At 36.4% G+C, this 248,343-nt stretch overlaps 1 protein-coding gene across 1 annotated transcript; it reads right to left on the reverse strand.

Annotated features, from left to right (window-relative positions):
* Positions 1–44,476: 44,476 nt before the first annotated feature.
* Positions 44,477–194,967, reverse strand: LOC140157036 (rho guanine nucleotide exchange factor 10-like protein). Its single transcript, XM_072180099.1, has 27 exons — positions 194,917–194,967; positions 163,034–163,567; positions 125,471–126,134; positions 101,466–101,579; positions 100,546–100,832; positions 95,839–95,976; positions 92,415–92,429; positions 88,184–88,289; positions 82,620–82,795; positions 73,713–73,892; positions 69,020–69,136; positions 68,087–68,179; positions 66,574–66,744; positions 65,875–65,928; positions 59,394–59,485; positions 58,307–58,467; positions 57,585–57,691; positions 56,788–56,924; positions 55,074–55,165; positions 53,968–54,092; positions 52,954–53,258; positions 51,796–51,947; positions 50,859–51,001; positions 49,091–49,129; positions 47,398–47,572; positions 45,760–46,032; positions 44,477–44,968 (listed from the first exon to the last, which is right to left on the reverse strand). The coding sequence occupies exons 2-27, from the start codon at positions 163,100–163,102 to the stop codon at positions 44,547–44,549; spliced, it is 4,407 nt and encodes a 1,468-aa protein (XP_072036200.1). The 5' UTR covers positions 163,103–163,567; positions 194,917–194,967; the 3' UTR covers positions 44,477–44,546.
* Between the last annotated feature and the right edge of the window lie 53,376 nt (positions 194,968–248,343).

Consider the following 248,343-nt stretch of genomic DNA (forward strand, 5'->3'; position numbering starts at 1 on the left):
TTGCTCAGTTGAATTGATACAACATATGATTGTTTTAGTTATCCAAAAGCCGCTGAAGTTTATGCATATTCGCCATGAAATTATATTTACGAAATGTTGTATGGCTCAATTTGCTTGACCTTTGACCTTAGGTCAAGGCTTTGAGATCATGGGTTTGTACCAGAATGATAATAGGGAAGAGAGATGTCAAAACAATAAGCGATACGAAATTTTGTTTTTTCACAATTATTTCCTTTTTATTTGCATAACGTTGTAGTTATGCATTAGGAAGGTGCAACAAAAGGATAAAAAGAATATATAACACGGTGGATATAATTACGGTCTGAGAAAAGGTCGAGGCAACGGTTTATAACTATTGAACAATTTGCTTGATTTTGTGATGTGATATCGAAACAAATGTTTCATGTCAAAGGTCATCTAGTCAACCATTGATGACCTTTGACATATGACTTGTGATCCTGTTTATTGCATAGTATTCAAAGTCAAGTCAATATCTCTACCTAATGTACTGTAACAAAAACACTAAATAGTGTTTCTAGAAGATACATGTAGTGTTACCAGATGTTAATGGTGAAGCACATTTTGAATTGGACCGTCAAATTACATTTTAATCTTAATCTATATATTGTAAATTGTAAATGTGTCATTTTTTTAAACGCAGCTGCTTGCTAGCTCTGTACATTATAAAATCAATCTGTATATCTGTACAGTTGTAATTTAGAGATTTTTTTTTTCTCATGTAAAAACACATTTTTTTTCTGTAGAAAGAAAAGATTGTATTGAATGCAGCAAAACTTAACTTGCAGATGAAAAGTAAGATAAAGATATAAAAGAAATTGCTAGGTTGAAATGAATTAAGTGCAAGTTTCAATGCTACATGTTTAATGTTTAGCATTTTAAGGATTTACAAAATTGGAAAGTGAAGATGGTAAAATGTGACAAGATTACATGACCCCAAAATGAGCTGGAAATAGATTTATTTGTATTAATGGTCTGATATGCATCAATATTTATGAAATTCATGAATTTATATCCCGGAACAGAGAGAAATATGACTTGAAGATTGGTGAGAGTCACATTTTTGGGTGATGGTGAAAGATAAGGATATAATTAAAACCATATTTTGGGCAGTGGTTCCTCACATGGAATATATATATATACTTGGAATCCCAAAGTACCATGAGTCCAAAATGTCTCAATCCCAGTTACACATTACAGTAGCTTCCATTCAACACTTGTAGCTTAAATGTTGACCTTTGATTGTGGAGTATGAGTTTTAATACCCAGAACATTAAAAGGTCATTCAATGAATGTACAAGTGTATTGGGAGAGTAGAACTCGGTCCTGATAGATGAGCATGTTTTAGGTCATACTGAGGTCATCTTTCCATGATTTATACAGAATGATGTTGATGCCAAATATACACCCGGCATTCTTCCCATTCAACACTCGTAGCTTAAATGTTGACCTTTGATTGTGGAGTATGAGTTTTAATACCCAGAACATTAAAAGGTCATTCAATGAATGTACAAGTGTATTGGGAGAATAGAACTCGGTCCTGATAGATGAGCATGTTTTAGGTCATACTGAGGTCATCTTTCCATGATTTATGCAGAATAATGCCGATGCCAAATATACACCCGGCATTCTTCCCAAGAGACTAAGCAAATAAACGCAAGGAGGTTTTGTTGAATCCCCTTGTCACAAAGTTCTGAAGTTCAAGGCTTTTCTGCACTTCCTCATCAGATTCAGAGAAGTTCCTCTCACGAACTCCAAAAGTCAAAACTGATAACATTACAAAATTTTTGTGACAAATATTATTGATTTTGGTGTGATATTTATGAAGCAAACCGCTAATTTGAGGTTTTCGTAATGATTAAGTCCTCAGAAAATTTGACATATAAACTGGCACCAGTGGGAAAACAAAATGTGGTTCAAGCTGGCGACGAAAGAATATCACATTAGCTGATTCAGGAGTAAAATTATGCGGTAGATAGTTTTGTCGTAAATAAAGCCAACTAGTTATCAGGTGTGGAGAAAGTCTGGTGTGTGTGTTGTCATCTGACGCTGAGTCGTACTTCCTAAGCTCATTACGAGAGCTTCGTTTCTCCAGTTACTTTTTAAGGATGTTTTTAATCATTTTCAGTCAGTTTGAATTTGGATCAACCCCATGACATGACATGTTAATTGTTGGAAACTTCCCCCCTCTCTCTGGAAAGGTTGACATTTCTAGAGTTTTTAGTATTACATCATCGGGGATATGTGAAGAAGGAGTTTGGTTGGATATTGATGCATGTAATTTGACATTTTCACAAATTAATGGTCTATTTCTTTGCCTATGATGCATTTTAAGAATGGGACAAGTTGTTTTCTGAATTCGGTAAAAGTGGAGATTTTTGCTGTCCATTGATTTTCTGTCGGGCAAAATTAAAAAGTGTGTAAATATGTGAAGAAAATTAACAGAGTGAAAACCTAGCTAAAATCTTGGAAATATTGCAGCACAAAAATTATAATGGTGCAAAAACGACCACTTTTACCGTTAGCAAATTTGGTGTAAAATGCGAACTTTGAACAAGGTAGTTGAAACTGCACTTATATTTAATCTCTAGATTTAAATCAAGGAAAATGAACAAAAATGCTAAATGTGTCCAAACATTCAGCATTTGCAAATTGTCTTTTATCTGTTTCAACTTTTAATTTTACTCAATTCTTTATTTACACGTCTTTGTCCTAGCGTCATCATAGTCATACAGCTAGAACTGTGTAAAAACTACTTGTAACAAAATTCTGCATAAATCTAATTTTCTTTTTTGTAAGATTTCAACAAATTTAGTACGAAGTCAGTATTACATTTATAAATCATGCCATTTTAATTACCGTATAAAATACTAGTTGAAATTAAGGATCCTTGTGCACAAGGGAGCTTTTTATAGTTACATGGTGCGTTAATACTATTATGGAATAGCTGCCTGTTGATTCATTGTAAGAAATCATTAACATTGAGAAAAAATGTTTATAGATTATGTGGTGTTAACATCTAGATTATTGTATAAAGATTTTTAATGAATAATAATTATTCATTTTCTGTGGCATTACTTTGATATTGTGTTCAAAAACAAGGCTGATTTAAGTGATTTCATGGGCATATGGTTTGGATACAAAAAGGCAGTAAGTGCGTTGTCATTATCATGCACTTGCAGCCTTTTTGCAGTCAACCAACGATTAATTTAAACATGCGAAAATGTTCTTGGCATCGGGCGAATGTTATAATGCTGTACATACAGACCATACACAAGGTGCCAGAGTTAGTTCATAAATGGTCACTATCAAAATATTCTCTATGTATGTAAATGTTTCAAGTGTGTGTCGCAGTAACGGTGGTCGTTTATGGAAAACAAATCAGATATTGTGTATTCTTGGGTTGAAAAATTGACGCTCGGTCGACAAATTTTTTGCAAGTAAATTTTTAGATGGGTCAAGTTTTGAGTTAATCAATGTGCATTGTTAAAATACGCAACATCAGTAGGCTAAAAAATCTTAAAACAGAAAAAAATTGATTTACAGTGTTTATGATGTCACTAGTAATAGTGCAGAGTGGTAGCGCATTTGGTATAGGGCAGAGATCCTCGGAGTTTGTTATTAATGTATTAATATGAAGTGATGATTTCAGCAGAGATAAAGGAACAAATTTTTGACAAGTTTTCATAGTCGGTATAAATTAATGGGACAAATCAAAACATTGTTCAAATTGTTACAAAATTCAAGGGGGGGTGAAAGCAAGATATTGTTTGTGATAAACAAATTGTGTTTTCATTTTTCATGAAAATATTTTTTGGGGGGGAAAAGTGACACACAAATTTATAGCAGTTGTATACCGATTTCATCTTTGGCATCTTTCATTGGTATTCCCAGTATCTCCGCCCTATGCAAATAAAACCAACATAATGAAATCTAGAAATTCGGGTATTAAAAAAAAGTGAAAATTCTGAAATAAATGTGTAGACACAAATGTAATATAATAACAAATTATGATTTAAATAACCAATGCAATGTGGAAATACCCCTTGTTTTTTTGTTTGTTTTTTGTCTATGTCATAATGGCGGAAATTTCCATTTCCAATACAAAAGTCAAGAATTAGGTTTTGTAGCTCAAAAGCTTATGTACTCCAATTATGATGTCACCTGTGTCGTGTGGAGATATTTTTTAACACCACCTTTCAACGCTCGTAGCTTAATTTTACCAAAAAGATAAATTAATGTAAATTAGAATTGCGAAAAGCAAACAAATTGTAGAATATACACATCGTGGGTATTGTTATTGATGTTATATAGGTGGGCGCACATTTTTTTTTCTTGAAATTTTGGTAGAAGTGGTTTACAAAAATACACTCTTTTCTTTGTCAAATGTACGGAAAAAAACAGATATATATGGACGAATCCTAGCGTTATAAGTCACAAAATTGTCATAGATGTTATACATTTTTTGTAAGTGTTGAACTCGATGGAGGCGATAAAATTATATTTACGGTGCCGATGCCTCCATTTGAGTGTTTCTAGAGTTTTATTTTTCTATACTATTACGATTGCTCATGATGATGATGTTGCAAAACAAAATGGTGTTTTTAAATGTGGTACAAAAATGTGCACCATGGCCTGCCTGCTTTGCTAAGTATATAATAAGCAAAATTCATCTTGTGTATTTTAATATAGAGATGATTATGATGGATTTTGCTTACTATACACGATAATTTAATAAATAATAATAGAAGTGAATGGTTGAATATAATTATTGTATAGGGATACGGAATGATACCATCATTTTATTTGAAGGTGGACATGTGGCGTATTCTTGTAAAAAAAGAATTGTGGTACTATTTAAAGGTGGTGTATTGTCACCAATTGTGGCGCTTCCTGCGGCGTGTTTACATGGGGCTGCTGAGCTAAAACGTGCGAAGCTAAAGATTTAAGAGTGTTTCATGAGCATGTAGAAGCAATGTGTGAGCTGCACGTGGGCAGATTCTTTGAAAAAGACTTCACACAAGTTCCTGTCCATGTGCTAAGCTTAAAAGCATCGAGATTACGAAACTAACGATTTGTACGATTTGACAGACTTTTGCTGCTGTTGTATGTACACTGTTGTTCAATTGTACTGTTGAATATTATAATAGCTGAATGTCACTTGCGACTTTTGGTCGATTGTGTATATTGACACATGCTAATTGGCTGTTGCACTTGAAATACATCCCCAATGGAAGATGTGGCCTTAAATATTCCACACAGGGAGTGTGAATTATAAATAGGGTTACCTGAATGGATGACTCTTATTTAAAATATACACTCACTGTGTGGAAGATTAAGGTCATGTCTTCCATAGGGGTGTGAGGATTTCAACTGGGATAGCCCAATGCACTCTACAAGCTGCTGGTACAACTTTTTGTGAGGTTTCATCGTAAAAAACAGGATATTGGCATTTTGTGATGCTTTAAAAAAAATAGCACATTCATGTGTGCTGTTAATGTGATGAGCTTTGGGCTATTCCAGTTAAAATCCATGCACCCCCTATGAACACACAACATTAATCTCCCATACAGAAGGTGTAGATTTCAAATGGGAATCACCTATTCAGGTAACCCCAATTGAAATTCGCACTCCCTGTGTGGTCGTGTCTTCCATAGGGGTGTAAAGATTTTAACTGGATTAGCCCATTCGGAAGTGAAATGCTCCAAGAGCGGAATAGGTTTTGCTCGAAAGCCTAAGGGTGATGGGATGATCGGTTATACTTGCGTTCGTCAATGAATGCAACTTTGGTTGTAAATTTGCACCATATTCAGTAAACTAAAATGTTGCAAAAATCAGTGATGTCACACTGATAAGTTTTAGTTTTGTTAAATATATAAATAAATATATATATATGTGTACAATATTTCTGAAAAGAAAAAAAAGTAAATATGCACACATTGAACCCCAAACGTATCCCATCACCCTTGTAAACAAAATGGCTGTTACTGAGCATGCTCAGTTTGGAGTTTCCAAGATGGCGGATGCTTAAAAGTAAAACCACGATCGAGACCAAGAAGATGCATCTTGTGTATCAAAATAAGATGGTTGTTGACAATTAATCGTATGCATATTTTGGTTTGTCAGTATAATACGAAAACCAATGTTTTGTAGATAAGTGTCCTAGCTGCAATGGCGCCCTAATTCAATATCTCGTGTAATTACAAAGACATCACGTAACTGCGCGAGAAACGATGGCGCCTCTTTTTTTCTGCTTAATCTGCGTATTTCCAGAATGTCATCATTGTCAATGGGCAAAGTTCACCTTGATTCTCATATTGAATATGTGGAAAATGAACTTTGCCGTCATCATTGTGCATGTTGAAGTTTAATGTGAAAATCACATAGACGTGTCGCAAGCAAGTGATGGATACGAGATGTTTAACATCTTTGCCATTTTGGCGATAGAACAATACGGAGATATGCAAAGCATATGATATCAAAGAAGTTTGTTGTCTGTATAATTATTTTATTTGAAACAGAAAACTAACAATATATAAATACAGTTACACTGGGGTGGCACTATCCATAGCATCAAATTCTTATTGTTACTAAGAATCTATTTTGTGCAGTTTTTCATTCATTAGGCTATATGCATACTATTTTATAATCGCTTGGCTATGCTATCGGTATCTGCAATTCCAGATATAACAAGTTTACATAGTAGTGGAATTCTAGATAGATGATTAAATAGCACAGCGGACTGCTACATGTCGTGCAGTGAGTAACCATAAAATCATAAATATGATTGGTTCCGAAATTCAATCCCTGTTTTCATGCTCCGACGAGTAATCGGCCATCATTCCAGGGTCAGAGTTCATCACTGAAGTCTGCCCAAGTGCACTTTTTAGAGTAATGTAATTATGTGATGAACTGTGACCGTGAGAATGACAAAATATGACCGATGAAAGTTATGTGTTTTAATCACTACAGACTACCTCGATCGCATTCCCAAAGTTGCACAGGTTATTCATCCACAATTAAAAATTTTACTAAGTGTATGTCGGATAAATAACTCGCATTCTTGAGAATAAGTATCTTGAAGTTGGTTTGGTAGTTACTATATTAGTAATGTAGGTTTGTAATATAGTTGCAACACTTGAGTATTATACCGTTTGCAAAGTAGGCAAAATCACGCTGTTGAACTGAAATTTCAAACTTATTTTACAACAGAAAAATTGTATATTGTCCATAGTTCTTATTGTTTGCATATAATTATATTATGAAAAGAAAAAAAGAGTAATTAATTGTTAATTAATTAATTAAGAGTATGCACACGCTCACAAAATTAATGTATGCATTATTATTGTTATTATTCCTCCATTCTATTAAGCTATCTCCAGGGCTATTGTATAGGAGTTATATTGGCCCGTTACTATGGAATTTTCTATTATACATATACGTATGTTACATTTAATAAACAAGCATGGCGAAACCAAGATGCTACCTCAGGGAACAAAGTATGACTCATGTCTCTTTCATTTTGTCTTAATCCATATGATTGGTTGATTACATGATATAATCATCTGATTGACCAATCAAAATAGAGCTATTATTAGATTTGTTAGCATGAGGCTAAATCCATACACCCCTAAGACATGACCTTATTCCCCCAGGCAGGGAGTGCGAATTTCAAATGGGACTACCTGAATGAGTGACTCTATTTGAAATCTATACCCCCTGTGTGGGATATTAAGGTTGTGTCCTCTATAGGCCAATCCAATGTTAACCTTAAAGGCGGGTAACCTGATTGACAGCCTCATCCCCCACTTTACCCCCATCAAAATGCAGATTTTGGTATCGGGTGAAAGTTCATATTTTTCTCATGAACATATTGAAATTAGGCGTTCCAAATCAGTATATTTCTGAAAAAATCATAAAAAAGTGTTTTGATGATATCTTCAGAAATACACTTATTTAGAACTCCAAATTTCAATATGTTAATGAGAAGAATAGGATCTTTCATTTGATACCAGTTTATTACAGAATCATGATGGTTATCATTAATAACAAGAAATGTCTTTAAAAAAGATGGCGCAGTGATTGAAGAAAAAAATGTTGGATTTCACATTCACTGGGAGGACATCAGGCTTAAAAATGAGCTATTAGAAAAATACACCAGTATCACGCTGTATACATTACAGTAATTAGTCCCATTTACAAGGAACATTTACTTGTTCTTTTTGCCTGAAAGAATTCAATTTTCCAAATATATCGGGTCACCTTCCTTTAATCCCCTTCAGTCCTTCTCACCATGTTCATCTCTGATTGGCTTATACATAATAATAATAGTGCTCTCTGTAACCAACCAAAATAGTTCTTAGAGTCAGAGACCGATAATTCGGCTGGTACATTTCATCTTGCCAATTTCATCAGTCAGTATTATAGACTATTAAAAATTCCTGACTTGCCCATGGGTGCCGCCATTAGACCTGTAAGAAGACCACCAAAAAAGATTATTCTTAAAATTTTGACCCTATTTATTTGATTGTAAAGAACAAAAAACGTTCAAAATTAAGTATTCACATCACTGTTACCCCAATTTGAATAAGTAAAGAATGACAACCTTGTATGACACAATGCCCAACAATGTGGACACGAAGTAAGGAAAACAGGGCTGTCAACTTTTTGGAATTGCTTGGCGTGAGACAGAGGCGTACCGGGATTTGCCGACTTCAATGTTCATTTTGACCCATGATTATTTCAGCCACGGCGCTCGAAAATGTGAAAAGCGGGGGGTAGCAACAACAATTTTTTCATGGCGATGCATGAGATTTTACTCAATTTTCAGCTTTTTGCGTGAGATTTACTTTCAGGCGTGATATTATACTACCTTGGCGTGAGACCGTGAGAAAGTGACCCAATGCGTGAGACTCACGGCCAATGCGTGAGAGTTGACAGCCCTGGGAAAATTGTGTCCCAGTTTTGAACATGATTTGGTTCTCGGACCCAGTCTGAGCAGCCACCATTTTGGGTGTATCCTTGGTATAGGCAGGACACTTCACACCCCTTCAATTTCACAACCGTGCACTTTCTCCCCCTTTTTATTTAAGGAATACTTAAGCACTAAGCAGCTTATGATGAAGCGGTATTTGCTAGTTGCAAAGGAGTGACAAAGTTAATATTCTATTTTCATAAGACATATATTTGACAATGCGGCATATGCCCCCGCAAAATTTCCCAAAGATGAAAAGTAGAAAAAGGGAAGGAGTAACTAAAGAAAAAATAAATAAAAACTGCCGTCCATGTATTGCACCATTCAGTGTCAATTTGATTTAAAGTAAATAACTTCACCAGTTGGTAGGTCTGCCGATTGCAACAAAAACTGTACGAGATAACCCCTCACCCCTGGTTATCTTTTGTTGAAAAAACCAACAGCAACCAAAGGAACAACAAAACATCTACAGTAAACATCCTTTTGAAATCCTCAAACTTGATATACAACTCGGAATATAAACTTGTTTACTATGTTTCTATTTATATCCACGAAATTGCAGCAAACATCCTGAAAAAGTATAATAAACACTGTTTTTTTTTCGCACAGCTTGGTTGTTTTCCTGGCTCGCTCTGTCACTGACACTCGACTCCACCATCATATCTATCTAAACGGTTCCAAAAAAGTAAGCCCCCCCCCCTAAGACATTTTAGTATAATCCAAAAATGGCTTGATCAATTCTCTTGTTTTAAAGTTTGAAACATAGACTGATTAGTTATGCATCAAGTGAGCGGGTTTTTGTTGCTACTTCATGTACTTTGTATCATCTTAATTGTAAAATGCAGCCATTATATGAAATTTTCGGCCAAAAAAACGTTGCATTTTTCTACATAGGCTTTTTATGCTTCAATTTGTGTTTGACAATTTTTTCCCTTTAAATGAGTAATTTAATCGCAAGTGCAATTTTTTGGCCGAAAATAAATGGCTGTATTTCTCAGTGAAGATGGTAAAAGATGACAACAAAACCACGTTCACTTGATGCATAACTAATCAGCCTATGTTCCAAACTTTAAAACAGGCGAATTCATCAAACCGTTTTTGGATTACTAGTAGATCAAAAATTCTTTTTTTTTTTAACCGTTTATACCCAATCCTGCGTGAAGATCTAACAAGATAAGAATGTGATGGTGGGGGTTAAGTTGATTTGCTAAATCAACCTCCAAAAGACTTTTAACTTCCCCCGAAAAACAACTCCCCTATCCCCCAGTGTAAAATTGACACAGTAAAAATCTAAACAAATAAAAATTATCCCCAAAAGTATGGAGTCTGCCATTGAAAAGAGTCTGCCCAGACATAGGGGCCTACTATGTGGTGGGGTAGCTAGGAGTTTGGTGTGAGTTGGCAAAGCCAAATTTTCGTCCTCATTTAGGTTTTCGTCCCCATTTTAGGGGGCAAAGCCAGATTTTCGTCCCCATTTGTCAAATTTTTGGTAATTTTAAGGACTTTTGTCCTTTGCCGTCCCCACTTTGTCCCTGAATCCCCCGCCCCCTTGGCTACGCCACTGCTGCTTGAAGCAGGGCTGACAATAACTTGTCAATAAGCTGTAAAAGATCTGATCAGAGTCTGGATCTGATGCTGATGCAACGTACGCCACCTTTCGTTTTATAAGAGACAGGAATGACTCCTTTTGTTATTTTGAATCACCACGTAATTTTACCATATCAAAAACGGACCGTAAAGGAGGTAGCAACAGGCAGGCAGCGATTTTACACCTAATTTGGGCTACCTTTGACGGTTTATGCCTCATTGAATCTCTGTAGTGAATGCAATTGGGTGGTTTTTTCATAGGTTTTCAACGTTTCTAGCCACTAGCAACACTGAAGTCGCATCACGAAAGCCAGCGGACACCGTCTGGGCCTCACACAATCCGATGTTCACACAACTTGCACGAGCAAGGTTTCAGAATACGGGTTACGCGCGGTATTATAGGCCTACGGTATAGACCTTTTTCCCTCTATCCCACAATGCACTATTCCAGGGGGGTATGACGTAGTTCATCAACCTCATAGATCGTGTGCATCCGATGGTCTTTGCCATACCTTTGCAATTATTTTGTCTTAATATGGGCATACTGATTCCATATATGCGGATTATCGTAAAGGCCATCGATGTTACTAATTATGCAATTATTGAATACACGAATGATGCAGTTACGGAGCGACGCAGAACATCTGTGTAAGAGATTGTGTTTACATTTTATTTTCATCTCCGAAAAAAAAAGTGAAACGGACGCCGACAAAATATCACGGCGTGTCCCGTCATTAGTTTATCACCATTAGGTCTATAAATGTATACAAAGTTAGGTTTCAATAGCAGGAAACTTTTTTTGGTGAGGTCACCATGTCCATAAGGCATAACCACAGAGGAGTAAGATAAGACAGAGCGCGTACCACCAGTCAAAGTCTCCGCCTCATCCGATAATGAGGGCCGATTGTTCCATGAAATGCGACAGGCGAGACTGCTAGGCAATTACCGCGTATTTTCACGGTCTGTCGCGTAATCGCTAAAGCACGCAACGCTCTATCGCGTATACGCGAAGGCACGCAGCGCTGGCGTGATTGTTAGACACGGCATGATCGAACAATCGGCCCTCATGAATATGCGAGAACTGGTAGCATACAATACACGGGGACTTTGACTGATGGTACGCGGTCTGTTTCTCTTTCGTCCATGGGCATAACAATCCCAGACATGTCTATGATATATATTTTTTTTATTAACATTCACCAAACAAACTGGTATAGTTAATATTTACAAATACAAATATTTACAATTGAAATTGCAATATTAAAGTTACAAGTACAAATATTTACAATTATAGAAGAAATATAAATTAGTCTTAATAATAATAGACAATATTAATAGTGGCGCTCAAGTCCATGTTACATTGAGCCTATAGAATGAAAATATGACAGGGGTCGCTGCTCTAAGCCCAAATGGGAACTTTGTTATTATCTATAAGTCCATGTTCGTTCGTGAATCAAAAGCTGATTTGACGAATTTGGTTATTAGAGTAATACTGTCAAAATCACTTGCACTCATTATAAGTTTGAAAATGTCAGTGTCTACCATACCATCTATATCATACATTTCATGTATTGTAGATAATAAATCTTGGCGAGGGTTGGTATAGAAAGGACATATCATTACAAAATGAAATTCATCCTCCACCTTATTTAAATTACAAAGTGTACAAATTCTATTCTCTGGATTAATTTTTGGAGAAGTGACGCCCCTTTTCGATCATGAGATTATGTGCGCTTATTCTTAATTTACAGAATGCAGCCCTGGAAGATCTTTTAGCGATAATAACATAATTTTCTGTACTGAAAGAATTTTTGAATGTACAATATGTTCTGAGTTTAGGACTAAAATTATTAATATGATTAACCCAAAGATTGTTATAGACGATTTGAAGTTTAGATACAATAATTTCATTAAAATTGGAAGCGGTGATCGTATTTGGTTTATCCCAAATGTCAATCCTATTGATAAGGCTAAATATATTTTTATACCTGTCGACCATGTGAAATTATTAGTACACACTAACTTTCTGTTATCTACAAGTGCTTGAATTACAAGAGAATCATTACCATTCATACATTTTTCGTTTAGCTTCCACCAGTATTTTACAGATAAAGAAAGCATAGTTGTGAGCAGTGGAAAACTACCTAATTCGCCTCTTACTGCATTGTTAGTGGATTTTTATGAACTCCGAGTATAATTTTGCAAACCTTAATGTGAATAGATTCACTTGGAAGTTTATCACATGTTGTAAGAAAGTTTGAGTCGTTCAGTTTGTTTAACAAATATGGTGCCCAAACCTCACATCCATAGCTAAGGATTGGTTGGATGAGGGTCTGAAATAATTTCATGCTACATTTGTAGGAGTCACTTATAAAATTATCCTAATTTTATAATATGCTTTCATTGCTTTGTCTTTAAGTCTAATCATTGCTTTTGTAAATGAACCAGATGGTACAAAATGATACCCAAATAGCAATATTCATTAGTTATGTTGATGTTACAATTACCATAATTAAATTTACAACCTTTCAAAACATGACCACCTTTATTGAATATCATGACATTTGATTTGTCAATGTTAACTAACAGTTTCCACTTTCTGCAATAATTGTGCAATTTATCAAGGGCATGTTGAAGGCCATTTGCACTTTCAGATAAAATGATTAGATCATCAGCATACATGAGACAACTGAGAGGTGAGTTGTTAAGACTCACTGGAGCGAAATTAGCATCAAAAATTTTTGGAAGATCGCTAAGAAAAATATTGAAGAAAATTGGGCTAAGGACACAGCCTTGTTTCACGCCGACTGTGGTGTTAAACGCATCAGTAAGTTTGTTGTCACATTTTACAGCGAAAGAAACAGATGTATACATGTTCTTAATTATTTGAAAAAGTTGCCGCCAATACCCGTTTGGCTTAATTTATATAAAAGAGCATTTCGCCAGATGGTATCAAAGGCGGCAGAAAATCAATAAAACATACATATAAATAAGATTTACTAGCACGATGAATATATTTATTAATAAGTGTTTTGAGAACTAAAATGTGGTCACTGGTTCGAGAGCCCTTTCTAAAACCAATTTGATTATGTGGAATTATAGTTTCCTTATCACAAAAGACATTTAAACGGTTATATAACACTAAACAAAATAATTTACATAAATTACTCGATACAGCGATTCCTCTGTAATTTTTTGGCTGATTTTTGTCGCCTTTTTGGTGAAGTACTGTTACTGTGCTAAGTCTCCAGGAAGAGGGAAAAATTCCCTGCCTAAAAATTGAATTAAAAAGACAGGTTAAAGATGGTGCAAGAACTGATATACCCTCTTTTAACATTTCGTTATAAATACCGTCAACTCCAACTGCCTTTCCTTTTTTTAGAGTTGAGATTGCTTCTTTGACTTCGTTGATGGTAATAATAGCATTAATGTTATTTACATCATTAGTAATAATAGAATCAATATTATTTACATCATTTTCATTAAAATTTGACACAAAATTATTTATATAATCTTCAAATAGTGTATCATTATGAGAAACATTTCTATTCATGAGAGTCAGAAAGTGTTCCCACCACTGTTTAGGTGTGATAGGATTCTGGAATGAAGACTTTTTGGTAGTGCATAAACCTTCATAAACTTTCCAAAATCCCTGCGGATCATTGGTTTCTAATTTGTCAAGCGTCCGAAAAATGTTATCTCTAAAAAGCGTCTTTTTTAGAGTTCAAAAGTTTCTTATATTGTTTACATAATTTACGGTAATCATGCACTAAAAAAAGATTATGTGGCTGACGTTTAATAGAGCGAGATATCGATTTGATTTTACGATACATAGATTTACAATCTTGATAATACCACTTATTTTTGGAACGTTTTTTGCGGGTAGTAGGCCTACTCTTCTTCTTTAAACCCGCTTTAGTTCCGACACACTCAAGTAAATCATAAAAATCATCAATACAATTCTCAACTGAGTTTTCCGTCCCGTTTTCCGTGTTGGATGATTGTTCCAAATAAAAACGGTCAATTTTTGACTTTATATCAGGCTGTTTCAAAGCCCAGCGCCATTGTTTACCTGATGTAATAGACCAGATAAAGTGATCAGGGGGATCATTAAGTATGCAAGTGTCATCATTAGCAAAAATGGTTTTATACTCGCACCAGCCTGTTTTTAAGGTGCATGAGATCATGCAATGGATGGAATAAGGAATCAGTTCATGGACTTTGAAATATTCAATATCGTTGAAAAGATCAGTATGGCATAACAAGTAATCAATTAAGCTAGGGTTACCCCAGTGATTATAACATGTATAGTTGCCACATAAATCTCCGAGTTTACGACCATTTACAATTCGGAGACCACTACCTTTACACATGTCTAAAAAGAAGTTTACCATGTGTGTCGATCATTTGGTATCCAAATTTCTTCTACAGATAGGTGTATCGATCGTATAATCGGAATGAACGTTTAAATATTTACAAGTATCATTTTCTACAAAATCAGGTTCAACACTAGTTCTAGCGTTAAAGTCACCCATTAGAACGCAATTGCCATGTTTAGAAAAATTAGTGATGTCTTTTTCAATTAATGTGAAAATGTCATCACTACGTAAATATAACTTGAACCCGTAGGACTAATGTAGATGTTGCAAATATAAATATCATTTTGAATACCAAAAATTTCTTACATAATTTAAACCACATAAACTCTGAATGAGAAGGTTTGAGGAATTTAATTCCTTTAACTAAACTGAGACGGACACCGACAGCAAGGCCCCCAAAAGCATGAGGGCTTTTTTTAATGAACGAGGCCTATGATTTTGTTCGATGTGATATCCATCAAGATCAATTATGTCAGAAATCTCGCAGTGTGTCTCAGTTAAGCAAAAAATATCTAAACTTTCAAGTAATCTTCGAACTGGATTGAAACCTAACTTAGATGTGCGAACATTAGCGATCCTTGAAAAAAGACCGTCGATGTTCCATGCACCTATTTTGAGCGACGATCTAGAAAATAGAGACATGATGAAATCTTAATTTTAAATTACCCTTGTATCTGTGTTTTACTCCAATATCTTGAGTGGAGGTTTAATACCTTTTGTATCTTACACCTTAGGTTGCTTGAGAACATTTTGTACCTTCATTTGAAAGGTGATATCCATCAGTACCAAATAAGTGACGATGAGGGATACCATTTCTGGAGAAGTTACCGTGGTCACAGAATGTAGTATTATCGTTCCCAGTTGAATTAATGAGACCCTTCAGGATCGCGTTAACTATCTCGGTGGCGGTGTTTAATTCTTGGTTGTCAGTTCTTGATATTCCAAGTGATGTGATGAATTTAGTCTGCGGGTATTTTGAACTGTAATGATCTACTACAGAATGAAGGTACTGGGCGCACTCATTTGGACTTGGTGCATATTTTATGTCATTTGTTATCTCATGAATAACTATGCAATCGGGTGCAAATGACAGATGTTCAAGTTGATCGGCTGCTTCAACAATTGTGTAGGCCTTGAGCAATATCACCTGTGCGTCTGGAACCAACCGATTGGCTTCCACTGGTGCGAGGTGGGAGTTGCCGATTACTACCACTGTTGGTTTAGTAGAGGCCGGGTGATCATGTCTACGATGAAATGATCTCGTGCTGTTAGCACTGTTTGCTCCGGGAACTGTGTGATTGACATTTGATCGTCGCGGACGCGGAAGATTTGATTGTCGCGAGCGCGGAAGATATGATTGTCGCGGATGCGGGAGATTTTGGTTGATTTTACTAGTGGCATGCTGTTTCGCCGATGAACCGCGTGTCTTATCTATCTTCATTGATGACGTTGGTGTAGAAGCACTCGTGGTCTTTGGTCTACTAGTATCTTGCTGCTTCGGATGCGACAAATCCAGTTGTCTTGGTGTTCTCATCACTGATGTTCTTGGTCTTGGTGTGGTTGATGAGGGGTTGCCACCGCTACAGACAACTGAGGCATAGCTTGGAGCTTCTTTGGTTATCGGCTCAGTTGATGTCATTGTATGTACAGACGTAGAAGACTGTGATGAGTTGATGATGCCTTGCCGTCCGACTGGGACAGTCGGACGGCAAGGCATATGATAACGGCATATGACGGCATGTGATAACATATGATAACAATGTAGACTGCATATGACGGCATATGATAACAATGTAGACTGCAATATGACGGCATATGATAACAATGTAGACTGCTGCCCTCAGTCGTCAACCGTCTGGATTGACGACTGCACCGGTGTTCATTTCCGCCACCAGCGGCAGCGAGGTTACGCGCAAGAGCTTGACAACGGCCGTTTAACCGCGAACTTTGAAACTGCGATCGAGCAAAATTTTGCCCTGTATCGGCTCATTAAAAGGTACATATTTCAAATGTGCGGCATCAAGAAATAAAAAAAATAACATGTAATACATTGATAAGGGTTCATTTTATCAGGCAATTGTGTTTTTTTAATTAAAATAAGAATAATGAGGTGAAATAATTGTCTGTTTAATTTTGCACCAATTTACGTGATTTTTACCTTAAAACACAATTTTTTAAAGTACTTTTTGAAAATTTTCGAGATTTTCAGTGTTGAAGTGAAATATTGCAGTTTGATATTCACAGATGTCCTTTTCTAAAACCACAAACCTGATGTTGTTACTAGGTGTTTCCTTTTTGTTATACATTTTCTAAAAACGCCCTTTTTTGTTTTTGAACTTTACGCTGCTTTTCGGCCCGACGTATAGACCTTTTTCTGATGACGTCACCTAATCGATATTGGGGTCTGAGATGTAAACAAACAACACGTGCGTTTCTCACGTGTCCACGGTGTAAAAACACCAAATACTGCGTATTTTCTCATCTGTTTTGTCATATTTCACTTTAGCTTCCATAAAATAATTGTTTAAACGGACTCTGTATACTAGTTACCATTGTTCCAGTTTGTTTTGATGCCATAAAATACAAAAGATACGGAAAAACCGCGATGCTATTTAAAATTCAATCTTTGTTTTGTTTCACAATTTTGTTTACTTTTTACACCGTGGCGAACTAAACGCGTACTGCGAGCTGGCAATTCCGCGCAGGACGCCTATTGTGGCGCAAAGTTGATCGCGCGCGCCGGCGCGGTATTTGCGTTTGGGTGCTGATGACTCGAATGCTGGACCCCAATATCGATTGATTGGTGACGTCTGAGAAAAAGGTCTATATGCGCTATGCGTGCGGGCCTAGCCCAAGTCAATGCGAAGTATCCTTTTTTTGTTGAAAACGCATAGGTTTTATTTTTGTTGTTTTAATTCGTTCTGAATTTATTGTTTGTTGGATATGATAGTAAAATTAATACCAACATAGCCTACTTTTGAATAACATTTGATATTGACGAAATGTTCAACGATTGACCCATTTACATTCCAATCTTCACATAAAATGAGACCATAACCGAAAATGCGATCGTCATTTCAGCATGTAGGCCGGCATCCATTCAAATTGTACTAAGATGCCCTCTACACAGTTGATCCATTATTTATTTGATTTCCCAACTAATTTACACTAACACTAACTAAAATCTCATTTTAAATTCGTCGAACTTGTCGACATACCTGTTAAAAAGATCTGCAACGGCCAAATAATGGTGCGTGCATGCATATGGTTTTATAATAGGCTTATGAATTTATAGGCCTAGGCCTAATAAGCCGTATAAATAATTGATATACCGTGATTATTAATCAAAAATGTTACATTATAAAATGCACAAAATATAACATACACACCTTTGACAAAATAACCTACGTTATTTTCAACTCAGGTGATTGCATATAGGCTATATCAGCTACAAACAAAAAACTTTACAAACTTGCAACATAGGCCTACTAGGCCCTAAACACGAGGCGCGGCGCGGGGGCTCCGGGGCCGGTTGATTTTACAACTAAAACATTTAATCTCGGCCCTGCAACTAGCTATGAAAGTCAAAATTTACCCGCGTATTTCAGCTTATTTCAACTAAGATAATCATCAGGAGTTTATGCCCTCATTCACAAAAAAAAACGACTTCCGAGTCCATTGCTCAAAATATAATATTAATATCATAAGATTTCGTTTTCATTGAAATGGGCGTCATTTAACCCCTTAGGCCTATTTTCAAACTTTTCCGAATCAAAGGAGGAACGGGCTCCCCCAGAATGAGAAATACTTTACTTTTTAGGCCCTTATTTAAAATTTGTTTTTGAACGCCAAAATGTTAGGCCTTGTTTATTCTATGATATAATATGTATACGCCTAATCTTCGGTCTTATTATTTCCAAAAGTTGACCAAACTACAAAGCTGGGCAAACCCTTATTTTCAAATTTTTTCGAATCCGAGGAGCTTGGGAAAATACTTTAATTTAGGCCCTAGCTTACAAGAAAAGAAACACGTTCAGGTCTTTAAGCTTTGTTGTATGTATAATAGACTTGATTTTTTTTATTATGCACCTGGGAGCTGGAGGCGGACGGCCCCCCCCTTCCCCCATCCTGAACTTAAAGCCCTAAAATTGGTCAAAAAAGGTCCAAATTTTGGGGAAAAAAGCCCCAGAAAGGTCCAAATTTGAAAAAATGTCCACTTTTTCAAAACCGCCCCCCCCCCCCACCAAAAAAAAAATCCTGGTTACGGACCTGACCCCTTTTAACTTCCTGATTGGATGATACTTAGACCCACATGCATGCATATCCTTTAAAAACCATCAAAATTAACCTTTGTTTTAAGTAAACGTGTAAAGTAGGCGTAGGCCCTACTTCTATGCAATCATAGAATCACGAAATATTCATACATGTTTTAACAACATGAACATGCAAAGCATTTACTTTATTTTTTTTTTAAATACGATTAAAACGTTTTCGAATTTCAAATGTAGGCCTATGCCTACTCCTATTCGACCAATAGGCCTATCTCAAAGTCAAAAATGTCTCTGATCGACCATAGGCCTATAATTATAAACTGGATGTCAAAATGTCGATTTTCGGGTTTGGGTAGGCCTGCAAATAGCGAATGCTTTTGATGCAAGACATTTCAAACAGGAAATTTAATCTAAAACGCACATTCGTGCATGCTAGAGTTGCCATTTCCTTCTAGCTAGCTAGCCCTATACAAACAAAAACTTTGGCCCCATGTCGAGAGAAAACACTAATAATGTACTTACACTGTAACAAATAAACCTGGGGTTCTTCCTTCACTCCCTAAACAACACGTTCACCCCTCCAATAAAGTCCATCCTCACTGAGATTTGACCTCTTTGTATAGGCCTGTAAGTCTTGATCCGTAGGCCTGATCCGTTATTTAATATTTCGACCCTCCAAATTTCAACCTTTCAGTCCTAAACAAATTTGGCCTAAGTTCACACTGCCGTAAAGGTTGGGCAACAGTCCTTTTCACAGTGTTGACTTATAATTTCATGAGAAAGAAAAAGCAAATGGGAAAATTAAAAGCATGTAGGCCTATAGGCCTAGGCCTAGGTGTTTTAAATTTTCCAATTGAATATTTAGTCGAAAAAAAATTGATTTTTCAATGTTGTGCCGACCGATAATAGGTTATTCACTAAAAAGAAATCGCATTCCAACCAATGTGTGCTATTTGGGAGTTATAGGCCTATACATTTTTGAATTATTTATGAATAATTAGTCTTTAAACCCCGGCCCCCAACTCAACACAAAAAGTTGACAACCATGAGAGTTACCAAATCTTTCAAAGGCCCACTTGACTTTGCAATGATTTTTCATCAAATTACCCCCTTTTTCATGCAAAATCGAGGACAAAATTTGGCCAAAAACAACCCCTTTTTCAATGACCAGAATTTCAAACACTCCTATTCAATTATTAGAATTTCAAACACCCCTTATCAATGACACTAAAAAAATTGACATAAAATTTCTGGATTTTCTCAAGTACCCCTTTTATCCAAATTTCGCAGACAGTGCAAATTAAATGCCCCTATTTTGCTGATTTCACTATCAAATTTCACGGACAGTGCAAATTAAATACCCCTTATTTTGCCAATTTCGTGGTCCTTGCTACTGGTAAATAAATGACCCCTTTTCCGCACAATTTGGTAACTCTCACGGTTGTCACCTTTTGTGTTGAGTTGGGGGGGCCGGGCTTTAAACATGTTAAAGGAGACTGGAAGATGAAATTAAGATTGCATGCAGGAATGCGGAAGTAAAAAAAAAACATGAAAAAGAAATATGAACTAAAGCCATATTAAAATCAGGCATGACAATATTCAAATTTAAACCTGAATTTAGGAGGGGTTTTTGTCCCGTTTTTCCGCATTTAATTTCAGCCAGTTTTTCGCCTAATTTCCCGCGATCAAACATTTCAGGCTTTTTCATGGATTATCATTCTCCGATGCCTGTAAAATATCACAAATACAGGAGAAAAAAGAAATATGAAAATAAATCATACAAGACTGGCTGGATTTGTATAGCATCATATTAAGTAAAAGCAAGGTGCATTAACATAACATAAAGTAAAATAAAGGTGCAATGCAGTGAAAGCTGGGAAAATGATAAAAAAAGAACAGAAGAGAAAGTAGGCCTAATTAATAATATAGGCTATGCTGAGGAAGAAAACAACTGTAGGCATAGGCCTTAAATGATCTTTTAATATTAATGTACTCTTTTGGAGTTTTAAACTTTCTTCATCTTTATTATAATACCAGAACCCGGGACAAGAACAACTCCATGAAGTATTGTTGAACTTATGCATAAAGTCTAATAAGAAATACATGTTATTTACATCTAGGCTATGCCTACAAAGTGTTTTTATCGTGACCTTATAATTATGCCCGGTAATTATGACTCAATATTAATTAATTTTCCTTAATGTGGATGTTTTTAAACATTTTGCACTTGTTTGATAGTAAAAAATAATTAAAAATACAAATTTAGGCTAATATTAAAATAAAATAACGACAAATCAAACAATTACAATAATAACAAAAACGGCAAAACAATGTGATGCATGTGACACAAAAGAATCTTTAATTTACTTGGATTCCTGTGCTGTAGGCCTATCCCCGGCGGGCCACTCTAAGCGCCTTCGTGCAAAAAAAACCCGTTTTTATTGATGTTCAAAAGTATGTTGGTGTTAATTTATTATCACATTAGACAAACAATAAATTCAGAACATATTAAAGCTGTTTACTCTAATAACAAAAAAATAAAACCTAGGCCTATGCGTTTTCCATTAAAAAAAAAAAAAAAGTATAGGCCTACTTCGCATTGACTTGTGCTAGGCTCGCGCGTATCGGGCTGAAAAGCAGCGCAAAGTTTAAAAACAAAAAAAGGGTGTTTTTAGAAAATGTATAACAAAAAGGAAACACCTAGTAACAACATCAGGTTTGTGGTTTTAGAAAAGGACATCTGTGAATATCAAACTGCAATATTTCACTTCAACGCAGAAAATCTCAAAATTTATCAAAAAGTACTTTAAAACATTGTGTTTTCAGAGTAATATCACGAAAATTGGGGCAAAATCAACCAAGCAAATATGTCTTAATTAATTTTAAATTACTTTAAATTTCTCGATTATCTGCTAAAATAATTGCTTATCAGTTATATTATGCTATTTTTAATGTTCTGATGCCCGTCAATTTTGAGATAGAGCATTTTTAGTAAACCGGTACAGCCTAAAATTGTGCTCAAACGCGGTTTGCGTTTTGCGGCAACACGACCGCTGTGCAGCGTTTTCGCGTAACCTGTCTGCCGCCCTCAAACAGCGGTGGACTGAGAAAACTACGTGGAAAAAAAGTGACGGATTTTGCAACAGGATTCCTGTGGCATAGAGCATGCGCAGTTGTGTCCAAATTGACCTTTTGACCGAGTTTGTTGTTTTAGAAGTTCAGAGCGCGATCTTGTCACAGCGGCGCGGTACAGCGACGCATTACACGGGCGCCGCTAGTCAGTCGCGCTACGGCGCACAACCAAAGTCGCATTGAATAGTTTTCAGAAGTCCGTCATGATATTGGCTTAGAGAATAAACGATAGGAATTTTTATTTTGCCTATCCTCTACCGTGTGATAGACGACAGGCAGGTCCAATATTTTGAGTAGTGGATGCCGGCGCAGCCGGTATCCACTACGATAAAAATATTGGACCTGCCTGTCGTCTATCATAGGTAGAGGATAGGCAAAATAAAAATTCCTATCGTTTATTCTCATTCTTAGTCAGTTAAATATTATTTTAATAACTGTAAACAATTTTTAAAGCAAAAACTAAGCCCCACCGTCATAAAAACTCCCTCATTATAAAATGAACGAAACTTGTTTACAACTTCACGTATTCTGATGCGCGTACTGCTAGCGCGTTCGCGTATTCCGCACTAGTCTACGCATCCAGCGCGATACATACGCGCACCTCTACACGTGTGTTACGCATTATCAAGACGCACGATGACGTGGGGTCATCTACGGCCTGATAGACGGCACCCGAAATCATGCGATTGTCCAATCAGAAATGTGTCTACGAACTAGACCACTCCCACTGACTAAGAATGTAAGATAATCAGTCGTCACTACGAAGCATACACAGTACATGCGAAGTGTAGACGGCTGATTGGAATTAGTCTAATAACAATGTTGTTTTTGCCCCGAAAGGTATTAGTGATCACGGCGCCATTATCGTGATTATCGGGGATTCCTTTTTGTGATGAAGGCACCAGCCGAAATGTCCGTATTCAGAATGTAATGAACATAACTCTGTACTCCCCGGGGAGATGATGTAGTTGCGACACTCATACCCCCTGGAATAGTGCATGATGGGAAAGAGGGAAAAAGGTCTATTGCCATGGGACAATGGAGGTGGGGTGAAATTCGCATCTCCACGTATTTTCTCCTATATCAAAAATGGACCATACAAGAGGTAGCAACAGGCCGATCGTGTTTTTCCACCCAATTTGGGCTTTTATTATGGGTCTCCGATAACCCAATGGCTGAGGAAACAATCGCGCGGCTTGTAACAAATTTTCGTTAGCCACGCATTTTGGTTGGCAACACTAGCCGAGCAATAAAAACGGCAGCAGGCACCGTCTGAACCAACTCGGCACTGGATTATGACTCGTCGGGTGCAGGGTGTGGGGTGTTCAGTTTAACCTTCATGAAGGGGAACCTGGGCTTCCTCAGGTCACCAAGTGTAAGTGTGTCAGTGTGTGTGGAGGGCCCGCGCTGAGGCGCTGACCCGATTTGTACTCTCTAGGCCTATTGTACACTGAGTGGAAAGAGTGGAAAAAAGAGTGAAAGAGTGAAATTGAAGACAACCTCTTTTTGAGTGGAAAATTTTCACCCTAAAAGGCTCGAAACAGTAGTCTGTATACTCTCAAAAGAGTGAACATTGCCTAAAGAAATTGTACTTTCTTTCGTTTTAGAGTGTTTTCCACTCAAAAAGGGGTTGTTGTGCAATTCCTTGAAATCATGGAAATTCACTCTTTTACATTAGTAGAGAGTAGTACCCTTCATGTATTATGTTCAATGGGGTTCCTTGAACAAAGGAGGGGGTTCCAAAACGGAAGTGACTCAGAGATCATCCACATTCCTTGGAGACTTTTCGAGATATGCGAATTTTTTAGACAACAATTTGATTTCAATTTCTTTTATCTTGCAATCATTACCGGGCCCTCATTGTTTTTTATAAAATGAATCTCGCGGCTTCTGGGAGCCTTTATTTCAAGTTCTTTGCCGGTGGGGTTTCTGTACTGACCGGAGTCCATTTTGTATCTCCCTATAATTGTTCTGAAGCTGGAAATCTGTTTTCGCTCTCCTTTTCGCACATCAACAATAAAAATAAGATACATTTTCTAGGGGCGGAGTCTTTCGGAAACTGACAAGTTTTTAACTTTTTGAAGGCACGAGCATGGCTCTCATCTTTCGTTTCAGGATCTCATTTTCATGATTTACCAATAATATTTTCAATTGTATTTCATGAACCCGCACGAAAATTTGACATTTGGGCCTGCCCCTCCTTGCAGCTAGCTACAACTGATTTTTGTTTTTTTGTTTTTTTAGTTTTTTTGTGCCTTTAAAAAAAGATAAGTATTAGAGCCCCCTCCCATGACAAAAACAAAACCCCATCTACGCATCTGAAAGAAAACTAGTATAGCCACCCCTCCAGTGTAGCCTATCCCGGACCTTGGTTGCAGGCCTACAACCGTACCCAGGCCTACAAGGGCCAGGTGAGCTCAGGTGGGTGAATAGGCCGCTAGGCAGCGGGTCGGATTGCAACCGCCGACACCCTTCATGTTACTAGGCATCAGATATTTTAAACGTTGTCAAAATGATCAGTATTATTTTTATAGTCACCGAAATCCCATTATTTGGAGGTAGAATACCCAATTGTGGAACTACAAACTGCCCCCCCCCATTTCACCCCACCCCCGTTGTTCTAAAGGGAAAAAGTATGCTTGCTCGTGCAAATTTGTGTGAACATCGGATTGTGTGAGGCCCAGACGGTGTCCGCTGGCTTTTGTGATGCGACTTCAGTGTTGCTAGTGGCCAGAAACGTTGAAAACCTATGAAAAAACCATCCAATTGCGTTCACTACAGATAAGTTCAATGAGGCATAAATCGTCAAGAGTAGCCCAAATTAGGTGTAAAATCGCTGCCTGCCTGTTGCTACCTCCTTTACGGTCCATTTTTGATATGGTGAATTTACGTGGGGATGCAATATAACCAAAGGAGTCATTCCTGTCTCTAATAAAACGAATGGTGGCGTTCGTCGCATCAGCATCAAACGGTTTTCCACCTTTTAGCTACATATTTTCAACCCTGCTTTTTATCCGTTTTATGGGCAAACTCTTTTTAGACAGAGCTGACAGACTCCAAGCTTTGTTTCACTGGTCATCTGATCACTTGATATGTGGGATGGGTGGGGGCCGGTGGCGGGGGCACTCAACTTCGAAAGTGACGGGGATGTGCGGACAGCAGTTAACCGCCTAGACACCGAAAAGGGTGACTCTTTCAGTGAAAAGGCCCAAAAGTTCTTTCCGGGGGAAAATCTTACCAAAAAAGGGGGCCATTCAGTGAAACTGGGAAAATTTTGGGTCAAAATATAAAGTTGATACAAAATTTTAAAAAATTTGAAGAAAAAACGGGGTCATTCATTGAGAGATTATCAGAAATATCCCCAAAATGTTTGAACAAAATGGCCGCGGGGTCTTTTGGTGACAGAAAAACAGAAAGGAGGGTCAATGGGTGAGACCGTGAGAGGGAGTTTAGTAAAACAAAAAAGGTGGGCACTGGGTGAGAGGGAGTTGAAAAATGGGGTCAATGTGGCCACACATCCCTGTCACCCATCCCCCGGGTGGAGAGGGGTAAGTATATTGGCTGACAGAGTCAGAGCGAGCTTTAACTTTCAGCTGTGGGTAGCTGTGGGTTGCCAAAAACTATAATAGTGTTTATCACACTCAAGACCTACTATGACTTGCTTCCATTTCGCATTTCATGGATACGAAACGGGAAGTGCTACTCTGTGACCCCAGAATAACATGAAAGAGAAAAATTTCGAAACGTGTGGCACTGGTATACCACAAAATACTGCCCAAAGCCCAATGGTTCAGCTGTGGTGGGGTAACCGCTCTAGTTTAATGTTAAAATGTGTTCCGGCCAAATAGCCGCAATTTTTGTGCGGCCTGCATGCATGATTATGGCAATGCTCTGGCAACTAATAAGTGTTTATATATGGAGAGAATCAGCTAGAATCCACAATAGAGAGCTTGCGAAATGGCGTTACTTTAACTTTAACTTTAACGTCTAGAGGATTATAGAGGATTATGTATTCAAAACCAAGGTCCATTTCGCAAGCTCTCTATTATCACTGGGGAAACTCCCCCCAATCCCCACACACATTAGCATGATTAGCGCCAATCCGGCTTGAAATGGGGGGGGGGGGGGCAATCGGCCTGAATTGTCAAAAAGTGGCTGGAAAGAACAAAATGGGTCGTTTTGCCGAAAGGTGGGGTGGGGGGGGCGCACATGCCCACATACACTAGCTTACACTTCCCCAAACCACCCCTGCTGTCTCCTCCACCACTCCCCTCAGTCTAGTTGGGTCACTGCAGGGTCCACCAATTCTGCGATACAGGCTATATCAAAATGATTGTATTCAATTCTGATGTTTATTGAAGAGCATGCCTCTTCCAAATGCAACATTGGATACTCATGAAATGTCCAGAATGTATAGAGGTTATCCACTTTGCTCATGCGTGACTTTTAACAATACGCTGATTCCCGTAGTATTCCTCATTCAAACCAATTCAATGCACGACCTCGGAGTTACCTGCATGACTTTTGCGGGCTATTTTGAAACAGTCATGGTTGCACATGCAGGTACTTCTTTTGAAAGTCCTAAACAAGGTATAATAGCAGTCGCTGATAGGATATGCACCTTATAGAACACGGATAACCTCTCATAGTTTATGACTTCTTATTCAATTCATCTACACATTATGTGGATCTTATGTTGTATTTTGATATGTCAGACTCATCCATTATCAATGAAAAATGAAGAGTACCAATCATTTTGATACAGCTTGTATTATCATTGTCCAAAAATTAAACTTATTGATGGACTTAGGAAAGTTTGCCTGCCAAAACAAACCATTTTTTTTTTTTTTTTATCATATCTCATATTTGTATTAAATTGATAATATCAGGTCGTTGTCTGCTCTTTTATTTGTTTGCTACAATATCATTTAAAATTTCATGATAATCACATGTCAATCGTATGATGTTTAAATGACACTGATAATTATTGAAATTAGGCTAGATGTTTGTTTGTTTGTTTGTAAATGGTTGTTTGTTTACTATACTAAGTGACCATTCTCTGTCAAATGTGTAAAACCAGGCTTTGCAATCTACATTATATCTTAATTGATGAAAGTATTAAACTAGAGTGGTTACCGCACCATAGCTGAACCATGTGGCTTTGGCACAATATTGTGGTATACCAATGTCACCCGAGGGTCACACCTTCTTGGCATTTCGAGATAGAGGCCCAAAATAGGAATATTTAGCAGAGTCTTATGACGAGTAGCACCCCTGGTGGGGAAATTATTTTTGTTATATTCTGTACTTTTTAATCTTTTTCATGACCCCACTGGGGGGGGGGGGTATCTTCTTGACATTTCAAGATATGAAAAGGACCCACAATATGAATATTGACCCAGGTCTAACGAAGAGTATCACCCCCGGTAGAACTGTTACTTATATTGTATTCGTTACTTTTTCTCTTTCATTTGACACCACTCGGGTGTCATATCTTCTTGAGATTTCGAGGACCCAAAATAGGAATATCGACCTGGGTCTTATGAAGAGTGTCACTCCCGGTGGGGAAAATAATTTTAATACATTCCTTGCTTCTTTCTCTTTCATTTGATACCACTCGGGGATCATACCTTCTTGGCAATATAAATATTGACCCAGGTCTTATAAGGAGCGTGACCCCCGGTGGGGAAATTATTTTTATTATATTCTTTATTTTGTTCTCTTTCATTTGACACCACTCGGGGGGGGTACATACCTTCTTGGCATTTTTGAGATATGAAAATGACCCATATGAATATTGACCCAGGGCTTATTATGAGTGCCACCCCCGGGTGGAAAAAATATTTTTTATTATATTCTTTACTTCTTTCTCTTTCATTTGACACACTTGGGGCTCATACCTCCGTGGCATTTAAAGATATGCCCATTTTAGACCAAAAGGTTGGCTAGTAACCTAGCAACATACACTAAAGTATTATAGGCTGATACCATTTCATGGTTCAGCAAAAAAGAAATGAAAATTGTGTATAAATTGCCTAAAAGTGAACGATAAGTCGTATTGTTAGTGGGTATTTATGACATGAAAACTTTGGCAAAAAACAAACAAAAACAGCTGAGCAGTATTGACAAATTTGAAGCAAGACAAGTTCTGAAAAGAGCAGTTAAAAAAGTTGTTCCTTTTCAACTTAAGATTCAGTGGCTCTGAAAAGAGCTGTTGTAGCTGGTGCCCTTCCCTACTGACGATTTGGTGAATCTGAGGCAGACTGCACCTTGTCACTAAAAGGTTGGTGGCTCTGAAAAGAGTAATTTATAAAGTTTGTTTGGATTATAATTGGTGGAAAAAAATTCTTAAGCTTTTTAGGATATATGGTTACACTTTCTAATCAAATTTTTAAAAAATGCTCATAATACAAATGCCATTCTCTGGTTTATGGCTTTGTTTAAAAAATGTGACACTTTTAACACTAAGACTGATATGAAATTTTTTAAATCTTTCACATCTTTTCCACAATGTGACCTCTGACAAAATTAAAATTGATCATAAAAATAGAACTGTTTATCTCACTGTCTGAAACAAAAATCAGACAAATTCAACATGCATTAATTCCAGACATGTGACCTGAAAATACTGAGCTGATCAGTAATTTACTTGAGAAAAGACAATGTGTCATACTAAAAGATAACTGTTTACATCACTGTCCAAAAAAATCAGACAATTTCAACATCTGTCTGATTATTGAAGTTCAAAATACCAAAATCTGACTCATAATCCCGGGGTACTCAAGTTTGGTTTTGGTAGGGACGTGCCGCTGAGATTTTGGAAGTGGACACATAAATATACCAATTTTTCAAGAAATTTGGACCCATTGATATACCAAAAGTCAACATTTTCGGCCGAATTTAACCAAAATTGTCTTGGTTTTTACAATTTTTCCCAAAATTTTGGGAAAATTTTGAAAATTTAGGCTAGATTAAGGAAAAATTGGACTGTTTTCCGAAAAAATTGAGAAAATTTTGAAAAAAGGACCCATTCATATACCAAAATACTGAAAATAGGCTTTGAAAAAGGGGTCATTGATATACCAGAAGGCCGAAAATGCTACCCATGTTTGCGGCACGTCTCCGTATGGTCATTTGTACTGAGTACCCCCCCCCCGGGCTCATAATTCATTAATTTGTCTGATGAAAGACAAATGTGTCACACTTATTACAGATTAAAATTGTTTATCTCACTGTCCACAAAGTCAGACAAATTAATGTGCCTGCCGTCCCATGTGAGTTGCCACACCTGATCAGATTACACTTTACCTGTCTGTGTGGAAATAACATGTGTCTCATAAAAACAGAATTATCTATTTGCCCCACTGACATAAAATCAGACGTTTTTTCCGAATTCCCATCACACAGATACAAACTTTGTACTTGTATGTGATTCTCTGACCAGCCCTAATGGTTACACATGTGGCTAGCTGAAATTGCTGGATAGAAAATTGTGCTCATTGCTGTATTATGTATAGATCTGATTTGATTTAGTTCCTGCGAGTTCCATCTAAGAGACCGTTCACAAACACTTGTTAGGGTGCCTGATGCAAAAGAATGTCATCACAAAAATCCCCCCCCCTTACCTCAAAAATTTCAGGGCCCCCCCTTTTTGATATAAAAATTATGGGTCAACCCATAGAAACGCATATAAACTCAATTTTCCCAGGAAAATTTGTGGTCATTTTTCCAGGCCCCCCCCTTAGGAAGGTCAAAAAATTCAGGGCCCCCTGTTTGCATCAGGCCCCCTAACAAGTGTTTGTGAACAGTCCCTTATCTCACTGTCCAAAAAGTGTGCCTACCTCCCATGTGAGTTGCTACACCTGATCAGCATCATAGACCATGTCAGCATACACTTTACCTGTCTGTGTGAAAATAACATGTGTCTCATTAAAAAATAGAATTATCGATTTGTCCGACATAAAATCAGAGGATTTTGACATGACGTCTGGCACGTAACCCTGATACAATCTTCTGTACATGTGATCCTCTGACCAGCCCTTATGGTTAATGTGGCTGCGGTGATTGCTGGCTAGAAAATTGTGCTAATTTCTGTACAATGTTTAATATTGTGCGTGTTCATCTACCGTAAAACCCAGTCTACAAGCATATATAGTGTTTTTTATGAAAGCTAAATTAATTCGAACTAAGCGTAAATATACCAATACAATAGATTGCTCTTAAAATAATACTTGTTTGTATATGCTTGGATCCGTAATTTATTTGCTCAAACTCCATAATGGCACCTGGATTAATGTAGTTTTCATAAGAAGCACTCTATATGCTTGTAGACGGGGTTTTACGGTATATTCCAAAACTTGTCTATGTTGGGGTGTACATGTCATTTGTGTAGCATTATGGCATAAATGCAGACCTGGAACTGTTTGTGAAAAAAGAGGAAATTGCTTTAAAAAAGAGGAAAATAGCGCAAAATCATGCTAAAAAAGCTCAAATTGGGCTGAAAATAACAAATAATGGGTAAATTTCAGGAATAAAAAAAGTGGAAATCAGCGAAAAGGCAGAAAAGTTTCAGGTCTGTAAGTGGCTTGTGCTCCAGGCCAAATAGGGCTTAAGTTAGGCATTTAGGGTTAGTATTAGGGTTAGGGATAAGGTTAGGGTTAAGGTTAGTGTTATAGGGATACAGTAAGGTACAAGTATTAGGATTAGGGTTCCGATTAGGTTTTGGGTTAGGGTTATATTTAGGGTTAGGATTCCGGCTTTTAGGTTACAGGTTAGAGTTAGAGCATAGTTTAAGATTAGGATTTATAACTAAGTTACTGAGTTTTCGGACCAATGACACTTCGGACTATCAACCTGTAACCAGCCAAAACACATTAAAATTTCAAACATGTAATAAACAAACAATGAAACTCCCCCAAATATCAAATCATTTGAAAACAAACAAAGCCAACAACTAAACCATGCTTCTCAGTACCTGTACCAGTGGCGTAGCCAGAATTTTGGTACAGGGCGAGTCCAAAAAAAGTGCAATAGAGAAAAGAATCCATTTTTATTTAAGAACCGAATTGAACCTTATAGGTTTTAAAACATTTTATAAATGATATATCCATTGGTGACCTTGTGTGAAAAAAATCAAGGTATTAGCATTTACCGTTTTGTTTTTATGACACATTTCATAGCGATACCCAATTGTAATGTTTGTCCAAGCATGCAAGAGACATCTAAAATTTGAATGTCAGCCCACTCTGTGTAAGGTAGATTTGGAAAAGGACTCATAAAAATTGAACGGTAGTTGTGATTCACTTCATTTTTTCACACAAGGTGACTATTGAGTGTGGCATTTATAGAAACTTTCAATAATGGGAAAGTTCAACGTCACGTGGTATTTACAAAAATATTCATTCTTTGTTCTATTGCACTTTTTTTTTGATTAGCCCTGTATGAGTCAAATTTTTGTCCCCATTTAGGGGGCAAAGCTAGATTTTCTTTGTCAATTTTTTTGTCCGATTTTTGGTCATTTTAAGGACACTTTGCTCTTTACTGTCCCCATTTTATCCCTGAAAATTTTCAGCGGGGGGGCATTCTGCCCTTGCCTCACATAACTGAGCCAGACCAACAATCAGGTGTTTCAAGCTCAGTACAAACAGCTATATGGTAATGTGCTGCTGAAATGGGTCTCAATTTCGATCATCTGGTATAAGATGGCTCCCTTTTCAAGTTTTACCTGAAACGCCCCTCAAATTAGCGCAATTGGCAGCCCTTCATTTGGCTGCTCTATTGGGCCGAGTCCTGAAATTGGACGATTTCATGAAACTTAAGGCCAAATTCCTATATAACAAATAAAAATGTCAAAAAATTGTCAAATCTATGTAAATTTGGGTCAAACATGTGGGCCTCAGGTATAGAAAATTTGTCTAGCCTCTCAAGAGAAGAGTCCCTACATGTATGCCCCTCTGTCTCCATGTGTAATGGGTGCGTATATTTATATGTTTTGTCTATGTCTGCAAGTATGTCTGTCTGTGTAAATGACTAGACACTGTGTGCCCCAAAATGAAATATTTGCTTATTTTGAAATTCAGACAGTAAACATCTATTTGAATCAAGTTGACATGCAAATTCAAAACCACCAGTCTACCAAGGCAGTCACACATTAGCCGTAGTCTGTGGCCCTCGTGGACTTGGCGAGTGCAAAGCTTGAGCACAACGCAAACTCTCTGGATAGTATACTAAAGCATCAGGGCCCAAAAGTAGTGCCATTACACTTTTGAAGCAAGTGACCCCACCCAAAAGACTGGATGAATATTTGGTACATATACAACATGAACAAATTGATAATTTACGGATTATTTACTCCCTTACATACACATTTCTGACCTCAAGTTCTAGTTTAAATAAAGTTTAAAAGTTCATTTCTTGATGAATGTCTGTGCACGTGTGATCTTCCACAACAAATCACAGGCGTTGCCATTGATGCCACTTTACCACCACGATGGGCTCCTTTTTTGCTATGCTTAGGACTTTTTTGCCCCTTCAAAAGCAAAATGGCTTGATCTTTATCATCATCAAACAATGATCCAGTAAAATTGACGAGAAAGTTTATTCCACACCACATGGCTAGATGCTTTACCCTTCTCTGATCAACGACTATTTACTTCTTCACCCCCTCATAATTAAATATACTAAGTTGGACAATTTGTATTTGAAAATCAGTCTCAAGTATCGTGATGCCTGTAGTTATACAACTGGACCTTAACCGTGTGTCAACAAATACAAAGTCTGGTGTTATTTTCCCAGTCAGTTTTAAATTTAGATGCTTATCTGAATCGCTAGGACAGTGACCCTTTAAATATTGTAATTTAGCAGAAGATTTCCGAAACAGAACATTTAATTAGCCAAAGGTAAAAAACAAAAGAAAAAAAAAAGGTTTTTTAGAATGTTTACCAAACTCTGAGCCAAAATCCCAAAAATGTGATTAAGCACTGTATAAAAAGAGAAGTTATTACAATTAAATGATTGACACCCACAAGCTTGACAAGTTATGTTGGATTCCTTTTTTATTTATCACAACAAATAAATTATATCACATATACATACTGTGTATTTGGTTTGTTACATTTCATGATAAAAATATAGAATGGTGGGGTGGGGTACTATTCCAAGTACGTCGTTTCCATACACAAATGTCCATAACCTTATTTAACTCTTCTAGAACTCCATAAAGTTTACCATTCCAAAGGTCTGCTATTTCACAAAATTCACAGCCTTTGCTATATAAGTAGCAGGCGCTTTGGAATAGTGGACCTCAAGGAAAGCAGATCAGCTTCTTTGTTTGCTAAATAGTAAGAGCACTTGTCTAGAAACCTAGGGGTCCTGGGTTCAAATCCTGAAAGAGATTCGAGTGTCCTTAAGACTTGTGTTGGTGTTGGGTTTCCATACTTGTACAAGGTATTCTAAAAGTAAAGCTTTTGAAGGTAATTGGGGGGTCACACTTTCCAGGTCCACCCCACAGTGCCCATTAAAGGCATATTCAGTGATCCCAGCAAAGGTGTAAAAACTTAAATTTTTTATAAATTGCCTAGAAGGATAAGTTATTAAAATTGTTGTTGGATACTTTGCTATGAAAGATTTGGCAAAAAAAGTTGAAGCCCTGTGTAAATACATGTAGCTAATTTAGAAATTATAGAAATGACAGATTCATGTAAAATGTCTCATTTTGTCTTTAATATGTGACTTTCAGCTTAACCATCAGCAGGCTATGTTAGTACATCTATGACATTAATAAAGGTGCCAAAATTTTAATTTTAAATGATTTTTACGATCCTCGGGATGAGCAAATCACTGAATAGGCCTTTGGTTCTTTCTGTAACCCATTGGGCCATATTCCTTTGGTACAAGCATGGGCACCATAAAAAGATTAGACTACTACTGTAACAGAGCTCTTTGACTACGTGGTATTCCCGATACCAAATACCAGGTGACAGCAAGTCAGGTGACTTCCCAAACTATTGAAGACAAAAAGCATCGGAAATTATGTGCTCATGTGTCTTTTACATAATCAGAGATAAATATTAGACTACCCAACTGTGGTCTGACCTATCTGTTGATATTGGAGTTCATAAACTCCCCTATATAAAATAGAGTATAGGGAAAACAAGCCCTATCTAATCTATGGGACTGTTATGTCAATATAGTAATGTATGCGGAAGTACTGTTGGCTCTTATATCTCATTCTACTTCCCCCTCTGAAATTTGCCCATGGATGATGACATACCTATTAGTTCGATACGGTTTGATTACTTTGGCCATATTTATTATAAGTTTTGTTTCTGACTGAACTTGTTGGAAAATTACAAGCACTCTATTTGTTATTCAAATGTTTTGTTAACTTGATGGCAAAGAATAAACGCATTGCTTTATTAGCATGCCAAGTCAATTGCACACAGTTTTCCAACATAAAAATATTAAGGAATGAAAGATTTACAATGAAATTATTATTCATTTAAGCCATGCCATCACCATTTTGCAAGAGGTGAGATTATATTATTGTGATTTATTTTCATTGAAAAACTAATGCCATATGTGACCCCTCGTCACAACTGAGCCCTGAAGTCGCCAATCATCATTTTTGAGATATTCAACCAAAATATTCTGCTTGAAATTAGCTTTAAAATGATGTATATCATGTCTATAGTACTTGACATTTAAGTAGTGAAAAATCAATAAAACAGTCAATAAATCCTTTGTTTCCTATTGTTTATTGTTAAGTTCGATGGAGCATATCTCAATAGTGGAACTGGCGACATCCGGGCTCAGTTGTGCCGAGGGGTCACATATTCAATCAGTACCAACTTATCCATGCTGAAACCTCCCCACAAATGTAATGGTATATCCCTTTTGGGGACTGATAACATGATATAAATGGATAATATAATCTATTCGCTTGATATGTCTGCATGTTCCATTTGAGGCAGAGGGATGTAACTCAATGTCTTCGAGCTGATACCTGGACATCCCTCTCAATCTAATGGGACTGGCCGGCATATCAGATAAATGAATAACTAAAAACTTTCAGCTTTATCATGAATAACTCTCAATTCTGGCTCTCAATATCTAAAACACTTGCTGCAAAGAACAACTGAGCAATGAATGAATCCATAAACATATACACAGTTACACACTTCCATCTTCTGTTTGTTCAAATTCAACAATATCAAATGCTTTTTACTTTACAGACTATCCTTATCATCATCATCATATACAACCATCAAAACATATACAATATTTGACCAAAAAATCAGCAAAATATATATTTATAAGTATTTACATAAATGGTGTAACCATGGTAACATAATTATATAGCACCTGCCCTACAAGCCTATTGGGTTCAAAGTTGAACTGGATTGACCTTTATGACCCTTATGGTTGACCTGTGTGTACATCCCTTCTACATCTAACAATGAGCATGCATACCGTAAAAACTCTATAGTTAGCATATGTGCTTACTATCGAGTGCTTTTAAAACTTGCAAACATGAAGAGCCGCATCCACAAAAGTGTAAAGGGTTTTGGGCAAATCATCAATACACATATTTATATACAAACAAGTAAACTTGCAAATTTGTGTCTCAACCCCATTAGCTTAGTTGGCAAAGCACCTAAATTTGGCACAATTTCATGGTTTCAAAATTGCTCGATAGTAAGCACATATGCTAACTATCAAGTTTTACACATAATTGCATACATTGGTTCGCCTCAAGTTCGGTAGTGATGTAGGTGTGTATTTCTCCCAGTACAGTATCGAATTGTAAAGTAAATCCGCAGAGCATACATGCACATGTACACGTCACTACCAAACTTGAGGCGAACCAAAGAATAGATAGGTCCTCAGAATCAATATGAGTGGGATTGGAAGTTTTATTGCGAATCCAGCTAATTGTTCAACGACCAGCCTCTCATTACTATTTATTGGTCTTCGAAATTGTTTTTTGTTTTTTTAGTTTGTTTTCTTTAAGGAAGTAGAGCATTTGGAAGATGATGTACACTTCCAGTTTAATTTTTAGGACCACAACAATAATCGTTTCAGAAGCGATACAAAGGGTTACAATGAATGATGCAAAAGCATAAGTTGACCTCCACATTGACCCCCGACAAATAATAATAATAATGCACTGACCAAGCCTGCACTGGTCAACCTTCAACTCTCTATCACAAATTCATGACTGATTTGGAACATATGAAAAGTTCTGATGCAAAATGAGATATATACCATTACTGCATCCTGTTAATTTTATCTTTATTGTTATACTGATTTATAAAATAACAGTATCCGTAACTTTATTGTAACTGATAGTGCTATTTTATATTTTAGTGCACATGTTTTCTTTGAATTGATATGAACCTTTATTATATAACTCATATAAAGATTTTCGTTATTCGATTGGCGAATTACTATATACTACTTTTGCTATGTTAAGCGCTAGCTGCAAAAAGACTATTGCACTCTGCGCGAGTGCAATAGTAAATTTTCCATTGACACGCTCAGCTACGATGGCAACTCTGACAAACCCGAAAGTATAAAGCTTACGGTGACCACCCGACTCGCCAATCATAGTCCATGCTGTGGGTGCTGCTTCTAAAATAAATATAGCTTGGCTAATTTAAATCATTGTTTTCCGAATGATTTATAAAATCAATTATATTTGAGTTAAATAAAACAAATATTGAACGTTTTTATTCCTTCTGTGTAAAGAATGTCTTCATTCGGGGAATGGAACAGTCCATATCTCCCCTCATGAAAATATTCTTACCATTGAACTCATGAACATTCAATATCTTATATAATATTTATTTATAACATTCAGCCGAAGCCAGGCTAATCCCAATAGTGCTCAGAGGCAACTAAATTTAAGGGACGCCAATTGAAATTGACCTTGATTAGTACCCTTCCAATTTAGTGATTACAAAATGAATACAAAAAATACACAGGGCAGCCAAAAAAAGCACACAAGGCAGCCACAAAAAATCCACAAAGCAGCCTTTGGAAATATCACATTTTGCATCAATTCTTCATATCATTCAGTACATACCTATGCTGCATAAATTATATCAAATACCCCTTCTCCAAAAATAAAAGTACTGCATTTTTTACATTCATCTAAACATAGATAAATAACTGTAGAATTTGGTTTGGTATATCTCTTAAATATGTACTGCTTACATCGATAACATAAGTACAATAATGGCAACAATAATATAATTTACAATTATATAAATCAATATGCACAAACAATAATTAATATCAATAATAATAATACTGGATTATGAGTACATAATATTTTGACCTTTTTCTCTCATTCATTTGGCACAGTTCACATTAACTAAACATGATGAATGCATTTGATAAGGAACTTTGCATTCTATAATCAAATTTATTTAACTAATTTTAATCATATTATATTTAAATACTTTTTTATGATAATTAATAAAGCACAGTCCAACTGGGTTATTCTATTTAAAATCCACACTACCCCTGTGGAAGATTTAGCTAAAGTCTTCCACAGACGGAGTATGAGTTTCGAAAAGAATAGACATTTGGGTAACTTCCGTTTAAAATACTCCAATTGTGGAAGATATAAGTACAGTCATAATACAGGGGAGTATGGGTTTCAAAATGATTAACCCTGACCAATTACAATTGAAAAACATACTCCCTCTGTGTAAGATATTTTAAAAATCCTCCACAGGGGGAGTGTGGATTTCAACTGGAATAGCCCATGACGCATACCCAGGATTTTGCATTGGCCAAGATTGGTTTGTTTTTATGTACCAATGTCTCTTTCTATCATACGCTTGTGATGTGATAAATTGTATCACACATAACAATTAACACTTGCATAATATTATCGTTTTTCAATTAAATGAAAAACAAAAGCACTATGCAATAGTTCAGGGTACGATAGAAAGAGCCATTGGTACCTATCGGTGCACTGATAGCGCTACAGGACCAAATTAGATGTGGTGTCTTATTAGACTACTATATATCATATTTGCCACTTTCGTGCATGGCTTATTATATTATTAACCCTAACACCAGTAAAAACCACAAAATACCACAATGAAAAATTCTGATCATGCATGCATCCCAGGGTCTGCGATGACGCAATCACCCTAAGTGTGATATGCTCACGGAATTGCTGGCCGGGCAGCAATAACCCGTCCAGCTACCGGTCCGCGATCGTTCGCTTGGCATGCGGGGGGTCATAGGTTCGAATCCCGGGGGTGCCAAGTCAAAAATTCTTGTTCTTCTTGAAAAATTTGGATCTTCTCTGACTTCCGATACCAAAAAGCATGGGTCAGTGTTAGGGTTAATAGCACATGTTGAAATGTCAAAATTCAATTCATGTAGCACAAATCACTTACTGTGCCTAAAGTATCAAAAATCTGCAATCAGATGAAAGAGCCTTCAGGTACTAAAGTTAATTTTTTTATTACTTCCAAGGTCTGTGCTCTGCACCGAGCGTACACGAGCGCAAACACAGAAGTAATAAACATTCATGCTGATTGGCTGATTAACAGTCTTGACAACAAGACAGTTGATGCATTGTTCGTCGGCGCGTAAAAGTGGTGGAGACCTCGCCACTTCTTAGCGATCGCCGATCACCAGCGCGTAACTGGACCACAGAAGTAATGAAAAATTAACTTTAAACAGTACAGAATGCTGTACATGTAGGCTGTAAAAATATGCTTTCTTTAAAACCTGGACAATGTTGGTTGGACTATACTATGAATTACGATGTCTGGTTGCCAACAAGCTTTCATACATGTGATTATACAAGAAACAAAACTTTTGAAACTGCGAATTAATTTTAACAAATTACAAGAAAGCAAATCACCAAGATATAAGTAGCTTGACAGGTCTCCTAGATAGATTATAAGAGGAGAATTCGAATTTGCACCCACAACCTCTTTCTTGTAGGGGCATCAGGAAAACTCCTCCAGAAACTGATCAATGAGCTGGAATTGGTTGACGAGATGATAACACAGCTCAGGTAACTCCTTTGATAAGTGTCCGTATATTAGTGTCAGAAGCGGACCAACCAGGTGGGAGTGGGACTTCCCATGGCTCAAAATTGACAAAAGTTGTTATGTTTATTGTACCGCTTCCTTTGGCCCAGTTTTTAGGCCAAGATTGTCCCAATTTTAGCATTTCTTGGAATAGTGTATGAAGTGGTATGTAGCAAGCTAAAAAAGGACAGCACATACCCAATTTTAAACAGCCATAAAGTCACAACACCTGCTGGTAGGAGTGTGCATGCGACCTTGGCTTGTTAAAACAGGAAGTGCAAGGTCAAGGCAAAGATAGTTACATATTATATTTGAATATTTCTTCATCAGCTTATCATTAGGAGACAACAGGCAGCTGTCAGTGCCTCACACCTGGTGATTTGTCTTGTGTTAATGACCACAATGGCCTCATCCCAATGGCATAGTTCAATAACCTCAATTAAACAATCATAGTGCAAAATTTAACCTCAAGTTACAGAGTATGAGTTTTAGTAACCAAATTTTAAAAGGTCATTCAATGAATGTACAAATGTATTGGGGTTAAAGAACTGTGCCCCTGATAGATGAGCATGTTGTGGATCCTAGTGTACGGTGCATAACTTGATAAACTATCTTAATACCATCAATTTGTTCAATAGTTACTGTTTTTTCTGAAGTACAAAATAAATTTAGGGAACAAACCAAAATATCGATGAAGTCCCAGGAGTGAAATTTGTTGCATTAGGGTGGGAGATAGAGAATTGAAAATATTGATTATGTTTCTTATATTCTTTACATAACTTTAGTATTAATATTAGCAGCCTTATAATGAAATTAGTTATGTTTATAGAACTTCATCGATATTATGGATTGTCCCCTTACAAGTATGTGTGTGTGGTTCATTCTCATGTGAGCAGGGCTCAAACTAAGCAGGAGCCCAGGGCCTTTTTAATCCTGCTGACCCTGAAAATGCAAATTGTTCTGGGTTATTATGCTATTGCAGTCACTTTTAGAAAATAATATTTAAGTACTTGCTCTTTTAGTTTTAGCCCTCAGTTCTCTGTTTTGTGGCAAAAATTATTATTATTATCAGCTAGCCAACTCATCATGGAAGTAGCCTGGGTAATGACCGGGGGGGTTTGGTTTTGGTAGGGGTGTGCCGCTGAGAATTTGAAAGTGGACCGATAACTATAGCAATTTTTCAAGAAATTTGGACCCATTGATATACCAAAAGACAAAATTTTCGGCCAAATTTAACCAAAATTGTCTTAGTATATACAAATTTTCCCAAATATTTTGGCTAGATTGAGGCAAAATTGGGCTAGAAAAAGGGGTCATTGATATACCAAAAGGCTGAGAATGCTACCCATATTTGCGTCACGTCCCCGTATGGTCATTTGCACTGAGTACCCCCCTGGGGTAATGACCTGCTGTGCAGTGCACATGATCAGTAGCAGCTAATTAATTATAAATGACGACAGAATGACAGAATTCTGTTGTCAAACTGCTTTTCTTTAAACTAGAATTCAGGCCTCATAGATGGCAACATACCGTAAAACCTTGTCTACAAGCATATATATGCCTCTAAACGGGTTTTTTTAATGCAAGAGACGAGAGGCAGAAACTCTCCACAAAAACATTATTTGGAGTTTGAACAACTATATTACTGATATAGGCGACTGTACAAACACGTATTATTGTAAGACCAATCTATTGTAATGTGTTTGTGGAGGGTATTTGCCTTTCGTCTCTTTCGTCAAAAAATACCTCGTTTAGAGGCATATATACTTGTAGACGGAATTCTACGGTAGATGATTATGTGGAAACGACTTGCTGTAGTATGAGGCCTCAAACCATTTTCTTCATAAAACAAGTAGCTCTGAGTAGCTCCTGGTTCACAAAGCTCATATTTTGAGCCCTGCTCATGAAAATGTACAAAACACTCGGATGTGAAAAAGATTTGTAAAAGATCATGAATTTAAATTGAATACTAAACTGTCACTGAAAAGAACAAGACAGAAAGCAGAGAAAAATTATCTATAGATATTAACAGTACAACAAAAAGTACAATAGTCAAAGGGAGCAACTTACCCGCAGCTCAACAAAAAATATTCCAAATGCTCAGTTATCTGATTGTCTTTCTCTTCCTTAACTACATCTAGAAATACTCTTAAACTTACTCTGTAAAACTGTATTTCTATGCTATGCTAAAATTATCTAAAAAGAATATATTGGCTTCTTTGCACTTTTTGAAACTTGATAAAACAAGTGAGGGAAATGTCAACAATATTGTTTTTTTCTGAATAAACTATACAAATAATGGCAGTAATTAAGGTACAAAATTCAGCGTTCACCATGCCAATTTAGCAATTTATCTTAAGGGATCTAAAATGAGCGTTTATTGCGTTTCGACAGTATTTTTTGTGGGACATGAGAGCACCTCAGACCTATCGAATTGCATTCTGAATACGAAGCATGTCTTTTTGAAATCAAATAATTTTCATTTTTTGAAAATCACAATATAATACAAATTTTATGACAAATTATAAAAGTTTGATATTTTTCAAATTTTTGATATATAACAGTCCTCGAAGTAAATTATATAAATATAATGATATATTCTTAAAGTGTATGTAGCAGGGAGGAAAAGCCGACGGTCAATTGAAAATTTTGACCTTTCATATTGAAGATATAGATTTTTTTCCCAAAAAGACCTAATTTTTTTTGGTGTTTTGGGGAAAAAAATCCATATCTTCAATACGAAAGGTCAAAATTTTCAATTGATCGTCGGCATTTCATCCCACCTACATACACGTTAAGTATAAATCATCAGATTTATAAAGTTTACTTGAGTACTGTTAAATATCAAAAATATCAATTTTTAATGATTTGCCATAAAATGTGTATTAAATTTCGAATTTCAAAAAACCAAAATTCTTTGATATCAGAATGACATTCTTCGTATTCAGAATGCAATTCGATATGTCTGATGTGCTCTAATGTCCCAAAATAAATACTGTCCAAACGTTCATACCCCAGCCCTTAAAAACAAGTAAGAAAACTAAATGTTCAGAATATTTGCAGTAAAGTGGTTTAATCTCAATGGTTCAAATGGATATTGGACTATTCCATTTAAAATCCACACTACCCCTGTGAAAGATTTAGCTAACGTCTGCCACAGAGGGAGTATCAATTTTGAATAGAATATGCTATACAATTGGGTAACTTCCATTTGAAATACTCACTCCAGTTGTGGAATATATAGGTAAACCATAATATAATGGGTTTCAAAATTATTAACTCTGACCAATTAATTTTGAAAAACATACTCCCCCTGTGGAAGATATTTCCAATATCTTCCATAGGGGTAGTTTGGATTTCAACAGGAATAGCCCATTCGTTCAGATTTTAGTGGTAATTAAGAAACTGTTAATCATGTTTTTGTCAATACGAGCTATTCTTGCAATAAACAATGTGATTGTAAACATCATGTTCTGCCAGAAATTTGCCCCAAAAGGCTAGAATTGTTTTCTTCCAAGGTGTTGCCAGGGAAACTTGTACCTCACTTGACTTACATGATGAAGAGATAAATGTGGTTGAGCACATTGCTCTGTGGTAAATGGTTATAGTCCATTCAGTATAAGCTGGAACATGGCCTACACCGAAACACAATGGATCTTACACAAATGGGGTCATGTTGCCAACTAATGTAGAACATACTTTAGTTGTTAGAGATCATTTAGAGGAAGATGGAACATGACATTGGACAGGGTGTATGAGAGAACCAAGGTAAATGGATGGGAGCATGTACTAACTTCTACTGAACAGACTATAGTTAGCTACACCAGTGTATTTCCTTGCACCGAATGACCCAATCTTACCATCCAGAATGCAAAGTTCATCATTTGCTTTTACAGTAACATCAAAACTTTGTCACAGATAACAGTACTATTACAAAAAACCTCCAATTACGATGAGATGTACTTTGAACTCGTTAATTTTTACGAACTACTTAAAAAATAATTTAAAAATCCTCCACGGTACAACATTACGAGTCACTTGCTTTTTTTATACAAACATTTCTCGAAATCACAAAATTTATACAGTCCATTTTGAGTGGTTGATTTGAGGTGGTATTGCTTAAAATTTCAATAGTGACCGTGAAGATTCTTAATATTGCATCGCTATGAAAACACATTCATTATACAAATCGTATAATATACCTATATTACATTTCAGAACTTGAAAACACTATATAAACACAAAATACTAGTACTATATAACAGTTGGGATTTCCTAGACACTTGTACTGCTCTTTCAAAAAACTAGGAGAGCTTTAAAAGGCTCACCTGGAGTACTTCAACAAAGCATATAAATAGCTCTCCTGCATGCTCCACCAGAGCAGAGGGATTTTTGTCCTAACTCCTATAAATAATTATGTCACCAAGACTAATAGGAGATTAAATATCATAATCCATGCATGACACAAGTAAGAATTCTCTCGGTCGGCATATGATGTCACTCGCTTCGTCGCATCGGCTGTGTTTGGTTGTTTCATATCACACCCTCTGACATTAAGGGAATGCTTACTGTTCGCTCAATGGTACACATGTACATGATACACATACCTTGTTTCACCTCAAGTTCGGTAGTGATAAAGGTGCAAATTTTGCTGGTTGCAGTATTGAATTGTGTGCACCAACCTACTCCTGCAGCTTGTATACACATGCGTACCAGAACGGTTTGTTGACACACTTGCGGCCTATAGCAATATTGGATGTCCCCTAACCACAATCCTTGTAAAAAAGGTTGGCACACTTTGCATGTCTTTTGGTATATCTCTGCTCCAGCTCCCCCAATTCAATGTTGTACCAAGCAATGTTGTCAACAGGTCCGTGAGATCCTCCAACATTGAAAGATGGGGAGTGGGGAAGGGTGAGATACAATTGCAAATGTTCCACTCGCTTCTCCAATTTTGATACGGCATGCATTTCAATTAATTAGTACAAGTATGCCAACTACTTTTTTTCCAGGATTGCAGTACATACCTAGTAAAATTATTCAATTCTTTTAAAACTAAATTAAAAAATAAACTTCTGTCACAAGGTCTGCACCTAAGAAACTGTCAGTTTTAATGTGTGAATCACATTGATACCTGCCATATAAGAAGCTGTGCATCTTTTGACCTTTGACCTCCATCTTCCTGCATTAGATACCCATGCCCCTGACCTCCACATAACACAAGAGTCGTCGTACTTGTAATGTTCGCAGACACTTGCTCTTTTGGCGTGGCTGCTGCATAATGTCCAATCGACTCGACAAGCGGACTCTCCTCAAAGTTACTAATCGCACCGCTGTCGGTGCTTGGCGCCGGCTGCATGGTGGCGGTGTTCGTCGTATGCTGTTCTTCTTCAGGGACATCCTCCGGGAAGGTGAGGCTGAAGTAGTCCGTCATTGGCGACATGGCGTTGGTGACCAGGTTTGCCGTGTGGCTGGCTTTGTCTTTGGAAGGTGTTCTGGCTTCACTGCCGCTAGCGGGTGTCTTTGGTGATGGTGATGTGGGTGCTGCAGACAAAAGGGACGAAACAATAATATTTAGTAGGTAGAACTTGTAAATGTTGTATCATTTTTCTGGAGCAAAAAAGGTTGTAACTGGTATACTTAACGGCAGTCAACAATTAGTTCCGACCTGAAATGCGGATTGGCACACATAGTATAGAGCAATGGGCTATTCCATTTAAAATCCACACTACCCCTGTGGAAGATTTAGCTAAAGTCTTCCAAAGAGGGAGTATGAGTTTCAAATAGAATAGAGTTGGGTCACTTCCATTTGAAATACTCCCTCTGTGGAAGATATTTCCAACAACTTCCACAGGGGTAGTGTGGATTTCAAATGGAATAACCCAATCAACTTCTTAGCAACTAAAAAAAAATCAGAGATGGTAGAAAAGAGGTTGAAAACTCCTCATGTGAAATTACCTTTTGACAAGCTGACAATTTCAAGTTTTATAATAACATAGTAGCATCCCATCCTTTTTTCCCAGCAGTGCTATAACAGCACACTTCCCACTTATAAGAGCATTTTGTTGTATGCTACTAGTTCGTAAGAATATTCACGGCTGGCGCTGCTCATACTCTTACTACTACTAGTAAAAAAAGTGCCAATTTAGTTCAATATCAAAGCTTGTACACTTTAGTAAATCCTTGCTTGCATATCTTCCTATTTAGTTAACTGCTTAAACAAGGCAGGAAATGAAACACAATTTTGACATGGGGGGTGGAGTGGCCTGACTTTCAAGAAATAGTGTCACTTAGTTCCCCGTCTCAATTACCCATCATGCATTTGGCAAACTTACGACTTTTCGCATCCTCCTTGGAAGAAAATGATATCCTGTCGTCCTGCCGACTAATCTCCATCGCATGCAAAAACTTGACAGCCTCCTTGTGTGTATGATAAGACACCATGGCAGGCCCGTTGACCAGTGGAACGCCCTCTAGCCTCGGCAGTGGGTAGTTGACAAGTACGCCAACGTTGGTGCCCACCCAGAGGGATCCTCGGCAGGCCAGGAGGGAGGTGACATGGACTGGCTGGTTGAGGATGGAATGTGCTTGAGTTTTGTCATGTACACCTAAAGCAAGAAAAATGAGAAAAGAAGATGGTAAAGTTGGTTGAACGTGCTGCAGATCAGTTGCAGACCTACTTGGCTGATCACGATCTCTATACTAGAGCACAGTCTGCATACCTTCCCCACCACAGCACCGAATCCGCCACTCTTTGTGTCATGAATGACATTTTCTAATAATGCGCTATATTAAGTGTCTGTTTATTATTACTATCATTAAAGGAGAAGAGGTGTCAAGATGAGGGAGGAAACTAATTTATGTGTTTTGATTTCAAAGGCCTGGTGATTCCAAGATAAGATTCAGGGCAGGTTTTTGTGAAATGGGCCTCAAATGAAACATACACAATATAGTGCGAGAGGTTGCGAGTTCGAACCCTGGTGGTGCCTAGTATGCTCTCGTGGAAAAATTGAGTTAGCTTGAAATTCCCTTGGACAAGGAACTCACTGCTAATTTGTCTCGTTGTAACCTGTACGGAACTCGGGGAGCTGATCCTGGTTGCGATGGTTATTTGTGGAATGTCTAGAGTGTGCGCTCTTGAAGCAGCAAAGTCCCTGAATTGTTGTTTAATGGTTTATGGAATGATGTGGGGCCGTAGTGGTCAGCGACAACCTGTAAAGTGTGCTGCACAGTGACATCGCCCCGATATCTTCATAGTAGAAATCGCCATGGTAGGTTGAATCCACAGCCACCCATGACCATTTTATTCGGACCTTATGAGATGCATATTATTAGCGAAGTGACCTGACTAAGGCTACCACAATAGGCGGGTAATTGATTTCTCGCTCTGTGAGCAAGCTTGTATACGACATTGCGGTCAATGGTTATACTCTCTCCACTTGAGTGCGTGCGCTATAGCCTGCTGCGGCGCTGTAGTCCATACCATGATACAGGACCAACGCAATATAAAATTGAGAGTTTTGGTCAAATTTTGAGTTCAAAGCGCACAGCCATTTTTCAAAGCACGCTAACGACTATAATATCTGTTCAACACGTATTTTCAAGTGTATGAGACCACATCTGGTTTCTTGAGAAAAATTCATTTACGGGAGATATTCATCATTTTCTAACTCAGTATCCGAAGATTTTCGTCTGATATCAAAATCGTGCATAGCAATTCACGTGTATCGATCCCGTGTATTCATTTTAATGTCACTGCTGCACCAAATAATTATTAGCCAGGCGATGTCAGTGTGTGCTGAGGCTTGTGGATCAACGTCTAGGCGTTGTGCCTGTACGTAGCGCACTATAAATCACTGCGCTTTTTTAATATTTTTTTTTAGTGCTAATGTAGAATAGTCTGACAGTTAGTTTTATCCATCATCAAATTTCAAAATCAGACGCACAGACAGACAGAAAGACACACAACTCACCTGATACCATTCTGCCTATAGGACTCGCCACATTGATATCTTGTAGTACTTGTAATGTCTCTGTATGGAATAGCCTAATGATGTCCAAGGTATGGAAGGACACCCATACTCCAACACCGGCTACCACCATGTGCTGAACACTCTGGTTTGAGTCCCTGTCTACTTCAAAATTATTCTGGCAACAAAAAGAAGTTGAATCATACATATTGGTGAGAACTATCCAAACATATGTTTAAGTCCAAATTTTGTCTAGATAGTATACAAATATTTAATGTTTATTAGTACAATGGTAAGAATATTTTCATGGGGTGAAATATGGACTGCTCCATTCAACAAGGCTTTTGAATGGAACAGTTCATATTTCACTGAATGAAAATATTCTTTCTATTGAACGAATAAAAACATTCAATATCTGTCTTATATAACTCATATAAAATTCTTCCACTTAATTTTATAATCATCAGGAAAACAAAATAAATTACAAAAATATTACAAACTGTATTTATTTTAGAAGCGACACCCCACACCTATAATTGGCGAGTCCAGGTGGTCACCGTTCGCGATATACATCCGTGTCTGTCAGTGTTGCCATGGTAGCTGCCCGCCAGTGCAATGGAAAATGAACTATTGCACTGGCGCGGAGTGCAATAGTGTTTTCAATATATAGCAAAAATATTCAATAATAATTGACCAATCAAATGATAAGAATCTTTGTATGAGTTATATAAACTGTAATACATCCCAGTACAGCAAGAAGAAGACAAAAAGCTAGAAGAAAAAAACCCACCAAAACCCTGCTACACACAATTAGGAAATAACAAGATTTTTGCACTACAGATAGTGGAAGTAGATGTTACAAGAATAAATCTGGTACATACATAAATGAAGTTACAAAGCAGATTTTAGAATGTGAGAACTCATATTTTGATAGCCTCAAGTGAACCATTTGTAATGCTATGGAAAATCATGTCACATTGGCCTGAAAATCACACAATAATTGGCATAAAAAGCATGAGCATTTAGCAGGCATTTTGAGCATGGGAGCACTTATTAGTGTGAAGCGTCATTAGCCTGAAAATAAAAGGGTTGAAGTTAGGGTTTAGGTCATTTTAGGGTAAGGATTAGGCTTAGGGTTAATGCTAGGATTGGGCTTATGATTAGGGTTTGGGATTAGAGTTCGGGATAGGTTAGGGTTTAGGGTCAGGGTTAGGGCATAGGTTAGGTTAGGGTTAGGATTATTGGTTTTTCGGACTAATGACTTTTCGGACTAACAAGCCAAGCTGTAACCATTCAGGAAAAAATCACAAAGAAATGCCCTTTAAAATCAATTTTCTAGGTGAATGGTAAAACAATCATTGGCATACACAATACACCCTGACCCCCCTCCAGAAACAACTTGCACACATGAGTTCATTAAGAAAGAAGCTACAATAACAGGAATATACAATAAGATGCTAACTAATACAGGTACTGGGATCCACAACATGCTCATCTATCAGGGCACATTTCTTTAACCCTAATACATTTGTACATTCATTGAATGACCTTTGGAAATTTGGGTACATAAACTCATACTCTGCAACTTGAGGTCAAATTTATCACTATGATTGTTTTATTGAGGTTATTGAACTATGCCATTGGGATGAGGCCGTTGTGGTCCATAGTGAGGACAGGTCAATTAATGAAATGTTACCTTTGGTTGCACTGCTGCATTTTCCTCATTTTCTTCACCCTTTTATAAAATAATAAAAAATGAAATAATAAAATGGACTGTTACCATGGAAATGTAATAACTGTTTATTTTGATGTAATTTGCATTAGCAATGAGGCACCATGATAGCTTGTTAAGGACTTAAAGCCATAATGTATGATTTTGGTCATTTTTGATATTCTTTGCCAAAAATAAATGAAATAATATTTGTAACAACTGTCAGGAAAGTTTTCTGGTCATTTTAAGATGCACTAATGAGGTAAAATGTAAGAAAATTTTATTTTTCCCTTCCCTTCTTTTTTGGTTTTGGTGGGGCGGTCTTAGAGGTGCCTGGCACCTGTTCGCTCCAGCCATTCACTGGACTTTTAAAACAAATGTTCCTTTCATAATATTGTGTAATTTTGATGTAACTTATGTGCAATATTATATATTTCTTGTAATTCTGTGCCAGTGATAAAGTGTAATAAATAAATAAATAAATAAAACCTGCTAATAATTTCTGCCATTTGACATGGCGCTCTATTGGGGATTAATGTCGTAATTATAATATTAATTTTAAACTTGCTCTGTTATCCTAAAAACACACCAAATTTGGCTGATTGCAATTCTCGCTATTACGCAATAAGAGCGCCGCCAGCGGTTTGCGATGTAATCGTGATGTATCATGGGAAAAGGTCGACATCAAGTCCGCATAATCTGAATATTACCATGCTATTACATAGGAACACGTGACAATATTTTTTAGTTTGTCAAAATAAAGGTGTTACACGCGAATCGATACTCAATAATACTTAATAATGTGATTTGAAATGTGCACAATTAATTTTTTCTCTATCGATTTGCGTGTAATACCGTTATATTGACAAACTAAAAAATATTGTCACGTGTTCCTATGTAGTAGCATGTTAATATTTGTATTGTGCGGACTTGGATGTCGACCTTTTCCCATGATACATCACGATTTTCCCATGATACATCACGATTACATCGCAAACCGCTGGCGGCGCCCTTATTGCGAATAGCGAGAATTAGGTGCAAGTTGGAAGATGTGTAAATACTACAAATATGCAAAAAAAGATTAGGTTTGAAAAAAAATTAACCAATTTTTATTTAAATGATCATACTTTATGGCTTTAAAATCAGCTATGATAAAGCTGCATTTTCTGACACAACTCAATTAAAAATACTATAGCAACATAAAATAGTACTTTGCTGACCAAAGCAGCTCATGAGATATTGCAAAACTAATTGCGTAACTAAAAGCTCAAAACATCATGAGATTTTGCAGAACTCAGTAATTGCATAACTAAAAGCTTAAAACACTCAATTTATGATTTGTGAAGCTCTTCAAGATGTAGGCCTACTGCGAGTAGAAGGGAATTGCATTCAGAGCTCGATAAATTACTTGGTCACTTCTGCTGAATTACATAAACAAGACCATGAAGATGGTGATTTCTTAATTAAAAATGGTACGATTTGGTGTCATCCTCTCATAAATATGTACGAGGTGTAATAAAACAAATACTACATGATATTTTCAGGGAAATATGGTCACTATTTTTACCTCCTTACTGACTACAGGCCTACCACACGAAGGGTTCAGGTTGGCAAGCCTGTAGCCAGTACCTCTGGAAAAATAGTTTCCCCTATTTCCCAACAAACCATGTAGTATTTGTATACTACCACATGGTCTGTGATACTGGCAACAAACACCAAGTAGACTGACAGACAAACTGACAAACACACATACCTCCATGAATTCACTGTCCATGTCTACCACATAGATAAAATTGCCACTACCACACCACATGTTCTGTGCTACTGGCAGCAGGCAGTTGATAGAGACAGGACTAAGGGCTGATATCCTGGGCTCCTTCACTTTCCATTCGCCATCTGTGAAGAGAAGAACATTACAAAGATTTAGGTGATGCGGTTAAATGATGTAATAAAGCCAAAAACCTCTAGAATGTTTCTATACCATATTTCACCCAGATGTGGCAGTGATGTCAGTTCGCATTCATTGGGCGTTTGTTCCAAGTGCTAGCAAACACACACACACACGTTTACAGATGTCACATAGATGTGTGCTCAAGACAGCTGCCTTGACGCGTTGACGTCAATACCACACCAGGATAGAAAATTGTATAGGTTCTTTGGCCTCACAGCAGAAATTGTGGGAGATGCTAGTAAACAACAAAATAGAAGTAAACAAGGTGTTTGTTTTTCCAATACCAACAGCTTGAATATTTAAATGAAATATCCCACCAAGAACCCAATTGCCTATCCAACTACACATATGTTTTACTTTACAAATGCATTGCATCCTTATTGCTCATGCATCACATACCCAATTTAGTAATTACACTTATACATGTAGGGGCTGTTTCAAAGACTTATGATCATTTTAAGATTTAAAAGAGGATTATGTCTGGTAAATCGATTGTAAGATAGCTTGTAAGTATTTGTGAAATGGGCCCTAGGGTCCATTTCACTAAACTTTATGAAGCTTTGTAAGTGTCAAAATTTTTTGTAACTTTTCACTAAACTTACTTACGAATGGTACCCTTCAGAAGTACTAGGGATTTACCACAGGGACCCTTCATAAGTTACGTCTAGTATTGTTACGAAGGGTTAAACGTTTAGTGAAATGGACCCTGTGTTCTGCATCATATATCGTAAATTCTTACCTAACGTTCTGCTGTATATAAGTAGTGATCCATCACTCTGTCCAATAAACATTCTATTGTTGAGGTATTTCATTGCAGTAACAGGCTTAGACACCTTGAAGGAAGCCACACTCTGGCTTTTGTCTATTTGGCTGGCTTGGTAAACGTGGATCCTGACATGAAATTACACAAATTGAGGCAATTAGTAAGTTTTTAGCAGTTTCATCATTAGACAAGTAGCAGCTCTGACTTCTTCAGGACAAAAATGTAGGTCGCCCTTGTCTACTGATGTCTCTTGTCAACAGAGAACAAGCAGATCTTGTCTATCTGCTAATATGAAAATGTTGGTGGCCCTAAAAAGAGCTGTTCTCTTAAGCATTGAGGCATTAGACATTAATGAAAACCCCTTTGTAAGTTATATTGTACTACGCCAAACCTTCAAAGGCCTCTTAATACTTTACAAATTATAGCTGTCCTCTGTGGCCCAAATCACTCCTTGAACAATTCAACAACATATCAGAGACTGCTAGCTAAGAAGGCCATGCACACCATATACTACAACCAGCATCAGATATCCCATAGGTTTTCTTGAAGACAGTAGTGCCTTAGCCAAGAAGTTCAACATATTTACATTTGGAGTTGGATGTCTCTGGCAACAAGTCTCCAATTCATAAATTTTTCCATGGCATACCTAAGTTATCATGCAGTGAATAATAGGATGAAATTGGGTGGGCATTACAGGGTATCAGCCCTATTTCCAGAGCCTGACGAACAGGTGAATACAGGTTTCTACCGGACACCGACACAAGTCTAGGAGAATTTAAGCTATAGCCGATCTCATCTCAAGTTAAGAGTAATACCATGTTGTTCGTAGTGGCAGATTAAGTCAGTCGCCAGCGTACAGACAAATTGTGTGTATACGCCCTGTGGGATTAGGTTAGCATGTGTGATTTGAATATGCCACTACAAAATAAAACATGGCGTTACTCTCAACTTGAGAGAGACTGACTCTAGCTACATTTTTTTTGAGAGCAGACTAGTAACATTACGGGCATTTGAACTCCTAAAATCACGCAACAGAGTCTAGCGCATTATGGATTGCGATAAGTTGGCTTCACTTGACATTTGTCTTCTCTAATGAGTTGCTATACAAGGGCAACTCTCATATACTTTACTTACGTGCCACAGTCCAGAGCTATCCAAACACTCCTCTTATAAAACACAAATTCACTTCGTTTTGTGCTGTGCAAAGCAACATCCCTTAGCGGCCTACTGAACCCAGGTACACATTCCATGCATACAATGTTATGGCTGGCCAATTCAAATGTCTCTTTCACGACAGCCGAGGGCTGGAAGCCGACCACGCTCACTTGCGCTTTTCTGCCGTCCGAGCTACACACCCATATTGAGTTCTTGGCTGCTTCGTTTTCTAATTTCCGGGACCGTGAGATGGTTTCCAGTGGACAGAGTACTGCACATTGCACCTGAGGGAACACAAATGGATGGAAATGGATGAAAAATATGTTTGTTGAAAGCAGATTCATAATGCATTTTCCTACAAACTGTATTTAACCCCCCTGAGCACTACCTGCCCCCTGAGCTACTAACATTGTCTCTGATTGGTCAATTACATGATATCTTCATTTTTATCACCAATCAGAATGGAGCTTTGCAATTTTGCATGGAGAAATTATTATAACAATGTTGCTGATTGGGCCAATTGATAATGAAAACTTCTTTTTGGCCAATCGGCAGGTAGTTCTCATGGGGTTAAACCAATATAATACTAACATGTTTTAGGCTTCCAATTTTCTCAAAATTTTGAAATGGGAAAATTTTCAAACACAAAACACTTTATCATCTATCCAAATATGACAAATGTAGGCACTTAAAAAAGTTGTCAGGTTGGTTCAGAAGAGCTTAACAATTAAAGAAAAACAGGATTTATCATTATCAAACAAACATGTTTCTCAAATCTTATTTACTTTAAATTACATATAGAGTCACTGTATGATCACACTCCAAGTGGTTTTTGGCTATCGGAAAGGAAAGAAGAAACAAAAAAGGAGAGAATGAACAAAGAAGTTGCTTGGTATACTCCTGAGTTTAGAAATGTTTTTTTCTAATTTCTAACAGTTTGGATTTGCCCTTAGACTTGTACAACAAATACATTACAAGCATAACTTTACTTACCTTGAGGGGATTTTTAGTATTGAATACAGGTAATGACTTCATGAGGAGAGGCACACCAAAGTTCATCTCTGCATGGACTGAGTCACTCTCTTCTGGGGCGTACCACCCGGGGTCATTGTGTGGTTCTAAATATGAGAACACATTTGGAAAGATAATAAACAATGTATTTTAACATGTTGGTTTACAACTAGAAACAAGTTAGTAGCGTCTTGATTCACCTGGTGCCTTCATCGGAGAAAAGGCATTACAGAGAATGTAGAAAAATGGCGGTACTTTTACAAGGCAAAAATAAACTTTCCTAGGCAGTGGTGTGTCCAGGGTTGGGCGGGGCTTTGGGTGCTGAAGCCCCCGCACTTTGTTAAAAATCATGTAAAATCAGCCATTTTTTGGTGATTTTAGCAATTAAGCCCCCCCGCATAACTCTGAAAGCCCCTCTGATCCCCCCCACAGGAAAAGATCCTGGACACGCCAGTGCTAGGCGTTGCTTATATGGTGCCTTCAGGAAAGAAAGTTGCATATAATAAGACAGTTTTGTGATGGTTTTTATGTAAAAGGTGTAAAATAAACCATAAAGTAATGAAAACAAAAACAATGCTCTACGGGCCCAACCTACCCAGATTTTAAGACATACAGGAAAATATTTTTCCTGTACAAATGAACGCCGACCCAAACTTTTAAATTTTAGGAAGTTTTTTTTGTATTTCAAAATATTTACAGACTTACAGACTGATTTTTAAGGGCATTTTCCAAAAAATAAAAAAGGGGGAGGAAAGCCTAACAGGAAAGCCTAACAGACAAACCCTACTTGAAAGGTCTGTCTCCAGTAGAACAGGTTTTTTGTTGCCTAAGGCTCGCTGTTTTACCGCTGCATTCATAAATTTCAATCATCACAACAAATCAATTCTGAGTATGATTAACTGATGACGTCAGAGGCAAATTAGTCTTTCAAATTTAGTCTCAGAGTATAACAATATTAAGACAAATAAAATACACAGAGCAGCTTTTTGGATTTATTACATTTTTGCATCTCAATTCTTCATTATAATTATTACAAGAATTGATCACTGTATAGATAAGTTTGTGTTGTAAATGAAGGAATATCTTACCAAGACCCAGCTTTGCAGTTTCTAAGGCATTGATCCAGTCTAGTTTTATCTTTGGACTCACTGCATCGAAGACTAACGTCACTCTCTCTTCTCTGTTGGGTGAAAAAAAAGCAAAAAAGACAATAAGATAATGAAATGATGAAGAACATGGCATTGTGGTGGTTAAAATGTAATACAATCTTTAATTTTTTTTATAACTTTTCACACCAGATAACAATGGGTCTATTCCAGTTGAAATCCATACATCCCCTGTGGAAGACATGACCCTATTCTCCCACACAGGGGGTGTTAGATGTCAAATGGAGTCACTCATTCAGGTAACCCCATTTGAAATCCACACTCCCTGTGTGGACGATGAAGTTTGTGTCTAATATAGGGGGTGTATGGATTTCAACTGGAATAGCACAATACAATGTGGACACTGCAGCAAGGTGCTCATAGGTACTACCATGGAAGTAATACACATGGAAGCTGGTCAAATACTACATCAAAGTGAGTATCATACTTGCCGCGATACTGAACAAAAGCAGTACAGTTGGAAGTGGAACAATTGAGTCAACGCATGGTCAACGTGTACCATGTCTAAAATCAAAGTTCCGCTTAAAAATCAATAGCAGTACCAGGTGGTGTACTAAGTCCTGATAATGGGCTGTGTTATATTACGCAGTGCATGACTAGTTTTATGAACACAAACAGATTTTATAAAATCCCTACGTAATGGTCAGAATGCTATCAGTTTAATTTATACAATTTTATTAAAAGTATGTAATTATGTGAAAACCTACCGATTAAATGTATATATATGCTAGACTTTCAGATAGCAGTTTTAAAACAGAAAATGAAATGAAATACAATTTATTTTACATAAAATGTAAAGATAATACCAGACTCTGGAACATTCTGGTCAACAGCAATTTCGGGCAGCCCGGGCACACAAATAGATGCGGGATTCATTTTATAATGTAAAGCATGTGCCAAGTCATATATCAATTATTACCGCTAATTAGCGGTTTAGAGCGTAAATGCATGATTTCCAATATTTTGAAGTTTAAGAAAATCTGTAAGTATAGGGTAGAAATCGATATTTTGATTGGATTTCTGTAATTATGGATTACAAATCTAACATCCCTGTCACTTTTTCCGAATAAAAACAACATACTTGAAACATAATCAAGAAAAACACGATTTTTGCTCAAAATAATAGACCTGTAAATAAACGAACTGGCAATAAAGGCGGCAAGTCTGATCCACATCAAAGACACGCAGACTACATTGTTATCACAATAGCTTGATACGTACCCTCTATAGAATGTTACGTAAATAATTCAATAGGTGTTGGATCGACCAGCTTCCATGTCTCTTACTTCCATGGTACTACTGACCAAATTATCACTGTCTCTAAAAACTATTTTGATTGGTTGCAAAGAGGGTTATATCATATGTTAAGCCAATCAGAGAAATGGTAAGAATAGTCAGTAGGGCTGAAGAAGATTACGCTTGAAATTGCAATGAGATCTAAAAGCTCTATTTTGATTGGTTACTCAATGATTATATCACATAATTATCCAATCAGGGATTCTGTAAGAAAGGCATTAGTGTCCATCAAAGCTCTATTTTAATTGGTTACTCAGATGATTATATCACATAATTAACCAATCAGGAGCTCGTAAGACAATAGTGTCCATGGGGTTAATAAATAAACCTTTGCACTCACAATTCTACTGAAGGCAGAGACAGTTGAATTTTGCTGAAATCTGCATGCTTAATCTCCCGTCCTTTCCTCTGTATATGATTGTGTACGAGATCCATCCAGTCCTCAATATCGTCTCTCGTCAGAGCACTATACTGATTCTGAAAAGGCAAGACGAAAATACATGAATATCACTATAAATTGTGATGACACTCTTGTGAGTTACCAGTCTCCATGGACTTAAGAGATGCAGACGAACTCCAAACAGCATCACCCAGCATCACCTGATAACGAGGGCCGATCGTTCCATGAAGTGCGACTGACGTAACTGCTATGCACATACCGTGTATTTTTGACGGTCTTCTACATAAACGCGAAGGCACACATCGCAGGCAGACATGCAGGATCGAACGATCGGTCCTCATAAATATGCGAGAATTTACAGCATACGATGCACAGGTACTTTTGACTGTTGGAAAATAGTCTGTATTAGTCTATGCTTGTCTCCCCAATGCATTGTTTAAAAGTCAGTAATAAAAGATGTATATTTGCATTGTTTTCATGTACATAACAGGGAGTGTGCATTTTAAATGGGGTTACCATGTATAAGTCAAACAAATTTTAGGGGTCACCAACCCAGAACACATGTGCCAAAGGTGGCATGTAGCAACCTTTCTATTGGCATGCAGGCTGTCTTTAAGGGGAAAAGCCAACAAAATCTGACAAAAATAAATCAGCAAAATAATCAAAAAAGAATTGCACTGAAAAGATCACAGTATACCTCAATAAAACACCATAAAATAAAATAGAATAATACAAACCTTGAGTGTTGAATACAATGCACCTATTTGTCTAATGACAGCCAAGTCTTGTAATAAGTTGTTCCTCTCCTGGTATAACTTCCTTGCTGAACCACCGTATTGATAATCTGTCAAAATAATAAGAGGAATATTACCGTTGCTTAATGATTGCATGCTGGCCATAAAAAGTCCAAGCTTTGAGATATTTTGTCAAAAAATTAGGGGCTATCTCAAGAACCATTGAACCAATACTGGGCTTGTTTGTAATCATTTGAATGCATTTTTCATGTTGATTTGAAATATGGTCATGAAAATGTACAATTCTAACATGTCTGAATTTTTGAAAGAAAACTGGAACTTCTTGTTTGCAGTTGACATCCATGTGGAGATGGTTAAAATGCCAGGGTGAAGCATAGTATAATTGAAGACTGAATTATAAAGACTAGTTTGCATCTGACATCAGAGCAAAGGTGTGACGTGATTGGTTGTCGACCTGCGCAGCATGGCATTTTTGGTGTGGTTCACAGTACGTCAAACTAGTCTTTTTAATTCGGTCTTCAATTAAAGGCCCTCTCACTTCTTACAAATAAATGTGTATCTATATATGATAGCTGATCTATTATGATCTGAAAAAGTTGTTAGTGACCACCGCCTGATCTTGACCATGTGTATTGCCTAGTATGTTGAAATTCAATTTCAGGTCATTCTTATTTAGTCATCATACCACAACATCAGTCCGTTACCTTGTTCCTCTATGGGTTGAGCTGTGATGGTTAACCTCCCAGGCTCTTCTTTGACATCCACCTCTCCACCCTCCACTGATGATTCTACCACCTCCACCTGGGATAATGGAACACTCCATTTATGCTTGTACTTTGGTATATCCATACCTTGTAATGAAGACCTGAATGGAAGAAACCATTTCACAAAAAAAGGTGTAATTTGCAGAAAATTTCTGTTTGTAACAAGTTTGTTAATAATAAAGCATAACAGAAATAGAAACGTGAAGCAAATATTGTAAGATGTGAACAAATAATCACTAACTGTGGATGTCACATACCACATCAACTAACTTTAATAGTCAATTGACATGTTTCAAGTAATATTCTTTTAAAACTGACCCATAATGAACAGGATCCATTTCAGCTTCTAATAACTGTAAGCCACAATATGTCACATTAAGATGTGTAAGGGTTCACCCATAAACTTTCAATTTTTTAAATCTCATTATTTTCCCAAGATTTCTGATTGTCCTAATCACAAAATTCCAGAATTACAGATAGACCATGCAAACTCCAAATCAGCGTCCAACCATCTCTCTTTTTCTTTTACAATAAATGGTTGTTTTGTCTTTTTTTAACCTAAAGTTTGGATATTGCATGTTGTTGTACTGTACATATTAAACAGTTTTAACTTTTACAATGCTCTCTTTAAAAAAAAAAAAAAATTGCTTGATTTTTCTATTTGGGTGGGGACCATGAATTCCATGACCTTACCATGGGCTTACCATTACATGACCTTACCATGGTCTTTATCAATTTTCAAAAATTAATTGCTTGATTTTTCTATTTGGGTGGGGACCTTATATATAAATGTACATCACACAATGACACCTTGGAATACAGAGAAGCAGATATCTACAATATATTACAAAATTGATAATGAATATTGACATTTTTCTTCTTTGATAAAGTGGCGAATTTATTTCTATGATTTCTAATCTACTCTGGCACATGTTGGGAATTTTAAAATGTAGTTCATATTCCAATATCATATTTCTGGAATTGGAGCAGATTGTGTCACACACAAAAGTTCTTACAGTTTACTTACTTGGCTACGACAGTTGAACAGACCAGTAGATCATTCAACATAAATAATCTTCTTTCTTTGCATTTGATCTCTTGGCCGTGTACATCATACACCTGCAGAAACACATGCATTAAAGATAATTAGTTGTTGTTGCTTATTGAAATGTAATATGTAATCATGGCACATTTTTATTTATGATAGACAGTGAAAATATTCATTGACCACCCACAAGTTGAGCCCAGAACCTTTGGTTTGCTAGTCTAATGCTCTACAATAAAGAAAGGTGATTTGATGAATGTACACACTGCTTGCAAGTAATGCCATGGGGGGCAACCTGGAAATCCGAAATACTCCGGACCGATTTGGACCAAAAGCGTATCAGATTGAAATTTTGGGAGAGGTCGGGCTGGTATTATTCGCGGAATGCCAGGATCGGGGTGGAAAAAATCTTGCCCTGCAGGGCATTACTTGCAAGTCATCATAAACCTCACAGGGGAATTGCAATAATGACAAAATGTGCTAATAGATGTGAAAATGATCCTATGGCTATAGTCTACTTTTTTACCAAGATGGTGCTGAAAATGATTCTATGACAATATGTGCTATTCCAGTTGAAATCAATACACACGCAGGTATAAGACATGCCATTAATCTTCCGCACAGGGAATGTGAATTAGATGTGGGGTTAGTTACCTAAAGGGGCGACTTCAATTGAAATTGTGGTGTGATCGATTAAGGTCATGTCTACCACAGAGGTATATGGATTTCAACTGGATTAGCTCAATGATGCTGGTGACAGTCTTAATGTTATTGCTCCAAAAATCTTTCGAGGTGTATGTCACTAACAGAATTCTCAGGGCCGTAGTTATGTTTACCTTATATATCTCTATTTCAATTTGGGCATATATTTGTAATTTGGCCATCACATTTGTGATTGCCGCCTCACATTTTTCAACCTTGCTACAGCCCTAAGAATTCTGTACTACACTAGACAAGGCAATAACTAAGCTACAAAACAATTGAAACTATTACTATACTAAATACTAAGGTGTAGATATTATTGTTGGGGACATTCTACGTATTATATGTGACACCCAAATCTCTATCATGGAGTACACATGCTTTATTCTGCCACCACCATTTTGCACTTCAGAGGGATATTGTTAACAATCATTTGGCTCCTTTTCAAACACCCTCCACAAGGCAAATTTCTGTGAGCATTTGGCCAAAATATATGAGAAATGCAAGTATCAGAATTATTTTTTTAATGAAATTCAATATACTTTGATAAACTTGTGATTTTACAGCAGGTGGTCCATCAAAATGGGCTATTCCAGTCAAAACCCATACACCCCCTATGGAAGACATGACCTTAATCTCCCATACATGGTGGTGTAGATTTTAAATACAGTCACCCATTCAGGTAACCCCATTTGAAATTCACACTCCCTCTGTGGGAGATTAAGGTTAAGTCTTCCATAGGGGGTGTATGGATTCCAACAGGAATAGCATCTATCACAGTGTGCTCATCCATTTCCCCTTATGATTTGATGAGAATATCTGTCAAATTTATATCACCAACATCAAAATGAAATGGAGTCTGACCACTATCTCATCAAAAATATCATGAGAATTTAACCATGAAAAACAATTTTCATATTTTTATCCATTTCTCACAATTTTTTACCATTTGTTTCATAGAAAATGTGCCTAGTGCTAAACACTACACTAACAGCATGCATCAAGCGATTCCATCATCCTATTCAATAATACTTACTTCATCCTTTTTATAGAAGCACGGCAGAGGGCAGCAAATAAACAGCAGCAAATTGAAGCAAAAGAAATGAGATGGGTTAATGAAATTGATCTTGTTGATTACATTTCAAAGGAAAAATAAAACCCCATGAGAACTACCTGCCGATTGGCCAATACAGTTTTCATTATCAATTGGACCAATCAGCAACATTATTAGAATAATTTCAACACACACAAAAATTGGGGTGAATTATTTGCAAAGCTCCATTCTGATTGGTGATGAAAGTGATGATATCATGTAATTGACCAATCAGAGGCAATGTTAGATTGGCAGGTATTGCTCAGGGGGTTAACAGAGAACATTTTGTCGTCTGCATCACACACTGTCATATCTCTAAGGCTGCCTTATGTGATTTTTATTATCATTGTTATAATATTGTTATTCTATAGTTTAGAATGCGCCATTCTTTTATGAACGGATAATGAGTTTGTAATATTGTGATAATAACCTCAAAATTAATGTAATAAAGTTAATTTTAAAGTGTATCTCATCACAATTTGATGACAAACATAAAAAACAAAATCACACAAGGCAGCCTTTTGAGATATGACAGTATGTGATGCTAAATATAACAAGTCTCCAGTAGTTAAGTTTCAAGCGGCACTCATGTTGGACAAATCCACCTGTCTTCAACTTGAGGGGTTTATTTATTATACTTTTGATCAAAGCTGAAAGATTCGGAAAAAAAAAATTACATTTATTTCAATCCTGCGAGATGATGCTACAGATGTCCGAAATGTCAGCAAAACTTTAGATTAGAACTAAGGCATGATCTGGTCCACTCAGACAAAAGTTAGGGCTTACAAAACTTAGACTTGGGTATGAGTACACAGCAAAAATAACAAAAAACATTTAAGTTTAGAGAAGGGTGTTAAGGGAATTGTTAAGTTGCTTTTCTTACACACTCACATTGTCTACAAAAAGTGCATAATTTTGCAACCAATTGACCTGGCCAATTGACCTACAGACAAGAAAGAGGTGGGGGAGGAAGGGGAGGTACTTCTTTTTTTTTTGTTAGAGGTGTGCCATGCTGAGTTTTAAAACAAATGTATCTTTAACAGAACTGACTGGGAGCAAATATGGGGTTTTAAAAACAGTTTGAAGCTAACAAGTATGAGTCTTAAAAACTGATCACCAGCTAATAGGGATCTTATGAACTAATTTGGGAGGAACAAAAGTTTAAAAAAATATTTGAAACAGTGAACTGATTGGTAAAAATATAATGGATGATTAGACAACTAGAAAATGAGCGTAAAGTGGTATTTTGAAGAACTAAAATGGCATGCAAAATAGATACTTTGGAGCAGGATATTATTTTTATTTTTACTACGTTTTATTGTATGCACTCTGTGGCAATCCTTAAATCCTTATTGGGTTAAATTGACCTACAGACAAGAAAGAGGTGGGGGAGGAAGGGAGGTACTTCTTTTTTTTTGTTAGAGGTGTGCCATGCTGAGTTTTAAAACAAATGTATCTTTAACAGAACTGACTGGGAGCAAATATGGGGTTTTAAAAACAGTTTGAAGCTAACAAGTATGAGTCTTAAAAACTGATCACCAGCTAATAGGGATCTTATGAACTAATTTGGGAGGAACAAAAGTTTAAAAAAAAATATTTGAAACAGTGAACTGATTGGTAAAAATATAATGGATGATTAGACAACTAGAAAATGAGCGTAAAGTGGTATTTTGAAGAACTAAAATGGCATGCAAAATAGATACTTTGGAGCAGGATATTATTTTTATTTTTACTACGTTTTATTGTATGCACTCTGTGGCAATCCTTAAATCCTTATTGGGTTAAATGGTTCAGATCATGTTGCATAAATATGATGTAAATAGCCCTTTTTATTTTTCTCATTTCAACTCACAGATCATGTGATAACAAGTAATTAGTGGGTTTTTAGCGGGTTTGCCGTCGGACAAGTTTAGAACTGTCAAGCTTTACGTCAGGAGTAGCTCTGACATCTTCAGGTCAAAGTACCTAAGAATGAGACATGCAGGCCGCCCCTTGCCTACTGATGGCTCTGAAAAGAGCTGTTCACTGAAGACTGCCCCTTGTCAACAGAGAACAAGGAGATTTCGCCTATCTGCTAAATTTGAACGTTTGATGGCTCTGATAACAAGTAGTTGAATTAATGAAAGTATTTCTGGTAAGCGACTGAATGTTGTTAGTCATCCAGTAGTGTTTTAATTCAAATTGCTATACACCAATCCGAGAAGCGTTTACTGTATTTGGCCCTCTATTGACGGCAACACAGATGTACCAGAGCGGGAGATTTAATTCGTAATTCAATACTCATGATTGTGTATTGAATATCACTGTTGTGTACAATGCCCGGGTACAATTCTGTATAGCACACAATAAATAATGGATGGAACCCCCGACCTCGGGACACCACAGTTTTACACCGGGGACACCGCAGTAATGGCGAAGTCGGATAGGTGTATAAGTTAGGAAAATAAAGATGTATCGTACAGAATGAGGTATCAAAATTAGTATGATTTATTTCCAAAACTCTATCTCTTGGTCAGTTTTGTAGCCATTAATACCCAGCATATATGCTCCATTTTTCACATCCAAACTTTTTGTGTGCCTTCTGAAACTTTACTACAACATCAATTAGTAAACATGTGTTAAAAACAAACAAAAAAGGCCAAAGGGGTTGTTATTCATTCACTCAGGGTTAGATTGTCAAGTTAAACATCTCCTCTTACCTTTAATATCATAGCCTGATATAGGGTAGGCAATAATGATTGAAATCACCAAAAATGAACGAACGAATCAGTCAACATATATCTTGAGCAGTTTCATTTGTGCCTATTGCTACTATGTCCTGTGTCACTTCAGTAAATACAGAGTATCTACAAGTAAATACCATAAACGTTCGCCTAATGGCGCTATGGGCTCCCTAGACATAATTGGAATTTTAGACATAAACTAAAAGTGCCCTCCCATAAATATCCCACCAGCAAATAAGGGCACATACCCTTAATTCTTGTTAGGATTTTTTGTGGAGGGAGCTCTCTATTTGTACATGAAATTTACTCCAAGGCAAAGGTGCCCAGGTGCGCCATTAGACGAACGTTTACGGTACTATAATAGCAGATGCCATGTTTTTACTTTCTAGGTTTGACCCCCAATCATTAGGGTTAGGTCAAGGTTAAGTTTAGGGTAAAGTTATTTGTTAGGGTTACGTCCTAGTTACGTTAAGGAGTAGGCCTAGAGGATTAAAAAGTGGTTGAGATTAGGTTAAGGGTATCTGTAAGGGTTAGGTTCAAGGGTTGGGCTATGGAACACAGTCGGAATTAATTGTTCAGATTCAGGTTAGGTTTAGAGGTAGAGGGATATATTTAGGATTTAGGCCTAAAGAATTGAAAAAGGGTGCGATTAAGGTATGAGTATCTGGAGGTTGAAGGCTATCAGGACAAAATGACATGTGGGTGAAATGACTGCAGGACAATGTAGTAATAGACATTGATAAATTTGCAAAATGTGTCTGGTATGAATGCAGTTACACATAATAATGTTGGCAATGTTTGGTATGTGAATGAAAACAAAATGGTTGCTGGTAAATAGCTCTACAAAAATTAGATTTATTACTCTACAACCCACCCTATTATGTTCAAAAATAATGAAAATGAAACAAAAATTGAATGTTTTGCAATACACTATGTGAAATTTTAATTTCACACAGTGTATTGCAAAACAATACACTGTGTGATGTTTCAATCAGAGGCAAAGTTTTTAATGAAGGCAAAAGCCCACTTTCTTACCAAAAGGGTATGACACAAACTGATCCACTCAAGGCAAAGGAAGCAATTTTGAAAATGAACAAGAAGGTGCATAGCCAGGGGAGCAGCTACTCCCCTTCTTTTTTTTTTTTTAAAGCCAAAAGGTCCAATTGCAGAAAAGCTTGGATCTGCAGCATACTTGGTTGCAGCTTTTATAATGCTAAAATTCATATACATTTTATTGGGTGTTTTTTTTGCTCCTACACATAAGTTTTACAACTCTCATGCCTTTGGCCACAGTGGATCAAATTATGTCACAAATGTAACCATATTACTATTTTCATGATGTATTATTCCATGTTAATTGAACAGTTTGTGAAAAACCAGTAACTTCTATCTATATATACCTTTGTATAAGTTTTCCCAATCTATAAATACACCAAATACCCCTTATTCCCATATCATAAATGTCAAAAGCATGGCATGAATCTTCCTTTAAAAAAACTGATGGAAAAATGTCTAAAATAGACAAGGTATTACTGCATTCAACTAGATCTATCCATTCATATGGCTACAGCAAAAAGTAATTTTTATGACCAGAGTCTGATCTCATGATATAGATAATTGCCATATAGGATTGCCATGCATGGGGACTACAGATTTTTGATCAGTAGTCAGTAGGTACCCTATTTACCCTCCATAAGCAACGAGGCAAATAAGCAAATAACCATTGCACATTGTGATAAGGTTTTTAGGCTAAATGACCCAGGTCCTTGAACCTACAACATCACCATAACCAGGAGGTAACAGGGACGTCCTCAGTTCAAAACCAAGCCATCAAAAATGGATTTCCCCCCTAAACCATTTGGTAAGGGAATATATCAAAGTTAAATGCAGTGTATTACACTTGTCTGCCATATATGATAATATGGACTATATCAAGTCTGCTTACCGTTTGCAGCATGTCGTCCTGTCTTACAACCCAGCGTATTCTGTCGTTAGGCAGCTGAAAGATAATCAATGAATATGGGTTTTAGTTTCAAACGTTACATATAAATTACACCTCACATAAACAACATAAAACTTAAACTCCAGTTCACTTTGACTTGACTTGCAAAAAACTTATATAGCGCATAAAACATAATAGATATTGATATTTCATCCTATGAGTGGCTCCAAGGAAAATTATTGTACCATCCACAAACTCAAAATTGCTGTTGACAAATGCTAAAAATGAATCATTTTTAAATGACACCAAGTTTGTTTTTGCACCACAGATACTTTTGAAGATATGATACAATTCATAAAGGAATATATAAATACTAGTGGCAATGCAGTTCTCCGAAAAAGAAGTAAAGAATTCCTCTTAAATTCAGGGGAAATGACCCCCTTATAGAACCCACACCACTCCTCATGTGTTTCAGCTTTATTTGACTCAATACCTGAGTGCAAACCCCTCTATAGATCATGCTCCCTGCCACAATTACTTTTTTATGGTTTGGCAAGTTATATGGGTATCAACATCTAAACACACACAAAATAACATTTATGGTGTTCAACTTTTAGAGGAGTTCTTGTCAAAATTAGGCCTGCTGCCGACATGGTTCAGGTTTTGTGGGAATGGGTCATCCCTAGAGGCCAAACTTATTACCTTGTGTGATAGTTTAACATTGAGGTTCTTGATGAGTTGTTTCACAGCATGTTTCTGCTCCGTCTGTTTCTTCCTGTCATTCAAAACCCCAGCCAGTGTTTCTAGTTTTGTGAGTGCTAACTGTAGAGGCATTCTGTCAGCATGACCTGAAGGTGTCCGCTTCAGGAGGTCCTGCAAAAGTATTTGAAAAGTCAGATTAAATGATATTGGTGAACATTAATATCACATACAGTGTAACTGTAAAATACACATATTCATGTGTGTGCATGAAAGAAGGGAGTCTATGAAGCAAGAAATATATACATTCTTATATAATCAGCTTATTCTTTGTTAATTAGAGTTAATTAGTCTGTTTGTTTTCCACACAGGAAGTTCTCCTTTTTGATTCATTGACACTTCCTGTCAATCATTTTGACATCCTCATCTTGACACATTGTGTAAATCACATTGACATGTCCTATTGACAGTTCCCCTTGTGAATATAAGGCGCATCATCTTGCTTATTTAGTTGCTCTGAAGATGGTACTCGCTAGAGTTCCGAAAGCTCAGCCCTATGAAAAGGACTTCTCTAGGGAAAGATTAAATCTTACTCAATACTCTTTGTTGTTTTATTTTATGATGCCACTTTTCATGCCATTATATTTAGAGAAATAAAGACCACAATTCAAACAGACTTGCTCACTTGTTGTCTGCACTCATGGACCTTTACACTCTTAATTGTACTACCGGTCCTCCATCTACTCTCTGCCCAGTAGGGTTTATGAATACTGTAGTATATAAAGGAAAACCCTACAGGGTACTAACATCAAAGATTCTCATATTGCAACCCTTATATTGGAAGTCCTGCAAGTCCTACTTAGCTTCATTAAGTGTAACATTAAAAAGTTTGATTGAGATTACTCCAGTACCAGCTGTAAACTCTGGTATACCTCAGGTAATCTTGAGGACCGGGGTTCAATTGATTTTTCACTCTCTCTATTTATTATATGTCAGTTTGCTCAAGCATCAAAAAGTCATTCAAATTATAATTTCTTGGGCTTGCATCATTTATTTCTTATCCTTGCATATATTATATCACCTGTAAGGATTAAGCATATGCCTCAATTCTTCATTGTTAAAAAAGTTTCTTAAAATAGTTGAAAAGGAATTGCTTACATAATACATCTGTGAAATTAACATTGTCTAAAAACCTAAGCAAGCTTCAATGGGGTATTCCAGTTGAAATCCACACTACCCCTGTGGAAGATTTTGGAAATATGTTCTACAGGGAGAGTATGTTTTTCAAATGTAATTGGTCAGAGTTAATCATTTTGAAACCCATACTCCCCCTGTATTATGGCTTTAATATCTTCCACAAGTCAACTGGAGTGAGTATTTCAAATGGAAGTTACCCAATTGTCTATTCTATTCAAAATTGATACTCCCTCTGTGGCATAGTTTAGCTAAATCTTCCATAGGGGCAGTGTGGATTTTAAACGGAATAGCCCAATGATGCATTCAGCATCCTCCTCACCTGTAGTAAACATATGAATTGTGGAAACCTTTGTATTGGTTTCACCATAAGACCATACAGGCTTAATCTATCACTGCTAGACATCTGACGACTCTGTGGAACAAGATGGCACACAAAGACAATGGTTAGCAATCCCTAATCAATGCTCATTGTTGCAACTTGTGAGCTATATCAGGGTTAAAATTTGGGCCTTGCCTGTTGGAAATTGAGAATTGTAATAACACATTAGGTAGTTTATAAGGAGTTAGTCTAATTGTACATTACAGCCTTGTTATATAATTGAAGACCGAATTGAATTAAAAAGACAAGTTTGCGTCTGATGTCTGAAGGCATGAGGTGATTGGTTGCTGACCTGCGCAGTACAGCATTTTTGGTCTGGTTGCCAGGATGTCGTACGCAAACTGGTCTTTTTTATTTCGGTCTTCAATTACATGAAAGTTTTACCTGAAGGCATTCATAAGTGGGCATTCATAAGTGGGCATTACCACCAATGCTCCTGATTGAGTAACAATCAAAATAGGGCTTTTTAGAACAATTTTATGCTGAATCCCATTTAACCTTATTGACTATTCTGATTGGCTTAATACATGATATAACCCCCTCCTTTAACCAATCAAAATAGTCCTTAGAGACCAATTATTTGGTCAGTAGTGTCCATGGGATTAAACAAAAACCTATATGATCATACACTTGTCAAAAACAGTAACAAAAGCAGACAAGTTGAAATAATAGTGGGTAAGTTTGCAAATTATAGCAATCCATCTAGCCAAAGCCAATAGGCAAGCTGATATATAAAAAAAAAGATAAGTCTTGGCAATCTTGCAGCACATTACTCCACAAGGCTCAAGAGCTTCATTCAGTCCAAGCTAAGCTCATCTAATTATGATGCTTAGAGTGTGTTACCTGCGATAACTAATAAGCCCCTTGTCTCACCTCTATAAATTCCCTGAATGCTGGTTTCTGAGCGGCAGCTTTCTTGGCAGTCTCCATGGCATTGGTGAAATTATTCACGTATGCGCTGTACATCTCCAAAACCATGGCCTTTGAGAACTGAAAAGGAAAGAGAGAAGATATAGAAAAGTTCATGTTATGTGTGAAATAGTAAATGGCTCCCACATGCTGATTTCAGACGGCAGCTTTAACACTGTTATGTATGTACACTCAAGGTCAAATAGCTGCCACATAGTATACCAATAGATCTTGATTCCAGGGAACAAATATATATCAATATATAAAGACATGATTTCAAAAGATGATTCAATAGAACTGTTGAAGTACTTGTAGCCTTCCGTCAAGTGGTGGCTACGGTGGCTTCACCACTCACTCACAAACATAACTAAACCAACAAAAACAGAAAAGGTCACTGAAGGTACTGGGTATTATCATCATATATGCATAGACTAATTGGAAAACTTTGGCAACGTTTTTTCCCGTCGCAGAACATAAAAGAACCGGATGCAGCACACCTTTGGGAGTGAATGGGAGCTTAGCTGTGAGTTATTGACGTCAAACGTCTGGAAGGCAATTTGTGTTGTGTGTGGGAGGCCGAAATTCTGTTAATAGTAATACACAGTAGGGATATTGTTGCTGTATTTAATTCTCGGACACGACATGCACAAAGAGTGCATCTACAAGCATGCCACACGCGCATATGACGTTGTTAACTATGCACAAAATGACAAAAAATTATCACACTATGCAATGTTGTTACTAGGCAGCCTCAGGTGGTCCAATAAAAAGGTTGACAAAGTTTAAATTGTCGTGTTAATTGCACTCCTTTGCAACAATGTGTATAATGTAAATTACTGATTTCCACTTTCAGAAAACATACTTTCTCAATCAGAATTTTTCCAACGCTTCGCGTGCATTTGTACCATAAACTTCTATTGTAGCCAAAAGGTGCTGGATTCACTATACTTGAAGACAATATTTCCAACCCCGTCCCCCAATGTCAAAAAGAAATCTGCGCCACTGTTCCGGGACACATTCCAAGCAGATCCCAAGATTCCTTAGAGTGTTGATGTGCTTACAAACTCAAACAGCATGAACCCTCACCTCTCATTTATTATGTTTTCCCCAGCTTGCCCCCCAAATAAAATTGTCTAGTTACGCCACTGTTCCTCAATTCCAAAGGCAAAATGTTTAGATTTTTCACAATGTCCTCCAAATAACTGATGTGCAGTTATTAACCTCCAATGAGTTACTCCATTTGAAATTTATACATCCCCTATGGAAGACATAACCTTAATCTTCCACACAGGGGTATAGATTTTTAAATGCAGTCCCCATAATGGGCAGGTAACCCCCATTTGAAATTCCCTCTGTGGGAAAATAAAGTCATGTCTTAGGGGTGTGTGGATTTCATCTGGAATAGCCCAATGCTGGTGCTGCCATTACTTCTTGAAGCTTCACATCTTCTCCAGATAAATGTCTTGGTAGATGACCTCACCACATAGCTTCACATATCCACATCTGCCTACGCCAGTATTAAAAGCTTGTATTGCTAAATTATCCGAAACTGTCTATAATTTAACCAATTTAATAAATAGATTCAAATGTGTTCAAGTAAAATACTTGCCTAATGCATATAATCCAGAGAAAGACACAAAATTGAAAAAACAGACTTCAGGTCTGAAATTTGATACTTAAATCACCGCTGCTACATTTAAACTATGTGGGTGGAAGTACTTAGTGGTAAATGCTAATATCCGTGGAGTGGCTGCAATCCTACTTCATGCCACTCTGCCAGCTTGCAAAACTTTATTTTGTCATATGATGTTAACATTTTTGAGAACTGACATTCTTTTTCCAGAAATCTACCAAAATATTGAGGTAAAAGAATGTATCTTCTATCTACATCACTATCAATTTGACTGCTCAGTGAAAGGAGAGAGTAAGTGCAATAGCTGCCATGTGTAGCTGACATGTGTACATGAGTACGGTATACTGTGTATAAATTGCCAAATGTTCACAGGGCAGCTATTGCACTTACCAACTTCTGGCACTGAGCAGTTGAATTTACTTCATTTTGCCATGGTTGAGTGTAACTTTTTTATTTGAATCACATGGAAAAAGGGTCATAACATACAAAGACAATGCTGTCTTTTGCCAATGGGTTAAAGGCCTATTCTATGATTTGGTCATTTATAATATCATAAAAAATAAAAAAATCTGTTTTTTTGCACCTTTGGTAGTAGCATAGATGTGCTACCATTACCTACATGTATTTTAATGAGGCTTCAACTTTGTCAAATGTACCTTTGCCTGTGCAGGATGAATTAAACAAAATTTCCTGAAATCAGGATATTTCCTGTAAACTAGCATCTCTGGAACTAGTAAGTGATATAATCGGATCATTCTTTTGCAAGTATAAATAACCGAAATACCAGGTAAATTCACCTGCAATAATGCTCATTTTCGCATCCTCTTCAGAAAAGTATAACGAAACGATGCATAATCTGCAAATCATACCCCGATCCCATTTGTTACATTATGCCCACAATACACACTTCCTGTAACATTGTAGGATGTGTCTAATGCTACTATGATGCTATCTGATACAGGGATTCAACATCAGAGCGGAACTAATCATAGCTTTAAGCTACTGGGATCCTCCACGAATCACGTCATGCAATAAATGCCGGATAATGTTGCATGATGATCTAGTTATCCGCCTCAATGGAGGTGTTCTACTAGAGACACTATGGACCACAATGGCCTCATCCCAAATGGCATAGTTCAATTACCTCAATTAAACACTCATAGTGCAAAATTTGACCTCAACTTGCAGAAGGTCATTCAATGGATGTACAAATGTATTGGGGTTAAAGAACTGTGCCCTGATAGATGAACATATTGTGGATCCTAGTGAGACACATAATGGAACAGTGGTTCTTAGGGTCAGGTTTGCGGCAGACAGGTTAATCATTACTGGAGGCTATGTACTAGATACTTCCAATATCATGTCATACAATTAATGTTGGATATGTTACACCGTGATCTACAATTATGGTGAAAACGTCTTTGCACACTGACTTCAAAGACAAAAAACTGCCACCTCTCTTAGAAATACCAATGTTTTCAGCATTTTTCTAATTGTAATAGCGTAAAACCATCTTAAAAAAATTACCGTACATTATCAGAAAAACCAAACCCTTTCCTTGAAAAACAATGCATCTTTCAATCCTTACACATATCATTTGCTCAATCACTAAAAACACCACATTTGACTTAGTTTCATTGGTCACGCACATGTATGTTACAGTTTTTGAGTACCTCCCCAGGCAACTGAGTTAATCATTTCTTGAAGCTCCCAAATCACGTCACACGATTAATGTCGGATAATGTTACACATTGATCTACTTATTTGCATCAGTGGAAGCATCCTACAACAGAAATGTAAAGACTGTGGTTTGTTCCACCTGAGCAGTCGCGTTAATCACTTGGCTATTCCATTTAAATTCCACACTGCCCCTGTGTAAGATTTTGGAAATATCTTCCACAGGGGGAGTATGTTTTTCAAATGTAATTGGTTAAAGTTAATCACTTTGAAACCCATACTCCCCCTGCATTATGGCTTTACCTATATCTTCCACAACTGGAGTGAGTTTTTCAAATTAAAGTTACCCAATTGTCTCTTCTATTCATACATACTCCCTCTGTGGAAGACCTTTGCTAAACCTTCCACAGGGGTAGTGTGGATTTTAACTGGAATAGCCCATCGCTTGACGTTAGATGATACCTGCTATTCTCACATCACACAATTAGTATCAGATAATGTTGCATGTTGATCTAGTTTCTGGCTCCATCATTTACACTACAAAACGCGTCCTCATAAAGTCATGTACTAGTCTATATAACTTGATCATCAAAACGCCTAGATTTATCATATAATGCCTAGATTAAGAGATGTGGAGATGTGGGTGAAAGAAGTGTCCAATTTCATCCTTGTTTAATAAATAAATAGTGTGGGTTTTGTTTTGCAACATCATTAATCACCATATCTAGGAACAAATTTTATGGAATTTTCAGTAAGCGTAAAATTACAAAATATGATAAGTAATGAACCAGTTTTGCTTGTTCCCATTAAATGATTCCTGAACATCGTACATCTCATCAAGTTATCCATTTTTCAAATTCTTTAAATCTTTTCACACTTTCAGTCTAAACAAGACATAAAGTGCCAACCTGAACTAGATCAAAATGCAACATTATCTGATACTAATTTGTGATGACTTTGGGGCATACGTACCGGACTGGACTGGACAGGACAACCAGACCAGACAACCAGAGAGTGGTATTCCTCAATGCTACAGAGACAGACTGACAGGAACAGAGAGTAATACTCACTGATGGTACAATGACATCCCCAGGGACTGCCAGGTCTTCCAATGTCTCCAATCTGCTAGAGACACACTGACAGACAGACAGACAGACAGAGACATACTTACTACAAAGACATCTGCTACCCAGAGGACAGTCAGACAGCTAGAGACTACAAAACTTACTGATGAACAAAGACACCCCATGGACCACATAGTCTTCCCATGTCTTAACTCCAGAAAACAAGCAGACAGACAGACACCGACACCCAGTCAGACAGACAGACAGAGACAGTAATACTTACTGATGCAACAAAGACATCCCCAAGGACCTCTGAGTCTTCCCACGTCTTCACCCTGCTGGCCAGAGCAATCTGGAACATGAGATGACATTGGTATATGCCTCGCACACGGTAGAAGATTAGTTTGACTTTCTCTCGCTCTAGAAGAGGAGGGTCGCTCTCCAGTAGAGGTTTCTCATAGGCCTGTCATAAAAGAAATAAATAGTATGTTTTATTACACCTTATAAATATTCATGATCTAATCGAGCCACTTCATTGGCCAATTCCTATTGGCTATTTTCCTCCTTATGAAAGTAGCTCGGGTTAATTCCCTACAACCTCACCCCCAGAGTCACAGTGAGGTTTAATAAAACAAATACTACATGGTTTATATTGGGGTAATTGGGCACACTATTTTCCCTAGGTACTGGCTACGGGCCTACCACCCCTCACCCTTCGGGTTCGGAGTGATAGGCAGTGGCGTAGCCAGTGGGGGGGCAGGGGCCGGTGCCCCCTGCTCGTCATGGCCGTCCGGTTCATGTAAGGCCGTTGGTAGACAGACGGCGTTGGTGAAAAAAATTGGGTTAACAATAGGTTATTTTTTACCCAGGGTGACAGAAAAAAAGGGGAGAATTGTAAAAAATGATGAACAATTTTGAATAAAATTGAATTTTACACAAAAATTTTGTGTTTTTTATGATGGTACCGCCTATAATCCTTTTATTTTTTGCTCCTCACTTTTTCAAACCATGCAAAAAAAATTGGGTCAACAAATCACAACTTCCGTCGGCAAAAAATATTTCCGTCGGTACATTTACAAGTTGTGCCCCCTCGGTTCCAAAATCCTGGCTACGCCACTGGTGATAGGCCTGTAGCCAGAGACCTCAAAATAAAAGTGTGCCATATTTCCCCTCTAACCATCTAGTATTTGTATGATATTTATAGAATATTCATCACCTTTAGACATTTTGTAAAGGCAGTATTTAATATGCTGCAGCATGTGTCACATTCTGATATAGATAGATATTATGTATGCAAGGTACATGAACAAAATGTGACACACAATATTGAAGAAAAAAAGAGCAAAACGTGCCCAGGGACTATTATGTGCATTTTGAAAATGAAAGTGTCAGTGCAATATTTTAGTTCGATAGATGTGTGTGTTAATTTACTATGGAATTCAAGAAAAATCCATGCCATGTATGTTTAAGAACTTAAGAAAACTACAACCTTTATGTCGAGCATATCTAGGAGATAACCTTTAAAAAACTTCGGCCAGGCACAAGTGACCTGGTGAAGGGGGTCGCCGTAGATAGCTGTCGCCGTAGATAGCTGTCGCCGTAGATGGCTGGTGGGGTATTTTTACAGGACAGGCAAGTGTAGCCAAGTTCTTTTATTCATGGATCATCTGCCCCCATTGCCAGATGAACCACAGGGAGATCAGAGATTTTTTTGGGAGTCTTGCTGGGAATTGAACCCGGGACCTCTCGTACCAAAGGCAAAGACCTTAACCAGTGTGCCACACTGCTCCCTGTTAAGAGACTATACAGGAGAGCCTCAACAGGTAAAATTTTAATTCCACATAAAACAACAAAAAAAGTAGTAAACAATATTATTGTATTAAGCTTATATATCCTGATCACGGTTGGGCCATTATAATTGAAATCTGCCAACACCCCTGTGGAAGATTTAAGAAACATCTTCCCCAAAGGGAGTATTTTTTCAATTGGAACTGGCTAGGGTTAATCATTTTGATACCCATACTCCCCCTGCATATAGCTTTACCATATATCATCCACAACAGGAGGGAGTATAGCAAATGGAAGTAGTTACCCAATTGCCTATTCTATTTGAAACCCATACTCCTTCTGTGAAAGACTTAAACTAAATCTTCCACAGTGGGAATGTGGATTTGAAATGGACTATCCCATTACAGCATCAAACAAACCTCTCATGTGATAATCAACATCAATTTCTCCTGGCATTTAAACATTAAAGCCTATTTTATCATCTGATCAACATCAATCCCTAAAGCTCATCAGGGAAAGAGAGATAAAATCACGGATTTCGCTTCCGCAACATTTTTTCGTCCTCTTTGCAACTCATTACACGCCCACCGGCATATTCTGTCAACTCACTGTGTATGTTCCATTATGTATTCTGAATGTCTTGGCATTAAATGTGTGTTACGTGTGATTCTCTTCGAACCAATACAAAACAGCTCACTTTGTTTTTGATGTGATGAATGTTATGGATTATGCATCTTCTTTTTTTTCTCCATTTTTCAAAATGACACAGATTATGTGATATATCCTGGCCACAAAAACTGAACGCACTTAGCTAATGATGTTAGTAAGTTGAAGGCTTTATTTTAAAGGTGAGTGGTCTGATTGATGATAAGTCATCATCTATGAAGTTGGTTATTCCTTCATGTAATTTTACACAGAATTAGGGTTAGGGTTAGGGTTAGTTTAGGGTTAGGATTAGGGTTAGGATTAGGGTTATGATTAGGATTAGACTTAAGGTTAGGATTAGGGTTAGAGTTAGGATTAGCTTACACAAAATAATTACATGAAGGATCGACCATGAAGTTTGCCAAAACATTCTTATTCCAAGTTTAAATACTCCAGCGATTTTCTATCAGAAGCAAAAAAATATGTATCACAACAAGCTCTTGGCGTAGTACACCACCCTACTGAAACTTTTTTTGCTAAAAACATGTCCAAACAAACATCAATTTAAACAATTTATGGCATAAAATCAGCTACTTCCAAAACTCATTTTATTTCATGCCCTCAAACCATCAATTTCAATTATGTTGTTCACATCACACACATTTTTCCTTACATCAAAAATCTATTACCAAAGGGATATTCAAGTTAAAATCCATACACCCCCTGGCAGACATACACCGGGGGTGTAACCTACAGAGAAATCATGCAGGGTTGCCATTAAATTTCACCTTAAATCGCAGGTCAAATAGTCGAAAAGTAACCAAATTTTCTCATAACCCTTAATTTCTGTGGGACAGGAAACTATCAGAAGTCGTGACGGCCAATGTTGAAAAGTCACTAAATTTTTGTCTTGACAATTGAATACCTGAGTGGAAGAAAGGCCCAACTCCAATTTTTTACAAAAATGAATTAGACCCAACATTTTATTGCCAGCAGACTGATCTTCCTTATGTGTGAAAGTTGAGAAATCCACTCTCTAAATAGTCTTTCACGTACACTCAATCATGGTTTTCATGGAAGAAAGGCCCAACTCCATGGAGTTGGGTCCTTCTTCCACAAATATAGGGTTAAAGAGGAATTTTGTTCATCCATGAAATCTGCTTTTCACTACAATAAATTTTTTGCCAACATATTATTGAGTTCTACTTGTACAATTAATGGTGATTACGTAATTTCTGTTGCTATTTTTAACACAGAACTGGCACTTGCAGTATCTTAGTGGAAGAAGGGCCCAACTCCAACTCGTATTAAGACCTGTACCGCTGCCATAGAAACATCAAATATAATTTCGAATGTATGTACTACTATTGTATTTTCATGTATTAAAGGTCCCCTGAAAACGTTCTGTCTATAAAACTTTTCCAAATATTTCCAAATATTAAGTTTTTTCTTAATATCTCAAAAACAGTTTTGATGGAGTTGGGCCCTTCTTCCACTCAGGTATTCAATTGGTTTCTATGGGACAGGAAATCGTTAAGAGCCACAAGAAAAATTTTCAAAAGTCGTCCAATTAGGCTACCAAATCGTGGGTTTGGCAACACTCAACCAACCTACAGGGTTCTCTGCAGAATAGATGTAGGACATAAAATTATGCTACAGGCCAATTGTGTTCTATGTAAAATGTCAAGCAGTCATGCAAATGATCCACTTGTCTCGCAAAAATCAATTTTATTTTGTCTTTATTCAATATTCCTGCTCATTTTGGAGACTACAAGATTCTAGAAAATGTCATGGAGACCTTCAGTTCGAGAGATGTGATAATTTGAAGACTTTAACACAAACAAATACAAAGATTTTGAAACATTTCTTTTGAGGTTATCTCAAAATCAATTTGGTGATTACAAAATTATATAAGCAGTTTGTATGTGTAGCAGTTTGTACTCATTTGAGGTCATTTTGCAAGTCAATGTCAAATATGGTCATGAAATTTGAAATTTTTTTATTTTTAATTAATTTAGATTTTTTGTTGATACTTTGCATCTGACTGCATTGACTTGATCACTACATTTTACAATTATCCTTCCCCGAATTTGCAGACTATACGTCGTTAGGCAGGAAAAACCTCATGTGTCTTTGGCCCCTGAACATGTTTATAGCAAAACTTCCTATGTAACCTGTTGGCAGTTTTGCTTTAAACATGTTCAGAGGCTAAAGACACATGGGAGGTTTTTCCTGCCCAACTACGAAAGAAGAACCACTGCCCCAATACTATATTTGTTTATACCCTATCTATATATAAATATCAAATATGGACATGAATATACAAAATCCTGGTAATTTTAAAGGCAACAATTAATTTTTTTTTTTTCATAAAAAATTCTGCGACCTGTTGACTGCTCATGTCATATGCAAATGTAGTCTGCAATGGGTTAAAGCGCCAACAAGCACACAATAAGGAAATGTACCAAAATATATTTTGTGATTCCCCAAATTTGCAGACTATATCCAAGAAGAACCACTACCCAATTTCTTTATACTCTAGATCCATCTATGGTCAAATATCAAATATGGTCACGAATATGCAAAATCCTGACAATTTTAAAGAAAAATTTAAAAATTTTTTTGTATTTTTTATGAAATTTTTTGGACCTGTTGACTGCTCGCATCATCTGCTAATGTTGTCTGCAATGGGTTAATGCCCCAAGCACATGATAAGGAAATGTACCAAAATATATTTGGTGACTCACACAGAAAAATGTGCTTGGAGCTAGTATTTTGATGCGATGTTCATGTCGGAATGTGACGTCGCATTTCCCAGGCGACATTGCCCCGCTTTCTTCACATCACATTTTTTTTATCTCTTATCACTCCGTACTGTTAGATGAAATTCACCCTATTCAATGTGTCGTATGAGCAAGCATGTTCTCGCTTATGTAAGTAATTCTGATGTTGTAGTAAATTGAAATTATCAGCCAGAGCTGAACAATCTCTCAAATACTTTGTGGCAAATGTTTGTATGCCTGGAGCTGAACAAATACTTGAAACGTTGTTGAAACTAATATCGCTGAAATATTATTCATTTTAACCATTTGATTCCACCTACACATATACCGCAGATATTTTCTTTTTTCATAGTTACTATTAATTTTGTCTAGTGCTTTTGTCCTGTACAGAGGAGTTGAAAGTGAGATGCGTACTCCAGCCTGCAAACACATGCATAAAAACCTTTACCTTTAGCTGTATATAGACATACTTATTTATTTCAATGTTACTGCTTAGGCAGGAGAAGGGTACCCATATACATATAGGAATGCTAAATCTTTTAAAGGGCTCCCAGTGAACAAACCAAGATGGATTGTGAAAGCCAGGGGTAATTGTCCTACTCTTTTCGAAACTGACTGCGGGATACATATACAGGTATGGCTCTCTGTACATGGGAGTGACAGTGCTGTTAGAATGAGGTATTCCAGTTAACATCCATTATGATACACCCCCTATGGAAGACATGACCTTAATCTCCCACACAAGGAGTGTAGATTTGAACTCCCTCATTCAAGTAACCCCATTTGAAATTCATTCTCCCTGTGTGGAAGATTAAGGCCATGTCTTATATAGGGGTGTATGGATTTCAACTGGAATAGCCCAATGAGGTGAGATTAAGAAAGAGTGAGAAGGAGAAAGAGGAGACAGATCGAGAGAAAAGAGTGAGTAAAGATGTAGTTAAGAGAAGAATGTGCGAAGATGTGATGAACAAGACAGGTGAAAGATGTGAGGAGCACAGACAGACACACAGACAGCACAGACAGAGGAGCAATGGACAGAAAGGAAAGAAAACAAACACCAGAATGCACCAACACTAAAAGTAGATGAAAAAGAGGCACAAATATAGAAAGTATAGCCGGGAATGATACAAACACACAATCACTAAAGCACACCTCATGGCTATATATCTTACAAAGCACTTAAATGTATCACATGCCCACTACAGGACATACAGAGTGCATTCAGATCGGCTCATGAGTCTATCCGACACCCAATTTCCTCACAATTTTTTCACATCCCAAAGCCCACCTCTTTCCCATACTTTTGCCTGCATGCTGACAATATCAATTGTTGTTGTATATAAATGCTACATGTATGCAGCGAATTGATGCTTTATCACTAGGATCCACAACATGCTCATCTATCAAGGCACAGTTCTTTAACCCAATACATTTGCACATTCATTGAATGACCGTTGAAAATTTGGGTACAAAAACTCATACTCTGCAACTTGAGGTCAAATTTTGCACTATGATTATTTAATTGAGGTTATTGAACTATGCCATTTGGATGAGGCCATTGTGGTCCATGCTATATTATCCTGCCCTGATGTAGACGTGTAACCATACACAAGTACGTGTTTGTCCCGCAAGGTGTGAATGAGTGCGTCTGTGTTGTAACTGACACCTTGTCTTTATGCGTAGTCATCATGCGATGTTTCACATTGTGCTCAATATGATGAGGTAACTGAGCATAAGGTTATACGGTATAAATGCTGCTTTAATTTAGAGTATAGTATTTTGTTTTTGCTGTTAATAATATATTGGGTTTTATTTTGCCTCAGTAACATATAGATGTATATGGGGTGTGTCCATACGCGTAGATCCCGGGGGATGGGGGGATAAATCCCCCCAATATTTTGCCAGGGGGTAATGCCTGTTTGTGGGTTTCTGAACCAAACTAACCTCATATTTGGCCTTTTTTTTGGTGCAATTTTTGCATGCTTCGTCTTTTTTCCTCTTCCTCTTTTGCACCATATTTAATCAGTTTAGCTTCACTATGGCAAAAATCAGCAAAAAAAATGTCCTCGGTTTGGCGATTAAAAAGCAACACACACCGTCTGCATTTGCATAGCAAACACATGGGAGTGGGGTGGGGTGGAGTGTGTAGGTGCATGTTATGAGTGTATCCATGCATATAGGGGTGCGTGGGTGTTTGCCAGCAAACAAGGACACACACTCACACTTCACATTTAAACCGTGGAGCGCTTTGCAATGGGGGACTGTCCTTGGTTCAAGGTCTGCAAACGACCGCAAGTGCATATCTATGTCCTCTATTGTACATGAGATATAACGTCCCCAGTTGCAAAGTAAAATTTCATACACACAAAAATACAGTGGCAGAAAACGTGCTCGGTATGTTGATTGAGTACGGATTCAGTCTACCATGTTTGCATAGTGTGCATATGCTCATTTTCATGCTTACTTTGATTTGCAAATCAAACATTTTTTGCAGACAGATTTTCACAGAGACTGATCTTCCCTCACATGCAATATACTTGAATTACAACTCAGACAGAGCTTAACCCTAAAGAGAACTGGGAATGCTGCAAACACAATGCAGCATCATATCCACTGTCTTTCTTCAAACACTTTCTTCATACGCCCAAATATTGAGTTTTTCTCCTGGTAGGACACCACAGCATTCCCCTAGTCACCTCAACCCACTTTATATAGTTCAATTCAATACACTTTGTGAGCACACATATTAACAAGGGAAATTTCGTCTCTATTTTCGAGAACGCTTGCGCTCGAAATATGGCAGCAATATCCGCACATTGGATTTGCACCTGTCGTGAGGTAGTCTGAACAATTGAGGAAAAAAGACAACACAATCTAGGCTAGCATTTCCTGAATGATGACTGTTATTTATAAATGACATATGATGAACCATATGGTAAAACCATGGTGTGCTTAAGATGCAATTCAATATAGGCGCTTCTTATGAACTGTGTTATACCAATTTATAGTAGATAATTTCTGTAGGGAATATGGGTATTGGAGTGCAGAAGTTGGAGGAACCATAATTTGCGTAATTGTCAATGGATGTTTGTTCATTAACTTGGAAGTACAGCTGCTTAAAATTAATGATTGAACTGTTTTTGACCTACTTTAAAAAACTATAAAATGAAATGGTAACATTTTTCTTCCATTTACAGAATGCTTTGAAAGGACAAAGTACAAATCACATTAAAAAGAGGAAGTGCATATGGCAGCTTGCCTGTTTATGTGTGGGGTGTGCATGCAGCTGTGTGTGATTGTGTCTCGGAAGTGTAGCATCATGCACGGGGGCATGTGCCCCCAATCGATCTGGAAATTTAGAAAATCCCATAGGAAAATTGCTGAAAAACGGCATGTGTCCCCTCCAATCTAACCCGGTGCCCCCAATCATGGTCGGTGCCCCCTATATGAAGACCCATGAAATATGCCACTGTTGTGTCTTCCTGTATGCAGGGGGGGGGGGTGTGTTTGTGTGCATTATGTGAACTAATTATGGATAATTTCTTGATCAAATTTCTTGGGCCAAATTTCATAATAAATCAGATATTCCACTTAGTATTGTCAAAATTTCCTGACAAACTTGGACAAATCCTGAAAATACAATTTTCCCTATTCTTTTGCACAGAAAAGGTAGAGCAAAAATGTCCTGAAAAGGGTTTTTTTTTTCTAAAATTTAATGAAATCAGGAAATTTTCTGAAAAGTGACATTTCTGATAAATGGTCAAATTGGACTGAAAAACAATTTGTTCTTCTTAGAAGAAAAATTACCAATTCTGGCAAGTGACATGCCTTGAAACAATTGCATGCCTCTACTTTGGCAGGAACACTGATTACCATATTTTGTAAAAGTTTTTTTTCTTAATTACTCCACATAAAGCGAGTACTCATTAACAACCCCAACAAACCACACTATTCTACACAAGACAATTATGTACCTGAACCAGTCTCTGCAGCGACACCATGTAGGACTTCTCACTATCGATAATAGCCTGTACTACATGCCTTCTGGCTATCTGCTCAGCAGTCAGTGTGCCAGGCGGAGGTGGTAGAGTTGGTGGTGGATGCTTTTGATGGCTAAACTTGACATCGATGAAGTGTAGGTCATCTTTTTCTGGAATGAAAATGAGAGGAAAATTTGAACAATTTATCAAACTTTGTTTTAAAAGTACATCACATTTTAACATCATTTACTTTTCTTAAAATTAATAGAACTAAATGGGAAAATTCATGTATATAGGTGATACAACCAACACAAAGAGTGTGGTCAGTATATTTCTATTCACTGTAGAAGTAGTGATGTAACATAGCAATGGGTTTTCACTATTTTTGAATGTATTGCCCCAACTATAAGCAGGATGCACTCATGCACTCATCACCTGTGTATGTCTGCAATCATAGATTGAAGACCGCTCTTTACAATACCGCTCTTTACAAAGACACTAATCTTACAGGTGCAAGTGATCAGCAAAATGTGAACATTCAATAGATCCAGGTTCAGGTCTTTATCCCTGTTCTTTGAAAATCTATGTTCAATGCAGTAGAACAGCATAACATCTAGTGCAGGGCAATACATTCAAAGATAGTGTAAAACCTATTTCTATGGTAATTAATCCTGTTACATTACTAATTCTAAGCCGAATTGAGACCCAAATTGTAGAATAACGTATTTGACCTAATTAGTGCCCTTCCCAAATTAGCCCTCCTTGCGACCTTTTCAGTGCACTTTTAGCATCAAACGGTGAATTACAGACTAGTCAAATCACAGCAAAATTATCATGACATTGATAATGGCAATAGCTGCGACATCTGTTCAATAGACATTAATTATTTTTATTTTCCTGAATTACAACATTGTTCTGCATGATAAATGTCTAAATTTAATTTTCAAAATGTGGTAATTACTACGCACTCCTTCAAATGACGTCCTTTAAGCTCAAAAGCCCTAATTCTGTTGAATACATAAACCATAATATTGTTGGGAAAGTACTCCAGTCCCCACTTTTCCCATATCAATTTGAATAAGCCAGGAAAATGTATCTCGCAGCTAGTTTAGAAAAAGAGAAAGGTCTTAACCGATGACTGTTCCCAACCCATCCCGGTGCTTCAATGGAGGCTTTCTTGGGTTATCCAGGGTTGTCAAACCCGAGCAAATCCAATCAAATAAAAGAAAATCACCCAATTTCAGTCTATCTTTTATATATATAATATAAAATTAGCCTATTGTCAAGACTTCATTTTGGGATTAGACAGCTTCAGTCCATAAGCTGTATATTCGCTGTCGTAGTGTACGTTAGTAGCCATTGGTTACTGCTCCAAGCCTGGGCTCATACACCTGTTCCGAATTTTGATATGCCATATGCTTTGTGTTGTGATCATTTCGATCAGTGGTTCGTAACAAAGAAAGCGTGAGCCAGTTGACCTAGCAACGGTCATATTCTAATGTGCACTACTACGACAGCGAATAATCCCTGTCTTGACACTAGTACGCATACATGATAATAATACCCAAATTTTTCCCCTTATCTTAAGTGCATATATAACAATAATACCTGGTAAAACACATTCACATTATATGTGACAAGTCTTTGACCTCTGTTCACAATATATACCTAAGTATAACTTTTAGAGGAAAAAGAACAATAACAGGCCATCAATCACTCCCAGGAAGTGCTTTTCAATTTGAAATGTAAAATATAAACATGATAATTATTGAAAGAAATACCAGGTGTTTTGTTGTAACGTGGTAGCAATTTACACAAATGTATTAAACATGAATCACAAGTTTAACAAACAAATAATTTTGCTCATTATTAGAACCATGTTAGAGCGCCACCACACAGAGAAAGGTGGTACCACTTAATATAATGGCTCCATTAGGTTCTATAGTAATACTGTGAGGAAAATCAATTTACAGCAACCCAAATTGACATTCAATGGGCCCACTTGAGTGTCCAATTTTAGGCCCCCCCACTAAATGTCCCTATGTTGAACGCATAGTAGAAAGTTTGATATTGGTAATTTGGATATATTCATTAATGATATTATTTAAGAGAATTAGCGAATGGGAAAGGTTGTTTGATTGCATTTTTGGTTCATGTGAACTCTGTTTTAGCTCTCTGAACAGTTTTGGTGACGCTGATGTACTGGAGTGCTGAGTAGGAGGACGTTGAAGTTTCATGTGGCAAATAACATGAAAATAAACTTATTATTTCTCCATTTTGATTTGAAATATTAAGTCAACTTATATTCATGGAGTTTCTTTGATTATTCAAGAGCAGAATGATACCATGATTGTGAAAATGGGTGCAGCAGTTTTTCTGAAATCATTTCATTTCGAAAGTCTTATCGACACCATGATGAACCAGTTTTGCATAGCAAAGTATGATTGTGTACAGTAAATAGTTTTAAGCGTACTTCATTATCATGATTATCAAGCTACATGCTTGCAGAAAGCAAAACTATGACAAATACAAGTTAGTTGTACTTTTGTTTTCTGTATATAACTGATTTTAGCACGAAATAAGCGTAAAAAGTTAGTGTCAAACATTGTCAGAGGTAGGTGTTGACTAAATGCTGTGTTTAATTGTGTTGATTGATTTATGGATTGACTTGTGTAGCATGTACATATGTACCAGAGAAGATAACAAAGAGGAGGTTGATCCAGCTATCCTCAAACAAAATATGTGTGAGACGGCTCATTCAAAGTAAATGATGATCACCCTATTTAGCCGCTTATACAATAGAATACCACAATGGGGTTTGAACCTGGGATGGGTGTGATACACAAGTTGCAGCTAACTGATTTTAGGGATAGGTCAGTGCGTGCTTGTCGTCATGCCATGCATACCATGCATGCAGACCCTGTCATCTAGTCAGATTTCAGATAAAATATGACTGAAGTTCCATGGCAAATTATAATTTTTGCTGCTAGTTGCCACTTTCAGCCTCTATTATTTATGATAGAGAATGTTTTCAATTATCAGAATATCTTTACTAGGTTTGCAGGAAATGACAGGAACATACATTAAAAAAATAAAATGGAAATAATCAACAATCATCACCTCTGTAAAAAATCCTAAAATGTCTTCTTTAGAAATTTATATATTTACAAAAAAGGGCGGATTTGGTGGGATATTTTACAACACTCGATTTCTTTCTTGTATTATCCACATGTGGTATCCCATCCAAGCAGCAGGTCCTTAACACACGCGTTTCATAATTTTGAACAAATTCTCTATAGAAACATTGGAAATAGGCCTATTTCCAATTCTGAAATGAAAATCGGTCAACCATGGGCGATCACACACATAACATCATAGGATATTTCAGGTGGATGTCTAACTACTTGAGAATAAAGGACTATGAATAGATGCGACAGGATTACCTCCCGGATTACCTACGGGATTATCTCAAGTATATAATTCCGTTATCTTCTCTGCATATCCATGCACAACACACACAGTGGTCATGTATTGATTAGTTGCTTCAATGCTCATGTAACAATTTTGAGGTCAATGTTTATTCACAGACACGTTGCTGCTTTATACATGTAGTACTAGTAGGCCATGACCCTACATGAATTTTATGAGACATTTCTAATTAGGCCTACTTTAAATTTTATATTTTAAAACTAGTTATTGATTTATTTGCATTGAACTACCCACAACTTGCTTGCATTATTATTCTTTTTTTCTTGTTCTTGTTCTTGTTCTTGTTCTTGTTCTTGTTGTTCTTGTTCTTGTTCTTGTTCTTGTTCTTGTTCTTGTTCTTGTTCTTGTTCTTGTTCTTGTTCTTGTTCTTATTCTTATTCTTATTCTTATTGCATTATGAATTATTATCACATGTAAAATTTATTGATTGACTGTATTGGCTGTAGACAAGTTTTTTAAAATTGATTTAACACAATGTGTTACACAGAGAAGGCGTAAAAAGTGATACATTGTAAATATTCTGTATTTTTGTGTTTAAATATATATATAATACATGTATATTTTTTTAAAGATTAGTAATAATAAACAATGTTTTTGTTGGTGCTTTGAGTAAAAATGCCATTGTTTCTTTTGTCTTTCATTTTGTGTCAGATGAAACATCATAGGCCTTGTTTTTACCCATATAATTATTTGACATAAGCTGTGATAAATGCAGAAATTAAAAATGTAGAAAATGCTTTCTTACTCATGAGATTTTCATTATTCATATATTTATTTTAATCAAAATAAAAATAATATGAGAAAGTGCAAAGAAAGGAAATAACTGAGGGTAGCAAAACTATCATGCAGCAATAGAGGCCTTGCATGTGACGTATCATCCCGTAAATATGGCGGACTACTCAAATGCATTCAACAAAAGCATGATTGCAATCTACCGTGACAGTTCGTCTCGCTCATATAACCCCCTGCACTACGATCGAATAGGTTGATGACAACATTTGATTGAATGGACTGCACTCCGCCATAACTACGGTGAAGGACACCAGTTCAAATCCTTTGTTTGGAGCCAATCGATAAAAGAATGCAGGGCCTCTATATAGGTCTGTGAAAAGTTAATAAAGCAATATTATGGACATCTTGTGTGTTTGCTAGTGTAAAAATCAATATTGATCTTTCCACATTCTATTGTTATCAAGTTCAGTGTACCGGATAAATTATTGATCACAAAAAGTTTTTATTGACAACATAGTAAGCATGACTTCAGAACTGGCAACTTAGCAACAAGTTGTTTCACAGTCAAGTGAGCATTATGCAAATGTGGCTTCCTAGTCTTCAATGTAGGTGTCAATCATATGTGTGTAGTGAGGCGTGGGTGAAGATAGGCCAAATAAAATGAACACTCCTAAAACTTGTGGAATGCGCTGTTTTTTCAATACCCCAGCTGCATCTATCTCTTTATACTACTAAGCTAATGCATCATGTAGTATGTTAACCTATACGCATTGATTGCATTTTTTATAGTTTGACTGAAATGTGCACTTTTGCAAATTTTATATTATTCACATTATTTTGTTAATGTAAATTCAAATAATTTTAAGCTAGTGAGGATCTGATTCATGCAGGGTTTGGAAGTGGATGTATTCAATGCCCGGTTCATTTCCAAGGAAAATGAGCTAAATTTCCCACAAAAATTGTGACATTTCTCAAAAATTCTACCATAATAAAGCAACATTTCTTTCTAAATGCAATTTTTTTAATTTTTTAGAGGAGCTTCCTGGATTAGAATATTCCAGTCCATACACCCCTATGGAAGACATGACCTTAATCTCACACACAGGGAGTAAGAATTTCAAATGGGGCTACCTGAATGGGTGACTCCATTTGAAGTCTTCAAGGGGGGCAAGGCAAATTTCCAGGGGGCAAACTTTGACAAAGATGGGCTAAAAATGACAAAAAAGCCTCCCACTGGGGGGGGCAAGGAGCCCCACGGGAGCAAGACTTCCCACATGGGGGAACCTGCCCCCTTGAGCCCCCCCTGGCAATGCCACTGCCAGTGACCTCTTACTTACCCTCATCAGCTTCTTCCTGTTCGGACTCTTTCGCATCCGGCATTGTCCTCCACCCAAATAAGGACCGAACTTTGTCCATACCTCGACTCTTGCCAAAGCCTTTGACCTGCAGTGACCAATGCAATACATAAGTGTTATAAATCAAATTTACAGGTTGTCGTCAAAACTAAAAAATACAAAACTTTTAGTCATATTGACACCTTTCATGTAAAACTTTTACTTTTTCCAACATCTCCGAGTAGTTTTATATCGCTGCTGGGCAGGAAAAACCTGTGTGCTTTTTTAGCCCCTGAACATGTTGAAAACCAAACTGCCAACAGGTTACATGAGTTTTTGCTTTAAGGTAGGAAACTCGGTTCCCACACGTCGGCAAGGAAAAAATTATAAAAAATATTCCGCCTCCTTGTGTACACCTCTTGATTTTTATGAGTAAACTACACACCCCAATGCTTGAAACCACAAAATATTTGAGTTGCTAATTTGCATTAATTAATGAATATCAATTAATTAGTTCAACCTTAATTTTACGACTAATAATTATTGCTAGCAAAAACTTGAACTCTGATTCCAACTTTTACTATCGGAAAAATTGTAAATAAATATTATCTAAAATCTCTCGCCAGCTTTTTCGCCTAAGTCCATTAATTACGTAATAGCATGTGTTTCTAGTCTGTGAAAATATTGATGTCGTTAAAAATTTATTTCTGCTTAAAGAAGCTGAAAAGTAACAAAAGCTGGCGAGAGAATTTAGGTAATTTTGTTGTGTTTAAAAAAAAATTTAAAAAAAATGTCTACATTAAGTCAATTTTTGTGACAATAATTCTGAAAATCCCTATTTTAGGCATTTTTACAGAAAACACTTTTGAGTGTGTAAGTGTCCAAATATTACGTAGCAGATGGCAAATTTCATTCATAAAGAAAGATCTATTTACAACAATCAATCTTTGCTACTTCAAAAGTCTCTGACCAAACACTAATACTTTCACTGGGTGGGAAAACACTATTTAGATAAATCCTTCAAAAGGTAAACAAAACTTTTTTCCACTAAACAGGGAGTCTTGTTGTCGTAATTTTGCTGGCTGCCGTGGTCTTTTTTTGCTTGCTCATGAGGTGTGTTAACAGTGTTATCGCAATTGGAAAAAAAAATTTTAGGCGATGCCCGGCGCTGCATGGGCTCCTTTGGTTGTAGTTTGTACAGTGTTTAATGGAACAGGTCCATGGCGAAATCATGAAATTTACCCGACACGTAAAACCCAATAATAATGGTTCAGTTTCAGAAACATGCATATCTACACTTTATTTATGACTTTGAGGTATTGGATATTTACCAAATTGACTGGTAAGTTAATTGTGCACGAAAACTAGTGAAAACCTGGGAGCCAAAATAGCTCCGTATAAGCGATGTACGTGTGTGTATGAGTGTAGCGAATGCTCGCAGCTGAATTCGGTTGCAAATTCAAGAGCCCGGGAGCCGCTGCACGCAGTGTGTTGAATTTTGTCGCTCGCTAAATGTTATAAAGCACTGAGAATTTCATATATTCTTACTGTACAACTCATAGCATTCTAAAATTTCCCAGAAAAATCAGACAAAATGTTCAATGAAACAATGCTACATAATGTTATTATTTTATTCATACATGCATGATACTATTGTGATTTGTGCAATATCAATGAGACGGCTAAGTTAGTGAAAATTGACATTTCGTTTTTTTTTTTTTCTGAACGATTTAAATGATGCCCCGATCTGTAATTTGGGGAAGATATTTATTACAGGATAGGGTACAATTAAGGAAATTTTGAGGGGATTCGGTGCATGACACGATAGCCGACGATCCGATCTTAAACATATGGATTTCTTGTGTTCATATAAGCATCAAGTTACTCTGCAAGGCTGAATGCACAAAATTTGTGTAGTGAGAGATAGGCCGTAATGAGCAATTTTTTCTTCCAACGATCAGCGCTGGAGTTATAAGTAACATATTCAGCTTACAGAAACAGCTTTAGAAAGCTTAGATTTTGCTTTAAATTATCATATATAAATCATATTTTTATTAAATAAATTAAAACCGTAAAATGAGTGATGAACAAAGTATAACAGAGCAGGATGATGACATTTCACACTGCTATTTTGAGAATTTTCATCTAAATTTGCACTACGTAGTTTACCAAGCATCATAACTTCGCAACCACACAAGCTACGAAAATTACAGAAAGTCCACTGATAACCTTGTCTTGTGCTGAACAATTCTATATTAAATTTGTGTTGATTGGCTAAAATTTACTACCGTATTTTCCAACTTCCAATCAGCACCTCTGTTTCATTTTCACCCAGATATTGAGTTGCCGACTTCCAAAAATTTCCATTGAACTGTACACAAAGTAGCTCCAATTTCAGAGACTTCCGGTGCAGTTTAAGCGCTTGTTTTATTGAGATATTTTACCTCTAATGATAAATAAAATACATAATCATAGACAACAGGTATTCAGAAAAATATTCTGTAATTTTCTTGGCAATAGCTCACATAAAACATAAGGAAATAATGGAATTTAAAACTTTTCGGCAGTTTTTCATCTGCACAAAATGTGTGTGCATGCATGGTAGGGAAGGACAATAGAAATTACACTAACATATAAGTACTTGTGCAAACAAGATAAAAATCAATAGCTGCATAAGACTGTTAGGTTCTATTTAACTGTCTGTGTTAGGTGGACAATAATGGCTCAAGAAATTCATATGCATGTTCAAGGGCCAATGACACAGGAGGTTTTTCCTGCCCAACGACAAAATATTCATACATCAGACAGGAGAAACACAGCATATGAATAATAATGATTCAAAAAGCACATAGGCAGTAATCCAGTCAGATATATACATGCTATTCCAGCTGAAATCTGTACACCCCTATGGAAGACATGACCTCAATCTTCCACACAGGGGATGTAGACTTCAAATGGGGGTACCTGAATGGGGACTTAATTTGAAATCTACACCATCTGTGTGGGAGATTAAGATCATGTCTTCCATAGGGGGTGTATGAATTTCAACTGGCATAGCCCAATTTGATGTTGTGACGATACTTGCCATGTTTTGACAACAAACTCTTCGTTTGCTTCCCAAAACATAAGCATACATGTGTGAACTGACAGTTACAGTTTTGAAGATCTTATGTCATAGACATACATTATGACAACATACTTCCATGAATGTTAATTTAACTTACTTTAAAGAGAACATTCGAAAACATATGGAGGAATATGTGTGTAGTGGCAATGTTGATGATGATATTGTCAAGATTTATGTCACATAGTTTACACTTTTTCATACGTCACACAGATTATAGTTTCAGTTTCACTAAACATCAAGAACTTACTGGTTAAAACAAGTGGTTTAATTAATGAACATAATCATTAACTTTTATATATCAATATCAAACTGATTACAGTGTTATTTATCAAACGCCTATATTTAGAAAATCATTCCACCAGGATATTTTCTTCTTTCATGTTCCAATTCATGTTCTATTTTATTTAATTTTTAAAAAAATTTAATTTATTTAACTAACACATTGGTCAAATTATCAAAGATGTATATCAAAATACCAAAAAATGTACATTGATACTATAATCAGAGTCAGAGTTAAAGATACTATTTTGCGTTTCGCGGTCAACTCCCCACAGCCTGTGATTGGTAGTAGCATGTAAAAAAAGGCTAATTCATCTGGTGCCTTATTGGTGAAAAGAATTACAGAAAATAGCTAACGATGTTGGTACTTTTACAAAGGCCACTTTTCTAGGTATTGTTGACATGGTGCTTCAGGAAAGAAAGTTTCCTATTACCGGTATCAAGACCTAAATTTTGAGATAATTTGTATGTTTCAAAGTGCAAAATTAACAACAGGGCATGCTGTGTTATCGCTGCGTTCAGAAATTTCAAGAGGTTGACAGGTGACGTCATAGGTGAACTAGTATCTTTATCTCAGGCTCCCGATTTTAGTACTGCTTTAACACACTATAATCTGTCTAGTCTGAAGTTGGTAGTAACACCATGTTGGATTTGGCTGTGGCAGATTCGAATTGCGTGGGTGCTAACTTAATCTTGTGGGGTGTATACACACACACAGTCGTAGCGCGATTTGTCCATACGCTGGAGACGCAACTGCATAAACGCACTTATTCGAAACTTGAGACGAGACAGACTATAACATTCATACACAGGTCAAAGGTCACTTACCCATTCTCGATATGACTGCCGTGAGGTAACATGGAGCAAAGCAAGCAGAAAGCATCATGGGAAAAAAGCAGATGATATGAAAAAAATGTGAATATAATGTCTCCAGCAAAAATATTTACACATTTAATGACTGTACAGTGTACATGGCTAATAAAGCTTGACAAAAATTATTTCTTCTTTGAATTCATAGTTTATTTTTTAATGATCTGGTTATTTTCAAACTTATAAGCCCTATTCCTTAATTTCCACTGATCAAGAATAGCTACTAGGTGCACAACTTCTGATAATATTGTAAATGGTCTGCACATACAGACATGCCATCATAGTGTATTCACAATACTAAATCATATTCATTCAAAATTATAATTGTATACATAACATAATCCAAAACATGGGCACCATGTTTGTTTTTGAAAGTATGCCTGTGATATTAGAAGAGAAAGTTTGCTGCATCTTTAATTGGCAGAAGTTAAAACTATTCCCTTTTTTTGTTATTGTTGTTTTATTGTTATACTCAATAGATTTCCATATCAACAAAAAATTCAAGAAAACTGATTGATGTTCAACAGGCAACAATAGAATTAATACTAGAACAACATTTTAAGAAAATATATTTCTTAGTAAAATTTTCTGAAAAGTAAGGTTAGTACAGTTTTTAAACATTTAAGTTGCAATCATATACTTTTCATATTTAGTACTTTAAAATTGCATGCAACATGCTAAAAGAATTTTAATCAAAATTGTTATATATGTCGTCGTCTGCATCACATACTGTCATATCTCAAAAGGCTGCCTTGCGTGATTTTGTTATTGTTGATGTATTTCACATTGTTATTGTATATCTAAGCATGCTTCTTTCTTTTGTTAATTGACATGAGATTGTAATTTAGTGGTAATACCTTGAAATTAATATATAAAGTTAATTTCAGTGTATCTCATCACAATAAGATGACACTTATAAAAAAAGATCACACAAGGCAGCCTTTTGAGATACAACAGTATGTGATGCAGATGATGACGTTAACTTTGATACAAAATATGCTGATAAAAGAAGAGAACTGAAATGTTGATTTAAGTTAACCACAATGCCATTATGTTTGCATGCAAGAGAAAAATTTATAATTGATTTAAAGCCATAATGTACAATTTCCGTCAAAAATTATAAAAAAAATTAACCAATTACGTATTATAAAGATCATACATTATGGCTTTAAAATGAGTTTAAATGACAGAGAATTTTCACTTCTCTTCACACAACATGAATGATATTATAAGACATGGATTGATTATCTATTGTTTAACCCATGGGAGGCTGACCTACATACACAGCTGCATCCCTAATTATGTTTAAAGAGCACAGACTGTCCAGTTCTGGAACTTTTGTTTGGATGGTCCAGTTCTGGAACTTTTGTTTGGATGGTCCAGTTCTGGAACTTTTGTTTGGATGGTCCAGTTCTGGAACTTTTGTTTGGATGGTCCAGTTCTGGAACTTTTGTTTGGATGGATCAGTTCTGGAACTTTTGTTTGGATGGTCCAGTTCTGGAACTTTTGTTTGGATGGTCCAGTTCTGGAACTTTTGTTTGGATGGTCCAGTTCTGGAACTTTTGCTTGGATGGTCCAGTTCAGGAACTTTTGTTTGGATGGTACAGTTCTGGAACTTTTGCTTGGATGGTCCAGTTCAGGAACTTTTGTTTGGATGGATCAGTTCTGGAACTTTTGTTTGGATGGTCCAGTTCTGGAACTTTTGTTTGGATGGATCAGTTCTGAAACTTTTGTTTGGATGGTCCAGTTCTGGAACTTTTGTTTGGATGGTCCAGTTCTGGAACTTTTGTTTGGATGGTCCAGTTCTGGAACTTTTGTTTGGATTGTCCAGTTCTGAAACTTGTTTGGATGGTCCAGTTCTGAAACTTTTGTTTAGACGATGGTCCAGTTTTGGAACTTTTGTTTGGTTGGTCCAGGTCAGGAACTTTTGTTTGGATGGTCCCATCCTGGAACTTTTGTTTGAATGGTCCAGTTCTGGAACTTTTGCTTGGATGGTCCAGTTCAGGAACTTTTGTTTGGATGGATCAGTTTTGTAACTTTTGTTTGGATTGTCCAGTTCTGGAACTTGTTTGGATGGACCAGGTCAGGAATTTTTGTTTGGATGGTCCAGTTCAGGAACTTTTGTTTGGATGGATCAGTTCTGGAACTTTTGTTTGGATTGTCCAGTTCTGGAACTTGTTTGGATGGTCCAGGTCAGGAATTTTTGTTTGGATGGTCCAGTTCAGGAACTTTTGTTTGGATGGATCAGTTCTGGAACTTTTGTTTGGATTGTCCAGTTCTGGAACTTGTTTGGATGGTCCAGTTCTGAAACTTGTTTGGATTGTCCAGTTCTGGAACTTTTGGTTGGATGGTCCAGTTCTTTTGTAACAGGTCTGGTTAAGCTGGGTTGAGATGCATATTATATAAAATCTTGACCAAAAAATTGTCAGTGGGGCAAAAAAGGTTTTATCAATCAGGCTGGATTAGGTCAGGGAAGAAAAGATCAGGGATCCTGCTCCAAGGTCTCTAGTTACAGAGAATACACTATTTAAGATGTCATATCCCCTCTATTTATTTAATTACATCTTGGAACCTTTTTTTTAAAATGACACAATGGTAATGAATTTCATGAACTGTGTCAGGCATAATGAGAGAAAATGTAGTGATTTGCAAGGTATAGATAGTATTGTGAAATGCTTGATTTTTCGTTCAATAAAATTGTACAAAATAACAAAATTAGTTCAAAAAGTTAATCAATACAAAATCAGTTTATCTATTTTGCTAAGAATCAACTTCTCACATTGAAATTCAAACAACAACATGGTGTTAGGAACAAATTTGGTTATGTTGTATTAGGTTCATCTGGATTGCCAATTAAAATTGTTTGATTGGAATTCATAAAATCAGATATATTTTTGGTGACATAGATGTACCTTGTTACAGTTTCATGCTGATATGCAGCACTTGGTCAGACTGGCAACCATGTTTCTTCTACTTTCAAAACGTTGCTACAACTGGCATTTAACAGTCTGATAAAGTGATGTGTATAATATTTTTCACCCTGATGCGGTATCTTTAAGCATTTGCATCCGTATGCCAGCGCTTTGAGGGTCTGCTAGCTACTAACTACTAAAATGGTTTAGCAGCATGAAACTGTAACAAGGTATGCTACCCAAAAAAAGATTGATAGTATGAATTCCAATCAAATAAATTTGGTTACGTTTAATTGGCTATTATTCATTATCTCCGTAAGACTAACAGTTAATGAACAATGTTAAAAATATCATGTCTATGATAAAAGAGCAAACATAATTTGAAATATGACTGAAGATGCACAAGCAATTGTTTATTTTGCAAGTTTAAGCCAAGCCGAAGGCAACTGGAACATTAAAAAATACATTACATCAAAGGATTTTGTTGTCACCGCTCTTGTTCGAACCACTGGCTCAGGTGGTGATGGAGCAGCATGTGGACTATGACCCAATTCGAAGGCAGATTGGGTACGTCGCTTTCGTACAGTAGATCTTCGTTTGATTGATGACTAAAAACAAAATCAGTTCATAATTGAATTTCTATAGCTTTTGTTTTTCTTAATGTAAGTGGTAACAAATTCATTTCCTGAAAATCCAACTTTTTTTACATTCCCATAATTTTTTTCTTTCATGGCCCCATTTCCAGAATTCCGGAAATTTCCGGAAAATAGACTCCTATCACTGCAATACATACTCTTTTTTACTTTATGGCTGATACTTGATATTTCTGAAGTGGGCTGTGATGAGGTAAATATACGGTAGGGTATGATTATGCCATTGGAAGCACCATGTAAGAAGATGGCTTATCATATTTTGCATGGTTTTACCTACCTCCCACCTAGTTAAAGCAAAATAATTCATAGGTTTCAGATTCTAAAACAATATCAAAAGAATAGAATAGTGTTGAGATGCTGTCATTTTAAACAGAGTACTAACAGTGTAACCCTTTTTCGGACACCCAGTGTATAAAAAAAAAAGCAAGGCATAGGATTGCCATCAGTCTACAGATGCATATAAAACACTAGTTAATCATACAATGGGAGGAAAGCTAAAGGACTGAATGGCAAGTAGGGAGGAGGATAAGATTTAGGGTGGAGAAACATAAGAGTTATATTTAAGAAATGTTTACTTCCAAAATTACTTGAACAATCACCACATATTCTACAAGTAGTTTCACTTGGGTTTACTTCTAAAAAAAACCAAAGATCAGTCTTTGGTGAACAAGTCAAATATGGTCAACTAAAAGCTAATCTAAAAGTCATTGCTTATAGTACTATAGTAGAGATACCTACAATCAAGTGCAAATTTCCCTGGGACACTTGTTCATATTTCGCGCCCTCTGTTCAATAAAACCGGTCATATGAAGTTCACCATGTGATATTTGATTTGTATAGTTTCCAACCTATTTGAATCCCCTCCTCCCCACCAACCAATGTTGGAGCAAAAATATAGGCCATTTAAAAATGAGGCGTTTGGTATACAACATTGAATAAGGTGGGGAGGGTCATTGAACTATGAAAGTGTCCCAGCAAATTTGCACTTGATTGTATAAAAAAAACAAAAAAATAATCTATTAATATCAATAAAATCGTCATAACTCTCGAACGCGTTGCTCGATTTTCATAATTTTTTCAGTGATGTCAAGATAATTTCATTATGCATTACATGATTAGCCAATTTTTCAAAAATTTATTAAAATAAACATTTTTTTGAATATCTAACCCTGCAATGCATGCATTTTTCAAGGATTATTTGACACATTGATTGCTTATATTAGAGTGGACATATAAATTCTCCTTTGGTAGAATTTACAAACCTAATAAAAGCAAACCAAATAAGAAATTAAGAAAATATAGAAATAAATAGAACAGAATCATGATGTTTGTCTCATCATTGATCTTTCAAACTCATTACCCTATTTCAAATGCTATTATCGGAATGCACGTTAAACTCTTTAATATAGGCCTTCAACTACCAATCACAGACACGCCAATTCAACGTAACAAAAACAAAAAAAAAGTGTATATACAATTATATACAATTACACATTTTAAATGTGCTTATTATTGGTATTCAAAAATAAAATAAAGATAAAGAGCAGGATTTAAAAGTAAACATATCGGCGACAATGATCTTCGAACCGTAGCCCTCATGATCAGAAGGCAGTAAGCAAACCACTACACTATGTTTGAGCTGTTGTTATTCATGCTAATTTATTTATAACAAGGATAACAAGAATTAATGACTTAATAACGGTCTACCAGAATAATATAACTTAAAAAGTAATATATATTTATTTAACATTATGGTAGACCGTGCTCATTTGGCTTAAATGGAGGAATAATTACCAATAAACATATCAAAGTTAGTAAGGTATGTATAATGTGACCGTGTATATTCAAAATATACGTTAGATAAATGCTGAATATGACCAAAACATGAGTTTTAATGAATGATTTCATTGGATCGAAGCTCGATAACACAATACAGTAGCATTGCAATGATACGATTAAATACGCTGAAATCGAGTGCAATTGTCAGCAGTCTCCCGGTGGCATATAGTTACTGGCTTTGCTTCTCGCCCCCGAGATCTCGAGTTCGAATCCATGTAATGCTATTTTTCTTTCTTTTTTCTTTCTTTTCTTTCTTTCTTTCTTTCTTTCTTTCTTTCTTTCTTTCTTTCTTTCTTTCTTTCTTTTTTCTTTTTCTTTTTTCTTTTTTCCTTTATGTTGCCAATTTACATTTACATTTATCAATGAACTAAAGGGAAACAATTGTTTTGTTTTATGATTTTTTTTATTTCAGTAGGTATTTTTAACTGATTGTACTCTATAGTTCCAATATGATTTAATTTTGATTAGTTTTAAATTGTTTTAAAAGTGAATTGTGAGATAATGCGCTTATAATAGCAATCATGTGTCAAATATGCCTTAAATAATGCATATATTACAGCGTTTTGATACCTAAAAATATTTAGTTTGACAAAAATTACAATTAAAGTAACCAAAATATGCATAATGTTATTTGTTTTAAATTAGTGAAAAAATCATGTCAATCGAAAGCAACGCGTTTATGAGAGTTATGGTAATTTTACTGAAAGTAATAGATTATTTTTGTCTTCTTCAATACAATCAAGTGCAAATTTCCTGGGACACTTGTTCATATTTCGCGCCCTCTGTTCAATAAAACCGGTCATATGAAGTTCACCATGTGATATTTGATTTGTATAGTTTCCAACCTATTTCGAATCCTCTCCTCCCCACCAACCAATGTTGGAGCAAAAATATAGGCCATTTAAAAAATGAGGCGTTTGGTATACAACATTGAATAAGGGGTGCGGGGAGGGTCATTGAACTATGAAAGTGTCCCAGCAAATTTGCACTTGATTGTAGGTGCATGCCCCAAAGGAGAGGGGCCTTGATCACCTCCCCCCCCAAAAAGCCACTCATTCCCCAGGGTGGGCTACCCATTGCGTCACATGTCCAAAAGGCTATACCAGTTGAAACACATAACTCCCTATGGAAAACATTACCTTAATCTCTCACACAAGGGGTGTAGATTTCAAATAGAGTCACCCATTCAGGCAACCCCATTTGAAATTCACACTCCCTGTGTGGGAGATTAAGGTCATGTCTTTCACAGGGGGTGTATGGATTTCAGCTGGAATATAGCCCAATTCCTGGGTAGTCTCTGGACCCTAAGTTTGGAGTTCACAATCAAAATGGAGTAGGGACCCAACAGTCTGGAATATCGTCAGCTTGCTATGCTAATTGCCTAAGTCACTTTTGTAATTTTGAGAACAAAGAACAAAATGTGGTTCAAGCATGCATCAGTTACGTAATCAACCTTATTATCCCCTTTCATTTGTATCATTATCATTATCATTTCTTGTGCAAAGATTGAATAAATATGTTTAAATGCATGCTTGAACCATATTTTTTACTTTGTTCCCACAAAAATGACTTGGGCAATTTGCGTAGCAGGCTGACGATATGTTATAGTTACTGATCTAAGAACTAAGACTCATCTTTGTGAGATATGGCGTTAGCAATGAAAACTAATTGAAATCAATCAATCAAAATCCATCTGCAAGTGAGATGTAATGTTCCTCTTCAATATTCTTGGTTTCAATGAATTTTCATTGGATACCAACACACTGAGTTTGATTTAAATACACCAGAAATACCAAACCATGCAAAAATATTGCTTCAAAAACCAGACACCAAAGTAAATTCAAGTGGAGGATAGCCAAATGAGCTTTGAAGTTGAGAACAACATGCACATGTCACAAATACTTCTTTCAGTATGTATGGCGTCACTTTCTATCATACCCATGAAGAAGGTTTAATCTCATCTACATCCATTAGGCTACCTTCCAACCAACCCGTGATTAATGTAAGTACAGATTAACTACTCATTTACATAGTTCCACTTCAATTCTTTATGAGGACCATGGCTAATTGTTCCATTAATTGCATTAGAAAATACATGCTAAGCTCACTCGACATCGGTCATTATGTATTCTCCAAAATGCACATTGTAATATCGTTTGCATAAAAGTATGCATGTGCAATTTGTTAATGTGAACATTCAATAGAAATGACAGGCCCTCACAAGCTGTGCTAACCATCTCCATACGGGTGTCGACTGCAGACGACTAGTTCCAAATTTTCCTTCATAATTCAAAAAACATAGGCTTCAATATAAAATGTCCTTGTCTTGATTATTTTCTCAACATATCAAGAGCTATCTTAAGAACCACTGAACCAATACTAGGCTTGTTTGTACTCATGTTAATGCATTTTTCATGTTGATTCCAAATATGGTCATGAAAATTTACAATTCTGAAATTTTTGAATTTTAGAAAAATTTTGAAACTTGTCGTCTGCAATTGACACCAACGTGGAGAGTGTTAAACCACAAAGCCTTTTGACTGTGTGTTAGCCATCTCTTCTTATTTATTAATCAGCCTCATTCCACCTCATACCAAGACAAAAATCAGTCCCAAATTTTAAGCACTTAAACAAGTTAAGAAATTTCACATCACTTCCAAACATGAACAGATTTTTAAATTATACCTTTGGTTCCTCTTTGCCTCCGTGTCTCTCGACCCCATACGATGTCACATTTGACCTCTGCACATGCCCGCCATGTTGACGGTCAGCGAGACCCCTCGGCGAGTGATCTCCGCTTTCCACATAGCTACTGACTATCCTCTCGTCTCCGCTGTCTTCTTCCGAGTAGTCATCTTCAAACTCTTCCGATCCCCAGCTGGAGTCGGAATCGTCGTCTTCCACGAGTGGTTCATCGTCTTCTGTTGAGACTAGGAGGTCTTCATAGAGCAGGTCATCGTCAATAAAGAAACCTGTTGAGTCCAAGTTCATAGTCAGAAATTTTGAGTGAAAGTAGGTGAGATATTTCACATTTATCAGAAACACTTGTACTTTTGGGTTTATCAAAAATTTAATGTTGGTGATTTAATGTGCGCTTAATCATAGGGTACCAGCACATTTCAACAATATATTCCGATGCTCATGAGATACATCAGAATAATTTTGCACTCCTGTATGGCCATATTAAAAAAATCCTTTGTCTCAAAGCTCTTCAGCTTCTGAAACCTAATGCAGAATGCGATTTTTTAATTTTTTTTTAAATATAGAATTTTAAAATGCTAGTCAAGGTCACCGCTGTGCATTGAGTTTGTGTTGTCTTTTATTTTCAAGTTGTTCTTTCAAGACATGTGTTTAACTAAGCAAGTAGCACCCTGCCTAAATGAACAACACACTGATGCTGCAGGGATTCGAACCCACAACCACAAGATTCCTCACATGCAACCATCATCTCCCACACAGGGGTTTAGATTTCAAATTGAGTCACCCATTCAGGTAACCCCATTCAAAATTCGAATTCCATGTGACAAATTTTAAGGTCATATCTTCCATAGGGGTGTATGGATTTCAAGTGGAATAGCCCAAAGTGTCATGAAGAGGTCACTTACCCTGAGCACCTTCATCAAATTGTACATCTTCGTAAACAGCGCCATCGTCCCAGCCCGAACCGACTTCTAACGAGTCAAATCTGTTGGCTAGATGTGAAGGCGATATGGAGAACCCTGAAAACAAAACAGATTTTGAACCAAACAATTACCGGGTGAAATTTTTTTATTGAAAAATTATTTTTCAATTTTAACCTTCTGGAATACTTAGTCTTTGATAATTATTCATATTCAAGGTCATGACTGATTTTGTAATTACATATGAAAGGTTATGTGATATCAAGCATAAAACACATTCATTAAGCTCATACAAATTTAATTGATTGCAACAAGATATCATGCTTATTATACCATAGGATCTGTGATTATACCATGCATGAATACTCATTATATCATTGTTAAGCACTCAATTACAAGCCATAATTATCAGATTAGGAGATTTGCCATTTCATGCATTCTTTGCTACCACAGATTGGATCTTAATGTTCTGCATACTAGCATAAAAATATCAAGAGCTATTTCTTGAGCCTCTGAACCAAAACTAGACTTGTTTGTACTCATTTTCATGCATTTTTCATGCTGACTCCAAATATAGTCATGAAAATTTACAATTCTGAAATTTTTGATTTTTAATTGTTGTTTTTTTAATTTGTCATCTGCAGTCGACACCCGTGTGGAGAGATCAAGTTATCATGATTTAGTTACAAAGTCTATTTGTCAACTGAATGTTGTTTTGCCTTGATATTTCATGAACAGTTACACTATTCTTGCATTCTCAGAATGACTATAGTCTGTTCAGTATATGATTGAACATGACCCCATCCATTTACCTATGTTATCTCATACATCCTGTCCAAAGTCATGTTCCATCTTTCTCTAAATTATCTCTAACAACTTAAGTAAGTTCAAGTAAGTTGGCAATATGACCTTTGCTCCATGCATTTGGGTGCAGGTCATATTGCACCTTACCTGGGCAGACTATAGACCACTTGGCATCTGACGTCATTGCCCGGCAGTATGCGCGCGCATTATGGCAATTTCAATTGTTCTTTACCCTGCAGTGTGCGTATGCATCGTAGTCTGCTAAGGGCATGTGCATTTTAAATCGCCCGCCACATTTCATATAGTACAGGAAAGCCATTGAACAGTGTAGCGGCTCGTTCGAGCATATCGATAGACAAGTCCCTCGCCTTTGTTGATAAACAGTGATGTCAAGTGGTCTATTGTTTCCTATACCTAACCCAACAAGTTAATTATACTAGTCCTATTTTCATGTTTAGTAAAGAGAGAGAATAATGAAAAAAGAAAAAAAAAGTAAAAGGAAGTTTCAAACTGTTTTATTTTTCCATGCACCACTTGATTGTTATAAGACCAGCATAAGCCATATAAAAAGTCTTTTATAAATTAAAATTTAAAAAGATATTATTTCTCTTAATCAATTAAATAATCATATATGATGCACATGGACACATAGATATGAACACCCCAATATGCAATACATGTAACAAAAATAATACAAACATGCACAATAAAACCAAGCACCTCAACACCCACCCCAACTCACTTTTCTTTCCATATAGGCCGTCATACTTCAATAGGCTTTTTAGCCTGGCTTGAGCATTTTGATTAAGCCTGGTCCCACCAGAACCCAAGCATGTCTTCACACGGAACAAGCATTTAAACATATAAACTCACCACACACCTGTACCTATCCGTAATAAACAAAACACACACATTTTGAGAACCACTAGCCATACACTTTCATTTACTATCAAACTAATCACTTAAATCACATCTTGAAATAAAGTTTAACGATGTGCAACAAGTTAAACTCAATTTAACCTGGCTGAGAAAATATTAATCGATCCCATGTTTTGTTCTCTGGGTCAGAGGTCAATTGTTATGGCAGCGTGTTTGTTTACTTGACCGGACCAATGGGTATCGTCGCCTTTCGCGGGCTTGGGTGTGTTTCGTTGGTATTTTTCACTGTTGATTGGAAATCGGACATGACAACATCTAAATAATTTTCTTTGCGATCTGGATCCGCCAGTGATTGAGTGATATTCGGTAAGCTTAACTGCTTCCGTATCCAACCATCAATAGTCAACTCATTTTGAACTGCAATTGTTGTACACGCATACCGACAGAACAGTTTTGGCGGTATAGATTATTGAACTGAAGGTGAAGCTGATAAATTATCAATCATGGGTCGGAATTCTAAGAAATCGAATAGACGACCAAGCTCTAATTTGCGTCAAGTAAATCGGGCGGCGGATAATAATATGGACAGAAATGCAGATCGCCAAACTAGATCACAGGCGCAAGCCATCAGGCGCCTGATGTCGACTGATAATAATGTTAATAACTACGGGGAGAATGGTGGTTCTGTTTCAAGTTCCCAAGTTCAGAACCGTGGTCGAGGACGTGGTAGAGGGCGGGGAAGGGGCCGTGGTGGTCGTGGAAGTGCATCTAATGCTCCAGCTGCTCTAGGGGCCCCACCGCCAGAAGTCATTGCAGAACTTGAACAACAAGAACAAAATAATGAACAAGTGCATGTACAGCCAGCAGCGGTACAGCAACCAAGACCAATGGGCCATGAACATGTACAACTCCATGAACATGTACAGGGACAGGTAGATGATGTACAACAGGTGCAGAAATAAAGTCCAGCGTTCTATTGTTGCAGACAAAAAAGAGTACTATCATAATAGGGTGAAAAGATTAAAAAGTTCCAATCCGGCTAGCTGGTATAGAGAAATCCGGGTAATGACCACTAACAACAAGTCTCACACTTCTATACAACCTCCTTCTGGAGTTGATCCTTCAAATGCTGATGATGTTGCGCAGTCAATTAATGAGCATTTTGTTTCTATAGGGAGCGACATAAGCCCTTTAGTCTTGCAGGAATTACCCGCTTTTCTCCCAGCTCCAGCCTGTGTTCCAGAAATATATCCTTGGGATGTGCATCAAAAGCTCTTGAAGATCAAAAAGAACAAGGCCGGTGGACCTGATGGAATTTCGCATGAAAATAATACGCGAGTTTGCATATGAAATAAGTAAACCATTAACTGACATATTAAATACATCTTTTAGAGAAGGGTAGTTCCCCACAGTGGAAGCAGGCCATAGTGGTTCCCATTCCTAAGTCCAGTCCGCCAACTTGGAACCAGCTACGGCCTGTTTCCCTGACGGATCACTTTGCTAAGGTCGCTGAGTCTTTTATTATTGAATGGCTTATGCAGGACATTGAAGATCAAATCGATCCTAACCAGTTTGGTAATCGTAAAGGGCATTCCACGTCTCACTACCTTGTCAAGTTGATTAATAACATCCTGGTGCATGCTGAAAAAGCAAAGAGTATGTCTAGGATTGTAATAACAGACTTCAGCAAGGCATTCGATCGTGTAGATCACAATGTAGCCATTCCAAAGTTAATCCAAATGGGTGCTAGACCTTCTATTATCCCGTGGATCTGTAGTTTCCTATCTCAAAGATCTCAGTGTGTCAAATATCAGAATGCTCTTTCCTCTTGGCTTAAGCTTTCTGGAGGTGTGCCTCAGGGCACTCTGACGGGTCCAGCTACTTTTGTTGGTCAAGCAAATGATGCTGCACTGACCACGGAAGAAAATAAAATGGTGCTCAAATACGTCGATGATTTGACATTAGTTGAAAATACTTTTGTTAACAAGACATCTACCATTCAAGGAGACTTGGATGATTTTGACGAATGGGCTACCACCAACAAAATGACATTAAATCCTAAAAAATGTATGTATATGAATGTTTCTTTCGCTAAGCATCCACCAAATGTTGACCCATTGAGGTTGTCTGGGGAGGTTCTGCAGTCAACGAGTTGTGTCAAGATTCTTGGGGTTCAGATCACGAATGATCTTAAATGGGATGTGCATATATCAAATGTTGTTAAGCGTGCCAGTGGGCGTTTATTCATGCTTACCACTCTCAAGCGCTTTGGTTTACCACTAGAAGACTTGAAAACCATATATATTGGGTTCATTAGGCCTCTTGTTGAATATGCCGTTCCAGCTTGGCATCCGGGGCTCACTGAGCATCACCATTCAGCTCTCGGCGTATTCAAAAAGAGAGCGTGCAAAATTATGCTGGGATATAATAATTATGTTTCTTACCAGGATGCTTTAGATCAATGCCAGTTACTTCAACTCAGGTCTCGGCGTGATCAAATATGCCTTCAATTTGCAAACTCACTTTTGGAGACTCCTGAATTCCGCAGCTGGTTGCCAGGTTTGCGTGGAGAGAATGGAAGAGCAGTGCGCAACGCCAACCTCCTCTCCCCTCCCAGGGTGCGAACCCAGAGGTACGCTAACAGTCCAATACCTTATATGGTTAAGCTGTGGAATCAGGAAGCTGCAAAGGTTTGATTGAAGTTGCTTCTTTTTTAGCATCTCTTGGTGGCACTCAGGCTCAGTTTTGTATTTTTTTGCTTAATAGCGCATGTATTTAGAAGTTGATTATTTTTCTTATTTAAAGTGTTAGAGAGGGGTGAGAGAGAGTGAGGGGTGAGTTGGGGTGTGTGTGGGGGAGTGATTGAGGTAGCGATTGAGGTAGTGAGTGAGTGAGTGAGTGATGGGGTGTGTGAGTGAGTGAGTGAGCGAGCGAGTGAAAGCGAGTGAGTGAGTGAGTGAGTGAGTGAGTGAGTGAGTGAGTGAGTGAGTGAGTGAGTGAGTGAGTGAGTGAGTGAGTGAGTGAGTGAGTGAGTGAGTGAGTGAGTGAGTGAGTGAGTGGGAGAGTGAGCGAGTGAGTCTGACTGTTTTCATTTGTTATGGGCTATTGTATTTTTGCTTGTCATATTGTATTATATATGCTATTTAATTGTTTTTTATATTGTGCAATGTATGTAATTCAGCTGTTTGGCTGCGATATGCATTTTAATAAACCTTGAATAATAATAATAATAATATAACAACCAGCAGTGCATCGTGTGGTAGAGGGTCAACCGCCAGTAGTAGTTGGTCAACAACAAGATGCGCAGCAGTGGCAGTACCAAAACCAGGCCCAGGGAATGAATAACAGAATGGTGAGAATGCCTGGACCAAGAGGTGTAGCCGATCGGCTGTTAGAAGGTACATATGAAAATAATAGTAGTGTGATAAATGTAAATAATGCGTTGCCATTGCCAGTGATGATTAATGATGTTAGTATGAATACATGTACAGTACCAATGAGTATGAATAACAGGATGAATTTAAATAGTGCATGTACAGTTTCAATGGGTATGTCGTCAAACAATACCACAAATAGCATGAATAGCAATGCATTGAATATGATTGGGAATGGGAGATTGGATGATCAGGTCATAAATACAATGAGTAGCGGTACTGGGGTTGGTGCAACGAGCAATAATGCATCTAATATGCTTCAGATGAATTCTATTGGGAATCGTAATACAATGAATTCAAATGTCATGGAATTGGGTTCAGGGACCGGTCATATTAGAAATGTAAGTGGTGCAAGCTCAATCAATACTGGGTGGAATCGGTAGTGCAGGGTCATGAATATTCCGAGTACTACATGTATCATGTCAAGTCAAGCTGCCCCAAGTGCAAATATGCACGGGCAAAATAATAATACTGAGTGTCTTCACAGGTTCAGTAGACCATATTCCTTGTACTCCTGTATTATCACCATATGTGACTATGAATGATATTAGCCAACATCAATTAGGTTTTTCCCCTCTGGTATCAGTGTGCAGCCCGTTGGGCATATCTGTACCTCAGAATATTAAAACAAAAATTGTCAATGGGGATTATGTAGATTTAGCGATGCTTTTGGAAAAAATAAGTGACCCCAGCAAGCAATTTGAGGATGAACGGGGCATGGCACTGTCAGTCAACCAAAATGGGCAGATTATTTGGAAAAGCAATAAGGTAAAGAAGGTCATAACAAGTATACACTCGTGGACGTCTGTGTTTTTGGTATACAGCACAGTGTTTTTGGAAGCGCACCCTAGACGGGTTCAGGAAATGCTAAAATACATGGATACGGTTAGAACTGCGGCATCCAGGTTTGGCGGCTTTGGGTGGCGATCGTATGATCAACACTTTAGCATGCGACAGCAAATGCAACCTACACGCTCATGGGCTATTATTGATGGGGAGCTTTGGGCATTATATGTTACATCACCAAGCTTCACTAGCCAGAGTTTAGAGAATAAGGGTTTCAGTAGTTCGAGGGAAGCAAAGAGGGGGGTTTCCGCAGTCATTTCGATTCAGAGGACCATCTCGAGTCGGTTGGTCAGGAGGATTGTCAGGAAAACAAAAAATGCCCACAGACAAAGTGTGCTTTGACTTCAACAAGTTCGCTTGTGCTCGACCAGAATGCGTCTACAGCCACAGGTGCTCTGGCTGCAAAGAGTTCGGTCATGGGCTTTTCAATTGCAAAAAAGCAAAAAAGTAGTCAAAGTATGAAAGGTTGTAGCAAATCGCACAATGATATATGCTTATGTTGCAAATATCCTTCACCAATTAAGCTTGAAGCTTTAATGCCATATTTGAAATTATATCCCGATAGAAAAGCAGCATCAGTGTTGGGTGAGGGTTTTCAATTTGGATTTAAATTAGGCTTTAAAGGGCAGAGGTACTTGAAAGATGCTCCTAACTTAAAGTCGGTAGACTTGGAACCAGAAAAAGCTATGGAAAAGTTAATGAAAGAAGTTAGATTGAAACGCGTCTTGCAGGTCCTTTTTCAAGTTTGCCCATTTCTAATTTAATGGTATCTCCAATCGGCTTGGTGCCCAAATCTGAACCCGGGAAAGTAAGGTTAATTCACCATTTGTCGTACCCGGAAGGTAAATCAATAAATGACGGGATTGACCCAGATGTGTGTGTAGTAAAATATGCAAATTTTGATGTGGCTGTTCAGTTGGTGTTAAGTACGGGGAAGGGCGCCCTCATGGCTAAGGCTGATATTGAATCTGCTTTTCGGCTGTTGCCTGTGCATCCTGAAGATTTTCAGTTGCTAGGGATGAAATTAAATAACCAGTTTTTTGTGGACAAGGCTTTGCCTATGGGCACCTCATGTTCACCGGCCTTTTTGAAACATTTTCCACATTCATTGAATGGGTGGTCAAAAAGGAATCGGGTCAGATAAGGTCAGCCATTATGCAGATGACTTCATATTGGTTGGTTCGAATGACGTGGCAAGCAGGTCGTCATGCCAACGCCTTGTAAGTGTTTTCAAGAGGTATGCGGAAAATTAGGCGCCCCTTAGCAAAGGAAAAATCAGTAGGTCCGTCCTCAAAATTGACTTATTTGGGCTTAGAGATTGATGCAATAAAGCAAATTGTTTCGATACCTGAAGGTAAATTGTCAGACATTAAGAAAAAAGTACAGAATGCGCTAAAGATGACACAGATTTCTCTTCGAGAGTTGCAATCTGTAATAGGTTCGTTGTCATTTGTATGCAAGGCAGTTGCACCCGGTAGAGCCTTTTTACGGCGTCTAATTGACATCACATGTGGCATTAAAAAACCATGGTGCAAGTTGAGGTTAACTGCTGGTGCAAAGAGGATTTAGAGATGTGGTTGCTCTTTTGGAACATTTCAATGGAACAACGATTATCCCGAACAAGCTTGGTTTATAGAAAGTGACTTACAATTATTTACAGACGCAAGCGGGAGATCGGGTTTGGTGGATATTTTAGAGGCAAATGGTTTCAGGGCAGGTGGCCAAATGCAAAAAATCAAAAAAACGTTCTATAGCCTGGCTTGAGTTTTTCCCAATATTAGTGTCGGTAGTGTTATGGGGAGAGCAGCTTATTGGGAAGAGGATTATTTTAAGATCAGATAATATGCCAGTAGTCAAGATCATTAACAAACAGTCATCAAAGTGTCCTCAGATTATGAAACTGGTCAGATTTTTCATACTCCAGTGTCTAAAACTCAATTTAGCCTTTTGCGCAAGGCATATACCGGGCAAGGTTAATGATATTGCTGACGCTCTCTCGGTTTCAGATGTGCCGTTTCAGAACAGTAGCGCCGCAGGCAGAGTCGGATGGGCACACCGGTGCCAGACTTCCTTTGGACGCTCTAGTGAGTGAATCTCAGCGTCTCTTACGTGCTTCATTGGCTCCAGGAACATGGATAGTGTATAAAAGGAATATAGAAAAATTTATAGATTTTAGAAATTGTTTTCAGTTAGGGTCAGAGTGGCCAGTAAGTCAGGACCAAATAGTATCTTACATATCGTTTTTATCAATGGAGAAGTGTGCCCCATCATCTATTAATTCATGTATATCGCCATTGCATTCGTGCACAAGATTAATGGGTGGTCTGATCCAACAGCTTCTTTCCTCATTAAAAAATTGAAGGAGGGGTGTAGAAGGTCCAATCCTAGGATAGATTGCAGACTGCCAATTAGCCCGACTATGTTAAAAAACATTATCGAGAAACTGACATCAACATGTAAATCGGAGTATGAGATAAAATTGTTCAAAGCTGCTTATTTATTAGCATATTTTGGGTTTTTAAGGGTAGGGGAATTTACATGTGCAAGCACGAATGGGGATACAACACGTATGATAGCAGCTGATGATGTTGCAATCAGAGGGTCAGATATGTTTGTCAAGATAAGAATGTCAAAAACTGATCAGAGGGGGGCTTCAATACAGCTCAAAATTGAAAGTTCATCACACAGAAATTTGTGTCCTGTAAGAGCAATGTTAGAATATTTGGAAGTAAAATCAAATGGCAGTGGTCCATTGTTCACTCATTTCAGTGGAAAACCTTTGACATCATTCCAGTTCACGCACATGTTGAAAGAGGGCGTGAAGTTATTAGGCCTATCCCCTTCCTCCTTTAGTTCACATAGTTTTAGGATCGGGGCAGCCACGGCAGCCATGAGTGGGTTTTCAGAGAGTATGATCAAAACAATGGGGCGATGGAAATCGTTAACATTTCAACTCTACATAAGGCCGCAGCGCATGATAAATTTTAACTAATATGATTGAGGAATTTGTTACAGGTCCAACGCTTGTGATTTTCCAAGTGCCCACTTGGACATAATGATGAGTGACAAACTTATGTCAATGATATATTGTATTTAATGACATGACAATTATTAACAAATAAATTTATGTTAATTTCAGAAAAGTAGGTGTAAAAGACGGTCATCATCTGAGATGGCAGGCTAAGAGTATGAGTTTGGTAATACAAAGTACATTGTAAATGTATACATGTTTAACTGGTAAAAATTTATATTTGGAATCTTTAGGTTCAGAGGAGAAAAAGTATTCAACGCCACATTTCGGGTCATCACCAGCTAGGCTGTTGGTCATCGCTAGCAGAGGCAGATTGAATAATTCTTTGTTTTCTCTTAGTTTGGTATAGATGTTAATAATCAAGTGGTGTACCCACAGAAAACACGAATAGCTGCTTGCCGTTTTGTTCTGTTTTGTCCTCTGCAGGCTCTATGCGTACGTGGGTGCTAGGCGATAGTATAGGGTTTCGGGCCGGGCGAAAGAATACGCAACTGCATGGCGGTGGACAGGTTAATTGGTTCGGCAAACCTGGGTCCAGATGCGAGGGACTAGTTGGTAAAGTGTTGTTCCAAATGAAAAGAAGGCCATTCCTACAACTTTGATTGTCCATGGCACCAATGATATATTGTCTACCCCAACATGGCAAATACGAGAGCGAGTGCTACAGAACTTACAAGGTTTAAGAGAAGTGCTACCAAATACCAGGATAATTTGGTCGGATATTTTGGTTAGGTTGGGTTACGCAGAAGAAATAGTAAAGGGGGCTGGAAAGAAATGTCAGAGAAACATCAACAAGTATGCACATGGGGTTATTAAGAAAGAATTGGGAGGAAACGCTCATATTGTAGTGCATTCCGGGAATTTTACTTCCTCTAGGCGTAATGAGCATGGCAGACCCATCTATATGTATGATTGTGTACACCCATCAGATTTTGGGCTCCTTGTTTTCAAGCAAACACTTTCGAATGCCCTAGTTCACTTCAATAATTCACCCCAGTCGATAGTTTATCCTCCAGGTGCGCGAGGGGCGGAGTATAAAGTACTTACATGTACATGTACATGTAATTTGACAACAAGGTGAACTAACAAGTTTTAGGGGGAGGGGAGGGTTACATAAGTTCCTTATAAATACAAGTAACTTGTGTGGGGTTTTGATTTATCTCTGATTTATTGATAATGATATATATGCACATATTATAAAATGTAACATTAATAATTAACAACTTATCCATTGTAACTTCAGGTCCCACGCCTGTTGAGTCTTGGGCTACGCTGTCTGGGAGCAGTTGACCTGTATTCACCCTTGTATAGTACCTTTATTTATTGTTAATGTTCCAGCCATGATTTTGTGTGTTAATGATCAAACAGGGGTTTTGGGTCCAACGCCTGGAATTTAAGCTCTGGGTGATGGCCACCTGCGGCAAGTTTTTGATCACGTGTTGTCGTATGGAAAAATTTATTGCGGCATGGCGTTGCGATAAAGTGGATAGTCGGTGCCCACTGGCATCTCAAAATTTCCGATCTAATTTAAATTCTCTTTGCGACTCTGGCCATTGTGCCGCTAGGGTTTTGGGTTGGGGCAATCACTCAATTTTGAGAATATCTTTTATAACACGGCTGAGTTCATAGGTGGGTGAGGGTCTGATCAAAGTGAAATAAATTGGTTGTCGTGTTTGATTACCAACATGCAAGCAAAATGTTGCGTCCTGGTGCTATTTAAGTTCTCTGTCCAAGGGTAATAAAGTTTAACGATGTGCAACAAGTTAAACTCAATTTAACCTGGCTGAGAAAATATTAATCGATCCCATGTTTTGTTCTCTGGGTCAGAGGTCAATTGTTATGGCAGCGTGTTTGTTTACTTGACCGGACCAATGGGTATCGTCGCCTTTCGCGGGCTTGGGTGTGTTTCGTTGGTATTTTTCACTGTTGATTGGAAATCGGACATGACAACATCTAAATAATTTTCTTTCCCACCGCCACTCCCTTTGCGGGCATGTAGGGGAAGCTATGTAAGAAAGTTAATTACATGTATGTGTAGCAGTAAATTAAGTATGTGTCAAATTTAGAAGTATAATTGTCCTTGAAAATAATTAGTTATGAAGGGAGAGCTTTAATTGCTCATCATAAATGGAAAATGTGTGCATGTGAATTAAAATTGAATTCACCTTCCAGATTAACGCTGCACAAGAAAAATATTTTATATCTTCAAAGATGCACAGTACGTGAATATGTTTTCAACATATGTTTTAAATAAGTGCTTATTAATACCAAATTTTCATTAGTATTTTATAGGAAAATCACAGATCTGCAAAGATACACAGTATTTTAGTTCAAATATTCATTGATGGCAGTGGTGCATCAATATCAAAGCCTTACATGCAGGTACAGGTGTCATCAAAGTTATAATAGAGCATGTCTTCATGTATAAGCGACAGAATGCTTCATTACAAGCGACAAAAGATGGGGTTTTGATTTATCTCTGATTTATTGATAATGATATATATGCACATATTATAAAATGTAACATTAATAATTAACAACTTATCCATTGTAACTTCAGGTCCCACGCCTGTTGAGTCTTGGGCTACATCGTCTGGGGAGCAGTTGACCTGTATTCACCCTTGTATAGTACCTTTATTTATTGTTAATGTTCCAGCCATGATTTTGTGTGTTAATGATCAAACAGGGTTTTGGGTCCAACGCCTGGAATTTAAGCTCTGGGTGATGGCCACCTGCGGCAAGTTTTTGATCACGTGTTGTCGTATGGAAAAATTTATTGCGGCATGGCGTTGCGATAAAGTGGATAGTCGGTGCCCACTGGCATCTCAAAATTTCCGATCTAATTTAAATTCTCTTTGCGACTCTGGCCATTGTGCCGCTAGGGTTTTGGGTTGGGGCATTCACTCAATTTTGAGAATATCTTTTATAACACGGCTGAGTTCATAGAAGTACGGGTGAGGTCTGATCAAAGTGAAATAAATTGGTTGTCGTGTTTGATTACCAACATGCAAGCAAAATGTTGCGTCCTGGTGCTTTTTAAGTTCTCTGTCCAAGGGTAAACAGACCACATCTCATTATCTTTGTTTTAAATAATTATCCGAAGGTCTGGGGTTCAAGACCCTGAACAAGCAGGTATGCCTGCAGTTTTTTTACTGGCTTATCTGTCTATGTATGTTATGTTTCCATTGTAATTTCACATTTAAATGTGATAGTGTTATGATATGTGGTTCTTCTTTCCCTTGTATAACTATCTACAATCTTAGAAATAATTGTTTGAACACTTTAAAAGCCTTATTGGAAATGGTCCCCCCTTCTACCCCCGTACAATGTTGGCATGCCCAATGTGCTCATCTTCACCGTATCTTCTCCCAACATTGTTTGGTGGGGAGAGGGGAGGGGGTACGCGTAAGATGAACATTTCGACAACACTATTATAATTCTTAGTTTCCCAGTGACTCATATAGCGTGTGCACTATGGAAATTAGAGTAGGTGTTCAAACACGTTTTTTTTCGGGATTGAAGACTAATCTTCACACCTTTCTTCTCTTCCCATGTTCTAGATTATAATCAAAAGGGTTGTCAAAAAACGTAAATTACATAGCCTATATCTTTTGTAACCATTTATTATGTTCTAGATCCTGATCGTGCATGTGTCAAATAGTATTTTCAGATCTTCTATGGATAAGGAAAATGAAAAAAAAATGCGACTAAGTGTCATTTAGAAATGTCACTTATTTATCTATGTGGGATGAATAATGACAGTTGTGTGATGATTGTATAACACATTTGTCATTATTGCTAACATTCTGTATGTTTCTGAAATGTTTTTCCTTTCATCATATTAATGTCAAGGATGTGTATCACACATTATTATCTAAGCATGAAGTAATGCTTTGTTGAAATTGACATGCATTTTCACCTGCAAGTTTTGAAGCATATAGCGAGATATTGTTTTTTTACATAGCAGATTAGTACATCTAGTACTAGTGCAAACAGTTACTAGATCTTCTTTTTCTTCATGTTTCTCTTGTTCCCTCACTGAATGTCATAAACTAGAAAAGGGGGCTGACACAAAAAATTACCTATCCAAGTGTATAGACTGAGCAAAGAGAAAGAAGGGACTGACAAACTATGTGCGGTTCAGTTACCTATACGTTTAAATTGAAGTATGTAGTGTTCATTTTTACCATCAGCCTCTCCGTGTGATAGTTTTTACCATCACAGTGCTGCACCGTAGTGCCTCCGCCAAGCCGTGCGCTGACTCTTAAGACTCACCGATTTAGGGGTGGACACCAAAATGTTAAGTATGTCACGGCAAAACATGGTGTTACGTTGATGAAAAAATGTATTCCCTATCTTACATAGTATTTTGAGCAACAGAATTTATGTATGAGTGATATAAAACAAATATTTCCGGCTCGTGGAATGGAACAATCCATCTTTCACCTTGTGATTATATTTTGACCATCACACTCATAGACTGTTAATATTTGTATACTATCAAATGGCAGATTTCATGCCTAATTTTAGTTCTAAATTAAAAAAATATAATAATAAAGGGGTTCACTTTTGGTGCAATTCTCATCCACATGCCCAGCAATGCAATGTGTTACAGAGTTCAACATTACTATTGAATCAAAGGGTATGGGAGAGGGGCTAATATCCTAAACTGCATGTGCCGCAAAGAATCAAAGTTCAGTTTACATGACAAATCGCAAATATCTAATTTCATCCCCAACTTATGGTCCATGACCACAAATGTATAGCCTAAACATAAAGGCCAAAAGCTGAGGCTGCTGACTTCTATAGAAAATACTGGCAACCAATAGAGTTCCAATATAGAAGAGCTCTCAAGACATTAAAAAGCAGTGGCCGTGCCACAGGGGGAGGCCATGGGGGCAAATGCCCTCTCCCAGTTAGAACTCAAAATTACGAAAAAATTTCCACTTTTTGCTGCAATTTTGGGCAAAATTAGTTGATTCCCCCCTTTTTTTAAATATCCACACAATGGGCTATTCCAGTTGAAATCCATACACCCCCTATCGGAAGGCATGTCCTTTCATACAATGAGTGCAGACTTCAAATGAGATTCACCCATTCAGGTTACTCAATTTGAAATACATACTCTGTGTGTGAACAATTCGGATCTAGCCGTCCATATTTGAAATCAAATAGAATAGCCCAACTTGGCAGACTACTACTCAATACCACATTCACTCTAAGGATTTCAAGCTCCCTATTCCAATTAGTTGTCCCAACAAAATTCACACACACAAAATAAAAATACTCATTTTGGCCCAATCGCTTTCAGCGCTCAACACTTCTCACTATAATGCAGAATTCCCATCTCATCAATAAGACCTCAAACATTCTCATCTATAACGACAAAGGTCTTTATCCCCAATATATTTGTACATTCACCAAATGACCCTCAAATGTATTGAGTACAAAAACTCATACTTCACAACTTGAGGTCAAATTTCAAGACATGATTGTGATATGGAGGTTATTGAACTCAGCCTCTGGAATTGATGCCATTTTGATTCATAGTATTCTATTCACTTATACAATATGGATTTCTCCAATATCGCAGAGCGCTGGAGGCCATTTTGACTCTAAACTCATGGCATTTACTCAACCCTAACCAGCTTCCCATCATGCCCTCAAGATGTGTACCCATCCCAAATATGGGCCCATTCTTCATGTGTGTATAATGTAACGATGATCGCTCCCGTCTGCAATGAGAGGGAGTTCAGTACAAAATGGTTGCGTTTTGGGGGCACATTTTACATGGAATGAAAGTAGCACATATTTGGCTACAATTGCAGTTTAAATGGGACATTGTAAACTCTTTTCTATAACTTTCTTCGAAATTCAGTTTTAAACTTTTGAATGTCATAACAATGATTGCTGCCATTTGTTACATGGGTGGCATATGACACTACGCATTCAGATCTCACAAATTGTCTTTCTATGATATGAGACAGTAACAAAAAAATCCCTTTAAAAAGGGATGTGCTGGGACATGGTTGTTCACATTGAGTAACTTTATATTTCTTTTTATATAAAAAGTCAAAATAATTTGAAGGGCAAAGATTCGGTTGGTTCAAACCTCAAAATCAGGCACTTTTTCCCAGATACTGGTGATTTGTAGTATGCTATGCACAAGCATACCCACAGGCCCAGTACACTTTACAGGTATTTGTTGACCACTGCACTGTGGCTCGAGAGACACCACATAAACCATTAGGCAACAGTCAGAGACTAGCAGCTAAGAAGCGTGCACCCTTTACAGGGCCCTATACATACCACAATAAACAATCGCAACCAGGACCGGAGATAAAACAGAAAAATTCTAGTGAACTTCAAGTTTTAACACATAAAAGTATTGCCCGAGTAAAGGTCGCAATCTTTTCAGCATTCCCATAAAGCAGCTATCGGTTTGCAAAAAGCTCCACAATTTCTACAATCATCCTCGTGAGTACTATGTCAAGTTGGGAAATTAGACACCGCCGTATAATTGCTTTGATTAAAAAGTATGCATCGCAATGTTTTTCTACTTCTTCATATAATTTCCTGTATTCAAATGAGGCCTTTTATCTCCTGTTTTTCCCCCTACATACGACGAATTTGCGATATAAATAGCCCGAGTTGGAAATTTAACAATTACTGATCGTCTTGATTTTAAATTGATTATTTCTGAGAGACAGGCCTCGGGGAAGATGACATTTATCTTGTTTTCGCCCTACAAGGGTACCGATAACTTTGAAGAAATTGTTTTCGCCTACAAAAATATCGGTAAAAACAAGCATTCTTTACAAGTTTCTTTTGCAGATCTGACAAAAACATGTTGTTTATGACGAGAAATTTGCACATTCTTGTAGTATTACCCATAATTATGTGAGTAGAAATGCTGAGTAATGTTTTTGATAATTAAATTCAACAAATTTCCTTACAAAATGAGAATATGCATGAGATAACATGTTCAGATTATATATGTTTGGCCTAGATTTGTCTCAAACTCTTTTTTGTGTCTGGTAAGAGAGCACAGTGGCCTAGCAATACAAGCTCTGACTCATGATCGGAGGGTTGTGGGTTCGAGCCCCTGTGGTCGTGCTGTGCCATTAGACAAGGCCATTAACCTCTATTGGCTCTCTCCACCTGGGTGTATATAAAATGAGTACCGGCATAATATTGTGCTGGGAAGGTAAAACAGGTTTGCAGGAGGAGCGGCATATCCCTCACAACAAATTAATTCTCAGGCGAGCCTGGCACAAATGGCAAGGAAAAAGAGATGGCCATTTTGGCTTTGACTCAGGCATGAATATGCCTTTACCTTACCTAACTCGGGTACTCTGGCTTTGACTCAGGCATAAATATGCTTTTATAACCTTACCTAACTCGGGTACTCTGGCTTTGACTCAGGCATAAATTTGAATTTACCTTACCGATCTCGTTAAATTAAAAATGATTAAGGTATTTCCAAGAAATAAACAAACTCAAACTGATAAATTAGAAAACAATTTAGATATTTCCAAGAAATTGACAAATTCTACTCAGATTCTCAGCCATCTCTTTAAACAAGCGAGTGACTAATAGTATCGCTTAGAAAACAAGAAATGTAAAAAAATCTCTTCTTCGCTTCTCTCCGAGTCACTAATGTCATTGCATTTGGGTCAACCACATGTAACGTTAGATTCTGTCAATAGTAAATATTACATTAACTGTTAAAACATTGTGTTTGAGAAGAGAAAGAAATCGGTGCTGATTCAATTAGCATGAAGCCCATTAGGCAAATGACTATTGATTCAAGTCCTTTCTACATACACACTCATAGAAGGAGGGTGAAGTTCAATTGTCTATACTCAAAAGTAGGCTAAATCAGTGCACATTTGTATTCTGGGTGGTATCTTGTAACTCCAAATTGAGCATGACATGACTGTGGGTTTTTTAAACTCTTATAACATTTTTTGTATGATTTTGCATCTAAGACGGTCAAATTTCAAAGAAATGTCAAGGGATGTTGAAAGTGAGCATTGCTATGCACGATACATTTCATCTTGACTTTTTGCAACAGTGGCCCTACTTGTGTGACTTCAAGTGATTCAAGTTTTCTTAACCTCTAGCAAACTTACTGCCATTCCTATAGTGTTTCTGATTGGTTAGTTCAATCATCCGAGTGACCAATCAAAATACAGAATCTAGATTGTTAGCATCATTTCTCTTCGGCCCTACTACCATTTTGTCCATGCTGCTGATTAGCTCAATAAATCATAACAGTCTTCTTGTAACCAATTAGCAGGTAGTTCTTATGGGGCTATTAAATGGTAGCAAGAGCATAATGAACTGCTGTAAAGCATCTATATATATCTCATGCTATTAAAAAATAATGCCACCTCCCCTACTTTTAGACTTATTTAGAGATATTACAGTTGCAATCTCCATACCCCCTATGGAAGACATGTACTCAAATCTCCCAGAGAGGGTGTGTGGATTTCAAATGGGGTTACCTGAATGAGTGACTCCGTTGAAAATATACACCCCCCATGTTGGACATTAAGGGGTGCATGGATTGCAACTGAATCTTGAACCACCATGATCATTGACTTTCTGAAAAGCACTACGATCTTAAAACAGATGTTGCCAATTCTCTATATGAATAAACATATATGCCACTTCATACAAAATCTGATTTTCTAAGATTTCTTATTATCAGAATAATATAACACAAGAAAATATCCAATTTGGAACTACAAGTCACGTAGCTATGCCTGAATACAACATACACATGTAATCACGGTGATTGAATTAGCACACACGCAATCCATGGCCGTATTTGAAATCTAATATCCATGTTGAGCATTTTGGCCCACGAGCCAAGCCACGCTACATACCCAATCCACGGCCGTATCTGAAATCCATGCTGAGCATTTTTGCCTCACTACCTGCTTTTCAAAAGCGAAGGTTTGTTTGTCAAATTGGGTTTGTATCGGATAAAAGAAGAAGTTTCAAAACTGGGTTACCTAATTGGGAAGGGAATACTCAATATCGCATGGTATTTTGCATAAATCTATAAAATGTTGCATTATATGTAAATTTCTTTTACCTTAAAAAGAAATTTTAACTGACTGAACCCATCGGTAATTGTCATGATTTCTTTCTTTTTTTATTGAAAACTTCATATTTTAGTAATAGTCTTTATCCAAATTGAAAATAGCTATATGATACATCCACCAACACATTATTCCTCGTAATATATAAAATTTAATGTTAATAGACATGCCAAGTTTTGCTGGCAAAAAATATATCCTGGTGCAAAGAAAACTATAGAAAAAGGAAATCTCTCTGCCAAGATTCCGAATTTACACGGTGGTTTGAAACTTTCCACAACAATCATATTTTCTACCAATCTCTCATCCACCCCACTTCATTTTAACCATTCTCCAGTCCCGTCTTCTGTCCACTCCTCCCCATCCCTTCCCTCTCCAACCATAGGTTCTTGCAACATGCAACTATTGACACTCAACACTCATATTATCTACCAAGCTCTCGTCCATCCCAATTCATTTTAACCATTCTCCAGTCCCATCACCTGTCCACCCCTACCTCATCCCTTCCCTCTTGTCCTCTCCAACAATAGGTTCTTGCAACATGCGACAATTGACACTCAACACTCATATTATCTACTAAGCTCTCGTCCATCCCAATTCATTTTAACCATTCTCCAGTCCCATCACCTGTCCACCCCTACCTCATCCCTTCCCTCTTGTCCTCTCCAACAATAGGTTCTTGCAACATGCGACAATTGACACTCAACACTCATATTATCTACTAAGCTCTCGTCCATCCCAATTCATTTTAACCATTCTCCAGTCCCATCACCTGTCCACCCCTACCTCATCCCTTCCCTCTTGTCCTCTCCAACAATAGGTTCTTGCAACATGCGACAATTGACACTCAACACTCTAATGTTATCTACTCCCATCAGCTCTTGTCCATCCCATATTGCAACATTTTAACCATCTACTAAGCTCAGTCCATCCCATCACCTGTCCAGTCCCCTACCCCTACCTCATCCCTTCCCTCTTGTCCTCTCCAACAATAGGTTCTTGCAACATGCGACAATTGACACTCAACACTCATATTATCTACTAAGCTCTCGTCCATCCCAATTCATTTTAACCATTCTCCAGTCCCATCACCTGTCCACCCCTACCTCATCCCTTCCCTCTTGTCCTCTCCAACAATAGGTTCTTGCAACATGCGACAATTGACACTCAACACTCATATTATCTACTAAGCTCTCGTCCATCCCAATTCATTTTAACCATTCTCCAGTCCCATCACCTGTCCACCCCTACCTCATCCCTTCCCTCTTGTCCTCTCCAACAATAGGTTCTTGCAACATCGACAATTGACACTCAACACAATTGACATTCTCAACACTCATATTATCTACTAAGCTCTCGTCCATCCCAATTCATTTTAACCATTCTCCAGTCCCATCACCTGTCCACCCCTACCTCATCCCTTCCCTCTTGTCCTCTCCAACAATAGGTTCTTGCAACATGCGACAATTGACACTCAACACTCATATTATCTACTAAGCTCTTGTCCATCCCAATTCATTTTAACCATTCTCCAGTCCCATCACCTGTCCACCCCTACCTCATCCCTTCCCTCTTGTCCTCTCCAACAATAGGTTCTTGCAACATGCGACAATTGACACTCAACACTCATATTATCTACTAAGCTCTCGTCCATCCCAATTCATTTTAACCATTCTCCAGTCCCATCACCTGTCCACCCCTACCTCATCCCTTCCCTCTTGTCCTCTCCAACAATAGGTTCTTGCAACATGCGACAATTGACACTCAACACTCATATTATCTACTAAGCTCTCGTCCATCCCAATTTAACCATTCTCCAGTCCCATCACCTGTCCACCCCTACCTCATCCCTTCCCTCTTGTCCTCTCCAACAATAGGTTCTTGCAACATGCGACAATTGACACTCAACACTCATTATCTCCAGTCCCATTTTAACCATTCCCAGTCCCCACCTGTCCACCCCTACCTCATCCCTTCCCTCTTGTCCTCTCCAACAATAGGTTCTTGCAACATGCGACAATTGACACTCAACACTCATATTATCTACTAAGCTCTCGTCCATCCCAATTCATTTTAACCATTCTCCAGTCCCATCACCTGTCCACCCCTACCTCATCCCTTCCCTCTTGTCCTCTCCAACAATAGGTTCTTGCAACATGCGACAATTGACACTCAACACTCATATTATCTACTAAGCTCTCGTCCATCCCAATTCATTTTAACCATTCTCCAGTCCCATCACCTGTCCACCCCTACCTCATCCCTTCCCTCTTGTCCTCTCCAACAATAGGTTCTTGCAACATGCGACAATTGACACTCAACACTCATATTATCTACTAAGCTCTCGTCCATCCCAATTCATTTTAACCATTCTCCAGTCCCATCACCTGTCCACCCCTACCTCATCCCTTCCCTCTTGTCCTCTCCAACAATAGGTTCTTGCAACATGCGACAATTGACACTCAACACTCATATTATCTACTAAGCTCTCGTCCATCCCAATTCATTTTAACCATTCTCCAGTCCCATCTCCATCCACCATTTCCCATCCCTTCACCTCCTTTTCACCAATCACAAGCTCATGCAACATATAACCATCACCACAAAAACATGCAACTCTTACAGATATCATGCAAATGATGCACATTTAATCAAGATTTCAACTTGTTCAGCAGCTCCCACACATTATTTTACAGAATCATTCATCCAGAAGATCAACAAGACAGAAAAATGATCCTCCAAAATAATTTATATGAAAAATAATGGTGCTGTTGCGCGGTAGTTTGATTCATATAGATGTATTATTGCGCATTCTCTATCATTAAGTGATATAAGGACCCTCCAAAATTATGATTTTAATATTTACAAAAATCAATAAGAGTTTGGATCAGGTTTGGTTCGTCCCATCAAAATTCCCCTTGAAAATTTACCTCTGGTTTATAACAGCTATTTGAATTTATTTTTCCATATAATTGGACATTTTTGAGATAGTTTCATGGTTTTTCACAAAAGAATCAAATTCCAACAGAAATGTGAATCATCCCCAATTTCCGAGTCGGATGAATAGTGATGGGAATATATTTCAATTTCAAAATATACTGCAAAAACATACAATTTAAGAGATAGTAAAAGGTAGTCATGTCACGTAAGCAGGTAGGCAGACTGATTCCAAATATAGCGCAATTATTCATGGAACTGATTATATATGGAAGTTTGAATTCAATGAAGTTAAAGAAAAAATCCAACTTAGTCATCAAGTAACATAGACGTTTGGCTACCCAACTGAAGATGACATTTCTTTTTTTTACGATCTGAAATATGCTGTAATAATAGTCATTTGAATTCAATACGTTAAATGAAACAAGATTTTGTTGCTATGCTGTTTTATCTCTTTCTCAAAAACAGAAAGTAGGAATAAGGTTCTTATTTAATTTGAATCTACCGTAAAACCTCGTCTACAAGCATACAGTGTTTTTGATGAAAGTTAAATTAATACGATACATTAGTAAATATGCCAATAAAATGGATTGGTCTTACAATAATACTTGTTTGTATATGCTTGGATCTGTAAGTTATTTGCTCAAATTCCATAATGGCACCGGGATTAATTTAGCTTTCATCAGAAGCACTCTATATGCTTGTAGACGAGATCTTACAGTAAGTCTGAAGCTGTGGTAGATTTGAATCCTTGCTATAAAGCTGTCCCAACATTTTGTGTGGCCTTATATTACAAAGCTTTGGAGAAAACGTACGAGATACAATTTTGCTTTTATGTGCTTAAAAACTCCCACTCTCAGCAATAGATAGAGCCGCAACAATTGCACTTCCTTCATCTTCATATTTTGTTACTATTTTGTTATCACTTATTGTAAGTTAGATGGAAATAAAATGAAAGAAATGGATGAACGAAACCTGATGCCCATTTACTTTTTAGAATATTATAAAGAAATACTAGTAGAACCCGATTGCTTCTTAGATACCGTAATAAAAAGAAAATACTAGTAGAACCTGATTGCTTCTTAGATAATGAAAAACAAAACAATCATGCCCTACTAGTTAGACAAATGGTCTGTTCCTTTTAAATTTCACACCCACCCACTGAGGAAAAATACGGAATTACAACCAAATTCAACAGTTTAAACTAGTCCAGATCCATGCAATGGGCTATTCCATTTAAAATCCACACTACCCCTGTGGAAGAGTTTGGAAATATCTTCCACAGGGGGAGTGTGAAATTCAAATGGAATGAGCACATTAGCAGCACTATTTTGAAACTCTCTCCGACAGGGGAAGATTCAGGTTGAATCTTTCTCATAGGGTGTATGAAATGCAAATGGAGCTGCCTAATGTACTCATTTCCTTTGAAATTCATACTCCCCCTGTGGCAGATATTTCCAAATTCTTCCACAGGGGTAGTGTGGATTTTAAATGGAATAGCCCAATTTCACCCCAAAAAAGTGTTAAAGGTGTGGAAGATTTTTGAATTCCAAACAAAATTTTCAATTTTTAGGCCAAATTGTGCAAACTTCAACTTGTCGTTATCAATTTCAACAACTTCCAACTGAAATTTAGCATAAAACTAGCAACAAGAAAATCCAGCTGAATTGACATTGAGATGGCAGTGGAATCTTCCACAGGGGGTGTGTGGGTTTTAAACAGAACAGCCCAATACAAACCAGATTGAGAGAAGAGAGAACAGCATGATGTACAGAATGAAAGTGATTGAAGAAGTTGCTACAACAGTCACAAATCACAAGCCCAGAGATGATGTTGCGTACGTAGACCATGCAGGATTTTATCCCAAAATTCACCTAGTCCCCAATTTGAAAAAAATCTTTCCATTGCCTATAATTGAAGACTGAATTAAAAAGACTAGTTTGAGTCTGACGTCAGTAACCAATCACAATGCGCTGTTGCCCTGACGTCAGATGCAAACTAGGTTTTTTAATTCAGTCTTCAATTATAGAATGCATTTCAAAATTTGGTTAATTTGATCCACTTGGTACATATGTCAGCCAAATTATAGAATGACAGCATTTCAGAAAGCCAGATGCATGCTAAAATGCTACAAAAGCCTACAACTCGTGTTGTTTTGAACATCATGGTTGTATCATACTAACAATGCCACCAATTTGAAACAAATCGCAGAGAGAAATTACGCTATACCAGTTGAAATCCATATACCCCATTGAAGATATGACTTTCATGTCCCATGCAGTGGGGTGTGGATTTCAAATGGAGTCACCCATTTGGAATTAACACTCCCCATATGGATGATTAAGGTCATGTCTTCCACAGAAGGTGTATGCATTTCAACTGGAATAGCCCAAATCGTTCAAAAGCTACCTGTATTTGTCAGTGGTTGCTAAAATCAAAATTGATGTGAATCCAATTATTTGCATTGCTAATGATGGCATGCTACCAACTGCTGTTCAAAATATTGGTTTAGTGCAGAGTTCTCACTTTATATTTGCTTGAAGGTCACACAGGACCAAATTCATTTCAAAGGTATAGGTGTTTGAGGGCCAAATACACTTTGTTTTGTTGTTTTCTGTACAATTTAGAGTTGTTCAGTGGTTGGCAGGCTTGATCTGGTCCACAGGTTGCCTATTTTTGAGAATCCCTGGTTTAATCGCATTATTGTGACAGCTTACAGACGCAGATGCAAAAAAAGTCTCCAAACATGTTTCGCTAGTAGTGATTGCTATGCTAAGTATGATACAGCCAGTAAGATGACCAACTCCTATTTGAACTCATTCTTACATAAGAAAATCTTCCCCCACTTTTAAAATTTTCAGGATAAAACCCTGCTTTGTGCAGTCACATCACACACAATGCCACACGGTGCTGCACGGTCAACTCGAATTTAAGCTTATCTAATCCTACCTTCATAGTGTTCATTTACATGCCATTCTGTCCCCTCATAGTGGTCCTCACCTCCGACCTCCTTGTCTCGCCTCATCCCGTACGAATTTCGCACCTCGTAAACATCGTCATCATCATCGTCCTCATCCTCGTCACCAATGTGGAAGTGACGATGACCATTGCGCCCTCCTGTTGCAAGCTGTGTTGGTCTTTTTAACGCAGGTTGGAATCGGTACGAAGGTTTGTCGATGATGCCGCCTTTACCGAACGTCGTGGACGGGTGGGCGGCCACGTTGCCATATTCCTCCGGAGTGCCGTGTATTTTTTTGCCAGTCCTTTCGTCCTCGGTTAGTTTATTGACCATATCGGCCACACGGCCACTCTTAAATTCCTCCTCCTCCTCCATAACAACTTCCTCTTCTTCTTCACTCTCATCGCTATCTGCCTGTTGCCTATGTCCGCCTTTATAAGGCATATTTCCATTGAGTTCATCTGCTCTTTGAGCAGCCATTATATCCAATGAGTCGTAATCATCATCGGCTAAATCGCCAGTTCTTTGGTCTATATCTTTCTGGAATGGCACGTTTGCATACAGTTCATCATCACCATCTACACTACCGTCCTCATCTTCCGGAACCGCTTGGTGTCCCTGATGCGCAGGTGCAGGTTTGGTTCCATCTTTACCCTACACAAAAGACAAAAACACACACCACAAAATGAATTATTCCAACAATACTGATGTGGTCTTCAGTTATTTTTACAATCAAATTCTTCTACATAAATCAACAAACTTGACAAGTATGACAAATCCCATGTTTCACTACCACCGATACCGAGTACCAATCTTGGGATAAAGCCACCCGACTTACATAAACACTTTACGCAAATCTTCAAATTATTGATGTTGGATCTAGTTGGTGCAGGGAGAAAATCAAAATGGTAAGAATAATACTTGACAATGCTCTAGAAACACTCTGATTTTCCTCTCCAAATATAGAAACGCATCCTACTTTGTCATTGTTTTACATTATTTGTGTCTATAACACCAGTGTGACATCCACATATGAAAGAGCAAACAATACATGTACTTGATAGGTTAAAAATAGTCAAAAATCCAACAGTAATTTTGACGTACATGTGCCTTTTTTCAAACTAACGTTTATATCATTAGCACAGCCAAATTCCTCAAGTGTCTGCATATGAGAAAAGGTTAATGATCTATCTCTATGTGAAAATGTGGTGCAGTGGTTTAAGGTACTCCACATTGGTGGCCCTGGGTTCAATTATGGCATTGACAAATTGCTAGGATACTGGCTTTGAATAAGTTTTAATTGGACACATCTGAAGACAGTCAGAATTGCGTAAATGAACCATGGGACTACTCTGTCCTTCAGAGGGGATCTTAAGCCACTGGTTATGTGTACAGAGAGCCATACCAACTCATGTAGCTCACAGCAGGTTGAGAAAAGAGCACCATTAGATTCTCAGGGTGGGGGTAGGAAGTTTTCAAAAAAAAAAAAACTTCACCCACTACATGAGCAAAAAAAAAACTTTCCCCACCAACACTAAAAAAAAAAAAAAAACTTCCCCACCTAACTGTGTATAATGCATGAAATTAAAAAAAAAAAAAAACTTGTCATTTTCAAGTGATGAAAAAAAAAAAACTTGCGCCCGGTGCAAAAATTTTTTCTTCCCCGACCCTAACTTCCTACCCCCTGAGTATCAAATGGTGCGTCCCTAAAGAACCCAGACTCTCCAATCATCCTAGTGCTCATTGCCAGACATAATCTGTACCAATAGTGAAGCAGACTAAGAGTGAACAAACTCTGATTTTGATGAAAATTTCTCTCCAGCTATGTTGACATAGGGCATGGAGTACACATGTATAACTCAGCCTAGAGGTCCCACATAGCAAAGTAAACTTGCTGTGTTGTTCTGTTTACATAGTAGCACAACTGAAATTTGTACTTATTACTCATTGCTTTCAGGTCATGTGCCAGACCTATAATACACACAACTGACAAGCTATAATACACACAGCTGACAAGCCAAAGTTCACAACTGTATCTTTTTGATATCTAATGATCACAAGATAACGAACACTATCAGCAAATTTTTTCTCGATTTCGGGCACAGACCAAGACATAAATGAAGCCTAATATGAGCAAAATTAGATTCATCATGTAGAGAGGAAGTTGACAATCTCCACGGGATTGTCGATGCAGACGACAAGTTTCCATTTTTAGAAATGTATATTTTCATTACCATATTTGGGATCAGCATGAAAAATGCATTAAAATGAGTACAAACAAGCCTAGTATTGGTTCAGTGGGTCTTAAGATTAACTCTTGATATTTTGAGAAAATATCTCAAATTTTCTGGTTGCAACACATTTTGTACTCACTATTTACTTAGTCATTAAGATAATAAGATAAACATATTTGATTCAGAGCAAACCCGAGTCATCAGAATGAATATATTCATTATCAGAATCATCTGATGATCAAATGGGATCACACGTCAAATTGAGCCAAATCGATGTGACAAATTATATTTATGTCACACACCCCCACATATCGATCTGACAAAAATAAGCTCACCATTTTCTACATGGTAGCTCAGGATTAGCAATACGAAGCTAACGTTGGTCTACTATTACTACTACTTCAACTTTTCAAATTATTAAGTAACAGGATGGTGAAAGCTAAAAATTCTGTGTGGATTTTTGCTTTTTCTGTTTTTACTCAACAGTGCTCAACCAAGCAATTTTACAGATGACACTTCTATTACTTCTCAAAGTGCTAACATGTTCTAGTTCCTGTCTCTAAGTCCATCTGTGTAAAAACCCATTTTTATCAATCTCCTAAAGGTAAAGTTGCAGGGAGCCTATCACAAGTTAAACCATACTGAATAAAATAACAAAAGTAAGTTTCCCAGTAATATTCATGCAGCATCACCAGTGATCACAGCATTTGCAAATTTGTATGCTGTTAATAATTTTGCTTCAAACTCACCCTAATCTCATAATTGAAAGTACCAATCCATGGATTTATCCGACTGAGAAATATATATCAAAAAAATAGGTACACTAGCTTTCAAAATCTTCATCTTGAAACAAGAATCTTCAGGTTACATGTAGGCCTACCATATAGCACAGTTATATGCTTCTATAAAAATCTGACCTTAAAGGCACTTTCAGCGATTTATTCATTCTGAAAATAGTAAAAATTCAGTTTTTTGAACTTTCTTTTAGTAGCATAGATGTGCTAACATAGCCTGCTAGTTACTTATCCTTCAATTCTACGCAGTTTATACACACTTTAATTTTTTACACTTTCGATGTGATCACTACGCCTTTAATCTCTGAATTAAGTCTGAAATAACCAATCATAGGCTCGTACAGGGAAACAGAAAATCCATGTATCAATCATACAGGAAAAGTATGTATCACAAAAATAATACACCATTAGCATCGGTACGATCTTCACCTTCAAACAACTTGAAGAATTCACAATAAAATTGTAAGTTATACTTTAGTGCACTGAAATCCCTTTAATATCTAAATTAACTCTGAAACAACATATCTTACAAGGAAACAGAAAATCCCCCTATCAATCATACAGGAATGTAAACATCACAAAAAATAAATAATACACTATCAGTAAGATCTCCATATTCAAACAACTAGAAGAATCTACAAAACTTACTCATTCCATATTAATGCTCTGTGTGCTAGCCATATCCTACAACATTATAAGTTTGAGATATTTTCTCAAAATATCACAAGCTTCTGAGCCAATACTAGGCTTGTTTGTACTCATTTTGATGCATTTTTCATGCTGATTCTAAATATGGTCATGAAAATGCACAATTCTGAAAAAAATTGAAACTTGTCGTCTCCATTCGACACCTGCTTGGAGAGGGTTACACACCCTAATCGCTCAATATAAGCTTTGAAATCAATCCACAAGCAAAATGACTTAAAATCACCAATCCATACATCAATCCTACTGAGAAATATACAAGCACACTAGCTTCAACAAAATCTTTTCATAGAGATTCTAAAATACAGGTTACCTGTCCCATATTGCAAATTTATGCTCCTATAAAAACCTGACCCTAATCTGTAAATTCTTCCTGAGGAACACATCCATCTTATACATGGAAAAAATCTTGCATAACAAATTATACACACAGATAGCTTGTACAACTACATAATGAAGGTAAAACAGTGAATCAGAAAACTTCTGAGAATTGAGAGTGTACCTCCTCAATCATATGATTCATTCACGGTCAACCTCCTGAACAGTGTTGCCCGAAATGTGTATCGTCATGGCATTGTTTTTTGACAAGGAAAAGACACCCAACACCCAAAAAGGCACCCAACAATGTTTATTTCATGTCAAGTTCTACAGAGCAAAATGCCTTCAAATGTGCCACATTTTGATATGAGTAAGACACCCTAAATTTGATTTTGCCTTATGAACATATAGAATTCTATAGACCTTTTTCCTGTGACGTCACTAAATCAACAATGGGGTCTTAGATGTAAGCAAACAACATGTGCGTTCCCCATGTGCCCACGATGTGAAAACACCAAACACTGCATTTTTTCTCTACGGTTTTGTTAACTTTAACTATAGCTTCCACAAAATAACTGTTCTAACGGGAACTGAATACCGTTTACCTTTGTTTCAGCTTGTTTTGATACTACAAAATACAAATAATACGGAAAATAATGCTATTTGAAAATCAATCTTTGTTTTGTTTTACAATTTTGTTTACCGGAGTGGTATTTGTGTTTGGGCGTGTATGACTTGGATGCTGTACCAAATATCGATTGATCGTTGACATCTCGGAAAAAGGTCTATAGTGCAATGCAGCATAAGAAATTTGGTCCGAATTAGCCCAATTGGGCGAGTTAACATCATCCATGGCAACACTGATGATGAGACAAATCCCTAACGTATCAGACACTAAGACAGAGATGAATGGGCTTATAAGACAAGATGCATCAAACTCTTAATATTTTCTCTTTGCTTACTTAATGCTCAGTAGTTCGGTCATTCAACTTTGTGTTACGTATATGGCTGCTTATTTCAAGTACAATTAAGTAGATTAAAAAATTGATCTTTTACTGCTCAAAATATTAGATGTACTTATTAAAGGCACATTCAGTGATTTGCTCATCTGGACGATCGTAAAAATCATCAAAATTCAGATTTTGGAACCTTTGTCATTATCACAGATGTGCTAACATAGTCTGCTAGTGGTTCAGCCAAAAGCTGTGTATTTAAGACAAAATAAGACATATACGTGAATCTGTAATTTATATACTGACAGTAAATAAATTAGCTATGTGTATTTGAATGGGGCTTCAACTTCGTCAATACTGCTGTTTTCTTTGTTTTTTGCCAAATTTGTCATTTCAAAAATACCAAATGACAATTTTAGGCATGAGACTACACATTCATGAAAAAGTCTGGAAATTGTCAAAAAAGCTGGAAAAGCGCGTAAAATTGTTCAAAAACGCCTGAAAAAGGGCTGAAAATAAATAACATTGCGGAAATTTTGACATCACAAAAGTCTGGTTCCAGTGTTTCCACTGAAAAATCTCATGCCTGCAATTTGAATGACTTTTCCTTCCCTGTTAAGCAATTTAAAATCAATTTAAATTTTTTTACACTTTCGCTGGGATCACTGAATGGGACTTTAATTGTAATGTGCCAACTTCATTGCTATGCTATTACTCACTTGAAAACATCTTTAAATATAGATGTTAATTACAATGGTTATTAAAATTTAAAATGTACAGAAAAATTAAAACAAAAGACTAACATGGCTATCTTTTTTATGTATGAGTTTATCAAAACATCAACAAATAGACTAAAATACACATTACCGGTACTTCAAATAGTTTCAACTTTGATGCTTGAATATGTTGCTATATATAAAAATCTCCAAGTTTTTTTTATTTTTTAGGAAAGTGGGGGAATGAGGCTGTGGATCACAAAATACCCCTTTGATAACAAAAGAGGGGCTTTAATATTTCACTGGGCCAATGTCCCATGAAACCTCTACCGATCTCTACACTGTACTGAACATGATGCATGGGGCTATCATGCGTAGGGAATAATTCATTAGTGAAATCCGAATTCAGGTTGCTAAGTGCAATTGTCCGAGTATGTGCTCATCTTTACGAGTGTTTACACTCTGAGTCACTTACAATTTGTTACTGGTGTGAGGTACCGTGGATATTATAGTTTCATGTTGGACAATCAATTTTATTTCCCAGGCTTTGTGCTTGCATCTATGGACAAATTTTTGGGAGTTTACTTCTTTGATACTCTATACTGTACGTTGTCTCAAGTGCTGTCAGTGCATTTACGCGTTTGCGTCGCCAGCGTCCTGACAAACCGCACTTCTACAGTGTATACACCCTGTGGGATTATGTTAGTGCGCGCAATGTTCTGATACAGAGATTAGAACCAGTTCCTCATAAGTTTATTAAAGATTAAACTTTCAACATAAAATAAGTAAAACTTAATGGTTTCTTACTTCCATTTCACTCAATTCATGTACAAATTTGAGCAACGTATTGGCAATGAGATATTTTCATGCAATTTATTATTCACTCCTCTAAATTTTGAAACCGTTTGTTTAATCATTTAAATTTGGGTACAGTTTTGTTCAAAGACCTTTGCATCTTCATTTAAGATTTTAAAATGCATGTTTATTTGTCTCCATATGGAGAAACCCTTGGATCCTGATGGGACCATGCTCAAGCAAAATGCTCAAGCCATGTTAAAAAAAAGCCTATATAAGCATACTCGCATGCGGAAAGAAAAGAAAAGAGAGGGAAAAATAAATATGAATAAAAGATAAAGATCAAGGAAAAGAAGGCCGCTGATAATAATAAATCAAGTGAACAATTTCAGCATTTGGAAGGGGACAAGAATCATTACATTTTTAAGCAATGAATTTTTTTTCACTTTAAATATAATCACACAGACACCAATTATGCATGCATGTAATATGTCACTGAGTCACAGAATCCAACTTTCATCGAGTCGCATTTCCTCTTTTGAACAGAGAATAAAATCTTCAATATCAAGCATCCATGGTGTGCACTTCATCAGAAAGGAAGCCTTCATAAAGAGCCATGGAAATTATGGAACACCAAATCCCATGCGATCCCACTTGGCGGATCCACTTCATATCCGGGTACGGGAATTGGATGCCTGTATGAGCTGCATTGTGGTAGATGTAACTCCACACCGCGTCTCTGCATCAGTCAATTGGTGATTGCCATGCGGTGTCACAGACTTGGTGTGACTACAAACAAGAGTTTTGTATTCCGAATTCGAATGTGGGGTAGCATTTTGCATGCTGATGTAGTCTCTTATTAAGTTTGATGAGTTAACATTTTTATTCTGACAATGTCCTCATTTTTTTAATTAAGTTTGAATGAGATCCACCAGTTTATATCTAATTCTATGTCTAACATGGTCTTATCACTGTTTTATGACATATAATTTTACCACCTTCACATTGTACTAGTACGAATTAAGGTTTGCACATTGCATGATATACTGACATTGTCCTCAGTTTTGAACACGGTTAACCCATTACATGCAAACATTTCTTCGATTTGATGCTTATGTTGTCTTTAATGTTGTGTTAAGTTTGAATGCAGTTAGGGTATGGAATGCTTTACATTTAGTTTAGCTAAATTGAAGCTAGCATTTTACATCATTTAATGGTGGGTGGTACAATTGTAAAGCATGATGTTTTGTTACCTCACATTAAGGGATCTAGAATGAGCGTTTATGGCATTTCGACAGTATTTTTGTGGGACATGAGAGCACATCAGACATATCGAATTGCATTCTGAATACTGAAGCATGTCTTTCTGATATCAAATAATTTTCATTTTTGAAATTCACGATATAATACAAATTTTATGACAAATTATTAAAATTTGATATTTTTCAAATTTTTGATATATAACAGTCCTCGAAATAAATTTTATAAATCTAATGATATATTCTTAAAGTGTATGTAACTGGGAGGAGGAAAAGCCGACGATCAATTGAAAATTTTGACCTTTTATATTGAAGATATGGATTTTTTTTCCCCAAAAGACCTTTTTTTTTGTTGGTGTTTTGGGAAAAAATCCATATCTTCAATACTGAAAAGGTCAAAATTTTCAATTGATCGTCGGCTTTTCATCCCACCTACATACACTTTAAGTATAAATCATCAGATTTATAAAGTTTACTTCAAGTACTGTTAAATATCAAAAATATCAATTTTAATGATTTGCCATAAAATGTGTATTACATTGCGAATTTCAAAAAATCAAAATTATTTGATATCAGAAGGACATTCTTCGTATTCAGAATACAATTCGGTATGTCTGATGTGCTCTAATGTCCCACAATAAATACTGTCCAAACGTTCATACCCCTTCCCTTAAGACACATCACCTAAATATTCCAGCTTATTCAAACATTTGGGTTCAATTACTTAGCAGTTTGGATCTAGAAACAAGAAATAGGGTAGCTGCAGGTAATATGGGACAGCAGGTAATATGGGACACCTGTTTTCATTTTAACAAAAAGTAGCTTAGAGAAGGTACACACTTTAAGTTGATTTGTTAAGTGTTTAGAGACATCAATTGTGCTTCTAGAAATGCAGTTTTGGAGTCTGTGTATCAAACTCTTGGAAATCAATGCCAAAAAGAGTGAAATTGCCCAAAATTTACGCTGCTTTTTTTTTGGCCTGATATAAAATCAATGACGCCACATTTTATGATTGTGTATCGAAATACTCTGGTACTGAGAGTGCATTTGTCACTTTTTATGATCTTTAGGTGATGGGTTAAGCTTTATCAGCAGGTAAAATTCCACTGACAAGTGGCACTTTCCTTTTATAAATGATTATTTTCTCTGATTTTCAACTGAATGGGTGCAGGTAATATGGGACACATAGGAAATTGTGTGCATTGTCAATGCGAAAAGCAAAACTATTTAGAAAATTGAATTTTCTTGTTGAAATTTGCATTTAACATTCAAAATCATGTAACAAAAATGTTTTTAGAACAAAAGAGTGATTTTCTGAACATTTTGATTTTCACCATAGAGATAGGCCTAACACAGTGTCCCATATTACCTGCACATGCAGGTAATATGGGACACTTGACGATGACGTCATTTTGACGTCATAGCGTCCAAACAAACATAAAAACAAGATAACATTGGCTGTTTTATTAATCTTAAAGGACAGGTTGTTCATCATAACAATCTCTTTTGGGCATATCTTCTATAGTTTTTATGCACATAAGCTAAACGTCCTTAATGGTCCCATATTACCTGCAGGTACCCTATGTATAACAGTGGCCCATAGGACAATGCACAGTCACATAGCCATGTGTTTGGAAGGGGGGGAGGAGGAAGAGCACAAACTTAATGTACTGATGGAAATATTGTTTGCTTCACATAACAACATATTTTAATGGGTTTTTTTTTCAAAGAGGTAGGTTTTTATTATAACGAAAAATCAGCTTATCTTCATTTTGAAGTTTAGGATTTGGAAGAAGAAGCAGCGGACGACAATTTGAATTAGCACCATAGCTTTCAAACCCCTCTGTAGTTCAGAACAGATATTAAGGTTTCCTCATATGGCAATCCTAATAGCAAAAGGTCCCCATTTTCAGCTTAATGTATCACTTCTATTTTTAAATGATATAAGAAGAGGAGGGGATGCCACACATTTACCATAACTGATAAAGGCAAAAGGTAGCCCACAGATGTTCCTTAAAAAAAAAAAGTCAGTCGTAACAAATTGGGCATAATTGATTTAAAAGTAGATTCACTCTAAATTTAATTCAACCTATTGACTAAGCAAGTCTATTAAAAGAGCTTTAATAGAAAGAATTGAGAGTCTAAAGGCAAGTTCTGTCTAGGTCGATATTTAACTCTCTCCACGCGGGTGTCGACTGCAGACGTCATGTTGCAAATTTTCTTTAAAAATTCAAAAATTTCAGAATTGTATATTGTTATGACCATATTTGGAATCAGCATGACAAATGCATGAAAATGAGTACAAACAAGCCTAGTATTGGTTCAGTGGTTCTTAAGATAGCTCTTGAAATTTTGAGAAAATATCTTGAAACTTGGAATTTTTATGTTGAAACCTATGGCTAGCATGCAAAGCATTAAATCTCTGTACATGCTTATTGGTTCTTCCTTTTCCATTTTATTTGTGCTTTGTTTGTAACCTAATATTTACAAAGTACATTTTTTGTCAGCTTAACACAGCCAAGTACAAACAGCCCTAGTACATATTACGTAGTGTTTAATTGATTGAGGAAGACATTCACATAATTCAGTTTACCTAAGTGCGGCAGAACTCCACGCTAAAGTGCTGAGCAAAGCGGCGGGCAATTTGGATGGGGGTATTGAATTCAAGTACTCCTGCTTACTTGCGTGTGTAGAAAATGGATGGCTCTCATATAATTCATGAGTCTGTGAGATTCGTTTGAAGGGCCTTCACTCGGCATATCCAGCATACCCAATGAGTTTCATTGATAGGAGTATGCTAATTACTGTGTCTATTGCACACAACTGGAAGTTCACTGCCATGGTATATAAAAGTATATCAACTTAAAACTGAAACAAAAATGCAAGATCAGTTTGCAGTTTGAGAGGTACAATTCTGGTTTACCCTGCGCACCCTGTGTTTTCAATACAATTCTGGTTTACCCTGCGCACCCTGTGTTTTCAATACAATTCTGGTTTACCCTGCGCACCATATTTTTTAGGGTTAGGGTTAGGGTTATACTTGTGTACAGGGTATACATACTTGTGTACAGGGTATACCAGAATTATTCCGTTTGAGAGACAAGGTTTGAACACACACAAACCGTTTAAACTTATTTTTAAAACTTTTAAAAATGAAAAAAAAAGAAGGATGCTCACTGTACTGAATACGACAAATAAGTATTTGAATGCATTACAATTGATGTTGCCTGTGCCACATGGCTACTAGTCGACTGGACTGTTCAATATTCGGACATGCGATACAAAAATGAAGCCTGTTATCCAGGTCTGTTATTCATATACGATCTAGTTACATTACGCCCATGATGCAACATCTTTTTGACTTGAAATAAAAATCTGGAGCAACATAAATAAATAACACATTGCCATCACTGCTAATAGAGGTTTTAGTGCCAAATTTCACTACTTTCAATGACATATGCCTCCCCTGGGTGAAGCCTTCTTCACTGCGCCTGAATTTAACAACTTCTCCACCAGAAAAAGCAAATCTGGATCATGCAAAATTTGTAAAGCATGTCAACCAAAAACAGATGCACAGCAGCATTGGCAACAGAAAAGTTTAGCCACCAAATTAGTCTAATTTGGCAAAAATTATATATATTTTATTGCCTTGTGTGGAAAATATGTCTCAAAGAAGCAAATATTCTGTATCAAAATCGGGCACTTTAATGCTATGCCTGGGAGAATCAATGGGATAATAAAAGATTTGGTAGGAGAAAGAGTGCACACTTAGGCATTTCAACTGAAATTGTCTATCTCTAGATGATACGGGGGTGGGAAAATTTGAGACGGATGAGATCATAACCAATCCCATCGCAATCATCAAACATGGATATTTTATATTACAAAATTGAAAGGTTATGGTGGAGCAGGGAAGACATCTTATATTACATTTCCCAGAATCCTTTGCAACAGTAATTCTTTTTTTTTTTTTAAAGTCACATTTTCTAATGAAGTTTGCATGCACAAAGTTTGGAACAGATATATGAATCACTATTGCATTGTGCTATTCCATTTAAAATCCACACTACCCCTGTGTAAGATTTCAGAAACATCTTCCACAGGGGGAGTATGTTTTGCAATTGTAATTGGTCAGGGTTAATCATTTGAAACCCATACCTATATCTTCCACAACTGGAGTGAGTATTTCAAATAGAAGTTACCCAACTTTCTATTCTATTCGAAACTCATACTCCCCTTGTGAAAGACTTTAGCTAAATCTTCCACAGAAGTAGTGTGGATTTTAAATGGAATAGCCCAATTTTAAATTGATAGAATGTATGCATGAAACATTGCCTTCTGTATTGATCACTTTAGCTCATAATTTCCCACAAGAATACTCCCTGAAAACTAGGGAATAATGTTTCAAAACGATATCAGGCTTTCATCAAACACATCTGATACCCGTGTGATTCATCCAACGATCAAATACCAGAATGCTCACACTTTTGTACGTAATGGATGCCAAAATTAAACACTTTTAAAAGTCGATCGCTAAAATGTGCAAAATATGTTCAAATTGCTGGTTGTCATGTCTGATCATGACTCATCTCTACTATGGCTAAAATTTACATGCAACCTACATGAATTGCTTTCTGTAATATCTATACAAAATCTTACATTAATCTTGTTACATAAGCATATACGAGGGGGTATCAAAAAGTTTTAGAAATCGCCCAGAAGTGAAAGTCCTATATCAATGACATTTTGTCAGTGCAATCACTGGTCCTTATGTACACTATGGTGCAAAAATGGTCTCATTAGTATGTTTACTTTTTTTACAGGAGCTAGATGTCACTACCTGCCTATGTAACCGCATAACCAGCAAAATGGAGAAAATTGACACATGCACCATGATTAAGTTCCATTTTAAGGGTTACAGTGCCCAGAAAATCTGCGATGAAATAACATTTCCTTTTCCAAAAAGCGACAGTGACATATCACAATCACCACCGAAGATAACTTTCATTTCATCATCAATTTTCTAGGCACTGCAACCCTTCAAAAGCAGGCTCTTAATAATGCTGCTTGCCTCAATTTTCTCAATCTTGCAGTTTATGCACAGTAACTAGGGCAGCGGGTTATTGGCATCTAGTGCCACCTGTAAAAAAAGTAAACATACCTATGAGACCATTTTTGGACCATAATGTACATAAGGACAAGTGATTGCACTGACAAAATTTCATTGATATAGCTCTTTCACTTCTGGGCGATTTCTAAAACTTTTTGATACCCCCTCGTATATTCAACTCCAAAGATGGGATAACTATAGAATACAGCAGTTTATTATTTGGTTACCAATTGCTATAATTATACTGCTGATTGAATTTCTTTTAATTTGTTTACATGTTTCTATGCCCAGATTTTGATTTGGTTATAAGCCACTATCTACTGGAGATAGCATTTTTTTATATTTAATTACAGGTTGCTATCTACTGAAGATAACATTTTTTTATACAAAGAATACAAACAAGTCACTTTTGAATGAAACATACACGCCAAAAAAACCTTTTTTCTTGAAATAGGGGATCTTTCGCCATTAGCACATTACTCATTAGATAGGTCAATTAATAAAGTATGTGAGGGCATGAGCTCAAGACCTGGCAGTTTGGTTTGTTTTCTCTAATGAAAAATTGAGTTAATACAGAATTCTCCTGGACAACAAACATATACTGCTAAATGCTAATTGTCCAACTGTAACCTGTACGCAAGTCAGGGATGCTTATCCTAGCTGTGATGGTGTAATGTGGTATGTATAGGGTGTGCACTTCTTAACGTCAAGCTCCTGGATTGTTATTTTGTATACATATGCTCAAATAAGTTAAAGCAGGTAAAATATGTGTATAGTCTCATTAAGTAAAAATTACAATAGGTTTGAAACTTGACATTGCTTTTATCTTATATGTATATCAAGTTTCAATGATATCTGGTCCTGCGAATGTGTTAACCTCCGACATCCTCTTCCACCAAAACTTATAGGGTACATAAAATTTTGTTGCTATCCTATCAAGTCACACACAAGTGAATCACCTGTCTCATGGTGTCAATATCGAAACATACAGCATGTCTAACCCACTCACACTCCAAAATAAGGTACAAATTATCCAGTCATAGTGCTTTTTGTCTCAAAAATATTCCCAAGTTCATATCAATACTCCTGTCAATACTCATTAACTCACTCACACTCCAAAATAAGGAACAAAATTATCCAGTCATAGTGCTTTTTGTCTCAAAAATATTCCCAAGTTCATATCAATACTCCTGTCAATACTCATTAACTCACTCACACTCCAAAATAAGGTACAAAATTATCCAGTCATAGTGCTTTTTGTCTCAAAAATAATTCCAAGTTCATATCAATACTCCTGTCTGAGTCCCTGTGAATCACACTGCTATCATACATGTATCCACAGTTGAATTTGACACTTAAAGATAAGTAACGCTTTCTAATGGAAAAAAAAAATTCTTATCAATGTCACCAGAGACATTATGGGGAATCACCTTTTCTGTAGTGCATCGGTGATATCGAGTTCTGAAAGTGCATTTAAAATTCAAATCATTGTAACCTTGGGAATCGATGCTTTTATCCGCAACTCGGATCAACAAACCACTCTAAAGTAGTGGTTTAATCGCCACAAAAAATCATGCGTGATCTTCCTGGATTGGTTACTAAGCTACGTGATATTATCATGTATTAGAGGTCACTCGAGAGTGCATGGCTTCTTTCTTCTAAAACAAAGCTTGTTGTTTGGTACAGATGGATTTGTTCTGATGTTTTTATTTTCATTCTTTTTAAAGGGGCATTTCGTGATCCACAGCCTCATCCCCCACTTTTCTCAAAAAAGTTGAGATTTTTATATCACTGGAAACCTCTGGCTACATAATGTTTATGTACAAAATATTTCTTGCAGATTAATTCGTTTTGCAAAGATATCGTGAAATTTGAATATAACTCGCAAACGCAAAATCGGATTCGACTGAAATTTTGGGAATAGGCTTTTTTCGTGGATATTTACTGAAAAATGTCATAAAAAGAGATTGCTAGGATCACGAAACACTCCTTTAAGCTAATTCAGAACTGTGAATGTAAAAGCCAGCAACGATATTCTTTTTCATCTACAGGATCTATGTCTGGGTTTTTGAAATTGTAATGCAAAACTTTTATAACTGTGAACAATTGAATACATAAGAGGAAGAAGGGCCCAACTCCATAAAACTCTTTTTGAGATAGTAAGAAAAAAAACTTAATATTTGGAAAAAGCTTTAGAGCCAAAATGTTTTCATCTTCAGAGGACCTTTAATACAGCAACATACATTATTGCATACATGGTATTATGATGTTTCCATGGCAATGGTACAAGTCTTAATACAAGCTAGTGTTACAGTTAAGCCCTTCTTCCAATATACTGAAAAGTTTTCGAGACAGAATGTTGTCATCTTCAGGGGACCTTTTATACATGAATATACATTATTGCATACATGTGAAATGATATATGATGTTTCCATGGCAACGGTACCGGTTTTAATTTGAGCCAGAGTTGAGCCTTTCTTCCATAATATACCCAATATTTGTGGAAGAATGGCCCAACTCCATGGAGAATATTATTTTGTCTTTCAAAGTGAAATATAAAGATGTTCAAATACTTTCTTTTGATAATATGCTAAACATTTGAAAATAAGAGTAGAAGTTGTCCCACCTGAAATGAATCATCATCTACAAATCTCATTCTAATTGCTCTCATCATTAATTCACAACTACTAATTGAAGAAAAATGAATGAAACTGAACAGAAAGTTTTACCTTTGAGAATAAGGTTGACTTCACATGCACAAGCATTTTTTTGTATTACAAGTTGCTAACTTGCAAGTTTTAGATTTTAATTCAAAAGAAAAAACGGATGATTTCAATTACTGCCCAGCAAACATAGAATGCTTTTTTTTGTTTTGGTCAAAACATTTTAATAACATTAAATGCCACATTGTTTTAAACATTTTGCAGGAAAAACACTACTACAACATTTGTAAAATTGAAATTTGCCAACACTCTAACATTATGTTAGAATGTTTTACAGCTAGTTTCAAACAAAATGTTTGCATGTTAAAATCACTTTACACCCTTTATATAACCTGACATTTAAACATTTTCTGACTATCTTTTCTGACCTTTCCCGAATGTTTTTAGAAAACGTTCTGTGTTTGCTGGGTGGATGAATATTCACTATTTTGAATACAAATATTACAAGGGATACAAACCACACATCACAACCATTTAAAAGGTCAGTAAATACCATTTCACACACAGCCCTAAGTGTGCAATACAAAATTCATGATACATAAATACACCATTAACATGTGTAAATACCCATTGCTTCAAGCAACTATTACCCTCAATTGTAACCTGTGTACCTCTCCTTGATACATGTAATTCTACATCATATGTGACACAGAAATTCAACATCAATTGATAGGTTCAACATTCAATGCAGGTAGAATTAATGGTAACACACACTCTACATATTTTGTTGTCTTGCCCTTCCTGTGCGCCTCTGGCTAACCATGGTGTTTGTTCTTGTCATTAAAGTATTTTATTGAGGTTGGCTAGTTGTGGAGAAGATGTAGGGGTGAAAATGGAAATTGCCAACTGAGATGGGGGTAATGGTTTGGCTAGATGTTGGTATACATGCAAAATAGCATTTTATAAAAATGGTTACAAGTTGCTATCTTCAGTAGATAGCAGTTTCAAAGAAATTAAAAAATAATGCTATGCACCACAGGTAGCATTTTGGGATTGGTTAGAAATTATTTGATTTGGTTACAAACTGCTATCTACTGAAGACAGCATTATTTGATTTGGTTACAAACTGCTATCTACTGAAGATAGCATTATTTGATTTGGTTACAAACTACTTTCTACTGAAGACAGCATTATTTGATTTGGTTACAAACTGCTATCTACTGAAGATAGCATTATTTGATTTGGTTACAAACTGCTATCTACTGAAGATAACATTATTTGATTTGGTTATAAACTGCTATCTACTGAAGATAGCATTATTTGATTTGGTTATAAACTGCTATCTACTGAAGATAGCATTATTTGATTTGGTTACAAACTGCTATCTACTGAAGACAGCATTATTTGATTTGGTTACAAACTGCTATCTACTTGGTTACAAACTGCTATCTACTGAAGATAGCATTATTTGATTTGGTTATAAACTGCTATCTACTGAAGATAGCATTATTTGATTTGGTTACAAACTGCTATCTACTGAAGATAACATTATTTGATTTGGTTATAAACTGCTATCTACTGAAGATAGCATTATTTGATTTGGTTATAAACTGATTGGTTATAAACTGCTATCTACTGAAGATAGCATTATTTGATTTGGTTATAAACTGCTATCTACTGAAGATAGCATTATTTGATTTGGTGATAAACTGCTATCTACTGAAGATAGCATTATTTGATTTGGTTATAAACTGCTATCTACTGAAGATAGCATTATTTGATTTGGTTATAAACTGCTATCTACTGAAGATAGCATTATTTGATTTGGTTACAAACTGCTATCTACTGAAGATAACATTATTTGATTTGGTTATAAACTGCTATCTACTGAAGATAGCATTATTTGATTCGGTTACAAACTGCTATCTACTGAAGATAACTTTTCTGATATACAAGGGATATAAACAAGACACTTTGAAAGAAGCACACATTACAACCATTTAAAAGGTCAGCAAATACCATTTCACACACAGCCCTGAGTGTGCGATACAAAATTCATGATACATAAATATACCATTAACATGTGTAAATAGTTTGGTTAGAAGTTACAATCTACTGAAAATAAGATTTTCTGATTTGGGCATAAGTTGCTATCCACTGTTTGATTTGGTTACAAGTTGCTATCCACTGAAGATAACATATTTTCATTTGGTTACAAGTTGCTATCTACTGAAGATAACATATTTTCATTTGGTTAGAAGTTGCTATCTACTGAAGATAATATTGTTTGATTTGGTTAAAAGTTGCTATCTACTGAAGATAACATTTTTTCATTTGGTTACAAACTATTTTCATTTGGTTAAAAGTTGCTATCTACTGAAGATAGCATTATTTGATTTGGTTACAAACTGCTATCTACTGAAGATAGCATTATTTAATTCGGTTACAAACTGCTATCTACTGAAGATAGCATTATTTGATTCGGCTACAAACTGCTATCTACTGAAGATAGCATTATTTGATTCAGTTACAACTGCTATCTACTGAGGATAGCATTGTTTGATTCAGTTACAAACTGCTATCTACTGAAGATATCATTATTTGATTTGGTTACAAACTGCTATCTACTGAAGATATTTTTTATCTACTGAAGATATCATTATTTGATTTGGTTATAAACTGCTATCTACTGAAGATAGCATTATTTAATTCGGTTACAAACTGCTATCTACTGAAGATAGCATTATTTGATTCGGCTACAAACTGCTATCTACTGAAGATAGCATTATTTGATTCAGTTACAACTGCTATCTACTGAGGATAGCATTGTTTGATTCAGTTACAAACTGCTATCTACTGAAGATAGCATTATTTGATTCGGCTACAAACTGCTATCTACTGAAGATAGCATTATTTGATTCGGTTACAAACTGCTATCTACTGAAGATAGCATTATTTGATTGAGTTACAAACTGCTATCTACTGAAGATAGCATTATTTGATTCGGCTACAAACTGCTATCTACTGAAGATAGCATTATTTGATTCGGTTACAAACTGCTATCTACTGAAGATAGCATTATTTGATTGAGTTACAAACTGCTATCTACTGAAGATAACTTTTTTGAAACAATGAATATAAACAAGACACTTTTGAAAGAAGCACGCATAACAACCATTTAAAAGGTCAGCAAATACCATTTCACACACAGCCCTGAGTGTGCGATACAAAATTCATGATACATAAATATACCATTAACATGTGTAAATACCCATTGCAAAGGAAAAGCATAAAGCCTGCTACAGGCAACTATTAGCCTCAATTTTAACCTGTGTACCTCTTCTTGATGCATGTAATTCTACATCATCTGTGACACAGAAATTCAACATCAATTGATAGGTTCAACATTCAATGCATGTAGAATTAATGGTAACATACACTCTACATATTTTGTTGTCTTACCCTTCGTGTGTGCCTCTGGCTAACCATGCTGTTTGTTCTTGTCATTAAAGGATCTTATTGAGGTTGGCTAGTTGTAGGCTAAATGGGTTCAAGGGATGAAAATGGAAATTGCCAACTGACATAGGGGTAACTGTATGAGTGGATGCTGCTATCTATGCAATATAGCATTTTATAAAAATGTTTACAAGTTGCTATCTTCAGTAGATAGCATTTTCTAACAAATAAAAAATGCCATGTACCACATGTAGCATTTTGGGATTGTTTAGAAGTTGTTATCTACTGAAGATATAATTATTTGATTTGGTTACAAACTGCTATCTACTGAAGATAGCATTATTTGATTCGGTTACAAACTGCTATCTACTGAAGATAGCATTATTTGATTTGGTTACAAACTGCTATCTACTGAAGATATTTTTTATCTACTGAAGATAGCATTATTTGATTCGGTTACAAACTGCTATCTACTGAAGATAGATAGCATTATTTGATTCGGTTACAAACTGCTATCTACTGAAGATAACTTTTTTGATACAATGGATATAAACAAGACACTTTTGAAAGAAGTACGCATAACAACCATTTAAAAGGTCAGCAAATACCATTTCACACACAGCCCCGAGTGTGCGATACAAAATTCATGATACATAAATACACCATTAACATGTGTAAACACCCATTGCAAAGGAAAGGCACAAATGCCGGATTCGGGAAACTATTAGCCTCAATTGTAACCTGTGTACCTCTCCTTGATACATGTAATTCTTCATCATCTGTGACACAGAAATTCAACATCAATTGATAGGTTCAACATTCAATGCATGTAGAATTAATGGTAACACACACTCTACATATTTTGTTATCTTACCCTTCCTGTGCGCCTCTGGATAATCATGCTGTTTGTTCTTGTCATTAACATATTTTATTGAGCTTGGCTAGTTGCGCAAAAGAATAAGGCTAAATGGGTACAAGGGGTGAAAATGGAAATTGCCAAATGAGATGGGGGTAAGGGTTCGGTTAAATGATGCTATCTACCGAAGATAGCATTTCTTACATACTTGTTTGTTATTTTGTTTGTTGAAGATACCATTTTATAACAAATCAAAAAAAATTCTAAAGATAGTCTCTTTGTATTTGGTCAGAATTTGGTACATACTGAAGATTATGTTTGATTTGTTTGCACCTTGCTGTCTACTGAAGATAGCAATATTGAAGATACGTAACAGAAAGATGTTGCTACCTTCCAAAAATGTTTTAATACTTTTTTGTCATTTTGTTTGTTGAAGATCACAATTTGTAATAAATCAAAATATGCAAATCTTATCTACCAAAGACAACATTTTTTGATTTGGTTAAAGGTTGCTATCTACTGTAGATAAAATTGCTTTGATTTGGTTAAAAATTGCTATCTACTGAAGATAACATTTTTAATTTGATTACAAGTTACTATCTACTGAAGATAACATATTTTGATTTGGTTAAAAGTTGCTACCTACTGAAGATAAGATAATTTGATTTGGTTACAAGTTGCTATCTACTGAAGATAACATAATTTGATTTGGTTACAAGTTGCTATCTACTGAAGATAAGATAATTTGATTTGGTTACAAGTTGCTATCTACTGAAGATAACATATTTTGATTTGGTTACAAGTTGCTATCTACTGAAGATAAGATAATTTGATTTGGTTGGAAGTTGCTATCTACTGAAGATAAGATAATTTGATTTGGTTAAAAGTTGCTATCTACTGAAGATAAGATATTTTTGATTTGGTTAGAAATTACAATTGACCAAAAACAGCATTTTAAAAACAATAAGATGTTGCTATCTACTAAAGATAGCATTTTTTTTAAAATTTGGTTACAAGTTTGTGCCTTCCAAAGATGGCATTTATTTCTTATTTGGTTAGAAAATGCTATTAACTGAAGATAGCATTTTGTTTAATTGGTCACAGTTGCTACTTGTTGAAGATGAAATTCATTTCAAATTTGGATACAAGTTGCTTTCTGCTGAAGAAATTATATTCTCATCTGATTAGAAGTTGCTATCTACTAATGATAGCTTACCCCTGGCATACATTGTTTGCTCCTGACAGAAACAATGGTATTGAGGTTAAGAAATGTGTTCAAATGAAGTAGGCTGATACAGATTCTACATTCTGTTTTGCATTCATTTTTTCTATCTGCCTTTGGGAAGCTACACTCTGTTCCTATCACAATGGTTTCTTATGGAGCGCTGGTAAAAGGAAAACAGGACTGGTGGTTATAAGGTGACAACAAACTTGCTGATGTAAAGAAATGTTTCCAAACATTGTTGACAAAGTTGAGAAACAGATGGAGATAAGAAAAATCTACCGAAGACAGCATTGCATCTCCCACAATTTCTTTATCTTTGTCTGAATCTCTATTAGCAATTGTGAAAATATAAGAAACTGGTGATGCCAAAAACTGACATAGTTTTATGTATAAAATGAATTAAAGAATGTATCATTATTTGCTAGCTACTGCAGATATGCAGATAACATATTCCAACATCTTTTTATCCTGAAATCAAAAACCAACCCTTTACTCATAATAACCACTCAAGGAATAAAACAAGACTCTTAACAATGTCGCGATATCATCACCATCATCATCCTCATCACTGCCGCTGATGCCTGTAGCAACACCGTGGCTGGGCGCTGGTATTGAGCGGTATGTCTGTCTTGTGTCAACACTGCATTCCACGGGATCAAGCAGCCTTAGGGTTTGATACACGATATTACATACCGCATGGTTTGGGTTTAGATATTCCATTTAGATGTAGATCATATCAATGTTGGAGATAACAGGAAAAACTGGCTAAACAGGGATTAATGAATGCTGTTTTCAATTCCAAGAAACTGGGGGCTATATATTTGACAATACAAAGATGCTTTTTGATGAGAGTGTTTTGTGTTTATGATGAAGGCAAAGTATGAACAAATTTAAGATGCAAGCAAAATTAATTTTGTAGAAACATATTTTAACTCGGATGACTAAATGAAATCAGCTCTTATTCACCCTTTGCACGGATCCACCATCTTGTTATGAAGATGAGGTCTCCCTGCAAACAAATGCACAAAAAGATGTCCCCAGTTGCTCTGCTTTTCTTGTGTGCGTTCTCGTTTGCAGACTCTTTACAAATGCACACACACCTTGTTTCCAGCTCATCATGAAAATAAAATAAAATAAAATAAAGATCATCCTTAGCTGGATGTGGGTCTGTGGATGCAGGTGCTATGACCCATTTTTGTCCTTGTTTGATGGCGATTAGATACCCACACAAATTTGCACACACTCAAATTTAAATGGTTGATATCAAGACACAGTTGGCACTCACTCACAGCCGGTGTGAAAACAGAAATTAGTTATCATATCTTGTAATAGCTCATCTATATTTATAAACCAGATGCCACAGCAGGCCAACATGTCGTGTGATTGCAAGAAAGTTGTATATCTGCTATGAGCTGCCTCATGCTACATAATTTTGAAATTACAATTGCAGCGGAATCCAAAAACTTGGCAAAATATTTATCTCACATTAAGGTTATTAACTATTTTAAACTGTTGTGATTTGGTAGTTCACAGCATCTTACGAATGGTAGTGAGCTTTGGCAAAAACTGCATTGCTCAATTCATAGTGAGCGTGTAGAAGAATTAAAATATCACAGATATACTTTTATAGGTGATGCGGTCCTTGAGTTACGTTGTAATCGGGCTGAAACAACAATACTTTTGTAAAACGTACATAACTCATTAACAACAATAAATTAAGCAAGTTTGCAAAGTATACTATTTGTAGAACTAACTTTTGCAAAACATCCAGGTGTTAATTTTCAATAATATATTGATCTAGATAATAAAAATCGGTTTTTAGGTTGCTTCGACCAACAATACCTCGTCTACCCTTAAGATATTGGGTTTGAAATTGTTCACCAGGTGATTGAAGTTCCTTCTGGAAGCATCGTAAGTCCCACAACCAGGGGGTTCACTCGCATACTGAAGTAGTACCAATGCTTGTCACAGCATCTCAAAATTTGACCCTAAATGTTGTATTCAGGGGTGACAAATTTCACCCCTTATTGGAGTAAGATGTTAAACATTTTACCCCCTAAATGGTGTAAGACACTAAAACGGACCCCTAAATGGCGTAATGTGTAATGACAATTTCTCACTTAATATGAGTTCTAATAAGGTGAATACACTGGAACTACATTGATTAATTTTCTTTGTCTTGGTTTATTGTGTACCAGATGACCATCTCCATCTGCTTCACCTTATGATATATTATGTGCGAACAAGTGACCCTTAACATCAAAGACGGTTGAAATTATAACCCTAAACATTATAGGTTTCCCTTAAAAAGTACCCCTTTTCCTAAAGACGGTGTCAATGCCAGCAAGTCAAAATTCGACCCTTTTTTGCAGTTTTTTTGTGCGATGAGCATGGGTACCAAATTATATCCCAAGTGAACCCCAGGAGTCCCACTATTCTCAGACTTGACACCTTAACACAGGCCCGTACACAGGATTTCATTTGCAGGGTGCTGATTTTGAAAAGGTGGACTTTTTTTGGGGGGGGGGGGCAATTTTGTGAAAAGTGGACAAAATTTGGAACTTTTTTGTTCAAAAAAGTGTAAACATTTTTTTTTGGGGGTGCACCCACGCACCACCCTGCGTAAGGGCCTGCCTTAACATGTTATTAATTTAAAATGGCATAAGGTAGCTCTTGAAGATACAATTTTCTTGCACTCGCATAACCAACTATCATTTATATAAAACTCCCTTGGTAATGCATAGTCTAGCGGACTGTCTTCTGGCTCTATTTCATTACAGGTCTAATGGGTTTGATGGTTTCAAGCTACGATGAAGAAGACCATCTTCAAGCTTTTATTTATTTCTTCCTTCCAATAGTACAAAGTAACATAATTCTCAATTGGAGCATGACCAAGTTCTTGTGTATCATATAAATTACACAGGTATTCTGGTTGGAAATGGTTTCAGGAGCAAAAAAAAAGTTCTTATGTTTCAATGTCTTGTTGTCAAACTGGGTTATTCCAGTTGAAATCCATACACCCTCTATAGAAGACATGATCTGAATCTTCCACATAGGGAGGGTGAATTTAAAATGGGGGTTACCTGAATGGGTGATTTCACTTGAAATCTACATCCCCTGTGTGTGAGATTCAGGTCATGTCTTCCATAGGGGGTGTATGGCTTTCAAGTGGAATAACAGCCCAATGTAGAACGATAGCTAACGATAACAGAGATGTGACACATGCGTGATACAATATCATACAGAACGAAGCTAGTGCAATTTATGTCTGTTTAAGGGTGTCTAAAACAGTACCCGAGTTACAAAAAAAACCTGAAGTCCATCATTTAAGCCATACTAAGTATATGCATTGTATTTGATAGAGCCATTGCACCTCAGTTAAGCAGGTTCTCCTACAAAAACATAGACATAAGGAAAGAAAAGCAAAGACCTGGGTTGTGGTTCGCTTACAAAACTAAAACTCATTATATAGATGAAACTCATGACCTGTATACCTCAGACCTATAAAACACAGATACTCTATTAAAGCCACTTACATTCTAGAAACCTCAGGCACTTAAATCTCAAACTGAGACACACTAATAACAGACCTTTTAAAAGAGTGAAGGGGTGATCCCAGGGACCACTTGCCATAGTGAAAATTTTGCTCACTGAAAAGAAGTGGAAGTAACATGAAGTTCAATCCATTCGATATTCAAAGTGTTATATTCTAGTAGAGGTTTCATCATTTTGTAAAATGTTGAGAGTAAAGTTGATCATATTTTTTATTCTTCTAAAGGTGCGATATTTCACTCTTTTCAGAGTCTCCCGTAGTTAGCGGTCCCTTAGATCACTCCAAAAGTGAAGATTAAGGTAATGAGTAAATTAGGATATACCAGTTGAAATCCATACAGACTCTATGGAAGACATGACCTTAATCTTCCACACAAGGAGGGTGAATTTCAAATGGGGTTACCTAAGATGAGCGACTCCATCTGAAATTTATAAGAAGTTGGGGAGAGTAAGGCCATGCCGGGGTGTGTGTGTGTGGATTTTAAATGGAATAACCTGTTGTCATTTTGCCAGACTGTCTTGTCACAAATGAATCCTATACTCAATAGACATTTTTCAGGGGGACTTTTGTTGCCTGTGTGACTGGATGTGTTTTTGTTTTCCACACATGACATGATGATCCATCTAAAATTATTTCTGAAGATTTCCGATCCACTATTGAAAAGGTCTATTCACCTACTTAACTACCAGACAACATTTTCATTGGTGATAAGCATGATAAACACACTTTCCTCAACTCTCTAGAATTAAGCCAGCTAAATAAATGATGCTGATGCTTCCCCATACCGCTTGACACTGCTCTAAAGGGATTAGATACTAGAATCGCTAAATTGCTTGTGACAGGTGGTGTGGTCTACATGGATTTAGCTTGCCAATTGCATTACTGTGTACAACACTTAGTTTATCGCTTTGAATTGCAGAACTTACGAGGAAATACAGATAGCCATTTAACAGGACGATGATAATCAATCAAAATCTTAATACTAGTGATCAGTATTCACTCTTTCCATCTCAAAGCAACCTTTTAGAAGAACTGGGCTTAAATCAAAATAAAGGACTTTGGAATTTTACTTCATTTTGAAAGCTATTGTGGTGAGCAATTTAAAATGCACGTGCTCTACGATGTGTACGCACACAGAAGGGCAAAGAACAATGGAAATTGCCCAAATTCGCGCGCATACTGCTGGGCAATGATGTCACATGTCAAGATGTCTATAGGCAAAAATGAGGAGTGGAAAAGAGAGCGAGAGAGAGGATAAAATACTTTCACATATACTGATAAAAACTGTACTAAAAATAAGCAGAACACAGGGAGTGACAGGGTAGGGCGTGGCAGTCCCACTTTTTGAGAAATTTTTTCCAATATTGGTGTTTTTTTGTATTTTGGCCATCCCACATTTTGATGGCCACCCCACAACTTTGCTAAGGCCCTGGAAGAACATTTTTACTATAATGCTATTGCCAATAATTTATCTTGTATACAAAAAGGGAAGTTCCAACTTTAAATGTCACATTCTAAAAAAAGATGGACTTTGATCACATCTGTACTTGAACCCACACTATCATTAATTGCCAACAAAGGCCCTATGTATCCACTCTTGTGTACCCTAATTCTCATCAAAAAACATTTTCCATAAATAGCAAATCCAACGTCATCAACATACATACGTCATAATTGCCAACAGTCAAGTCGTTAGCCAGAGAACCATCTACTAATCTTTAAGACAGAATATCATGAAAAAGAATGTTTGCGTGGGTACAATATAAATGCCGATTAATAACAACAAAAATACAGTATATCATGTTTGGAAAGAATTTGAAAAACAAACAAACATCCAAATACATCTAATATATCTCTGCTTCAAGGGACATTCAGACTTTGTTGGGTGTTAATATCATATTTATGCTTCCACCTAAGGTATTATGTTCCCTGGTTGTCTGTCCGTCTGTCATTCTGTTACTCCGTCCGTCAAAGGATGTGAGTGCAATTTCTTGGAACTACTATAAAGCTTCAAGTTCAAGTTCCATTAGGTAGCTCATTAGCAAAATCAAAACTCATTTGCACAAAATCCAAGGTTGCGATTGCATTTTCTCGTAAGGTGTATTAGCAATGTGATTTGGTGGAGGGGTGGCAATTGGCGGTCTTCAATTTCCAATGGTTCATTTGCATAAATTTTAATTTTTTCAACTATTTTTTTGCATTAAATTTTTTTTAAATTTTTTTAAAAATTTGATGCAGTCTAAACTTCATTTCATGTCATTATTTTCTTTACATGTATACTTAGCACCATACAACCTATCTCATACATGTAGTACATGTTTAGACAATTATTTGAGGAAGTGACATCTCAATTTTCATCATCAATATAGTATGGCTGCAAGAATCATCGCAGGATTGCACATAATATAGATGGACTGACAAACATCAAGATCCTCGCTAAACTTTTGCTTCCATCCCCCTCCATCATGACACCATACATTGACTAAAAGGTCATCATCATATATCTGTCAGACCAAGAAAGTGTCTTCATCAACATCAAAATTTGCAAGCCAACCAATATTCAACTGTAGTGTGAGGACTGTGAAGAGCTCTCCAACACCTCAAAATCCAGGTGGAATGGCTAGGGCTATTATACTAATGACAGGTTTAGCACTTTTAGAGATAGTGTGATGCAATGCATTTTCCTTAAAATAAATGATCGATGTGCAATTTCTATTTTTTCAGCCCTACCCTAAAACAACTTGCGTCTAAATCCTAACCCTAACTTTCCACTGGAGTAGGGGGAAAGTGCTTCCAAAATGACTTTGTTTGGAGCAAATACACACATTAATTTGCCTTTTTAAAACTCTTTTGGCCAATAACCATGATATCCAGGTGAATTTTGGTCTAAAATGAGGTTGTAAGAAGATAAACACACAATTTTCAATTGATTTTGTCCAAGCATTCTTGCGCCCATCAGTACCCACCACAAATACTAGATCATACATACAGCTTTGGACCAAGTTGCAAGAGGACAAAGTGGCACAGAAATATATGTAATCACACATAGGCCTACAATCCATCTTTTGTCACTAATGGGCTATTCCATTTAAAATCCACACTACCCCTGTGGAAGATTTTGGAAATATCCTCCACAGGGGGAGTATGTTTTTCAAATGTAATTGGTCAGAGTTAATCACTTTGAAACCCATACTCCCTCGGTATTATGGCTTTACCTATATCTTCCACAACTGGTGTGAGTATTTCAAATGGAAGTTAACCCAATTGTCTATTCTATTTAAAACTCACTCTGTGGAAGACTTTAGCTAAATCTTCCACAGGGGTAGTGTGGATTTTAAATGGAACAGCCTAATACGGACTACACCGGATGTTCACCTTTTACGAGGGTATCATCTGAAGGCCTGTAAGCTTGGCTGTCTTCTGATGACAGCTTCCCGGCTATTCAAACATTTCACTGAAATGCACGCCTGGCTAGCTATCACCTAGGGACCGGCGATGCGGAAATTACAGTTATGTTACGTGGTCATAGACAAGATCTTTACATGCGGTATTACATGTGTACGGTCGTGACAGTCATGTTGAGATGTTTACATTTCTTTGTCATGTTTTTTTTCTTCAAAATCCAATGTATGTATACTTCTTGTTGCATGTTTAACCTTTACAATGCTTAATAGGAATGAATTACCAACTTTTTTGTGTGACCCCTTCTCAAAATGTATTTATATCTTTCTTTACCCAGGGTAGTCCCTTCAGTGTCTCGTACTGTTCTCCAAGGAAGCCTTGTATAATACAATTGTAAAAATTCAGTTTTTGTAACACAAGAATTTTATTTAAAAAGAAATTTTACTTGAATTATACAAATATCCCTGTGCTCTTGTGCTACAATTCCTTTGGAACTTGTGTGTCAAGCTGAACACAACCAACACTTCAAATTATCACAAGTAATTCAATAAACGTCCATGTCAAGCTGATAGAGTGTTCAGTAAAGGAGAGATGTGCAAGTTTTTATTGCCCATTGGGGGTGGGGGAAATGCCTGTGTCATTTGGTAAACCAGGAGTGCTAGATGGGGACTAGATGGGGACAGGGGGGGCAGATAGATGGGGACAGGGGAGGGGCAGATAGATGGGGACAGGAGGAAGGAAATGGGTTATTCCAGTTGAGATCCACACTACCCCTACCACAGAGGAAGTATGTTTTTCAAATGTAATTGGCTAGCGTTAATTATTTTGAAACACATGCTCTCCCTGTATTATGGCTTTACCAATATCCACAACTGGAGTGAGTATTTTAAATGGAAGTTACCCAAGTACCCAGTTTAAAGTAAAAAGTAAACTAGAGATACCTCGAGTGCTGGCGTACATAAGTGCACATTCAAAGACATTAATTGGGTGTGTGTTAAAGAAAACTACCTTGACACATTGATGACTCTGGCTGCACTCACAAAAAAGCAGTTTAAAGCATTAAGTAAACCAAAGAAGCGCTAGCTTATTACCTGGGGGATGGGCCGTGAAATGCCTCCTCAGCGCCGTTGTGTAGCTACCACTCTGAACACATCCCGCACTTCCAAATCATCTCAAGTTTTGTAATAAACTTCTGCGTCAAGCTGATAGAGTGTTAGGTAAACCAAAGGTGCGCTAGTTATATTGCCTCAGCCTACTATTGCCAACATCCAATACTTAAATAAGCTACCACCTAACCGGTATTTCGCAGCATGAAGGTTATTTTCACGGAAGCTCAGATCAGTCTGTTTGTTAAAACAGCCATTTGCAGGATATTTCAGAGTTAACTTCATCGAAACTAGAGATGTACTAATTTTATTGCTCTAGATAGGATTCACAACATTCAATCCATGCAAACGCTACGACTTAATTGGCACTTGGCAGCGTGAAAGCTTGTATGAGAAAGACCACGCCACTTTGCTGATCCAACGATTCACATTAACATGAAGAAACCACACACCTACTAATTTTATCACTGGAAGATTCACAATATTCAATACGTATGCTAACATTAAACTTGGCATGCATCAGCCAGGGAGCATGTAGAAACTTTGCCTGGACTATCAGGCCATTTGTAAAATCGTGCAATTTGAAGAAAAAGAAATGCAGACATTTATTTTATTTTTAAAAAAAAAAAAGTTTTTCCGGAAAAATTTGGCGAAAATCTGATTTTTTTTCGGGATTTAAAAAAAAAAGGCATTTCACATTTGTTTTCAAACCGCTCGTGAGCTTTGAGACAAACCTCTTTTTTTTGGCCTTATTATCATTGCAATTGTAATTCTTACAAAGTAGACAGAAATTTTTCTGTACATAAGTGACTACGAAAATGAATCAAAATTCTGTACAATTTCTATATTGACATTAAACACTATGAGAGAAGCAACATGATCCATGGATACAGATGTATTGCCTAGAGCAGTCATGCTCTTGGATGGATAGCCAACTGACACAGACCCTAAGACACAATTAAACATTCCCCGTAGTGTTCTATCCTTATCTATATCACTTCAATATTTGCATAGTTAACTATATCATGAAGCCTGTTTCATCTTTTCGTTTTTGCTCGCAATATTTGCATAGTTAACTGTATTGTGAGGCCTGTTTCATCTTTTTGTTTTTGCCCGCATTTGTTCATTTCTTGTTTACGACGTGACTCGCAACTAAGGAATTGACAAATCCTGTCCAATTCCAAGGTGATATTTACATAGTTAACTCAAAAAGATATTCCATTTTATTACATATCTTCAACTTTTTATATTCTTTACTCTTTCGCCTGCATCAAGGATACACCACTCGGAGACAGCGGTTATAGAGAATCTAAATTAAAGGGATGCCAACTGCAAATGAGAGGGATATGGGAAGACGTCCAATTCCCGGAGAAAACCTCTCGAGGACGAGCATGGATTGGCAACCAAACTAACATGTGCCAATGTGAGGTATTGAACCTGTGCCGTAGTGGTGAGAAGCAAGTGAGAATACCACTACCACTAACCCATCCTCCTACATAATACAAATTAGCATCTCATGAATGCACACCAAATCTCACAATTTTTGAAGGAATCATATTTATATTTTGAGCCAGTCTGCTCCCAAAGCAAACAACAGCATCTGCTACTAATCAGCAAAGCACTCCCCTCTTGTATGCCCCCCTCCCAGTGTAGATTTTGTGTGAGTTTCCAACCATGGAGTTTCACATACACACACCCCCACCCCAGTGGCGTACCGTGGCCGCCCCTTCCCCGGGGGGCTGAAGGATATCCAATTTTGCCGCCCCTTCCTCAACAGCTCGAAAAGGTTGCCCCAATTTTTTTTAAGGTCGTTTGAAAAAGTGAAGAGCAAAAAAGAAAAAAAGAAAAAAAGGGATTTATAGGCGCTACCGCCCCAAAAGCAACACATTTTGATGTATAGTCAAATTTTTTCACACTTTTCGCCCTTTTTTCTTTACTAATTCGTTTTGCCGCCCCTTCTTCTTCCGCTGTCCCTCTTTTTGCCGCCATTCTTCTTCCCGTCGCCCCTTTTCAATTTTGCCGCACACTGCTTTGACCCCGGGGGGCTGGCGCCCCAAAGCCCCCCCCAAAAAAAATATGCGCATGCACCCCCACTTGAGCATCAACTGGGGACAAACATTGACCAACCATGGACAAAAACAAAATGTCCCTGGATTAGGTGGTACATTTAATTTTTGGCATATTTAGAAGGAGGAGGGGTTATGCTGTGATAGTGGTGGCAACTGGGGATGACCTGGTTGTAATGAAGTCTCCGTTTAGTGTAAAAAATACACAAATGTCACTATGGTTAGGAAAACGGATGTCTCCTGTTATCTCTTATAGGTCAGAAAATGTCCCCGATTGGCGGTATTTACAAGCCCACTTCCACAACACCCACTCTCCCACTCTCTTGTAGTGACACAAACTACCTGCCAAATCACACCTCTCACTGGGAAAACAGCTTTCACTTGCAACACATCCAAACTCAATTAGCTCACACAAACTCAGCAATAAGGTCATCCAGGTGACCAACTAAATCAATACTCATCTCCGGCTTTGGCACAATCTCCGACACTGTCGTCAATCAATTAAAAGAGTCTCAAACTTGTTCATGTATTATACACGGAGACCCAGTTTGGCTAATTAACCACCCACGATACTTCTGTATATTTGCAAAAGCTTACGACTTTAAAAAACGGAACGGGGGCAAGTATGGATTTTGAAATCAAATGTCAAATAGAATTAGCCCCTTGTCGGCCAAATCAGGTGCGAAGACTAATTTCAATTTGAATGGTTTTGCTTGCGTGCGGATTCGATAGCTGGCGCCGTGTTGTTGTCATTACGCGCGATTGCACCAAGATTGACCGTCAGGCCAAGGACACGTAGGGAAAAAACTATTAACGTGATGAGAAAAAGATAAGAAAATGGTGAGAAGATTCCACCTTGTTGCACATCTTATTTCCAATGGAGACACTCTGTCTACGTGTCTAAGGGTAATTTTAACACCTTTGCAGCGTAATTCAGGTGTATTGTGATAAACTTTAAAGGACTGAAGTTCAGTCTTGTTCTAAACTTAGATTTGAATATAAATGCAAGAGAACGTCTTTCAATATTGTCTTCTGGCTAGTTGATGTAAAAATCTGTTCTAATTCAAATAGCTGTCTGAGTTTTCTCACTTTATATTGCTAAATTCAAGGTTGTGATAGAAGTGACAGTTTTTGTATGTGTGTATAGGGTGTGTACATTGACTCTCCAAAGTAACGATGCAGTAACTGCAATCATATCCACATTAAATGTGTGGAGGAGTGGATATTATACACCGTATACCAACTGAGGAGCCTTATCGCAGCCATGGAGCACCGTGGAGCTCCACGTCTGAGCTCCATGTCTGAAGAAACTGTGTCTTTGAGCCATGGGAGAGGTCTAACACCTCCAATTTTGTGCGTGAATACCACCACGATTATGTATGGATGCAAGTGTAAGAAACTCTATGATTGGTGTGTGGGGGTGTGCTTGTCCATGTTGTGGGAATAGCCTGACAGTATACAAATATTACATGCCTATGAGTGTGATAGTACAAAATATATCACGAGGTCAAATTTTGACTTTTCTATTTCACGAGGCATAGCCGAGTGAAATAGAAAAGTCAAAATTTGACCGAATGATATATATTTTTACTATCACACGAATATTGGCATGTAATATTTGTTTTATATCATGATATCAAATGGTTTCTGTTCATGCCATGTGATAGTAAAAACTATCACAAGGCTAAAGTCACTGTAATCATGATATATTACTTAAATTTGTCTAAATATGCTAAATTGTAATAAATTTCCAAAATATTTCATCAACTGCAGCATATATAACCCATACCCACAGTTCCTATTTGTTTAACAAGTCCCCGTTCGCTAGTTATTTAATTAATTGCTTGTAAGACTAAAATAAATTGCTTGTGAGCATCCAACAAACATGTCACACTTAATTTATCATCTTGCCATTTCTTATGACCACAATCTCTTCTCATATAGCTGACCAATTTCCATATTTTCCTCTCTTAAAACCTGAGTCTAGTTGCTGAAAAAGCAACAAGGCCGAGTAGTGGAAAAGTGGAAAATTTTGCGCTGCATTTACTTTCGCGCTTTTCACGTTCCAAGCTGGTGCTGCGAAAATAAAATCGCGCAAATATATTCCTTTTGCGTATAAGTCAATGTAAGGAAACTTAGAATCGCAAATTTAAAATCAAGGGAAACAGTTCAAAATTGGCAAAGCGAAGAAATTAATCGCGCGAAAATTTCCACTTTTACAGTAGTGCTTAGTTTAACCCTTTGCATGTTGCTATGGCCACATTTTCTACAAATATTTCAAAATTGTTCAAATTCACCGCTATATTTGGAAGCTCATAAAATACATTCTAATAAGTACAAAAATTCCTAGTATTGGTACAGTGGTTCTTGAGATTATAAATGAGTACACACATGCCCTAGTATTAGACCAGTGGTTCTTAAGTCACATCCTTCACCTATATACTTACAGTATGGAAAAAGAAATCAGGTTTGGCTTAAATTTGTATGTGGAAAAAAAATCCTTAGAGCAGCATAGTATAATCATAGCTGATGGGTAGTATTATAGGTCAACCGTTCTGACAAGCGTTGTGCTATTAACAGTGTCAATATAACTTAAACTTGAACAGATTTGAAAGTTCATCTGTGCATAGAAAATCACCTCGTACATTTTTAGTATCGTAGAGGAAAATTTTCTAATCTTTTGCCTTTGAATATTTCATGCTGGATTTTAATGGTTTTTTTTTTTTTTTTTAAATGTCGAATATTTGCATAGCTATTTTTAGCTAAGCATTTTTTCTTTGTGTAATGACATGCAAAATAATATTGTTTTTGGAGCTCGTAGGCTACAAAAACAAAACACTCTATTAAATAGGTGAATAGACATTTCAAGTAGGGTTGGTCATTGTGTGTGTTTTTGTAGATGACCCTAAAAAATTACCAAAATCCGAAAGAGGCAAAAATGGTTTTCTGTAAGAATTAAAAAGTAAGAAATTATGACCATGTGATTACAACAGTTTCATTGCTCTCTGTGATTGGTTATAAAAGCTTATATACTGCTAATTATTAATGAAATTTTTGATTGTGAAATGGAAGCTTCCTAGAACTATGCATAGTACTTGCCTTGAACTAGTTTTTACATAATAATGTGTAACGTAACAGCTTGTCCTCAAACTATAGAAAAATAGTCATTCCGTCTATGTGCAGCAGAATTAACAGCCATTATTAACATAATTAATAACATATCACACTGACATCATAGTGACATGTACTTTTCAAGACCCTGAATTTGCTTAAAGGGGCATTTCGTGATCCACAGCCTCATCCCCCCACATTACAAAAAAAAAGTTGAGATTTTTATATCACTGGAAACCTCTAGCTACATAATGTTTATGTACAAAATATTTCTTGTAGATTAATTCGTTTAGCAAAGATATCGTGAAATTTGAATTTCGTTCTGGTGCACCAGAACGAAATTACAACGCATTGTCTATGGAGCAGTGTAATACACATAATCATGCATAACTCATGAAGCATAAAATCGGAATCAACTGAAATTTTAGGAATAGGTTTTTTTCGTGGATATCTAATGAAAAATGACATAAATAGAGGATGCTAGGATCACGAAATACTCCTTTAACCCTAACACTAGGTATATCACCTCAAAAATAAGGGCAGCAGAAACACGTTATTTAATCATGAATGACCTTTATTAAAGCAACAAAAAATCAAAAAACCGAATTGAAATCGGTCAATGCATTGTGACGTAGCGTCAATTTTAAGATGCTCATAAATGGAATGCAAATCTGCCACAAATTGCTATAATGACAAAATTGGCACATTTCGAGATTTTGAAGGTTTATTTGGACACTTGCTTGAAAAAGCAACGTTAATTTAAGTATCACAGGTTAATTGCCTATCTTTTCTAACTTCGTCAAAGAAAACAAAATTAAAAATTCAATCATTGAATAATTGTAATAAATTAACCAAATATACTATTTTAGCAATTCCGCCAATCTGCAGACAAATAAAAGTTGAAAAAATGACTAAGTTCAGCTAATTAATATGCACAATTGATGCCAAAAGAAAACCGTACATGATATCAGGGTGCGGTTTTTTCACAAACATATGTATACAAAGTTCTTTCAATTTATAACAAAAAAATACACAAAAAGTAATCAATTATGCAAATTAGCTTATTACAGCTAACTATGTATTCATGATATTATTATGTAAATTAGGCATGAGTAATTTTGGTTTTTTTCAATATTTAATGAAAGTCTTTTCTTTCATCATGAATTTGTCAAGTATGAACCTGTTATGATGTTGAGTAAAGAATCTGCAGTTAATTACTTTAATATAATACAAAAAATACAAACTTTGACATTTTGACGGTGTCTGGAATAGAATTTTCATTTTGTCTGTAAATATGGTATGTGTCACCATTGCTCAAAGCCAAATCCGAAAAGTAAAAATAAAAATTCATTTGCAATGAGACTTTAAATTAACATTTTGTTATCTGGATTAACATGGGAAGAGAAAGCGATAAAAGGAACAGCCCCTCTATTATACCGCGTATACAAAAATGGTGTGGCCTTGGACACACACAATGGCTTAGAGCTATTGTGGTTTGGAATATTACTCCTTTAAACTCACTTAAAAAATATTTTGTTTCAAATCGTTTTTCCTCAAGTGTGCCATTAGTTGTCGACGGAAATAATTTACATGCTTAGAAAGATTAGTATTTCAGCTAAATGGTGGTAGATCTTGATTTTTCAAAAGGCCTATATTTATTGATTTGTGATGGATCTTCAACAATCCATAAAAACAGGTAGTAGCTCTTAAACTAAGCAATATTTATTTTAAAAAAAACCCGATGGTAGTCACAGAAAGGTTTCACACACCATATATCAAAAATTCAAACAATTGTGATAAATAGCACATTTGAGGAAATTAATTTTTCGGCATGGATGTTTGCCAAAATTGAACAACTTTCATGCGCGCGCTTTTCAATTTACTGTTATGCTTGCATGCACAGTGTGGCATAAGTATTGTGCAGCCACTGTGACATGCCTACTAACACTGACCCATGCTTTTTGGTATCGGAAGTCAGAGAAGATCCGAATTTTTCAAGAAGAAGAAGAATTTTGACTTGGCACCCCGGGATTCGAACCTTTGACCCCTCGCATGCAAGCACATGATCGTGGACCGGTAGCTGCTCGGGTTATTGCTGCCCGGCCAGCAATTCCATGAGCATATCACACTTCGGGTGATTGCGTCATCGCAGACCCTGGGATGCATGCATGTTATGAATTTTTCATCGTGGTATTTTGTGGTTTTTACTGGTGTTAGGGTTAATACCTCTCAGTTTTAAAATACTTTTTATTATGGACCATGCATTACCATCAAATTCCAGTGTGTTTTCATGCAGTTCAATTAGGTACTTGACCACCAAACATAGTCCCGTAAAGACCTGTGCAATTACTAACTAGTAAATACAGTCCCCAAGAAGTAGAAATCCAATCAGTGTAAACACACTTAGCTATACTCTGTACAAATAATACAAGCCGTGATGATTTGAACCTCCCCCACATAAAGCTGTGGATTACTTTTTAGTTTAGGCAAAATGTCACGACTAAAATTAGTATCAAAAGTATCTCAAACTGCACTCTGACGTGTTTGTTCTCATACTTCAGTAGTTCTTAGGTAAACAGCTTAATAGGTGGAAACGGTAAGGCTGTAATTCGAGATATTATTAAATTATTAAAGAGAAGCAAATTTTGAAGCTATTTCTTATCACTCTTCACTTTCAAATGGGGATACCTGGATGAAAACAACAAAGATGTTTAGAGCTGATATAAGTGCTTGAACAAAACGTGTGTTTTTTTATATTTTTTTACCCACCATTACAGCATATATATTTCCAGAGGTTTTGTCTAGAGCAGACACCTCTCGTAAATATCATTAAACCCAAGCAATTTAATTTGATGATTGTACATAAGAAAATGGAAAGTGTTTTCAAAGATGTAACAGAAAAACAATCAGAGTAATAATGCTTGAGCTTGAGGCAAGATCAATGTGTATGTCATCAATTCCATTAAGAACCCCTGAATTGCACAACATATCACAAAATGTAACCAATTCATCATGCCATCTTTGCAATCTATTCTTCAAGGGTCATCATTTCATCATCGGTAGTGCAAAATCTTTATTCTATAGCCAGAAACTAGCTAACAACAAGATATTTTAGCTGCCAAATTGGATACATTTTGATGTAAAAACATCACTGATTTCGAAAAGAATAATCAATGCAGCAGTTGGAAAATATAATAATTTTTAAGAAATACAATTAGCACTAATTCTTACCTTCCATGTTTGCTCAGGCATTAACATCTCGTCGTAAACAGGACCTTCAGTACTATCCATCAAATCCATCTTGGGTCAATTCCCCTTCAGCGTTTCTGATGTCCTCAAAACAAAAAACCTTCAACTTCACAACGCTTCTACGGAACGCGATACGCCGGTTGTCGTTTCTGGCAGCCTCTTAGCCATCCCCGAGGGCCGTAGACATTCCTCGCTAAAAAGCCAACTCAGATCATATCGGGCGTTAGATTAATGCAAAATTATCCCCAGGTGTACGAATCACACGAAAAGTGGCTGCTCTAATAACGCTCCGTCCTGTCAACTGCGTAAGATTCCAATAAGCGACGATGATGATGCGTGGTGTCACTTCAGCACTCACGATAGAATATGAGGTTGTCGTTGCTTAATATTCACAACACTTGGCGTGGTGGTGTCACAACGATTCACAACACTGATCGAGATTGGTAATCAATGTACTTGTTACTCCAATTGTGTGTGTCTTGGTGCTGCGTTGAAACTTGGGTGTTTAATGTGAACCTGTTGAAGTAACAAGAAACAAAAGGAAAACAATTCATCATCTGGTATCAATCATTATTACAACATTAATTGAAATTGCCAAAATGTGTGTTTATTATTTCAGTCAAATTGCAATTTTTGTACACAATATCATACTTTCATTCCACACAAAACATTCTCAAAGACTTTTACACACATCCCATTGGACTAGTTGAAATTCATACACCCCCTATGGAAGATATGACCTTAATCTTCCACACAGGGAGTGTGAATTTCAAATGAGGATTACCTGAATGGGGATTCCATTTGAAATCTACAACCCCCTGTGTGGGATATTAAGATCATGTCTTCTATAGGGGAGTAAGGATCTCAACTGGCATAGCCCGGTTCAAGATACTATTCAAACTAAGGTTTTACCTTCCTAAATTCTAAACATTGAGTCCAGAGTCCAGACCATAACAAAAATGAAACTCTATTCTGTGCAACTTCTCTAATCAGATACATCCCCAACCAAGCAAAAACACAGTATCTGGAATGGGCTATTCCATTCAAAATACACACTACCCCTGTGGAAGATTTTAGAAATATCTGCCACAGGGGAGTATGAATTTCAAATGGAATGAGCACATTAGGCAGCTCCATTTGAATTTCATACACCCTCTGAGCGGAGAATAAACATGAATCTTCCCCGGAGGGAGAGTGAATTTCAAATGGAGCTGCTAATGTGTTAGTTCCATTTGAAATTCATATTCCCTCTGTGGAAGATATTTCCACAATCTTCCACAGGGGTAGTGTGGGTTTTATATGGAATAGCACAATGGGAGTAGATCTATAGTAAAATCTAGTATCTGCTATGTTATTTACTAGTAGATACTGCCCTTTTACCTACAACGAAAGTATCTTGATCAAAATGTAAAAGACAGTGTTTGCTTTAGTATTTCCTTGTAGATACTGCATTATCGTTTCATTAGGAGCAAATATCTGCCCCAGTGGTAAAATGGCAGTATCAGCCTTAATTGCAAGTACAGTACCGGTACTTGGGGGGGGGGCAGATTACACTGTCACAACGTTTCATATTTGGGCATGGGTACAACTGACAAATACTGATGCACACAAACCACTCTGCATACCATATTGTATTGTGCTAGTAAAAAGCATGATTTTATTGCATTAGAATTCACAAAGATGCACCAAAGTTGTGTGTATCGGCATAAAAAAGTACCTAACCACCAAAGTTACCTCACAAAGAACATAACCAATGTCATAAACACAAGACTAGATGCTTATAACTAAACACTGTACATGTCATATTGTGTTAAAACATTACTTTCTTGTATTTGAATTCACAAGGTAGACACGTGTCAGCATAGGAAAGTGCCTGAACACCAAATTTCCTCACAAAAGTTGTAAACACATGCCAAGTTGCTTACACTAAACACTATGCATGTCATATTGTGCTATTTACATGCCTTCCTCGCATTATTTGAATTCACAAAATGCTGCGTGTGTTGGCATAAAAAAGTTCCCAACCACCAAACTTCATCACAAAGAACATATTCAAAGTCGTAAAGTTGCTGTACAAGAAGATCCATCAGTCTTACATAACTGCGTATGAAGTTTACGACACGACACAACATCCCACTACAAAAAGGTCAGATTCTGCATCGTAATATCCTAAATAACACAGCGTATGCACACGCTCGCTAGCAGTGCTCTATTTAAAAGTAAACAGAGACTCACGTTTTGCTGGAAGACCAACATGCAATACACAAGATGGTAAATAGACTCTGGAGAGAGGAAAAACACACAGTGCAAAACACACAAGATAAAGCGGTATATACACCACTGACAGACCGAGGCATGCTGCTACCGCGTTCCACGTCCACCCATCTTGTAAACTTAGCTGGTATGTAATAAAAGGTCACATCATCTTCTTAGAGTTAGACAGATGAGTATGGTGATCGAATGTCTTGATTTAGTGCATAATGAAGAGATGAGATTGAAATATGGATTTATAAAAAGTAAAAGATGATCGTAATTCTCTTCTGCTTATGTTGAATTTGCATTAAAGTCATTTAATCAATCCGGCATATGGATATTATACTGCAAAACTGATGATATTTTAAATGATCACTTCTTCAAGCTGTAAAAATGAAAAGCATTTTCACTTGTTTTCAATTTGACTAATTTCACATTTTCAAATGTAGACTCGCATTTAAGAAATGGTTTTAAACATTTTTAATTTTGTGCAAGCTTGGACATTGGAGGAAGTGCAAAAAAAAAGCAGAAATTAATGTAACATAAAAATGTCCACCTTTATAGTACATTAAACCAGTGATATCTTCCTTAAATTCTGAATTAACAAAAAACACGATGCTACAAAAGTATTCATTGGTACCTAGCACTATCTCTAAAACATCTACTTGCTATCTACTGAAGATAGTATGTAAATATTGACTAACTATGAGTGGGACAGTAAAAAATAAATCATGAGATCAAATTTTCACTCAGTAATATCACCTTATGAAATGGAATGATTATAATTTTACTATTGCATGAATATAAACAAGCACTAATTGTTTTATATATAGGTTAATGAATACTACGAAGGAGGAACTTGTGTATTAGACATATCAACATGTCAGTACAAGTGCATTATTTTGTACAATTTCTCGAGCAAGCAGTGATACGCATTTATTAACTCATTTCATACATGAGAAAAAATTCCATGAGTTTTGCTATTTTTAAAACAAAATTGTCACTAAAGTGTTGGAAATTACAAGCAAATATGAATGCATCAACCTGCAAGAAAAATGAATGCGTCCGAAAGTACTGCGCGTAGATAATGTGTGCGCCCAAGCATATATACACAATCAATGCATTTTTCTTACGCTTGCTCCAATTGGTTCTCGCTATCTAAGAGTGTATGAAATAATGATATCACATGGATTCTGGTCATACCATAGGATATACAAATATCCAATGGATCAAATTACTGTAATCATTATAAAGGGTTCACAAGTTATAAGTCCCCCCTTTACACTTGTTTTAAAGTAATTCTAATGAAAAGTTGTTTGTTGACAAAATAAAAAATTTATAAACATTATTGGTAAAATATTTTGTTTTACACACCTACTTGCTATCTACTGAAGAGAGCAACAGAAAAATTACATTGCTATCTACTGAAGATAGCAACAGAGCAATAACATTGCTATCTACTGAAGATAGCAACAGAACAATAACATTGCTATCTACTGAAGATAGCAACAGAAAAATAACATTGCTATCTACTGAAGATAGCAACAGAGCAATAGCATTGCTATCTACTGAAGATAGCAACAGAACAATAACATTGCTATCTACTGAAGATAGCAACAGAACAATAACATTGCTATCTACTGAAGATAGCAACAGAAAAATAACATTGCTATCTACTGAAGATAGCAACAGAACAATAACATTGCTATCTACTGAAGATAGCAACAGAACAATAACATTGTTACCGTAAGTATTTTTATCGTTACCTTCATTACCAGTACATAATAACATAAATCAAACGAAAAATTGTTGACAAATTTAAAACATTATTGGTAGAATATTTTGTTTAACACATCTGCCTGCTATCTACTGAAGATAGCAACAGAACAATAACATTGGTACCATAAGTATTTTTATCTTTACCTTCATTACCAGTACATAACAACCCATCTTGGATGATTTATACTCTGCCGATAACAAAAACAGACAAAAAAACATCCACTTTCTTTGGCTAAATCATGCTACCATTCTACAAAGAGGCCCTAAACTAGACACTAGTTACGTATAATATCCTCCTGGTAGTCACAAATGAAAATTTCAGTTCAAAGACACCACTTAGCCAAAAACTCTCAATTTTGTGCATCGCTGATGGTATATAAAGTAATGGGCAGAGTAAAATAGCCCACTTGCTCATGCAAGTAATAACCGACCATGTTACTTGGGTGCATAACAATCAAATCATGATTGCCTTGCTGTGGAACTTCAAGAGACTCGAAACAAGACGTATTATGCACAAATTACCCTCCTGAATAATGGGCTGTTCCTGTTGAAATGCATACATCCCTATGGAAGACATGACCTTAATCTTCCACACAGGGAGTGTGAATTTCAAATGGGGTTAGCTGAATGGGTGACTCCATTTGAAATGTATATCCCCTGTGTGGGAGATTAAGGTCATGTCTTCCATAGGGTGTATGGATTGAAACTGGAATAGCCCAATGCAGGATATGAAGACCTTTCCTGACAGACATCTCTGTTTTGTGAAGAACTTGAAAACTTAACAACTGTTTCTTTGTACTCATAGTCATGCAACTGACAGCAGAAGATGGTCCCACTTAATTCTAAGCAGTGTTGCCAAACCCACCATTTGATAGCCCAATTGGGTGACTTTAGAAGATTTTCCTCACTACTTTTGGCCCATAGAAACCAATGGTTAAGAAAAAAATTGGGCGACTTTTCAACAGTGGCTCCCACGATGCCCGGTGCTTTCTAATCACATAGAAATCAATGATTAAGAGAAAATTGGGTGACTTTTTGACTACTTGACCTCTGATTTTGTGTGAAAACTTGTAGCGACCCTGATTCTAGGCCATGACATGATATTTTGTTGCAATGTGACACACGACCAGCAAGCTACGATATCAAGAGGAGACGGGGAGAACAAAAATGCTAAGTTTGTCTCAAAGAGCCTTTTCTAAGAGGAGCAAATGGATACTTGTGTTTTGGATGAAGTAACATGTAGTCGGAGATAAATATTAAAACATCTGAAAAACTATGTGCCTTGGATTTTGTGTTGACTAAAATAACATTAAGGAGTTCATACTACATGTATACTATTTTTCGTCTGGCGCAATTAGGCTGCTAGTTCGTGCACAGTGTCTTAAATGTGGGGGTGTGTGTATCTCAGCAATTTGAGGCTGCTGTTTCATGTGAATATCTATGCAGTGTCTTAAATGTGTGTACGTACGTCAGCGATTTGAGCGAACCGTTATGATTTGAAGCTGCGCAATTAATATGCGCACTGACGTCACTAGATCACCAATGTGAAAAATAGCTTTATGAGTGAGATTTCCCTAATATGGTTAACGGGTTCCACAGTGCTATAACTTGCCATTGCCAAAAAGAAAGCCATTTTATATAGCGAAATTACATAATATTATTGTGCTTTACATATCTTATAACCAATTAGTACTATATTTCAGGAACGCAGCTCTATACATTTACAGAACCCTAGTCTGCCTATATATATAATTACCATCACAGCCAGAATTGTTAAGACAAGGTTGCAATGTCAGCACATGTAGTAAAAGTTACAAAAACTTGGAACTACTTACAACTTGCCAGACATATAAGCAACTCTCACCAGTAATAGTTTACAAAAAAAAAATACAATGAGAAAGTATAAAATTTGAGCTCTGCAAGAGTAGATGGGAAAAACCTTGAAAACTGTTACCCTTTCCCATAAACAAGATCACACAAAATTCAATGGTTTCATATTTTCATACAGGTGTACGGATAAGAATATAATTATACACTTTGAAGATGAAACCAAACTTGCTTTTGCATAGTATAAATGTGAAGATATGGTACAATCAATTTGTCAAGGGCTCATTAGATTTTAGTATTGATGCAATTCCGGGAAGTAGAGACATCTCCCATCACGGCACACTTACATCCCTTGTGTCTATAATTAAAATCCATTTCCTGTTTCTTAAAACTTCATTTCCTGTTTCGTGCCATTTTTCTGTTTGTTTGATGACTTACCGTTAGATCTTTGGTCTAGTTACATATAAGTTTCAGTTTATCTTGTTTAAGGTGGTACTACACCCCCTGATCAATTTTGTGACTAATATTGCATTTTTCTAAAAAAATAACTACACACTGGTAACAAAAGATATGTATACTATAGGGGCAACTAATTCAATTACTTCACTGAAATTTTAGCGATTCAAGACAAGTGATTCATTATATATGTTATGAAGTGAGGTACATTCTAGCTGTACCTCTTTTCTTATCATAAATAACGTACCGCTTGTCTTGAGCCACTGAAATTCCAGTGTAGTAACTGGATTCCTTGCCCCTATAATATACATAACTTTTGTTATCAGTGTGTTATTATTTGTTGAGAAAAATGCAAAAATAGTCAAAAAATTTATCAAGGGGTGTAGTACCACCTTAATGGAATATATATTGCTATACTAAAACAGAACACGTCAATTGAGCAGACCTTAATATGCATTCTGATTTTATTTCCAATCACTTTCTCTGTCAAAAAACCCACACAAATTAAAATGTGGATTACATATTCTGCTCCAATTTAAACAATAAATTCCATTTCGCCTACACAATATTAACATTATTCTGCTCTATACCGCTTCCATTGAACCAAAGCTGTGCATATTAATAATAAAGGTTTGTAAATTAATACAAAGAATATGCAAATAAGCTCATTAATATTTATAAATATGCAAATAACCAGACTCAAAACTATACAGCACAAGAGGTGATCATTATACTCTATCATCCTACCAAGTAAGAAGTTAATTCTTGGTAAGAAGTCTTGGTCTCCTACGTCGTGCGGCCCCCTACCTTGTCCCTTCTCAGAGAGCAACGATATACAAGACTATGATCCGATCCAAGATGGAATATGCCAGCTCTGCATGGATGGGTGCTCCACCCACTTCTCTGTCCAAACTTGATGCTATACAGAGAAGAGCGGTGCGTATCATTGGCATCTCAGAAGCAGATGGAAAGAACCATCAAATACAGCACCTGAGACATAGAAGAGCAGTGGGAGCCATCACTCTATTTCATCGGATGTTCTATGGCGAAGCTCCAGAACTCCTTCAACATCTGTTACCAGATCGTATGATTATTGATCCTCGTCTGCGGCGTTCTGTCAGATCCCACGACCAAGCTGTCAAAATCCCAAGATCCAACCTGGTCAGCCACCAGAGGTCATTCCTTCCATCCTCAGCTCACCTTTGGGCGCTCTACCTGGTCCAATTATCTCTAACCAGAATCGGCTGAGCTTCAAGCGGGAGGTTAACAACTATCTTGGCGCCAACCCATCAGCGCTATCATACCGATAGCAGCTGTTAATGCCTTGCATAGTTTAGACATAAAAAAAAAAAAAAAAAAAAATTGTTAATTGTGTGTAGGCTGCAGAGTGGATTTATGGAATTTCAGGCAAAATATGCAAATAAGCACATTAATATTAATAAATATGCAAATAAAATAATTTCACACAAAATTATACACCACATAAGGTCACCTATACTCTATCATCCTACCATATTTGATATAAAATTGGATAGAAATAAGTGTTTATTTCTTGAATATGTAAAACAAATTAGTGGAGTGTGAAGATGCCTTTTTATATATTTTTTTTTCACAGTTTGATCTATTTCTTGATTTCTTTCATTGACTTCAGATTGCTCTAAAAATAATTTGCAGAAATATTTCAGCAAGCCATTAAGCCACTCTTGTGGAAATTGTTTTAAAAGTCTTCTACAGAGGGAGTATGTTTTTCAAATGGATATGGCTAGGGATAAATACTTTGAAACCCATGTTACCTCCCCTGGCTTTACATAATCTTCTACAACTGGAGTGAGTATTTCAAATGGAAAGTACCCAATTGCCTGTACTATAGTCAAATGCAGCAAACCTTTGACGAGCGCGACTACCGTGATGTTGCTAATTCGGCGCTAACAACGCGTACGGCACACGGTTCATTCATAAATTTCCACTCGGCAACAACAGATTGCCTCAGCAGCCAATCAGAGACAAGTGCATGCAACGTAGTAAATACGCGATGTATCCTTACAATACGCACTCGTCAAAGGTTTACTGCATTTTAGTATATTTGAAACCCATACTCCCTCTGTGGAAGACTTAATCTTCTACAGGGGAGAATAGATTTCAAATTGAATTGCCAATTAGATGTGGACATCTTTATTCATAAATACCAAGCATCTTTCATTGTTGGTGTTTTCAATAATCTGTTATCATCCTCAATTATCGGTATGTATCAAACTAATGATAGCTTTACAAAAACAGCGCATATAAGTGATACATTCATCGACAGACATAGATTCAATGATGATGATGTACAGCCCGAGGTATTCATTTTCAGACGGTGCAATGAATGACGCTCTCTTTTCACTTCATACACGGTCAGTGAAAAAGTCCTTCCTCCACTAAAGAAATACAGTTCTATTAATAGAAGCTGCTTGAAACTGCATTAGGGTGACCTAAAGATAAGGTCTCCTTTATACTGATACTCTTTTTAAGATATTTCAGACCTGAAACAGGGTCTTTATAAAAAAAAAAAGAGGAAAAAAGTTGAAAATGCTCAAAACACACTGAAAAACAGCATAAAATTAGGGTAAAATGGCTCAAATTGGGCTGAAAATAAAAAAACACACGTAAATTTCAGGAATAAAAAAAGAGGGAATCAGCTGAAAAGAGGAAAAGTTTCAGGTCTGATATTTGTATGCCTTCCGAACCAAAGCAAAAATTTGGTACATGCTCCAATTTTTAAACTTTTTAAATGATGTTTTAATTAATAATCAATATCAATAATTAAAAGATAAAAGACAGGATTTTGTCTTTTGCTTATCCAATATCATGTCACAATGAATGGGCTGACCAATATCCAATATTTTGAGTAGTGGGTGCCCGCCGCAATAATAAGTGCAGCTTTAAAATGGGAAATTAAGGCCATCTCTATCATCTAGGGGTGTACGGATTTCAAATGGAATAGCCCAAAGACTCTCGTAAAATGAATGCCATACATCTCACTTCTTAAGAACACAGGTGCTTGTATATATCAGGTTATTAATACGTTTAACCTGGTTTGAATGGCATTTAAAACTGACAATTCTAACTCTCTGTGCTACTGATGGGTCTCTACCTACAGTGTAGCATTTCATAAATGTTGTGGTTGACATCAAGTACAGAACTGAGACACAGTGAACCATATGTGAACTGTGCATATTAAAAAGTGAACAGAGTATGTCTAAGTTGTTTTGTAGCTACATAAGAATATACTTGCTAATGAAACTTTTATGACCGTCATGAATAGTTTGATTTATAACCAGGCCCTTACGCAGGATTTCATTTGGGGGGTGCAGATTTTGAAAAAGTGGACTTTTTTCCAAGGGGAGAGAGGTCAATTTTGTGAAAAGTGGACAAAATTTGGACCTTTTTTGTCCAAAAAAGCGTAAAATAGATGATTTTTTCGCTCGCAAATTCTGAAATTTTGGGACTTTTTGTATACTTTTCAAAATTTGGAGGCGTCGCACCCCCATCCCGCGTATAGGCCTGTTTATAACTCATTCAGTCCCAGCTTTCAATAAGTAGGTAATTGCATAAGGTCAAGAGAATGCAAGAATTTTTATTCCCTGACAATTACAGCATTATTGCATGCTGCTGTTTACATAAAAATAGGGATGGCGATCCTTAAAATGTCATCTGAAGATATCGATAATGGATAGTAAACACAACACATTGTGCAGCTATGACCATATTTTCCCAGCGATTGGATTTGAATGCTCATGCAAGACTTTTTTTCATTCTTAGTCCATTATAAAAGTTGACTCGAATAACCTTTGACCTTGAACATGACCATGCAAAATTAAACTACAATCAACCCCACATAAATCACGCTGTCATAAGATCTCTCCTTTGGACGACCTAAAAATGTGCTATCTTCAGTAGACAGCATATCATCAATGTGCTATCTTCATCAATGTGCTATCTTCAGTAGATAGCATATTATCACTTCCAAATTTTTCACAGATATGCTGCTCTGAAATCAGTAAAACGCTTTAAACATTATGAGAAAACATTCAATGCTTACCCCTAATACTATTACAAATAACATATGACATAAATAGACGATACCACATGAACTTCACAACACACAGCTGTTTATAACATGATCATTTACAGGCAATAATAAACCGCTCAACTCTCTATACCCTAGTATGTAACACGACAACACATAAGAGACATTTAAACATAGAGGAAAATACCTGCCAGAGTAAAGACCCGTAACACGCAACCTGCTGTGAACGAAGTACACCTCATCTTCTCCGTTAATATAGACAAGATTCCAAGGGGTAATTGTCAGAATTTGAAACCCACAATGTGATTCTCAACTCCCTGACACCATCACCACACGTAATGTTCAATCAACCATGTCATAAAAACACCGTAAAAGAGAACAGCCAGTCGGCAATTACTCGCTTCTTTCGAGCATGGATGTAAAAGCTACATTAGCGCCGCATCCACCGATACATAGCAGCCTCACATACCACTTTGCTGCATGGAGTAAAGTGGCACACTTTTTTACAAAATTCACATGTCGATTTCACTCAACGTTTTCCAGTATCACAATATCAATTACTTAACAGAACCTTGTTACAACTTATGCTGGTACCACACTAGTGTGGTGTATTTGACATAACATAAAGTGTCACTGTTTTTGTATATGCCTTTCTTTCCCCCTCCCCTTCCCCGAAGGGTTTTGTTATTGTAAGCACGCTCTCAAAAGACAGCTACTTGCTACTACACCACAGGATGATAAGACGCACCGCAGATAAATCGTCCCCAAGGAGGCAGTGCTGTTACACGAATACTAGCTCCTATTTTCCCCAAATTCTTTTTCGCAGACGATTTGCGTACGGGATAATTAAGTTATGTTGTCTTCTCGTTATGCGATTACGTATTAAAACACGGAGTAACTCTAATGAAATTACCTATTTTATCGCCACTCTATACAAATTAATTGCTAATGGTGAAGAAAATAGAGCCATTTGTCTTATAATATAAACCGTATCTTTAAATCAGTTTACATTTTTTTATTCACTCGTTCTATTTCCCTAGATTTTAATCCTCAATCCGCATTATAAGTTTCTCAATCCCATTTACAAATTAAATGTTCTTCCCAAAGGAACTCAGATGGAAAAACAATACATTTAAGTATATAGTTTTATGTCTCGTGTTCAGTGCGCATATCATTGAAGGAACCATGCAAAGTGCATGAATCCCACAGGCTATAAATAACCACAATAGTCCAGATTGTCAAGAAAGTGTATGGGGATAAAACAAAGAATATAATTGCAGTACCAAGGGTTTTAATGATTCACTGCACCATACAAGCTAATTTGGCCAAATTTGACATTCTTAGCTTTGGTTCTTCGATTTGTTCCTATTGTATTAGCATATCATCATTTTGTCTTACTTTGTTTCTGTTGTTTCCCTAGCTTTTTCCCCCTGATTATTATCAATTTGAAATATGTTGAGCTTATTCATTTTTTCTTGAGGGGAAGAGGGTAATATTAAACTTTCATGATTGCCTAACTTTAGTCATTTTCATGTGAATGTCAATTCAGATCAAGTTCAAACTAGCCTTTTGACTGTGGTGATCCAAAACCATGCTATATCATAAAACCTGGCTATATCCAGAGAACTGCTAAACCCGGTGACTGCTCTCCGGGTGGAGCGGTTAGTGGGTCTTTAGTGGTTTTCGGATATAGTGTGTTGAAAAGGCCCTATAGTATGGCTAGTTCAAAACTAACCCTACTCTAATAATCTAATTTAATAAAACAAACATTCTCCCTTACCCTAAAGCATGATAAAGTTCAAATCCTAATATGCTTACACCAGGGTTGGCACACTAAATCAATTCATTTAAGGGGGTACTACACCCCTACCCAATTTTGTGCCTATTTTTGCATTTTCTCAAAATTATAGCGCATTGGTGACAAGTAAGATATGTATATTATAGGGGCAAGGACTACAACTACTGCACTGGAAATTTTATTTCAGCACAGACAATAGTTGTGGAGTTACAGTCAAAAATGAGGTAAAACCAATATTTGATCAATAAATCAATAACTATTTGTCTTGAGTCACTGAAATTCCAGTGCAGTAACTGGATTCCTTGCCCCTATAATATACATAACTTTTGTTACCAATGTTTTATTATTTTTGAGAAAAATGCAAAAATAGTCACAAATTTATCAAGGGGTGTAGTACCACCTTAAATCAAATGATTTGTTTTTTAATCACTGATTTAAATCAAGTAAAATTGACTGTTTTACTTCATTTCTAACGCTTCTTTAACTTTTGGATACAAGTAAACTACCTCTATGATGTCATTTTATCTATTGCTTTTTTTTTTAAATTAAGAAAATCACCAACCCTGGCTTACACTCAAGCATATATAGCATCCTTACCAAACAAATATCCAACCACCTCTCTAACATGTCTATAGGAGGTACAGCATCCTATTTCATGACACTCTCCATACATCGGTTTCAAATCTATCACAATGTAGTTGAGATCAAGTGTCCACTCAAATCATGACCACAATTTATACAGGGCTTTTGTAACTCATTGCAATAACCTCTTTAGCCATCTCCTTCATTCTACTTCATTGAATGGCCTAAGTAACTTAATCTTGCTTGTCTATGAAATTTACTGAACAACACTTAACAACTTGAGCGAGAACTTGAGAAACATGTTCCCAACATGTCTAGTTAAGTAAGGTGTGTGCGAGGTTTTCTTTACCAACAAACGAGGACACATCCAAAAAAATACCCAGGAAACCGAGGACACACTGCAACCATGGGCTTATATGGTTGTCTTTCTCTTGTCATGAAATTTACTGAACAACACTTAACAACTGATGCAAGAACTTGAGAAACATGTTCCCAACATGTCTAGTTAAGGTGTGTGTGAGGGTTTTTTTACCTGTTAAAGAGGACACATCCCATAAAATACCCGGGAAACGGAGGACACATTGCACCCATGGATGTCCATGGTGGTCTTTCTCTTGTCTATGAAATTTACTGAACAACAGTGTAAGAACTTGAGAAAACATGTTCCTAACATGTCTAGTTCGGGTGTGTGTGTTTTTTTAAGACCTGCAAATGGGGACACAATTATACCTGGGAAACTGAGGACACATTGCAACCATGGACTGTTCATTGTTGTCATTCCCTTGTCTATGAAATTTACTGAACGACACTTAATAACTTGTGTGAGAACTTCAGAAACATGTTCCCAACATTAGGGTGTGTGTATGTGTTTTTAAGACCTGCAAACGAGCACACATCTCAAAATATACCAGGGAAACCGAGGACACATTGCACCCATGGATGTCCATGGCTGACTTTTCCTTGTCTATGAAATATACTACTGAACAACATTTACCAACTTGTAACTTGAGAAAACATGTTTCCAACATGTCTAGTTAGGGTGTCTGTGTTTTAAGACCTGCAAACGAGAACACATCCAAAAAAATGCCTGAGAAACCGAGGACACAAGCATGGACGTCCATATTTGTCTCCATGGGTGTCTTTCACTTACCAGACTAGCAAACAATGTAAAAATGCATAAAAGACTGTGTCTCATTTGTCGCTGTATGGTCGTGTTTAGGTTGGTTTGTAAAAAGTCAAGTGGATCCATGAATTTGCGCATTAGCTTCAGGCAAAGGAGGCCTTGGTTACACTACCAGATTCCTATTGCGGCCACCTGCACAGGTATACCGTCATCAAGGTACTTGGCTCTGTAGTACCACTGTTGGTGGGTCCTGTGCAGTAGCAGCATTGGTACTGTGTACGTACTCTACATGTACCACTTAGGTACCTTGGCGATGGTGTACCGGAAGGCGGTCGCTTAAATGGGAATCTTGTAATGTAGATAGGAATAAATCAAAGGACCATGTTGTCAAAAACAGGATCTTCAGTTGCAGGTCTGTACAAGTAGGGGTATGTGTATGTATGGGTGGGTGTAGGAGGGAGGGGTGAGCATCAAGAATGGAAGTAGGTAAGTACTGTATCTCTAGATTTACTTTTTCACAAACAAACATGTGCTTACTTGTATAAGACTTCCACCTTTCCGGCCACACAACCTTTTTGCACTTGCACAACAAGCACCGAACAAATTATCACTTTTAAACTCTAAAAAAACCAATTTATGTAAACCAAGTTCCCTTACAGCTACACTCACCCACTTAAAATGCAAACCATGCGAGCTAGAAAACCACTACAACTCTCTATAACTTCATTATCCAGTGAAACATTTAAGACCTCAGCTGAAACCCAAGAAGCTAAATGAAGTTGTCGCGGCATTAATGTAATCGTTAGGACCGGGGTCAGGTGACGGGGAACCCGGGTATTATGATACCCCATCCTTGGGTGTCCCTGCCACCTGCTTGACTTAACGCATCACCCTTGCGCATCGCCCTCGCACATGCTCTGCTAAGTTTTGGATATTATAAATTTTACAATTTATACTTAATTTTGCCATAACCACTGCACGGATACTAGTCATGTTTGTTCTCATTTTGATGCATTTTTCATGCTGATTCTAAAATCGGGTATGAAATTGTGCAATTCTGAATTTTGATAAAAATTTGTACAAAAAAATGCTTTTTTTGCTATGTCTGCAACACCATCAGCATCCAAATGGTAAAAACCACTCGATGCATGCCCATTTACACCATTTTATTAATAAGTGTCGTGTAACACATTCTGCACTTCTGTAAAGAGGGTGCACTTCCTGGTCCATGTTTCTAGCCTCATTGGATGTTGCATTTGTCATCTGATTTCCTCTCTCCTTACCAAATGAAAGTTGCAAGTTCAGATTTCTTTTTCTTTTTCCTAATTAGTTACAAAATCTTACAAAATTTCCTTTGGTCAAAGCAAATTGATTTCTCCTCTCCTTACGGTACCAACTCTATGAATAAGAAAGTTTTTTTTTTCTTTTTTAATTTCCCAAATAATTTTACAAATCATACAAAATGTCACTTTGGTCAAAGTCAAAAGTGGATGATTGATTTCTCCTCTCCTTTCCCACTCTATGGGTGAAAGTTGGTTGCAGTTCAGATTTTTCTTCTTTTTTCTATTTCCCAAATAGTTACAAAATCTTACAAAATGTCACTTTGATCAAATGTTCTCCTGTCCATAACTATGATTGAAAGTCAGACTCGACTCAAGTTGGATTTAATTCCAACAACTTAACAAAATACCAGATTTAATTTGGGTTAGATTTTCATGGCAATGTGGTAGGTCAAGGGAAAAAATTGGTTGACCCCCCTTCCATTTGTTATTCTGAGATGGGGTATGTCACTTATACTGAATAAATGAATCACTCAGGGGATAATTTTTTCCTCTGCTTTTTCTTTCAAAAAGAAAGGTTATGTTCTCCTCTGAACATTAAAACCGATCAGTTGGTGGAAGAAATCTAAACATTTATTTTTTTAACCAATCTACATGCATAACACATTCAAAATGCATGAGTAATGAAATAGGCCCTTAAACTTTAAGATTTCTTGATTCTTGCGCTTATTTTAGATTTGTTTAAAACTGGTTTCATCAAAATTGGGTTTTAAAAGAAACAAGCCATTATTGACAGAACATGAAAATTGATTAGCTTGCCACATGACTCACTTTTTGCTCAATTATGATATATTTCGTAGTTTGAGGCACTTTCCTCAGGAAATTGCTCAAAGGTATGCTGTATATTGTCTCTATTGGCGCCACATACAATTTGCCGCAAACTTTTTTTTTACGATAAAAAGGAACATTTTCCGTGCCACAATTAATGTCACACTCTTTACCCACTCACTCTCATATTTAAAATTGAAAATGGGCTATTCCAGTTGAAATCCATACACCCCTTATGGAAGATATGACCTTAATCATCCACACAGGGAGTGTAGATTTCAAATGGAGTCACCCATTCAGGTAGCCCAATTTGAAATACACACCCCTGTGTGGAAGATTAAGGTTATGTATTTCGCAGGGGGTGTATGGATTTCAACTGGAATAGCCCAATGCATTGGCGGTATATTACTTGAGAGTTAAGGTTGATGAAGGCAATTTATAATTTGCAAAAATTGAGGGTTAGGGTATATAGTCATGATTTTTTTGGGTTTTTTGTCAGGGCAGAAGGGCACAAGGAAAATTATACTTAGTGCACTTTTCCAAATACTCTTTTTGTACATGTATGTTAGCTTCAGGGTGCAGATAATGTTTCATCGCAATGATGACTATGTTTGTTAGGGGTGGGCATCTGAAAGCAAATGTTAGTCTCAAAATAGCCCTAGGTGGAATCAGTGATGTATTCTCTCCTTTGACTCATTTCAATTTATTTCTTTTTAAAATTTACATTAAACAAGTTAGCTATTCCAGTTGAAATCCATACACCCTATAGAAGACATGACCTTAATCTCCCACAAAAGGGTGTAGACTTCAAACGGAGTCACCCTTTCAGGTAATTACATTTGAAATTCACTTCCCCTGTGTGGAAGATTAAGGTCATGTCTTCCACAGTGGGTGTATGGATTTCAACTGGCATATCCCATTGCCAGGAAGCCAACCAGTCTTTGTCCAAATGGATTTCATTTTACACAAAAAAAACCTCATCCAGATGAAAACAATGATTGAATGCCTGTCATTTTTGTAAGTATACATACACGAAAAAAAGAAAATCTGCACCACATCATTTATCATCTCTACATAATCCAAGCAGACATACACATGTATACTTTTTCTCATGTGATGATAACAAAACAGGGCCAAATTGTATGAGTGGTGGAGCATCAATACAAAGTCTTCCCTAACAGTAACACCCTTTCTGCTTTTTGGCAAAGGGCACAGAAAGAAGGGAGGAAGAAAGAAGATGAAGACAAAAGGTTTTTTTTTTTTTCGGTTTGGTTTTGAACCACAGACCCCTTGGGTATGGAGGACAAGATTAGGGATAGCAAGCCATGAGCGTCAATGATGCTCGGCCATTGTTTTTATGAGTGTATGTGTGCTCAGATGATTGTGCAATCGGATCACATGGGATGCTACCTGCTCCAAAGCCGACCTATTTTCCATCAAATAAAAAAATCTCCTTGAGGAAAACCAATCTCTGAAACTATTGTCTGTTGGCCTTCATGGTTGGTGGAGTGGGGTATACAGTGATCTTTACTGCAGTTTGTATATAGCTGTGATGTTGGTGACCCAACTATGCTCGCTTTGCTCACATGTCTTGCTTGCCTTCAGCAAGGAATAGTGGTATTGTAGCTTGCCTTTGGCAATTGGCAAGCATCTGTAAGCGGTACTTGGTACTCTGAGTGGTATTAATTTTTTATAGAATGGCCTAACCAGGCAAGGATTGGCCTTTTATACATTATACATTTTCTTCAATAGTCACTTGCTTCGGTTTATTTTACTCGGGGATCTCTTGATCTTCTAAGGTACTGCAAGGGCTCTGATCAAGAGCTAATGGGATGCTTACACTTGCTCTTGTTTTGTGCTGTATCCTTTCGTAGCCTGAAAAAGAGGGTTTAGGGCTAATAACGCTTCCAAAAACAACTTCCATCTGGGGCCTGTTGCACAAGAACTTATGACCAATATGAAGTTTGATTTGGTATGGTTATCACTTAAAGATGATCTAAGCATTAATCCCTGTTTTTGAAACATGTCTTACATCAAAAATATATGTAATAATGAAATATAGTCAATAATGAATATAGTCAATAATGAATAATGAAAAAGTCACCTCATCATTCAAATACAACATGATGTGATGGCCCGATGTGACGGTAAACTTACATCACCTTATGCCTACACCCTTCTACCATCCCTTTAAAGTTAGCTCCTGCTGCTACTGTTACCAAACCCTTTACCATATTAAACATTGACTTAGCTATTTCATGCATACAGCTCAAAATCCTTCCCCAAGGGCCAGTCTGGCAATGCTTTATAAAATCCATGTAAACCTACCGATCTATTCCTGTCTTCTCATTTTACACCCCTAATAAATGTGCCCTACTTTTTCCATCATCATATGGTACATTTATTACGTCAAATGTATGGTCCATGAGATGGGTAAATCAAATAACTTATGAAACATTATTCCACCAAAGACATTTCTTAGCCTAAATATCATAAATATTTAATCAAATAAAATTTCTGGCTCGGCAAAGTTAAGTCTTAGTTAGCGACATTGGGCTATTCCTGTTAAAATACATACACCCTTATGGTAGACATGACCTTAAAATCTCTCAGGGGTGCAGATTTTAAATGGAGCCACCCATTCAGGTATCCCCATTTGAAATTCACACTCCCTCTGTGGAAATTAAGGTCATGTCTTCCATAGGGGGTGTATGGATTTCAACTGAAATAGTCCATTTCTCACAATTTCTTGTGTACTAGGAAAACAAAAACAAAATTTCCCACCAAATACTAAAATTTAACAGTATGGCAACAAAGAAACACACCCTGTTTTCGGGCCGATGGACTTTTGAATTAGGGTCCGGATTTAATTGTTTTATTTTTTTTCTTCTTGAAAACTAAAAGTAAAATTACGCTAAAATATCATCAAATGCTTGTAGATTTTTAGAAAAAACAATATCTATGATCATTTTTTGCAAATATAGTTTAAAATAAAAATACCACAAAATGTAAAATCTGGGTCAGTCAGGTCAGTCAGGTCAGTAAAATAGGGTTTTATCGTCGCCTAATGGTTGTCATGAATGCCACAATTTAACCAGACCTGTCTTAAATGGCACAAACTTAATAATAAATGAAAAAAGTACTATTTTTTCTAATATTTATGGAAATCCTTAGTCTGTACATAATACATTCTATGCAGCCATGAAATATGAATCAATAATAACCCTATTACACATCTTCCTTTCACGATAGATTTAACTTCAATGTTGTTTAATACAAAAATTGCTTGCCATCTACATGCAAACGTCAAGACCAGTGAGCATGATCAAATTTCTTTCTTTTTTTTCACAAATAATTTCCATGTACACACTTATAACCTCCATGGAGAATGCATTAAAATGAGTACAGGCATGCCTGGTATTGGTTCAGTGATTCTTGAAATAGACTGAAGATTTTTCTGGAAAATCTATCCATTTGGTAGGCTGAGAAATGACACTGACAGGGCAATTTACATGGGACAGTAGATCCACACTAATGCACATCAAAGTGGTACTACTGTGGCTGTGTTGCATTTCCAATCTTCTGTGAGCCCTGAGACAACCCCCCTTTTTTTTGCCTTGTGGCATAAAAGTTGCACTGTGAAGACAGTCAAAAAGCATTCTACACTTCCACATTGATCTGATTTCTGTCAGTACCACCATGCTGATGTCAAAGCTATGTGATTGTCAGCAAATTGCAAGAGTCATATAAAAGATTAATGTGTTACGAAATTGTGCTGTTGTTACTAATTTTTTTTAAATTTGTCGGAAATTTTTTTGACCGCAACCCCCACCCACACTCTTTAGATTCTTGAGCGCCCTCCTGGCAAAAAAAATTTGGGTCTACAATGCACAAAATATTTCCATCGGCAAAACATGCTGTACACCCCCTGAATCATATTGGTCTAGCGACTCCCCTGATCAAGTGTCCCATGTGAACCGCCCTGTAGAGCATGTCTCATTTTCCAAGCCATTAACTTCTTGTCCTTTAATCCAATTTGCCCACCTCTCATCCTCCATGTAATGTTATCAAGCTTGTTAATTGTGGCAATCAAATAATATTTGCTATTAAATGATGCGTGACATGATTTTATTTTTTGATGCTCAAATATAAAACTAAAATTTGATTAAAATATTATAGTCATAAAGATAGTAATGGTGACTCTTAAATGGCGTGCAATTTGATTAAATTGACAGTATTAGTGATAAAATGGAATTGCGAGTGATCTTGATGCTCTTATCATATTCACTATGAATATTAACGAGAAATTGGTATGCAATATAAATGCATTAGCAATCAGAATCTATGCCAGGTCACTCTTTAACACAAGGAGGAACTTAGAATACATATTTTACTTCTTTTAAAGGTAATATCATTGATCAACACAAGTAAAATTTCCATTTTTTTTATTGGCAAAAAGGAAAAAATGTCACATGTTGATAAATTTGAAGCTCTTTTAAATTGCATGTAGCTACAAGTTTCCGACGAACTCCTCCAACATGTGATATTTTGCCCTTATTAGGCCTTGTTCTGTCTTATCTTTTGCAGGGTATTAAACATAATACTTTACAAAACTGTTAAAAATCTGATTTACTATGACTTTTTGATTTAGTGAATCATCCCATTTATAGATCCAACAGCCAGATGATTATAACTAAACTAGAAACTGTGGCAATAGAAGAGATAACACAACAACATCCTTAGAACCCTGGTACCCTTACAGACAGGCAGGCAAAGCTCTGGAACCAGCCAGAATCTTAAGAGTTACTACCATATCCTATCATCTGAAGATACCATTATTGCTATCTACTGAAGATAGCACTGTTTCTATCTATCCAAGCACTGTTTCTATCTACCTACAGAATAACACTGTTGCTATTCACTGAAGATATCATTGCTGTTATCTACAGAAATAGCAATGTTGCAATTTACTGAATATAGTAATACTGTCGCTATCTACTGAAGATAGCACTGATTCTATCTACCCAAGATGTACTGTTACCGCCTAAAGAATATAGCACTGTTGCTATCTGCTGAAGATATCATTGCTGTTATCTACAGAAATAACAATGTTGAAATTTACTGAATATAGTACTACTTCGCTGTCTATTGAAGATAGCATAGTTTCTATCTACCCAAGATGCACTGTTACCGCCTACAGAATAACACTGTTGCTATCCACTGAAGATATCATTGCTGTTATCTACAGAAATAGCAATGTTGCAATTTACTGAATATAGTAATACTGTCGCTATCTACTGAAGATAGCACTGATTCTATCTACCCAAGATAGCACTGTTAATACTTACAGAATATAACACTGTTGCTATCTACTACAGAAAAAATCATTGCTGTTATCTACAGAAAAAAGGTTGCAATTTATTGAATAGTACTATCGCTATCTCCTGAAGATAGCAGTGTTGCTACCTACAGAAGATAGCGCTGTTGCTATCTTCTACAGAAATCATTGTTGTTATCTACACAAATAACAGTGTTGCAATTTACTGAACATAGTACTTTTGCTATCTACTGAAGATAGCACCAATGCTATCTTCAAAATATACATCAAAGACAGCTCTTTAAACACCCTGCCGTTGGCATCATGTGAAACCTTCTGAACACTAAATAATTTACATTATAAAAAAATCATAGTAGTTCTAAGAAAAGAATTGCGTTTCCAAAAAGGAAAAAATATCCATCCCGTTCACCATTCCAACAGCCCGATGATTAACATACTAGAAACAGAAGCGAAAGAGACGATACAAGGAGGGGAAATAGCGAGATACCACAACAACATCCTTAGAACACCGACACAGCTCCAGGCTAGCAAATGTCTGGAACCAGCTACAACCTTACGGTTACCTTGCTCACTCTCCTACACTCTTAAAAATCAAACAGTATTGTGTGTCTGATCAAGGAGTGTTATGTATCGGAGTCTTGTAACACGAGTCGTCGACATCAAACAGCTGTAGTTTAATTAAAACCCTAGCAATGATACTACATGTCTCCTTTGCCTATGTTGTTTCCTTGTATTTGATGCAATGCACTTTAACATGGAGTAAATATTAGGTACATATAACAAATGGTGGTTTTGTGTGGATTCTTCAGTATATAGTATACACAAAATATGCAATTTGTTCAACAAAGGGGACGGTCCATGCAGTACAATTTTTGTTCATTTTAGACCAAGGGTAGATTTCATGATGATAACTTATTTTTTCCCAAAATAAAACTTGAATAATAATTTATTTCACTAAGAATATTATACTGGCATCCACTACTCAAAATATTGGACCTGCCTGTCATCTATCACATGGTAGAGGATAGTAAAAACAGAAATTCATACCCTTTATTCATTAAATATGGCAGATTCTTTTTCCTTATATTTAGGATTCAATCATGTTTCACCGTTGTTCATCACCGATTAACAACGATGCGTCCGCGTCGTCTGAGTGGTTTACTTCACGAGGGCAGCTTTAGCTGTCCGAGCGAAGTAAACCACTCAGACGCCCCGGACGCGAGGTGTAATCGGTGATGAACAACGGTGAAACATGGTTGAATCCCTTTCAACAACGAAACAAGCTAAAGATATCTAATTCACATGATTCTTTCATTCGGAATGTCCGTTTGTCATTGCCACTCAACCTTACAAGAAGATCGCGGTATTTCTCTGTTGATATTAGCAATAAAATTAAAGAATAAAGCGGTATTATTTCATGTATTTAGCTGCTACCGCCAAAGAGATCTCGTTCATGTTTACGCATACGTTCGCGTATATGCTACTGGACTGTGGATTCATCACAGATTAACAACACTTGGCTCCTGTACAAAGGTATAAGAAGATTTGTTGAAATATAAGTACATCCGAAAGCTCCCTCCTTTGCCTTTATAATTTCCCTCTATATTTGCAATAACTTGGCCACACAATATTGTACTAATAAAAGCTCTAACAAACAAACAAACAAACAAACAAACAGATAAGAAAACAAAATCACAGAACCTCAAAACATGTCAGCATCCTACATTGGCCAATTACGACAAATTAACAACATGCATGGGTGGCCATTGTGAATATGACCTTGTCCTTGAGGCTACTCAACTGCAATTTGCTCTGAATAAAAGCAATATAAAAATCAGCCAATTCCTCCCTGAATGCATTAAATTTGATTTTAATAAAAATACTATTTGTGCGCAATGTGTTTTTGTTGTTCTATGGGTTCGCATTTTGTTGTTATAAATAAAGAAATGGTGAAAGAGAAATAGGGTTGCAGACATGATGTCTGCACCTAACTCAAATGGATTATAATTATAGAATTGTTCTGTTCTGCAATTTGTGATTTTTCTTTTTTCATTTTACGATGCATTATCCCGAAAGAAACATACCTACGAGTGTGTGCATCACCCATCACACATAAACATACTAACTACTGAGGGTAGGGTGGGTGTAGGGAGAGGTCCAAATATCTAAATGAAATTAAACCTTTCGGCTTAGGAGTCATGATGATTTTGACTTTCGGTATTTGTATTGTCAATGTGCGTAAATTCCCCATTTTGACTTTAATTTCATCGTTTCAGCTGGGCGTTTGAGTAAGCACAACCCAAAAATGGCCGACTTCAGTGCAAATAACGACTTGAATATAGTACAACCCTTTTTCTATCCACTTCAAACACTGTCTCCTGAACTTAACTGCTGTCCCTATTCTACAAGTCACGCTCACTCCTCCATTCAAAGACACTGGTGAATCATACCCTCTTGTTCTTCTGAAAAACACAGCGTCGGCCGTTGTGCACATACTAAAGAGCTTTTATTCCCGCCAGACTCCAGCCGTGTTTTTCGTAATGACACCTGACGTTAAGAATTCAGCAAAAATCATCCCTGTGTGTTTTGCTAAGCAATAAACTACAGGATACCCCACGGACCATCACAATGCCGTGTAGTATCGTTTCGGCCCCGCAAACTGCTCATGCATTATACAAATAGCGCTTTGCCTTTGAGCACATGCAGTGAGCGTTGCATCCGCCTCCCTTTAAAGTAAGGCATGCTACCATATGGTATAGAGCCATTGTAATAATGAAACCTTGTCTCAAGATTCACTCACCATTTGGTGGGCTATTCCATTTAAAATCCACACTACCCCTGTGGAAGATTTTGGAAATATCTTCCACAGGGGGAGTATATTTTCAAATGTAATTGGTCAGGGTTAACTATTATGAAACCCATACTTCCTCTGTATTATGGCTTTACCTATATCTTCCACAACTGGAGTAAGTATTTCAAATAGAACTTACCCAACTGTCTATTCTATTCGAAACTCATACTCCCCCTGTGGACGACTTTAGCTAAATCTTCCACAGGGGTAGTGTGGATTTTAAATGGAATAGCCTATTACTGTGCATGTTTGTACTCACAATAATATATCATACAAATACAAATTATTATTGAAATAACAAACTTGTCATTGACGGCAAAAACATCAGAACAACTGCACTTTTTGTCTGACATCGCTATAGATTCAAATCCTATCGACAACAGTAAGTGCATCTTCCTCATTCCTGATCAATCAACTCATATTGATGAATGTTGATAGTGATACTTTAGACAACGTACTTGAAAAGTTCATTAAAACATCGTAACTAGTGATACTTTAGACAATGTACTTGAAAAGTTCATTAAAACATTGTAACTTCTGTATTTTTTGTCTGACGTCACTATATAGTCAAGGCCTGTCTATACCTAGTTCCAGTAACTGTAACTCGTCGTACCTAGAGTTACAGTTCTTTCTACTGCTATCTATTGCACAAATAAGAAATATCACAATATGTGGGCTCCTTTTGGGCTCTAAGGATGTAGCTGAGGAACTCTCTCAAGGACAGTTTGGGCATGCACTGATGATTTTAATCCCATTGTACCAGGGTTTGGGCGTGCCTGGATGATTTTAATCCAACTGTACTAGTCTATACTCACAAAGTTGAGGTGATTGATCTACATTGATCTCATCTTTTGGGTGAATTCAAAATTTCCTGAGTTGGCAAAACCTGCAATCTTCATGGGAGTAATTTACTTAGTGCAAAAGTGGTCAAAATATTGCTCTGAAAAATGTCTTGATTTTCATGATTTGGATTTATCATATTGAGCAGCATTCTACTTGTGATGTTTCTACACTGTGTAGAGAAGGTGTACAGCATCTCTGAGGTAAAACTGACAAATACAAGGTATATTTCTTGATGCTTGAAGTTTGGATTTCTTAAACGTACAGTGCATCCCTATGTACCGCTGCAAGACTTCAGGTCCGTTGATGTCATTATGTTTATGATAAAGACTGAAGTCTTGCTGGCAGGACTAGTCTACACCATGCTGTAAAGGCATCTTTCTGACATTCCAAGATCATTTCAACTAACTCATATTGATGAAATAAATTTAATTCACAGTTAATTTTCCAATTACAGACAATTTCATATACCAGCTGATTTGGAGTGATGATACATTGATCAGCAAGAGTTGACAGTAGGCTCCTCTAATGCACACCTCAGCATGTTTATACTAGTATATATGCCAAGCAAAAACCAGCGAAAAACAATTTTAACATCACTATGTTCATGCTTGTTTACAACTATGCTTTAAACAGTCATCCTCAGCCGGCATTTGGTTAAACCACCCACCATCCATCATTGCATGAATGCTTGTGCGTGTACACACGACTACACACGATTCACCACATATCAACTTCAAATATATCTCTAATATCACATGACTCTCCCAAGAACCACTGAACCAATAATGATATAAAATTGGATCGGTTGAGCCCATATTTATTGGTCGAGCTATGAGTTTTAAAATATTGGACGAGACGTAGTCGAGTCCAATATTTTACAACTCATAGCGAGACCAATAAATATTGGGCGTAAAGCATCCAATTTTATCATTATTATGTTTTGGATCCAATATTATCACAACTTGGATCGTTCAAAACATAATAATATGTATGTTTGGATTCATTTGAATGCATTTTTCATGTAGAATCCAAATATTGCCATTAGAATGAAAAATTATGTAATTTTTAAAATCGTTGAAAAAAATAATCAGTCACTATGCAACTGATGCCCGTAACAGAAGAGCATGTTAAGGAATATGTATCCATATTTGATGCATGATAAAACAAATGTGCATGTAGATAGGCAACATTTACTTAGGGTTAGAAAGATGAAACCCTTGCAAGAGTGACACAGCCTGCTGAATCAAATATTTGCATTTCAACATTGCTATAAATAAACCTAAAGCATTGGAGGTGAAAATTTTGTTGGAATATTTATTGCATAGTTTGCAATGAAAATTAGTTTTGTTGTAAATGTGGAGGGGAAAACAAAGAATTAAAAAGACGTTTCACACTTTCAAAACGTGGTTTCTTCTTATTTTTCATAATTTGTTAGCTTGTTGTTATTGTTTTTATTAAGATCATAATTGTATCTATACTTTGATTAGCTCGTAATCGGTGGGAATTGATAGGCTTTTACCACTACGCCGAAAAGTAGGCCAACATTAAAAGTGATATAGTTGACCTGATGGTCTATATTTTGCGGGTTAAAGGAAGAAGACAAAGTATAGGACTTCAATCAATAGTTTGTGATGCTTCTGGTGAGATGTCACAAGGCAATTATCAAAATAAAATATATGGATATTAATCTGCAATGTTACAAGGCCCGCCGATTACAAGCTGATAAAACTGTAACCGTTACAATATAAATATGAAAAAACATTTGTAGTGTGTGAAAATCAAGATCAACTATTTTCAACACAGCATTCTATCTAGTGAAGACAGCAATGATGTATTATCATTCAAGGACAAATATAATAATAACTATTACCACAGCATAGATACTGTGCTATATACACTGTTATATACTTCATTAATATATTCTTGTTCATTGATTGGTTAAAAGTGGATCACATGACCAAAAATAGTTCTATCATCAGTACTCCTATCCGTAAATAGTACCTCTAAGCCGTAAATAGTATTTTCAATGTCCCGGACTAGCCGTAAATAGTACCTCCAAGCCGTAAATAGTACTTTTGACCACGCCTTCCGCGTGCGCACATTCGATGCAACGGAACAGTTCACGCACGCGAAACTGCCATAGCGTGATTTTGCGCTGCTGTAATTGGTTAGCCCGATTTTAGCCTATTCGATTTTTTTTGAAGGGCAAGCTATAGGTTGCGCTGAAATTGGTCGTGCTGTTCACTCAGGATAGAAGCTGGAGAGTCAAAACGTCAAATAATTTTCTTTTAACCAATCAATGAACAAAGAACATATTAATGAAGTATATAAAACCAATACATACTGCCTTTATTCGAAGTTCTGGTTTAAACTATAGTCCCTCGTTGAGATCAATTAATACTATTTTCCTGAGGGGCGCAATAGTACTTTTGATATAACCTCAGGCCCATAGTTTTAACCAGAACCTCTCATGGCAGTATATATTTGTATACTATAACCTGGCAACAATAACACTTTCGCTATCTACCACAGATAATCTACGTACTCTTGCCATCTACTGAAGTTAGCATTGTTGATATCTGAAGATAACATTGTAGCATTGTTATCTGCTGCAGGTAAGTTTTGCTATCTACTGAAGATACTGTTCTTGCTATCTACTGAAGATAGCATGTATGTACATGTTATCTATCAAAACTACTGAAGATAACCAATTCAGCTATCCACTGAAGATAACAGTTCAGCTATTTACTGATAATAACAATTCAGCTATCTACTGAAGATAACCAATTCAGCTATCTACTGAAGATAACAATTCAGCTATCTACTGAAGATAACCAATTCAGCTATCTACTGAAGATAACCAATTCAGCTATCTACTGTAGATAACAAATTCAGCTATCTATTGAAGATAACAGTTCACATTCAGCTGCTATCTACTGAAGATAGTAGTTTAGCTATCTACAGAAGATAGCAATGTTCATATCTATCCACTTGAGGCAATTCTGAAGACAGTTGTTTCTAACTACTACTGGTACAATAGCAAAGTAAAGTTTACTTGAAAGTACATTTTAAACAAACTATGACATAGTTTATTGAATGCATTAGATTTAATGGTTGTTTTTAGTGGTAAATACAGGAGACATTTATACATTATGCCGCAGACACATCTCCATTGAACATAAATATGATGATTGATTGATGTTTGAACTACCACAGTGATTATAGTAGTGCAAAGCTACTATTGTAAACATTGTAAATGGCACTATACTGACAGGGCCATTGCGCACACCTGTCATGACTAGACATAGACACATACAAATAAATAATGGGCTATTCCAGTTGAAATCCACACTACCCCTGTGGAAGATTTTGGAAACATTTTCCACAGAGGGAGTATGTTTTTCAAATGTAAATGGTCAGGGTTGATCATTTTGAAACCCATACTCCCCCTGTAATATGGCTGTACATATATCTTCCACAACTGGAGTGAGAATTTCAAATGGAAGTTACCCAAATGTCTATTCTATTCAAAACTCATACTATCACTGTGGGAGACTTTATAGCAAAATCTTTCACAGGGGTAGTGTAGATTTTAAATGGAACAGCTCATTGCACACACCTGTCATGACTAGACACTAGACACATACAAATAAATTGTCAAATGTCTCCATCTGCAAAGTGTATTCAATTTATATCATTTCAAAATAGAATCGACGTCCTGACAGAATAAATGTTGACAGACATGATATGATGTAAACAGTGTGCAAATAGTTTACACTGAACACTTGAATTTGGATAGTTACAGAGCTTCAGGCCAGCTTTAAGAAGTTTAAACTGACTTTCAGCACCAAAATTCACTAACCTTGAATTTTTCGATGTGTGACACACATCTTCATCAGAAGAAGTCCTAAGATGTTGTGATGGACTTGCCCTTTTGTTGACCATTGGCGACTTTTGGTCGAATGAGGGCGTTGTATAAGGTTGGCAATTCCAGTCCTTGATCACGATTTCTTCTTGATCTGGATGGCCTCCCGCACTAAATGGGGGTACTCTCTATCATCCTTGGCTAAAACCTTTGTGGATTCCCAGTCAATATTGTGGTGAGAGTCTGTTTTATGCTCTGTGACAGCAGAGGGTTTGTGGCTGGGGGTGGTTGCAACACATCGAAAATTCAAGGTTAGTGAATTTTGGTGCTGAAAGTCAGTTTAAACTTCTTGAAATTGTTTATCACCAGCAGTCCCCCAGCACGTATGAACTTACATTCGAATAATATTATAGGAACTTTTTGAATAATGACAAATATAGGCCAGAAGAAGTCAAATACAGTGGGTATTAGAGACCAGCAACTATAGGTAACAGGGAAAAGCCGAAAGACACTTTAATTTTCTATGATGTGTGCATCATTTTGGACTGGTATGACTGTGACATCTATAAATAATCGTCGCTCGCAAGACATAGTTGTGCTGAAAACAACATTAATTTAAAGACAGCACACTCAACAGGTTAACAAAAACTCTCTGTGATATATCTTAATCCTAACACCCTTTCTGCTTGTTGGGGAAAGGAAAGAAGAAAACAAATGAAGAGAGTGATTCATCATGGGGCAGCACCATCTGAAAGTGGTCTGCTTCAAGCCGGTTAAGAACCACGGATCTGTTTTAGGCTGCTTAAAACAATACCATATGATACAAAATATTAATGCTCAGCATACTAGCAATATTGCCTTCAATATGAAAAGTCCAATTTTTGAGATATTTCCTCAAACAAGAGCTATCTTAAAAACCACTGAACCAATACTAGGCTTGTTTGTACTCATTTTAATGCATTTTTCATACCGATTCCAAATATGGTCATGAAAATTGACAATTCTGAAATTTGCAAATTAAAACAAAATTGAAATTTGTCATCTGCAGTCGACACCCGCGTGGAGAGAGTTTAATTTCTCCTGACCAGATACCTAACTTATACTGCTTCATAAAATCACATCAAATCTAAGAAAGAAAACACTTCTTGCAATATATGTGCACAATTTTGCCATCTTTTTGTTCTCAACATATTTAAAGCAATCCAAATACAATAACCACACAGCTTTTAATAATTACACTCAGAGTCCCATAAAACCAGGGCATACTTCAGCATTACATAATACATAATATTCAACAAACAAATCCTAATTAATTATGTACCCACATATAATCACAGATATATTAATTGGCATATAATTACAAAATACAGTTCACCAAACATAGCGATAATAAAGACGGCACCTACCAAAACAAAATCTCGTTGGATTAATCATTTTCACGACTTACACACTGACCTGGATAGACCTCTGACATTTCCTCGAGCAAAATTTTCATTTTGCAGCAATTTTAAAATTAAACTACCTACATAGAAGAGTGCAGTGCCGCAAATTGCTTTAGATGAACTATATTGTGCTGTCTACTAAAGATGACGTTTTAAAAACAAATTTACCAGCATAATTTTCCCTAAGCATGGTTTCTAGCTCTACAATATATTGCAGCTTTCTTTAATATACCGGGCTGTCTTTTTATGATGATATTTTAAAACATAAAAACAAATTTCTCTGGCATAAATTACTGCAAGCATTACTTACATAATTTAACAACATCCAGACAAATAACCTATTGTACTATGTACAGAAAAGAAAATTACATTGGGCATAATTTGCATGTGTTATCTTTTGTGTTTTTATTCATGAATGATAAATTGAGTATTCATGCTATTCCATTTGAAATCCACACACCCCCTATGGAAGACATGACCTTAATCTCCCACACAGGGAGTGTGAAATTCATATGGGGTAACCTGAATGGTTGACTCCATTTAAAATCTAGACTACATTCCCTGTGTGGGAGATTAAGGGAAGGGGTATGAACGTTTGGACAGTATTTATTGTGGAACATTAGAGCACATCAGACATATCGAATTGCATTCTGAATACGAAGAATGTCCTTCTGATATCAAATAATTTTGATTTTTTGAAATTAAGTAACGTAAAACACATTTTATGGCAAATCATTAAAAATTGATATTTTTGATATTTAACAGTACATGAAGTAAACTTTATAAATCTAATGATTTATACTTAAAGTGTATGTAGGTGGGATGAAAAGCCGACGATCAATTGAAAATTTTGACCTTTCATTATTGAAGATATGGATTTTTTTCCCAAAACACCACAAAAAATAGGTCTTTTGGGGAAAAAAATCCATATCTTCAATATAAAAGGTCAAAATGTTCAATTGAGCGTTGGCTTATCCTCCCAGCTACATACACTTATATATATCATTAGATTTATAAAATTTATTCGAGGACTGTTATATATCAAAAAATTGAAAATATCAAATTTTAATAATTTGTCATAAAGTTTGTATTATATCGTGAATTTCAAAAAATGAAAATTATTTGATATCAGAAAGACATGCTTTGTATTCAGAATGCAATTCGATACGTCTGAGGTGCTCTCATGTCCCACAAAAAATACTGTCGAAACGCCATAAACGCTCATTCTAGATCCCTTAAGGTCATACTTCAATAGGGGGTGTATGGATTTCAACTGGAATAGCCCAATGACATAACGGCACTGTTCTGGCAAAACCTGGTAACCCCAATAGCTGCCAGGTGTTAAATATGTACAGTATATTATAATGTATTGTACATATTTAACACATAGCAGCTATTAGAGTTACAGGGTTTTGCCAGAACGGTGACTATAACTTTATACTTTGTGTTTTATCATGTCATCTTCTGAAGATAGCAATCTGAACATAGAAGTGCATGTTTTACACTGACAAATTTAATATTAAAACCTTACCTAAAATATATGATGGAGTTCTATGTCACACTGACAAAGCAGTCTTCTTTCTTGAATACCTGAAAATAAAAATACAGAAACAGTATTCTTAGTAATATTTCATATTTGAAGATTGCATACTACCAAGATGTAATGATAAACTCCTTTTATAATAAAGTTTACTATTTTACATTTTATACAAAAATTACCTTGCACATATGAAAGCAACCTTCTGATGATAATGACGACTATATGTCCTTTTGTTAAATACAATGTTGCTATTCACATAACAGTTTCAGTATTTATAGCCAATATCAATATTGATACATCCTTTGTTACTGTGACGTAAACCACCTTCAATAATTCATTGTTATTTTTATCCAATACATAGTTATGACATTGATTCCAATGCCTACCATCAAAAGAACAATATGTAGACTTTATCTTTTATGATGCCATACACTGTACATATTTATACACAACATACTTTTTTTTAAATATAAGATCACAGATTCTAAACACTAGAGTAAAACCTGACCCTGTTTTAAGGTGTTTACGGCAAGTATTGAATGCTCCTACTTCAAAACAATGTACCTAAGATCTGAAGATCCTCCTTAACACTGGAGAAAAACTGGGGATAATGTCATAACAACATCAGAAGTGATGTCATCAAACATTTTTCAGGATGTACTTTTGGATTTGGATGAAAACAACAATAGGTGTTGATATTGAAATTTCAAGCAAAAGTACTTGTCTTAATACGCGAGTGCTAGCCATAGGCTTTAACATAAAAAGTCCCAGTTTTGAACCATTTTTTTTTCCAAAATATCAAAAGCTATCTTAACAACCACCGAACCAATACTAGGCTTGTTTGCACTAATTTTAATGCATTTTACATGTTAATTCCAAATATGGTCATGACAATTTACAATTCTAAAATTTGTGAATTAAAAAAAATTACCATCTGCAGATGACACCTGTGTGGAGAGAGTTTTATACATATACTCAATATTCAAGCCTAACATTTAGTCAAAGTTGGGATTCCTTCCTCAAATTGCTGGATTCAAAAATAGAAGCCTGGAAAACAACACTCTAATTCTTGCAGTATATCCTGTGCCTTTTGGGGGATCATTATGGTAGGCTGCTGCCAGACGAAAGTTATATTCAAATTGTAGCTAAAGCCCCTGATGATGATGAGTTACCAAAGACAACAACAACGACCATGATGATGATGCTGCTGCTAATATGATCGTAATCAATGGTTTGTCTCTAATGAATATGAATGACTGAACTTATGGACATGAAAATGCTTACATACTTTAAGATGTAAAAGTAGATTGCATACTAGACAAAATAAGTCTATCTATAAATATAGAAATATGATTTCAAATCACTCTTGGCATATAAGAATATAATATGGCAAGGTCTATCAACAATTTTACCTCCCCTCTCACCAGAAGTGCACTTAACAAATCATTCTTACTAGACAAGATAAGTCTTCCTATTAATATATAAATATGATTTCAAATCGCTCTTGGCATGAGAACGGCAAGGTCTATCAACAATTTTACTTCCCCTATCACCAGAACTTAACAAATCCTTCAGATTGTACAGTAAGTCACAAGTAAAAACTTCTTAAGTACTCCTTGCTGATTGGTTGCAACAAAGTTGATTTATTGAGTCAATCAACAACATGGTAAGAATGGTAGGATTGAAGAGGACGAAGCTTAAACATAAGCTGTATTTTCATTGGTCACTCAGATGGATATAACACGTAATTAACCAATCAGAAATATTGTAAGAATGGCAGTCGTTTTCAGAGGGTTGAATTTACAGGAGAATCATCTGGGCACAAAATCATGCTTTCAATTGATTTTGTGCTGATATTTCAGGGAGAAAAAAGCATGCAAAAAGAGTCTACGTGCGTGGAAATCTTCATGTATCGACACTAGCAATTCATTAGGCTACACATCGCTAGAGTCTATTTATAGGGGCTTGGGCAAATCCACAGAAAAACCTACTAAGTCACGTCTCTTCTTCTTGCGTAACCTCAGGGCATAGTCTCAACCCCAGAGGTATGGTTTAATGGAGATTATCATGCTTACACACTTAAAACTACGGGGTCAAAAAATGACCCAAACGGGGTCATTTTTGACCCCAGCATAGTTATCAACTAAACACCATACCACTAACGGGGTCATTTTGACCCCATTGGTCGGGGCATTGCAATGACTACGTATTTGGGTCAAATTGTAACCCCATTGGGGTCAAAATATTACCACATTTCGGGGTCAAATGAAATGACCCTTCAAAAGGGTTGCCTTATTGGGTTACTTAATGACCTCATTTTAGGGTCAAATGAAATGATCTATTTGAAAGCGTTGTTTTATAGGGTTACTCAATTTCCACATTTAGGGGTTGTTTAGATTTTTTTAGTCGGCCTATGGTCATGCTGGTCCCACCAGGACATAAGTGTGTTTCTGCACAGAGAAAGCATTACATAAACAGCAAACTGCAAAATGCGTCTGTGTATCACACTCACACACAGTCAGTCATCGCCTATGACAGTTCACGTATTATAAGCTTACATGATATAAGCTTATAACAACTGCAGCCAAGACACCAGCCACGACAGCATGAAATTGGAATGAATCTGCGTGCATAGACAAGGGTCTATGCATCCTTGCAGTCTCACTTTTCAACTAACTTTTCATATTCCATCATGCAGACAAGCACACACGACAATCCGCTGAGCTGCACAATCAGAACAAATATGGCGCTGATGTGACCACCGTGAGCCGATGCACACCGTGTGTGCAAATAGTTCGAAATGCAAGTCATTATAAAGTTGACAAATTGGGTAACCGGTCAAAAAAATTAGTTTTATTTATTAATCAACAAACATTAATTGCAGCTCATGTTTAAACTCATTTATGAATTGAGATTTTCAAAGCGGAAGATTGAAACTGATATCAATGCGCGACGGTATCGGCAAAATGACCACTAAGTTTTTGACCACGTTCGTCGTGGCTAAAATGACCTCGTGAATGTGGTCAAATTAAAACAGTACAACCCCCTTGAAGGGTCAAAACAACCCCAAACGTGGTCAATTCAAAATGACCACGGAAAATATAACCCCGTAGTTTTTAGTGTGTATGTTGTAGGTGGTGGTGGATTTTGATGTTAGGGTTGAGATAGCAAAAAAGATGAGCAATTTTAAGCATCTTTATCTCTTTTTGACTGCATTTTAATGATACTTTTATATGATGCTCTCATCAGGTGGTTTGTTTGATTAAAAGATGGCTCATTAATTTCAAATGCACTCTTATAAATTTCTTCTTATTAAAAAATCTATAAAAGTGCAAAGAAACATCTTGAGCCACCTCGACCTAATTAATCTACATAACATCACCCTGCTCCGATAATTGCCTTAATAATATTTTGAAATTTTGAGATCAGAAGTACAAAATATAGTTCAAGCATGCATTAAAACATATTTATTCACCAATCTTTGATAACGAGGCAAATTAAAAGGAATAATCAGAAATGATTAGAGTGATTACGTAACTGATGCATGCTTGAACCATATTTTGTACTTTTTCTCAAAATTACAAAAAATGAGCAATATACCTAGCAGGCCGACGATAAGTGGGTCTCAAATACACATCGTAATTACAATATAGGCCTATATGACTCGACATGAGTTAATGAGGCTGAACATCATTAACATGATTAATGGTAATTTGACTTTGTGGGGGAAATGTGCTACAAGGTCAGATGATATATTTTGAGAAACTGCAATAACACTGATTCAATGAATGATATACGTGTACGTGATGTGATGTGTTTAGCCATCACATAATCGGTGAACTCTGAATAAAACCAGAGATCTTGGGATTTAGGCCTAACAAAAATTGTTTGATTGGCGTAACATAAAAACAAAATTACGGTAGGTCGGTCGGCAATGTTTTTTAATTTTAAATTTTTTTTTTTAATTAAAAAAAATAAAATAAGAAAAAATAAGAAAAAAGTCTAGGGTCGGGCTTATTTTTAGGGTCGGATGGGTTACGCCAATGAAACAATTTTTTTTAATAAAGCACTTTAGGCTTAGTCTTTCACATGGTATTTTAGTGCATCACTCTGCATTACAATCATGCAAAAAGTAGAATTTCAAGACAAAATGAGGGCATCGCTGTGGAGCAAATCACACATTATGGCTTTAATATTTATCCATTCCTGATATGGATAGAACTTCATGATCAAAATTATGATATTCTACAACATTCACTTCTATATTTCGAATAAGGCCATTGTTTCTACCTTGAACATTTTATTTGACTACATCAGACACACGTCACAATGGGACTTTCATTGTGAGATTCCAGTCACATCACATGGCAAGATCTGGTGTCTTGGTCTACCGATGCATATAAATAGCATAATTGAAGGATGTTTGCACTACAATTCAATTAGTACATAAGGATGCAGCATAGAACAGACATAATAGCTTACAGAACCAGGGCTGGAAAAAATTAAAATTTCCCTGGAAGATGATCAAAATTTCGCTTCAAAAAGACAAATTTCCCTCCAAATTCTTATGTATTTCTTTGTTTGAAGGACCTTAATTTCCTCCGATCTTCCAAATTTTCAGGAAAGGAGCTTCCCATTTTCCATATTTTTTCCAGGCCTGTACAGAACCAAGTACTTCTGTTCAGCTCTCTTTTGCAAATTGAGTGTGTATCACACAACCATGATACCAAATAACACCCTACTCTTTTAGTAACTAACTGTGTACCACATGTACAGAGGTGCCAGTTATTACTGTTTCTAACTTGCTCTGAGCTATGCTTCTTGATTTCAAAGTTCCCCATATCCCCGGCAAAATACTTCGGTTGCAAAATTATGTACTGTTTATACATTAATTATTCTTATGTTTTTATTGTATTTTTACTCTTTCTATTTGACTACCACTTTGGTTCAATTGGATCAGATCAGAAAAGATTCCTTATCCTTCCCAAAATCCTCTGCAATATGATACATCACCTCATTTCATCTAATGATACTCCCATTACTTTGTACAGGTTCCCTTTGTTTTCATTTTGAGAATACTCTAGCTAAACATGGTGCAATAGTCAAGAAATAAACACATTTTGCAAGATCGAGTATTGACCCATGTTGCTTGAAAGGTCACCATAAAGCAGCTATCATGGATACAAGTGCATTATGCTCATACATGTTCATACAACAAGGTGCTATTTATAATATCCTCAATGTGAAGAAAATTAATCTGGCAACTAACTGTCTTCAATTTCAATCAAAATTTCAAAATCTATGCCCATATTTGGAATCTAAATCAGAAATGCATTTGATTGAGTACATACTTACTAATAGATTAGTAATTAGACTCATTTAGTTCATATTTTTTTTAAAGATGCAAGTTTATTTCTTCAAAAATGATTTTACATCTGGTAGTCTTAGAAGTGCACTGAAACCAATACATGAGTGCAATGTATTAGTGTCATTAGACATACGGTAAACTAGACTCAGAAACCTGGCTACCTGTATTGTCTCCCAATTACAGCGCAACATAAGACTTCTTAACATATGTTACCTCGTATCTTGTTTCAGTTGCTAAAACATAACACTATTATAATCTTCAACTAAATATAGAGGAAAAATGTAGCTGGTGCAACTCTGTACCAGGGAGTGTTGCGTCGGTTGGCTACTACCATTGATTTCCATGCTAGTTCCCAGTGTACAGCAGAGAAGATATTTTACACTTCCCACAATGCATTTTTTCAATTTCAAACTTTTGTACTGATTTGCCAGACCTCTGCTGATATGCTATCTAGTGCAACATGGGTTAATAGTAACAAAAAGTACCTCAATGAGCAGAGCACATCTACAACTTGCAAAGTATGTTTATATCGACCCATGCTTTAGCCAGTCTATTCTCAACATGAAAACCAAAGGAACCTGTACAAAGCAATCATGTCATTTGTTGCAATGGATTCTGGGAAGGGTAAGATATCTTCTCTAGGCTCAATATTAGCCATGGATGTACCATATTCAATCTAATTAGCACCCTCCCCTTAGCGCCCCTGCAGAATTTCTCTTAGTGCCAACTGTTTAAGCGCTACCTTTTCAATGCACCTGTACGACTAGATTACAAATAAAATTCCATTCTAAAAATGACTTGACTTCTATAGACTGTATTTTGAATGTTAATATACATGCAAATTCCCACAAATTGTTACATTCATTTCATAATTTTAATATTAAGCGCCCCATGAAAATGACCGACCTAAGCACCCGGGGCACCAATTAACAATGTTTACGACCGGCATTTGACCAATCATGCATGACGTTATATAGTATGTATGTATGAACACTTAATCATGCAAGCATTTCCCAATTCCAATGACTAATGTTCCATTTTGATGTTCTTACATATCGACTGCTCAGTGCCAGAAGTGGGTAATTACAATAGCTGCCATGTGTATATGAGTATAATATACTGTGTGTAAATTGCCAAATGTTCAAAGGGCATCTATTTGACTTACCCACTTCTGGCACTGAGCAGTTGATATAGGCAATAACCCCTGTTCACTAACACTGTCAATCAAGTTCAAGATTACCTCTTGTGCTTGAATTTCTTAAAACAAAATCTGCTCTCCTTTCCTCCAGGCAAACAGAGTCCACAACAAAACACTCAACAACAGCGTATCATAACAGTCATGCATTTTATTACTTCTCTCTAGCTTCCCCTTCCATAGGCATGACAAGCAAGCTAACTATAGTAGAGCAGGGGTCAAAATAACTGATATAACATTTGTCCCTGGTGCCGTACAAAATTTCTTGATGCCCTGCATTTTGGAATACTCTGCAGCTTCCCCCTTCCACCAGTACCCAAACCATAGTGCAAGGATCAAAATAATGATGAAGGTACCACCACACAATTTGCAAAACATTTTGTCTTGGTGCACAACAAATTCCCACAGCATTATATCCATTACAAAACTGCATTGGAACCCTTCAGTTTCCCACATGAATTTGTCTTGAATGTGGTGCCCCTAGAATTAAAATTTTTGACAAATTGATTGACAACAGGGGCTATATATGTACACGCCATAGTAATAGTACACAAGTCTTCCAATACATTTTGGCTCCAAATGGGGATGTTGCGCAATGTACCCCAACAGACAGACAGACAGACAGACAGGATAGCAAATACACCATCAAAGTCCTTACTTACCATCCCTTTCCCCCATCTCCGAGCAACCCACAAACAACATGGTTCAGAGCAACTCAACATCTATACCTTTCATCTCAGCCGTCATGAGATCGATCACAAAATGCCATTGACCATGTCTGTGCGCATACCCTGCAGAAATAGCTCACTGTCCTAATAGCTCTGCTTAATTTTCACACAATTATTTTTTCACCCACCCATTCATAGAATCAGGTAACTATACATTATATACTATCAACCCCTATCACTAGGATCCAAAACATTCTCATCTAATAGTACACAGTTCTTTAACCCCAATACATTTGTACATTCAGTGAATGATCTTTGAAAATTTGGGTACAAAAACTCATACTCTGCAACTTGAGGTCAATTTTTGCCCTATGATTGTTTAATTGAGGTTATTGGACTGTGCCATTGGGGTGAGGCCATTGTGGTCCATAGTGTATGCAAACAATACATGTAGTGACTTTATGATGAAGCAGTGATATTAATGTTTTTAATAACAGCGGTAACACCCATTTTTGATATGTGAAAATATAACCAAGTGAAAATATACCTAGTAAATATTCATTACCAAACCGATGCATGTTTCTATGTCAACGAGCAACCTCTAGACAACACAAGTACTCATGGTACTGTAAAATTGGTAATATTTGTGTGTATAACTTTCACGCTACTTCGCTTGTTTTAAATTCGCAACTTGCATAAGTTTATAATGTAAAATAAAATATTCAAGCATTTTAATTTTTGTGGTAGTTAGTGCCAAAAAACGTGTGAAAATTAATTTTCTGTGAAAATGTCCACTTTTACAGTCACTAGAATCCACAACATGCCCATCTACCAGGACACAGTTCTTTAACCCCAATACATTTGCACATTCATTGAATGACCTTTGAAAATTTGGGTACAAAAACTCATACTCTGCAACTTGAGGTCACATTTTGTACTATGATTGTTTAATTGAAGTTATAGAACTAAGCCATTGGGATGAGGCCTTAGTGAGTGCATGTAGAATCCCAATTGGCAGGATTTGGTGTACAGTAACCCCCCTGTAGGCATCTTAGGAGGATTTTATTGAGAGGATTTCATCTGTTTGGACATCAATCTCTCTAAGTACGAGTCGGTCAGTCCATGGATTAAAAAACAGACTTGCGAATCGAGTCAATGGCCAACTAATGCATTCAATAATTTGGCAGCTCCACAGTCTGGGTTATGTGCTGGTGAAATATATTAGTTAGGCTCACAGATAGTTAATGTTTTACAGTCCTGAGGATTTACCAAAGTATCTGTTGCTTTGAGGAAGTGACCCTTCCTGATAAAAGACTTGGAGAAAAGACTCTGCAGGACAAAACAGTTAATACTGTTCAAAATTATGAACTTTCAATATACTGCTTATTACATGTAGCGAGCACCAAAATATAACAGGAGCTGAGGACAATTTTGCTAACTGCTATCACTGATGATGCCCCTGGTGACCATGTAGTCTTGAAAATCTTCCTCTGAGAGTCTATTGCAAATAACAAACAACTTCAGCATGTGATCTATTTGCCCACCCAAGTCCATACAGTATTGCCCATGATTCTAAACATATAAAATACAAATAAACATGCCACTGTTTTTCCGTGTTATATAAAATACATTTTGTTATGAAGTCTAGTTTCGACACCATATCTGTTTGGAATCACTCAACATCACACAGAATTTTCGAAAAAATAAAAATAGTCCTATACATCCAAATACTGAAACAGACACCCCCACATACTTGGACATCCAGACATCCCCACTTCCATATGTCAAAACAAAGGCAAACATGGGACTGAAAATTTTAGTATCCAACTGTGGACACACATATATTTGAAATCATTACTTTACCCTGGACTGCTAGTTTTAACATGGTGACAGACTCGCTCTAAACATACAATGCATTGTTACACTATTTTTGATCTGGTAACATTATCCAGGAACTATAGACATCCACATCCATCATCTATCAGAAATGTGTTTGCCAGGGTTGTAGCTCGGACATTTTTAGTGCTGGTGCCATTTGATGAAAATCTTGCATATTTGGTCATTTGTTGTCAAAATTGATCAAATTCTTGACTAATTCAACAAAATTGTGCCATTTGGGATTCTTAGTGGTGTGCTCCAATGCCAAAATTGCAGTTGAGTGGTGGACTCCAAAACTGAGTTGTGGGCTCTGCTGCCCACCTCTGCCCACTGTAGCTACAACCCTGGTGTGTGCCCTTGATTACCACACAACACAATTCACATTCATAGTACATCATTTACATCACATAACCAATATATTTTCAATGATTAATTCTGCCGTCATTTCGTAAATTCATTTGTCTTTGTGGTTATATTACAGTTTAATAAATAGCGACAGGTGGGATGGGAATAAACACCTGGTTGAATAATACCCAGAGGGTGACAAATAATATGTCATATGGGAGTAATAAATGATGGATACTTGCATCAATGGATTAAAAAGATAGAAACATAACAGGAAAGTATAGCTCTTAAAGCTATCTACTGAAGATAGCAGAGACACAGAACAAGTACAGTTCCTTTGCTATCTACTGAAGATAGCAAAGACACACGACAAAATAGCTAAGTGCAAGAGATAGTACATTCTTAGTCAGTGGGAGTGGTCTAGTTCGTAGACACATTTCTGATTGGACAATCGCATGATTTGGTGCCGTCTATCAGGCCGTAGAAGCGACCCCACGTCATCATGCGTCATGATAATGCGTGGCTGCACGCGTGTAGAGTCTTGGCGTATGTATCGCGCTGGATGCGTGAGACTAGTGCGGAATCGCGAGCAGCGCTTGCAGTATGCGCAACAGAATACGTGAAGTTGTAAACAAGTTTCGTTCATTTTATAATGAGGGAGTTTTATGACGGTAACTTAGTTTTTGCTTTAAAAAATTGTTTACAGTTATTAAAATAATATTTAACTGACTAAGAATGAGAATAAGCGATAGGAATTTTTATTTTGCCTATCCTCTACCTATGATAGCGACAGGCAGGTCCAATATTTTTATCGTAGTGGATACCGGCTGCGCCGGCATCCACTACTCAAAATATTGTACCTGCGTGTCGTCTATCACACGATAGAGGATAGGCAAAATTAAAATTCCTATCGTTTATTCTCTAAATAAATGAGAAGCTCATGTGCTATCTACTGAAGATAGCAAAGACACAAGACAAATAGATAAGTGCAAGAGATATCACAATAAATGAGTAGTTTCTTTGCTATCTACTGAAGATAACAGAGAGGCAAAACAAGTACAGTTTCTTTGCTATCTACTGAAGATAGCAGAGACACAAATAGCTAAGTACAGCAGAGAGCACAATAAATACATAAGTAGTTTCTTTGCTATCTACTGAAGATAGCAAAGAAATAAAAGAACTTTCTTTACTATCTATTGACAATAGATAGCAAAGAAAGTAAACATACAAGTAGTTTTTTACTATCTACTGAAGATAGCAAAGAAACAGAAAAAAATACTTTCCTTGCTATCTACTGAAGATAGCAAAGATATGGGACAAATCTAGTTTCTTTGCAATCTACATAGAAGATAGCAAAATTAATGTTTGATTGTAGATGTCAGATGTGTTTCCTGCTTGCTAAATTTGCATAGCGTCTTTGTTACCCACATACTCAAAGATGATGATGGTCAGCAGCAGCAGTTATTGTCATCATCGTCTTCTTAAACTAACAAATGTGAGTATTACCTTCTATAGTTAACTTGTTGTGCGAATAAAACCTCAGCAAAGTGAGTTAACTACCTTGCCATTGTTAAATCTCAATTGCAACAAAAACATAATTTGAATTGTAGAGAAGAAATCTGATATCTCTAGTGGGTGACTTATACAATGCAAAATATTGCAAACAAGAAGGCTTCAAGTTCAATCTATGAAAGTGAAATTAGAAATTTAACAACAAGTGGGAATATACACTGCAACGTCACCCACACACAATTATTCTACACTGCAAAAAAGTTGGTCAAATTTTTCTACCTATTTGGTTAGGCAAACTCTTTTACTTATTTGTTGGTCACAGCTTGCCCAATAATAGTTAAATCTAAATTCTTATTGGGCAACCTCTTATTTTGACCATTTATTTTTCTTTATTTTACTACGAGAGGAGTACAGTTGGTTAAGTTTTTGGCCACGTAATTTATATACGACTGTTGTGCTAAATAAATCACATCAGTTGGGCAACTTTGTAGTAAATTGCGTGAATTACAAGTTGTTGAGCAAAAAGATGTAAAATGTTGGGCAAAGTTTTCGATCATGCGCACTGTTGTCTTTTCATTGAACAACAGTTGGTCAACATTCGCGCGGTTCTGTTCTGGAAAGCACATTTTCGATCTTATCGTAAAATGGCGGATGACGCAGTGGCATGGGTGCTGGCAGAGTGGGGGGCTGAGACAGCTATTTGACACCTTTAAATGTGAGTTTTCTCTAAATTAATTATAAATACATACATTATTGCACGGTGTTACTTGCCTCATTTCATTCTGACCACTGTGTATGAAAAAATACTGAGAAATTTAGTGAAGTTGTTTTACGACATGTACGAGTCAGGCACCCGTGATATGCACGCATAGCCATGCCTGCATGATGACAGTCTGCACTGAGCAGTTAATAAGCTTACGTATACATTTTTATTAATCAATCAAGTATTTGAAAACAACTGCACTGAATTTCTCGGTATTTTTTCATACACATTGGTCAGAATGAAATAAGGCAGGTAACACCGTGTAATAATGTATGCATTTATAATAAATTTAGAGAAAACTCACCTCACAATTGAAGAATATTTGCCCAACTATGTTTGGCAAATATTTTGCTCAATAGTTAAGCAATAAATAAACCAACGTATGAACCAATAATGTGTAAAATGCCCAACAGTTTAATCAAATTGTGTCCAACAATTGGTCCAATCAACTAGATTAGTTATTTTGCCCAACAGTTTTATCAAATATTGCCCAACAACTATGTTGGTCAAATATTTTGCTTAACAGTTATGCAAAAAATAAACCAACATATGAACCAATACCATGTAAAATGCCCAACAGTTTGATCAAATTTTGAACAATAATTGGTAAAAATATTTGCCCAACTATGTTGGGTAAATATAGCCCAATATTTGAGCAAGTTTTTGTTAACCAACTGTTGGTCATAATTTTTGTACAACTCTTGTTGGTCAAATTTTGACCAACTGTTTCATGTGTTGTATATAGACCAAACTGTTGGTCATTTTTTTGACCAACATTTTTTGCAGTGTATACACACACTGTACAGGTCACCGTTGTCTTTACGGAAATGTCACAAAATCTATCAGCTGTAGCAACAGCTAATGTGTGTGTGATATTAATTCGATTAGGACAAAATATCTTTATGACAACTTTAAAAATATTCAATGTTCCTAAGGTTAATATGTTTCAGACTACAAGCACTGACAACAGAATAAAAGTTGAATTCTGAAATCTGGATCTGAAAAAATTGACATGATAAATACAGTATCACGCAGGGAGAGCATTTAAGTCATACTGTGTTGTGTCTTCTGGGAAAGTGACGTTTATTAGGATGCATTCAAATTTCATTTATGAAATTCTGAGTAAAAGCATTTAACATACACTCATACATACATATTAATTTATAAAGTGCCTTTTACAAACAGTTAGAAAGCTCATTTACGAAAAAACCAAAAGAGCAAAATCATAAGCAAGTAAGAAAAATATACGATCAACATGACAAAAATAGTATTACCCAAGGACACGGGCGGACTTAAAAGTCATACTATATTGCATTTTCCGAGAAGGTAGTGTTTTTAAAGGTTATTTGAAGGTATTATTTTGCATCAAATGGCTTCTTAGAAGTGAGTAAATATTAGTCTTCTTAGTGGTCACAACAGAACAATCAACATATAATTTGTACCCATCAGTTTTCATTGATAATGGATGAGTCTGACACATCAAAATTCATCATAATATCCAAATCATTTGTAGATTAATTGTATAACAAGTCATAAACTATATATTTTGTCCATTTAGGGAGTATCCGATGCAGCATTAACAGGCTTTAAACATATAAAATACATTTTGTTACAAATTTCTGACACATTATTTGAACGCAGGCTTTTCAATCGACATCAAAATTGAAGGGTATCAATTATTTTGATACAGGTTGTATGAACATTGTCCTTGATTGTAACTTGCAAGTAGGGGTGTGATTTTCGGTAATTTTGTGCCCGGGTACCCGGTGCATTTTTCGGGCGGGTAACTGGGTACCCGAATTTGCAAAAATTTTTTTTTTTTTTTTTTTTTTAATTTTCATATTTTTCATTGTTCAATTTTCATATTAAAAACACAAAACAATGTGCAAAATTCAATTTTTTTTTAGGTCAACCATGAATGATCCTAGCATTTAGGTCTAGGTCCAGAGACACTACAATACCGACAAAAAAACTTTGAAATTTTTTTTTTTTTTTTTTTTAAATTTCGGGTACACGGGCAGGGAATTTCCTGCCCGGGTAATAGGATTATCGGACGGGACTCGAATTCCCGGGACTCACTCACACCCTTACTTGCAAGTATAGTATAAACGCTCTAATGCTGGTTTGTTGAATAATTATGCAAAAGGCAGCCTTCCTATTTCTCAGCAATACACTCTTATCAAATAACATATTGTTTTGCATTGTAAGTTCTACATATATTTAACTTTCTCAGATTTTTTAGATTTTAAAAATTGCACGTTTCTAATAGAAGTTAGAGAGAATTGCTTAAAAATGGTGAATTCCAAGTTTTGACAAAGCAACCTATTTTTAAAATCTGTAAAATTACTAACCGTTCAGCACAAAGCATTGTAAACTCTACATCTGTGCCAAATTTGGTGTATTTCCCATCAAAGAATGTAGGATTTCTCCAATATATTGCACAGTGCGGCTGGACGATGGTGATAAAGGATCCATGTGTTGTAATGCCTTTGCACTGTAAATTACACACATGCAATTTTCGTCCATTTTCAGTAATAACAATGTCACGCCAAAACGAATCAAGCTATTTCCATGAAAATCACAAAATATGTAGGAGACATGTGTGGCATTGTATTGCACTTATTAAAATGAGATATACTGTTGACTATATATTTTTGATATTTTGTTCAAACACGGTATAAATCATTCTGGGACACCCTGTATAATAAATATCAGTGTGAGGTAGTTTTACCATCAAAGCTATCATCTTCATCATGCAAGTAAAATTCAGAAAAGGTCACATCGGATGAATACGTACTTGTTTGTGACACACAAGAATGCATTATTAAATGCTAGAATATTGGCTTGTTGAAATAATAATACAAAAGCAGCTTTCACAACCTCTAAATACACATGCATTACACAATATCAGCACTGCGAGTCTATCATCTTCATCATGCAAGTAAAATGCAGGAAAGGTCAACATTCTGTGAAGTGATATGACGATACTCTATAAATAAAATGCAAGGGAGAAAAAGTAGGAATAAAGAAAATATCCACTTTGACAAAGTAAAGTCTTGAATGCAGGTCAGTTGATATGGTTTTGTTAGTGAATTTCAAAGATCCATTGAATTTTAGATTTGTATCATATTTTTTTATCAGTTTGGTTTCATAAAATGTTAATTTGTGGACAAACGAAGTGTAAATTTATTTAAAGTACTCATTAAATCATTCAATAGGAAATTTGCTTACTAATTTATTAATAGTCTTATCTGTAGGTTTGAAAGCAAATCTTTCATCAACAGTGTCAATATAATTTGAAAGAAAATCTGTTCACGAGTGTCACGAAAGATGGCTTAACGGTGGAAGGTATATACAAAAAACAGCAATACAACAATAACGAGATAACAGTATTGCTGTAAATTCATAATTTTTGGAGAAATTATTTCATTTTTAGTCTTCTATATGTTGTTGTTGTTGTTGTTTTCAAGAAAGACTGGTCTGTAGTAGTGATATAAAATGTTTATATACGATATTTGTACACAAATCAATAAATAAAATAAATTCCTGGCAATGCCACTGCTATTCTATATTTTCAACAACAAAAAATTATTATGTAATAACAAAGTCATACTGCAATATTTTCTTGCTTCAAAAATAAGCAAGACAAAATACAAATTTAAAAGAGAGTACTTCCCGGAAGTTACTCTTGGAAATTGCCATGATATATTTACCAGAAAACGATTTGTTCTCTGCATAATGATGTGAATGACGTCACACTGTTTCCCCCTGTATAAAACGATGTCCTCTTTTATGTTTACCATGCACTTAGTCAACACTCTTCTTAGTATGACATCATCACCCTTACGTACGTGCCTTTTCTTTTTTGCATAAATGTAAGGTACAGGTACTTTTGATATGATTTTTAATGCTCTGCATTCTACCCACGCTCTGCATGCTTTAAAATTTAAAAGTCCCAGTTTTGAGATATTTTCTTATAATATCAAGAGTTAACCAATACTAGGCTAGTATGCACTTATTTTAATGCATTGTTCATGTTGATTCCAACTATAATTATGAAAATGTACAATTCTGAAATGTTTGAATTTAAAAAAAAATGAAACTTGTTGTCTGCTTGTAGAGAGTTAATTTAAATACTTGTATAATATTTTGAAAAATAATAAAAATAAAGGAAATAAAATTAGGACTGCAAAAATTTATATGTTGAAAAAGTCTTTCCCAACATATTAATATCTATGAATCAAATATAAAAAGTAGTAAAAATTTAGGAGATTGTGATAAAGATTACATACAAATTTACATGAAAACATTGTGTTTCCTGTCATGCCGGTTAATGACCCTTTTACCAATCCTGATCAAGTCTAAATTGCAAGTGCATGGAACCATAATAACTGCACTAGCAATCATCAATAAAATCAATTTCACAGGCTTACTACACATTACCTAAATGTTAATGCCAACATTAACGTTAAATTTCAAATTAATCCTATAATAACATACCGCATTATGAGAATCACTCATTCATTATTACTAACTTTATCATAAAATCCTGTGCAAGCACATTATGAACAATTTTGTTATGAATACAAAATAGTTATCATCTATTGTTTAAGCAAGTAATTTAGTCGTTCAGTGTTCCGGGAAAAGATTGATTTTTTTTTACCTTTGAGTCAATTGTTAATTGAATTTGTACTGTTGTGTCTGTCATGGCCTCTAGGTTGACTGATTGCTGTATGTATATTACATGTATTAATTGACCAGGTAAATAGGCAGGCATCCAATTATGTATGTGTATTTGTTATACTGCTGTCAGTCAATGTCAGATATGTAATTAAACATTGTAATGATGATGATAATGATGACGATGGTGATCAGGAAATATTTTATTTATTTTTGCTCTAGGCACACAAAAATGACAAAAGACAATACATGGACAAAATTAATGTTAATGATGATATTGGTAATATTTCCTTTTTTTAAATCTAACCACACAAAAATGACAGATAAAGATAATACATCTAGACAAATTTTATAATGAAATTTTCCTTTTTTGGCTGTACAGTCACACAAAAATGACAAAGACAATACATGAACAAAATTAATGTTAATGACGAAATATTTCCTTTTTTAAAAATCTAACAACCTGATGACAATAACATATTACGTGGCCAAATGTTATAATGAAATAATTATTTCCTTTTCTTGTTTTGCTTTAAATGACCAAACATAATACATGGACAAAAATTAATGTTAATGATGAAATATTTCCTTTTTCATTTACTCTAACCACACAAATAATTATATAAATAAATGTTGATAATAAAATATTTCCTTTTTTTAAAGATAATACAAGGACAACCATGATCAAAGTATAATGAATATCAGATCTGTAAACATGGCAATGATTTCAAATCAAGTGCTGTACTGCTGTCCTAAAAATAAAGCTAAATCACAAAAGATGCAATACGACCCCAGTCTGCCCTACCATTTTAGAGCAAGTTTAAAACACAGCAGCAATAAACATGACGATACATTGAAAACCAATACCCCCAAAGTCTAAAAGCCTAAATGTCGAAACATGTATGGACAATGGATAAAAGCAGAAACTACAAAAGCAAAAACAGGAAGGATGTAATAGACCGGAGTCTAAAAGCACACTTAAACTATACAATTTCATATAGTCTTACATGTAAAAACATAATTGGGTTTGGCAGCTGTGTTCATAACACCATTTTTCTTCAAATACACCTGCTGAAAGTCTCCGTTCTGAACCACAAATAAACCTGCAGCATCTACTGACACACATATATAGACAGGGGCAGGCAAGGACCAGTTTGTTTTATAGAAGCATATCTTGAATTCTCTGTTATTCACCGTAATTTCTCTGTTATTCTCCATAATTTCTGTAACTGATATGCTGTTTCAAAAAACATTGTCCTATGTTTGCAGTAACTAGAGCGGTTCTCGACTTGCAGCGGTTCTCGACGCATAAGCGTCGGCCGCAATACCTCCACCTTGACGGCGTATAAGCGTCGGCCATAATCTTACCTCCACCTTGGCAGCGTATCATTTTAACTGGTGCAATTTCACTAGGAACTGGCCATCTCTAGATGACAGTGTAGGTTTTTAGAAAAAGTGTAACAAATGAAAGATCCTTGACCCATTTTGTCTCATGCCCATATGACAGTTTTAAGTTATTTGACCTCCGATGACCCCTGGGTGACCCCTGATGACCCGAAAAGACCTTCCAAAATTTGACTCTAAATGTTGATTGTACCCACCAAGTTTCATGCCCATATGACAGTTTTAAGTTATTTGACCTCCGATGACCCCTGGGTGACCCCGGATGACCCCCAAAAGACCGTCCAAAAATTTGACTCTAAATGTTGACTGTACCCACCAAGTTTCATGCCCATACGACAGTTTTAAGTTATTTGACCTCAGATGACCCCTGGGTGACCCCGGATGACCCCAAAATGACCCTCAAAAAATTTGGTTCTAAATGTTTACAGTACCCACCAAGGTTCATGCCCATACGACAGTTTTAAGTTATTTGACCTCAGATGACCCCTGGGTGACCCCGGATGACCCCAAAATGACCCTCAAAAAATTTGGTTCTAAATGTTTACAGTACCCACCAAGTGTCATGCCCATCTGACGTTTTTGCCAATTTGACCTCAGATGACCCCTAGATGACCTTGGGTGACCTTGAACCACTAACCAAACCTACTGGAATTTGAAGACCGCCAATGACCATCCCTCCACCAAATTGCATCACTGTACATCTTATCAGTTCCGAGATATTGCACCCGCAAGCTCGGACGGACGGACGGACAGATGGACGGATGGACGGACAACCAGGAAACATAATACCTCTGGTGGAGGCATAAAAAGAGAATCCCTATAACTTTTAACCCTGTGGGCACCACACCCTTTCTTACAGGACTCCTGATTGGCTAATTACATGGATATAATCATCTCAGTAACCAATCAATAGCAATATTAAGTTTAATCCCCATCAGCCCTACTGACTGTTCTTACCATGTCTCTGATTGGCTCAATGGTTGTACTGATAATTTGTCTAGTAGTGTCTTTGAAGTTAAGACTGAAGTTAAGATGACAGTGTACATTTAATTGAGAAGGGTTCTTTTTCAGATCCAATAAAATGATACTCACGCTAATGATAGTGAACATGTTTTCCTGAATTGCGTACAAAAATTATATCTTCCATGCAGTTGCTTTATAGTACAAAATTAACATTAATGACAATTATAAAATAGACACAGAGATGACATACACATCTTTAATATCAGGAGATTAGAATCTTTATCATTAAATTCATTTAAACACAGTTCTATTTTATATGATCTACATATGTGACACAATCTGGTCCATGGGGAAATTTGGAACTGAGATAAAGGTAAAAATATGGAGTAAAAAAATAAGAAAATAGACATCAAAAAACTTCATAACTTTAGAACCATTAGTATGCTAGACCTTTGGTGTTTTCAGTAAATGATAGCCTATTGTATGTATAATGTAATAATTATAGTAACTCAATTTTCAAAAATGCCTCCTTTGGCCCCCATGGACCAGATCATGTCACATATATAATGTGATATATGTTCAGATGCGAACAGTGAAGTCTATGGTTTGATTTAAAAGGGTTAGACAAACCATAGCCAAGTGAAAATGTCCCTTTCTGTTATTACCCTGGCCTCCCATCCAAACCAGTTTGTCACTTTATATCATCTACAGAACCCACATCTGGACCCTTTGGCACACTCCATTCATAAAAATCTGTAAAAACACAAGCTCTTTATATTCTGAACATCCTTGTTAAAACAAGCTTACCCTTTCAATATTCTGCCAGTATTACCTTTAAGGCCCTATACTGCTGTTCATCTTCAATATTGGGTTTCATAAAAACATCCAATGTTTACAACTAATGTTAGGAGCATCTGCGCTATTCTTAAAAAGTGCTTTCCACCCAGAAAACAATAACAAGATGTTCTCCCCTAAGTACTCTAAGTACTCACCGATACAAAGCTTTTATCCTAAATTGACGGACAAATTCACTCTTTCATTAAATGAGCTATTGCATTTAAAATCCACAATACCCCTGTGGAAGATTTTGGAAATAACTTCCTCTGGGGGGACATAAATTTCAAATTGAATGACCACACTAGGCAGCTCCATTTGAATTTCATACACCCTCTGAGAAAGATTCAATCTGAATCTTCCACTGAGGGAGGGTGAGTTTCAAATGGAGCTGCTAATGTGTTCATTCCATTTGAAACTCATCCTCCCCCTGTGGAAGATATTTCCAAAATCTTCCACAGGGGTAGTGTGGATTTTAAATGGAATAGCCTAATTCACTGTTTCATTAAATGCATCCACTAAGAATCATTGGAGGAAGATTGCAAGATGGATACAGGTGCCATGGTAACGGTATTGTATCATGTATCTGTGAGGAGACAGGAGGATGTCTTAGAAAGTGACTTGATCTTTTACAATTGGATCCTGAATGACCATGACACAAAAGTAGAATGCAATTTTGCGGGTAGTGAAGGCTCAAGTTACATTACACCCTAAGGCTATGGGCTGGAACAATGACGATGGGCAGTATTTGAGGCAAGGCTGACCTGGGCAAAATCTGTGTCTAGTTTTCCCTTTAAAAAGTAAAAAATAATTTCAATATGTAGTGTACAATAGTCCAGCAGGAGATAACGGTTAGATGGTTTTTATCATTTTCTTTCCTGAAATGATTTTTTTTTGACAAAATGAGATCATGTGGGGTTTAAAATTGTCATATATGGGTAACCTGGACTTCTCCATTTTGTACCTATTCTGAGACTTAAAATTCTGGTATGGCCTACTCTATCTGATATTTTCCATCCTGCTACCATTTCCATCTTTGTAAATGAGCCTAGAAACCCATCATATATCCAACTCCCCCAGATAAACTTGTGGTAGTGAGTATCATATTAATAATAGCTATAAAATGTAATCCTTGCACCTGGGTTTCTTTACTGATAACACAAAGAGTGAATTATTTTCCAATGAATATAATTATGTAATTTTTTTGATATTACTCAGAATTCCATGAACATTTTATGAAAACGTTTACTCATCATTCCAACTATAACTTCAACTAGCACTTAATAATTCTGCAATCATTATTATCAACACATGTGTTGCACTCTGCATTTATTTCCACAAAACCATATTTCCTCGTAAACATCGCTTTATTGTTATAAAACTCGTACCGTGCGTCACAATATTTCATCTGAAAACATCCTATACTTTAACCTCCCGTAATATTTATTATCCGCACCTGGATACCACGCTGAATTGCTGATGATCACAACACAGCACAATAAAAACACACTTTTACCTCATAAACATCGCTTATTATTATCAAATTCTTTACAGCACACTGCGTACAACTGTTTATTATTACCAAATTCATAACAGTGCACCGCACTCATTGAAACATATTTTTCTTATTACAAAATCATATTTTCTTACTTATTTTAGAAAGCTAACTATATCCTACGAAAAACTCAATTCATATTAAGTTAATTGCACCATGCATGGTAAATTTATCATACATTTTTAAGAAGCCCCGAGGTGAATCTGTTATGAAATATTTAAGTTGCACACATAGCCACAGAATGATTAAGTAGGAAATATAAATAAAAAAAAGGTTGAGTGTTATAATTGAGATTCATAAAATATTCAGATCATGAATTACTAATCAATCTCATAATTTGTTTCATAATTGAGACACAACTTTCACATTAGTTAAATGTTATAATGTAGTGAAGCATGTTAGTCAAGTTTTACTGTGTGTATTACTAGATCTGCATTTGTGTGTTGTGTGGGTGCCTGTAACGAGGACGCACACCCGAAAATAGCAGATAAACCGAGGACATCAAGCAACCAAGGATGTCCAAGGTATCCCTTTCCCTACCAGCATATTACAAACAATGTAAAATTGCATATAAGACCATTGACTGTTTGCTTGCACATAATGCACATCACTGAGTATCTATGGGTTTGCAAAAGTATGTCTAGTGTATTATGGCAAAAAAGAAAAGAAAAGAAAAGAGTATTTATCATTGCCAAAAACATAAAATCCAGACAGTGGAATTCAGTCCTCATATGTGATGCTATCAAGCAAAATCAGTCGGAACTCGGAAATATTAAATTTCAGTTTCTTAAAAGATAGTAAAAAGCATTTACAAAGCTGCATTTTGCAGAAAACCCCATTGAACAACCAGTTCCAAAGATATGAGCAGTTACTGAGCCCGGTCCCCGCACTCCGTGCATCCGCGGGTATTCATGCTTGTCGGTGAACTTTAAAAACACCCCCTTTTGCATCTCATTTCGCGAAGTTTTTAGGGGAAAAACACCCCTTTTTTTAGCGATTTCGCGAATTATTTGCCCTTCGACAATACCCCTATTTTCGCTAAAACGCGAATGATATTTCTAATAGACTCTTTTCTGGCAAAAACGCGTCTGCTGCTCGATGAAAATACCCTTTTTTTCAATTTTGCGAACTCGTGGTTTGAAAAAACACCCTTTTTTTGTGTGTTTGCTAATCGCGTTTCTTCATCTGAAAATACCCCTTATTTCGCGAATTTTTCGACGAGCATGAATACCCGCGGATGCACGGAGTGCGGGGACCGGGTTACAGAGTTCCCAAAAGAAAAGGAAACAAAAGGAAATATATCCTTTGATAAGCTATATCTCAAAATCAATATTTCCGAGTTCCGTCTAATTTTGCTTGATCGCATCACATATGTGTGTTATTATTGAAGCTATCTTCAGAAGATAGCAGAAGGTACATTATTGAAAAGAGAATTTACAATAGGCCAAGACAAATTAAAGGGGCGTTTCATGATCCACAGACTCATCCCCCAAACCTCACTCCAAAAAAGTTGAGATTTTCACACCATCAGAAAACTAGGACAACATTTGTTTGTGTGGACTTTCTTGCAGATTTAGTCCACATATATATTCCAATTTTATTTTTGGGGGGTCAACAGTCCGAAATTACAAGATAGTTAACTGCCTATGGGGTGCTGCAATACATGTAATTATGCCTAACTAACAAATTCAATGTACAAATCAAATGAAATTTTGAAGAAAAAAAGCATTTTTTGTGGAATATCTATTTAATTGAAACATACTCTGAAAAGAGGAACCTAAAACATGAAATACACCTTTAACCATCCATTATAGATGATACATATTCCCGATCTTGGCTGAAGATGTCTGAATCTAAAGACATGATGATGATGTCAAAGGGATTTAGACGAGTCATATGTATGAATTATGAAGATGTTTTTCTGAGAGCTGTGCTACATTTAGGCTTTGACATTATATTTGGCTGCATTCATGAAATTGAACCGATCAAGCCTGAAAATTTCTTCCATTTAAAAAGCTTTACTTGATATATCAATAGCGACTGAGTATTTTATAATACAGATTACACAAAAGAGAAATCTATTCTTCTAAATGCAAAACTGATGCATTTTTGCTATTATAATGATTGTTTTGGGCATGTCAACTTTCTGTAAAGCATCATGATCTTATGTACAATTAAGCTGTATAAATCCATGTTTGTTTTCTATTTAAATCCACAGAATGGATCAAGAAAAAAAATATATTTTGACATTTTCTTCAGTCTGTCTTTACATTAATGTATTGTCCTTATCTTCCCTTACTGTCTGCCATTACTTATCGTTTTAAAACAATATGCCCCTACATCAGTAATGGGTACGAACATAAAGATTAGGGCCCAGGAAAATCTGTGCTTGCGGAAAATTACATAGTATTTACGGAATTTGGCTTTTCGCACAAATTTATCACTAATGTGCGGAATTTGGCGAATTTCCGCAGATAAACCATTTTCATTTGGAAAAAAAATCACATTTTGACTCATTGATATAATGTATGTAAAATATTATATTAAAAATGAATGACAGGTGCCACGATATGTCAGCAGAGATGAGAAAGAAGATGAAAACAGCAACCATCTCACAGACCCAATCCTGACCATCATCTATTTACCTGTAATTACAAATACAAAATGCATATTGAATTATATGGCATATCGTTGTATACTGATCAGGCTCATTTGATTGCAGTATATCAAATAATTAGAAATTTTTCAGTATGGAAAAGGACATTTTTTCAAACGCAGGAAAACACAAAATTCACACACACAGAATTTGCGGAAGCAAAACACAGATTCTCCGTACATAAACATCCAATTTGTGTCTGAGAGCTACCTCTGTCTGGGAAAACAAATTACCATTTTGACTGTGTCAATACCATGTATTGATCCATTAGTCCATATCGGGATATTCCAGTTGAAATCCATACACCCCCTGGAAGATATAGCCTTAATCTCTCTAACATGGAGTGTAGACTGCAAATGGAGTTACTCAATTTAAAATACACCGTGTGTGAAAGATTAATGCCTTAGATACTGTTGTATGGATTTCAACTGAAACAGCCAATACTCAAGTGTGTGAAAGATTAATGTCATGTCTTCCATAGGGGGATTGATTTCAACTGGAACAGCCAATACTCAGTATGTGAAAGATTAATGTCATGTCTTCCATAGGGGGGTGGATTTCAACCGGAACTGCCGATAATGTGAGTATGTTGCCACAATTACCGGCATGGCAATATAATAACATTAAACAGCCATGAATGCAACATGTCTTGCTGTGTTGCCACGGTTTCATCAATTTTACTTACGAAACAAGGAAGAATTTTAAGAAAAGCGTTATATAGATTTTTACGGAAGAATGAGAGAATGCGTCTCAAATTTAAATTTGTATTAAAAATGTTTAAAGACCTTTGGATATTCGTGCTATTTATAGTTTGTAGACTTGTTCACACAAAGACGAATGGGTTATTAAATTGAGTCATCATGTGCTGGTGCAAGTTTGCTGTCAATAAATTAAATAAAGACTTAGGAACAAAAGAACTCTGGTTTGAATTGACAGATTTAGCTTTTAGTCACACAGTGTGGTTGACATCAAAATGATTAATTGTATTCTGAATCATGAATAGCTCATATAGCAGAATGTTGATTTATTTCATTATTTCTAACTTCTTTAGTTTAATGTATATATAATTTGATTCTTATAGGACTTGAACGAAATTTTTGAGTGATTTTAAATTTGGCAGAGATATTGATGCTATTTGTGTACAATTTACAAACATTGCTGTTGCTTATGTTGAAGGACATTCCTCATATTCAGAATGCAATTTGATGTGCCTGATGTGCTCTCATGTCCCACAAAAAATACTGTGTAAATGTTGCTATCCCATCAGCTTATTAAAAAGTTTGCCAGTTTCACATTTCCTATAAGGCAAAAAAAAAAAAAAGGTTTGTCTCAAAGCTCACGAGAAATTTAAAAACAAATGCGAAATGCGATTTTTTTTTGAAATTTTTTTATTCCGACTTTTTTCATGGTATTTTGAGAAAAAGTCTGATTTTCGCCGATTTTTTGGAAAAAACTTAACAATTTTTTTTTGAAATAAAAAATTTCCGATTTGTTTTTTGTCAAATCGTGGGATTTTACAAACGCGCGCGCAAGCTTTGAGACAAACCTTTTTTTGGCCTAATGCAGACTTACATACCTAATTGTGCATGTTGTTAATTTTGCAAAAGCTAAAATTAGATGAGTGCAAAAATAACCAATGCAAAAAATGTCCAGTTTTACAGTAATCAGCCGATTTGAGTGACGTTGAGGCAGGAAACAATGTTGCTTGAGTTTATTATATTGGACGATAATAAGACTGGAGAAAGAAAGCACAAGCTTGCAATTGAAATTGTACATTGAAGCATAACATCATCCGAGATTTGAGATGTTGAGGCGCAATGTAATATTGTGCCCACCAAACCTTGAAATAGTGCAATTATTAAACATTTTGATTGAAATGCACATACAATGTAGTTGCGATTCTGCAATATTAAAGCATTACCATGAAAGAAACAAATCAGTGCAATATTGATATTTTTGATAGTGTTTTTGCGCAATAATTTTGCTTGTCCTTGTATTTTGTCATTTAGTTCCCTACATATACCTATTATTAAGTAGTGAGTAAACTAAAACAAATAATAAATATTAATAATATCTGATCTTGTTCAAAATATATGTGCTGAACGATTACAGGCTGTATCAAAATTATTGGTACCCATCAGTTTTCAGTGATTATGACAAGGCTGCTACATCAAACTGCAGCATTAGATCCATCTCATTTGTGGATAAAAGTTATTCAGAGTCCTAAAATGGGAATTTGTGGTCATATCAAGAGCATCCAATGATACATTTCGAAGAGGCAAGCCTTTCAATCAATATCAAGACTGACAGGTTAACCAAACATTTTGATACAGCTTGTAGTAGTACGCAAACCTTGTAAAGGGATTCTGCTGCCGAATTTAAACAATGGTTTAGTTAACATTGAACAACATACATGTATTTGCCATGTTTTAAAATCTTATAAACATCATAAATAAGCACCGGGAGAATTTGTGATGCGCAAAAAATGCCGAAATTCATGCATTTTGGGTATAATCACGAATTTTAGGTTCAGCCGCGAATTTAAAAAATTTTCCAAGATATCCATTTTTAAAGTATTAATTTTCCAAAAAACGTAAGTTTTTACTAAAATTGAAAGAATCCATGGCGATCTGCAATACAATCCATACAGAAAAAAGCAGAGTGCAATTTTGGCAGTCGTAAACATGAACCCGGAAGTGAGCAGTCACGATTCGGGTCACTGTGCCGTCGTGTATAGAAACCAGAACATGATTGGCTGATTATCGTGTTGTGAGTGGGTAGATGTCCACTCACAGCATTGGTTAGAAACTTTTATTGATTAATCGGTAGTATTGATTAATTTGTTAAAAGTCAGCGGAGTTTGAAAGCTGGTTGTGTTTTCGCGATGGCGAGTGTTGAATTCCGGTGTTGAACTTCAACGTAAGTTTGCTGAGTGAATGAGCCGATCAAGTTGACTGAGGCATTTGCGAATCTCTGCGCGAGTCGACTCGCGTCAAAATTCCATCCCTGCCGGGGAAGGATTTCCGATGAAAAAAGAAAACATTAAATTTTTTTTTTAAAACTTCAAATTTGAACTTTTTGGGGAAAATGCACGCATTTTGTGAATATTATGGACAAATTGCGCAAATCGCGAATTTTCTGAAACTGGTGCGCGAAATTTGCTCTCAAAAATTGCGCATTTTCCCGGTGCTTGATCATAAACATGCAATGTTTACACTTGTTTAGACACATCAGCTACAATTGTTGCGATTTGTGGTGTAAAGTAGTAACCAATCTCGAAACTTTCCACACAAGTTGACTCATCGCCTTATTCAAATTAAGCATAGATACTAATAGATAATAAAAAGTTTGACGCTAACAAGAGTATTAAATTCTATTCCTTTCATGTACATATGATCTGCTAACATTTCAAAATGTAAATCACTTCGTGTAAGAGCACATATTTTCTTGTTATGCAAGTTTCATATGTCATCTCCTAAATAATATGTATAATCACATCCAGAGATGTTTGACATGTTTAAACAAGATATGATTCCTACAGTAGGTGCCAATCCACTTAATTTTTCATACCAAAAATAAGCTTACACCGCCATCCAAGATATTTCACTGTGAAACGAAAACCGTCAATACACCGATGTGATTGACTCACTATCTTCCGATCATGAACTTGCAATATAAACCAGTATATTCCTGATATGCACTGATACCTTTTTTCCCGCTAATGAAATTGGGGAAAACCGATCACCGACCGACGTCACATAAAGATGTAACACAACAATTTTCCGATTTCATTTCAAGAAACATGCACGTAATTCCGTAAGCCGAGGCATGTTTGCGACATCTTAGTAATACTTGGCAGGTTGGTAATTCGTCATGATTTTGAATATTTATGACGGAGCGGAAATTGAGTTAGATAAGAGACCGGAGTCATCCCCCCGCATAGATGTGGATTTATGAAATAGAACACTGCGTGTATCGTACAAAGCAGGCAGATTTCATGCGTAACTTTAATCAAATGTTTTCATAAAAGTTTTTGAATTATTCAATCCGTTACAAAAACAAACATGGAATTTTTATGGCTGTGTCGGAATGCCTTGATGCATATTTAAGGGTACGTCGCAAGTTGGCATTTTAATGAGCTGAAACACATTTTTGGCACGTACAAGATCCTGAAGGCAAAATATGAAATCGTGCAAGCTTTTTAAAAGGTTTGGCTGCTACTAACTATCAACATTATCTAAGTTTTCAATCAATAATTTTTTTAGTAGTAGTAGGTATTCAGAATGTTAAGATGTATCTTTTCTTTTCCATAAAATATCTTAAAACATAAATAATTTTAAAAAATAAAATAAAATTTGATATTGTCAACACTTCTTGGAATGCATCATGCAAGTTTTAACTTGCAGTTTTGTCACACTCATAGACTTTGTTTTAATCAAATCCCTTGTGGTCCAAGATTATCGGTTTTTAGCTGCTTGGCTACGGGATTGTGAAATTTGTAATTAAAACTGCTATACTGAAGCAATAGGCTATTCCAGTTGAAATCCTTACACCCCTTATGGAAGACATGACCTTAATCTCCTACACAGGGCGTGTAGATTTCAAATTAAGTCGCCCATTCAGGTAACCCCATTTGAATTTCACACTCCCTGTGTGGAAGATTTAAGGCCATGACTTCCACAGGGGGTGTATGTGTTTCAACCAGAATAGCCTAATAACTCTACCCCAACACAAGCGTGCTGCACTTTTATGAGAGATTTTGTGATTTATGATATCGTTCAAAGAACCAAATTGAAAGAAAATCATCAAAATCTAATCGTGTTCGAGTTAGTGAATACTGTCGCCAGTATTTGAACCAAAGTGACGTTATTGCTTTCCCAGCGGATCGCAGCTTTGCAACAGGATTATAGATACATACAAGTATTTAACTGTGAATAAATGTGGGAATATTTTGGTTCACGGGATTCCTTTGCGAGAACCGCTTCGAATTTTAAGGAAAGCTGATTCAGCAGGATTATATATATCATACGTGAAAAATAGTTAATTGAAAATTATAATCAAAAGAAAAACAGAATTGGGTTTAAGGGAATCCTGTGAGAGATGTGAGAAATCGGATAAGGCCAAGTAAATAAAAAAACATGTTTCTCGTCCCCTCCCGCTTCCTTTTTTGAAGATTTTGCATTTTTATTTTTATTTTGCAATCTTTCTGTCATAACTTTTTTTAAGATACTAGAGAAGTTGCAACTTTTTCTTATAAGTCTTTACAATAGTATTAGAAGCATTTGTGAAGTGTTTTGTGATGACCAGACGGGTTGACATCTCAAAACAACAAAATAAAAAGAGCCTCTTCATGTTTTTCAGCTTCTAATCTTTACGCTATAAAAAGGATAAAAAGCGTCTAAATAGGGCAATTTAGGGCATTTTTTCAATAAAAAATAAAAAATAAAAAGCCCCTCTTCCTCCTTTTTTTCCAAAACCCGGACGAGAAACATGTTTTATTTTTTACTTTGCCTAAGATAACTCTATGCGAGGATAAATCTTCCAGATCTTCTAATCGTGCAAGCAAAATTGCAATCTTACTATACCCTAATGAGTTTGTAACAAAGCACACGTGCCTCCTTGAGAAAATGAAGTATATAATAAACTCCTCCTAGGATTCTAAAATCATCATGAACCAAACAGCCTCATTTCACTGACAAAGTTTCATCAGCCTATATTCACTAATGATGTATCAACAATTAACCTTATGCTGCAGGGTATGAGTTTTGGTACCCACTATGGCAGGTTATTCCAAAGAGTGCACACTGCTATTGGTTTTATGAACTGTGCCTTCTTGAGATGAGGTCTCATAATTTAGATGAATGCTTTTGATAACAAAAGACTTGCACACTTGAAGCATGTCTTCCAGGTATAAGCAAGAATCTTTAATAAGCTAGAGTCTGTAATTGTTAGTCTTAAGTTAGACTAACTTTTCTGAATTGTTTTAAATTTAGAGTCGAAAAAAAATAGGTTAATGGGTGAAAAATGTTACAGTGTTTACATGATCAGATGTGATTGATGACTCAACGAGGTTTAAAGGCATATCTGAAGATATATGTTATGTGGGGGAGGGGGAGAAATAATCTTTAAGAATAATGCTTGAAAACTGTATATGCAAGCAACAAGTTATAATATGAAGAGGTATGAGACAAACAAATTAACCATACATTTAATAAGTGATTACAAAGGGTTTATTTTTTATTTAATGCTCTGGATGCTAGCCATATTGGCTACAAAATAAAAACTCACAATTTTGAGATTTTATAAAAATATCAGAGCTACTTAAGAGCTACTGAACCAATACTTGGATTGTTTGTACTCATTTTAATGCATTTTGCATGATGATTCCAAATATGGTCATGAAAATTTACATTTCTTAAATTTCTGTGAATTTTTAAATCAAAATTTGAAACTTGTCGTCTGCGGGTGACACACGTGTGGACTTTGTATGTATGGACTTTGTGTGCACAAGAATGCCTGAAACGATGTTTATTCAACATACCAAGGACCATGGCTGATTTGAGAGTGTGATATATGTGTATAATACATAATATGACATATACCGACCAACCACGTTCAGTATCTTTAAACCGAGGACAGTCCTCGTTTACGAGTAGAACCTGGGTTTAAGCATAAAAAGTCTCATTTGCATCCTCATTTGCAGGCACACCCTTTTATCTTATTTCCACAAGTGTGAACATAAGCGTGTAAATAAATAAACCACACTAATACGCAAATATTATTCTGAAAGTCATTCAATCCTAATCTGACCAATATATCTCGTCCCTATTTCATGCCTAGCTGAACTTATTTGAAAAGCAAGCCCCGGATTCATAGATACACATAATGCAATATTCAACTGTAAGTAATAAATAGCTTTATAGCATTAGCAACTCCACACACAAAAATAGACACATTACATACACTTCACCCGCCACGACAATGACCACCTTCTGTTAACCCTCTTGGCTCTAGTTGTCTTACATGCTATCAGAAGGCTCATAAAGTTTGTAATTTTTTCAAACGAATACAGAATTTTACACTAATATGTTAAAATATGAACTCTATGTGCAAAATGCATTCATGAGTGCAAACATACCTAGTATTGGGTTAGTGGTTATTGATTAGAGTCACACCATTTGTGCATGAATCCCAATATGTGCAGACTATTTTCGTGGTGTAAATCTGGAGCCATGTAAAGCTGCATTTAAAGTCTCTCCACACGGGTGTCGACTGTAGATGACAAGTTTTTCTTTAAAAGAATTGTACATTTGCATGACCATATTTGGAATCAGCATGAAAAATGCATAAAAATGAGTACAAACAAGCCTAGTATTGGTTTAGCGTTTCTTAATATAGCTATTGATATTTTGAGAAAATATATCATAACTTTGACTTTTTTTTATGTTGAAGCAGAGGTTGATTCAATGTAATCCCAGCATGCAGTATGATATTAGGTGCAATGTAATAAAGGAGCCATTTCAACACCATTTCACATTCAAATTTATGTGCAAAATAAGAACCAGTAGTTTTGATGGAATATTCATCACGACTTTTATGTTTTGAATTGATAATTGAGTACAGCTAATGTTTGTGGATATATTGCCACCAAGAAAGTTAAAAAGTCGTGTGTTTTTAAACCAAATATTAGATATTTTAAATGCTTGGGAAAAGAAGATGAAACCAGCAAAGTTTTCTTGCACATGCATGCATGCAGACACATAGCTTATCTTGTTGTATAACAACCTTGACCATGCACAGCAGGAGCCCAGCGTGATGTTTTCTGAAAATAACCATGTGTTTCTCAAACATGCTGTCAGTGGCTGCAATGTATTCTGGGCTTACATTTAATCAACCTCTGGTTGAAGCCTATGGCTAGCATGCAGAGCATTAAGGTAACAATACACATGCTGTATACATGGTATACAATCAAACACTTGACCTTCTCACATAGTCTTTGCTTAAACCGCAGCAAATTGAGGTTATTTACAGGGCATATCTGGATCCACATTGATCTAGTTTGATACACATTTTGCGATATCCTTTAATACATTACATCCGCAAAGCTGAAAATCAATCAAAATTTGATGAAACAGACGAAAGACACACTAACACTGACACTTTTGGTGTGCATTCATACTTCCTATGTTTATCTTAAATTTGGTCTGGATTTTAGTGATCTAAATTGATCTGCATTTTCTGTCATCACATGGATATCTCCACTCACTTTAGGTACATTAAGTAAGCACTTCCTTACATAAGAACAAAGGAACCACTATCTTACCCCCAGGATACAAGTTACAACATGCATTTATTTACAAGGTACTTCATCAAGACATGCTATCTTCAGAAGATAACTGATGACTTTAATAGACTTTTAGTGTTTCCCTCTGCTTAATTGCTTCATTCCTAATGGAACTATATACATGTAACACTCTCTCTGCCTCCTCTCTGTTAACTTCCTTGTTCATCTCTCTCACTCTCTATCTCATACTCTATCTTATTTCTTCTCTTTCTCTTTCTTCTACACTCTTATCTTTCTTTCTATCTTCCTTATATTCTTTCTCCATCTCTCTATCATGTCTACCGTCAACTCTCTTTCTCTACCTTCATGACCTTCCTGTCTCTCACTCCCTATCTTCTTTCTCTCTTTCTCCTCTCCCCCTCTATTTCAATAATACAGTAAGCCAACAAATTAAGGTACCAGTTATGTTCACCTCCTGTATATCCTAAACAAAGACAGATATGTCATAATTGGAACAAGCACCAATAGCTGCATCTTTTAGCTTGAATTTAAGACCTCATTTGTTGAAATTGTTCAAGAAATAAAGACACGGCGATCCCAAAACCAAAGGAAGATATCAATTTAAAGTGTTTGTGAACAAGAGAACTTGTGCTGGGCTTCCATTGGTTAGCACGTTAAAACTTGCGTCATGCTTTCTTTGATTAAAACACAAAAGTGCAACTTTTGATTTTGTTTCTTCATTAGGTCTTTAGATCACCGTTTCTTTAATTCTCAACTAATTTCAACAAATAAGTTTTTAAATCTGAGCTAAAGAGTACAGGTATTGACTGCTTGTTTTAATTTTGACATATTTGTCTTTCTTTAGGATATACAGGGGTGAACATAACTGGTACCTTAATTCTTTGGCTTACTTATCATCTTCGTCCCTTTCTCTACATGTATGCTCCTCTCTTCCCCTATCTACTCTCTCTCTCTCTCTCTCTCTTTCTCCCCCTTTTTCCTGTATAAGCCTCTATCACCCTCTATTTACCTCCTCTATCTCATTTTGATCTCACCATTCCTATCTCACTTCTTGTCTCTCTGGTATGTAACACTTTCCTATCTCCTCTTTCTCTCACATCTCTCCTCTTCTTCACCTCCTTTATATCTTTGCATCTTCACATTCTCTGTTCAATTCTCACTACCATCCAAATTATCCTTCACTCTCTCCCATATCCTTCACTCTCTTCCCCTTTTATTTTCCTTTCTTTTCCACTCTATTAGTTATTTCACCCATTCTTATCACCTTCTAATCATCATCACCATGTTTTCTTTTAATTTGCTACCCTCCTCTGAATCTGTCGTTAGTGTTCATGTCCTTTTTCACTTTTATTTGCTTTCCACCCATGCTGCAGTTTTACTTCTGATCCATCTGTGCAATTGAACAATGTCATACCTTGTTTCTCTTTTCTCTATTCACATTTGTGACCCAACTCAAGCAAACTGAGGACTATATCATAAAATGTAAATTTTCTGATTTTTGCACCCCCTATGGAAGACATGACCTTAATCTTCCACACAGGGGGTGTAGATTTTAAACAGAAGTTACCCATTCAGGTAAACCCCATTTGAAATTCACACTCCCTGTGTGTGAGATTAAGGCAATATCGTCTAAATACAGGTGTATGAATTAATTGCCCATTATATTCACACCTTTTCGGACATCTACAATTCAATTCTCTACATATCTTCGTTCCCGTCCTACACCTCTCTTCACCTTCTCCATTTCAAGGTGAGTTTTTCACGCACCACCGCATTTCATCCATAGGTGATTTACTCGCTATTCCTCAATGAGATGACAAGCAATTTGTAATCATTATTATGAGAAAATTAATCTCATTAGTCACAGAGAAGAAATGAGGCGATCACTATGAGGTCAAACAGCTGCGTCAATGCATGCCGGTGATCGTCTTATGAAGATATCGTTATGAAAATTAGTATTTCTTTCTGTCAAAACAAATACTTATTAAATCAATGTTTTATTTAAGCGAAGGAATTAAGCTTCAGGTCATATGGAAAATTGTTATTGATTTTCAAATTTCCGAACAGTAACAAAAACAAAATAGTAATACTTTGCAATGCTGTAAGACATCGCGAGTAATATAATGTAGAAAAAAAAAAAAACTTTGAAGTTCACTTTAAAAGATATTCTAAAAATTTCTTTAAATTTTCTTTAAATTTCTTTAAATGTTCTTAAAATTCTTTAAATGCGTTTAAATGTTCTTAAAATTTTTTTTAATGTGACCCTATTTAGTCCACTCAGGCTAATGTCGGCAAATACAAAACTGAGATATAGCCAGAAATAGGCAAGGGTTAGTTGGTCTTAGTTAAGACCAGGAATATGTAAAAATGTGTAACTTTCACAACCAAATTAGCTATAAACATGGGGTTTGGACTGATAGAAAGGGATTTTTTTACCTAACAATAACAACAATTTTGAAAAAATATCACTTTAACCTGGGTGGACTGGATCGGGTCACAAATGTTCTTAAAATTTCTTTAAGTGTTCTTAACATTTCTTTAAATGTTCTTTAAATTTCTTTAAATGTTCTTGCAATGCAATTCTGTCAATACTGTTACTTACGGCCAGAACTGTGGAATCAACTCCCAATTCATGTCAGGAACTCCAAGTCTCTCAATCAATTCAAGGGTTCACTAAAACCGAATCTTTTCAACATTTTTATTTTGTACCTTTGCATATCATGCATATATTATGTGTAGTTTTAAGTTGTAGTTTAGGTTTGTGTACAGCGCATTGGGGTCATTCGATGAATTTCATTTCTTATATTTCTTTAAATGTTCTTAAAATTTACATAACTTGATGACCAGTGGTTCAATATTTGAAATTGAGAAAAATCAGACCATGCCCCTTTAACTTGAATTTATCATTTTGAAAGTGAATAGCACGGGGAATAGCATGCTTGCTCAATGTGTAAAAAAACAACATTTTACACCTAGAGTTTATTGTGTTTCATGCCATTGGAAATGGGACCAGTATTAGCTGATGGTGCAATGTCTAATTATTAAATCCAACAAATGTTTCAGTCTACTGACCTTGATCTTGGCAAGGTAAAGATAGAATTTGAATAGATGTGTTTTTTCCTCCATCCAAAGTGATTAAATGGTTGTAATGACATTCTTATATTGCTTGGAGACTGCAGCCTATACAATTGATCAGGTCTAGCATGCTCAATACAATATTGGTATCCATTTCTATGCTAACATCTAGCACAAACAGTAAAAAAAATCATTAGTTATCAACAATTTTCAAAATTATACATCTTTTGGACTATTTATAAAACCCCCATGAAAAATGTCTTCAACATACCAAATATGGAGATAGGCCTTGATCAATTTTTAGAACTAAGCATTTTATTGCATTTATAAATACACTCCATGCGTAAATGCATGTCTGCAAATTGCACATCACCCTCATAGATTAATCAATTTATTTCCAAGAATACCCCATCTTACGACTTGTTTTCATCAGAAACCATTCTTCCCTTGGCAACATGAGGATCACATTCATGGCCAGACACACATTATCATCTTTCTCATTACTTATTCAAAATCTACATGATACTTACACTGCATCACCTTTATAAGGTCATGTTCACTAAATAATTAACATGAAAACGCTGCCGGGAACATCTTAAAGGAAATGTGACACAGGATTTGAATTCAGAAGTAAAAAGGTATAGCTGTTCCAGAGTTATGACCACATTAAATGGGCTATACCATTTAAAATCCATACCACCCCTGTGGAAGATTTTTGAAATATCTCCCACAGGGGGAGTATGAATTTCAAATGAAATGAACACACTAGGCAGCTCCATTTGATTTTTATACACCCTCTGAGAAAGCTTCAATCTGAATCTTCCACTGAGGGAGGGTGAGTTGCAAATGGACCTGCCTAATGTGTTCATTCCATTTGAAATTCATACTCCCCTTGTGGAAGATATTTCAAAAATCTTCCACAGGGGTAGTGTGGATTTTAACTGGAATAGTCAAATTATCCTCAACAGTATATGACCCTCCAGTTTACACTTAGAAAACAAGAAAGGAATCCAATAATCATAAATGCTATTTAAAAAGTGTCCGAAAACTAAAAAAAAGATGAGTGTTCAAGAGTTAGGAGTCAAAAAATAAATAAGAGGAGTTAGGAGTCAAATAAGAGGAGTTAGGAGTCAAATAAGAGGAGTTAAGAGTCAAAAACACAACTAGTTTGTGCTCCAAGCTAACCATTGGTTCGTCAGGCTAAGATATATTCCATTTCACTTTGCGTTTGAAAATTTTTGTGTCCAATACAGGCACTTCATGTTCTTTTATGACCCATATTGCATCCAATTCTGTAAATTTCTCACACACCAACCAGTCTTGTTTTGACATGCCAACTGCCATTAATTACATATCAATGTTTATTAAATACCTCATTAATGAAACTTTAATTAGAACTAATTAAACCAGAAGATTAGACCAAGTAACGATGTATAGTTAATTACCATCTGTTAATAATATAGTTGTCTACCATTGCACATCCGCTACACCAGATCTAATTGACACTGAGATACATCAGCCATCCTTGGTAAGATAGTGGTGAATCAGAGCTGGTGGTGAATATGCGGTAACGTCTGCAGTAGAAACAGTTTGGGTGACGATTTTGCGGGTAACACCTGAAGTTAGCCTACTACAATACAGTGCGAGCATTTAAAATCTGACCTCGAAGGTCACAAAAACTATTTTCTAGACTTTCTAGGGGTTTCAATTTAAAATTGCAAAAATATCATGCCACACATGTATAAATCTCACAATGAATTCTATGAAAACATTATACTGTATAAGGAAAGTACAAGAAAATATGCATATAATGAAGAGGAAAACGTGATCAAATCATATTATTATATTAAACATATCGGCAATCTACTTGATCAAAAGCACTTTGTAAAATTTTAGGGATTTCAAAAAACAAAAAGACTTGAAGATTTAATTCATAGAATCTCTGAAAATGACTTCGCAAAATTAACACAGACATACAAATTATAGGCTTACTATGACAACTCAGTGCCAGAAGTGGGTAAGCACAATAGCTGCCCTGTGAACATTTGGGAATTTACATACAGTATATTGTACTCATCTACACATGGCAGCTACAAATGGCAGCTATTGCTTGAAGATTTAACTCATAGAATCTCTGAAAATGACTTTGCAAAGTTAACATACTTGCAAATTATAGGCCTACTACGATAACTCAGTGCCAGAAGTGGGTAAGTGCAATAGCTGCCCCTGTGAACATTTGGGAATTCACACATAATATATTGTACTCATCTACACATGGCAGCTACAAATGGCAGCTATTGCTTGAAGATTTAACTCATAGAATCTCAGAAAATGATTTTGCAAAGTTAACAGACTTGCAAATTATAGGCCTACTACGATAACTCAGTGCCAGAAGTGGGTAAGTGCAATAGCTGCCCCTGTGAACATTTGGGAATTTACACACAATATATTGTACTCATCTACATCTACATTGCAGCTACACATGGCAGCTATTGTACTTACCCACTTCTGGCACTAAGCAGTCAACTAATACTATTGAATAAATCAACTAATTTAATATACATTCAATATTTACTAAATCTGATTGATTGCAGGCCCGGATTAGATTTGACGTTTGACTTTTGCATATTTGCATCTTAAGATTAGGCTACTATTCTAAATTAAGTTTCTTCATTATTACTTTATTGATTAACTTTTGTTAGATGTGCAAATTGTGTAGAGCCATTTACCGATAGTCCGCTAAGCTACGATGTGATAATATCGCTAAGCTATGATGCGCATAGTCATAACTGCATGCTGCGCTCAAAAAGTTCTTATTATTATAATATTATGAAAGAATTTACACATCTTCCCACACAGAGAAACATATTGCCTTGACTCAAACTTGATTTCAAGCTGCAAGTATATCAATAATAAAGGAAGAAAATGGCCCTTTGCCATCTTTACCCACTTAAAAACATATCAAGTCATGGAACAGTAAACATATCTTGAAAATTAAGGTATGAATGAATATGAAGTTGTTCTGTAAAACCATATACCAAAGTGGGGCAAAATTACAGGGGATAAGGCTGTCAATTGGGTCCCCCAGCTTTTCAGAAAAGTGTGTGTTTTTTGTTTGTTTGTTTGTTTCAGTTGTTTGTTTTTCTACTCTATTTCTGTGAAAACAGAGATTTATACTATTTCTATTCAGGCCAAAAAACAACAACCAACAACCGACCCTAGTCTGGAAAATCTGAAAAAAAAGTTTTTTTGTTCTACTGTACAAATGAATACAGACCCTAATTTTGGAAATCCCAGAAACAACATGTTTGGCATTCTTTTTTTCAGTTTCTACACACTTCTAAACTGTTTTAAAAACATGAATGAAGTGGTTTGCAGTAGAGAAATATACCAATCCACAACTATTTGGGCCATTTATTAAGCTACCCAGTAATTGTTTTGGCTATGACCTTTAAAAAATCCCACCCGACCGACTCAATTCTGAAAAAGTTGTGGAGGACAAGCAAACAATCTTTTTTTTGCCTCATCACAGTCTAAACGTAGGACAACCGTTCTTTTGTTCTGCTTAGTCGCGCTAAAAGTCGATCGATACATGTTAAAATCAGCACAATTCCAAGATACACCTTTTTGCTATGAAATTTATTTTCTCGGTCAAATATAAAGCAAAATTTTTTTCTTCAGTAATGTCAAATAAAAACAGTGCTTGGATGAACATTTTTTTTTAAAATCCTGGTGTTAAAATTAAGCATCAAATTGTGTCTTTTAGTGTGATATTTTTGATTTTTATAGGCCTTTAGTCGCCCGTGAGCTTTTTGCAGAATTCATTTTTAGCGTCTCAAACTAATATAGTTTGCTAAAGAAAGATATTTCCCACCTCTGTAAAGCACATCGTGTGGGTCTATATATTATAGTTTTGTCAGAATTTCCGTTTTTTATTTTACCCTTTCCCCTTTATGCTCCGAAAATGTCCAACTTAGTACTTTACCTCGAGAGCAACCAGCACAAATAATCGATATTTCAATTGTTGTCACCCCGGGTCCCTTTTCCATTGAAAACCAGGATTGCCTGACCAGCGATTTGGTAGCCCAAATCCCCAATTCTGGTAAATGAGGTGGATTTTGGAAATTTGCTCCCGTGACAGCCTGCAATTTCAATTTATAGGGGCTATGGATTCCATGATTATAAAAACCATTTTGTCTGTTTGTTTGTTTGTTTGTTTATTTATTTACCTAGGATGAGGTCCATGGGAAAATCCACTGTCCAAACCTAGAAAAATTTGCGTGTTATTAGAGGGGATTTTAATTTTTCTGTCCCTCCTATCTCCAGGTGAATTTTGAATGACCCCCCCCCCCCCCATCGCGGGTTGGCATTTTCATTACACCCTTCAGACTTGCGTTCGGGTTTGTGTAGGCCTATTTGTCATAATTTAGCGCTATAGGACCTACTTTCTAAATGTATAGCTATAGCCGTGCTATATAAATATTATAAGGTACCGGTATGTAATATTATGTAGGCCTATGGGGGTGGGGTGGGTACTCAACACATTTGAACCATGACTTACAATGCAAGGCTCAATCTGGCTCATTGTTACCATAAATGATTTTTCCTTTAGGTCATTATAATAGGTTGTTCCGTGTTTAACCTTGTATTGTTTTGGCTGCTTCATTATGACTTTTGGTGGGTTTAAGCAATTTCAAACAAACACAAACAAAAGGCACTATACCGAAACACTAGGTAATTTCTTTGCTATATTGAAGTTCTGGCAAAACTGTATCCAGGCCGGGCACCCAGAGATATCGATCCACAATGCTAGTATTTCACGCGTGGATTTGAAATTTTTTCAGCTGGTATTAAAAATTATGGACTCCAAACGGAAATTCTGACAAAACTATAATATATAGACCCACACGATGTGCTTTACAGAGGTGGGAAATATCTTTCTTTAGCAAACTATATTAGTTTGAGACGCTAAAAATGAATTCTGCAAAAAGCTCACGGGCGAACTAAAGGCCTATAAAAATCAAAAATATCACACTAAAAGACACAATTTGATGCTTAATTTTAACACCAGGATTTAAAAAAATGTTCATCCAAGCACTATGTTTTTATTTGACATTACTGAAGAAAAAAAAAATTTGCTTTATATTTGACCGAGAAAATAAATTTCATAGCAAAAAGGTGTATCTCGGAATTGTGCTGATTTTAACATGTATCGATCGACTTTTAGCGCGACTAAGCAGAACAAAAGAACGGTTGTCCTGCGTTTAGACTGATCAGAGAACATCAAACTACACCCTTTTTGATATCTTTTCCTTTTGGGACAATTTGTGTCATTGTATTCATAGTCATACAAACTAGCCAACTAATTTACTTGTTACAAATCATTCTATATGTATATTCAATTCATTGACTTCTACAATTGCTTGCGTGTTCGTTCAAAATTACTGCAACATGCCATTAAGCATGAAATAGCATTCATTTAAAAGAGCTTTCACACGCAATAACCTTGAATCTGTATTCACATTACGCGGACATAAACAGCTCGATGTGCTGCACAAAAAGTGATATAAATAATGCGCTGTTTTGATGGATCTAAATGAATGAATAATATGACGTTGTTGTTGACCACAGACACTTTAAAAGTGGCAATTTTCACACAATTAATTTTTCAATGTACAACAATAATTTTTTTTTTTTTTAAACATTTTTGCTCATTTCAAGTTCTATACAATCTTCATGCATTTGAAAAATTTGTGTAAATTCCAAAAGAACACAAAAAGTATGAAAAGTAAGGAATATTAAAATTTTGTTTTTTGTAGAAAATATTGCTTTTATATAAAGTAATGAGATACAATGATGCTTCACAGGTTAATTCAAATAGACAGATTTTTAGAAAGACATTAAATAACTTATTGAATTTCATCTGCAAAATAAGCCTGTATGCAGTGGCGGCACAAGGGATTTTTTCGGTGGGGTACATGGGGGGGCAAAGTGAATTTCAGGGGGAAAAAATGGACAAATTATGCGTAAAATTGCCGCATAAAAAGTGGAAATTTTGGGGTTTTATTGCCTCATAAGTGGGGTGAACTGGGGGGGGGGGGGGAAAGAAAAATATTGGGAGAGGGCACATGCACCGTACTCAGCCACCGCTGTCTGTATGTTATTGTTGATATTATATCAAAATCTGCCGCTTTTTAAAGCACATGAAATGTGTTGGTTTTGTTTTGACTTGGGGATACATGATCTCAAAGAAGCATATTACATTTCTGTTTTCTTCATATTTTGTTGACAATTCTGAAAAGAAAATGGTTTAAGTGTATTTTCCAAAGTTTAAATATCACCCATTTTTAAATGACTTCAGAAAATTTTACATATTTTAGTTAAGGAACTCTGAAAGTCCCTTTAGCTTTATAAAGGGGTCAACATCTTTTCTATTTTTGAGAAAAGTGAGGGATGATGCTGTGGATCACGAAATGCCCTTAACAAACCATTTTACTTCATATCTCTAAGTTTCAGTAGGTACAAATAAAGGATATTCTCTTTGCATTGGCGAGTTATGTAGTTTTTCGTTAAATGCATGATTATTATGTAGGCTCCATAAGCCACTGTGTTGTGATTTGTTCTATTAATAGAACATTAAGTACAAATTTCATGATATTTTTGCCAAGCCATGAATCTGAAAGATATTTTTTGCACACAACATTATGCAGTTGGATGCTTCCAATGGTACTCTCTAAATGTAAAAGAGTGAAAATTTCACTCGGAACTTGGAGTGATTTCATTCTCACTCTATTCGAGCGGTTAGTCGTTCTTTTAAAGTGAAAAAAAAGCTTCTACTCGGTCAATGTAGATTCACTCCTTACAGAGTGATCCAAAATTACCGCTCAATTTCAGAGTGAAATTACAATCACTCTCTTGTGAGTGAATCCACAGTTCGTACAGCCAATCAGAAAGCGGATTTTCACGCTGAGAGCCACGAAAAAATTGTGATTATTCATTCGGCGAATAGTCGTTGCAGCAATGGCGGTGGAGTTGTCAGTAGCAGTTTGGCGAAGAAATAGCCAATATTTTCGTTGGTAAGTATACTTTGAACTATTTTATTTATATGTTGAATCATTGCAGATTGTAATCGACAACTAAAAATCTGATGTTACTGTCTCAAAGGTGATAATTGTACCCATGAAGCTTCTTCATTTGTTGAACACATTGATTCACATTGTCGGTCCGGCATTACGGTAGCACACTCATGCACTGCTATGCATACCTGGTACATGTATTACTTCATAAACCTGTAAATGATTGAGTGTACTTGTGTAATAATTGTAATGTTTGTTATACTGCGTCAGCCTTTTTATTGTTAGTATGTACCCGATCACATCTCCCAGTCCGATGCGCTAGTCATGCTATACATACCAGTAGCCACAGGATCACATGCAGCAAGGCCAGGCCATACCTAGCTAGGCTTAGGCTATAGGGTCAGGCCAAAGCATAGGCCTGTTATCTCTGACCAGTCTCTAATTTATCATGTTTATATACTGCAGCACGTCTATCTGCATGTGTGATGCTAGGCCCATAGTCCTACGTCACTAAGCTTTTAATCATGCCAAAATTACCATTTTAATCTTAATTAACATGTAATAACACTTATTGTGTTGTAATTCCTTTGCTCACAAAAATACATGAATGAATGAACATTTTGTGCCTATTTCTGTGATTATTTTTGTCAGTCTCATTCACTTCTTTATTTCAGAGCTATTAACTCAAAAGAGTGGTTTTTCCACTCCTCTTTGGAGCTGTATGAGTGACCACTCCTTTTGGAGTGAAATTCACTCTCACTAAAGAGTGATTTTATTCACTCTTTTTTTTTCGAGTGAATTTCCTCACTCCTTTTGAAGAGTGAATTTCACTCTAAAAGGAGTGGTCACTCATACAGCTCAAGGAGGAGTGGAAAAACCACTCTTTGAGCTGTTTTTCACTCTTTCACATTTAGAGAGTATGGAAATCGCAACTTTTTTTTAGAAAAGTGGGGAGGGATAGGGTTGTGGATCACGACATGGCCCCAGCTGTTTAGATGTAGTGCTTATACAATTTGAAGTAACGATTATAATGATTTTGTTCATTCATAACATGGAATTCATTACTAAACACTGAAGTTTACAAAAATGTATCAACAACATTTTAAATTTTATTTACAAATAATCAACAATGCACAAAAGTACAAACAAAGCAAGATTACCCATAGTGAAATGCTGTTAACATACCAAGTATATACTTTACCTACCAAATGAACTTTCATCCACGACTTTAAATCCCACGACGATTTTCACACACAATTCATCCGATTGTCTGGTCCATTACGGTGAACATAATCTCATAAAAATCCTCACGGCAGGTGGACTACCAATCACTTTAAGCAATATTTAACACTCCACTAATAGTGTTGATTAACACCGGGGAGATGATAGTTTTCATCCAGCTTGCCGCACTAAAAGACTTACAAGATGTTTATAACAGTAAGAAATCAAAACACATCCGTACCGTATGGATGATGGCAAACTGCTCACCCTCAATGTTGGTTTATTTCTCAAACGGTATGACTGCAGAATTCAACAGCATGAGGTATATGCTCCCATGTGACGATGAACACAATGTATTTTGGTCCGCACACTAAGCAAAGTCATACATGTGCTGGACTTGACACTGCGACACAACAGACAGATGTGCACTTTAACAAATCATCCCTCTTGCTGCTGAAACGATCGTGGGCAAATGCACCGATCGTTGGCAAAACACCGATCGACTATAGCGCGAGACTGTGAGTGAGTGAGTGGAGTGATCAATGAGTTGGTTACCCGGCGTATTCCCATCGACCCGGATTGTCCGTTCACTGTGCACGCGCACGTTTCTCGAGTGTTGTCTCAGTGGACAGTAGCTTAATGCTTGCCCAGCGCTAGAAACTCAAGCTCTTACTTGCTCTGCAATTCTATTACTGTGGTCCACATGGGAGTCTTGTTGCTACGGCGATGATTAGACTGCGCACAAAGCCTGGCTCGTTAACTAGTCATTATGCCATTGCCACGTACAGTATACGACTCATCTCATAGAGCAATATGGCTGATTGGATGAAAATCAATGGTATCAAAATCCTTCAATCTCGACCAGCAGGGAAACATAGGGAACCATGTAGCGATGACTGGCTAAATTGACATTGATTTTTGGTCTACTGCAATAATTGATCACACAATGTAATGCAAGCACATGAGGGATGAAAAATATCAAGTTTTAACCAATTTGGTAGCGGCATTATATTTCTTTACCAACACTTTTGCAATTTGCCAATTTTTAATTAATCATGCTTGTTTTGCAAATTAGACATCTTACATAGACCTAGAATGTTACAGAAAAGCGTTTTTTTTATAAATTTTTGCGGTGGCTGTGTTGAGCATAAAAACGTGAAAATTTATGTGCCATAAAAATTTCCACTTTAACAGTGGATTTGCATAATTTTAATGCTCATATGTACATTTTTATCCATAGTGAAAATTTGTGACACAAAGGTATTGTTCTTTGCTGTACTTGAAATTTGAATGGCAATTAAAATATCAAGTCACCAAGAGTTGATGCAAATAAATAACAACAAACAAAACATACCCCCCCCCCCAAAAAAAATAGGGCAACTGATTGGTTAATTAGACAATAATTATTGATTACACAATACAATTTGCTGACTATAAAAAAAGTGTGTTCCATCAATTTTTGAAGTATTAAATTTTCACTGACATTTATTTTTCAGAGATGCACACATTCTAAGGTGAATGTAAAATCACATAACATCCTGTTAATAAATGGTTACTTTCAAATTATTCCATTAAATCTAGCTTTTTTGATGCCATATGTTCATAAAATAGACATTTTCCTTTAAAAAAAAGAAAACGAAAAAAAACAACCCCTCAGCATGCAGACACATGCAAGATTGCACACTCAATATAAAAAACATGCATCCCCTACCCAACACACACACCCCTACCAGACTTCAATGTAAGTGCAATGGATTAAATGTGATTTATATATAATTAGATAGAAAAATAACAAAACAAGCAATATTATTAAGATTCCATTCAATCCTTTACATAAATCAAAATGAGAACCTTTCAGACAAAAGATCCCCACCCACTACACACACCCCCTGGGCACACCCTACCAGACTTCATTATATAAGTGCAATTGATTGAAAGTCAATTATATAAATAATTTAATTATATAAATAGATGAAAAAATAACAATACAAGCAATATTATGAATTCAGCTTCCATTCAATCCTTTACATAAATCAAAAAGCGAACCTTTTAGACAAAACATCATTCTGACAGAAACACACTACACAAGGGTTTAACTTAACTTTTAAGAAGCCATTTTGCTACATATCTCTAAATTAAATTGTTCTATTTTAGCATTATCATTCTTTATTTTATACACAAATCAAATTGTGTTCATATTAAACTTCAACAGACAAAAGAATGAAACTTATAAGGAACAGGAAAAAGAAACCAGACAGTTAGAAAATAACTGGTTCATTATAATCCACCTGAAATAGAAGCAATGGTGACTTTGGACTACAGCAATAATATTATTCCATCTTCAATTTCATTTTTATGAAAACACAATTGCAGAATTAATTGGTATTGGTTTAATTACTTGACCCTACTGTGGTGTTGTCAAAGAAAATGTTGAGGAGTTGGTGCAAAAAATACTATCTGCAATAGCTGCCAGGTGTCAAGTGCATAATATATAGAATGCAGACATTGTTAAATGTAAATAGGGCAGCAATTGCAGATAAGCCTTTCTAAAACTAACCCTCACTGTCTTCTATATCTCTGTCAGCAATAGCTGCCAGGTGTCATATGTGTACAATATAGAATGCAAACATTGTTAAATGCATAGGGCAGCTATTCCAGATAAGGCTTTCTAAAACTAACCCTTGCTGTCTTCTATATGCCTGTCTGCAATAGCTGCCAGGTGTCATATGTGTACAATATAGAATGCAGACATTGTTAAATGCATAGGGCAGCTATTCCAGATAAGCCTTTCTAAAACCATGGAAGAAAGAGATAAGAAGGAACCACAACGAACGCATTCACTTTGTCCACTCCCTTTACCGACATTTAGTTGACATTGTTATTCATGAGGATTTACTTTGATCAATACCACGCGTTAAATAGGTGATTGGTATTGTATTCCATGTATTTGCATGTCTTCTGGAGCGTGTGTGAAGGATGATTTGAACTAATGACCTTCCGTGCAAGCACCCTATAGGATTTTCTTTGGTGGCGTGATCATCGGTCATTGATGGCCTACATCTTTTTCTTCCATTTTGCCCAATTTTTCCGAACTTTGATGACTTTTTTCTCAGAGTTGGCAGTCTTTGGCACTGAAACGAGTTAGCTAGTTACGATTATACACATATAAACTATTAAATTAAACAGGTTTTATGTACGGACTCAACCGGAACATTGTGCATTATTTAAGAACATTTTACATCTATTTTTCATCGAAAAAGTCACCAAAATCTTACCTTATTTGCTAAAGATGAAACTCAGCAAAAAAACGGCCGATTTTGATTACCTTTTCGATGTTTTATAGGACATTTTCTACACAACACCATCAAGAAAACAGTTTGACTGTAGATCCCAAAACAAAGCTACTATACATGTTCAGAGCATCAGTGAAATTCCATAATCTTACTTCTGGGTAGCGTTTGTTTGTTAGTAGATGGGTTTGTTATAAATTTTTCCAGTAATGATTTTGCCAAGCATCGATCGCGGTAAATGGATCATACATGAAAGTAAGTACCATTGATAGCTTTTATTTTCATGCGTCAATAGATAAGCGGATTAAAACTTGGCCGATCGAAGTCGTTGTGGTTCCTTCTCATCTCTTTCTTCCATGCTAAAACTAACCCTCAGTCTTCTATATCTCTGTCAGCAATAGCTGCCAGGTGTCATATGTGTACAATATAGAATGCAGACATTGTTAAATACATAGGGCAGCTATTCCAGATAAGGCTTTCTAAATCTAACCCTCGCTGTCTTCTATATGGGTCGGGTTCAGAATTGGAACGTCCAAGTGTTGTTTCTGCCTACTGGTGCTACACGCACATGAATACATTAAAGGGGCAGTGTGGAATAAGGCGTGTGTGCGTCAGTCATATGTAGACACAGTGAATTTGCATGCATAATATTTGTATAGTGAACGCTATGTGAGAGGGGTGGTCATGGTGGTGTAAGTGGGTGAGTGTAGGGGGGTCTCGTATTTTGGTTTTTAATAAGGAGGAATGCAAGACGTTTGGCAATGATGAAGAAGATGATGATGGTGATCACAGCAGCTGGAGGGAGTATCCCATTATGCTTTGCGGTACCATAATAGAACTGAATGTGCCATTGAAAATGTACACAAAATCCCTCACTTCAACTTTCAATAACTCGCTTTAAATCAGGGGAGCTTAGACTTTTGTTTGCAAAAATATGACCCCTAAAGTATTGTGAAGCTATCCATAGCTCTCAATATCTAAGCGGCTCTTGTTTATATTTTGTATACATTTGCTATGGGGCATGCATATAGACTGCAGTGCATGATGGGATACTCCTTTCAGCTGCTGTGGATGGTGATAAAGAAAAAAGATGATAAAAAAAGTGAGGAGAATGAGAAGATGAAGGAAGAAAAGATGATGAATATGAAAAACAAAATCATGCAGAGAAAGGAGGAGGACAAGCAGATGAACAAAGAAGATTAAAGAAGATGAAGAAGAAGAAAAACAAAGGTAAAGAGAGGAAGGAGGAAGACAAGCAGATGAGGAAGAAGATTAAAGATGAAGAAAAACAAAAGGTAAAGAAAGAAAGGAAAGGAGAGGACAATGAAGATTAAAGAAGAAGATGAAGATGAAAAACAAAATTATGCAGAGAAAGGAGGACAAGCAGGTGAACAAAGACGATAATGATGATGCTGATGTTTTCATCCTCAAGATGATGAATATGAAAATGGTGAATATCATGATGATAATGATGATGATGATGATGATGATGACGACGATGACAACAATGATACTGATGAATCTCCTAATAAATGATGATGACAATGATGCTGCTGATGATGATGATAATGACAATGATGATGATCACAAAAAGTGATGAGGATGACTTCAGAGGATGACTAAAAGGAAATACAAAGGAAATAAAGCAAAACCTTTTCAAGATGACCCATATTCTGGTTTCACAGGAAATGTCCTAGATGTCTAGTTAACCAGGACACCATTCTATCAATAGTCATGTACCTGACCTTATATCACTAGGATCCACAACTTGCTCATCTATCCAGGGCACAGTTCTTTATCTCAAATATATTTATACATTCATTGAATGACCTTTGAAAATTTGGGTACTAAAACTCATACTCTGCAACTTGAGGTCAAATTTTGCACTATGATTGTTTGATTGAGGTTATTGAACTATGCCAATGGGATGAGGCTGTTGTGGTCCATAGTGTATATTGATATTATAATAGCTTTTAAATTAGCAACAGGATATAATTTCATAAGATCGTTAGTAATATAATATACCACTCCTGCGCAAAGGTGACAGCTGTAACAGTTTTTCTTTGCTTGTTAGGAAAGAAATGAACCTGCTTCTGTAATTTTATAACGGTATTCATAACACAGTAGGATGTGACATGAATATTGTCATAGACACAAGAGATGCAAGTCGTTACTGTTGGTTGCGTTATGTCACAGGTGCATTTGCTGTGCAATTGTTTTTATCAAAAAGTTAATTTTTGTCATCTTCTCCATGTCTATATTATCATTTATACAATCATCTTCATAACTGTCATCATATTCATATAACCATCACCTGTTGCTGCCAGTGCCATCATCATTGATGATCATAATTCGTCGGCTGTATTCCATAGTGGCGTATAGTGATTTTTGGTCATTTTTTTGAAAATTGGCACATATGTTTTTAATGATGTTCTCTTTCATTTTTTCTAAGTCTCATCAGTCATAATTAGCTAATTAATTAGTAATTAATTAATTAAATGTGGCGTATAGTTATAAAGTGACATTTTTGTATTCCATAGTGGCGTATCGACCATACGCCACTTTTTATACACATTTTATAATTATGAAATATCGGCAAAATGAAAAACATCGTATGTCATAGTCAGCAAGACACGTATCGGACCTATACGCCACTATGGAATACTGAACGACTAAAAGTAACGCCATAGGGATTACACGGTGACCGAGGTGGCGTACGGTTAACGTTAGGTTAGGGTATTGCGTTTTGTTTGTTTTCCATAGTGACGTATAGTTTTATTTTCAGTTTGCCAGCAATAGTATGTATTTATTTCTTTTGAAAAATATATAACAATAAAATCTATTTAGTTTACTACAGAAATTTCACATCATTTACAAAATATAATGAATGTCTGATTTACACAACTCGATCTTAAATTGGCATTTCTTCAAACCCGATTTTCTCGAAAAGTTGTTTATTCGCGGCGCCCCACTATACGCCACTATGGAATACAGACGATGAATTATCATCATCATCATCTTTAAGATTATCTTTTAAGATCGCGATCATTGTCATTAGCATCACTGCTTTTATCGTCATTAGCATCATCATCATCACCACCATCATCATCTGTATCTGCCAGTGTCATCATCATCATCATCATCATCATCTTTAAGATCATCTTTAAGATCATGATCATCATCATGACATCATCACCACTGTTAACATAATCATCATAACCATCATATCTGTAGACTGTTACTGCCAGTGTCATCATCATCATCATCATTATAATCATCATCCTTAAGATCTGTAAGACCATCTACAAATGTATAGTATAAAAAGACCACTGTATTATCATTATTCCTATCATTCTTATCATTGCTCTCACCATCACCTCCGCCACAATCCTCACGGTACATCATTATCAACATCATCATCTTTAAAAGTAAACCTATACGCTATATGAATTATATGATGTCAGTCACATCCTTTAAATGCATAATAATAATAAAAATTGCATTTTAATAATAGAAAATGAATTTTCAAAGACTTAATTCAGTCTATATCAGCTGCAAGTACACATGGTACACACAGACGCACAGACAAGACTATCACCCATTAATTGGACTTACACACCAACTATCAAATTACTCGTCGCAAAGCCCAAAGACGTGCTTTTATGATCGATTCACCAAAACTCATCTATAACCGGTGAGGAAGAAATGGCAGATTTATTTTATTTCTGCCTTCAATTAGGTATTCATTGATATATGCACAAAACCCTGGTTTGACCAGAAAATTTCCAGGACTTTCTTTTCCCAGTTATTATTTTAGACTTGCTTGGGTTAATGCAAAGGCAGTCGTAGCTCGAATGCTGCCTTATAACATATTCAGAGCTCTATGTAAGCTTATGTAGATGAAGCTTTTGATATCGGAGCTGATTGTTCTCAACTTCACTTGCTTAATTAAAATGATTGTACAACCCTAACCATATGTATGAATATACGAAGCACCACTATTAAACCTAAATACAACCCTACTCTTAAGGGATCGGATAGCAATGTTTGCACAGTATTTTTTGAGGGACATGAGAGCACATCAGACACATCTGATCAAATCGCATTGGGCTATTCCATTTAAAATCCACACGACCCCTGTGAAAGATTAAGCTAAAGTCTTCCACAGAGGGTGTATGAGTTTTGAATAGAATAGACAACTAGGTAGCTTCCATTTGAAATACTCACTCCAGTTGTGGAAGCTAAAGGTAAAGCCATAATACAGGAGGAGTATGAGTTTCAAAATGATTAACCCTGACCAGTTACATTTCTAAAACATACTCCTCTATGGAACATATTTCCAAAATCTTCCACAGGGGTAGTGTGGATTTTAAATGGAATATCCCATTCTGAATACGAGGAATGTCCTCCTGATATCAAATGATTTTAATTTATTGAAATTTATTCGCAATATAATACAAATTTTATGACAGATGATTAAAAATTGATATTTGTGACATTTAACAGTCCTTAAAGTAAACTTTATCAATCTAATATGTACTTAAAAAGTGTATGTAGCTGGGAGGAAAAGCCCTCCATCATTTGAACATTTTGCCCTTTCGTATTAAAGATATACATTTTATTCCAAAAAAGATGAAATGTATATCTTCAATACGAAAGATGTGCCCTGGGGGATGTCTTAGGGGGCGCATGCTTGTTAAAACAATTTTGAGTCAACCAACTCCAACTTTTGGGTGTACTGATATAATGTTGCCAAAATTTGTGATTTACTTTGTCCCTTTTGTCTGTTTGAATGCAAGATAACCTAATATCGTCATATTAAGTGCGTAGGGAAAAAATTGACCCCCACCCCTCTTTTTAGCTTCTCAAGCGCCCATGGCAAACAAAAATTGGGGTCAACAATTAACAATCTCGGACGCCACAACCCCTAGCTACGTCACTGACAGCAGCAATAACATTGAGGTTTCTTTAACTTCTTTAATTTCTCTTTACCCAAGAAAAAATGCATTTTTCTCTCTCCCTTTCACATTCATAAGATGGAGAAGATAAGAAGAACATCTGAACTCACATTGTACAGAAATAGCACACAATGTTCATGAGGATATTAAAACCGCTCCTGGCAGTTTCCTGTTCAGCGAGCCCTGCGAAAATCTGGCGAGCCTCATAATAAAGCAACAGTTTTATTCAATAGCGAGATATCATCTGAAACTTTCCAGAGCATGATTGAATTCTTCACCACAATGGGCAATTCCAGTTGAAATTCATACACCCTTATGGGAGACATGACCTTAATCTCCCACACAGGGGGTGAAGATTTCAAAAGGAGTCACCAATCCAGGTAACCCCATTTGAAATTCACACTCCCTGTGTAGAATATTAAGGTTATGTGTTCCATAGGGGGCAAAGGATTTCAACTGGAATAGCCAAATGGCTTTGACCTAATGAACTCATGTATATGACAATGCTACTACTAGTTCAATTATGACTGATATCCAGGGACAAGTGATTTGCGCAGAACATTTTTTCCGCGCAATCGCCGCGCAATTGGCTATTTTATTCCTATGGGCAGGGATACATAATTTGCACTGAAAAAAAGTTCCCCCCAATCTCCGCGCAATTGGCTATTTTTTTCTGCGCAAATCACTTGTCCCTGCTGATATCTGATGAGTTCTGTGCTACTTGCATTCACTTTCCATTTATATATATGCTTTTCTACTAACTAAATAGAATATGATATTTGCACGTTAGGCCACATAATTTTTTTTGTTCTCATCTGGAGGATTTTAATGAATTAAAGAGGGTAGAGGGTGTTGGTGGGTTTTTTCAGTGTGTTTTTTTTTCAGGTGTGTTTTTTCTTCACTGTAAAATTAGCATTAATTGTTTAAAATTTCAGTCTTTTTCAACAGTGCTCAAGGAAACGGAGGAGTAGCTTTTTCTTTATTTTCAAATGAGAGATTCTCTTGGACAAACCCCTAGAGTACCACAAACAGTGGCGGTGCCAGGAATTTTTCCGTGGGGGGCATTGAGGGGGCAAAGTGAATTTCAGGGGGAATCAACAAATTTGTGCAAAATTACCCCCCCGTGGTGCCACCACTGACCACAAAAAGACTTAGAAGTGATACTTGTTCTCTAATTAACATGGTTATCTGTATACATTTTTGTAGAGTTTTCCTAGAGCATTCCGAAGTCTTGAATTGTTTTAAAAATCTAATCAAAACATAAAATTAAAATCGGACCAATCCCAGATGTTGAAGTGGGAGGGGACGAGAACTAACAAAAATAAATTTTATGTGGCCTTATCTTGTACATGCAATGTGAATTGAAGACAGCCAATTTCAGCAGTTGAGCTCAGACAAATCAGTCCAAGCGTGACCAAAACCCAATGAATGTCAGGTCAAAGTCTGAAATGATCAAACACTGCATCTTGAACAGACAAAGCCTAAAATTACCTAGAACACATAAGTAAAGAAGACTCCCAATTGTGGAAAAGCAGCATCCTGCCTGATATGAGGAAATGTGATGCTGTTCAAATAGAGAGAGCGCTACATGACTCAGTGGTATTTAAAGTATAAAGTGTCGCTAGTTCAAATACTGTAGTCAAATAAAATCTTATCCGAGCCGGCGAGCCTA

Source organism: Amphiura filiformis, chromosome 7 (assembly GCF_039555335.1).
Source record: "Amphiura filiformis chromosome 7, Afil_fr2py, whole genome shotgun sequence".
Taxonomy (NCBI): Eukaryota; Metazoa; Echinodermata; class Ophiuroidea; order Amphilepidida; family Amphiuridae; genus Amphiura; species Amphiura filiformis.

What these genes read in the sequence shown, in the direction of transcription:
- LOC140157036 (XM_072180099.1), bottom strand. Translation starts at nt 163,102, where the DNA reads ATGGATTTGATGGATAGTACTGAAGGTCCTGTTTACGACGAGATGTTA. An exon ending in CATTGTATTCAACACTCAAG is followed by an intron (nt 56,925 to 57,584) that starts GTTTGTATTATT and finishes TTGCCTTTTCAG; the next exon opens with AATCAGTATAGTGCTCTGAC. An exon ending in ATAGCTCTGGACTGTGGCAC is followed by an intron (nt 51,948 to 52,953) that starts GTAAGTAAAGTA and finishes ATTTCATGTCAG; the next exon opens with GATCCACGTTTACCAAGCCA.